General features: G+C 42.4%; 3 protein-coding genes across 4 annotated transcripts; 1 reads left to right on the top strand and 2 right to left on the bottom strand.

The window, feature by feature from the left end:
- Positions 1 to 68,068: 68,068 nt before the first annotated feature.
- LOC104296747 (cytochrome c oxidase subunit 7A-related protein, mitochondrial) lies at positions 68,069 to 76,295 on the bottom strand. The gene is made up of 3 exons (XM_054169114.1): positions 76,149 to 76,295; positions 69,210 to 69,344; positions 68,069 to 68,377 (listed from the first exon to the last, which is right to left on the bottom strand). Exons 1-3 carry the CDS (start codon positions 76,218 to 76,220, stop codon positions 68,234 to 68,236), a joined length of 351 nt encoding a protein of 116 aa, XP_054025089.1. The 5' UTR covers positions 76,221 to 76,295; the 3' UTR covers positions 68,069 to 68,233.
- A 22,310-nt stretch (positions 76,296 to 98,605) lies between these two features.
- Positions 98,606 to 111,983, bottom strand: KCNG3 (potassium voltage-gated channel modifier subfamily G member 3). Of its 2 annotated transcripts, none has more exons than XM_009896592.2 (2): positions 111,179 to 111,983; positions 98,606 to 100,113 (listed from the first exon to the last, which is right to left on the bottom strand). In XM_009896592.2, the coding sequence occupies exons 1-2, from the start codon at positions 111,832 to 111,834 to the stop codon at positions 99,468 to 99,470; spliced, it is 1,302 nt and encodes a 433-aa protein (XP_009894894.2). In that variant the 5' UTR covers positions 111,835 to 111,983; the 3' UTR covers positions 98,606 to 99,467. The 2 variants fall into 2 exon arrangements, with proteins under 2 accessions (XP_009894894.2, XP_054025079.1); XM_054169104.1 differs by having other exon boundaries at positions 111,212 to 111,983.
- A 26,113-nt stretch (positions 111,984 to 138,096) lies between these two features.
- MTA3 (metastasis associated 1 family member 3) lies at positions 138,097 to 260,274 on the top strand. The gene is made up of 14 exons (XM_054169086.1): positions 138,097 to 138,204; positions 140,340 to 140,407; positions 142,183 to 142,276; positions 174,935 to 175,061; positions 200,399 to 200,462; positions 201,278 to 201,395; positions 217,788 to 217,890; positions 237,633 to 237,732; positions 243,483 to 243,671; positions 248,632 to 248,706; positions 252,764 to 252,822; positions 255,308 to 255,432; positions 256,636 to 256,787; positions 259,966 to 260,274. The coding sequence occupies exons 1-14, from the start codon at positions 138,177 to 138,179 to the stop codon at positions 260,203 to 260,205; spliced, it is 1,542 nt and encodes a 513-aa protein (XP_054025061.1). The 5' UTR covers positions 138,097 to 138,176; the 3' UTR covers positions 260,206 to 260,274.
- The last annotated feature ends 28,084 nt before the right edge of the window (positions 260,275 to 288,358 follow it).

The following is a 288,358-nucleotide window of genomic DNA, read 5'->3' as shown; positions in this document are numbered from 1 at the left end:
GGAAGTGTCTACCACCTTATCCAGTCTATAATGATCCTCATAGTGAAAATGTCCTGATGTTCAGCCAGAATTTCCCATTTCAGTTTATGGCTACTATTTCTCATTAATTTTGACCACTGCCTCCAGCTGTGTACCTCAGTGATAAGCTTGGCTCCATCTTCTCCATAACTTTCCCATAGGTATTGGGAGGCAGCCATTAAGTCCCTTTTGAGCCTCCACTAGCTATTCTCTGCATCTAAGAAACACAAGACCCAAAAATATTAAAAAAACAAAACAAAAAACAACCACCAACACCAACATCCAAAAACCCACCACCACAACCAAAACCAACCAGTCCCAAACTACCAAAATGGATTGCCAGTGGAATACCTAAGTTCAACAGAGGAACTCCCAGTAGTGAACACAGAGAGGCCTGAGAATTGGGATTTCTACAATCTACCCTGGCACTGAAGTTGGTAAGAATAGTTAGAAAAGTGTGTGGTTATCTGTCCATGGGATGTAAATGCCAGAGGATGGTCAACAATCCCTTAAAGTGCCTTCCATCCCTGTTTTCTGCTGCTCTGATTCTGGGCTAGAAGAGCATGTCAATACAAACTCTAGTGCCAGCTTAGGGCCACAAGGCTTTGTATATTGCAAGATTGAGCCTTAAGTGCATAATATATTTTAGCACTTATTAGTATTTCAGAAAGTTATGGATGCCTGAAAATCTCCAAGGAATGACAATTATAACAGAGATAATGTTGTAACCTACATTATTGCAGTAATAGCAGATGTCCATTTTGCTTATGTGTAATCACTTGAGAAAAACTGTGCATGTGGCCTTTTCTGTTTTTAAAGGAAGAGATCTGCCAATAATGGACCTTTAAAAATTATCACCTCTGCTGCCAGTTGACCTTAATTCTTTGTATTTAATAATTTCAATTTAATATTATTTGTCCATATGTCTAGGTATGTAGAAGTGATTGCTGATGATATTACTATAGATACACCATCCCTGGAGGTGTTCAAGAGGGGATTGGATGTGGCACTTGGTGCCATGGTTTAGGCGTCATGAGGTCTTGGGTGACAGGTTGGACTTGATGATCTTTGAGGTCTTTTCCAGCCTTATTGATTCTATGATTCTACTGTAGATACTATAGGTGTTTGATATCAGGACTTATGTTGTCATTAAAATAAGAAAGATAAATTAGTTTTATTTGATATCGTGCTCTTCCAAAGCATACAAGAATGCAAAGTGTCCCCTGGAAAACAATGACTCAACTGTCTCGGAATTCTCTCTTTACCAGTTAGATTTTCTGAGCACATGCACATAAGCACTTGAAGGACTCCAAATTAGTGGCCATTCCTGGAAATTTTACCCTTCAGTTACTCTGTAGGGAGGACACTTGACAGACAAGGATTAAGTGGTAAAGCAGCCCTGACCAATCTAACACATCACCTATCCCACTCTGCACTACATAGCCTATGCATATGCCTGAAGCAGCGTGAAAAGTGGCGTGCAGCAAAAAATAAGCCAGGCATAGCTTTGTCTCTTCAGAGAGCATAGATCCTGTTCTGACCTATGTGTGAAACTTTGTTCTTGAACTCTATTTTTTAAATCCCTTATTGTTCTTTTCACCATCTCCATTGTATTCTTACAAAGTGTTATGCTTTGAGCCTTAACTGGAATTTAAGAGCTCAGATGGTGGCAAGACTGATAACTCCTCCCTCGCTCCCCCTTCCTTTTTTTCCTGATAAAGGGAAAAAGAACTAGAAAGGGAAAGAATAGGGGGGAAAAAGGGAAGAGAAGGAGGGAAAAAGGGGGGGTAAGGAAAAAGGGGAGAAGTAAATTTTTTAAGACAGTATATATATATGTAACAATAACAGGAATGGTTCACAAGGGTAAGGAACAAGGATGAATAGGAAGATATACAAAACCAACAGTCCTTCGGAGAAACATGGATGCAGCAGGGAGAAGACCAGGACTGACCACGTGGCAGAGCCAGGAAGCCAGCAGCGGCAAGGCAGGAGCAGAAAAGGAGAAAATGATCACCATGGCCTCCCTTTTATAGTCTTCCCGGACAGGAAGGGGGACTGGAACAGACTAACTTAGACTCGGGGGGAACCCCTCCACTGGGGGCAGGGGGGGAGGAAGGAACCAAGTCCACCTGGATCAGGTTTCCTTAATCCCCTGGGATAGCAGCAGTCTCACAACTCTCCCCCTCCCAGGATGGGTGCAACCCTTCAATGAGGTTTTCAAACCTAGTGAAAGAACGTTCACCTATACCCCGTGTTCATTACTGCTCTCCTGCCACAACCTGCTGATTGCAGAGGGAGCATTTCACTTCCATTATAGCTTGAATAAAATGATAGGATGTCTACACTGGGAATCCATTAGCCTTAAGCAGTCTAGCCACCATTACTTACAGTTTTTAGACTTCAGAAAGCTTGGTCAAAATTCTTCATTTTTTTAATGGAAAGCTATGTCATTTAAAGGTTATTTTCTGTGCACCTTTCATTCACAGTTTTCCTGTTCAAAACTCAGCAGTGATTCTTCCATACTGAGTGAGTATCTTCTTTTCCAGTCTATGCCCAGACTGAAAAAACCTCATTAAGCAGAGTTCGCTCTGCAGGCAAGTCATTTGTTTAACACTTTGCTAACATGAAAAGGGAAACACCTTGTAAAGCTGAAGCATGTAATGTTATCCAAGAAAGAGAACTGCAAAGAAGAAAGGAAGGTAGCAGAGGCAGCTTGGAAATAATGTTTATTGCAGTGTTTGAAGGTTTCTCCAGAGCAAACTTTAAGGGTGGGGTGGGAACCTTGAAGGGATGTTTATTGAAAGCATGAACTTTTCAAATAGAAATGGAAATTTTATAAGAAACTGTTTAGTCAACCACTATTTTGTGTTAAGAGAAAAAAAAAATCACAAACAATATTTTGCTTTATAAAAACAATTTCTATCATGTCATTAAAGGAAATAATCTGTAAAACCCTAGATACAACAGATTTTCCTTGCTATGGTCTGTTCTGAATGCACCAGTTAAGGCCTCGGTTTGTGCTCCTGACCTCTCAGAGGAGGAAGGCAGTCACAGAGTGCATGGGCTCTGCCACCCACCCCTCCTCTAAAACTGCTTTAAAAGGGGGCTGTGCTTGTAGAAAGAATGTATCCCCTTGGCTAAATGAGTTCAACCAGGGAAAGTCCTGTCAACTGCCACTGTGGTTACAGCTGCTCCCAGGGCAGCCTCTGCAGGCAGCTTGGGAGACATCTCAGCTTTCCCTGGGACCATACACAGCACAGACTGCGCTCTCATCCCCATTCCTCCTAAGGTCTGAGGTGGCCACAAGGGGAGGATAAGATACAAAAAGCACAGGGCAAATACAACCCTGTCTTCCCCTTAAGAAACTTAACGGAAGGATTGTTAAGACAGTCAGGAAACCTTTGTTGTTTTATTTTCTCCCCATTTTGCTGGTAATTCTCATGAAGCAATATCCTAACCCACAAATGATTCAATGTTATGAGATAGAAGAATCCCTTTCCTGACAGTATATTGAAGTGCTTTACCTGATAGGATAGGAGCAAGTAGCGGAAATGTTTGCTGAAGGGCGTGAAGGATTCAAATGAAATCCAAATGAAATGAAGCCATGACAATTTCAGTGGGCTAATTCATAGACCACAGAGCTCTGGCAGAGGAGAATTAGAGTCGTTGTCACAGCATCTTGTCACCTGTTTCTGACTTTCTGAATTTTATCTTTTTATAATTAAACAATTAATTCCTTTACTCAGAAGTTAAGAGACAATGTTAAGGTCAGATACTTGCAATATTGTCTAAACACAGGTTGGTGAAAGACCTCCATGTTATACTTGGTTTCTGATAAAATTCTTCTTTGATTATTATTTGATCATAAAAGTTAAAAACAGTGCTAGAGGAAGGTAAGAGCTTAGTGAAGCAGGAGCTCAAACCTCATTCAGCTTCAGTAGAGAGCCATTGCACAAGTGTTTAATATCCAAAATCTTTTAAACTGCCAAGTCTGTTGGAGGATTTTAATGATCAGCCTTTGAAGACACTGCAGCACTATTGCTGATGCATTTCTAAAATGTGCTGAAAATGGTAGGGTCTGTATCAGAGTTTAGTAAGAGAAAAATAGAAAGAGACTGTAATGTGGTCGTACTGTGTCTGTATACGACCTAGTCCTCTCATACTGAAGTTCCTAACGTTATGGGAAATGACGCATTCTGGTTCTCGCCCAGGGAGTACGTAGCTGCAGGCATACTCTGTTCAAATTTAAGAAATAACTGGTATGGTTGAATGTTTCAGTAGATTGGTACCTCTACCTTTACCAGTCTTACTTCTGATAGTACCTTATAAATAGCACAAAAGGGATGGATTTACATGAGTCAGTGCAGAGGAAAATATAACGTTCAGGTGACTTCTTTTTATGACTCATCTTTAGAGTGACAATTATCTGAAAGTAATTTAACATCGTTTCATGTAAGGTTAATGGTATTTCTAATTTAAGGAAGTTAACTATGATACAGATTTTGCTAGAAATACAAATATAATCTCCATTTTCTTTAATTGTTCCTCTAGGGCAATTTCCTGTAAATCTGTTAAGCCATAAGCAAGATTTTATTGAGCAAAGAGGTTCACATTAAGGCATGCCTAATATAATTAAATATAAAAGGTTGTTTATTATCTAATGTGGCAAGATCCTTGCAAAAAATAGTTAATTTGTTAATTTAATTGTTGCTGTTAATGTTCAAAATGAGAGTTCCCTCACAGCTTTGAAACATGCAAGATTATTTTCCGTGATGTGTATGGTCATGCATCAGAATCCTGATCATGGAGTTACTTCCCTCTAGTGGATGAGAATGTATTTCAAGTCCAGTATTTTTCAGTCCCCTTGATCAGGATTTAAGAAAGAACATATCTTTAAAAAGCTAGGCAGCAGGAGAGGGTGTGAGGAGCCACTTCTCTCTGGGAGCAGAGTGAGGAAGGAGATGTCTGAAAGATGGCTCAGTACTGGTTCTGCTGAGCACATGGGTTGCCAAAGTGAGCAACTGAAGGGTGCAACTGCTTGAGGCTGCCGGAGTGGTCACAATAGTCAAAACAAAGCAGCCTAAAGAAACTGCAGTAGTCTTTCCTGATGCTTTGGCTGAGTGATAAAACTCTAGGTAGGATTCAATATCAATAAATGTAAAATAGCATACCCAGGGCAAAATAAGCAGTTCCAGTAATAGGCTCTGGTTTAGAGCTCACCTGTGGGAGAAAGATGCTGGAGTCACTATGATATTTGTGCTTGTTCCCTATAAAAAAATCATCAGTGGTAGAAGGTAAACTGAATGCTAGAAACAATTACAAGAGGAATGGATTTTAAAACAAACATCTGCCCATGTATGCAACACTTTTGAAAGTGTAGTCCCTATGCTTGAAAGATTGAAACACGGTACCACTTCTGTGTACAAAGAGACTATATCAGAGAGTTAGAATCAGAAATGGAAATACAAAAGGCCACTCCAGCCTGAAAGAAGAGGCAGTGCACTGGAAGTATATCATATCATATTGTTAAAAATTAATTTTAAAAATAAAGGCCAAATATATAAAAAAAAAAGCCTAGCTGCAATTTGTACAGCCAAGTTTCCTGATCTGCATCCGTGCCTTTCAAAGAGAGGGAGTAAACATTAAGGAATGAACAGCATCAGCTGATTCAAGTTTTTTAAAAGTCAATAATTTCACGAGCCTTTCCTGTTAATGCATGAACTTACCATCCCACCTTCTAATAACATAAATTATTTTTAAATGTTTTAACCATATATGCGATGTAAATGAGCATTAGAATCTCAGTTCCTTCAATGTATTGCAAGATTATGGTCTAAATTGTGTCTAGAAAGATAAGGTGCTTTGTTTCTAGGCAGATTCTTGTAAGTATAATGTTCATGGTTAAAACTCAATGGCATAAAATAGTTCTGTATATACCATGAGAATTTATAATAGTGGTAAAAAGATTAAACATCAGCATTTACCTTTCTCCCTTGCTAGCTTAGTTACCAAAACCCAGGAGCTGCTTAATGCCTCCTTGATGAATCCTTAAAAGAACTGAAGAGTCAGTAAACACAACAGCAGTGTAGAATAGAATAGAATAGAATAGAATAGAATAGAATAGAATAGAATAGTATAGAATAGAATAGAATAAACCAGGTTGGAAGAGACCTTCAAGATCATCGTGTCCAACCTATCACCCAACACCACCCAATCAACTAAACCATGCAACCAAGCACCCTGTAAAGCCTCATCCTGAACACCCCCCAGCAATGGCGACCCCACCACCTCCTCAGGCAGCGCATTCCAATGGGCAATCACTCTCTCTGTGTAAAACTTCCTCCTGACCTCCAGCCTAAACCTCCCCTGGCACTGCCTAAGACTGTGTCCTCTTGTTCTGGTACTAGTTGCCTCTGCCTCACTACAACCCCTCTTCAGGTAGTTGCAGACAGCAATAAGGTCACCCCTGAGTCTCCTCTTCTCCAGGCTAAGCAACCCCAGCTCCCTCAGCCTCTCCTCACAGGGCTTGTGTTCCAAGCCCCTCACCAACTTTGTTACCCTTCTCTGGACACGCTCCAGCAAGTCAACCTCCTTCCTAAACTGAGGAGCCCAGAGCTGGACACAGTACTCGAGGTGCAGCCTAACCAGTGCAGTGTACAGGGGCAAAATGACCTCCCTGCTCCTGCTGGCCACACTGTTCCTGATGCAGGCCAGGATGCCATTGGCCCTCCTGGCTGCCTGGGCACACTGCAGGCTCATGTTCAGCCTACACCCTATTTTTTCCCTTAGTTCTTTTAGAAGTTCATCACCCATCCAGGCTGGCCGTCTGCCCCGGTGGCTCATCTTCCAGCACATTGGCACAGCCTGTTCCTGTGCCTTCAAGAGTTCCTCCTTGAAGTAGGCCCAGCTTTCCTGGACCCCTTTGTTTTTAAGGGCTGTTTCCCAAGGAACCTTCTGAGTTAGTTCCTTGAGTATCCTGAAGTCTGCCCTCCGGCAGTCCAGAGTGGAGGTCTTCTTGCTGCCCCTTGTAGTTTGACCGAATACCAAAAATTCAATCATCTTGTGGTCGCTGGCCCCTAAACAGCCTCCGACCACCACATCCCCACCAACCCTTCCCTGTTGGTGAAGAGGAGGTCAAGCATAGCCTTACCCCTGGTAGGCTCACACAGCACCTGGGATAAGAAGCTGTCCTCCATGCACTATAAGAACCTCCCAGACTGCCTCCTCTCTGCTGTGTTGAGATCCCAGCAGATGTCAGGCAGGTTGAAGTCGCCCATGAGAACAAGGTCAGGAGATCTTGAGACAGCCTTAAGCTGCCTATAGAATGAGTCATCAACATCTTCCTCCTGGTTGGGTGGTCTATAACAGACTCCAACCAGGATGTCTGCTCTGTTGGCCTTCCCTCTAATTCTCACCCACAAGCACTCAACCTGATGGTCCCTGATCTCCAGCTCAATGGCATCTAGTGCCTCCCTGATGTGTAGGGCCACCCCTCCACCCCTTCTTCCTTGCCTGTCTCTCCTGAAGAGCCTGAAGCCATCAATTGCAGTGCTCCAGCCATGTGAGCTATCCCACCACGTCTCTGTGATGGCAACTGCATCATAACTTTCCTGCTGCAGCAAGGCTTCCAGCTCCTCTTGTTTGTTACCCAAGCTTCGTGCATTAGTGTACATGCACTTCAGCCAGGCTGCCAGTTTCACCTCTGGCTCAAGCTTATCACCCCCAGACTCCTGCCTGGGGGGACTGGTTTCAGCCCCTTCCCACTTCGAATCTAGTTTAAAGCCCCGTCTATGAGACCTGCCAATTCCCTTCCTAGAATCTTTTTACCTTTGGGGCACAGGCCATTCTCATACACTCTGATCTTTCCCCTCCTCTGGGACAGATGTGCTCCATCTCCTGCCAGCTGACCTGGTGCAGTAGAAAGTGTTTCAAGATCAAAAATCCCAAAATTCTTTTGGCTGCACCAGCCTCTAAGCCACTTGTTGACTATGGCTGCTGTCCTGTTCCTTATGGTATTCCCTCCTGCAACTAAGGGTATAGATGAGAAAATTATTTGTGCACCTGACCCCTCAATGAGATTCCCCCAGGGCCTTAAAGTCATTCTTGATAGCCCTGGTTGCAACATCATCATTCCCTAACACATACATATGTACATACATATGTTGCACATCACTCAGACACTTCATACACTTGAAAATCCTACAACTCATTAGACAGAAAAAGGAAGCATGTCTGGAGAGTAGAGATATTTGTGATGGCAAAAGCACAACAGTTTAGCTGGGTGAAAGAAAGGGTCCATGGGGAAAAGAAGAAATAAAACAAAAATAGAAAGGACAAACTGCAGAACCAGTCACAGGTCATTTATTTCTGTCTTACTGGGGTTTAACAAATTTTCTATTTCAATTCTTTATACTGAAATTTTCAGGTTCCACTGTAAATAATAATTAGCCAAACACATTCTTTTCAATAGTTTTTTCTGCTCAAAGTGCCAAGGAGGACATTTAAATAACAGCTGTACTTATTTTGGAAGCTCACCCTCTCCTGTAACAGAAGGAAATTCATTATAAGATTTTCCTCTCTAACTTGTCTTTCCTCTGACACTGCTCCCCAGGTTCACAGGATGTTAGGGGTTAGAAGGTACCTCTGGAGATCATCAAGTCCAACCCCCTTGCCAGAGCAGGACCATGGAATCTAGCACAGGTCACACGGGAATGCATCTAGACAGATCTCAAAAGTCTCCAGAGACAGAGACTCCACAACCTCTCGGGGAAACCTGTTTTGGTGCTCTGTGACCCTCACAGTGAAGTTCCTCCTCATGTTGAGGTGGAACCTCCCGTGCTGTACCCTTGTCCTGTCACAGGGTGCAATGGAGAAGAGCCTGTGCCCTTCCTCTTGACCTCAGATATTTATAAACATTTATTAAATCCCCTCTCAGACTTCTCTTTTCCAGACCAAAGATCCCCAGGGCTCTCAGCTTCTCCTCATAGGGCACATGTTCCAGTACCTTAATCATCCTCATAGGCCTCTGTTGGACTCTCTCCAGCAGATCCCTGTTCCTCCTGAACTGAGGAGCCTAGAAGTGGATGCAATATTCCAGATGAGGTCTCCCCAGGGCAGAGTAGAGGGGGAGAACCTCCCTCAATGTGCTGGACATACTCCTCTTAAAGCACCCCAGGATACCATTGGCCTTCTTGGTCACAAGGGCACATTGTTGTCCCATGGATAACTACTTGTCCACCAGGACTCCCAGGTCCTTCTCCACTGGGCTGTTCTCCAGCAGATCACATACATACATAGAATAAACCAGGTTGGAAGAGACCTTCAAGATCATCGTGTCCAACCCATCAACCAATCCAACACCACCCAAACAACTAACCCATGGCACCAAGCACCCCATCAAGTCTTCTCCTGAAAACCTCCAGTGATGGTGACTCCACCACCTCCCCAGGCAACCCATTCCAATGGGCAATCACTCTTTCTGTATAGAACTTTTTCGTAACATGCAGCCTGAACCTCCCCTGGCACAGCCTGAGACTGTGTCCTCTTGTTCTGGTGCTGGCAGCCTGGGAGAAGAGACCAACATCCGCCTGTCTACAACCTCCCTTCAGGTAGTTGTAGAGAGTAATAAGGTCACCCCTCAGTCTCCTCTTCCCCAGGCTAAGCAACCCCAGCTCCCTCAGCCTCTCCTCGTAGGGCTTGTGTTCCAAACCCCTCACCAACTTTGTTGCCCTTCTCTGGACTCGTTCCAGCAAGTCAACCTCCTTCCTAAACTGAGGGGCCCAGAACTGGACACAGGACTCGAGGTGCGGCCTAACCAGTGCAGTGTACAGGGGCAGAATGACCTCCCTGCTCCTGCTGGCCACACTGTTCCTGATGCAGGCCAGGATGCAATTGGCCCTCTTGGCTGCCTGGGCACACTGCAGGCTCATGTTCAGTCTACTGTCGACCAGCACCCCCAGGTCCCTCTCAGCCTGACTGCTCTCCAGCCACTCTGACCCCAGCCTGTAGCTCTGCATGGGGTTGTTGTGGCCAATGTGCAGAACCCGGCACTTGGATGTGTTAAATCTCATGCCACTGGACTCTGCCCATCTGTCCAGCCTGCTGAGGTCCCTCTGCAGAGCCTCTCTACCCTCCAGCAGATCAACTCCTGCCCCCAGCTTGGTGACGTCAGCAAATTTACTAATGATGGACTCAATGTCCTCATCCAGATCATCAATAAAGATGTTAAAGAGCATGGGGCCCAGCACTGATCCCTGGGGCACACCACTGGTGACTGGCTGCCAGCTGGATGTGGCACCATTCACCACCACTCTCTGGGCTCAGCCCTCCAGCCAGTTCCTAACCCATCGCAGTGTGCTCCCATCCAAGCCATGGGCTGACAGTTTGGCCAGGAGTTTGCTGTGGGGAATGGTGTCAAAGGCCTTGCTGAGGTCCAGGTAGACTACATCCACAGCCTGCCCCACATCCACCAGGCAGTCACCTGATCATAGAAGGAGATCAGGTTGGTGAGGCAGGACCTGCCCTTCCTAAATCCATGCTGGCTGGGCCTGATCCCTTGGCCATCCTCTAAGTGTTGTGTGATTGCACTCAAGATGACCTGTTCCATAATCTTGCCTGGCACTGAGGTCAGGCTGACAGTCCTGTAATTCCCTGGCTCATCCAACCGGCCCTTCTTGTGGATGGGCACCACGTTGGCAGCTTCCAGTCATCTGGGATCTCTCCAGTGAGCCAGGACTGATGAAAAATCATGGAGAGTGGCTTGGCCAGCTCATCTGCCAGCTCTCTCAGCACCCTAGGATGGATCCCATCTGGTCCCATGGACTTGTGGGGGTCTAAGCTGCTGAGGAGAGCTCCTATCACTTGCTCATGGAACACAGGGAAACTATGCAGCTCCCTGGCTCCTTCTGCCAGCTCTGCAGGCCAGCTGTCTGGTAGACATTCTTTCCCGCTAGTAAAAATTGAGGTAAAGAAGGTGTTAAGTACCTCTGCCTTTTCCTCATCCTGTGATACAACATTTCCCTCCATGTCACCCAAGGAGTGGAGGATGTCCCTGCCCTTCCTCTTGCTATTAATGTATTTATAGAAGGACTTTTTGTTGTCCTTCACATCAGAGGCCAGTTTAAGTTCCAAATATGCTTTTGCCTCCCTAATTTTCCTCCTACATGCCCTAGTAACCTCTTTAAACATTCCATGGGTTGCCTCACCTTTCTTCCAAAGATGATACACCCTCTTTTTTTCCCTTAGTTCTGTTAAAAGTTCATTACACAGCCAGGCTGGCCGTCTGCCCCGGCGGCTCCTCTTCCGGCACACTGGCACAGCCTGCTCCTGAGCCTTCATCAGCTCTTTCTTGAAGCAGGTCCAGCCCTCCTGGACCCCTTTATTTTTAAGGGCTTTCTCCCAAGGAACCCTCTGAATTATTTCCTTGAGCAACCTGAAGCCCGCCCTCCGGCAGTCCAGAGTGGAGGTCTTCTTGCTGCCCCTCTTAGTTTGACCAAATACCGAAAATTCAGTTCTCTCGTGGTCGCTGGCCCCTGAACAGCCTCCGACCACCACATCCCCACCAGCCCTTCCCTGCTGGTGAAGAGGAGGTCAAGCATAGCCTTGCCCCTGGTAGGCTCACACAGCACCTGGGATAAGAAGCTGTCCTCTATGCAGTCTAAGAACCTCCTGGACTGTCTCCTCTCTGCTGTGTTGAGATCCCAGCAGATGTCAGGCAGGTTGAAGTCGCCCATGAGAACAAGGTCAGGCGATGTTGAGACAGCCTTAAGCTGTCTATAGAATGCTTCGTCGACATCATCCTCCTGGTTGGGTGGTCCATAACAGACTCCAACCAGGATGTCTGCCCTACCGGTCTTCCCTCTAATTCTTGCCCACAAGCATTCAACCCGATCGTCCCTGATCTCCATCTCAATGGCATCTAGTGCCTCCCTGATGTACAGGGCCACCCCTCCACCCCTTCTTCCTTGCCTGTCTCTCCTGAAGAGCCTGTAGCCATCAATTGCAGCACTCCAGTCATGTGAGCTATCCCACCACGTCTCCGTGATGGCAACTACGTCATAACTTTCCTGCTGCAACAAGGCTTCCAGCTCCTCTTGTTTGTTTCCCATGCTTCGTGCATTAGTGTACATGCTCCTCAGATGGGCTGCTGGTTTGGCCTCTGACCCTAGCTTGCTGCCCCCAGACTCTTGCCTGAGGGGACTTGTTTCAGCCCCTTCCCCCTTCGAATCTAGTTTAAAGCCCTGTCAATGAGAGCTGCCAGTTCCCTCCCCAGAATCTTTTTCCCTTTGGGGGACAGGCCATTCTCATATACTGTGATCTTTCCCCTTCTTTGGGACAGATGTACTCCATCTGTTGCCAGGTGGCCTGGTGCAGTAGAAAGTTTACCAAGATCAAAAAACCCAAAATTCTTTTGTCTGCACCAGCCTCTAAGCCACTTGTTGACTATGGCTGCTGTCCTGTTCCTTGTGGTATTCCCTCCTGCAACTAAGGGTATTGAGGAAAAAATTATTTGAGCACCTGACCCCTCAACCAGATCTCCCAGGGCCCTGAAATCATTTTTGATAGCCCTGGGAGTTCTGACTACAACATCATCATTCCCTATCTGCATAAGTAGCAAAGGATAATAGTCAGAAGGCTGTACCAGCCTCCTGACCTGTACTGCTGCAGTTTATTATTCCTTCCCAGGTGTAGGACGCTGCACTTATCCTTGTTGAACCTCACTGGGTTCCTCTCTGCCCTGCTCTCAGTCTGTCCAGGTCTTGCTGAATGGCCTCACAGCCTTCAGGTGTCTCAGCCAAGCCTCCCAGCTAGATGTCATCAGGAAACTTGCTGAGCAGACTCTGTGTCCCCTCATCAATGTCACTGATGAAGATGTTGAACAGGACTGGATCCAGCAGTGGTCACTGAAGGACTCCTCTAGTTACAGCTCTCTAGGCAGGCTCATTGTCACCTATCTCCCTGAGATAGCAGCGGAGCTGGCACACCACCTCACAAGCACCCCAGGCTTGTTCCCAGCTGTCACAGTTTGAAGGGGGAACTTCAGCCTAGATCCTGACTGCACAGACTGAAAGTGAAATAAGCTACGATTAGATGCAAAATGGAAAGTAATGATAAGGTCTATATAAATCATTGGATTGTTAATGGGATATTGAGCAGAGGCATAAACAGCTCTCTCTCTCTTCCTCTTCTGTCACTTCTGCTTGCAACATTTCTCTCTGTCTCTTCAGTGGTCTTGCCAGGGTATCTTTGTTTTGACTACTACATGAGGTAACATGAAGGAGGAAGGGAGGAGTGGAGGAGGTGAATGGGTCCCCTGGATCCATCCAGAGGGGTCTGAGGAGTTTCTGTGTTGTTTATAAATTGTGTATATATATATCTATATATATGTATATATATGTATATAAAACACATAAATATTCTGTCCATATTCATTGCATTTTATATTTCTAGATTGTAGTTTGCTTTAAATATAGCTTCATTTGCTTCCAAAAACAACTGAGCTAGTCTGGCAATTTTATTTTGGGGGTAATTTTCTCCATATTAGCTGGGGAGACATTTAAGCCCATCACATTTTTTAATTGGTGGCCAGCATGGGGCAAGGAAGCAAAAATGCAGCTATTCTGGGTTTTGTGGCATTTGGTATGCTCTGTCTCAAGTGTGTTGCTTTTTAAGAGGCTTGTTTCTGCAATGATTGACCAAATCAGCAGGTACATTGTATATAAGCTACTGCTTTATTTAGAAACAAGTTGAGAGGGTTTGGTGATTATTGCCTTGGATTTGTAGGTTACAGGGGATATAGTGATATTTCTGTGAGTATTCCTCCCGAGTTTCATGAATTTAGAGTTCCTATAACTGAGAGGTTCCTATAACTGTAGGTGATTTCAATCTTTCAGTGGTCTGTTCATTATGCCTAAATTTATTTCTGGTAGTAATATTAGTTCTGTTAATAGCATTGTGGCAAGAGTGATGTGCAGGTAATTACTCTGTCTCTAAACTGAGAAAAATACATAAGTGATCTGGGTCTAATGTAGGCAATGCTAACAGTGAGGAAGAGACAGAGGCAAGAGAAGCTGAAGCAGTGACAGGTTGTAGCAGGCAGGCAGAAATTAATGGGAAAACTGCTTTGAACCACAGCAAAAGCGGAGGCAGCACTGGTGAAAAGCCAGTGGGGGGTGGCCAGGGGCAGCAGCAACTCCAGCGCCAGCAACACCTGCACAAGCAGCAGCTTTGCCAGCAGCCCCTGTGTAAGCAGCAGCGGCAGCTGTGCTGGTAGCAGCAGTGAGCCTGGCAGTGCCTGTACGGGCAGCAGCCCCTGTGCAAGCAGCAGCGGCAGCTGTGCTGGTAGCAGCAGTGAGCCTGGCAGTGCCTGTACGGGCAGCAGCCCCTGTGCAAGCAGCAGCGGCAGCTGTGCTGGTAGCAGCAGTGAGCCTGGCAGTGCCTGTACGGGCAGCAGCCCCTGTGCAAGCAGCAGCGGCAGCTGTGCTGGTAGCAGCAGTGAGCCTGGCAGTGCCTGTACAGGCAGCAGCCCCTGTGCAAGCAGCAGTGGCAGCGGCACTGGCAACTCCGCCAGAAGTGGCTGTTGCCAAGCCTAAAGAGAATTTGAAACCTCCATATCCAAACTGATGAAGGGGGGTGAGATCACTCCTTCTTCTTTTAAATGGATATAAATCTCAGCTGTCAGGAACAGTCATCCTCCTGGAAGGCCAGTTCAAACTAGGCCAATCCAAAATAGGCAGCAGCAATCACGTGGGAGTCTTTGGATAACCCTGCATGACCAATGTGGTGAAAACATGAATAGGTGGGATAGTCAGCCCACTTCTGTTCTTTTCAGGAAACTGCAGGTGCTGCAGACTGGCAAAGCCAGAATAACAATACCAGAAGAGTAGCTGCCACTACCTTAGTTTCTCAGAACAACTCTAATTGCTCCAACAGTGGTTCTGACACTAAGTACTGTGTCAACTCTACATGCCCTGCCTCCTGCCCGGGGGAGGAGAGGCATAATGGAGATAATAGAGTCTATTGGGATGTATTCATTCATTCTTGGCACTTCAAAATTTCAGAACTACAGGGCCTTGGTTGACACAAGAGCTCAGTGCATATAATGTCATCAAATTATTAAGGGACAGAGTCTATATTTCAGGAATCACTGGTGGGTCTCAAGCATTGACTAAGTTGCAGGTTGACATAAGTTTAACTGGGAAAGAGTGGACAAAGCGCACTATTGTAACAGGACCCGATGCACCTTGCATTTTGGGAACTGACTTTCTGAGACAAGGGCATCTCAAAGGCCCAAAGGGAGAGTTGATGGAGAAAAACTAAGGTTATCTGTTAGACCTGAACTCTCAGATGAATCTGCAATTGTGAGACAACATGAGATGGAGGATGTGAAACTGCCAGTGGCTTCTTAGACTGTGCATCACAGGCAATACAGAACCAACCCTGACTCTTTGGTGCCCATTCATAACTTGATTCATCAATTGGAAGGTCAAAATGACCCATTCACCTTTCAACAGTCCAACTTGGCCTGTGCAAAAGCCAAATGGAGAATGCTTTCTGACACTTTACTTCCATGCCCTGAATGAGGTGAGTACACCTGAGTGTGCAGATGTACCAGACATGTTGGAGCTCCAGTATGAGCTGGAATCCAAGGAGGCCAAATGGTTACGCTACCATAGACAGTGCTAATGTTTTCTTCTCTATTTCCATAGCAGAGGAATGCAGGCCTCAGTTTGCTTTCACCTGGAGAGGAATCCAGAACACATTCAATTGTTTACCCCAGGGATGGAAACACAGCTCAACAATTTGTCATGCAGTGATTCATGATGCATTGGAGAAGGGTGGATCTCCAGAACATCTTCATCAATGACATCATCATGCCCAGCTGAGGTGCATGTACACTAATGCACGAAGCATGGGAAACAAACAAGAGGAGCTGGAAGCCTTGTTGCAGCAGGAAAGTTATGACGTAGTTGCCATCACGGAGACGTGGTGGGATAGCTCACATGACTGGAGTGCTGCAATTGATGGCTACAGGCTTTTCAGGAGAGATAGACAAGGAAGAAGGGGTGGAGGGGTGGCCATGTACATCAGGGAGGCACTAGATGCCATTGAGCTAGAGATTAGGGACAATCAGGTTGAATGCTTGTGGGCAAGAATTAGAGGGAAGACCGGTAGGGCAGACATCCTGGTTGGAGTCTGTTATAGACCACCCAACCAGGAGGATGATGTCGATGAAGCATTCTATAGACAGCTTAAGGCTGTCTCAAGATCTCCTGACCTTGTCCTTATGGGCGACTTCAACCTGCCTGACATCTGCTGGGATCTCCACACAGCAGAGAGGAGGCAGTCTAGGAGGTTCTTAGACTGCATGGAGGACAGCTTCTTATCCCAGGTGCTGCGTGAGCCTACCAGGGGCAAGGCTTTGCTTGACCTCCTCTTCACCAACAGGGAAGGGCTGGTGGGGATGTGGTGGTCGGAGGCTGTTTAGGGGCCAGTGACCATGAAATAATAGAATTTTCAGTATTCAGTCAAGCTAAGAGGGCCAGCAAGAAGACCTCCACTCTGGACTTCCGGAGGGCGGACTTCAGGTTGCTCAAGGAAACAATTCAGAGGGTTCCTTGGGAGAAAGCCCTTAAAAATAAAGGGGTCCAGGAGGGCTGGACCTGCTTCAAGAAAGAGCTGATGAAGGCTCAGGAGCAGGCTGTGCCAGTGTGCCGGAAGAGGAGCCGCCGGGGCAGACGGCCAGCCTGGCTGTGTAATGAACTTTTAATAGAACTAAGGGAAAAAAAGAGGGTGTATCATCTTTGGAAGAAAGGTGAGGCAACCCATGGAATGTTTAAAGAGGTTACTAGGGCATGTAGGAGGAAAATTAGGGAGGCAAAAGCATATTTGGAACTTAAACTGGCCTCTGATGTGAAGGACAACAAAAAGTCCTTCTATAAATATATTAATAGCAAGAGGAAGGGCAGGGACAACCTCCACTCCTTGGTTGACATAGAAGGAAATGTTGTAACACAGGATGAGGAAAAGGCAGAGGTACTTAACACCTTCTTTACCTCAGTTTTTACTACCTGGAAAGAACGTCTACCAGACAGCTGGCCTGCAGAACTGGCAGAGGGAGCCAGGGAGCTGCATGGTTTCCCTTTGTTCCATGAGCAAGTGATAGGAGCTCTCCTCAGCAGCTTGGACCCCCACAAGTCCATGGGACCAGATGGGATCCATCCTAGGGTGCTGAGAGAGCTGGCAGATGAGCTGGCCAAGCCACTCTCCATTATTTTTCATCAGTCCTGGCTCACTGGAGAGATCCCAGCTGACTGGAAGCTGGCCAACGTGGTACCCATCCACAAGAAGGGCCGGTTGGATGAGCCAGGGAATTACAGGCCTGTCAGCCTGACCTCAGTACCAGGCAAGATTATGGAGCAGGTCATCCTGAGTGCAATCACACAACACTTAGAGGATGGCCAAGGGATCAGGCCCAGCCAGCATGGGTTTAGGAAGGGCAGGTCCTGCCTGACCAACCTGATCTCCTTCTATGATCAGGTGACCCGCCTGGTGGATGTGGGGAGGCCTGTGGATGTAGTCTACCTGGACCTCAGCAAGGCCTTTGACACCGTTCCCCATAGCAAGCTCCTGGCCAAGCTGTCAGCCCATGGCTTGGATGGGACCACACTGCGATGGGTTAGGAACTGGCTGGAGGGCCGAGCCCAGAGAGTGGTAGTGAATGGTGCCACATCCAGCTGGCAGCCAGTCACCAGTGGTGTGCCCCAGGGATCAGTGCTGGGCCCCATGCTCTTTAACATCTTTATTGATGATCTGGACGAGGGCATCGAGTCCATCATCAGTAAATTTGCTGACGACACCAAGCTGGGCGCAGGAGTTGATCTGCTGGAGGGTAGAGAGGCTCTGCAGAGGGACCTCGACAGGCTGGGCAGTTGGGCAGAGTCCAACGGCATGAGATTTAACACATCCAAGTGCCGGGTTCTGCACATTGGCCACAGCAACCCCATGCAGAGCTACAGGCTGGGGTCAGAGTGGCTGGAGAGCAGTCAGGCTGAGAGGGACCTGGGGGTGCTGGTCGACGGTAGACTGAACATGAGCCTGCAGTGTGCCCAGGCAGCTAAGAGGGCCAATGGCATCCTGGCCTGCATCAGGAACAGTGTGGCCAGCAGGAGCAGGGAGGTCATTCTGCCCCTGTACACTGCACTGGTTAGGCCACACCTCGAGTACTGTGTCCAGTTCTGGGCCCCTCAGTTTAGGAAGGATGTTGACTTGCTGGAACGAGTCCAGAGAAGAGCAACAAAGTTGGTGAGGGGTTTGGAACATAAGCCCTACGAGGAGAGGCTGAGGGAGCTGGGGTTGCTTAGCCTGGAGAAGAGGAGACTCAGGGGTGACCTTATTACTCTCTACAACTATCTGAAGGGAGGTTGTAGACAGACAGATGTTGGTCTCTTCTCCCAGGCAAGCAGTACCAGAACAAGAGGACACAGTCTCAGGCTGCGCCAGGGGAGGTTCAGGCTGGATGTTAGAAAAAAGTTCTATACAGAAAGAGTGATTGCACATTGGAATGGGCTGCCTGGGGAGGTGGTGGAGTCGCCATCACTGGAGGTTTTTAGGAGAAGACTTGACAGGGTGCTTGGTGCTGTGGGTTAGTTGCTTGGGCGGTGTTGGATTGGTGATGGGTTGGACGCGATGATCTTGAAGGTCTCTTCCAACCTGGTTTATTCTATGTATGTATTCTATGTATGTACAGTGAAACTGCTGAACAAGTCTTCAAGAAAGGTAACACAATAATTGACATTCTTTTGAAAGCAGGTTTCACCATTAAGCGAGACAAGGTGAAAGGACCTGCCAGAGAGATCCAGTTTCTGGGAGTGCGGTGGCAGGATGGACACCGACACATTCCAGTGGATGTGGTAAATAGAGTCTCTACCATGGCAAATCCCATTAATAAGAAGGACACTCTATCTTTCTTGGGTGCAGTGGGATTTTGGAGACTGCACATGCCTGGATACAGTCAGATTGTGAAACCTCTGTATGATGTGACTCGAAAGAGAAACAGTTTCCAGTGGGGACCTGAACAACAAGCAGCCTTTGACCAGATAAAGCAAGAGGTAGTTCAAGCAATGGGTCTGGGACCTGTCCTAGATGGTCCAGACATTAAGAACATTTTGTACACGGCTGCAGGTGACAATGGTCCAACCTGGTGCTTGTGGCAAAGAGCTCCAGGTGAGACACATGGATCTCCTCTTGGTTTCTGGAGTTGAGGTTACAGAGGTTCAGAGGCAAATTATACTCCAACAGAGAAAGTGATCCTAGCTGCCTATGAAGGAGTAAAAGCAGCTTCTGAAGTAATTGGAACTGAGTCACAACTCCTCATAGCTCCCAGATTACCAGTTTTGGACTGGATGTTCAAAGGCAAAGGTTCCACACCACATCATGCCACAGATTCCACCTGGTCTAAGTGGAAGGCTCTGATAACACAGAGAGCTTGAATGGGAAATCTTGAAAGGCCTGGTCTGGTGGAGGTGATCACAAGCTGGCCTGAAGGCACCAACTGTACTAAACCTCCAGCTTCTCACTATGCAGAGGCTTTCAGTATGCGTGCATGTATAACAGAAGCTAACAGCAATAAGCTCAATGGCAGAGGCTGCGGCTCAAGAGTTACTCTCTCAAGCAAGCACAGAGACAAAATGAAAGAGGGGGCAACTTGTTTACCACCTGGGGTGATACTTATAGATTCCTCGAGGCTGGGTTTGACCAATGGGCACTCTCATAAACAACTGGCTTCAGCCTATAGAAAGCGTGAAGCTAGAATTCTGCCCATATTTGGTATTTGCATGAGCACTGCGTGCGCTGGGTGCGTGTTAGCCTGGCTAATGCCTTGGCTCCTGTCTTCCTCCTGAAGGAGGGGGAACTTGTCCACATGCTGGGACAAGATGCAGTATCTGGGCATAATGTGCCTTCACCACAGGCCTATATAATTCATTGGATTGCTAATGGGATATAGAGCAGAGACATAAATAGTTCTCTCTCTCTTCATCTCCTGTCACTTCTGCTTGCAACTTTCCTCTTTCTCTTCTGTGGCCTTGCTGGGGTATCTTTGTTTTGACTACTGTGTGAGGTAACAGGGAGGAAGGGGGGAGGAGGGGAGGATGTGAATGGGTCCACTGGTTTGTTTATAAATTATAAAAATATATATAATACATATATTGGATATTTTGTCCATATTCATTGCATTTCATATTTCTATATTGTAGTTTGCTTGTAAATATAGCTTCATTTGCTTCCAAAACCTTCTGACCTAGTTTGGCAATTTTATTTTTGGGGTAATTTTCTCCAAATTAGTTGGGGAGAAATTTCAACCCACCACACCAGCTAGCCTGGTTTTTCCCCTTCTCCACTTTGAATCTAGTTTAAAGCTCAATTAATGAGCCCATTAATTTTCCCATCATGAAGGAAACAGTGGAAATACTTGTGCTAGTTAATCTGTAGATATAGTGGTTAATAAAATATTGTTTAACTTTCATATCTAAGGTACTCCCATTTTATTCAGATTAGCACTGGGTAAGCTTTGATATTCATGCTTTTATCCCTGGCTGCACAAAAGATTTTAACTTGTAGAAAAAGCCCCCTTACACTTGATGGAAAAAGTAGCTAAGGACACTGATTATCACACAGCCAAGTTATGGATGTTTTTGAAGCCTTCTGTGGGATTTCCAGATAAATATTGACTCCTTTTACAGCTGCCATGACAGCAAGACCCACTTGTGAAAAAAGTGGGGAAAGGTGGCTAAAGTTACTGTGTCTGACAAATCTGAATTATCCACGAACTTGAACTTCCCTCTGTGTCATACCTTCTTATTACTTGTACATGTTTCAAAATAAGGATGTGAATACATGTTACCTTTTCCATGGAAAAATCTAAAAGTTTTTGTATTGTATTAAAATAATCATCTGCTGTCATCAGGTGATGACCTGTAAAAGAGTCAGCTTCCTAGTAAAAACTGTGTTACAGGATACTTATGGCTTTTATGTAATCCCCACTTTTTTGCTGGGCTAATGCTTTCCTGGATAATGCTGTTCACTGGAAGACAGTTTAGTTTGCCTCTTAGACTCAATTCTCAGATCAGCTGCATCTGTCTCTTTCTGGAGAAATGTACAGGATGACCTAGAACCTGGCTGGAGTTCTCAGTGCCCAGGCATATTGAAGCAGCTCCTTCAGAATCACTCTTCATTCAAGCCAAGGTATAGGTAAAGAAAAATACTTACTTCCAAAGCAGCCAAAGCAGATGCAGAAGTTTGTCAAGACACAGAAGGCAGAAATTAAAGATGTGTTCCATCTATTTGTGCAATGAAATCTGAGATGTCTCATAGTGCCACTGGCAGTCTGTCTTTAACCCAGGTCACTGGGGACTCAGCAGTCTTGCACAGTTTGCACACTCAGCATATGTGGGGTCCAAACACAGATTCTTTTACTTTAAACTTCTTACCTGGAGTCCCATTCAGCTTCAGCTCTTCTTTATCTTAAAGATTCTTGATCTTCAACTTCTCTGGAAGCAATTTTGCTCCTTTGCCTTCTATCTTCTGAAAATGCTCATATGTCTGCAGCAGAACAGTCATGATCTCTTGTAGATGACTAAATCATTTTAACTTATAAATGAGAAATTTTTAAATCTGACTTTTTTTTTCTGTATGAAGCTTTTTTTTTTCCTTTTTTTTTTATGTAAGCCACCAACTACTTTGATATAAAAATGTAAATATAATTGCTGGATGGAGCTCATTACTGGCTCTGACTCTTATTCAAAAGTAGAAATCTGGTTGAGTCACTATTTGGGGTGGGAGTGAGCTGGGGGGCAACTGAATTCAGACAATTAATTATTTGCTTTATTCCTTGACAAAAATTGTTGCCTCTGTTTCTGATAAGTAGATCCTACACCATCCTGGAACTGGAAAACACACCAGAAAGTAGAGAAGTGCTGCATAATATACCATCAGCATAAACTCTTGTCAAATGTAAAAATCACAATTAAAAATATTTCAAGAAATAACACAATTATGTTTTAGAAATGTCAGCACAACCATTAGAGCTAGGAGCAATCAAAGCACAGTAGGATGATATTTGCTCTGTCTGGAGCAGTTTGCTAATGAAGTAAGAACTAAGAATTTGCTCTTTAGCATCAGTAAAGGGGAAGAGGGCTTTAATATGTCAGTTCTACAGTCCTCACAAGGAAGACAGGCCAGCCTGCTTTTTTCCATCATTATTCTCAAATCCAAGCAATGAAATCTGCTAAGGCACAAAATGTCCTGTGCTTGGAACATCATCATGTTCTATGACAAGTCTAAGACAAGTTAGAACAGAGAAGTTGAAGATGAGGTGTCAGTACATTGCTAATACTGTTCATATCTATGAATCATTACCAACAGATGTAAAGTAAGTGAAAAGTTTTCTGTACATTACAACATTGAAATTCTAGAACCAGCTTAGTGGTTTTTACACTGTATTTCTATCCATGTGGCTCATTAAGAAGTATGGTGTGAAGATGTTAAGCTTCTTAAGAAGCAATGCTTTCAATGTGAAGATAAATAAATAACAATACTTAAGTACATGTAACTAAAATTAGCTCAGTCATGTGCTTAAAGAACACCCAAGGATAGCTTTGATTGGGATTTACTGGTACAGACAAGTACTCTCAAGTGACCAGTGAGTTTAAGGAAACCTTGCTATTTTAAGAGCTGTAAAAAAATATAGCACACATATATCTAAGCTAGATGAACAATTCCTAGATGGGTGTAGGTGAATACTTCCCAGCTGGGGCATAGGTGGCAGTCTAGTTCCAGCAGTTCAGCCAGATCTCTTGCAGTGGTCTCAGGTAGCTTCACAGTACTGTAAGCTATATCCTGAGCTTTTATAAATATGATATCCTCTGTGTGACTACTTATATGCCACTTCTGCACTTCTTTTACTTCTAGATAAAAAGCAATTGCCAAATTCAGCAAAGGACTCAAATCCTGTATGGTCACCAGAGCCAGCAGTATCCCCAGCTCTGGAGCTAACAGGTTGAATTACATTGCTGTCAGAGTTGCCTAACCTAAACTTCATTGGATTTGTTAGTGTGTGTAGTGAGGGGCAAAGTGTCAGGGTATTAGAACAGATGATAATACCTCCTGCCAGGCTTTGAGAGTTCCCTTCTCCACAACCAGAGCTAACCACCATGGGGTCTGGCCTACCAGTGCCTCTTTTGCTTCCGGATATAACAAAGTACCAAAGAACAGCTGAAAATACAGAGAACTTTAAACCTGAGAATTACAAAGCAGAAAAGGCCAAGTATGGTTGCTGCTGTAAGGTTTAGCCTCTTGCATGGATTTTAAATAGAGATGGCAATGTTGGTGCACTACTTCTAGAAGTATTCTCTTCTGGAGTTCTTGGATAGTTCACACACTTCCTTAGAAGAAAGTGTTTACTCTATATTTCATCTATATGATGTGTACCATTTTGGATTTGTATGTGACTGGAGATTTAGATTTCTTATTATGAGTATTTAAATTTGACATATTGTTATCTGCTTTTTAATTTTTTATGGTTAATTAAACTCAGATGTTAAGCTCTACCACTGTATTTAAAAACAATTGGTTTAGTTGATTAGATGGTGTTGGGTGATGAGTTGGATTTGATGATCTCAAAGGTCTTTTCCAACCTGGTTAGTTCCATTCTATTCTATTCTATTCTAATAATGCTGCTTACCATCTCTTTTAAATATTCGTTGGGATAAATTTAGGAAAAGAGAGGGAAATTCTTTAACATACTTCTTTAAAGGATCCATTAGTAGCAAAGGGATTTAAAACTAAAAGTGGTAGGAATGGGTTAATTTTTGTTTGATCAGCAGTACCCAGCTGGCTGATAAGAGAGGCTGAAGCTATGAAAAACAGAGCAGGAGTGTGAGTTATGTAACACACTGCACAATAGAGAAGAGCTTTGCTCTCCTCAGCTAAGTCCAGCCTCCTAGGACGTAGCTGGCCCCTACCTACAGGACGCTGAACCCTATGTAAACCAGAGCCTCTCGTGGTGGGGGGAGCAGCTGCACCAATCCTCTGTGGAGCCACAGGGATACCCACTGGGATGGGGGCACTGGTCACCCCTGACATTTTGAAATCTCCTGGACCGTGGTAACATGTGCCTAGCTTTCTGCTTGTGCGGTTGTGTTCTGGTTTGTGCCTTGCGTTCTGCTGCTGCAGGCCTTGCTTTCTGTTCCATGTTTTGCTACAGCATTACACAACTCATCGGCCTTTCAATAAAGGACCGCTGTGCCTGGATGGCACCTGTGAGATGTGTCCTGACTCCCAAATCTCTGAACCCACTAGAACATTCTTTGAGTAAGTTTTCTGCATCTTTGTCCCTTTAGTGTGTGCTTAGTGGTTTGTTTGGGGTTTTGTTAAGTCTTCTGCTATGCGTTTACTCAGTATCTGTTTTTAAAATGCTTGGAAAACAGCATTAGCCAATTTAATGACAACTTCAAAGATTTAGAAGTTTGTGATATTGAAAAGACAATAAATTTATATCTGGATACCTTTGTTAGAATGCTGAAACTCATTTTGAATCTTACTTGGCCGATTGGAGGTTTTCTTGTTTTGATACCCCTACTTATTTCAAGTTTTAATAGGTTTTTCCAATTTAGTTTAAATAAAAACAAAGCCAAGGACTAAATGAGAGACAGGTTCTGAATAGATTTTTCAAAGCCCTTAACCACAGCTCTGCATGCAGTCACTCAACTGCAGTGTATAATGCAGGTATCTAGGCTACCTATATAAATTTACACTTTGGCAATATGGAAATAATTTTTTTTTAATAAATGAAAAGGCTTACAGTGGATAGGGACCTGTCTTGTAGTGGATAAGATCTGCTGAAATTTGTTCCAGTTTGTCCTCAGACAGTAGTACACTAAGAGCAAACTTGGCCTAGGTGTCAAATGTTTTAATCCACCAAAAAGGTGGTTGCAGCCAGCCAGAAGTTAACATACTGGGAAAACAGCACTGATTTCCTTGGGATTTGAGTTGGATACAAACTATAATTATTTCTCAAGGAAGGAAGGTGTTAATATTTGATGTTAACACTTGTAGTAACTCTAGCTCTGCTAGAGTTTTTCCTCTATTGTGCAGGATTTATAATTCTCTTGTACATATGCAGGTGTACTCTTCAGGTACTTCACCAATTGTATATGAATAAATTCCAAAATTACTGCCAGCCCCCAAACTGCCCAGTTAGCTACAAATGTGCTCAAATGCCACAGAGTAAGGAACCTTGTTAGGTTTTCACTCCTATTTCTACATACTGTCTTCAAACTATCAGAACACTGTTTTGCTCAAAACTATTTGTCTTTGTGCAAGTGTTTTAGAATAAACCAGGTTGGAAGAGACCTTCAAGATCATCATGTCCAACCTACCATCCAACACCACCCAACCAACTAAACCATGCAACCAAGCATCCTGTAAAGCCTCATTCGGAACACCTCCAATGATGGTGACTCCACCACCTCCTCAGGCAGCCCATTCCAATGGGCAATCACTCTGTGTAAAACTTCCTCCTAACCGCCAGCCTAAACCTCCCCTGGCACAGCCTGAGACTGTGTGTTCTTGTTCTGGTACTGGTTGCCTGAGAGAAGAGACCAACCTCTGCCTAACTACAACCCCCCTTCAGGTAGTTGTCAATAAGGTCACCCCTGAGTCTCCTCTTCTCCAGGCTAAACAACCCCAGCTCCCTCAGCCTCTCCTCACAGGGCTATGTTCCAAGCCCCTCAGAACTTTGTTGCCCTTCTCTGGAAACGCTCCAGCAAGTCAACCTCCTTCCTAAACTGAGGAGCCCAGAACTGGACACAGGACTCAAGGTGCGGCCTAACCAGTGTAGTGTACAGGGGCAGAATGACCTCCCTGCTCCTGCTGGCCACACTGTTCCTGATGCAGGCCAGGATGCCATTGGCCCTCTTGGCTGCCTGGGCACACTGCAGGCTCATGTTCAGTCTACCGTCGACCAGCACCCCCAGGTCCCTCTCCACCTGGCTGCTCTCCAGCCACTCTGACCCCAGCCTGTAGCACTGCATGGGGTTGTTGTGGCCAATGTGCAGAACCCGGCACTTGGATATGTTAAATCAAGTGCCGTTGGATTCTGCGGGTCCCGCAGGTTGAGAAGGAAGCAGTTAGTGCTTTTCTGAGGCTCCTGGTCACAGTGTGTTCCTGAGCAAGCTTACCACTGAAACAGAAGTGCCTGCAAGCTGCCACTGGCTTTAAAAGCGCCGCGGCGATTCAGGGAGCCCAAGCGATCCCAAGCGCGTGCAGAAACAGCAAGAGCCGATCCTAGCCGAGTGCCGAGATTCCACACGGTCCCGCAGGTTGAGAAGGAAGCAGTTAGTGCTTTTCCGAGGCTCCTGGTCATGGTCTGTTCCCGAGCGAGCTTACCGCTGAAACGGTAATCATCAATGGTTTTAGCATCTTACAGCAAGGGAAAGTCTGTCCTACATATTGCTTTTATACAATAAGTTTATTGAATATTTTATACTTCCCTTGTCCCTTTGAAAGCAAGAAGCAAACATAAAGATCTAGTCCATGAGAAAGAGAGATGCTTAAGATCAGAGAAATTAATTTTGTATGTGTGATATATTGCCCTCAGTCCTATGTACAACTAGCAATTACTATCAATGTATATTGATATCTGAATTAATTTTCCACATATTACATTCTGCTTCATGTTCCCCCTCCACTGCAAACTGTTACTTTTCCCTTTGGATTCTATACTCCCCAGCATTCTTTTAGCTAGAATAAACCCCTCTGTGATGACTACTAAATTGTTGACTTTAGGAGACACTGGAGACAAGTAAGATTGTTTCTCTGGCTAACTCAGAGCTGTATCTTGGGAAATTATTGTGTGCTCCATGGTCCACAGAAAGAAAGGACAGTGCAGTATACATGCATTAACATGAAGATATGTCCTTCTAGCCTCAACGTTATCCTGATACTATCTCATGACAGTGGGCACTGAAACTGAGCTCCTGCTGAAAGCAGTGAGTAAATAAACCTGGTGTTAAACCTACTACTAGAGAAACCTTTGTACACATTTCCAGAGTTCTCAGTGATGAAACAACTCCAGGTCGAACAGTCATGAGACAAAAAGAACATCTGTTTCCTCACATATGAAACAACCCTCAAAGCATACAGCATTAAGGATGCCTGTAAGCAAGTTTGAACTGAAAGACACACATTGTAATTTTGAACATTTTATCAACAGTATTGATTATTCTTCTACCTAACAATTGTCCTTTGTGCTCTTGTGCAATGACTGACTCTCAGTCTGATAAACAGCTTAGTAAAGAGGATTAAAACAGGAATACAATTAGTAAAGAGCTGAATAATGTCTCACTTCCCCACCATCAAACAAAAGAGATGAAGCAAACACTGATTTTGATCCTTTAAGGAATCCAACCTGATGAAAGCAGAGATTTCTTTGATAAAGTCATCTTTTTTTGAAACAAATGTACAGGGAATTGTTTCCCTGTATGCAGTTAAATAAACCTGCAGCAGATCTGTTTGCAGCCTACCTGTGCACTCAGTCCACACGCTCTCTGTATGCTCCTTTTGAATATTTCAGAGTGTTTGTCAGGTTTTCTTCTGTGGTTTTCTATCTTCAGCCTGAAATCATCAAAAGTAGAGAATGCCAACATCTATTCACACATCTATGTACCTCTAGAAGTAATACACGATAACATACAAATCCCTGGTTGGCCTGGCACATGCATTTATATATAATAGTTACATGTGACTGAGTTTTGTTGTAAAAGATTGAGTTGTTTCATTAAAGAGTTTATCTCTTTATGCTATTTTAAACAGAAACCAGTACAATTGTATTCATTTCCTCTGACATGTTTTTCCTAGTTCACAGTAAACAACATGAGACTCAAAATATGAAGGAGTCTCTTTGGGTTTCTGAACCTTGTTTTGAAGGAGATTTGTATTATGAAACAAATTTAAACAAGTGCTGTAAAAATATCAAAACAGAGTAGTTTTGGCAGAAAGTGAAACTGAACAGCTTTCATGTAGCACAAGAAGTCCCTAATCAATACTTTTTAGTGGTTTGATAGATAGCATGTCTGGTTCACTCAGCAGGGAAGACAAATTTTACTTGAATAACACAATCACTTGAGTTTTTTATTTATTTTTCTGACTTTCTTAGGCACTCTTTATGTTTTATTTCAACGAAAACAGGGTGACCAAGGATTTTACTTTTATTTAATCTGCAGCCTGGAAAAATTACATAGCAGCTCAGACTACAAGGGAAACATGACATGGTGCTCACATTCTGTAAACTTCCACCTATAAAAAGCCCAGCCTATTCTATTATGATACACACAACTTGCAAGCAGTCATCTAGTTTTCTGTGCCAGAGGAACATTTTATTTCATATATTAAAATGATATACATATACATAGAATAAACCAGGTTGGAAGAGACCTTCAAGATCATCGCGTCCAACCCATCAACCAATCCAACTCCGCCCAATCAACTAACCCACAGCACCAAGCATCCTGTCAAGTCTTCTCCTAAAAACCTCCAGTGATGGCGACTCCACCACCTCCCCAGGCAGCCCATTCCAATGTGCAATCACTCTTTCTGTATAGAACTTTTTTCTAACATCCAGCCTGTATCTCCCCTGGCGCAGCCTGAGACTGTGTCCTCTTGTTCTGGTACTGCTTGCCTGGGAGAAGAGACCAACATCCGTCTGTCTACAACCTCCCTTCAGGTAGTTGTAGAGAGTAATAAGGTCACCCCTCAGTCTCCTCTTCTCCAGGCTAAGCAACCCCAGCTCCCTCAGCCTCTCCTCGTAGGGCTTATGTTCCAAACCCCTCACCAACTTTGTTGCCCTTCTCTGGACTCGTTCCAGCAAGTCAACCTCCTTCCTAAACTGAGGGGCCCAGAACTGGACACAGTACTCGAGGTGCGGCCTAACCAGTGCAGTGTACAGGGGCAGAATGACCTCCCTGCTCCTGCTGGCCACACTGTTCCTGATGCAGGCCAGGTTGCCATTGGCCCTCTTAGCTGCCTGGGCACACTGCAGGCTCATGTTCAGTCTACCGTCGACCAGCACCCCCAGGTCCCTCTCAGCCTGACTGCTCTCCAGCCACTCTGACCCCAGCCTGTAGCTCTGCATGGGATTGCTGTGGCCAATGTGCAGAACCCGGCACTTGGATGTGTTAAATCTCATGCCGTTGGACTCTGCCCATCTGCCCAGCCTGTCGAGGTCCCTCTGCAGAGCCTCTCTACCCTCCAGCAGATCAACTCCTGCGCCCAGCTTGGTGTCGTCAGCAAATTTACTGATGATGGACTCGATGCCCTCGTCCAGATCATCAATAAAGATGTTAAAGAGCAAGGGGCCCAGTACTGATCCCTGGGGCACACCACTGGTGACTGGCTGCCAGCTGGATGTGGCACCATTCACTACCACTCTCTGGGCTCGGCCCTCCAGCCAGTTCCTAACCCATCTCAGTGTGCTCCCATCCAAGCCATGGGCTGACAGCTTGGCCAGGAGTTTGCTATGGGGAACGGTGTCAAAGGCCTTGCTGAGGTCCAGGTAGACTACATCCACAGGCCTCCCCACATCCACCAGGCGGGTCACCTGATCATAGAAGGAGATCAGGTTGGTCAGGCAGGACCTGCCCTTCCTAAACCCATGCTGGCTGGGCCTGATCCCTTGGCCATCCTCTAAGTGTTGCTTAGCAAATTAACATCCTCCTCTAGACTAGGGCTACAACATTTTACATATATGTCAGTATCATTCTTTCGGTAAATTTGTATTTCTCAAATATAAATTTCTTTCTGAGAATTAGCCTAAATGGAGATTGTTAAGGCCCAGTCCTCCCCTTACCAACCCTGGTTCAGCAGGGGTGGGGGGTAGCCATGCCAAGGTGTGGTGAAGGCACCATATGTCCAGAATTATGCCCCAAATACTGTAAAACTTGTCCCGACATGTTTTACCACATTCCCTCTTCCACCCTCATTTCCAGAGTGGGTACTCAGCCCAGAGCTGAGTGGGACAAAGACCCAAGGTGCCAGTCAGATGGGGTAAACAACCAAACCTGCCCTCTAAGGGGTAAACATAGAATCATAGAATCAATTCTCCAACCTATTACCTAACACCTCCTGACAACTAATGCATGGCTCCAAGTGCCACATCCGATCCCCTCTTGAACACCCCCAGGGATGGTGACAAGGAAGAAGGGGTGGAGGGGTGGCCCTGTACATCAGGGAGGCACTAGATGCCATTGAGCTAGAGATTAGGGACGATCAGGTTGAATGCCTGTGGGCAAGAATTAGAGGGAAGACCGGTAGGGCAGACATCCTGGTTGGAGTCTGTTATGGACCACCCAACCAGGAGGATGATGTCGACGAAGCATTCTACAGACAGCTTAAGGCTGTCTCAAGATCTCCTGACCTTGTCCTTATGGGCGACTTCAACCTGCCTGACATCTGCTGGGATCTCAACACAGCAGAGAGGAGGCAGTCTAGGAGGTTCTTAGACTGCATGGAGGACAGCTTCTTATCCCAGGTGCTGCGTGAGCCTACCAGGGGCAAGGCTATGCTTGACCTCCTCTTCACCAGCAGGGAAGGGCTGGTGGGGATGTGGTGGTCGGAGGCTGTTCAGGGGCCAGCGACCACGAGAGAATTGAATTTTCAGTATTTGGTCAAACTAAGAGGGGCAGCAAGAAGACCTCCACTCTGGACTGCCAGAGGGCGAACTTCAGGTTGCTCAAGGAAATAATTCAGAGGGTTCCTTGGGAGAAAGCCCTTAAAAATAAAGGGGTCCAGGAGGGCTGGACCTGCTTCAAGAAAGAACTGATGAAGGCTCAGGAGCAGGCTGTGCCAGTGTGCCGGAAGAGGAGCCGCCGGGGCAGACGGCCAGCCTGGTTGTGTAATGAACTTTTAACAGAACTAAGGGAAAAAAAGAGGGTGTATCATCTTTGGAAGAAAGGTGAGGCAACCCATGGGATGTTTAAAGATGTTGCTAGGGCATGTAGGAGGAAAATTAGGGAGGCAAAAGCACATTTGGAACTTAAACTGGCCTCTGCTGTGAAGGACAACAAAAAGTCCTTCTATAAATATATTAATAGCAAGAGGAAGGGCAGGGACAACCTCTACTCCTTGGGTGACATGGAGGGAAATGTTGTATCACAGGATGAGGAAAAGGCAGAGGTACTTAACACCTTCTTTACCTCAATTTTTACTAGCGGGAAAGAACGTCTACCAGACAGCTGGCCTGCAGAGCTGGCAGAAGGAGCCAGGGAGCTGCATAATTTCCCTGTGTTCCATGAGCAAGTGATGGGAGCTCTCCTCAGCAGCTTAGACCCCCACAAGTCCATGGGACCAGATGGGATCCATCCTAGGGTGCTGAGAGAGCTGGCAGATGAGCTGGCCAAGCCACTGTCCATGATTTTTCATCAGTCCTGGCTCACTGGAGAAATCCCAGATGACTGGAAGCTGCCAACGTGGTACCCATCCACAAGAAGGGCCGGTTGGATGAGCCAGGGAATTACAGGCCTGTCAGCCTGACCTCAGTGCCAGGAAAGATTATGGAGCAGGTCATCCTGAGTGCTTGTTTTCAGGAGAAGACTTGATGGGGTGCTTGGAGCCGTGGGTTAGTTGTTTGGGCGGTGTTGGATTGGTTGATGGGTTGGACGCGATGATCTTGAAGGTCTCTTCCAACCTGGTTTATTCTATGTATTCTATGTATTCTATGTATTCTAAGAAAGGTGAGGCAACCCATGGAATGTTTAAAGATGTTGCTAGGGCATGTAGGAGGAAAATTAGGGAGGCAAAAGCACATTTGGAACTTAAACTGGCCTCTGATGTGAAGGACAACAAAAAGTCCTTCTATAAATACATTAATAGCAAGAGGAAGGGCAGGGACATCCTCCACTCCTTGGGTGACATGGAGGGAAATGTTGTATCACAGGATGAGGAAAAGGCAGAGGTACTTAACACCTTCTTTACTTCAATTTTTACTAGCGGGAAAGAACGTCTACCAGACAGCTGGCCTGCAGAGCTGGCAGAAGGAGCCAGGGAGCTGCATAGTTTCCCTGTGTTCCATGAGCAAGTGATAGGAGCTCTCCTCAGCAGCTTAGACCCCCACAAGTCCATGGGACCAGATGGGATCCATCCTAGGGTGCTGAGAGAGCTGGCAGATGAGCTGGCCAAGCCACTCTCCATGATTTTTCATCAGTCCTGGCTCACTGGAGAGGTCCCAGATGACTGGAAGCTGCCAACGTGGTGCCCATCCACAAGAAGGGCCTGTTGGATGAGCCAGGGAATTCCAGGCCTGTCAGCCTGACCTCAGTGCCAGGCAAGATTATGGAACAGGTCATCCTGAGTGCAATCACACAACACTTAGAGGATGGCCAAGGGATCAGGCCCAGCCAGCATGGGTTTAGGAAGGGCAGGTCCTGCCTCACCAACCTGATCTCCTTCTATGATCAGGTGACTGCCTGGTGGATGTGGGGCAGGCTGTGGATGTAGTCTACCTGGACCTCAGCAAGGCCTTTGACACCGTCCCCCACAGCAAACTCCTGGCCAAGCTGTCAGCCCATGGCTTGGATGGGAGCACACTGCGATGGGTTAGGAACTGGCTGGAGGGCCGAGCCCAGAGAGTGGTGGTGAATGGTGCCACATCCAGCTGGCAGCCAGGCACTAGTGGTGTGCCCCAGGGATCAGTGCTGGGCCCCATGCTCTTTAACATCTTTATTGATGATCTGGACGAGGACATTGAGTCCATTATCAGTAAATTTGCTGACAACACCAAGCTGGGGGCAGGAGTTGATCTGCTGGAGGGTAGAGAGGCTCTGCAGAGGGACCTCGACAGGCTGGGCAGATGGGCAGAGGCCAAGGGCATGAGATTGAACACATCCAAGTGCCGGGTTCTGCACATTGGCCACAACAACCCCATGCAGAGCTACAGGCTGGGGTCAGAGTGGCTGGAGAGCAGTCAGGCTGAGAGGGACCTGGGGGTGCTGGTTGATGGTAGACTGAACATGAGCCTGCAGTGTGCCCAGGCAGCCAAGAGGGCCAATGGCAACCTGGCCTGGATCAGGAACAGTGTGGCCAGCAGGAGCAGGGAGGTCATTCTGCCCCTGTACACTGCACTGGTTAGGCCGCACCTTGAGTACTGTGTCCAGTTCTGGGCCCCTCAGTTTAGGAAGGAAGTTGACTTGCTGGAACGAGTCCAGAGAAGAGCAACAAAGTTGGTGAGAGGTTTGGAACATAAGCCCTGTGAGGAGAGGCTGAGGGAGCTGGGGTTGCTTAGCCTGGAGAAGAGGAGACTCAGGGGTGACCTTATTACTCTCTATAACTACCTGAAGGGAGGTTGTAGACAGATGGATGTTGGTCTCTTCTCCCAGGCAGCCAGTACCAGAACAAGAGGACACAGTCTCAGGCTGCGCCAGGGGAGGTTCAGGCTAGATGTTAGGAAAAAGTTCTACACAGAGAGAGTGATTGCCCATTGGAATGGGCTGCCTGGGGAGGTGGTGGAGTCGCCATCACTGGAGGTTTTCAGGAGAAGACTTGGTGGGGTGCTTGGTGCCATGGGTTAGTTGTTTGGGTGGTGTGGGATTGGTTGATGGGTTGGACACGATGATCTTGAAGGTCTCTTCCAACCTGGTTTATTCTATGTATTCTATGTATTCTGTGTATTCCACCACCTCCCCAGCCAGCACATTCCTACATCTAACAACTCTCTCTCTGAAGAACTTTCTCCTCACCTCCTCTGGCAACACAGCAATATGCACTCACCGCATGGGATGCTTGTGCTCCTGACAAGGGCATAATTCTAGCCTCAGGCTTTCTATAGATAACCCCTTGGCCAAATTCAGCCTCAAGAAACTTACAAGTATTACCCCAAGTTGTAAACAAGTCACTCTCTCTTTGCTCTCTCTTTTCCAGAGCTTTGTAAGCGTTTGCTGCTAAGTTCCACAGATATTGCTAGTAAGCCTTCTTACTCCGCTCACAAGCATACTAGCAGCCTCTGCAATACAGAGAGAAGCTAGCAACCCCAAGAGCCCACAAAGTAGAGTCCATCACTGGAAGCTCCAGATGGCCAGCTGCAGGGAAGATTGAATGCTACAACGGTTTGCTGAAGACCACTCTCAAAGCTGTGGCGGGTAGACCTTTGAAAAACTAAGAGAAGCATCTAGCACCAGCAACCTGGCTGGTAAATAGTAGAGGTTCAGTGAATAGAGCTGGACCTGCATACTCTGTTACAAAAGTTAGAAGATGATAGTGTTCTTGTTGTTAGAGAAAAGAATCAGTTAGGCAAAACTCTTTGGTTATTTTCTCCTTCAGGAGAGGCCAAACCTGTCTGAGCGGTGGTTTCTGCTGAAGGTCCTTCAGTAAGTGGTCGCACTTACTGGGTAATGCAAGAGAATGGTGAAATTCAGTGTGTTCCACAAAGAAATCTAACTTTAGGTGAGAGAGTTTAACTTCAGAGTGTTGTACACATACAACATTGCGCCCAAAGGAAGAATCCATGAGTAATCTATGGTGCACAAACCCTGAGAGCCCTGAGTCACCTGAGAGTCCCTGTTCCTTTTCTTTGCTTTGGCTGCAGAGACACAAACTGTTTTCTGTTTTCCTGTTTCCTGGTTCATGGACTTCTGAATCATCTACATCTGAGGACAGCCAGAATGGAACTGTGAACTTTACTTACGAATTGTAGATACTGTTTTAGATTAGATGAATAGTATCAACAGCCAATGAAATTGTTTAGAAGGGGTGGATTGTGGCAGTTTTAGGCTGTGCCTTTAAAATCAAGCTGCAGATTTCAAGCAGAGAAGTAGAAAAATATAAATAATTCACTATTGGGTGTGAAAAGGAAAACAAAAGATTATTCTAAACAAATTTCATTGGACAGAATGTCTGGTATAGGAGCAGTTGTTCTATAAACATCTTACACATTTTACTTCCATCCCATTCCTTCTTTTCTTCTCTAGTCTGGCTGTTCCACTGGGAAGATAACTGTTCTAGCTGACCTTGAGTCTAACACTACTTCTCTCCCTGCTTCTCTCTCTCTTGGTACAGGGGGGTCTGGGAGGTTTGGGGGTGGGAGCAGGGGGGAAGCAGTGGAGCAACTTTCCTGGTCATTTTGACCAGGGGGCTTCTGTGATATTTTCTGACTGTAAATATCTGTATAATATTGTAAATACTGTATATTTTGTACATATTCATTGCATTCCATTGTAGAGTGTAGTTTTTGCTTGCAAATACAGCTTCCATTTGCTTCTAACTGAGCTGGTCATGCTTAGTTAATGTGAATGGGAAATTTTAACCCACCACATTACACAAAATAATTGGCACCTGTTCAACATGGGGCAATTGCTTGATTAATTCCTGCTCAGATTAAGGAAGCAAAGTCAGACAGCTGTTCTTACAGGGTCTGCCACTCAAAAAACATTGCCAAGAGGACCATAGGATTTAACTTCCTTAATTATTTGAGCATTTTTGAAAATGCAACCCTAAAGGCTTTTTGTGTATCATGGAGTTCAATCGAAATGTTGAAGTATGCTTTCTTTCCATTTGTTTCAAGGGACTACGAATCACACAGATTATTTTATTATTTTTTTTACTGTTAGATCAGTAAATCAAGATCCTTAACATAGAATCATGGAATCATTCAGCTTGGAAAAGACCCCTGGGATCAAGTCCAACCATTGACACTATTCTTCAGAGTTCACTCCTAAACCATATCCCCAACCACCATATCTAAATGACCTCTAGACACATCCAGTGATGATGAGTCAACCACCTCCCGTTCTAGAGGTGATTTCCCCACTTTTTCAGATATTTTTTGGTGGTTGCATAAGGTTTGCAATGACTTAGGAAATCACTAATTATCAAAATCAATAGAAAGTGAAATTTTATTCTGTGTAATAATTATTTTAAAACTTTTGAAGATAAAAAGTTACTGATCTGAGTATTCTTTTCATTAAATATTTCATGGATGAACAGTGACTAAAGAGTCTTTTTTAAAGAGAGTTGTTAGACAAATCCTGCTAAAATTAAAAGGAATTCTTTCCTTTTCTTCATCCTGGGTGTCTTGCTCAAGGCAATCCCCTGAGCACTTTATTCTGCAGAAAGTAATGTTCAAGACTGTAATGGGTTGGGGCAGACCCCCTCCCCACCACAGGCAGAAATAACGACTCAGGCAAATGGATTGCAAAAGTGATGGAAAGTTTAAATAGGAAAACAACAATAAACAACAATGAAAGTTTTACCCACAAGCACCATGACAAAGAGAGAGATCCCAGAACATACCCAAGAACATCCCATCCCCACCTGGGGGTACACCCAAACTCTTCCAGGGCTCTTTCCTCCCCCCCCAAGGGAGGAGGAAAGGCCCAAGGGAGGCGGCTCACGCCATTTTACCTAGGCAGCAGCAGGGGACGAAAGAGGAAGTGCAGACCCCACATGGACTTTTTATAGGGGAGCAGGGCATTATGGGAATGGAATACCTGGTCCCTGTGACCACCCCCTGGGCTGGGCCCACCCCTTGGGACCTCCCAGGTGTGGCCTGCGCAGTGGCATCTGGGCCAGCACCCAGCCTAAACCACCACAAAGACACAGTTATTTTTTAATTATATTTGCCTGGAACAGCAGCACAACAATCTAACTATTGAGCTAAAAAAGTGACGTAGTATGATATTGGTTTTGCTTTAACTAGAGAAGATGCCAGAAGCCTATTGGGAAGATGAAGAAAACTAAACCTGGTAGTTGATGAGAGACACCCTGAGGCAAATTTAAATTTAATTAATGTTATAGGCTATACAGATTCTGAGGAGACATCATTTAGGTTTCTTTGATTCTTAAGCTACACAGTAGCCCTAGTACTTGTAGAGATTAAAGTAAGTACTAATCCAGTGTACAAAATGGGAAGTGCAGAGATTCATAAACTATTTCCAGACGGCTGCATCTGTGGAATACAGTGCACCACTGAATAGAGAGTTCAGGATTTAAAGTGGCTTTGCCATGACTACCTGTGTCTGAGTTCACAGACTTTCCCCTAGAGTCTGTTAGCTCAGGTGCATTTTCCTCATACTCCAGTGCACAGGCACTCGTTGACTTGTTACAACACAGCCTCTTGTCAGGCGCCTATGCTTACTGTGTCACTCTGATACTTTCTGGGATTTTTTGGCATGGCTATGGCTGAGGCCTTTACTTGCTTTGGAGCCTCTACCAAACTGGTCTGGTTAAAGGTTTGAGTGCATCCACCACACTGTACCCTGTAACTGCAGTCAATCCACTGTATCAAACCATAGAGAGGTAGTATGGTTGCCTTTTGCCTCTACGTGATAAATATGTGGTGTGTTGCAGATAAGTGATAAGAGTCTAACTATTTGATAAGCTATTTAGTTTATGTGACCAAATTAGTGTTAATTAGACTATGCTAGCATACTTGCAGATTTGTGGTAAGCAAACAACTTTTGGTGTAAAATATAACTATTAATTTCATTGTTGAGCGATTTATCCTGACGTTAATGTTATGTATCAAAACTTTACATGTAAAATTATTATAATTAACAAGTGTAATATTGTTATAGCAAACAAAATCACAAACAGATGAAGCATTAGATTCGAAGCTCCTGATGCTGCTGGTAACCATCCAAAAAAAGTACCCTACCAATGATGTTGTTCATCTTTGTGGTCATTTAAAAGGAAAGGCTCTGCTTTCCCTCCCCCACTGAGAAAGAAACCATGGCTAAACCCAGTCGGAGAAATGAGATTATATTTTACAAGGAGACAGATTATATGTAACACAACAAATACAGGGATTTTACAATATATACAGGGATATACAGCAAATGAACTCAACCAGAAACCAGACCCCCCACAGAGGGGGCTTCCCCCTGTGCCCCCCTTCACTCCCTACATCCCTTCTCCCCCAAAGAGGTAGAAGAAGAGACGAGGATGGTTAGCAGGACAGGGGAAGAAGCGGACAGGCCTGTTACAGGGTGTGAGTTAGTTCTTATCTCTTGGCAAGAAGCCCAGAAGCAGATCCAGCCGAAAGGGACAGCGAAGGAAGGAAGACTGAGAGAAAGTTCCCAGCTCCCCTGGGTCCAATCTCACCTCCCCCCTATACTTGGCCAATGAAATTCGTTCAGAATACCAAAATATTTTACAAACATTTAGCCAGTGTGCCCCTTTCTTAAAGGCACAGCCTCAAACAGCCACAATCTTTCTTCACTCTTTGTAGGACATAGCATATCTTCTTTTCAGTATGATGGGTGACAGTTAGGGTTCTTTGCCCATTATTTTTATTATTTTTCAGATTTGTTTTAGCAATTTACTCAGGTTATCATGTTGCAACCTTTTTCTTACCAATATAAGTTTAATTCAAATGAGAGTAGATAAATCATGGTATGATGTAGTTAGCTTGTAGCAATTTGTGGGTTATGACAGGAGCTGAAGTGTTAAAGTCATATCCCATGATTTCAGGAACATTACAAATATTTGAGTGATTGTATGTGTTGTAATCAATAAATGTAGAACCACAAAGGGTTCTCATACAAATGCAACCATTTCCAACACATACAAGTTCTGCCTCAGAGGTATTATCAGGATGTATTTCAAAATGACAAATATTCTGTGCAGTACCAAGACAAATGTCTTGGGCCTTAATGGTATTACTTTCACAAATAAATCCTTGTTGCTACCTTACAATACGTGCATCAACATCAATAGTTTGCTGTTTGCTCCCATTTTGTTGGGCCCATACTCTCTGTTCTAATGGGCAGAGGATAGTTCCATGGTGATTTAATCTCAATTTTGGTATATAGTATATAACAAAGCTTTGCCTATTGTTAGAACAAGAGCTGTGGCTTTACTATTCACGATGTCATAAGTAAAATTAACTAACCAAGACCGGAAATCTTCTTTTAATTGAGTCACATTATCATAAATAACCTTTCCCATCTCAGTGGACAAGGTACCCACATCACTCTCCCTTATAAATGTTATTAAAGTAGGTTGCACCCACAACTGAGAAACATGTACGGTGCAGAACGTACTAGAGTTACTACATTGAAAGTGAGGGTCTCTACTTTGTGGGTCAAGCTTACTGACATGTGACTTGAAATTGGTTCATGCTGGCAATAATTACTTCTGCAAGCAATCCTTTGGTGGTTAACACACTCTCCAGGGAAGGTGTGTTGTTATTATTCCTGTTACGATTATGAAAAAAATGAATAAGTCAAACATGATATTAATTAAAATATTGCTAATTTATCAATATGAAAAATTGTCCAAAATTTACTAATAGGAATAGCTATCTTTACAATGGGAATGTAAATTATTTAGGCAATATAACAATTTCAAGCAAATCAGAAAAATAACTGAGAAAGAGAATCCCCAGTGCAATATGGTGCTCGACCACTGGGGGAGACTCGACAAGAACCTTTTACAGAGGCAAGATAAAATTAGTTATTCACAATGAGTCCCACCCAAGCAGAGGGGGTGCTGCAGATATGTGTTAGCTGGTAAGGCTTTTGAGGCATTCTCATACACCTTGCACAGCAAGAGACTGGTGCTGGTTGCTGGCAGGGATGCCATGCTGTCTCAATGGCCAGTCTGGCTTCAGCACAATGGCGGGTGGCTCTTGAAACTTCTTCCCAGGATCTGCACAGTGTCCTGGGGTTTTGTAAAGCAAGCAACTATGTTGGTAGCAACATATCTCTGCAAAGGGGAGGGTTCCTGGGGTCTTGGCTCACCCAGGATTTGTCCCTCCACCTGGCAAGACATGTCTGCCTTCTCCTGGGCTTTTACGACATGTTATTGTGAAGGGCACTTGTGTCTTTCTGGGTAAACTGAGTCACAGCACAGATTCCAAATTGTGAGGCTTGGCTTCTCTCCCAGATCTTAGACAAAGCAAGGCAATGTGAATACAATTTGGCCTGTATTTATCACTTGCCTGAGATTCAGTTTGGGCCAATAGAGCAACTGAAGCAAGCAAACAGTTAACCATTGAAATGGGATTCTGCCAGGCTGTGACCACAAAAGGCAAAGACATAGGCCTGGTCTAGGAGAAGCATGGCCAGTGCACAAGCTCTTTTACTATAAAGGAAGGACATATCCATTTGTTTACCAGACTTACTGGTGCCTGGGTTCTTTTGCCCTTTTCCTGCTTTTTCCCAGACTCCTGCAGGAGAGAGGGGGACAGGGGGACCATGTCTGGACATGCCAGGACTTGATCTGGGTTTGTATTTGGCCTGTTCTGCCCCAACTGCACAATTCCCAGGATTATTCCTGGAAAGGAAAAACAATACAAGTTATGGTGTTTCATTGTTTGTTTATTTGTTTTTCTGTATGGGTTTCTGCCTAGTGGTTCATCTTGTTTAACTGTTTAGGCTAAAGACAAAGTCCCACTCAGAATATCTGTCCTGTCTCTTTAAATGCAGTCAAGCTAAGCATTAATGGACAGCTTAGCTCTGCCCAGTCTGGAATAGATTGCAATAAGTAGCATGCTCTGAAAACACCCATTGTGCTATAATAGGGTGACAGGGGTCTGCTGGCTCTACTGACTGGTACATCTTTCATGCCTATACTAGAGTTTTGATTGCCTCTTCATATTCTGGCTACCATTTCCATGGTTTTCCTTTTTGTTAAAGTGAGTAGATCGCGCAAGTAATGATAGAAAATACAGGTACATTTTTCTTCCAGTACCCTAAAGAACCCATATGATCTTGTAATTCTTTCTTAAACTGGAATATCTGCAATTGTTCTCTTTTTCCTAGAGTGTCCAACAGAATTGCTGCACTATGTGCAGTCCACCAAGCACCTAAAAAATTTACTTTTCTACTTGGTCCCAAGCATTTTTCAGGTGGAACTTCAACCTCTGCTTTATATAGTGGTTGCCACACTGATGCTGCCACTTCTCCCATGTTTTCAGGGGAGGTCCCTCCAACTAGAATATCATCATTGGTGCAGTTTTAAATTGCGAGGGAGTGTTTTTGAAAGTTCAGTGAGAACAGCATGAGAAATTGTGGGTGAATGTTAAAGGTATATTGCGTTCCTTCCCAAGGAAAATCAAATTTCTTACTATATTGCTCCTGCAAAAAGACCATAAACACCGTATCTCTCACATCTGACACTGCCATCTGTGGATATGTTTTGCTTGTAATATGTGGCTTTTAAAGTTGCAGTATTTGGTATTGCAGCCATTAATGGAGCTGGGTTGGCGTTTATCTGCTAATAACTAATTGTTAGGTGCCATCTCCCATCTGACTTTCAGATTGGCCATATGGGTGAATTGTATGGAGAGTGGATTCTGCAAATAATGTGCTGTTTTTCCAAGTCTGCCATTACGTTACAAATTCCATTTTGTTCTGCAGCAGGCATTGGATATTGCAGTATATTGGTAACTTTTTAATCAGGGAACGCAGGGGCTATGTGGAAAACGTACTGTGCTGTAGCCTCCCATTTTCTACTAGGGTTAGGGTCAGTACTCGTATCAAAGAATTACACCCTGCCATCTGGCAAGTACCAGTTTTGTCCAGTCAAGATGTCAAAACCCAAAATATTTTCATTGTGTTTTTTTTAATCACAAAGCAATTAGACAACATACACTTTTCACTTGGGAGGCATAAATTAACTTTTGCAGTTTGGCAAATAACACTTGCTCTGTTTACTCTGGTGACAGACTTGCCATCCGCGTTGCCCAGCCAGCTTCTTGGCATCCTTTGGCATTAGTTTTGAAATTTGTGGGTCTCTATTAAAATGTGAGGACCAGATGGAATCAGAATGTATTCTGCTTTAATGATGGGTCTAGTCTTATGTTCAGGAGTCTGAAAGAGGCAGTGGGTTAATATTTCTCTCTTAACAGTCATCAGAATCACCCCAAATATCACCATCTAAATCCTCTGGGGACACTATTTTCCTAAGTAACATGGAGTTTGAGGGATATAAGGAGCATCAACTTGATCTTTTCTTCCATGGCCCCCCTCCTTTTCTTCTTGTAACTCCTTCTGTAGCTTTTCAGTGTGCAGAGATACTAATAATTCATCTGCCTTCCTGCCTTTTATTTATTTATTTCAGATCTTGTCTTTCTCTGTTACAGTTATTCCTGTCTTGACAGGCAGCTTCTAGGCAGGTGTCTAATATCTTAGAAATAATTATTTTACCTTTACCATCCTTAATATTTCCTCTTGCTTATTTTAATTGTTCTTCAATAACACCCCAGACATGTCATGGATTGTGAGCCCATTCTTCCAAGAATTTGAGGCTCAGACTGACCCCACGCTTCCCTAAGTCATCAGCGAAACTACTTGCTATTTTGCCAACTACACTAGTTTGGCACATATGCCTATGTGTCATTCTGTGTCTTTGTGGAGCTTCTAGAAGAGTCTTTCACCCAGCTGCAGCTCAGGCCTTTACTTCCTTTGATGTTTCAACCAAACTAGTGCTAGTTTGGTTAAGGGGTCAAGTGCATCTGTTACAATTGTTAACATGGTTTTAAAAATTTAATGTAAACACAGTTAAACATGTTTTCACCTTGACAGGAATGTCTCTTTCCTTCTGAAAACCTCAGAGACAGGTCCTGTGCATGACTTTCACTGAGACAAAAAGGCAGCAGGTAGTTAGACTTTGATAGACACTTTGCTAAAAAGGTGGAGAAACAAAAAAGTAAGAGATCAAAGCAGCACACCAAATCTTATACGTTTGAATTAAGCATAAGCAGCTGCATCCTGTCTTCTCAGAGAAGTCCCATCATTTATGCTTATGTAACATTAATGCTCACTGAATTGCAAAGCTCAAGGGAACTCCAGAGACAATTTGGAAAAGACAAACATTTGTTTTTCAGAAACAGATTCATTATCATTTGAAGTATGGGTTTAACCTAACCAGAGAGCTTATGGGAATACCTTAGAAGAGTTCTGTCTCTGCAAATTAATTTAATTTGTAAGAAAAGGAAATAGAATCACCAAAAAGGACCAGATTAGTATTGCACAGAGAACATTCAGATGATATTTCTTCAAGGACACAAGGACATTTTACCCTCCAGAAACTAATCAGGAAAAAAATATAATTTGCAAAGACATTTTAAAAATTGATTATTTTCTACCTCATGGATTGCTGAGAAAACATGACAATGGAGATTATTTTGACCGCAGTCTCCCAAAGAGGGATTTGAATTTTTGTCTTTTCAACAAAACAATCTAAAAGTGTCTTGGAGCACTGGCATTTCTCTAGAGATTCAGGTGACAGAAGAAGCACAGCCTTAGTATAGCTCAAGTAATTAAAGTATGGCTTTGGACAACATGCTCACAGCCAGGCTATGCTTGTACTTGCAAAAGCTTTTTGATGCGCTTTGTGACACCAGATGAGTTGTAAAGAAGTTTTCTTTACACAAAACTAATCATAAAGAACTGAATGAACCAAACTTTCAACAGCCTACTTGGATTGGATTGATTTCTGAATTGCAATTGATACCAGAAATAAGACTGATTAAGGAGATGGCTTAATATAAAAAACTCATGAGGGCTGAAACTTGGTAGAAATAGAAAGCAGAACCAGTTCACTGGCTTCAGTTAGTCGTATAATCAAGGGCTGATTTATTGCAAAATATGGCTGTTCCTGTAGTACTTCTATTTCATTTTATTGCTTTCATTTTATCATTTTCAGCTTATTCAAAGAAAACTGTAAGCGAATCATGTTTGTTAGCATCTGCCTACACGGCACCAACACTTCAGGAGAGCAATGTGCCCAGGCAGCAGCACAGGATAACAAACAGATCTTGTTAGTGGAGTCAATTAGTCATAGACCTGTGGATGTGGTCTACCTGGACCTCAGCAAGGCTTTTGACACTGTTCCCCATAGCAAACTCCTGGCCAAGCTGTCAACCCATGGCTTGAACGGGAGCACACTGCAATGGGTTAGGAACTGGCTGGAGGCCCAAGCCCAGAGAGTGGTGGTGAATGGTGCCACATCCAGCTGGCAGCCAGTCACCAGTGGTGTGCCCCAAGGATCAGTGCTGGGCCCTGTGCTCTCTAACATCTTTATTGATGATCTGGATAAGGGCATTGAGTTCATCATCAGTAAATTTGCAGATGACACCAAGCTGGGGGCAGGAGTTGATCTGCTGAAGGGTAGAGAGGCTCTGCAGAGGGACCTCGACAGGCTGGGCAGATGGGCAGAGGCCAAGGGCATGAGATTAAACACATCCAAGTGCCGGGTTCTGCACATTGGCCACAACAACCCCATGCAGAGCTACAGGCTGGGGTCAGAGTGGCTGGAGAGCAGCCAGGTAGAGAGGGACCTGGGGGTGCTGGTCCATGATAAGCTGAACATGAGCCTGCAGTGTGCCCAGGCAGCCAAAAGGGCCAATGGCATCCTGGCCTGGATCAGGAACAGTGTGGCCAGCAGGAGCAGGGAGGTCATTCTGCCCCTGTACACTGCACTGGTTAGGCCGCACCTTGAGTCCTGTGTCCAGTTCTGGGCCCCTCAGTTTAGGAAGGAGGTTGACTTGCTGGAACGAGTCCAGAGAAGGGCAACAAAGTTGGTGAGGGGTTTGGAACACAAGCCCTGTGAGGAGAGGCTGAGGGAGCTGGGCTTGCTTAGCCTGGAGAAAAGGAGACTCAGGGGTGACCTTGTCACTCTCTACAACTACCTGAAGGGAGGTTGTAGACAGACAGATGTTGGTCTCTTCTCCCAGGCAGCCAGTACCAGAACAAGAGGACACAGTCTCAGGCTGCGCCAGGGGAGGTTCAGGCTGGATGTTAGGAAAAAGTTCTACAGAGAGAGAGTGATTGCCCATTGGAATGGGCTGCCTGGGGAGGTGACGGAGTTGCCATCATTGGAGGTTTTCAGGAGGAGACTTGACAGGATGCTTGGTGCCATGGGTTAGTTGTTTGGGTGGTGTTGGATTGGTTGATGGGTTGGATGCGATGATCTTGAAGGTCTCTTCCAATCTGGTTTATTCTATTCTATTCTATTCCTTGTATTCAAAATATCACATGATGTTACTATTGATTGTTAATTCCTGTTAGTGTTTTTGGAAGTTACAGAATATAACACCTCAAAGAGAATACAGCCCCAGCTACCCAGAACTGTTCAGTGTGTTAATCAGAGGTTTGTGTTAAATTAACACAGACTGGTTAGCACTCAGGAAAATCCCTATTAGACTTCACCAAAAGAGTTATTTGAGTTCAGCTGAAAGAGTTATTTGAGACAGCCAAACTAATTCAGATTCTGTGACCAGCAATTAATCAGTCTATACTGTTACCTAAAGTCATTAGCATGTGCCTGTGGTGGTTTGAAAGGAAAGGCTCTGCTTTCCCTCCCCCACTGAGAAAGAGACCACAGCTAAACCCAGTCGGAGAAATGAGAGTATATTTTACAAGGAAACAGATTCTGTGTAACACAACAAATACAGGTATTTTACAATATATACAGGAATATACAGCAAATAAACTCAACCAGAAACCAGACCCCCCACAGAGGGGGCTTCCCCCTGTGCCCCCCTTCACCCCCTACCTCCCTTCTCCCCCAAAGAGGTAGAAGAAGAGACGAGGATGGTTAGCAGGACAGGGGAAGAAGCGGACAGGCCTGTTACAGGGTGTGAGTTAGTGCTTATCTCTTGGCAAGAAGCCCAGAAGCAGATCCAGCCGAAAGGGACAGCGAAGGAAGGAAGACTGAGAGAAAGTTCCCAGCTCCCCTGGGTCCAATCTCACCTCCCACAATCCTACCAATGAAATTCGTTTAGAATACCAAAATATTTTATAAACATTTAGCCAGTGTGCCCCTTTCTTAAAGGCACAGCGTCAAACAGCCACAGTGCCTCAAAATACTTCTCACACCACAGTACAATAGTGCTGAAGATCTTCCACTTCTTTCTAAAAATGCCTAATAACCTCCATAAACAAGAAAAGCAGATTCATCTTTTAGTCTCATGCAAATATCAGTGTGACTGATGAATAAACCTTTGCCCTGATATAACCTCTTTTTCAATGTCAGTTTAACCAACAAACCTGTAAGCATGCTGTTGTAGGTATATACATTTATTGGCCGGAAATATGATAAAATATGAATATTATTTTTTAAATATAAAAAATTTATTTCCTGAGCCAAATTTATTCAGGTTCGTTTGCCCAGTCGATGACAGGTTGATTACACAAGGTAGAAGGCTAATAAACAGTAGAGTAACAGTCTAGAACAATCAGAACTTGGAATACAGAGGAACAAACTGGAATCTCTATATGCGCGCAAAACTAAACAGCAATACTGCCTTGGGTGGCGTAGACGAACCACTGTCAAGTTCACAATGGAGCTGACTAAGAGGTAACAAGCTATAAACCCGAGAAATAACCAGGTGAAGTAGCGTATTTTACTCACGAACTGCCGAGCTGCTAACTACCAAAACCTTTGCTGAATGAAGAGGTGCTCGAGTTCGTAGTTATAGTCGGAAGGGCAGTATCCACAAATTTAAAGTAAATGAGAGGGTAGGCTGCTGTAGTGAAGGCCCAACTCGAGCACTACGCTGCTAAAACAAAGAAGCTAATTGCTCTGAAGGTAGGAGCAAGTAGGGTGCTTGTCGCCACCTTGAATCCCATTAACAAACGGGGGAGAGAGGTGAGAGAGTAACGAGCATGCAAGCTATGAGTGTGATGAGCCCAAAAGTATAGGAGGTCTTCTATAAATTCCCTCTTTGAAAATGGAAGGGCCCAATGGCACGTTAGCCATTCAAATCCTGCCAATCAATTCAAAATTGCACAGGCCTTCTCTCATGGCATCTGACACGTGTAGTCGCCTCTCTGAAACGTGAGGCTTGGGGATCAGCTTCCACTCCCCTCCAGGCAGCCTGGAGCCTATTAGGCTCCTCAACCTCAATCCGGACCCTGTAACAGAGAGGGAGGAGAAAGGGGCAGTGGCTCAAAAGAGATTTATCTGTGTTGTTAATGCCTCATCCAGGACACATGCCCATTTGTTGTCAGTGGGCAGAACTGGTTGAAAGCAAAAATCCTTCTACTTGCATAAGCACAGAAAGGCAGAAAAAGAAACTGAAACTGGATGTCAAACCACGAGAATAACTATGTGAATTGCTTTTGAATTAAGACTTCAAAAAGTGATGCACTTCCATAAATATAATTTTGAAATGGCAAACAAATACAAAAGAGATGGAATTAGAAAAGACACAGATGGACAACAAATATAGGGACTACTTTTAATGTTATAAAAAATGAGAGCTGCATAGAGTTGTTGTTTGGGTATTTTTTAAACCATTAACAATTTATCTCTCTAGCATATATCTAAGGAGGTCAAACATTTTCGGTAACAATATTTAATTTAGACTAACAGATGATCATTTATCCTGCCTTGCAAAAGAAAAATTTCACTAGGTTTTCAGAGGTTTTTTTCTTCATTCTTATGGTAAGATGGAGGATTTTCAATCAGAGAGGAAGAAATGGGGAAGGATAGATACTGGTATGAGAGGATTACATGTAGGGGAGCTAGATATGAAGGCAATAAATGACCAATCAGTAGATAGTAAAGAGTGTTAAAAAGGGTTAGAGGAAATGTTTGTTATAGCCTCATTGTATGTAGGAATTTGTTGTATCACCAAAACCCGTTATAGCCTCATGGTATGTAGGAATTTGCTGTATCACCAAAACCCGTTATAGCCCCATTGTATACAGGAACCTGCTGTGCTGCTAAGTGTCAAACAACGACATTGTGTGTTTGCTAGCCGAACTAAGAAGCTTGTGCAACAAGGATGCTGATACTATGTAACCCTTGACTTTAGCTTTAAACAAAAGACTTGCCTATATATGGTAATGTATAACTAAAGTTGAAGGAAAGGACATAGAGGAAGACTGCTTGCTTCAGCCTCACCGACCCCCTGAAGACAGAAAACGACCCCCTAGCAACAGTTAGAGCATGCGTATCCCGAACCGTGGAAAACACAGATACGGAAGAACCACCACATAAAAGACTGATGAACTCAGGGTGAGGTGCGGCAGTTGGTGGAGCGGAGACTCCTCTGTCGCCCAGCGCTGCATTTGCTTTATTGCTCGCCTATTAAATTCTTTATAAATTTAAATGGGACTCAGTAAATTCTTTATAACAAAGAGCATCAGCTGGGAGTTGCACTCACTAGTTCCTTGAGCGTTATGTTGCTGTTGCTCCTGTCCTTGCTCCTAGAGAAAATTTTCTCTGGTTTGGTTCCCTATAGCAAATCCATTCTCAGCCTAGGAACATCAGTGCTGGAGAAACTCAATTGTCTTCAGAGGTAAATGAAGACCTTCTGAGTTGAGCTTGGTAGTTTCCATGGAGTAATGGAGGTGACCAGCTATACTTCAGAGCCTGAAAGCGCATGACTGCAGCATGGAATCCCAGGATGTGGACCTAGCAATGCTCACACATAAAGGAGAGTTTAAAACTATATGGAATACTATTAAGGTAGGGCATGGTATGTCTGTAACTTTGGATCAAAACAATTCTGAAAGCATCACAGAAGTTCATGTGCTGTATGTTAGTCACCTGCTGAAACTGGACTTGGAGAGCTGAAAGGCTGAATTTTATCTGGAGACTGAACATAGAAGAACAGATTTTTTGATAAGACAATGCAAATATTATATCTCTATGAGTCAAGGTGTTAAATTTTACATTAGATTTAACATATCCTGTGTGATATTGTGATGCTGGGAAAACATTAATGGGTGACAGTTGTTCTCAGTGCTTGAATTAATGAAGATGAAAGTAAACTGGGGTGCTTCTTGGTTTTAATATTTTCATTAGAGGCAAAGGGCTGTTGAGCTTGTTCTGAAAGAAAGTATTGTGGGCTATTTTTATATTGCTTGTATAAGACTAAGAAAACATCATAAAAATTCTGAATGTTTAATTTTGATAGGGCAGGAGTCTGCTGTCTCTTGAAGCATATGGTATTTTCTTTCATAAAATACATGGTGATGCAGGGCTGCTCTCACTGCAATTGTCAGGCACTGCAATTCTGGTTAGTGCGATTGTCTCCAAGCAATCTCTGTATCTCTCCCCAGAGGAACTGTTATAGTGCAGTGGGTCTTCCCAGCAGGAGAGAATTCAGTTTCTGTAACATCCCTTCATGGCAAGGGAAGAGGAGGGAGGAATGAAAATGCCCTTCTAAAATCTCAAGGGAGTTGTATCCTTCATGTCTCCTTGACATCATACAAGATTTTGCCCTTCATAGTTTCTAGATTTAATTTTCCTGTAGCAGATTCTGTATAGTTGAAGATTTATATTGTTGCACAATTTTAGGGGCAAGAATAAAACTCAATATTCTACTAACAAAATATTTTGGGGTACCTCAAGAGTACTCAAAAATATATGAGCTGGATTTCCTGCCTTAGAGGAGAAAGTGGAAACTGCTAAGTAGTTCTTCACTGCTGTGAGTGAAGTGGTGTTTCCTGCAGACTGAGGTTTCAGGGGAGGTTGGTTTTTAACTTGCTCATTCTTTATTGCTTTGTTATTGTGGTGGTGATGAGTTTTCCTCTTGATGATGTTGGTTACCTGGAAGATGAAAGCTTTTCCTTCAGTGCCACAAACTTGCAGAAATACCACTATCAAGACTTTTCTTTCCAAGCTGTAATTAATCTGGTCTAGGTGCCTCACTGATTAGTTACTCATCTCTTCTGTCGTTTCATGAAGCCTTTTAAGCTCTTGCTCCTTCAAACAACAGAAGTTCCATAGTTGGCAGGTATCATTTTTAGTTTCTTTCATGGTGCAGAGACAACTTTAACTTTGGGGCACAGTAATAGTACCCTGCTCACTCATTAGCTTCCCACTTACATTCTCACACACTCCTTCAAAGTCTTCATCTGGTTGTTTGTACCAAAGAAATTAATCCACCAAAAAAAGAAGAGAAGTGTTTAGTTTTTTTTCCTGTTTGTTTTTTTGGTTGGTTGGTTGTTTCAGGGGAGTTGGTTTTTTCATGTATTTCTATAAAGCTTCCAGGCCATAGTGTCCTAAGGCTGTGACAGAGACTGGTTTGGCACTCTTACACCTGTACATTGGGTGAGACAGCCCTTCCTATGAAGAACATGGAGTAAGCATTGAGTCAGAGGTGCAGGGACTGCCTCTTGCTTCATTAGGAGCTCTTCTTGATTAGATGAAAGCTCTGAATTATGTGGGGCAGCAGAAGCCACAAGCTTGCAGGATCTCCTTCATTGTCACACATGTACTATTGCTCATACTTGGCCTAATAAGCAAGACAGAAATGTATGTCAGTGACCTTCTGTCTCTCCTTAGAAGTGTCCCTGTCCTGTTGTGTAGTCTGTGCAAAGTGAAAGTACTTAAGAAATTGAAAGCAAGCCACCAAGAAGCCCACACACATATTTAATGTATTTCTCTGGAACATGAGAGAACAGGGTGAGAAGGCAAGGAAAACTTGAACCGAAATTGCTGTATTCTGGGTGCAGCCCTTCATCAACACATGAGCATTTACTGAGGAGGACTTCGTAACACCCGTGGTGAAAGAAAGATCCGCTGGTAAGACAGAAGTATCCGAAGAAAAGCTGTTGGGCAGAACAAAGCATCAAGAAGATTGGAATTAGAGTTACAGAAAATTCTAGGTTGGAAGGGACCTCTGGAGATCATAGGGTCTAATAATGCTCTCCAAGCAGAGCTCACTTCAGTGTTAGATATGGTTATGATAGTCTGATCTGGTATATTTGGACTCCTTCTAATCTGCTCTCATTTACAACACAAAAACACCTTAGGAAGTTGGAAAACTTATCTTCTGCATTCACATTACATTGGTCCAGTTGAATAAAGCATCATATGCCAGTTGGAAATGTGGCACTGAGGAAAGGTGTTCCAAGCTGTGACAGAGTGATAAAGAACTATGGAACTTGTCTAGGAACTGAAGAAACAAATAATGTATAATGAAGCAACAGAGAAATATTAACAGAAGGAACAGAGCTAAAAGAAAACATTGAATAAAGTAGAAAGGAAATGTTCAGATGCTTAATAATTTTGCAAAGTGACTTAGAAACTGCTAACATGGAACAGGAGGCAAACAGGAACAGCTTTGCAAATCTTTCTTTTGTAAAAGTGAAGGATTAGGATATCCAAAGATTGCTCCTGAATTGGTTAGTGTGAAGATAAAAGCTATAATAGATTATATAGTTTAAGGTATAAGAGCTGGAAAATTTTAGTACAAAACCTGGAAGCATTTTAAAGCAGTTAATATTTCACTGAAAGCATAAAAAAGTGTTCTATCTGATGTATGTAAAGATTGAAGGGAAGAGCATTTAGAATTGTCAGCCTGAAAAAACTTCAGAGTATCACTCTCAGTGTTATTTAGCTTTCAAAAAGAAAAAATTTACCTTCATAATGGGTGTTTGGTGCTTCAGAGAATGGTACATGCACAGAGTGCCTTCCTACTTACTCCTGGCATCCTCTGGGAAGGAGGGATTCAATTATTACAGCCTGAAAGGGCTCAGTTTGACTTCCTTTTGCAGGTGGACAGAGACTGTAAGAACACAGCAGGGACCCCATTCCCTGTGTCATGGTGTGGCTTCGAGAAAAGTGCAGATAGGACTTTCAACACTAGGTCTGAATACAAAATTCAGATCTTAAACTGGATAAGATGGTGAGAAAATGCTTGGCAACACAAGGTGAAGCTGATAATTGGAAGTATCCTGGAATATCTGTGCGGTTTGAGCTACATGTCATCACTGCATTTCTATTTATTGTACATCCTTGCTGTTTACATGGGAAGGATAATAAGAAGATGTCACAAGGGGAAGATGTGTCTGAAAACAATGTAGTTGCTGGCCTGAATGATCTGGCTTTGCCCAGGTCTCTCTGCTTGCATAGGCCTCTAGTACAGAAAGACAAGAAGTTGAAGGGCCAGGAATGGAGTCACAAACTGTTCATGAAAGAGGTATGCAAGGCGTGTCAAAGTGGAAAGAAAAAGAGAAAGCCAAGTTGACTGCAGGCCTGGGTTCTATTGATCTCAGTTATAAATTTTCCTTATGTTCTGGAGTAGAGTTTATTTAACTTCCTTTAACTCTGGGTGCCTCTCTCTGTGGTTTTTTTTCTCAGATTTCAAGCCATATCTTTCATATCTTTTGGGGTTTGTTTTTTTTGGCATTTCAATATTCTCCTGTTAGAAGAAGTTGCATTTTCTCCCTTTGTATTTAGTTCTTGTCTTAGTCATCTAGTGCTCGTGTTTCTTAAATGCAGCCTCAGATAGACATTAGTCATGCTCCAGACAGAAAAGTAAGGATCAAAATTAATTAAAACCTGAAATTAGAGTGAAAATGTTTGTACAAATGTTTGGGGTCAGAGTGGCTGGAGAGCAGTCAGGTGGAAAGGGACCTGGGGGTGCTGGTTGATGGTAGGCTGAACATGAGGCTGCAGTGTGCCCAGGCAGCCAGGAGGGCCAATGGCATCCTGGCCTGCATCAGGAACAGTGTGGCCAGCAGGAGCAGGGAGGTCATTCTGCCCCTGTACACTGCACTGGTTAGGCCACACCTCGAGTCCTGTGTCCACTTTTGGGCCCCTCAGTTTAGGAGGGATGTTGAGTTGCTGGAGCGTGTCCAGAGAAGGGCGACAAGGTTGGTGAGGGGCTTGGAGCACAGCCCTGTGAGGAGAGACTGAGGGAGCTGGGGTTGCTTAGCCTGGAGAGGAGGAGACTCAGGGGTGACCTTATTGCTCTCTACAGCTACCTGAAGGGAGGTTGTAGTGAGGCGGAGGTTGGTCTCTTCTCCCAGGCAACCAGTACCAGAACAAGAGGACACAGTCTCAGGCTGTGCCAGGGGAGGTTTAGGCTGGAGGTTAGGAGGAAGTTTTACACAGAGAGAGTGATTGCCCATTGGAATGGGCTGCCTGAGGAGGTGGTGAGGTCACCGTCACTGGGGGTGTTCAGGGCGAGGCTTGACAGGATGCTTGGTTGCATGGTTTAGTTGATTAGGTGGTGTTGGATGATAGGTTGAACACGATGATCTTGAAGGTCTCTTCCAACCTGGTTTATTCTATTCTATTCTATTCTATTCTATTCTATTCTACAGTCCTTTCTGCAGATGTTCTCACAGAGTGGTACACAATGCTTTATGAACAAAACTCAGCTTTACAAATAGCTATTAACATAAATATGCCTACTTCACTGATATTAAGGAGCGTACATACAGGCACTTGTGGCAGCTGCTGTTCTGCAAACAAGAGCTTCTAAGATGCACGCAGAATGCATGGGATTGTGAAACATTCCCTGGCTGACCAATTATAATGAACCCCCTGGCAGTTTTCACAGCTTACAGAAAATTCTTCAGGTGTTAAAGTGACCATGCTGAATTTTTTTCCTAGTTACAAGAGATATTGCAGATATGAACCCTGATGCCAAATTCCCTCATGATGCTTCAGTTAGTTTTTCATTGTAATAGATCTTAAAAATTTGCCTTTTCAATGCCTGCAATGATTAAGTTTTCAGAAACAACATCAAGAAAAATATAGAAGCTAATTAAAACCAGTATTTTGCTATAGATAATGTGGTTGGATGTTTTCAGAGGAATGCAAAACAAATTTAAAGTTGCTAGACAGGAGTATTTTGATATGAATAATACAACCTGATGTAAAATTACATACATATGGTTGAGGTGGAAAATATGTGATATGCAAGAGGAAAACATTAATAATAGCAATAATATTAATAGGAATAGGTACAGGAACAGTAGGAATAATTTCTTTTAATATTTATTTTGTGGGTTTTTTTAATTTATTTTTAAAAAATATTTTTACTTTTTCAAATTTAATCTAATTTTTTAATTATTATTTTATGCTCTTTTCTTTTATTTAATTTTTAACCTAATTTCTTTTTTTCTCATTATTTTAATTCTTTGTTTATTTTTTATATTTTTAATTTTATTTTAATTTTATTTTATTATTTTCAATCTATTTTGTTATTATTTTTAATTGCTATTTATATCTTTTTAAAATTTATTTTATTTACTTTTTTGTTTTGATTTCATTTTTAATCTCATTTTTATAATTTAAACATTTCTATTTTTAAAATTATTTTTTATACTTTGTAATGTATTTTTATTTCTTTTTTCATTATATATATTTCATCTATATTTTTAATTTAATTTTTTAAATTATTTTCTTCTATTTTTTAATTTTAATGTAATTTTTCAAGTATATTTTTTTTTTAATCTAATTTTTTAAAATTTATTTTAGTTGTTATACTTTTTGGTTTATGTAATTTTTTTTCTTCTCATAAACCCTGTCTTAATAATCCTTTTTACTAATAATCCTTATTTTTTTTGTTAATAGGGTTTTTTTGTTAGTAATCCTTATGTTTCTTGTTAATAATCCTTTTTGTTTGTTTGTTTGTTAGTAATCCTTATCTTAAAACTATTATGAGCACAAAGAGGACACTTAAAAAGATTTTCACTCTATAATATCCTTATATCAACCTCTTAACTTATGCTACTACCAAAAATCCTTAAAACTTAAAGAACTATGTTGAGATTAAATTATCAAATCAAAAGAGGAAATAAAAAGATGTTACATTAGCTAAGGAATACTTGTTAAAAATTAATAACTATTTACTACAATCCTTAACTATATTACATGGAGCTCCTTTGAAATGCCTAGGCACACACAACTAAGAAGGTTCAAACCAAAAGAAAATTTTGCAATTTGAACTCATTACTAAGTACTTATACCTTATTATAATTATTATATACTAAGTACCTATGAATACCAAATACTTGCTATTCATTACGCGTAGCAGTAAAACTCAACAAAACTCTAAATAACAAATCTCTGAAACACATTACAATCAGAAATGATGAAATTAGCATTGTTGCTTTAAATCAGAGCAGAGCTTTCGTGGACTAGTCTTACCAGAAAAGGAAGGGGGAGGGGGATGGCTATCAAGGTGTGCCCTAATTGCAATTGTTCCTGCACTAGGGTCTTAACAATTTGCAGCCTATCTTGTCTCAGCGGCCACTGCTCCACCCATACTGGATTATTTGTTTTCCATTTTAATTTGAGGGTTGGTTGCTGACCAGCAGCCGCTACAAAAAGGATCAGTAACAAGTTTTGCTCCCAGCTGACTTAAGGCATCTCTGCCCAACAGAGCAACTGGAAGGGTTAACATGTACGATCTACAGTGATTGATTTGCCATCTTTAAAAGCTAATTGCACTGGCTCTTTGCTGACCCAGGTTGTTTGCATAACTCCTATGCCCATGACTCCAGAATTTGCTATCAGCAATGGCCACTGACCATTCCACCTATGGTGAGGTATAATAGCAACATCGGCCCCAGTATCCACAATCATTGGAAGCTGTACAGTTTGTCCACAAGGGTGTCTGATAGTTACAGTCTCTTCTGGGCTTCCTTTTTGGATTTCTAAGGCAAATAAAATATTAGGCATACCGGTGGACCCAAATCCTTCTTCTCCTCAAATCCTGTTAGAAGCCTTAGGCACTTGGGACTCAAATGGTATCAGCTGAGCAATTTTGGTCCCAACAGGAATGCTAACAGGAGGGGTAATGGTATAGAGCAAATTTTCATAACCCCCTCATAATCAGAATCTATTAAACTGGAAACTATAAAGATGCCCTGTATACAGGTAGACAATCTTCCAATTAACAGAGCAGAGAGTCAGTGACCCAGAGGCCGTGATAATCAGACTCAACAACAACAACATTTGTGGACTCAAGAGTGACATCCACTGCTGTTGCCAGGTCCACTCTGCCGCTGCCAGAGGTGGCTGCGGGGTGGCGGTTCAAGCACCCTGATTTGGTGTCGCACGGAGTGTATTCGTGCTGCAGGAGCAGTTTCCCTGCCTACGACAATCTTGAGTAAAATTATTAGGTCTTTGACAGTGAGCACAGCACTTTCAAGTGTGTACAGCAGTCGGGCAATTTGATTTAAGGTGCCCAGGTTCCCCAGGATTACGATGTTTTCCACCCAGGTTCTTTCCCTTTTGCGGTGGTCGTACTGGTGGTTTCACGACTGCTTCTACGGCCGTGGCTAGATACATTGCCATTTGTTGGTGCATCATTCGTTCTGCCGCATCCAGCAGTTGTGTGGTAGTGGCACCTCTTGGTAAAATGCTCAGAACCTGTTTAGTTTTTTTGTTAGCATTGTCATATGCCAGAACATCCAGCATTTTTACCTTCATATCGTGAGTCAAATCTGGATTAGTATTCATGTCGTATGTAAGCTATCGACAAAGGAACCAAATGGCCCTGTTGGACCCTGACGAGTAGTAATAAACACAGGATCAGATTTATTGTCCTGGATTCTCGACCATGCTTTGATCGCAAAATCCTGACTTAATTATAAAACCTCATCAGGAAGATTAATTTGCTGATCTAATCTAGCAAAAGGTCCTGCCCCAATGAGTTGGTTAGCAGTGACACCATGTAAAGGGTTGCCTGGCTGCCAGGGCATGGCTTCCATGGCATTGCAAGCCATTTGCCATTTATTGAGAAACTGCAAGCTCTGATGTGGTGTTAACAGAGTATTTGCCACCATATGCGTGTCATATGGGGTTAACGAATGTGCTGAAAACAAATGATCAATTACAGTAATTGTGTATCCTGACTTTAACCCGTAGGTAGTTATGGCTTGTTTAGCTTCTTTTAACATTTTCTAATCCAGAGATTGCCACGTTCTTTGTTGACCTGGTAATACCACAAGAAATGCATGTGCAGGAAAATCTACAAATTCTCCACCTATTACTGCCTCTTTCACAATACCTCTCCATTGACACAGCAGATCACTTCCCCATCCCTCCCTGTCCTGATCCCTTACACCATCATCCCTTCAGAATTCAATTGTATTCTCCATCACAGTGATATTGTCTGCTGATAATGTCTGGGATCTAAGGGGCAAGGAGGGTAGCGCAGCCAGAGCGGCCACCACTGGGGCTGCTGGGGCCACTGCCATGGCTGCTGCCAGGGCTGCCACCAGGGCCGCCTGCATGGGGACCACCGTCTGGGCTGCCAGGGCCACCGGCATGGGGGAGCCACCGCTGGGGGGGGCCACAACCGTGGGGACCACTGCTGTGGTCTACGCTGCCAGTGTCAGTGGTGCGTTGGTCGGAGCCGCCTTGGTCTGGGCTGTTGGGGCCACCGGGGCTCGCAGGAGGGGTCTGGTCATGAAGATGCTATAATCACGAGCCTCCAAGTGCTCCATTTTTTCTAAGAGGAGCTGCAAAACAGAGTCAGTGTTGTTTGATTTCTTAGCATTGGTCTTTTTGTCTTCCGAATCCAAGCCATCACTGTGGGTATTAGAGGAAGATGTTGATGATGGGGATCGAATATGCTGAACCACAGGTTTCCCTGCCTTTTTATCGCTTTTCCTCTGCTTGGGATGAACGGCAGCAGTGGTGTCTGGTGAACGCGGTGTGCTTGCCAAGATTGTGGACATGGCGGCTTCTTGCGTTGAATCTTCATACATTTTGACCTCCATTTTGTCTGTGGGCATCTCCTCAGTGAGGTCAGAATTTGCCTCTGTCACTACTGACGCAGCAGATAACATGCATTATTGGAGTGCTGCACTGGGGGATTACAGGCTCTTTAGGAGAGACAGGTAAGGGAGAAGAGGAGGGGTGGCCCTGTGTATTAGGGAGTCACTCTCTGCCTCAGAACTTGAGGTGGAAGATGAAGGGATTAAGAGCCTGTGGGTGAAAATCAGAGGGTGGCCTAACAAATCTGACATCCTGGTTGGAGTCTGTTCCAGACCACCCAACCAGGATGAGGAGGCAGACAAAATATGCTATAAGCAATTGGAGGCTGCCTCAAGATCATCAGATCTTGTCCTTGTAGGTGACTTCAACCTGCCAGATATCTGCTGGAAACTTAATTCAGCAGAGAGAAGGCAGTCCAAAAGATTCCTGGAGCGCATGGGGGACAGCTTCCTGATGCAGCTGTTAAGTGAGCCTAGCAGGGGACAGGCTCTGCTTGACCTGCTGTTCTCCTATAGAGACGGGCTGGTGGGAGACGTGAAGGTGGGAGGCTGTCTAGGATGCAGTGATCATGAGATAGTGAAGTTTCCAATATGCAGGGAGATAGGGAGGAGTACCAACAGAACCTTCACCTTGGACTGCAGGAGGGCAAACTTCAGCTTCTTTAAGAAACTTATTTGCACAGTTCCCTGGATAGCAGCCCTCAAGAACCGAGGGGTCCAGGAGGGTTGGAGCTGCTTCAAACAGGAGCTCTTGAAGGCACAGGAAATGGCGGTTCCCATGTGCCACAAGATGAGCCAGCGGGGAAGGCTCTGGGCCTGGATGAGCAAGCAGCTCCTGGAGGATTGAAGGGGAAAAAAGAGGCTGTGTCACCTTTGGAAGGAGGGGAAGATTCTCCAGGTATGTTTAAGGAAGTTGTTAGATTATGTAGGAGAAAAATTAGAGAGGCAAAGGCCCAGTTGGAACTTAAACTGGCCACCTCTGTGAAAGATAATAAAAAGCATTTTTACAAATATATTAATGCTAAAAAGAAGGGCAAGAATAACCTTGATTTGTTTCATTATTGTCCTCTCCTTCTCCCTCTCCTCTCCCTCTCCTCTCCCTCTCCTCTCCTCTCCCTCTCCCTCTCCCTCTCCCTCTCCTCTCCTTCTCCCTCTCCTCTCCCTCTCCCTCTCCCTCTCCCTCTCCCTCTCCCTCTCCCTCTCCCTCTCCCTCTCCCTCTCCCTCTCCCTCTCCCTCTCCCTCTCCCTCTCCCTCTCCCTCTCCCTCTCCCTCTCCCTCTCCCTCTCCCTCTTTTCTTCTTTTCCAAAAAGAAGTGATTCAGTTCTCCTTGTTGAGATGTGAGCTGTAGTAGCCCTGTAGTGAGGGAAAGTGTATCTAATCAGCACTATGAATGAGCAATGCTGCACAAGTAGAGCTGCAGCACTCAACAGCTTGAAATGAGAAAATCCAGATATCCTGTGTGTCTGAATCTGCAACTTGAACAAATCAGGGCCCCTTGATGCATCCTGTCCATCAAGAGCAGTGTTCTGAGAGCAGTACATGAAAGTCAGGAAAGGTGATTTTTCAGCAAAGCTAGTTCTTTCCAAACCTGAGCCTCTGTGATTTGATTCAGAAGTATTTCACATAAGACCAGAAGCAGGCTAATAAGGAGAGTGAAGAACAAAAGATGAAGCAGAAGTTTTACCTAGGAGCAGAGACCTGGCTTAGAGCTGATGCAGCAACAGAGAGCACAGCAATGTTGTGCAGATACATGCAATCCTCAAATATGTTTCCAGGGACTGGGGGGGTTTATGGTATGGCAATTCCTGTACTGTTCCTTTTAACACAATTAATTAATTTCTAAAAACCTCCTATTAGATGTGTGGGTCCTGTGTAGCAAATAGTAGCCCAGCAAAAAGTATTTCTGAGAATGAGGCTGAGGCACCACAGTGCTGGGGAAAATGTGGGGGAAATCCTTCCTGTTCTGTGAGCTGAACCTGGTGGTTAAAGGTGAAATTTGAGCAGTCTGCCTGCCTTTCACCCCCAACTGCACAAAGCCAGTTTCAGCATACAGCCCACTTCAATTGCTTAGACCTTTTTATCAGAGGCTTTGTTCCTACCTTAGGACAAAAGCCTCTTGTGTGTGGCTGTTCCTTTAACATTTTCCTCGGGGAAGGCTTTAACATACACCTGAAAGCACTGTCAGAGACTATAGGAAGCTGACTTTTTTTTTTTTTAATGGCCATGTGCAACAGGCTTTGCAGAGTCTAATCACATACAGAATTAATGTAATGATTTTTAATGAGACAACATATTATGACTAAAACACCAGCTGGTGAATGAGAGCAATAAAAGTATTAGAGGTTTTTATCTTCTGAGTATCATGAGTTCATAGCTCCCTAATAACCTTGGGACTTGAATTGCTAATAACCATGCTTCACGTTGCTAGGGAATAGCGCTGCGTGCACGGTGAGCGCTCTGTGCCCACGGCATGATGGCAACTCGCTAAAGCTTTTCATTATTTTATTGAACACTAATACAGTTTGATGACCCACAAAGTTGGATGCATTTTACAGTGTTTGTTAATGTCAGTTGTCCAGATTAAGTGATTAGTTAAACAGCATTTTACTGCAGCATGGTATTTTCAATATTGGCTGCTGCCCTTGGTACATTAGATGTAGTATGCAGTCAGTCGGGTTCTCCAGCGCTCTGTTGCCTGCCATGAAACTGTTACATGCCTCAGTGTTCTTCTTGTACCTTTATCTACAAAGGTGAGGCTCGCCACCAAGTATTTTTGAGCCCTTTTCCTAACCCCCTTTTAGCCTGCATGGTATTTGGGATTCCCATATTTACCTGGGGTGAATGTGAATTTTCAGAAATGCACATTTATACTGCAGCACAGAACTGCAAATTTCCTACAATGTTTCTCTTCAAACAAACAAAAACCTCTTTGTAGCACTACTGTGCCTGGCAGAAGATACAGATGATTTATAGAGCTCTGACATGAGCATAGTGATGCAGTACCTCTTACATAATGCAGTCAGTTACACTGGAGGTGTAACTTGTGTGGCAGCCCAGGAAGCACCCAGCCCAAACTGCCACAAGCAGGCACGAAAATTATCAGAGGGATGGAACACCTTTCCTATGAAGAAAGGTTGTCCAGCCTGAAGAAGAGAGAAACTTTAACTGCAGCCTTTCAATACTTTCTGTAAGAAAGGTTGGACAGTCTTTTTAGTAGGGCCTGTTGTGACAGGACAAGAAATAATGATTTTAAACTAAAGGAGGGTAGATTTTGACAAAGAATTTTTTTTACAGTGATGGTGGTTGGAACAAGTTACCCAGAGAGGTGGAAGATGCCCCCTCCCCAGAAACATTCAGGGTCAGTGTGGACAGAGCTCTGAGCAACCTGATCTAGGTAAAGATGTTTGTGCCCACGGCAGTGGGGTTGGATTAAATGATCTTCAAAGGCCCCTTCCAAACTTTCTATGATTATATGATAAGACAAAAGGGCTTTGATCACAACAAATGGTAAGTGGTGTTATATACAAATATAATGAAAAGCTTCAAGAAGGTTTTTATTTATAGAAATGCATTAGGAAAACTGTGAGGAGCTTTCACTCTTAGTTGTACAAGACTAGTTCTTGCTCCTTCTGCAATATTTAAGCAATGATTAATATTTTTTAATACCATTTTTTACATACTTCATTCTCACAGGGAAAATCAAGTCTGAAAAATAAATTAGAACAATGTGCTAGCACTAGGGTCAGACAGAACGTTTACCCCTGAAAGGGAAGTCAAATAGGCATCCAGGATTTATAAAGCATTTGTCACTCTATTTATATATAATTTAAAAAAAAAATAAAATTGAAACAAACAAAAAAAACCCAACCACAACCAAAAAACATAGAAACAAAAAAACACTAAAACCACACCAAAACCCAAACAAAGAAAACCCCCACAACTTTTGGTGATTGCTGTAAGAGTTTGATAAGTGGTGGACTGTGAGCCTCGCATATGCAAACAGTGTTTGTGCTAAGTGTTCCAATGGTCTGATCACAGAAAACAAGGGGGAGATCAGCAGAACTCAGATGTGTCACCTATCTTGCAGCCTCTAGTTTGTATTTTCTGTGCAGATGGGACAATCAAAACTGATTTTGTTTCACCAGGCAGATATAACAATACAGGTTAATGTGGGATACCTCAGACAGCAAAAGGACCGTTTTAGTATAATTACTCTGTCATTTGATTTAGACTCCTTGTCCTGTTAACTTTTCAGTCCCAAGCGCATCAAACTGGGTCACCTATACTGCTACAAATCTGCAGTTAGCTTTTCCATTGACATCAGTGTGAGTTCTTTGTCTGGAGCTGCAAAGAGGTGTGGCCTATTGAGAAAGAAATTGCTCTTTGCAACTTGCTGCTTATGATTAGGAGACGTTAAATGTGAAAGGAATCACGAGGGGGCATTTCCTGTCGTAATCTGTAAAAATGGGCAGAAACTCTACCAGACCTTTTGGGGGTTTGGTGCATTATTTTTGGTTTGGTTTAGTTGTTTGGGGCTTTTTCCCTTAATGCTCTTCACCCTAACCTTGAATGTTTGTGTAACAGGTCATTGTAACAGGAAAAAAGTTCATAAAGAACTTTCTTCTTTCACATATACCATTTCCAATTTGGCCTGGATTTTGCCAGTAGGAATTAAACTCTGGAAGGCTCCTATGCAAACCTGAAATAACAATGGTGAAGAGTATGGGAATACAACTGAAAGTAAGTTTCTAACTTGCAAGAAACAAGGCTTGTTTTGATACAACCCCATGAGAAAGGTTCTGATATACATAGCAACATACCAGGGCTCGTGTAGCTCTAGCCAAACTCTCTGTGTACTAGCAAAGCTGACTCCAAAAATGATAGCATATAGGAGGATCCTTGCAATTTTTCACATAATACATGAATAGAAAAACACTTACCTGAAACCTTTTGCAAGATGTGGAGTTGGAGACCATTGTGTCTCCAGCATTTGCAGTCATGCACCTCCTCAGCATAAAACTGAAACAATTAATGAGAAAAAGGGGTAGCAGCACTTTTTTGCCTAATGTATGTTCAAATCTGAAGGCAGACAGTGCAGTAATAGTTAAACTCTAAGCTGTCCAGAGTAAATGAACACATTTTTTTAATGTCTCCTTTGTCTTGTAAAGACAGGTTTATCTGAGTCTTCTGGAATGTTTTCAAGCCAATGGTGCAAAACAGACAAAATGTCTGTTACAGGTTCTGTTTGTTCATTTATTGCTGCTCCTAGAAATCATTTTTTTCCTGCAGTGCAATTGAAAACCAGAATTACACCTTCAAGCTTCATGAATGCATAGCTACATGTTAGTTCTGAGAAATAAAGCCCATCATTACTCATTCATTCACTGGACTGTGCAACTTCCAGGCTCTGTTATTAGGAGCAGAACTGTCAATACAAGATGTGATGCTATATACTTCTGTCCAGCAAATGCTTATTAGGAATACCTAATACACAATACAGAATTAACCAGGTTGGAAAAAATGTCAGAGATCAAGTCCAACCTAAAACCCAGCACCATCTGATCAACTAAACCACGGCACCAAGCACCTCATCCAGTCTTATTTTAAACACTTCCAGTGGTGGTGACTCCACCACCTCCCTGGGCAGCACATTCCAATGGCCAGTCTCACTTTCTGGGAAGAATTTCTTCCTAACATCCAGCCTGAGCCTTCCCTGGCACAGCTTGAGACTGTGTCCTCTTGTTCTGGTGCTGGGTGCCTGGGAGGAGAGACCAACCCCCACCTGGCTACAACCTCCCTTCAGGTCTTCCCTCAGCCTCCTCCTATTCTCCAGGCTAAACAACCCCAGCTCCCTCAGCCTCTCCTCAGGGCTGTGCTCCAAACCCCTCCCCAGCTTTCTTGCCCTTCTCTGGACACCTTCCAGCATCTCAACATCTTTCCTAAACTGAGGAGCCCAGAACTGGACACAGGACTCAAGGTGTGGCCTAACCAGTGCAGAGTACAGGGGCACAATGACTTCCCTGCTCCTGCTGGCCACACTGTTCCTGATGCAGGCCAGGATGCCATTGGCTTTCTTGGCCACCTGGGCACATTGCTGGCTCATGTTCAGCCTACTATCAACCAGTACCCTGCAGTAGTTTTAGGCTATGCCTTTAAATTTTTTTCACAGATCTTGCACAGAAAAGTAGTAAAATGTAAATAAACCACTATTGGGTGTAAAAAGGAAAATCATGATAATTAAACAATTCCATTGGAGAGACTGGTTGAGCCAAAACAATTCCTTCTTCTCTTCTCGCTTTTTCACTCACGATACTAACTTGCTTCTGCTTGACCTTGGCTGCATTGTCTTGGTTAAGACTAACAGCAACTTTCTCTGGTCCTTTCTCTTCTCCCTTTTGGATGAGGGGGTGGGGGGCACAGAAAAGGAGAAGCTAGTAGCTTCCCCTGGTCTTTGACCAGGGGGTGTTCTTGTGCTGTTTGTTAATTGTAAATATCTGTAAATATTGTAACTCCTGTATATTTCCTGTACATAAATCCCACTGTAGATTGTAGTCTTGCCTGTAAATACAGCTTCCATTAGCTTCCAACTGAGCTGATCTGGCAAAGTTAGCGTTGGGGGTGGAATTTCAACCCACCACATAGCCCCAGGTGCCTTTCCACCTGGCCACTCTCCAGCCACTCTGTCCCTGTAGCACTGCGTTGGGTTATTGCAGCCAATAACAAAAGCAATGCAAGTTAAAAGATTAGTTTGGACTTGATCTAGCATTTGAAGACTCATATGCAGACAGTTAAAATTTATAGAGAGAAGATAAAACACAGATTGCTGATCCTGATGAAATGTGTATATTGGATGGTCATTTGAGTTTACAGCATGTGAAAACTAAAGGGCATATATGAGTGTTTGCACAAGAGATAGTCATCTGGTTGGTGAAAGCTGATGAACTTTGAAAACATGGAACTCAGGACTTAGACCTGAAATACAGTACATGTTGATATATATATTTGTGTGGAATAACCATCTGACACATGGTCACATGTGGCATTCCTAGTATGACCTGCTGACATTTGATGATACTCTTTGCAGGTGATTGCTTTGCGTAGGTACTGATGGCTTTCTTCACAGAGACTGTGAATATCACTTCCCCATTTCTCTCTCTACTTGTACCTGAGAGCCAGTGGTGACAGCTGGGTCTGCTGTTGAGCAACTGGAGTATTCATGATGGCCTTCCATTCCTTAGGTCAGGCAGGCAAGGCACTACAGTTTTGGAGAAAACTGCAGTGTAGCTACTTGGTTGTACACACACAGAAAGGAATGGGTCCCATGGAAACACATTGGTTACTCTACAGCCATTCAATCTCCCTTGTTATAGAAGCAAGACAACTCATATTGTGAACCGGTACCTGATTCCCTGTTGCTTCCTGCTCCCAGAAAAAGAGGCAAGAAAAGCAAAGACAAATACATCCACACCTAGGAAGAAGAGGCAGCAAAGCAGGAAGAAGCAATGACTCCAGTTAATACTGACAGTCTTCTAATTTTGCTCAGTTTGGTTTATCTCATACAATTTAAACAAAGAACATGGGATTTGAGTCTGTCATCTATAAAAGCTGTATTACAAAGGTTTTTCTTGCAACTCATTGATCAGTGCAAGTAAAGAATGTGCCAGACAGACGAGAAATTTCTTCAAGGGCACGTTGTCTCCCTGAATGAGTCCAACATTTGAATAGCGTCACAGTTGGATATTGTATTTTCTACATGTTGCAGTACAGATAGATCAAAGACACAGCTTCTTGGCTGGCAGATTTGATGGGCATTATCCATCAGATTCTGCATAGCTGAGTATATGTCTAAACAAAAGTTCAGACCTTTGTCTAGCAAGCCATTCTTCACTGGATGTGGGAAGTTATTGGCCAGACACAGACTGTCTGCAAGAGCCTGGAGGGGGAGGCAGACTCTGGCATTTAAGCTTAGTGTATTTTGAAATAATTCGTGTGCAAATAAAACCCATTCTTCTGCCAAGCACCATGCTCAAAAGCAGCCTGGGATCAAGCAAGCCCTGCTAGGAGGGAAGATCTTGTACCACTGAGATGTCATACAGACACTTGATAGCGTATTTCCTGATCGACAGGCATGCTTGCCATCTTTCACAGCAAACACGCTTGTATTTCTCAGCAATCTGTGCAGCACTTGCACTGCAGCTAACTGGAATGGATTCAAATGAATGATCTTTATTAAAGATTCAATTAGAACTGAATATGCAAAATACTTCAAGGTTGTTTTTCATGACTATTGCTAAAATTAACGTTTGGATCACTTTCCCTTTTAACGCAGAAATCCAAGTGTGGCTACCTGTGAGACCTAGCTGAGTCCAAGCCTGCTATGGCATAAAATGCAGGTAGCCTCTGACTATTTTCCCCTTTTTTGCATTTTACATGTAACTTACCCAATATATTCCTTTTTCTCTTCATGCAAAACATTTGTATTTTTAAAATTTTAAGATGTGCAGGGGTAATGCTTTGTGACAGGAATGGGGAAAAATGACCTGAAGCCTCTTGGAAAGCTTGACTTTGGAGAAAGGAGGGTAAAGGGGGGGCAAATACTATGTATATGTGTTTGAGGAAACAGCTCCTAAACACTCTTTGGCTTTTTGATGTCAGTAACAATAGATTCCCATTTTCCTATTTTCTCTTGCATTTATTTCTTAGTGCCTTTTCATTTGTCAACCTTAAAGTTCAGATCAATAAATTAGGGTCTTAACATTGCAATTGTAGTGTTGTATCGCTCTACTGAGAATGTGAAATGGCAAGGCCTCCAGAGATGGCACGGTCATACTGAAATACTGTGGAGGAATGCTCTCCTCAACATACTTTTATATTTAAGGCGGCTGAAAGACACGCATACTATCAGTGTCTAAGTGCATTTATTCAACTACTCCCACGTAAAAAGCAGAGAAAGGGATCTTATTTAAAAACCATTACAAGACATCATCTAAGCAGGAAAGCCCCTGTCTCTCAACAAAAAGATAATGCCATGGGGGACAGACGATTATCCATGAGATAAATTCGTTACTGAGCATTTTACGTCTCAGGTGGCGTTCCCTTCCAAATCCAGCAACCTGGGGTATGAAAGCTTATTATAATTTATTCTCCACCATGCATTCGTGCCAAAACCCTACAGTAAAAGCTGTTACTTAAAAATGCATCTTGTTTTCTCAGTTCTCAGTGCTGACAGGTTGCATAATTTATAAGACAAAACAAAGAAAAACAAAGGCAGCACATAATACAAGTAAAACGAAGTCATAGTACCCAACGCCCATTCTTACTTCTGGGGGTGACAAGCCAAAATATTGAAGTCGCTTTCTTAATGTTGCAATTCAGTGCTAGTTCTCCTTCCTTGAGACTTTATGTTAACAGCAGGCCAGGGATAGAGGATTTCTTTTAAAGGTAAGGGTGTACTTGAAGGCTTAGGAATAGGTTAGGGTCTATCACCAAAAATAACTCAAAACACAAACTCTCTTGAATCTTCATAAAATATGGTATCCAAAATATTTTTGAGTAGGTATTTAACTAGGTTGGGTGTTTGTTCCTTTGTTTGGAGGGGGAAGGGTTGGTGGAGGTGGTGTTTTTAGTAAGAAAAACAATTCACAATGGTGTACTTTCTTTATGATGATCTCAAAACTAAATGAGAGGTGGCCAAGGTTTTGCAGCTGCAGCCTAACCCTCTGGCTACAGCTTGCAAGCTTTCTTGTTCTGCAGGGCACTTTGCTGTGTGAACATAGCAATGCAGTCCTTTCTCTGATGTCCTGCCCTCCTTAGGAGGGAAAGAGATTGAATACAGTGTCTCATTGGCTTCTCGCTCTTCCAAAGGAAATGTGTGTATGTGCATATATAACTAGGGGTGTGTGTGTGTGTATGAACTGAAAACAATGCACAGAGTTGTTATAGTGACCTGTTTCACAAAAAAGTAGTTGAAACATGCAGTGAGACCTGAAAGGAGTTTAAGGATTAACATCTCAAAAAAACCCCAACAGCTGAATCAATTATCTGGTTTGAGCTGTACCAGTTGACGCCAAACAAAAGTGTACCAGTATGTTTATTTCACCACTGGGACAGCTGAAGCAGTTTGAAACCTTAAAGATTTGTCTGTTTCATTACTCATGTAGTTATCTTTATTGTGCAGTAAGATTGTTTGACAAATGAAATTCCAAAACCTTGTACAACTGATGCTACAATACTGGTACACTGCAATGCATACAGTGATGTTACAATTATGGAATAAACCCACTTTAAATGCTCTTTGTCCTACAGCCAAAGGTATAAATATTTAATAATATGCCAGCATTTGGAAAAGTTCTGCTGCCACCTGCTTATGTAAAATGAGCTCTGTGTGCTCATTGTGGAAACCAGCAGCATTCTCGCACTAAGGCACATGGAGCGCAGCCCACAAAGTATTTGTCCTGTTTAAGTTGGGGGGATGGCAAGAAGAACAGCTTAACTTTCTCAAACTGTTCACACACTCCTGCAAGACAAGAAATGCAAAGCTACAACCATATGCTAAAATGATGGCTTCAGTCTGTTCGTGTCAATTTCTAGAACACATAAGGCAACCAATTTAAAACAGTTTCTCCAAGAAATTGGATCTGGATAATGAACCCAATGCGATCACAGAATTAACTACAGCCAGTGCCAACAGGTGCATGCAGGAGGTCATTCAGAGATGTGTCAAGTCCCATGAGCTGTGGTTCATTCATTTTTGGTTTCTTGGTTGTGAGGCCATGTACAGTGCTACTAGACAGTAGATAGTCCCTCCTATTGTTAGAGCCATAGTGGTCCGATAAAGCAGCTTATCTGGAAGGCCTCTCTTCAGGTGTACCGGCAGCCCGTCTGTTCTCTGTGGGAAGAGTTTTAAAAGGAAACAAAGAAACTAATACCCATACCAAGGCCATAAGGAACAAGCTACTAGGTAAATTCAGAGACTTCCAAGAGGAAAATATCCTGACAAAAAAAGCTATCTACAATCAAGTGAATTCTGTGTTTTCCATTTAGCAAGACAATGCAAGCTAACTTAAATAACCAAAGCTGTTAAGTGCAGGCAGTAATACTTCCAGAAATACTTCCAAAGTGGACCTGGATGGGGAAAGTGTCACTAACAAGAGAATGTGATAAGAGAGGTATAAAAAATTATTCACCAAGTTATACATAGCACATTATAGGTGTTTTGGAAAAAAAATGCTTAGCTGACCTGTTTTATGACAAGTCCCAAACTGCACAGCTACCAAACTGGCTTTGAAAACTTCACTGTGCTCCTCTTGTACTGCATCATAAATAGCTTCAGTAATATTCCAGTTATTAGACAGAAAACAATAATGATCTGCTTTGGTCCTCCGTATCTGCTTTAAGGCAAACACTAGAAATCCCAGACAGAAAGTACTTCCCATGGTCAAATAACATAATCGGCACCTTCTGAAGCCAGCAAGAAAAGAGACAATGTTACTAAGCTTTTCACTTTTTGTATTTATCTCCTATACAAGATACATATATATATATATATGTATACCTTGCAATATAGTACAAGTATGCAGCTTGTACTGTACTTGACACTGTCTAACTAGACCATACAAAATTTTAGTATTGTAGAAGACAGCAGTAGTTAGCGACATTAAAATAAGGAAAAGTATGTCCCACTCTCCAGTTTCCTTTAAATTACTCTAAGTTATTGTTACCTGAAAGAGTTTCTGTAGGTCTGGCACCTTGTTTTTACCCAAGAAAGAATCAGTTGCTGGTAAATCTGAAGCAAGTTTAGTTGTTGTCCCAAAAATCAGAGCTGAGGATTCAGTGGAAACTACTGGTTTGAGTCCCTGCACAAATAAAGGTTACAACATCAGGGTATGTAACACTCCCAAATGTACCAGTTGTCACATTAAGTAGGCACACTGCCAGTCATTACAAGGAAACGTTACAAAGAACACTTATCTGGTATGACACAACTTTGGGTTTGGGACTTGGCAAGGAGAGCTTTCCGATTTCTTCACAACATATATTTATAGCCATAATAAGTTGTTCTGTGCTGGCACTCTGTCCAAACTGCTGCTTCACATTTTGCATGTAGTCAGACTATCTAGGGGCCTATCCCAGGAGTAGGGTTAGAGGCAGGGAATCCCTGATGTTTGAGTGCAGAGAACTCAATGAATTCTTACTTCTGAATGCTACAAGCAGTAGCTGTAAGTAACAGGGCATTAAATAATTTGGATGTATAGGGGGGGTTTTGATGGTTGGTTTTTGGGTTTTTATATACATAAGAAGTATTATCTACTATCTGACTGCTGCAACTTTCCTTACCTCAATGCCTTCCCATGAGCAATGTAACTTAGTTTCCTTTCAGTCCAGATGGTTGTACTTTACATTTGCCATAATTTAAAACTATGGTTCTATGGTAGCTCTATGAAATACCTCAGACAGTTCTAAGATAAAGGTACTTCTTTCATCATCCCTAAACTCACAGATGGAGGGATTAATGTGATTAATAACTCCTACCATTTGTGCTAGAACTCCTGTTTCTACAGGATACCACCTTGGATGCAAGACACTGTGCACAGTGAAATCAATCATGCTAATAGCTGTACAGAGAGGCTGAGGAGTGTTACACTGAAGAATTTTAGTACAAATAATTTTTTAAGCAAGACCTTAAAACACCTTAAATGACCCAGAATTGTCACTTGTATTTAACGTGACTAAAACCACTGGTTTATTTAGCAACATCTCTGTCTCATTACAGTCAAGACAGTACTTATTGCCCCTACACACTGACCTATGCCTCCTAAGAAAATGTTTTACACCGAGTCCTTTCCTGGTGTTAAGGCATTCATCTTTTATTTCCAACCACATTCACAGAAATTTGTCAAATTCTTGGACAAAGCACAGTGGATGCACTGGTGCAGAAGAGTCAACATCAGCTGGTTTTGTCGGCATGCTACAGATATGACTGTCACACGCTGACGTGCTCAATGGAAGGTCAGGATTAGTAGCTAATCCAAAGCAACAAACACAGTTCTCTGCCTGCCCCTACTCTGGTAGTTTAAGGCTCTGCCTAGGAAAATTTTCCACAGATCTTAAGTGGTAGAATGTATAAGAAAAAGTAACGATAAGGTGTAAATAATCCCATTGGTCTGATAACTAACATTAAGTTAGCTGTATAAACTAACTTTTCTCTTTTCAACTTCTTTGCCCTAGCAGATATCAGCTGGTGCTTTTGCTTGGCTGTTGCTGACCTTGGCTGCATTCTTCTTGTGGGCAAGTACTAACAAGCTAACTACTAAATATGAGCAAGAGGAAGAAGCTGTTGGTAACCCCCGGGTTTGTCCAGGGCAGTTCTTGTTTATAAATTGTAAATATTGTGTATTTTGTACCTATTCATTGCATTTCATATTTCTATATTTTAGTTTTGCTTGTAAATATAGCTTCATTTGCTTTCCAACTGAACTGGTCTGGCTATTTTATTTAGGGGGTAATTTCAACCCACCACATCTACATAAAAGATGTTTGTTCTGCTGTCAGAGGTCTGAAGGTCTTAGGATGCAATGTATCCACTGTTTCACAAACATGCTCAAAGTTAAAACAATTTAAGCCTTATTAGCATGAATTCCCATGCCAGACTTCTATTTCCCTGACAGCACAAAAATAGTTAGCGGATTTGGAGCAAAGTTGAATTGAGATAGCACCCCACTTAAGTTTTTTATTGTTAGTGGAATTGCTAAAATGATCAGAGAGTAAGAAAGTAGCTGAGGTAAGGACCAAAATGAAAAGGGGAAACAAGAAAGAAAGTTAAGCTGCGATTGTTTCAAACCATGCATTGAGGTTAACTTTACAAATTTCCTGAGCCTAGCCAGTTCCAGCATAAATAGCAAATCCTTCACAGTAGAACATTCCTCACCATATGAGATCATGACTCTAGCACATGGATGCTTTTAGGTAGGATCACTTGAGGCTTTGTATCGAGATAACATGCTCACTTAAAATGTACACAAAATCACCTTTATTATCTACAGCATAAAAGATTAACCATTCTAGTTTTCCAATAAGCTCCAAGCATTTCACAACAGCTAAAATCAAAAGACCTGTGGTTGGGGAGGGTAGGGGGAGGGTTTAAATAACTACATAGCAAAGTAAGTTGTATGAAGTGAAGATACGTAGTACAACTAAATTTCTAACAGGACTATGGTCAGCCTTGAAGAACTAGGGAAATGTTCATATTGTTATTCTTACCTGAGGGCATCTGAAAGGGGTCCCACTATCACTACTTTAAACATAAGTCAACTTTTTGAATTAATAGTTTTTATTGCACTTGTAACAGTTATGCAGTCACCATCCTCCTAAATCTGAGTAGTAGTTTTTAACCTATTTCACTTCCCTCCTGAATTAGTTGAGAAAGTTCCCACCTATCCGAACAGGCAAAACTGTTCGTGCTACTTCACATAACTTTGCTAAAACTAAGGCTTCTGAGAATGCCAAGACAGAGATGAAAAAACCAATACAGGCTTCAAGTTAAGAGATTTTTTTTTCTTGCTGTTAGTATAAGCTGTTAGCAAAATAATTTCTGAAATACATTTTGACTGATAGTTTACAAGCCCAGAATAAGCTGAAACCTGCAAATAGTCCATTGGGAAGCATGAGAATAGTGTGAATTATCACGCTGCATATTTCAACTCAGCCGACAGTAAATCGCAGGATGCCTTCATTTTTCCAGAAACAAGAAGATAAATGGGAGCATAAAAAGCAAAGCATTTCACAAGCCAAGTCATGGTTTTATTAAACAGCAATGAAATCAATAGGGAAAAAAATTACTTCCTTTTGCACTTAACATCTACATATTCCCATGATTCCTTTCCTATTTTGATTGAAAATAATTTTATCAGACTGATGCATCTGAATATGTCACCTGAGAGCAGAGCGAGGTGAAAAAATAATTAAAACTACAAAAAGCTGGCACTAGAACACTGTAAAAGAGGTACTGAAGGTAACTTTTTAAAAGGTAGCTACTCTATTGCACAGTATCTTTTCTGTGCCTCAGTTAAGAGCTGTATGTATGGCGAGACAGACATGGAAGACACAGCTTTCTTCATCAGTGTAAAACTCCCACATTTATTAAATAAGACAATACTCATATGTCTCATGTGAAATGCTCATGGCTTGGACATAATCTCAACTGCTCTCCAAAATTAGGTTTTAGCATTTCAGTGATGATATACAGTGCCATGAAATACAATGCCACTACAACATTCTAGAACTACTTTTGTTCCTTGAATACTCTCTCTTGCCTTGCACAGCACAGATCTATGTAGATTTTTTTCTTCTCTGCAATAATACTTACATGGGAAGCGAGTTTTGCATCAACCCTTTATAAACCAGCTTTGAAACATAACACTACAGCATTTTAATCTAGATGTCAAGAATCCAAAATTTGCATCTTTCTGTATCTAGGGCAACTATACTCCTTCATACCCAATACTCATTAACAGAGCAGAATGTGAGATAACAGAATTCTGTATCACACTCTTATCTTGCTTCTGTCTCTTTAATCCCTGAAAATTATAATCATGATTGTTATAATGTGATTAAACCTACTGAATAGAAAGGCAAGCAATACTCCACAACCTGGGCTCTAGAAGATAAGGGCGTTGTCCTTAGGATGACTTTACTGTAGGCACTTATCAGAGCTTTCTGTATTTGTGGTAGGGTATTTATCTTAAGATCCTTCAAAAGATGCATTACTTGCAGGAAAAAAGTCACAGTGGCCAAGAGACTGATACACAGTGCCCAAGCTACAGTCTTTCAGAAGGGAGGTACATTACTGCTAGGACTTAGTATCATAGTATCAGTCAGGGTTGGAAGGGACCACAAGGATCATCTAGTTCCAACCCCCCTGCCATGGGCAGGGACACCTCACACTAGATCAGGCTGCCCAGAGCCTCATCCAGCCTGGGCTTAAACACTTCCAGGGACGGGGCCTCAACCACCTCCCTGGACAACCCATTCCAGGACTTGAAGCCCTTCCCCCTCCCCATCCCCCATAGCAATCCCAACCTTTGGTTTCCTTAACATAAATTAAGTGTTACTTAATACAGCTTTGTGTAAAAGTAAGAAATGCCCCAAACACTGCAATAGGGGCAGGAGTGTTTTCTAGCACAGGTGCCTATTGGACATACAATTAATGACACACTTTTAGACTAGGACACATTATTTATTCCACTATCAACCCCCACACACCCCCAAGAGCTGCCCAGCAAGCCTTCTGAAGAGTGCTAGGGAAGGAGAAGGATAAAAATCTTGTTGGAACAAAAAATGCCATATGAGGAAGTCGCTTAAGGTTTACTTAAGACTGTAAGATACTTCAGGACAGAAAGGCCGCCTAGCACTCTTTAGTCAAAACTGAAGTGACACCAGGTTGTTGTGGGGTTTATCTGACCTGACCTCAAAAACCTCCCAGGATGGAGACTGCACAGTCTCCCTGGGCACCTGTTCCACTGCCTGACTGTTCTCACCATGAAAATGTCTTTCCTTATCCAGTTTGAGCCACTCTTGTTGCAGTTTATGCCTGTTGTCATTCTGCACTGTGCAGAGTGGCTCTTTTGTCTTGATGACTACCCTGTAAGTGGTGGCTGTCTGGCTGCTCTTTGGTCTCCACCTACCCTCTCCCCACTGTACTTTCTCTTCTCCAGGTAGAACAAGCCCCATTTCCTCATCATCTCCTCACAGGCAAGTGCTCCAGTCCCCCTCATGACCTTGTTAACAAATCCGCTGAACTTGCTCCAGCTGATCAAGAACAATCCCACAAATGGACTCAGTATCTATATGTGATCCTGTGAGCACCATGTGAGAAGAAAATTTTCTCTTCTCTTAATCTACTGGATATGCACATGGTAATCCAGCCCAGGATGCTGCTGGCTCTCATCCAGCTTGCTACCTCTCAGTGCCTCTGAGGTTTCTAGCACAGAGCTGATCCCACCAGCCTCAGTTCTCAACTTGCATCCCTGACACAGACTTCCTTTCCACACGCACAACTTTGCCTTCTCTCCTGATGGAAATGCATAGCGTTCCTGCTTATAGCTCAGTTCTGCATTGGTCCCTCTGAATTGCAGCTCCACTTCAGGCATTTTGGAGCCGCTGCCTTGATGTTTTCTGCACACTTTACAAGAGTGCACTCTACTGCCTGCTCCAGATCTCCTGCAGTAACCTGCAGTATTGCACTTGTTATGAGCATCCTGGTAGAGTATGACCTGTTAACAACTATGCTAAACCTGATCATCCAGTTATTTTACCCTTTCTAAGGCCTAACCAGATAAACTAGAACATCTTAAGTTCAAAGGAATTCAAAACTAAAGGGTTTGCAATCTGTCTAGGCCCCCTGAAACATTTTGAGATTTTACAGAAGCTTAATACAATATTTTTACTTGCAGGAGGTGACTGCATTTGCCCAGCAAAATTTGCATAGTAAGGAATATCTGGGGAAACAGAACAGCAAAGGATGATGCTCACAGAATTATGATTAAGAATGAAACAGTTACTTGGGTAACAATACACATTAGTTTACACAAATGAAGCCTCTTTCAGTTACCTTATGAGGAAAAAGACAAACTATAACTTTTATTTCACTTCTGTGTGTCTATAAATGTATCAGATGGGTTTGCAATCTGGAGGTAGTTCTTTGGAAGGCTGACTTTTTAACAATCATTCTTGCAATCCATAACCTCAGGGCTGGGTTTCCTTACTACTAAGCTGCACAAGCTTAAGTTTCTCAAAGCTTACTCAGAAAGTTGAAAGTAGTACAGCAATCATGCAGTGTTTGTCCAGTGACATAATTACATCACAACGCTTCCTCGTATTCCTTGGGAATCTCTGTTTATGTAGACAAAAGCAAACATGTTCTGTGATTTCTCTCCAGAAACATGCAACTCTATTGTCTTGAAATGTCTGAGCTAACAAGAATCCAAGTAACTCCCCTGCACACCCACAGAGTTAACCACATACTTTTCACTAGAGAGGATAAGCCTATTTAATGCAGCTTTTAACCTATACATGTTTAGTAAATATATCAGCATCATATAGGCAAAAAGCTGTTTTTCATTTTTCTCTAAAGGGACTCCTGTAGATATTTGCCCTTTCTAATAGGGGCTTTCAGTAATTAAGTTTTTCTGCATGCACAGATGAGAAAGAGAGTAGGGACTCCCTGCAGTACTGTTTGAATTTGCCAGTTGCGACTGCAGACGACCAGCAGCCTCACGCCATGAAAGCGTGCTGTATCAAGCACACCTCATACATTCCAAAACTCAAACTGTGCACTCCTCGCACAGCACCCGCCTCATGCCGCCAAGGTCACACCGCGGCGCGCCTCGGACCGCGCACGGGAGGCGCGGGAGATCCCTCCCCAGCAAGAGTAACGCCACCAGGTGCCGAAGCCCCTGCGGGGGAAGCCTGGGCCGGCGGGCGAGGCAAGCACCAGAGCGGCAGCCAAGAACCCTCTGCTCAGCCTATCGACCCCAATGCCCCGCGAACTGCTGCCTGCGGCTCCCGGGGCACAACCCTCTTCTAACGGCCCTGGGGAGCGAGAGGCACAGAGGACGGCGAAGGTCACGGCTGCGAGGGAAGCAGGAAGGTGGCTCCGTTACCTGGGGATTGTAAGCGGCAGAGGCTGCCGCCCCGACCAGCCTCTGCGTGAAGCCGTTAAACTTGTAGTACATGGTGGGGGCCGCCGGCACGCGCGCTGCCAACGGCCCACCGGCTGCGACGCGCGGCGCGGAAGGACCCTGCGCGCCTCGCTGCGACGCCGTAACGCGCAAGGGCCCGCCTGCTCGCGGATTCCCGCCACGAACGCCTGCGAGCGGCCAGCCCCAGAAGACGCCACGGAAGCGGGGTCAAAACCCAACCAACCAAAACCCCACGCAAACAAAAACCCCACCCAAACCAAACCACACCAAACGGCGAAATACTTGAGTCTTTCCTAAAGCAGTGGGATTACGTCTCTCCTTTGAATGTTTGCCTCTCTCGAAGTCAAGTTGGTGGCAATTTTCAGTCAGGCAACGGTCTGGGCCTCTAAGAAGCCGAAGGGTAATGGCCATGGGATACTGGCTCGCGGCAGGTGGCGTGGAGAGGCGGGGTTGCTGCCAGCCAATCCGCGCAAGCAGCAGGAGAAGTCACGCCCCTCACCGAGCCCAGATTTGGGGGGGGGGGGGGGGGGGGGGGGGAGGGGGAGAGGGCGGGGCGTAGGCGTGACTGCGGGGTGCTGTCGGTGCCAGGGTTGTTGCGGGACCGTGGCGCTGTGCGAGGAGGGCGCGAGTGGTTGCGTCGTGGGGAGGATCGTGTGTGTGGTAGTTCCCCCTAGAGCGGCCCACCTCGCCCTGTCTCCCCCGAGGCTTGGCGGTTTGGGCCCGCTCTCAGGTCGCGTCTGAGCGACCGGCATGTGCGCTTCAGCCGCATGCCCGAGGTGTTCAGCATTTGAGACGGCGCTGGCGCTTCCTTTTGAGGTGTTTGTTTTCTGGTCTGAAAGAAGAAAGGGCAGCAGCGGTTTTGTTGTCTGGAAATTAATTTTTGTGTCTCCATCAACGGGTTCTCTCCCCTGCTGTCTTTTGAAAACATCTGAAACCTGTAATTTCTTTAATAAAATAGTAATTTTATTAAATAACATTATCATCATGACCTGGGGAAATGTGCTATGATGCTGTTCTGTTACGAATTTAATCTTCCTGAGAAGGCCAGCAGCCCTAAGACTGAAGGTACAACGTGGAAAAGTTTTGCCATGTTTCGCAGTTGCTGGGCATGTGAGCAGAGTGGTTATTTGGTTTCTGGGCATGCCTTGGGTCATAGGCCGTCACCAGCTGAGATCTTTTTGTTGGTAATCCAAAGTGTCTTGCTATTAACAGGGTCTGACAGTGGAAACCGATAGTTTGAGTTGTCCGTGAATTGTCTGCTGTTGGCTTAGAGTGAACATCCTGAGGCTTTATTAAAACAGGATCATCCGTTGGTAATGTTTAATCATTAGTGACCCACACCAGTTAGAGTATTGCCTATCAGGAGTCACACATGCAGGTTTGCAGGTATGCTTGACTTAAAAATAGCTGTGGTCCTACAGTGAGTGAAAACGACTAACATGTACTTTGCTTATAAACTGGGGGAAGATCTATCCATAGGAGATGTTTCTGAAAGTAGAAGACCCATAATAATGTATGTATACTATGATTTCTTAACCCACCTTGTGCTTAGTGTTTAGAATTTGACTTTGGTGGCAGCAAAATGGAATCCTGAATCCTCTTGTCTCTTCCCATTCTGAAAAGACCATAACCACTGCTCAACGGTGAGGAAAGCGCCTGTGAGCCCTGTGCATCCAGGTACTTGTGAGAGCAGGCTTATGGTCTTGCTGTGCCACTTCTTATCTGTTCCTGTTGCCCTGTAGGCAGATTTTTCTCTTGGTGAGACTTCAGTTTTACAAACTCTGTGTCTGCTGCCCTCTCATCAAGAAAGCCAGCTGGATGCTCCATACCCCGAGTTGCTGTTCTGGCTGTGCTAGGAACATTAACTGGAGAGGATGTGTTATTTGCTCAGGTAAGTAGGAAATCTATGCAAATATTTTTTAAATGTTAGAGGAAGAATTGTGAAATCCCTGTAGCTTTCAAGACTAGGCAGCATTAATGAACTGGAACAAATGCTGCATAACTTAAGGTTGAGAAGAATTTGCTGATCAAGATTCCACTTATTTCTGAGAAGACTAAACTGGAAGTTATGTCTGATTATGAATCTGCCTGTAATGGACCAGAAGACCCTGAACATGGGGTATTCATATTCTTTTAAGAATGGAATGCTGCGAGTCATAGCTAGGTTTGTGTGCCAAAAGTCCATGGAATTCCATGGAATTTGTGCCATTACAACAATTCTGAAACCATCCCTGGACATGCCTGTCTGCAGATGCACTGTATTTTTTTGCTTGTCAGGCTATTTCAGCATTTGCCAGAAGAAGTAGGTGTGTCTGGCAAACTAACTAAGGTTGTTTTGTATCTTGCTTGTCTACCTTTTTTCCCCAATGTTAATATAGGCTATAATCCCAGAGGAGCATGGCAGGTCATGCATGGAAGTTTGGCCCGTGTACAAATAGCTCTTGCTGCATTGATGCTCTTGAACCAAATTCTTGGAAAGTGATTCAGTATTGACTGAAAGCCACAGAAAGAAGAGGTTTGTGCCCTGGAGCTCCATGGAGACTGTGAAAGTCGTGATGCTTAAAAGTAAGCTGTGAAACTTTGCTGCTGCAAGTTGTTGAAACAAAGCCTAGGTGCCATCTCTTGTTTTATTTCACAACATCAAAGATGGGGAATTGTTTGCTTTGCAAGAGAGATGCATGGGAGGATGACATGAAGAACATTACAGATTAAGCTTCTGCTATTGTTCTTATAACACAGGAGCATTCCATGAAAAGGAAAGTGAAACCAGAATAGCTTGAAGTCTCTCCTTTAAAGGAAGGAACTTGGTTTTGCTTAAGGCTTTTGGTTCATCTTTTGCTTCAGTCTTTACATTTTTACCAGGATTGCTCTGCTTACCAGACTTTGTGATATAATGAGTAATTAGACTGTGAAGCGTACTGCTGTAGAAGTAATCTGAGCAAAATGAGGCCACTCACCCTAGCAGGGCTCAAAGAAAGCCTGAGCATCTTTGTGGACCATAAAACTATGTACAGTTAATGTAAACAACGTGTCCTGGAAGCAGAAGACTGACTGCATTGGACTTCAAGCTGATCTCTGACTTTCAGACACAGGCAGAAAATTCATGGGGACTGGCAGTTCTACATCTGGTCAGGGATTTTGGATCTTCATCTGTGGTATTGGTAGCAGCTAAAACCAGTACTGCAATGCACTTTATTCTGCTTTTGTCCAGATTTTAAAGGTGACTGATTGCAAACATGTTAGCTTATCATGGCTCTTCCCTGGAATAGCACTAAGATAATGCTTCAAGACGAGTAGATGTCAGTGAGTGACTCAAAGAAGCAGACTACTTTGAGCTTCTTTCTTGTTGTTGTAACATTTGTGTATTTATTTTCATTTTGGAGATAAATAAAACAACAAGACCTTATTCTGTTGCTTAATGAACAAAACCTTCACATGCTGATTATTATTTCAGCACAGATGTCTGGAACTCAAAATCTGTGAATCTGCCCATGCAACTCCGTTCTTGAATTGCTGAGAACAACTGTGTGGGTAGACTTAGAACATGAAATTGCTGTGCGCGCTCATGTTTTGTTTATGCAGTACTAGATTGGACTTGCTTAATATTGGCTGTGTGCCTCTATGTGCATAGGTATGATAGATACAAACCTCCAAACTAGATGATCACCAACCATAAGCTCTATTAACACAAGTCTGTGACATAAACATGTTCCATTTGTATCATGTTATCAACTGAAAGAAATGAAGTCTATGCACAGAATAAAGGAGTAGTTATTTCTGAAACCTGCACCCAAACTTTTTGGTGCTTTACTGCCCATATGCACAGCACAGGTGACTCCAGGAAATAGATTGCTATTCCCAAGCAATAAGAGATGTCTTTTAATAATAAAAATAATAGCTTTTAATTTTAAAACTGTTCATGCAGTTACAATACGAATATAAACTGAAGATACATTTACTATTTATCTTTCTCATAACATAGAATACATAGAATAAACCAGGTTGGAAGAGACCTTCAAGATCATCGCATCCAACCCATCAACCAATCCAACACCACCTAAACAACTAACCCACGGCACCAAGCACCCCATCAAGTCTCCTCCTGAACACCTCCAATGATGGCGACTCCACCACCTCCCCAGGCAGCCCATTCCAATGGTCAATCACTCTCTCTGTGTAGAACTTCTTCCTAACATCCAACCTAAACCTCCCCTGGTGCAGCCTGAGACTGTGTCCTCTTGTTCTGGTGCTGGCTGCCTGGGAGAAGAGACCAACATCTGTCTGTCTACAACCTCCCTTCAGGTAGTTGTAGAGAGCAATAAGGTCACCCCTGAGTCTCCTCTCCAGGCTAAGCAACCCCAGCTCCCTCAGTCTCTCCTCACAGGGCTGTGTTCCAAACCCCTCACCAACATAATTCTTGCCTTTGTTGTGTTCTTCTGCTGAGGGAGATGGGATTAAACAGACAGCCATTCATATCTTCTTTATGAATTTCAGAAGAATTATGTATTTCACTTCTGTTTCATGGGCACTTCTTTGCCTTGATATAAGGCTTCTGCATGTGAAATACCTGATAGCAATAGTTAGTTAATAGCAACAGCAACTTTGGCAATGAGGGCATTATGTTGAGTGTGAAGGGGATCAGGAATCTTTCAATTTTGAGGGGGTGCATGTACATCTCGTTACACAGGTGTAGTGTTCTTTCCAGGTTCTCAAGCAAAACTTGTCAGAAAAATAAAGAAACACAAAACATGGCAATATAATTATTGTAAAGTGTAATGATTGGATTATGCTTATATGGCAATACATTATGCTTTTTACAGACTATTTCTCTTCATTTATGCATTTCCTGCATAAAAGCAGAATGGAAATTGTGAAAGCAGTGGTTTATTCTAGTTTAGCAATTAAATGGTTTTTTTATCCTGTAGTCTTCATTTGTGAAAAGCATTATAGAGACCTACTGTAAATACTGCTTTTGGTACTTTTCAGCTGTGTTGTCTTCGCTTTTCCCCCACTATTTCCAGAACTGCAGGAGTGAAGGTGTATGTTTGACACATCAGTGTTGGTTGTCAAGAAAATATTAATTATCTGAAAGCCTTTTTTGTTATGAGGAAGGAATCTTGCAATCCCCAGGCCCTGTCTCAATGGCTTATAACACTTCCCAGTTTTGGAATGCTGTACCAGAAGACTGGATACTGTGTCTCCTGTGGACTTTGATAGGGACAGCTCCAGCTCCAAATTTCTGTGTGACTTTGTTACTGTGACTTTTTTTTTTCCCCCTTTACAACCAGAAGGGAAATCTCAGTATGGCAGCACCTTAGTCTTCCTGAAATTTTCCCTTAACTGTTGTATAGGTGGTGAAATAAATTCCTAAGTAACTGAGTGGTACCTCTGGCCATTGAAGGATAAAATGTATCTGTATGGTTTTTTGTTTTCACACTGCTGCCAAAGTCCTTCCTCTCTCCTTCTCGCTCCCTAGGTTATAAATGTTTTTCTCTCAAAGAATCAACAGTCTACAGCAAAAGTGTCTTTTTCTCAGATACATTGTAGACAATGGGAGGATGGTGCATTGGCCTTGTATTTATCTTTTTGCTTGCCATCCTTTGTATATGCAAATCCACAGACAGGAGGCCAGAGGCAACCACATCCTTAGTGCAGTATGTAACAAACTCCCTGAATAAAGCAAAAAGATACTTTCTCTTCCCATGCGTCCCTGTACATTTTTACAGCATGAAGCAGACAGTAGGGTGTTGTGATGGGCTGAGGAAAGGTCCATGCACTGTTCCTCAGCATTAACAACTAAAATACAATTGTCTTCAAGGAAATTCACAAAGTAAATAATACTTCGTGGCTTGACTTGAATACTTAGCTCTTTTGTTTTCTTGATCCCGTGCTTGCTTGTTAGTCATTCATACTTAGTTACCGGTCACATTTTGGAACATGCCATACAGCTGTGTGTATGAATTTGGGTTGAAATTGCATTTTCCCAGCAGCAATGCTGTCTTCTGTCTACTCCTAACAGCTCCTTGGAGAAGGCAAAAATCAATGAACTTGCAGGGTTGCTAACAGCAGCTTCGAGAATCAAAAAACCAGCTGGGGTTGAAAAGTTTGTCAGTTTATTCATGTTTTAGCATGTGATGATGTTTTACCACATCTCTCTCGCACCTTGGGATGTAAGGAAGGGGAAGAGATGAAAGCCTCCTTTCACAGGAGTGTTTTGTGTTGTGGCTGTCCTAGGTAATAAATCTCGATCGTTGGCAGCTTCTGAGTTGTCATTTCCTGAAGAAAGTTGTCCTGTTTGAGCTGGAAGCAGCTCCGAGCTGAGGACAGAATAAATGTACCTCAAAGGAGTAAACAAACACACACAGAGAACTGGAGGTTAAGCAGAAATGCTCTTTACAAAAGTAAATCAAATACAAGAGGCACAAAGGCACAAGGATGGAAACACGTGCTCAGAATCTGCCCTGGCTTAGTTTTCTCCCACCTGGGCCCCACGCTAGCCCTCCACCAGGCAAATCTCTTCCCTCCCACGCTGGGCCTCAGGAGTCACAGCATAGGCAAACTGCCCTTCCACACACATCCCCCTCCTCCCCCCCACTGTCTGCCCCCCCCCCCCCACTGTCTGCCCCCACCCCAGGCCTCACTGCCTGCCCCACCCCCTCACTGCCTGCCCCCCTTCTCACTGGCTGCCCCCCGCCTGCCTGCACACCCCTCCCCCTCACTGCCTGCCCCCCTCCTCACTGCCTGCCCCCCTCACTGCCTGCACCCCCCTCACTGCCTGCACCCCCCCACTGCCTGCACCCCCCTCCTCACTGCCTGCCCCACCCCCTCACTGCCTGCCCCCCTTCTCACTGGCTGCCCCCCGCCTGCCTGCACACCCCTCCCCCTCACTGCCTGCCCCCCCTCCTCACTGCCTGCACACCCCTCCCCCTCACTGCCTGCCCCCCCTCCTCACTGCCTGCACACCCCTCCCCCTCACTGCCTGCCCCCCCTCCTCACTGCCTGCACACACACCCCCTCATTGCCTGCCCCCCCCAGGCCTCACTGCCTGCACACACCCTGTCCTCACTGCCTGCCCCCTCCCCCCAGGCCTCACTGCCCCCTGGCACCAGCTGGACACACCAGGCCCAGCTGCACAGCCAGGCCCTGCCACAGGGCCACACTCCCCCACCAGCCAGAGAGCAGCAGCTGGACTTGCTGGGAGCAGAGAGCAGGAAGGGAGGGAGAGAAGGGGCTGTGAGCTCTGCTGATGCAGGGACTGCAGGGTTATGGGATGGAATAGCAAAAGCAGAGTCTCCTGTGCCCATCACCTGGCACTGTCTGGCCCCTGGAGCACTTTCTCTCCATGTCCGGACAGCCAGCCCCTGCCTGGAGCTCCACCCAGGGAACAGCCCAGGTGGAAACAGGTTGAGATTCTCTCCCCAGCTCCCTTTCCTGGCAAGGTAAAGCAAATGAGGCAAGAGGAAGGAGAGGTAAAAATCACAAAAGAAGCAGCTCTGGAATTGGCTTGGAAGTAATTTTTTACCTCTCTCTATCTATGGCAGTAACAGGGGAGGTTACAAGGGTAGAGGGTAAAGGGTAAATAGAACACTACACCAAACCAGAGCAGCTGGCAGTGGGCTCCCTGGATGCAAGTGGACGCAGTTCTGTAGAAAGTGTGGATGCAGCACGGAGCAGGGCAGCCACAGGGAGCAGGAGCGGCAGGGGCTTGCCAAGCCGGTGAGGCAGGAGCAAAGTGCAAACCAGACGCTGTCTGCCCTCTATGCTGGCTGGGCAGGAGAGGGAGTGGGAGAGGCTTTGACCCAGCGGGCCCCTCCTCCTGGGAGGGGGACAATGAAATCTCTCTCTGCCCACCCAGATCAGCCTCCTTTTGTGCGCCTGGGTGCTGGATTCCTTTCATCGAGGATGGTGTAACCCAGCACACTAACTTGAAACGAAAGTATAAACTATTGGTTAGAGCTCCATGCTCAACACAGTGTAAAGTGATTTATATATACATGGTGAGGCAGTCCTGTTTGATAGAGTGCACTGAATCTACACTGTTCAGGGCCAAAAAGCAAGTATAACAGCAATTCTTCCCCAAGAAGATCACTACTAATAATTCTTAAGGTAGTACCATCAGCAATAGTACTTTGCATCTAAGCATCCTTGTGAGAGTACTAGGCATGTCTTTTCAAATCTTTTGGGTGTGTTTTAGCTAAAGATATGTCCAGGATGCAGAGCCAAGGAGTCATCTCCCAGGTTACTGGATAGTTTTCCATAAGAAGGAAACCAATGAGATGCATCCCAGTGTCCTGAATTAGCTGACAGAGTCACCAAGCCACTCACCATAATATCTGAAGAGTCCTGTCAGTCAGGTGAAGTCCCTAGTGACTGGAAGGAGGAATGCAGTACACCCACTTTTAAAAAGGAGCACCCTGGGAACAACTGACCTGTCAGCCTCACCTGTGTACCTGGGAAGATCATGGAGCAGATTCTCCTAGAAGCTCTAATGAGGTGCATGGAGGCCAGGGAGGTAGTCAAAGACAGCCAACATGGCTTCACTAAGAGTAAATTCTACCCCCCAGCTAGGTTGATCTCAGGCTGGCCAGGTCTGAGACTGCCCCTACCCCGCTTCTCCTCCTGGCATTAGGCATAGCCAAGCCTAAGAGGCCTGAACTAGTCCCCCACCATTACCCAATAGGGAACATCTCCCATGGGAGCAGAGAGGGAAAAAAGAGGAAGAGAAGGACTTTGCCGATGGATTTATGGGGTGCAGGATTTATGGGTAAAAATAGTCTGTTTCCTGTGTCCACCTCTTGGGTGGACACTGTACACTGGAGGCGTAACTTATGTGGCAGTCAAGGAAGCACTCAGCCTAAACTGCCACAGCTGTTCAGTGGATAAGGAGCTGGCTGGGTGGTTGCATCCAGAGGATAGTGGTCAATGGCTCAAAGTCCAGATGGAGATGGGTTACAAGTGGTGTCCCACAAGGGGCCATACTGGGACCAGTACTGCTTTATCCATGGTATAGACAATGGAATTGAATGAATCATCAGCAAGTTTACAGATAATACCAAGCTGAGTGGTGCTGTTGATATGCTAGAAGAATGGGACATCATCCAGAAGGACCTACACAAGCTGAAAAGGTTGGCCCAGTTGAACCTCATGCACTTCAGAAAGACCAAGTGCAGGGTCTTGCACCTGGGTCTGAAAAATCCTCATTATCAATACAGACTGGGGGATTGAGGTGATAGAAAGCAGCCCTGAGGAAAACAAGAGTTCTGGTGGATGAGAAGCTGTCTTGAGCCAGCAGTGCATTTGCAGCCCAGAAGGCCAGTTGCATCCCAGGCTGCATCAAAAGAAACGTGGCCAGCATATAGAGAGAGGCGATTCTACCATTCTGTTCTGGTGAGACCTGTAAGGGACCAGAAATCATTCTATCTGTGGCTCAACATTGTTGGGAGAATTGTTTGGCATAGTCATTTGGAATATGGGGAGCCCGGCCTTGGCCCCTGGGATTGACCAAGGGACTTTGGGACCCAGGAGGCTTCCTGGCTGGACTTTAGGACCCTGGGGACTCCCTGGTAGCAGAGGTGACAGAGTTTAGAGCCCTGGAGATTGCATCAGGCAGGGTGCTCCCCTGTCCAACGAGTGGCTATTTTTAGCAACAGTGTGAAACTACAAAAGGCATCATCAAATGGCAGGCTAGGAGAACTGCTTGGGGATGATCTGCTGGGGGGGCTGTCACCGACTGCTGAGAAGAGCCGCTGCTAGGGAAGAGCATTTGTGAGGGAGCCACATGCAAAGAATCAGTTGCTAAGAAGTCAGTGGCTAGAGGCTGGGACTGTCAAGGACTGCCATGCTGCCCTGCCATGCTGCCCTGCCATGCTGCCCGGTGCCCAGCTCACTGCTCCCATTTGCTTCCTCCCTGCTTGCATGATCACGACACACACTCCCGATAGCTCGGACCACCGCCGTGTCTATACACGTTACCTGTTCAATAAACAGCTCTGACACTTGCCTCTGTTAGAGTCTTAGTTCTGTTCCCAAGAATGTTAGTCACATTAAAGGTCCAGCTGGGCATCACTCAGGAGTTAAGCTCAGCTGCCCCCAGGCCTTCTGATATCTGAGGACAAACTGGAACGCAACGGGGTTTAACTTCTGTCACATTACCCGGTATTGCACCGTGACAAGACCTCACCTAGAGTACTGCATCCAGCTCTGGAGCCCTCAGCACAAAAAAGACATGAACCTGATGGAGCAGGTCCAGAGGAGGGCCACAAAGATGATCAGGGGGGTGGAACACCACTCCGGTGAGGACAGGCTGAGGGAGCTGGCATTGTTCAGCCTGGAGAAGAGAAGACTCCGGGGAGACCTAACAGCAGGCTTCCAGTACCTGAAGGGGGCCTACAAGGCTGGAGAAGGAATTTGTAAACAGAAAGGCCTTTAGTAATAGGAAGAAAGGCAATGGGTTTAAATTAAAGAAGAGCAGATTTAGATTGGATGTTAGGAACAAGTTCTTTACCATGAGGGTGGTGGAATGCTGGAACAGGTTGCCCAGTGAGGTGTTTGAGGCTTCATTCCTGGAGATATTAAAGGTCAGGCTTGACAAGGCCCTGAACAACCTGATCTAGTGGAGGATGTCCCTGCTAATTGCAGGGCAGTTGGATTAGATAACTTTTGGAGGTCTTTTCCAACCCAAACCATTCTGTGATAACGTAGCCTTTGGCTGAGTCTCTAGATTGAGTCAATAGGAAACTAGGACCATGCAGCATGCCATGGCTACTCAGCCAAGGTGTAGTCTAAGAAAAACTTGGAATTGACACTCCAGTGAAATGTCTGCAGTTCTGTGCATCCACAAAGGTTAAAAGCAACAGATCTGCATGACCGTTACAGAGAAGATTCTGGGAAGGGATCTGGCAGCTCTCATCGATAGGGCTTCAAATTAGTTTCGAAGGGGGAAGGGGCTGAAACTAGTCCCCTCAGGCAAGAGGGGCGATAAGCTAGTGTCAGACGTGAAACCAGCAGCCCAGCTGCAGTGCATGTACACTAATGCACGAAGCATGGGTAACAAACAAGAGCAGCTGGAAGCCTTGTTGCAGCAGGAAAGTTATAATGTAGTTGCCATCACAGAGACGTGGTGGGATAGCTCACATGACTGAAGCGCTGCAATTGATGGCTACAGGCTCTTCAGGAGAGACAGGCAAGGAAGAAGGGGTGGAGGGGTGGCCCTGTACATCAGGGAGGCACTAGATGCCATTGAGATGGAGATCAGGGACGATCGGGTTGAATGCTTGTGGGCAAGAATTAGAGGGAAGACCGGCAGGGCAGACATCCTGGTTGGAGTCTGTTATAGACCACCCAACCAGGAGGGAGATGTTGATGAAGCATTCTATAGGCAGCTTAAGGCTGTCTCAACATCGCCTGACCTTGTTCTCCTGGGCGACTTCAACCTGCCTGACATCTGCTGGGATCTCAACACAGCAGAGAGGAGACAGTCTAGGAGGTTCTTAGACTGCATGGAGGACAGCTTCTTATCCCAGGTGCTGTGTGAGCCTACCAGGGGCAAGGCTATGCTTGACCTCTTCTTCACCGACAGGGAAGGGTTGGTGGGGATGTGGTGGTCGGAGGCTGTTCAGGGGCCAGCGACCACGAGAGAATAGAATTTTCGGTATTTGGTCAAGCTAAGAGGGGCAGCAAGAAGACCTCCACTCTGGCCGCTTGGATCCCCACAAGTCCATGGGACCAGATGGGATCCATCCTAGGGTGCTGAGAGAGCTGGCAGGTGAGCTGGCCAAGCCATTACCCACCATTTTTCATCAGTCCTGGCTCACTGGAGAGATCCCAGATGACTGGAAGCTGGCCAAAGTGGTGCCCATCCACAAGAAGGGCCGGTTGGATGAGCCAGGGAATTACAGGCCTGTCAGCCTGACCTCAGTGCCAGGCAAGATGATGGAAGAGGGCATCCTGAGTGCAATCACACAACACTTACAGGATGGCCAAGGGATCAGGCCCAGCCAGCATGGGTTTAGGAAGGGCAGGTCCTGCCTGACCAACCTGATCTCCTTCTATGATCAGGAGATCCGCCTGGTGGATGTGGGGCAGGCTGTGGATGTGGTCTACCTGGACCTCAGCAAGGCCTTTGACACTGTCCCCCATAGCAAACTCCTGGCCAAGCTGTCAGCCCCTGGCTTGGATGGGAGCACACTGCGATGGGTTAGGAACTGGCTGGAGGGCTGAGCCCAGAGAGTGGTGGTGAATGGTGCCACATCCAGCTGGCAGCCAGTCACTAGTGGTGTGCCCCAGGGATCAGTGCTGGGCCCCATGCTCTTTGACATCTTTATTGATGATCTGGATGAGGGCATTGAGTCCATTATCAGTAAATTTGCAGATGACACCAAGCTGGGGGCAGGAGTTGATCTGCTGAAGGGTAGAGAGGCTCTGCAGAGGGACCTCGACAGGCTGGGCAGATGGGCAGAGTCCAAGGGCATGAGATTGAACACATCCAAGTTCCAGGTTCTGCACATTGGCCACAACAACCCCATGCAGAGCTACAGGCTGGGGTCAGAGTGGCTGGAGAGCAGCCAGGCAGAGAGGGACCTGGGGGTGCTGGTCGATGGTAGACTGAACATGAGCCTGCAGTGTGCCCAGGCAGCCAGAAGGGGCAATGGCATCCTGGCCTGGATCAGGAACAGTGTGGCCAGCAGGAGCAGGGAGGTCATTCTGCCCCCGTACACTGCACTGGTTAGGCCGCACCTCGAGTCCTGTGTCCAGTTCTGGGTCCCTCAGTTTAGGAAGGAGGTTGACTTGCTGAAACGAGTCCAGAGAAGGGCAACAAAGTTGGTGAGGGGTTTGGAACACAAGCCCTATGAGGAGAGGCTGAGGGAGCTGGGGTTGCTTAGCCTGGAGAAGAGGAGACTGAGGGGTGACCTTATTGCTCTCTACAACTACCTGAAGGGAGGTTGTAGACAGATGGATGTTGGTCTCTTCTCCCAGGAAGCCAGTACCAGAACAAGAGGACACAGTCTCAGGCTGCTCCAGGGGAGGTGTAGGTTGGATGTTAGGAAGAAGTTCTACACAGAGAGAGTGATTGCCCATTGGAATGGGCTGCCGGGGGAGGTGGTGGAGTCGCCATCATTGAAGGTCAGGAGGAGACTTGATGGGGTGCTTGGTGCCATGGGTTAGTTGTTTAGGTGGTTTTGGATTGGTTGAGGGGTTGGACGCGATGATCTTGAAGGTCTCTTCCAACCTGGTTTATTCTATGTATTCTATGTATTCTAAGATACTGAAATACAAGGAGGAAAAAGAGAACCTTCCTCCAGATTACCAGGAAGCTTTTAATCAGAAATACTTTTTTGAAGTGAACCTATAAGTTATACCTGTGGTTTGGTTCGTTTTGTTTCTATCTCTGAGCAGAGTTGGAGCTCACAGACAGATATATTTTTTGAATTAAATTGCACTTCCTGATCAACTGTAAGAGCACACCTAATGTGCTCCAACTGCTAATGAACATTAGACAAAATAGGACCAGACTAGGACTAGTCTGAAGAATGCCTTAGTGTGGCTGTCCAGTCCTCAGCACCAGCTGTTTAATTCTGCACATTGCTCCTTGTCTCCAGTGCTTCCTGTAAACCTAGTGAATTGTGGAAGATGGGTGAGAAGACATTTTCTGTATTCTAATGCCTGCCTAGAATACCACTCACAACTGCTACTTCAAAGCCCTTTTTCCAAGTGCTGCTATGGGATAAAGCCATACTCATTCAGAAGGCCCAGTTTTGCCCAGATCATTTGTCAGCAGGCTCTACTCTAAGGGGTTTCTAGTTGACTTATTAAAAAACAAACACAACCCTGCATACCCAAATTTAGTTATACTAATGTCAACTGTCTGACTACCAGATAAATCTTTTTTTATAAAAATATTCTTGTTTTATGAATCATTTAGCACATCAGAGGTAACATCACAAAAATAGATTGCTGTCATGAGATCAGTGTCTTCTGCATTGAAAATAATGCAGTTTTGACTACATTTATTTTTTGACTACATTTATTTTTTTTTATTCTTCCAGCAGCAGGAACTACTACCCTGTGATACTTCTACAACTGACAGTCTCCTAATGATCTTTCCTGCAGCATCCCATAGTCTCACTGACATTCATGTAACTATTATGGTTTTGTCTCATCATATGACAGTGCAACTCTGATCTGTTTCAAGAAGTCTTGCAGGGTTTTTATGCATTTCCTCTTTGTCTTGCTGCATTATAATGATTTTTTTCCTTTTAAAATATCCTGTTGGCATTGTATACCTGTCTGTGCTTTCTTGCAGCCATCAGAACAGGGACAATGTAAATTTGTGAGTATAAGCAGATAAAAGAACTATCTACCTCCTTACCCCAGCCTTCCCTGCATAGGAGAAAAGTTCAGAAGGTTAGGTAAGTGGGGGAGAACACTGGTCCAGAGTGAGGTGAAAAGAGAAGCTCGGTAGCAGCATTGCAGGAAAGAGGATTTAAGTGTGCTGGAGTGAGTGGAGTAACAGCAGGGAAAGCTGAGATGAACTGTTTCTGAGCCAAGTCCTTGCACACATTAAAGGGCTGGATAGTTGCAGAAATAGGGAGCCCTCCAAGTAAATGCTGCCTGCAACATCTGCCTCTGCACTGTGCAGGAACTTATCTTTGGCAGAGTATACACAGCCTTACAAAGCCATTGTTAGATGGGGTTCTGAGCTTTGCATCTCTATTTATAGTTTCCTCCCAAGCAGGAGATGACCTGAGTGCAGGTATGTGGATAGAAGCAGTGGGATTCAGTTGCTTACCACACTTAAGATCTTGAGTAAAAATTTTTGTTGAAGACACGTCTTTAGATAACACCCTCCTTCCTGAAGATTTTTCACAGTAACTTTTGCTGAACCATATCTGGCTCCCTTGTCTTGTAGGTTCTGTGATCTGTGATTCCAATTGCTAACAGTGAGTTTCATTTGGCTCAATATATAGGAGCCTGCTGTTTTGTAATGGGGAAATCTGAGCTGTGTTTTCCCAGGGAGTATCAGAGCTTGCGGTACAAGCAAGCTTGTGGTGGTGCAAGTGTGTTCATTTAACACCATTAGATCCTATTTTGCAGCCTGAGGGGACTGAGGAGGACTGATGAGAAGGTATGGAAATGGAGATTTGGCACCATGATTTTAATTGCTTTTTACTTTGCATACTCAGTGTTTCCCCTCCCCGGTATAGTTCTCTTTTTAGATTTTGCAGTGTGGAGATAATGGTTTCCTGAAGGATTCCTCATATCCTGTAGACCACAGTATTGGTTGTTCCCTGTTCAAAGGCAGAATGGATACTTGCTTCTGTGCATCCTCAGAACTGCTGGAAGCACCACTTTGACCCTAATAAATGGTTTGTCCCAAATGTAGTTGACACCAAACAAACAGCATCAGACTTAAATAATTTGAACTCACAAGCTGAAGCTTCTTAGAACTGGCTAAAGACTTGCCTTGTGCACTGAAGTACTTACTGTAGGTGGTAGCATAGGAACTGAATTACTCTAAGTTCATTTTTCCTTTCAGTAGGTTATGGAATTTCAGCACTGCTGGTTTTCTGAGCAAATTGGGCAATATGTTGATTCTGGGCCTGCCAGTCTCAACACGAGAGCCAAATTACAAACTGATGGACCAGCTGCAAGGAGGGGCCACGGCCACAGCTGAGCCGAACGGCCCCGTCTGCGGAGCTGGTGGCTATTGATTGAGGCACGTGTGAACGTTACAGTTCCACTTTCCCACAGCCTATCCCCACCAAGCCCACTGTTTTATCTTTAACAGGTGCTCTTCTCCCCAGCTGCCTTTCCCATCCACTTCAAGGATTTTTAATACTAGAGTGAAAGCCTACCGACTTCCAGTGCTGCTTCTAACATGACTTTTTATTGCATGCTGGTGGAAGTGGACCAACCCGTGGAGAGCTATTGTCCAAACTTGGCCATTTTTTCTTTACAAATCTTGGTAGAAACCAGCAACTTAAGAGTAACCAACAGAAGAGTAAAGAACAAATCTGCAGCTCTGACATCCCAAATCACCTGTCAGGTCTACTCATGTTAGCAGGAGTAGGTGGCCAAAGGCAGATAGGTAATCTTTGGTGCAGAGTTGTGAGTGGATTTGAATGGGCTGCAGGATTCAAGGTACCAGAAAAAGACTAGAGGAAGGGTGGGATGTGTACAATTTAAGCTATTTTGTATTGCTTTGTAAAAGCTTTGCTTTGCAGGACTGTTTCTTCCCATAATGTATGACATTTACTGTGGGGGAGGAGAGAACTTGTTATCCGACACTAAGACAGAGAAATATATGGATGTTTATTCTCAGCAATCTAATTTGGAGTTGAACTGCATTTGAAATGGGAATGGGACAGTCTACATGAAGAGGATGCAAAGGTAACAACAGCTTCAGTCCTTGGGTGTTAATACTTTAGTGCTCCTTGAGTGAAGATCAGGTGAAAAGAGAGAGGTCTAAGAAAACAAGAGACATGCTGAAGGTGGATTCTGCTATGAAGAGGGAAGCAGATGAGCTTCTGAGGCCCTGATCTTGTGTTGAGGGTAAGCTGGCACTTACATCCCAAACTTTTGCCTTCCATAACCCAGATAGCAAATAGATTTTCTAAAACAAAGCAAACTTCATCTTAGCCAACTTTTATTCACCTCTGGTTGCCTGACTCCCTTGAAGAGGGCTTTTCTTTTCAGACATATCTGGGTTTTAAGCCTCTTGAGTCAATGGAGGCCTAAAAGCTTCAGTGGCGTGGAGGCTCCATTTGTGTCAAAAGACCCAATACGTACAGCCTAAAGATACTGTGCACAAAAACAGGGATACTCAAGGAATCTGTGTAATTTTGAGGGCTATAAGAAGGACTCTCTAGAAGGAATCCACACACTTAGATTTACATTTAGTTATTTTTTATTTAAGTAATTTTGTTACTCATGCTTCTTGGTGGGCCTCTGCATGACTGTACTTGGTAAATACACTCTGAGGATTGGATGACAATGTGGCATCGAGGGTTTATCCTAATGTTACTCATTCATAGCATCCCATCAAATGATATCGAGGTCAGATATTAAACCCTAACAGCAGAAGTCACGGTTAGAGGCTGTACTGTCCTGGCACAGCTGGTACAGCTATCAAAGAGACTGTCTTCTAAGTGCTGCATCTTCTGGGAGCCTCTCTAAATTGAAAAGGGAAAAAAAAAAAAGTCTTTGAACACTTAGTACTTAAAAAGTGCATCAGACTTAATACACAGCTAAGGTACACTCAAGCTACAGAGAAATGCCATGTTGTTAGCCAGCACTGTTGTCTGCATACAGTTTTGTTTTGTTTCAGACTTAGACTATATGGTTTTTGGGGAACAGCACTGTAATTTTGCTTCATGGTTGTAGAGCACTTAGTACAACAGAAGCCTAGTCCTCCCTGGAGAGCCAAGTTGCTACTTCAATGTTGGTAAAACAGCACTGACAAGAAACATAAAAACCAACGTGGAGGACTTTTCCTAGATTTTAATGAAACTCTCCACTGGTTTGTTTTTTACCTTTTTTTTATTTATTAAGTTCTTATGGCAAACAAATGTATAAAATATTTCTTTAGCCAGCAAGAATCAACAGCACTTTGGGAAGGCCTATGCAATGACAGCTGCACATCAGATTGCTAGGAGGTGTAAATGCTGAGCACATCTGCAAAATAATAACAATGTTAAAACATTTTAAAAAGTTCTGTTTCCAAAATATTTTAGAAGTTCTTTTATAAAACCTCTTCTAAAATATGACTGTGTAGACACCTGCTTTGTTTCTTCACTGACTGATTTTATGAAACATTGAAAAAATTGATACATAAAATATGAGAAGTGAAAATGCTCATGATTTCTAAACAAAAAATGTGCTCATTCTCATAACAATACAGTGGGCTGGTGCCAGAGGAGTTCACAATTTAGTGATCTCTTAAAATACTCAAACTTTTTTGAAAGAACATTAGTTATGATTACTTTTGGAATTACTTTTGAAATGGCTACATTTAAAGAAAAATCTGGTGCTGGACTGTCTCACATCTGTGCACAGCGACATGAGCATTGCCCTGGTGAAGCTTCTGGTTGTTTTGAAATTCCAGAATGAACACTATGTTGATGTTTTGTTTTGTTTTAATATAGTTCAGTGAACCTGAAGACAAATTCAATCAGTTTTTCCAGATTTGTTCTTATGATTCCTGAGGAATAATGCATGCATTACATGGCTGCTTCTTTATTTCCATTGACAGTTCTGTTGTTCATGATTTTAACAGATAGTTGGCTGCTGGAGAATAAGCCTTCGTAGGTTTAATTTTATTTTCTGGCTCAGACTAAATTCTAGATCAAATATTTGTATTTTCTATTGCATAAAACTCCCTGGTTATAAATGGCAAACTTCTCAGTGGCCAAAACTTGGTGTAGGGAAGTTTTTACTGAGATACAATGTAATATGAATAGCCACAGAATTCATTTATTAAAAAGAACACATTTTATAAACATTTGTGTTTTGACCAGCAGTCCATGAGATACAGCAACAAGACCAGCAAATTTTACTATGTCACTTTATGCATCTAATTCCATATTCACATCAAGAAAACACATTTATTACCTTTTCAAATTATACTATACATTTTTGTTTACAGATAAGCAAACAATATATAAAATAATGTTCTATAAAATTATAAACCTTTGCATTTGTAAAGAATAAAGGAGTCTAAAATGTGCAGTTGCAAACATTCACATTTATTCTCCTGTGGCTCTGAGAATTTCCTGTCAAGCAGATTATCAGTCACGGTGCAGCCATCTTGATGCTCAAATCTATGCTGTCATTCTGCAAAAGATATTCCCTAATTTGTGTTGCACTCCACAGACCATACATCAAATGTTTGTCACTGTAAAACCAGCATCGAGGTGTTCTTTCCATATGGGCTGGGACAGCTTTTCAGCTAATGTAAACTGTTACAGCTCTCGCAAAGCTGGAAGACCTAAGTCTACTTATTTTAAACAGGGATCTATTTTATGTGGCAAGTTTAAGTAGCAGCACATATACTGACCTGCATGTTTGCTTTTGCAAACAAATAATGGGAAATGAGAGTCGACTTCCTTTCTAAAGACCGTAGTGAAAAAAAATACAAAGCTCTATTGTATCTTTAGCTATACACAGCTTGCTTAATTTTCCACAAAATGTTTCCTTGGAAGCTCATTTGAAAAGATAATTCTAAAATTTTCAGGGTACTTCAAATTCTAAAGTTAAATTGGTAGTTTTATCCTGAACCTCTTAGGTGGAAGAAAATCAGATCACAGCAGACCTTGTTCGTTGTGCTGGTTCCCAGGAAACTGGCTGGTTTGGGTGCTGAATTTAGCTGGCTGGTATGTGCATATGACCACTTCTTGGCAGACATTCATATCTGGTAAGATTTTTGTAGTTGTCACCCAGAGGGGAAGAGATAAGTGTTTTGAACCTATAAAGACTTCAGTTTTATTTAGAAAACATGAAGGTTGAATGCTACAAAAGCTGAAGACTGATTCCTTTACAGGCACAAATTGTGCATGTGGTATGAAAGCCTGGTGCCTTTTCTTGCAAATACATGGGGTTTCAAAGATGAATCTTCTATTAACAGGATTTTTTATTTTCCTCACAATTGCTGCTCTGTGTACTTGGGTAAGCCATTGTACAGTAAGAGTTAATATCACAAATTTCAATGTCCAATCCCTACGCTTATAAAACCATTTTAAATCAGCCCATATTGATCCGAGTGGTCAGTCCTAAAGATTGAACCTATTACGTACATAATGTATGATCAACCTATGCTGTCATCACGATGTACAACGGCAGTTCAAAACTCATTTGCAGTTTTGGTTTCAGATAAACCAGGAAGGCTGGATCACAATTACATAAGCTGTCTTAATTTATCCCATCTTATTATATTTATATTTCATCCAATTTGTTCCCACTGTGAATGTTTGAGATGCTGAAAGAGGTACTGCCCATGAAGAATTTCTTGTATAGGGTTCAAACTGCTAATGGTCGGAAATGAGCCAGCTTGCCTTCATTTGGCTTTGAAATGCTGTATTGTGAAACAGAGCCTTGCACCCTGTGTCTGCACAAAATGTAGTCTCAAGTAAACTTTTAATAAAACAGTTTCATCAGTTTTACTAAACATGCTCATTTTTTACTACACATTTAATTGAGGGAGTTTTAAGTTTCACTAAAAAACACTGGTCCATCGAAAACAGCCAGAAGTCATGAACCCCCTTTGCTTACTGTAAAACTGTGTTTTAAGGCTACCACTGAGATCATGTTACTTCAGCCTGGTTTCTACGGAAACCAAAGGCTACACACTGATAATCATACAACAATAAAAAAAGCAAAAAGCCCTCCACCCCAGCCTCTCTCCTTGGTGGGCTTCTATAGAGCAGTTTCAAAATATTTTATTATAACTCAAATTAAAAAATACATTAGGTCATTCTGTTCACATTTCAACATATAGAAAGTGAACATATGCTGTTTAAAAAAACCCAACAAACAGTATGAGACAATCTCCACAGACTTACTCTTTTACGGGGTTATTTTCATCAGATGATATTTTAACACTGGGAAATGTTTCTTTATCTGGAAAAGTCTTTATAAATGATCAAACAATTAGTTTGTTTACCACATATAACCTGGATCTTTGAAAACTGCCTGTCCTTAATCGCTTATACAACATGATTCGTGGTGCAAATTGGTGTTTACACTATTATGTGCATTAATTTTTATTTCCTTTGTATGGGCATCTAAATATTACAATTACAGGTAGTGCTGAAATGCATTTTATCTTGTCTTTGAAATCAAGATGGCAACGTACTTTAAAGTATATTCTCATTCTGTATCAATTGCAAACTATTGTCACTGCGATGATGGTTTGGGCGTTTTGTGGGAGGAGGGCTGTATTTTCAGAGTATTGGTTTGGTTAAATACAATACATGGACTAAAACCAAAGGAAGTTTTATGAAAAATGGTGGCTTTCCCAATAGTTAAAAACAGTATAGAAAAATCTGTAGAGCTATGTTCTTGGTGTGGACTTTTTAAGCCTATTTTTAATGGGGAAAAACATTGGAGCAGAATACAGAAAGGATAGGGGTTTCTCCTCCTTGAAAATGGTTTTATTATTGTCAAACTTTTCATTAGCAGATGAAAATGTCAATTTCTTCAACAGCTGCGTTTGGATTAATGTCTGAAACTTAGTTTTGTCAAGTAGAAAATTTTTTGTGGGAGAAAAAAAAAAACCCAAACATTTCAACTGACTATAATGTATGCAGGAAATATATAGGTACACATGCAGGAACACAGAGCCAGCATCTTCACTGGTATAAAACATCTAAGTGCCTCTGAAGTCACCACTTGCCTAACTAACATCAGCTGTGAATCTCACCTATGAAAGACATTTTTGCTTATCTCATATTCACCTCTCTGTGGAATGCTGGAGCCAATTTCTGAACATGACTCAGACATAAAAGGCATAAATACAGTGGTACGAGGAACTACAGAGTTCATCTGAACAGCAGAATGTGTCAGTGGCAAGAATCAGAGTATGGCTGCAATGTTACTTAATGATGTAGTATTGAAAAACTATTTAAGGGAAAGTCAAGCTTGTCTGGAAGCAAGCTACTAAAATGCTTTTCAGGTCTTCAGAAAAACTGCATTTGAATGTAATTCTTTAAGACTACTTCAGACCAAGACCACTTCAAATTACAATGATTTTTTTCCAGCTCTCAGAGTAGAGCCTTCAACGTCCTGGTTACTGACCAACATTGACTTCTGAGTGCGCAGTTCCAGAGGTGTGTTTGCTAGGTGGTATTAATTTTACTTCTAAAGGTTTTAACAAGTATGTACATAAAAGATGCCTCTACAGCATAGTAACAGTAAATGCAGTATGTTCAGACAAGCTGGTGACTCTGAACTTCCATTAATAAGAAAGCGCCTTGTTGATGTTTGTTGGTACCCACCTGTGTAAAGCTGTACCTTACTGTTTTTATCTAACTGCACATTATAACACATCAGCCTTTCAGAATTATACTAAATGATGCAACTAACCAGTGCTACACAAGAAATGTAGTGAACAGTATTTCAGAACCTAACTCGTTTCACTTTAATTTCCTAGTAACATTGGAGAACACACCGTTTTTGCCAAAGGAAACTTGTACTTCTGTATTTTGCTTTCTTTGGTATGCTCTGGGCTTTTTACAGTTGTTTTAAAACTTTCCATTAAAGTGTATCCTTCAGTAAGGATTGCAGAATTTTAACATTATGATCTGACAGGGAGCAGCTACTCTTGCTTTCCTGTGCTTTCTCCAGACTGTGTCACATGATGAAGTCATACACCTTGTCTTAGAGAACTTTCAGTATGATATATATGTTTCATTAAATGGGGGGGGGGGAGGGAAAATCTATGCTCATGAGTATGTAACTTTGGGTGGATGGAATTGAACTAAATATATGTAAAATTTGGAGAGCTCCTCTAATAAACTACCAGAAAATATATTTATCAATGTCTGATTTTTTTTTCTGCTGATCTGTAAAGTGTAACACTTGCTTCTACTAATAATTTGGCTCCAGAGAAGAATTTAATTTGGTCTAAGGAAGTCCTTGGTACAATATTCAGAGGTGCACTTCTTGCACTTCTTTGAATTATCCAATTCAGAGCAATGGCACAGGCTTCACCAGTTTTGTGTGCAGCATCCAAGATCAGGATGGGGCTGCAAGACTTTTTGCCCTACAGGTCTTCCTCATCTTTCCTGAGTTACAGAACCAGCTCTAATCTGTTGCAAAACTTAAAAGTAGCAATGATTCTCCTTCAGCATCTAATTTAGTTATCTAAGTGCAAGAAGTTACCAATGCCTCTACAGAGCATTTAGATACTGAAATCTTTGAAAAACTTCTGCTACATGTTGCTTAGAATAGTATCCGATGTAGTTATGGGAATGGCATTCAAGCCCATTTTTTCATTCTGCTTTTGTGTGGAAAGGCAAACTGAAGACCAGACTGGTCTAGTGGAGGACCTCTGGATCTTCTTTTGTTAATTTTGTTCTCTCGAATTTGAACCTTTGCTCCCTCTCTCTGCAAGGTGCCCAAGGCCGATGGCCATCCTTCCTGTCTGAATGGTGACGGGCTTTCTCCAGGCTGGTGAGAATGTGGTTCCATAGGACCATCCAGTCAAGGAGGACACGCAAAGGGACCTTCCACCGTTGTCTTCTAAGACAAAGCTTAGCAAGTAACTACAACAAAATGTAAGTTTGGTCAATTTAAGAATTCAGCAGAGAGGCTTCTACCATATCTAGCAGATCGGAACTTGAGCTCGTGGTAACACTGCACAAAGCTGTGATAAATAAAAGTGATTGGCAAGGCTAATAAAACAATACCACTAACCACACAAATTCCTCCAAGAATCCTTCCCGGTACAGTGATGGGACACATGTCACCATAACCAACGGTGGTCATTGAGATGATCACCCACCAACAAGCAGCAGGAATGCTGGCATAATCCTTATTCTTTGTTCCCAAGTCCAGCCCATTTTCAAGAAGCTGGGAAAGTGCACTGAAAATTGCCATAGCAACACAGATAAAGACAAGTAGCATCACCATCTCTCTGTAACAACGCTTCAGAGTCAGACCAAGTGTTTGAAGGCCAATGAAATGACGAGCCAGTTTAATCACCCAAAAAATCCTCATCATTCTTAAGACCCTCAAGGTGACTCCAGCCCTCTGAAGCTGTGAATTTTCCCCTGTGAAAACTGTCATTAGAACAGAGATGTAGTAAGGAGTAATTGCCAGTAAATCAATGATGTTGAGAGGTCTTCTGACAAACTCACACTTGTTTTTAGAGACGATGAACCTCACAATGCACTCTGCAGTGAACCAGCCTATGCAGATAGCTTCGATTATCCTGTCAAAAGAAACAAAGTGCAGTGTTTATGTTTTGTGCAAAAGCTTTAGTGGATGTTTGGCTTGCTCACAGATATTACCAAACCGATGCTCAAAAAGGACAAACAGAAAGCCATGCTGTTCTTATCCTACACGTGGCACTAGATTTCAGCAATTAACTGGAGGATGCAATGAGAAGTTTACATTGATTGCCTAATACTGAGCAAATATGACTGCGAAACCTGGACCCTACAGGAAAGGGTATGCCACTGATACCAATGCATAGCATTACCAAACAAGAACACAAGTTTGGTTGGCTTTTGGTTGTTTGTTTTTTCTTTTAAACCTCTGAGGCCTGATCCACTGGGGAATGACAAGGACTGTGGATCAATGAACAGCAAGGTATAGAACTAGACTGCTAAACGAAAATGGAAGTGGAGAAGGCAGAAATCAGCTTTTGCATTAGGTAATTCATGCAAACTGGCTCTTCTGGAACCAGCCAAAACCAATGTGTCTGGCTTGCATCCCAGGCATTGCCATTAAATATAGACAGTATTTTATTTTTCTTCATTGGGTGAACAAAGTAATAACCCTGTGTCCTCTTTTTTATGACTATGCTCTGCATTACTGGGTTTTTTTAAATTACTATTTTAAATGTAACTCCACCTAATCTGTGTTGCAACAGGCAACACAGCAACAGGCAAGATCATCTTCTTGCCAAATCAAATAATCACCGTAAGAAGCTGTGGAAGGTGGTGATTTCAGTATGTTCTTAAATATTTTCAAGTCCCAGTGCAGTGAATAAGAAAAGACTATCTCAACTCAAAACCAGCAGAAGGTGGAAACAGAAGATGAAATGCTGCTCTGCAGCAACAGGTCTGAAACCAAACTGACAGGAGAGTGGGGATTTGAGAATAGTACACAGAACCACAGCTCTTTTGCTCTTTTGCAGGGAACCCAACAAGGCAGTGTCAGTAGAAATGCAATGATTAGCAAGTAATAATGGAACTGTCATTTCAAACCTAAAATTTGCTTCCCTGGCACATCTGCATAATATTTTACCAGTTCTGAAATCTATTAAGACGACAAACGGCCTGCTAGAAAGACAACGTTCTTCTGTAACTACTGCAATTACACTAACAGACTTCATAAACTAACTTCCATAAATGTTTCACACACCCAAGTGCTGGATTTAAGTTTTTATTAATTTCATTTTATTCATTCATTCATTCACTTCAGTCTTATGCTAAAAATGGCCAGTTGGCATAAAGTCGTAAGGTACAAAGCCACAGCAAATTTAAAGGAATATAAATATATTACTTAAAGAAATAGTTATTCACATAAAATCAGACCTGGCTTTTCTTGTTTAGTGAATAATGACAGAAATTCTGTGAGCTGGGGGCCTTGATTCATAAATGGCTTATGAAACACTTGTTCCAGTTAGTGTCTTTTGACAGAAGGACCTCTGAGTCTCAAAAATAGCTTGCTCAAGAATTATGTCTTGTCTTAAAAAACAGGCTTTTGAAAATACTAGGGCTTCTTCTAATAATGACAGTGAGTAGTAACCACCTCAGATGCAGATTTCTTTTTAAAAACGCTCAGCTCATAATGTCATCTAAGCAGAAGTTATACACAGGATACATCAAAGCTACTGTGCGAATGGGGATTGTCATTCCTTTACACTGAAGTAAAAAAGATGTTTTCAATCCTTTCCACACATGACGAGGAAATACTGAGGACTTTCCCTAGTAAAATCAGTCCTTGGCCTTCTCCACATCACTTGCCACTAGTTCTCCCGTTTCCCCTCTGAGGGGCCCACACCTTCCTAGTCTTCCTTTTGCCATTAATGTACCTATAGAAACTTTTGCTGTTCCCTTTGCTCTCCCTGGCCAGATTGAATTCTAACTGAGCTTTGGCTTTTCTAACCAGGGCTCTTGCTGCTTGGGCAGCTTCCTTACATGTCCCCATTCCAGCCATCCTTTTCTCACTCCTTGTAGAGTTTCTTTTTGTCTGACAATGTGTCTAGGAGCTCCTTGCTCATCCAGGCAGGTCTCCTGGCATTCTTTCCTGACTTAAATTTTGTGGGTATACTTTGCTCCTGGACACAGAGAAGGTGATCCTTGAATATGGATCAGCTGTCCTTGGCCCTCCCTTCTCTCTAGGGCATTGTCCCATGATACTTTGGCCAGCAGATCCCTGAAGCAATCAAAGTCTGCATGCATAAAGTCTGGGGTCATAAGCTTGGGATACATCCTCCTAGATGCCCTGAAGATCTTAAATTCAGGCACATCGTGGTCACTGCAGCCAAGACTGTCCCTAAGCCTCATACTGGTCACCAGCCCTTCCCTGTTAGTGAGAACAAGGTCCAGCATAGCAACTTTTCTTGTTGGTTTATCCAGCATTTGGAGGAACATCCTGGATAGCTGGTGCCTTGCCGTATTGTCCCTCCAACAGAGGTCAGGGTGACTGAAATCCCCAAGAGAACCAAGGCCTCTGAACATGAAGCCACTTCTGAGTATCTCCATGGATGGGCCCCAACCACCTCCCCTGGCAACCTGTTCCAGTGTTCCACTACCCTCTTAGTAAAGAATTTGTTCCTAACATCCAGTCTAAATCTACTCTTCTCTAGTTTGAAGCCATTGCTGCTTGCCATATCACCACAGGCCTTTCTAAACAGTATCTCTCCATCCTTCTTGCAGCCCCCTTCAGGTGCTGGAAGGTCACTATTAGATCTCCCTAGAAACTTCCAGGCTGAACAACCCCTGCTTCCCCAGCCTGTCTTTGCAGCACAGGTTCCTGATAATTTTCATGGCCCTCCTCTGGATCCACTCCATCAGGTCCATGTCCTTCCTGTATTGAGGGCTCCAGACCTGGATGCAGTACTGCAGGGGAGGTCTCACCAGAGCAAAGTGGTAGAATCACCTCTGTGGATCTGCTGCCAACACATCTTTTGATGCAGCCCAGGATGTGATTTGCTTTCTGGCCTGCAAGTGCACACTGCCTGCTCATGTCCAGCTTCTCATCCATCAGCACCCCCAAGTTGTTTTTCACAGGGCTGCTTTCTATCACCTCATCCCCCAGTCTGTATTGATAGTGGGATTGCTCCTGCCCAGGTGCAGAACCCTGCACTTGGTCTTTCTGAACCTCATGAGGTACACCTGGGCACACCTCTCCAGCTTGTCCAGGTCCACTCAGCTTGGTGTCATCTACAAACTTGCAGATGGTGCACTCGATCCCACTGTCTGATAAAAATATTAAAGGTCCCAGTACGGCCCTCTGAGTCACACCACTTGTCACTGCTCTCCATCTAGACTTTGACCCATTGAGCACTACCCTCTAGATGTGTCCATCCAGCCAATTCCTTATCCACTGATCAGTCCACCCTTCAAATCCATATCTCTCCAACTTTGTAAGTAGGATGTTGTTGGGGACTGCGTCAAAAGCCTTGCAGAAGTCCAGACAGACCACATCCATAGGTTGTCCCTTATCCACTGACGTAGTCATTTTATCATAGAAAGCCACTAGCTTAGGCAGGCAGGATTTGCCCCTAGTAAAGCCATGATGGCTGTCTTGAATCACTTATGCTTATGCAAGGCCTTATAGGCTTGGTTCTGCTGGTCAGTCACCTGTAACAGACCCCTACTGTAACATCACCTTCCCCTGTCTTCCCTTTAATCTTAACCCAAGTGCATTCAACCAGCTCATCATCCTTGCCCAGGTGGAGCTTCACTGATTCTAGCTGGTCACTGGCAACACCTCCTCCCCTCCTACCCTGCCTGTCCTTCCTGAAGAGCTTGTACACATCTATCCCAGTGTGTCACAGGCAGGCATGAGATTATTAACCCCTTTCCCCTTCAAATCTAGTTTAAAGCCCTATCAATGAGCCCTGCCAACTCCTGCCCCAGACTCCTTATGCCCCTCTGGGACAAGTGCAACCCATTTGTGGCTCACAGCTCTGGAGCTCTGTATACCAATATGTGATTGTAAAACCCAAAGCCCTGTCAAAAGCACCAGTCCTGGAGCCATGGACTGACCTGTTGGCTCTTCCAATATATTCCCTCATCCATTGCTGACATCAGAGGGATGGAGGAGAACACAACTTGAGCTCTTGATCCTTTTACCAGTTGCCCCAAGGGCCTGAAATTTCTTTTAATTGATTGTGAGCCTTTTGTTGCTACATCATCACTACCCACCTGAAAAAATAGAAGTGGGTAATAATCTGAAGGCTTCACAAGAGAGGGAAGTTTTCCTATGATGTCCTTTACTTGGGCACCAGGGAGACAGCAGAGCACACTGGGCCTTCTGCTCCCCTCAGCAGGGAGTCTCCTACAATGACTCATGTATTTTTCTTTCCAGGGTCAGTTTTGATGTCCAGCCTGAGGCAAGTCAGCCTTGGTGGCACTTCAGGCCTTCCCTCCTCCTTGCTCACAACCAGTTCCTCCTGGAGAGCTTCATACTTGTTCTGCAAGGCCACTGCAAGTGCTGCTCTTCTTAAAGGAACATGCTTGCTCCATTTGTTGCTTCAGGCAGAAACCTGTTCCAGTGACTCTGCTCCTGTGGGTTACTACAGGAAGGCAGTGGGGCTTGCTGATGAGAGGATATGGAATCCTCTGCTCCATGAAAAGTTACCAGCCACTCCATTTTGTACAGATCAGTTTGTGGAAATAATCAATCGCCCTCTCACCCTCTCTGGCGTTTTTTTTAACCTACTCACCTCTTCCCTGAGCTCCATCACTTCATCTTGGAGCAGTGCCACCCAGCTGAGCCGGTCATCAACCTGCTCACACCATATGTAGCCATAGTCAGTGTTGCCCCTTGTTGCCAGTGAAAGGCTGTGGCATTCCTCATGGCCTGTGGCCTGGATACCAATATCCATTTTGGTGGATGGTGGGAAATGAGTTTTCCTCCTTTGAGGAAACACCATCTGGAGAAAAGTTCAGTGACTCAGCACCTTCCCCTGCCGACTTCATAGGGTGCGCAGGGATCAAAGTCTCCCTCTCTCTCTTGTTGTAGTGACTTATCTTTACAGCTGACCTTATTAATGGATAGATATCATCTAATAACGAAAGCAGATTTAACAGTTAGTCCTCAAGAGGACTACCCAAGTATGAAGTTAGAGCCAAATAAAATGTGTGCACACAGGAAACTAAAATTATTGCATTTTTCCCATGAATTCTTAAACTATTTGCTGCCTATTCACAGGACAGACTGCCTTTTATCGCCAGTTCATTGAATAATGAGGTATTAAAAATCTACAACTAAATTATTTACTTGGTAAAATGTATTTCCACCACAGTTTTTTTGGTTGCTTTTCCTCTGCATCAGTTCAATTTTAAAATAGTTGGTATTGAAAAAGGAGAGGGGAAACGAAAACCAAACTCATTAAGTATTTCCTTGAAGAGTCTCCAAAAATGTCCAATAACCAGAGAAAAAGTCCTAATTTTTATTGAGTTACAGGTTATTTCTGCTCAAACTTACTGTTCATTGTCCCAGACCTAAGCACATGAAAGAGAGTTTTTTCCCCAAAATTTTAAGCCTCTTGCTATTTCAGTCTTTCAAAATTGCTTTAATGAGTCTTGTCCACAAATGGAAAACAAAGCCCTTGTAAGCCTTGTTTTCACTGTAATCCCATCACTGTGCAGTTTTCTCTTCCATCTGACAACTTCCTTTCAGAGTAAGTGATTTTAGACGGGAGTGAAACCACTTCAGAAATGTCTTCTACCTTTAACAAGACTTGCTTGTTACTAACAAAATCATATTGTGAATGTCTTCAAGTTTTTCAACCTAGCATTATCCTTTAGCCCAGTGTGCCAATTTGTGTACTTCCGATATCCCCTGGTGAGTTGGTTGAAATCTAGCCAAAATATTTGCAAGTGGCTCTGTTATCTATCAAGCTTGTAAATAAAACATGCACAACAGGACACATGAGGAGAACAGTATTACTAAAGACAAGTATATGACAGGATTAAAGTCTGTCAGCACTGATTTGTTACATTGCTGCTGAAGCCTATTTGCATGTAAAGCACATTAAACCTGAAAAACACCCAAGCTTGTAGCCAGAATGATCAAACTCCTGCTGAGAAAGGCTCTAAGTCATTTCGGCAAATGTCTTATTTTTAATCAGCAAGGTTTCCAACTCACTGCTGAGTAAAGGCCATAGAACCAGTGGCCACAGCCAGTTTCCCTGCATTTAAAACCCTTGCTGGCTTTTCTTCCTTGCTGTCCCTGTTTTGGTATGTCTTCATGAATTCAACTCCAGTAACTTATGTGGGAGGCTGTAATCACCCAGCACTCCCCAGAGAAAAGGCAAACACCTTTCATGGCTCTCAGGGGACACATGGATATGAACATCTTGAGCCCCAGGGTCCTCAGCAGCTTCTCTGTGTACTTTGAACATGAGTGGTGCCTAGCTGTGCTAAGCTCATGAATGTTCTCCTGTGGTCAGGCAGTGATACTTATTTGACCTTTGTGTTATTTCTGTTTTTCAAAAAGCTTGTAAATTTGTTAGAATTCACAACCATGGGGTTTCTTTTGCGGTGGTTTTTTTTTCACCTCTGTGCCAAGCAAGATCACGGAGCAGATCCTCCTGATAACTGCGCCAAGGTGCATAACAAGGCAGCCAACATGGCTTCACAAAGGACAAATCGTGCCTGACAAACCCGGTGACCCATGACAGCGTTACAGCTCTGGTAGATAGGGGAAGAGCAACTGACATCATCTACCTAGACTTGTGTAAGGCATATGACACCATCCTACACAACATCCTTGTCTCTAACATGAGAGATATGGACTTGATAGATGGACAAGGAATGGGCTAGATGAACTCCAAGGGTTGTGATTGATGGTTCAATGTCCAGGTGGAGACCAGTGACAAGTGGAGTTCCTCAGGGATCTGTACTGGGTCCAGTGCTGTTCAACATCTTTGTCAGCAACATGGAACTGTGGAATAGGCTGCTGAGGGAGGTGTGGATGCCTCTTCCCTGGAGGTGTTCAAGGCCAGGTTGGATGAGGCTTTGAGCAGTCAAGTGCTAGTTGAGAGACATCCTTGCCCATGGCAGGGAGGTTGGAGTAGATGATCTCTAAGGTCCCTTCCAACGTAAGCCATTCTATGATTTTTAACTTAGCTTTGTAGTTCCATGCCTTTACCTTCAGTCTACTGTTTTAACTTAGCAAAAAATTGGGGGGGGGGGGGGGGGGGGCGCTACAGCTTACCCAGGAAAGAAGTTATCTATTTGTTTTTCAACAAATATTGGATGTGAGCATTCAAGCATCCTGAAACTCCATCACCAGAAAGGAATAATGATTTTTTTGTGTCTGAAATACAAATGCAACTTTTTAAGCTTATGTTTTGCAAAGATGAAAAGAAACCCACTGGCATCTGTTGAGAGATGCTGTTTGGAGCAGTTACTGTGTTTACATGCTTTTGCTCAAAGCCACAGCCATCACATAGGCTTGACAACTGAGTGACTCTTTCATTACAAATTAAAGCATGATTAGCAAGTGGAAAATGGGCAACAGTCTCTCCCTGGTGTTAACAGGCTACTCCTGTTTTGCATTAGAAAAACAACAGCAGGTAGATAGAACTGTGCTGACAGTTAAGTCCAGCAAGCTTCAAATTACTTCCTATTACAGGTTTAAGAAGCTCTCCCCAAAAGATTTTGCTTATTATCAGCGGCACAGTTCAGAGGAGAGCAAAGATGACTTGAAACTAGCAGAAGCAGCAGAAGGGAAGACAGGTGTCCCTGCTGTCTGCTCCTAAACTGTGCAAATCTGATGCAAATCTTTAGCTCTGATAAGTGAAACGTGCCAAAGCAGGGAAGGGAGCAGAAACCTTGAAATGCAAGAAATTTAATAATACATGCTTCAACCTGAGAATGGACCTGGGAAAAGCAATCTCTCTGTAAGAAGCATGAAATTCAGAGGTTAGATTCCTCATGCCTCTATGCTTAAAATGCCTTATTTATGGAGTTCTCTGTTGCCCTCTAAAGGGTGTTACTCCAAAGGATGAGAAATAGCTGTAGGCTGCTCACCCTTCCAGAGTGTGGTCACCATGAATTGTTAACATCATAATGGCTTCTGAGAAAAGTTTGCTGGATTCAGTTCCTCTTCTGGTGAAGAGGTGTGCATACAAGACAAATAAGTACAGCTGGTATTAGCTGGCAGCTGCAGTAACCATCACTGCAAGCCTCATTAAAGAGTCTGATTTTGTAAACTGTACAGCTAGAGATCCCCTCCCTTCTAAACATGATGTCCAGGTCAGCTGGAGACACAGCTGCCCAAAGTGGTTCTGGGGATGATTACCACAGTTCAGCCACAGAAATTATCCAGGTGCCACCTTTCTGAACTGTAACCCAGGGAAGGACAGGGCATTTTATTAGTAAGCATGTGAAAGACTAAAAATATCAAAGTTGCTGAATTTCATGAGGTAGTTCTCACCTCTTCTAAGCAATGGCTTATTCTGATCTCAATAGTCAGGTTACATCCGAAATCTACAATGTAAGGACTTCTAGGTAAGACCATTCCATTTCTAAAATCTGTCAAAATAAAGGTTTAGAATAATGTCAAGTCTCTGTAGTAATAATTAGAGTGCCATGGGAATCAAAGCTTGCACAGAGCATTAGTGTCACAATTTCTCTTGACAAAAAAGAAAACAATTATTTACTGTGTGATCATGTTAGATAGAATTTCTTTGTTTCAATGAGGAGCCTCGGCCAATAAACAAAAGACAGAATTTGGCTTCAAACTTTCAATCGTATCAGAAACTAGTAGCCAGGCTTTTAAAAGCTTTCTCATCTAAGGTGGACAATATTGCCAGAGTTCACAATCCCAGACACTCCTGTGTGGTTTCTGTGGTCAGGCTTTCAAATAAGCCACTTCAATTTTGAAAATCTCACTTACTTTACATCAAGTAACTATAAAGGAAAGAAATATAAGCAAAGGGAAATAAAGTCAGATGACTACTAGGCACGTTATGTCAAATCCTATGGCATGTATAAGTAGTTTGTCATGGTTCAGCATATGCAATAAATAAAGAAGTTCCCGTAAGAGAAGGCAGCCACCTCAGCAGCTGACCAGCTGTAGACAGGAAAGGAACACATCTGTCTGCTTTCATGTATTTGCCATTAAACTGCTACCAGTTCCTGAGAATGAGCACATGGGTTATGTCACATGTGAAATGAATCAGCCTGACTTTTGCAGAAGATGGTAAGATGACTTCTACAGTTATCTTTTTGTTGTTACAATTCCACGGAGTACCAGTATTGAAGAAACTCACCATTGGTAGTGGTTCTTCTGGTATTAAAAGCAGCCTTCACTGCACTCTGAAGTGCGTGGCTACACTGTACCTTGGAAGTGTTTTGGATTGTATCCTTCAAACACTTGGTACACAATATGCAATTGTTCAGAAAAGTGAAATTCAGCGTGTACATAATACACACATTCTTTAAGACAAAGACACTATGAAAGACAAATCACACATCATATGCCCTATTCTTTTGCAAGCTGAAATTATTCAGCAAGAGGAAAATTGTCATTGACTCCTACACCATGAATAAAGATAGGAGCAATGTCGTTAAGGCTATGGTAGTACCTACCATCTGCATGCACCTGTTTTCCTCTGTTTGTTGGGGGTACCTAAGCAATTTGCTTAAAAAAAGAAAACAAAAAAACAAAAGAGCATCCTCCCTTTGAAATAGCCTTGCAAAGCTTAAGTAAGGCTTTTCTAATTGGAAGAACCTGTAAGAGCAGCTTCTGACATACCCGAATCTAAGCAGGAATCAACAGCTTCTCAATCTGTATCAACTTTCTTTTTGTTCATATGATTAGTTCCTTGGCTTAGCTACAATGAGAAATACAGGTGCAGTTTTCCATTAAGCTAATGGAAACTATGAAAATGCTTTCCAGGGAATTAATTTGGCTAGTAGGATATAATTTATCACATTCCAATTAACTGTATAGCAAAATCTGATGATTTCATAATGACTAGGCTGCTATTCCACTGTAAAGCAGAAGCTGAGAACTTTGTGTTGACTGTTCTATTTTACAAGAACGTCAAAACTAACAAACATGGGAAAATGTTTACTTCCTTCTCTGTATGTCTGTCTTATTTATGGGGAAAATCCAGAGTGGTCTTGATTCTGTTCTCTACTGAACAGAGAGGGCAAGGACACTAAGTCAGCAGAGCTACATCAATGGAACCCTAGGCTCAAGTAACACGACATGAAAAAGGGTCTGTCTTACTAGCAAATCTCGAGATCGAGCCTTACACCCCGTTCTGCAACTGTTTGTCATGTTTAGTGTGCTTACACGTATTTTTCTAAATGAAACGTAAACGTCTGTTACATTCAAACACTGAGGCGCTAATGTGTTTGCAAGAGCTTAATACAGACCCTGACCATCTCCCGTGTTCCCCACATAAAGCATCTGAGTCGGAAAGAGGAACTGGGGCAAAGCTGTTCCCACACACAAGGTTTTACAAGAGCAGAACCATAGCTGGAACCGTATCTACTCCAGGAGACCTGTCCGAATTTAGGCAGAGCCCATACAGGATTGTGCTTTTCCCAAAGGAGAAAGAGAAGGGAATTTAATTGTCTTCAGGTTTTCATTTCCCTTTTTTCTCCACAATCGTAAGGCTAATATGATTTCCGGAAGGTTGGAACTTCTCTACGTGGGTAGAGTTCCGTGGCTTCTCAAAAGCGAGGAAACAAGAGCTCCAGAGACCCTGCACAGGCGGAGGCACGCTTACAAAGCCGGGAAGCCTTATTCCGATGGCTTCTGCTCGGCGCTCTGCCTACCCGAGATCCGAGCCTGCCCGCTGGTCCTCGCTACCCGTTCTCTACCGCGACACCCAGCCCCTGCCTTCGGAGGCAGCGGGCAGAGCCCGGTGCAAGCCAGAGTGGCAGAGCAGCGCCGCTCCCCTGGAGCTCCCCTACGTTCCCCTCGGCTCCCCAACTCCGGGCCAGGGTCTGAAGGCGCACAGGCGATCTTCGCCGGCGGCGACTATAGCCATGGACCATCAGGACGAGGGCAAGACACACTGGACGGGACACACGGGGACCGGACAAAGGGAAAATAAAGGATCCTCCTACCCTGAGGGCTCCCTCACTGATTCTGCTGTGTACCTGCTCTGCTCCTCCACGCTGCGGTTCTCCGGCGCCCGCCACTCGGGCAGGGTGCTGGCGCACAGCACCACCATGGACACGATTACGAAGAGGATGGAGACGGTGGCCAGGATCTGGGCGGCCAAGGAAGACGTGGGCTCTTCAAATGTCCTCCTCATCCTCTCCAGCCACTTCCCGCCCTCGGCTCCTTGCGGCGGCCGGCCCTTGCCTTCAGAGCCACCGACCGGCTCTCCCGGTGGCTCTTCCGCCGCGTAGTAGGTGCACGTCTCGGACATGCGGTCGTCGAGGCGGCGCTGGCAGCAGTAGTCGAGGTGGGAGCCCTCCAACCCCCAGTAGATCATCTCGTTGTAGAAGGAGAGCTCGCACATGTGCGGCACGAAGCGCAGGTGGCCGTGCCGCACGTACAGCATGATGAAGCCGAAGGCCTCTGAGTGCCGGTCGAAGAAGTACTCGTTCCGCTCCCTGTCGTAGTCGTCGCACACCTCCAGCACGTCCTGTTCCGAGAGGCAGCCGTGGAGGCGGCTCACCCGCCGCAGCGGGAAATCCTTCAGCACCTCCCGGGAGAAAGAGTACCGGGTGCCCCCGACGTTCAACACCACCGAGGGGCCGCGGCCAAAGTTCATGGCTTGGGCGGGACGGAGGAGGGGAAGGGCGGGTGGGGGAGGGCAGGGTGGCGAGGCGTGGGGCAGCTTGGACGGTAAAGGCTATCACGACCCCGGCTTCGGCGCCGCTTGTACCGCTGGCGGCTCCCGCTTGGCGACGGGGTGGGGAGGAAGGGCGGGGACGAAGGGCGGGAAGGCGAGAGAGGTGCCACTGCGGGCGCCCCAGCGGCCGCGCAAGAGATGGGGAGCGGTGAAGGCTGCGCGGCCCTCCTCTGCCAACGCCCCTCGCAGGTCCGGCCGCAGCCTCAGTGCCAGCAGGTACCCGCCGGGGCGGGGGCACGGCCGGGGGTATGGCGGGGCCGTGCCTCTCCGCGCCCGGCGCCGCTCCGCTCCGCTCCGGCAGTGCCGGGTGGCACTCGAGCGGGAGGCGGTGCAGCGGTGGAGGGGTGGGGACACGCCTCTTCCCCCGCCCGCGCACATGGCGGAGCGCACCGCAGGGCGGGGTGCTGTTGTCGGCCGTTCGTCGCCCCCGCCCTGGACCCGGCTTGGCGGTGACACCTCAGAATAGCAGTCTTGGGCTGCGGCGGGGGAGAGTCCACACTCGCCAGCCCTGGTGCCCGCCCCACGAAAGCGGCACTTGGGTGAAGTTGTTCGCCAAACCCAAGCAACACTCTGCAGGGTTCCTTCAGAAAAAAGCTCGAAGTGAAGCGTTTGTGCACGGCACCGCTCCCTCCTGATTGAAGGCAACCTGTTTTCAACGCCTGTCGCTCCTGTCTCGTTTGTTTGCCACCGCACTTTCCACCAGGGCGGCCACCGGGCCCCCGCAGAACCGAATTGTTCGCCGCAGCCTCCAGGCTGTCCCGCAGAATACGAGTTTCTCTCCCGAGCCCGGTCCCCGCGTCCCCCACTCTTCCGTGCACGTTTGGATAAAGGAGGCATTTATCTTCCCTCTGCACACAGTGTATGGACATCAGGAAGAGTAGGGTGCCTCAGCCTTTTTCCCTGCTTCCACACACCCCTGCCTCCCATCTGTACTTCTGAGGCTCTCTGTGGACTTATGCCCTATACCTATCTACAACATTAAAACACCCATCAGCTGGCACGACCCTGTCTGCTTTTCAAAGCTTTGATTTTGATTTCATTAATGTGCATGGAGTTTTGATTTGCATTACTGATTGTTTTTATTATATATTTTTTAACTCACATATGACAGTTCTCCAGGCTGATGTGTTTTCTAGGCTTATTAACATCTGGAGCATCATATTGTAAAATCAGCGAAGACACAGTTCTCCCTTTCACTGAGGTGCTTTCAGTTGTGAATGAGTATCCAGCTGTAAGGGCAGGTGAGTATATCCTTTTAACACCACTGCCAGAGATTTGTTGCTCAAGCGCTGTGTCTGTAAAAGGACATCCAGGTTAAACGAGCATTTCCCCCATCCCCATCTTTGTGGCTCTAGATAGATGTATTTGTCGTTTTGGATTGGGGGGGGGGGGGGGGGGGGGGTGTTCAGTTGTTGTTGCTGCCATATTAGTTTCTCAGATGAGATTTGTAAGGCACATATAGGTGTATCAAAACAAATTGTCATCGAATTCTGGTTTTTGTTTTGCTTTAAGGAGAATGAGATTAAGTACTGCTATTTTTAACCCTATTTGCATCCTGTTAAAAACTACTTCGAGAGAGATTCGAGTAAATGTCCACGTTCCCCCCAGGAGAATTCTGCCGGCTCTGCTGTGGCTGTTAGTCAGTGCATCCACTAGAGGTCATGATTAGTCATTTTTCGCTCTTCATTTACCGCGATGACAAGAAACCCACCCAAACTCCAATTACAGAATGTAGTGAAGTATACACGGCAGCGCGTTGTTCCACATTAAGGTCATTTTTGATCTCCTTTTAGTCATGCTGGTGTCTGTTTTCAGATAGCTGTAACGGCTTCTCCTTCCAGCAGCTGCATTCAGTTAATATATCTTGTCTGGCTGTTACTTTTATAAGCAATAAAGACATGTAAACCTCTTCACCTTTCTTTGATGTGTATGCTTCCGTATTCCATTCTTTCAGCAACAATTACTAGGATATCTGTTTAAAAAAATTAATAGTAAAACTTGATTAGAACTCTGACAGTAACAATGAGTTATCTGGGTGCTTCTGTCTTTGGAATTTGTCATGCTTCCTGTTCCGTAGTTTTTAACTCCATTTCTCATAGGGAGCTTGCAGTGGGAGAGAGTAGAGATATCATGGTCTGAAGACATCCATTCACCAACTGTATAGAAATACCAGTTAGAGTTTATGTACTAGAAATCATTTCAAGGTGAATGAAGCTTCATGTGCTGTGCTGTGAAGCTGTACAGCAGAACAGGTAAAGTGCTGGGCTCACAAAACTTCAGTGCTGCCGTTGGTGAGGTGACCTCTGGTTTTGGTTTTTAATTTCTTTGGAATATATAACACAACATTTTCCTTCTTCAGAATAACACTGTGAAACATTCCGTGTAAGCAAAGGCTAGCCAGACAGCAGCAATCTTTTCTTTTCCTCTGTTGTCTGGCAGGTTCAAGTTTAGTTATTTTAGTTCTAATTAGTGACTTTCAATTGAGATTTGCTCTAGTGAGCTCATGTCAGTAGCTGTAAACAGCACCTTTTTGCAGGAGGAGCAGCAATTTACTGGGAACAAACCCTCAGATTTTAGGCAGGGCTTTTAATTTTCCAGTAAATGTTCCGATTTGGGCATTTTGAGATTGGTCACCCTGCTGCAGTTGTGAAATAGGTAAATTTGTAAATTACCTATTTGATGGTAAATTTGTGGTCATTTACATTGTCTGGTGGGAACTGCTCAGCGTTTACAAGTGTCAGTTCAGTGACTGTTGTGGTATGTTTGTTTTATTTTCCAGGAAACTTCTGTGAGAGGAATTTTTGTTTGGTTTGGTTTGGTTTGAATTTTGTGACTAAAAATCTTAAGAAATTTGGGGGAAAAAAAAAAGGGATGGAGAGCTTGAAAGAGACAAAATGCTTCTGCTTTGTGTTGACCTTAAAGAAAATGCTTAGTAATATATTAAGAAAAAGAAACCTTTTTAAAGGCCGTTGTGGAGAAAAAGAAGTATTTGAAAGTTCCAGCTGCCCTGATGTGAAAGGTGGTTTGTAATTAGTAAAAACCAAATGAGTCAATAAAGCCATTTAAATAGGTCAACCAAAAGTGTCTTCAACCTAGATATTAAATGGTACAGTATGAGGCATAACGTAAAGCTGTGGAAGGACTGAGCTGCCTAATAATCTCAAATATGACAAAGACCTCTTTGAAGTAGTTACATTCAGATGGTGGGGAGCTGGTTTGATTCAGGGTTTAATGATCTGGAGATACATACTGGGATGTTGAATCAAAGCAATTTCTCTTCTCCTGGGCTACAGTTGTTATCATTTGCTGCCCAGGAGAACTTTGCAATTAGTAGTCATTATGTAAAAATAGCTTTCTTTGTATCAGCATTTATTTTCATGGCTGAAACTGTGCTAGTGCATCCTAGGGGTAGTTAATGAATTTGAAATATTTTCTACAGCTTCAAAATCTCTTTGGCCTTGCACTGAGACCCTTGCTTTGTGTTCTGAGTGCTACTCTGTGTTTACTTTTTAAAAACAGATTGTTTACTTGCATTTTGCATGTGAGCAAAGTGGTATAGCATGGTGGCAGGTATTTTTTCTAACTCCAGATGAGGTTCTTTACTGGATGCTGTTGACTTCAGTGCAAGCAAAAGTGGCTTATGTTGGGGTGTCTACTCTCAGGATTCTCACTCATTTTTATGACCACAACACACAGGAGCTTAGGAACTCTAGCTGTGGAGCAAATTGCCATGATGATAGGCTTGTACACACAGAACAAAAAGGTATTTCTGACCAGGGAGTATTCAGTATGTAATGTATAAACTTGCAGGGAGGGAAATCCGATGCCTTTTGGTATTAAACACATTCTATGTGGCCATATCTATCTTAATTACTCGAAGAAGCAATACGTAAAGATTAGAACAAATGCTTCAGGTTTGGCATGCACAGGTGGATTATAGTTTGCTTTTATCTTTAGTGTAAGACTTGGGGAGGAAATGGCTTCAAATAGACCTTTTTTTCTTTAATCAAACTTCTTTGCACCAAAGCCTTTCTACTTAAATGCTATTTGAGAGCTTTGTAGAAAAAGCCTTTCAGGAGATGAGCCTGCTGCCACATGTGATTGCCAAACAGTCTAGTGACATGCAGTTTGGATTGTTGGTGGCACCTGACATAAGAGTACAAGTTCCCTTGTCACTGAGGTACTTACAAAATTCTGAATTATTTTGAATATGAATGTTTCTAAAAGTGGATGAATGACATTTAGCAGGGAGCTGGGTATTCACATGTATCTACATGTGCACAGAATACAATCTGTAGTTGGCATTTATAATTAGACTAACTTATTTCATGAAACATGCCAGCAATTTGGATGGTTTGGCTGTGAACAATTAAAATTTGATACTGAAGATTGTATTTGTAGGTCAGAATGTAAGCCTTTATTTAATATGAAAGACAACTCCCATTTCTGTTGCCCTTCACATATTAAGAAAATCTCAACATTTATTTTACCTGATGCTGGGTTAATTATTGAAGGCTGCTCAATTTCAGTTATCCCCTATTCTCCATGTGCTGCTCCAGCAGCCATTTGTGTCCTGTCCACTGTCACAGTATCACAGTATCACAGTATAACTAAGGTTGGAAGAGACCCCAAGGATCATCGAGTCCAACCTGTCCCAACAGACCTCACAACTAGACCATGGCACCAAGTGCCACGTCCAATCTCCCCTTGAACCCCTCCAGGGACAGTGACTCCACCACCTCCCTGGGCAGCACATCCCAATGACGAGCGACTCGCTCAGTGAAGAACCTTTTTCTCACTTCGAGTCTAAACCTCCCCTGGCACAGCTTGAGACTGTGTCCCCTTGTTCTGGTGCTGGTTGCCTGGGAGAAGAGACCAACCCCCTCCTGTCTACAACCACCTTTCAGGGAGTTGTAGAGGGCAATGAGGTCACCTCTGATCCTTCTCTTCTCCAGGCTAAACAATCCCAGCTCCCTCAGCCTCTCCTCACAGGGCTGTGCTCAAGGCCTCTCCCCAGCCTTGTTGCCCTTCTCTGGACACGTTCAAGTGTCTCGATGTCCTTCCTAAACTGAGGGGCCCAGAACTGGACACAGTACTCAAGGTGTGGCCTATCCAGTGCAGAGTCCAGGGGCACAATGACCTCCCTGCTCCTGCTGGCCACACTATTCCTAATGCAGGCCAGGATGCCATTGGCCCTCTTGGCCACCTGGGCACACTGCTGGCTCATGTTTAGACAGCTGTCAATCAGCACCCCCAGGTCCTTCTCTGTTCCCACAGATGTCCTGAATGCCATATGAGGGCACTTCACACCTGTGTTTAGATAACTGAATTGAGCCCTAGGCACCTGTTATGCCTTGTTGAAGCACAAGAACGGAAACTTGGAAGTTGTGTTGTTTGCACCTTGGGTCATATGCCCTGGTGAGTCACCCATGGTCTTTGGAAATGAAATTCAGACAGCTGCAACTCTGAAATCCTGTTGCTAGGGACTTCTGCAGAACCATTGGAGGCAGCACATGTAGCCCTGCCTGCTCATGTAGAGGAAATAATCAACCTGGATGTCTAATTAGGTGTGACTTAACCACAGTAAGCTAGTGTCCCATAAGTAGGTTTTACTGGATTTGTGGAAAAAATATTCAAAATAGAAAGACTGGTTAATTATTTTTATTCCCTAGTGAGAAAGACCATGCTTTTCCATTTTAGGTATCTAAGATATCATGGGAAAAGAAGAGAGCTAGAAACTCTGTCTTGCTATTACACTGTTCTAATCTTCACATTTCAGATTAAATAGTTTTAAAAGGCATTTTAAAGAAAGCCTTTCACTTTTTTCCTGATGAACTGGGAAATATTTACTTCTTTTATGCTGCTCTTCTCAAATGCTGCTTTGGTAACTACTGACCCCTTGATTGTATTAAACTAAAATTACGCAGAATCAGGCCTTGTGTAACACTCCAGCATACAAAATTCAGTCCCTGTGGCCCCTCCCCTGGAAGTGTTCAAGGCCAGGCTGGATGAGGCCTTGAGTAAGTAAGTAAGTAGCAGAAGGTGTCCCTGCCCCATGGCAGGGTGTGATGGAAGGCGCATATGCCCAGAATTATGCCCCAAATAAGCCCAAGACATGTCCCTACATGTTTTGCTCAAATCCCCTCTCCCTCTCCCTTCTGGAGTGAGTAGTCAGCCCAGAGCTGAGAAAAGAAAGAGCCAGGTGTCAATGAGCCTGGGTAAACAAACCAACCTGCCTTGTTGGGATGAAGATCATGTACCCACTTTATGAGATGCTTGTGTGGTGCTTGTGCTGCTTCTCTGTATGGGAGAATTCTGGCCATATGCTTTGCTATAGGTTAATGGGGATGTTTACCAAGATTTACTATTGGGCAAGTCCAAGCCTCGAGCAAATTAGAAATATTATCCAAGCTGTAAACAACTTTGCTCTCTTGCACAGGCTCTCGTGCACATGTTCTGCTTTGTCTGCAGTTCAGAGAGAAGCCTTGCTACCCTGAAACCCGGAAAGAAGCTGTGCCACAGTTTACCCAGGAACCAGCAAAGAGTCCTTCACATAAGCTGCACTGAAACTACAGCCAGCTTAGAGTCATACTAGTCACAGTGATAGGAAGAAACTCCACTGGGCAGAGACCTGGGAGGTCAACCCCTGGGGAGAACCAGTACCTCACCTGAGTTGTGAGAGAATCTATGCCCCTGCCAGCTGGGGAGAACTTGCCCAAATCCCATCTGGCAGTTCTAAATGTGTCTGCTGCAAGCACAAAGCTGCGGTCCTGCAAGCCAAAGCCACCCTCCATGTTCCCACTTGCACACAAGAACCTCACTGCAGCCTTTCCTGCACCTAGAGGAAATTTCCCATGCTGAACCGAGCCAGCAAAGCCAGAACTGTGCCCCAGCCACTCCTGTGCCAGACGCTAAGTTGCGGGAGAAGGAGCTGCCACCATTTCACTTGCCCAAGAGCCCAAGTGCTGGGGTGACCCACCTGCCACAGCCCTGGGAAGAAGCCCTGGGAAAAGCAGCCACCCACTCATTTCAAGCTGAGCCACCTCCCCCCAGTCTGCAAGCTGCTCCAGGAGGGATTCCACCCCCTCCCATCCCCCTTAACTGCGCCCTACAAACTGCAGTGCTGCCAGCACTGTGGGACTGCCCGTGTGCCTGTTCCAGGTGAACCAGCCTTCATAGCCTGAACAGTTGCCTAGGAGCGGAGCCCAAGCTGCACCCCGCAGTACCGGGAGAAAAATGACTCCACAGCACTGCCAGCACCGAGGGATTGCCCCCCGGGAGCCAGCCAGGGCCCAGTCCAGCGCCTGAGGCTCGGTGTCAACCAGCTTAGCAAGAAGCTTCAAGTGAAACTGTGTCTTTTCCAGTGTTCATGTGTTTAACCCCAGATTTGGTTCTCTTTAAATTCCCCGTGCTTTAGCACATGTGGTATTGTAACCTGTGGATTATAAAGCAGCAGTCCCAGTAATGTTGAGAGTGAAAATTCATGCGTAAAAATTGGTCTCTTTGCAATAGCTCCTTAATTGTGTCCCCTGACTTCTAGCCTGCTGCTGTATTCAGCAGCAAGGTGCCCGTCGAGTCTTCCCCTAGTGGACAAGAGGATTGCACCCTAGTTCTCGTCCTTGTTTAACAGCTGTTTTGTATTTTCCTAGTTTGGTTCAAAATTGCTAATTGTTCCCTTTTATGGCAATTACACTACACTAAAATCTGTATATATACTGTAAATAAGTTGTTCATTTTGTATTAATAAATAATAATGTTGTTACTATTTCATAATTTATATTTAATAACTATGACATAGGAGGGTTGGAACTAGATGATCTTTAAGGTCCATTCCAACCCAAACCATTCTATGATTCTAGAGGTCCCAGAAACTGTTCCTGTTGACTGTAATGGTTTATAGAAATAGTTATGCAAATGTTTATTTAAAACTTAAAGACAACTGTGAGGTTCTTAAAATACTACATCTGAAGTCAATTAATAAAACAGTAGTTTCTTGTGTTCTGTTCATTAAGAAATCTTTTTGATTCTTAGTGGAAATGAGGTCAGAATCCTCTGTCAAAATGCTCTTTTCCTGAGCCTCTTGCAGTGTTGGAGAGTGCAGCGTGCTTGTATCCTTCCTCGTGACATAAGCAGACTTGGTTCTGCAGTACAATGAGGTGTTAAAATCTCAGCATTATTGGAGCTTCAGGAACAACTGGAGCATAACTCTGTTACAGTTGGAGGAAAGCCAATAAAGCCACTCCAGTCTGAGTTTACCAGGTAGGATTTAAATGGCAGCTTGCTTTTAGTGGCTGTGCAGAAATAAGCTGAAGATCTCTCAGTACTTTGTGTAACTTACTGGCAATATATTGTGGAGGACTCTGGCTTCTAGCAAAAAGGTTCTGTTAAACTGGGTTGCATGTCAACAGGTACCTCCATAATTGTTGTCAGCACTTCAGCAAATTACACAGAAGTTCCTTAGTTCACTGCTGTACCAGTGGTGCAAGTTAGTGCTTCCAGGACTGGTAATTTCTTACCCTTTACATCAAATGATTCTTTCTTAAATCACTTAAGAGCCTGGATTATGTTCTGGAAGTTAGTGATCACACCATTCTCTATTACACACCTAGAGATAGTTCACAGCCACAATGAGTTCGTCTGGCATCTTTTTGTGATGACATAATATTTCTTATGATAGTATTTTTCATCTGTGACTTCAAGATATAACCACTGAGGGTATGGATCAGACTCAAATACTTGTAACAAAATCCACCAGAATGATCTGGTGCTTGATCATGTCTCAGAAGAAAGTTAGCAAAATATCTGAGAAGCGGTTTCTTCAGATTAAATATCTCCATGAAAATATAGTTTTATTTCTTTCACACTGCAAAAAATACACATTTGTGCAATATTTTTTTTCTGTATAAAAGTTTTTTTGGCTGGTGTAAGTTACCTCATTTTGTCTGAGTACCAATGTCATGATTTTTCTTTTTGACACACATTTTTGCCTAGTTCAACATGGGATTATTTCTGCAGAGGGAACTGCACATCCTACCTACATGCAGACTTGCCCTCATATCTAAAGTCTAGTGCCACTGAAGTCAGTACCTGAGTCACTTTATAGAAAGCTGTTCACTAATTGTGCTTTTCCTGCTAATTACAGGAGGGGAAGGTGACCTCTCCTTACCCAACTTGAGGAGGGAGGGGTGGGATTCAGTAGGAGGAGTGGTTCACCAGTGGTATCCCTATTCAATGTGTGTCAAAACTATAATGAAACTGCACTTGAAAAAGATGCATTCCTTTGCCATCATGGGGTGTGTTAGAAAGCACTGCTAGTAGACCTTGCAGTGCTCAAAAACAGTTGTGTCATGCTGAAATCAAACCAGCAAGTGAGCCACCTGCATTGCTGTAATGGCTGCTACCTCTCTGACTCAGCTCCTGATGTACCTGCAGGATGGAAAGCTAATCAACTAAAATCAGCAATTTCAATTCCCCCCTAATTCTCCTGCTTCCCATTGTGATAAACTGTGGAACCCAACTGCTCAGGCTGGAGTGACTTTGGCACAACTTTACCATGAAATTAGGACTGACTCTAGCCGGGATATAGTAGAAAACAAAAATGTCACAATATTGATGAAAAAGCTCTGGAAGCAATGGGTAAGAAACAAATTGTTAATGCTACCTGCAAAACTATGCAAATGTATTCTGATAAAATTTATGGTAAATTTTCAGTATGAATGGTTTGTGCACATTAAGCTGCTCAGGCAGCTTTATTAATGTGCATTCAAATTGCAAGAGCCAGAATAAAATGGATTAGCATTTAAGATGCTAAGTAATATTTTCCTTCGATTCATAGCAGTTGTGTGATTTGTCTTTTTTTCCCCCCAGTATTACATAAACAAGCCAGGAGACATAAGTAGCCTTGACATCGTTTCAGGAAGATTGTGCGTGTCTTTTTAGGAAAGCTTAACATCATTTAATATGACACATTTGCTGTGTTGCACTTCAATAAATAAGATACTGTCCTGCTTCTCAAAGGTGGGAAATTACAGTAGCTTCTTTCAGAAGGCTCCTACCCTTAGCAGAAAGTCTCTGCTCATAGACAACAGCATTCAGCTTGAGGAACTTCTTTGTCTGGAGATTTGGATTTCTACTTATTTATATTGTGTTGTGGTATTTCGCTGAAGACCATAAAGCATGGCCTGAAGATCACGTTGCTTCCTTAATTGTATGAAGAGTATTGTTAATGAATCATCAACACTTTCTTTTCATTCCCTCAGTAGGTTTAAATGTGACTCCCTTTCTTCCCTTTTTTAGAATTTTCACTTGTTTAAACATTTGTGCTGCCAACAGATTTCAAACTGGGAACAGACATCTCGTGTTTGCAGTGCCTTGTTTGTTTGATTTCTTTCCTCCTACAGTTGTATCTTTAATTCTGACATGTGTCTCTAATTCACCAATTTATATCAATGGTTTTCTGTCTTCTACTGAATCATTTTTGTAAGTTATATATTTTTTTCCTTCAGAAGAGAATAAGAATGGGGGAAATAAGCTTTAAAAACAACCCACAAAACAAACCCAAAAGAGCCAAAACCAACCAAACAAAACGAACCAAATAAACTGCTCAAACCCCAAATACTGATTAAAACATAGGATTGAAATACTGTGCTTCTGTCTTCCAGGAGCCACACTGAGAGCCCTACTTCTGAGTGTCCCACTCAATAAATCATACATTCATCCTCGCTGCTTCTCTCTTCTTAGCACCAAACATCTTGTGCCTCTAAGAAGAGGATGATGAGTTCCCTACTCAGCCTGTGCTGTGGTCATTCCTTCAAAGATGTTCTGATGGTTCCCATCAGAAATTAGGGGTGTGGCAGAGCCTTTGCTCTAGCTTATTATTTACAGAGATTATTTGGAAAATATTCATTACAGTCTGCTCATCTTTGAAGTTCAACATTCCAGTGACTTAAAAGAATGTGAAACATACTCAGCCACTGCCAAGTATTTAATCAAATTGCCTGATCATGCAGCTGATTTTTACAGTCTCTGACACTCTTGTTATGCCCCAAAAAACAGTCCCTGGAAGTTGGAGAAAAGCTATGATTCTGAACCCCACACTTCTTGGGCAGCTTTGTGGGAATGAGTGTGTTGAGGCATGTGAGTATTCCTCCTCAGGGTAGACCAGGCAGGTCTGCCAGACCAGCTACCAACCTGAAGCATGTGGTTTCCCATCCAGTACTGGGAGGGGAGAAGATAAGCATGCAGTCTTTTTATCATGGGGTTAAGCCTTTAAAGATTCAACCCATTGCTAAATTTTGTAATTGTGTGACCAAGTTCTCTTGCCTTCCCTAAGATTGAGATTCCTGTAGACTGACTCAATAGTATCAACAGAATTATTCTGAATTTGTGGTGCTGTGACTGAGTCAATTATAGCACAGTATTTCTGAGTCTCTGTAGGCATATAAGATAATTAATTTCCATCACTAATGTGATGGTCTGTCTGGTATTCCAGTAGTCCTGTATTTAAGCAATTTTAGATAACAAATTCCACTGAAAGAAATCTGCATTGCAGAAATTGTGACCTTTTAGGTCAGCTGGCTCAAGAGATGGATGCTCTGAGTAACATAAAAATTATTTCTTATTTACAAATTGCTTGGTATAACTGTTTGCAGGCATTAGATTCTTGGCCTATTTTGTTGACATAAAAACAATCCTCTAGGTCTCTGTCAAAGGTTAGGGCTGGGTCAGCCACTGAACAAGTGATAGATTTGCTCTATTAACCCTTCTCCCCTCACAGAGGGAAGAGAAAGGGAGAGAGACTTATAGTTTGGAAAAGAAAACTAATGAAAATAATAACAATAAAATGAAAAATGTTCAAAACCAATATCAAACCCAACCCTCCTGGTGGCAGTTAGTCACTGTCACCACTGACGCTGTGGCAGAAGTTGCACATGGATAAAGGGATTCAGCAGCTGGATTCTGGAACTAGATTCAGGAACTTGTGGGTCAGGATCAAAGGCAGAATGGGCAGAATCCTTATGGGATGCTGGCCACTGATGTAGAGGGAGATAAAAGAGCTTGGCCCTTGTGATCCCTCAGCTTTATATTGAATATGGTCAGTTTATGGTCACCTGTCCTGTCTGCTCCTCCCTGCAGGTGCAGCCTTTTACTTCTGAATCCTCAATGTGGCACACAAGATTTAGTAGTGACCTTGGTCTGCATATCAGTCCCTGGTGCTAACTAGAAACACTGAGAGCTATCACAACTAGAAGCAGACACTCCCTGTGAAAACACACTGTTAACTGCAGAAAATGCAGCTAATAGAAGAGACTAAGCTGAAAAGTAAAATCACTGAGCAAAATTTGTTCTGTTGCAACGCAGACTAGGACAGTCTCTTGCAACCACAGAATTCATCCTGTAGTGAAAAAGAAAATAGTTTGTGGGTTCCTTAAATCTCTCACAGGTCAAATTTCAGCCTAGCGTGAACTTTTGCAGCCAAACTAGAAACCCTGGAACAGAGGCTGGTAGTGGACATAGTAATGGAAAAAAAATTTGGAGTTGTGAATGGTGACATGATAGATTCTCTGTGCCTCGAAGGTTTGCACTCAGAAGGATTGCAAGACTGGCATGTCTAGAATAGCAGCATTACCTTTTGCTGGTTGAGCAGATTCCAATGGAAAGTAAATACTTTTATTTAACACACCATTCCAGAAAGATCATGAAGAACTGTAGTTGCTTTTGCCCTGTTTGATGGGGAAATAATTTTGATCAAATTTTACTGTGTTTTCCCAGTTTTTGTAGAGAACAGCTCATCCCTTAACAATGATGTTCTGGAACTGTGCAATGCATCCAGTAATGTATTGAAATTTGTTAAGGACTAATATAGCAGCAAATACTGCTTTCAGTCCTTGTGATACTTCCAGCATAGAAATCTGTAGGTGAATAAGCAAGCTGCTCAGCAACATAGTTTGTCCCATTAAAAAAAAAGAGAGGCTCGAACTGTAAGTTGGTACTTCGATTTTTACATTTTGATGTACAAGGAAAACTGTAAAAGGCCACCTCTAAGTCAGGACTGCTATTAAGCAATGTACCTCTTCAATTTTTAAAGATAGGAGTAATATGAACTTGCCATATTCTGTGCTTCATAGATTGTATTAAGCTCACTAAAGAGCTGAAGCAAAATGTCAGACAATAGTGTAAGCTCTGTGGAGTCCAGATTCCATGCTACAGAGCGTAATGCTATGCCCCTGCCCAGAAATCTCCTGCTTCTCACATCACCAGACATCACTATTCAATCATTTGTTATATTATTTCTAAATAGAAAAGATGACACAATGACTCATGTGCAGAGGAAAATATTCATCAAACAACCTTCCTTATCCCAAAATGCTGGGCACCTACCAAAGAGGAAACAAATCAAAACATGACATTTTCTTAAAATATTCATTAAAAATGTCACATTGGGAGAGGCCTGACACCATGGGTAGGATATATTTATTGCCATTTCCCCCTCCCCGTCATGGTGCACTATTTTTGTCTGTTCTCATGGAGAGGCCTGCAGGGAACTGATGTTATGAATAATTATTACAAGAACTATACTGTACTCTCTGGCACTGCAAAGTTCAAGAGCCTTCTACCTGTACAGTACATTATGTATCTTTGGGTTGGTGTTCATGAAAGCAGATGGCATGCAGCACTTGTTAGAACTGAGTGATGGGTTTGGATGTTGATCAGTGTTTATTCATGGACCCAGCCAGTCCTCAAAGGGATATGAGTCTTCATTTGGGAAGAAGTATAGAACTTCTGGAAGCACATCTAAGAAACATGGATGAGCAGGCTTCTTCAGTCTCAGAGTATATTCAGAGTATATGTGATTTAGCAGCATGAGTAGTTTTTATTTTCTCTCTGGTGTCTTCTGGGCATTTCACATACACAGAGGTATGTACTTTGACCAGGCTGCTGGTTGTGATTCTGGTGAAACTCAGGTACTAGGTTCAGTGAAACTAGTCCCAGATAACTTCCTGCTCAATTTTCCAGGGGATTTTTGTTTGTGGTTTGCTTGGTGGTTTTTTGTTTGGTTGGGGTTTTTTGTGTGGGGTTTTTTTTTCCTGCTTGCTTTTTTCCCCTTTGTTTTGTTGTTGGTTAGTTGGGTTTTTTATTGCTGTTGACGTGGAGTAGTTTAAAAACTTCTACAGATTCCCAAAGGGAAAGTAACTGTTAAGAGTATAAAAGGTTATTCCAGTATGGGTTCTCCATGTGTTTAGAAGAACAGGAAAACAAGCACACTGTATGCATTTGAGCCCAAGACTCCTTACTTCTGTCACATCTTTCTTCAGGATTTTGAGTTCTGTCCCAGAGTGGAATTTGCAGGATGGACCCCAACATATTTTCAAAGTTGTATGGCAGAACTATTGGATCAAGTAATCTAGGTTATTTTGAAATTAATTTGTGTTTCCCCCTAGAAATTCTCCTTGTTGCTGATTCTCTAGTTCAGACTAGTTGGTCTAATAGCTTTGAGGAAGACAGGGGAATGGAAACACTGAATTTTGGCTCTGTGTGTTTGGTAGTCTCGGCTTGCCTCCCAATGGAAGCTCGTCAGGGAGAGAGGGCTGATGCACTCTGCATTTTAGTTTACATTGAAACATAAATGATAAAAACAACTTGTTTGCAAGCAGACAATCTTTTCTGTATTCTAGACAATATAATACAACATCAAAGCTCAGATACTTGCAGACTATTAATCTGATGTATCCAGTTTTTACAAGTTTCCATCCCTAGCTGTAACCAAGACCCAAACTGAAAAAGGTTAGAGAATATGAGAGGCTCAGCTCTCAATGAGCATGAAGACTGTGGAGCCAAAAATCTTCAGTCTGCCAGGGAGAAGAGTAAAACTTGACAGACTGAGCATGGACATGACAGACCTATTAGACAGTAGAACTGGCATTTACTTTCCCTATGCAAAAGAGAGGTCTAAGTGCACTAGTGGGGGAATTTTCCAGAGGCAGGTAATATGTTCATTTTTGTTTGTTTGTTTCTTTGTTTCCTATTTGGAACAAAGGGCCAGATTTAGCACACAAAGGCAACATCCAAAATCAGGCTTCTTGCTGTAGTCCTATCTAGGAAATGCATAGTCTCATGTTCCCTTGCATACAGTGGGAACACTCAGGTATTTCAAGTGCAGAAGTGTTCTCTGTCAGTCCATTGTGTGCTGTATGGAAGAGGGTTTTCAAACTGGTTATTTCTTTTTGCCAGATATAACATTTAACACAGACAAAACTTCAGAATGACATAACATGCCAGCTTTGCAGCTAGGGAAATCTCTCATTCTTACACAATTTCTTGTGTCATCACCTATTGCTTGGTGTGTGTGGTAGGTTGAGAGAGGGCTTAGCTCTCCCTCCTCCACAGAGTAAGAAACCACAGCTAACTCAGTCGAAGAGCAAAAGCTATATATTTACAAGCATATATGGAAAGCAGGTTATATATAACACAATATATACAGGTATTTACAATATATACACAGAAATACACAGCAAAGACAAATAACACAACAAAAATCCCTCCCTCAGGGAGGGATCCCCTCTTTGGAACCCCCTCTCTCCCCCCCTTACCTCCCTTTTTCCCCAAAAAGGGGTTAGAGAGAGAGAAAGGCAAGTTACTAAGGAAAAGAGTTGTTAGCAAGCTTCAAAAGCCCATGCAGGATTAGTGTTTGCTTATCTGAAGGCCAAGTCCAGCAGTTCGCAGAAGAAGCAGGCAGGGAGAACAGGCTGAAACACCAAACTCCCCCAACTCCCAAACCGAACTGAACTGAGGAAAAAATTTTCCATCCGCTTCACAATCTAAAGCTGAATTTTTGTTTATCAACCAATGAAATTCGTTTAGAATATCAGAATGTTTTGGTTCTAGTACCAAAAACATTAGCCAGTGTGTTCCAGCAGTGTTTGTTCTTAAAGGCACAGCCTCAAACGACCACAGTCCACCCCTTTCTAAACAATTTCATTGGCTGTTCGTACTGTCCATCCAATCCAGAACAATATTTACAGTTCGTAAGTTAAGTTCATCGTCCATTCCGGCTATACTCAGATGTAGATGATTCAGAAGTCCAAGAAAATCCAAAATCAAGAAAATGGAAAACAGTTTGTCTCTCCGCAGACGAAGCGAAGAAAAAGGGAAACAGGGACTCAGGGACTCTCAGTTGACTCAGGGCTCTCAGGGTTCTCAGGGTTCGTGCACCGTAGATTCCTCAGGGACTCTTTCCTTTGGACGCGCTGTAGCTGTACAACATTCTGAAATTAAACTCTCTCAGCTAAAGTTAAATCTCTTTGTGGAATACACTGAATTTCACCATTCTCTTGCATTACCCAATAAGTGTGACCCGGACCTTCTGCTGAAACCACCCCTCGGACAGGTTTAGCCTCTCCTGAGGGCGAAAATACCCAAACAGTTTTACCTAACAGATTCTTTTCCCTAACAACAGGAACTCTATCACCTTCTACTTTCTGTAGCAGATCAGAATGTGCAGGTCCAGCTCGGTTCACTGAACCTCTACTGTTCACCAGCCAGGTTGCTTGTGCTAAATGTTTCTCCCAGTTTTTCAAAGATCCACCTCCCATGGCTTTGAGAGTGGTCTTCAACAAACCGTTGTAGCGTTCAATCTTCCCTGCAGCTGGTGCATAGTAAGGAATATGGAAAATCCACTCAATACCGTGCTCTTTTGCCCAGCTCTTTACAAGGTTGTTCTTGAAGTGAGTTCCGTTGTCTGACTCAATCCTCTCTGGAGTTCCGTGTCTCCACAGGATCTGTCTCTCCAGACCGAGAATGGTGTTGCGTGCAGTTGCATGTGGGACTGCGTAAGTTTCCAGCCATCCAGTGTTTGCCTCTACCATAGTAAGCACGTACTGCTTACCAGAACGAGAACGTGGTAGAGTGATGTAGTCAATCTGCCAAGCTTCACCATACCTGTATTTGGACCATCTGTCACCATACCACAAGGGCTTAATTCTCTTTGCCTGCTTAATAGCAGCACAAATGTCACAGTCATGGATGACTTGTGTGATGGCATCCATGGAAATGTCTATGGATCTGTCACGAGCCCATTGGTATGTTGCATCTCTGCCTTGATGTCCTGACGAATCGTGAGCCCACCGAGCTAAGAATATCTCACCTCGGTGTTTCCAGTCGAGATCAAGTTCAGAGTCCTTGTCTACTTGAGAAACTCTTGCAGCTAGATCTGCCTGATGGTTGTGCTGCTGTTCCTCAGTAGCTTTGCTCTTGGGAATGTGAGCATCAATGTGTCTCACTTTCACTGGAATTCTCTCGATTCGATCAGCAATGTCTTGCCACAGTTCAGCTGCCCAGATGGGTTTTCCTTTCCTCTGCCAGCCATTCTTTTTCCAGTTCTTTAGCCAACCCCATAGAGCATTGGCTACCATCCATGAGTCGGTGTAGAGATAAAGCTTTGGCCATCTCTCACGTTCAGCCACGTCGAGAGCTAGCTGGACAGCTTTTACCTCTGCAAACTGACTGGATTCTCCTTCTCCATCCTTCGCCTCTGCAACTCGGCGTGTTGGACTCCACACGGCAGACTTCCACCTTCGCTTGTTCCCGACGAGACGACAGGAACCGTCTGTGAACAAAGCATATTTCTTTTCATCATCAGAAAGGTCATTGTAAGGAGGAGCTTCCTCAGTACGAGTTACTCTCTCCTCTGGAGGTTTAGCACAGTTGGTATCTTCAGGCCAACTTGAGATCACCTCCACCAGACCAGGTCTTTCAAGATTTCCCATTCGAGCTCTCTGTGTTATCAGGGCCATCCACTTAGACCAGGTGGAATCTGTGGCATGATGTGGTGTGGAACCTTTGCCTTTGAACATCCAATTCAAAACTGGCAATCTGGGAGCTAAGAGAAGTTGTGACTCAGTTCCAATTACTTCAGAAGCTGCTTTCACTCCTTCATAGGCAGCTAGAATCTCTTTCTCTGTTGGAGTGTAATTAGCCTCTGAACATCTGTAACCTCGACTCCAGAAACCAAGAGGTCGTCCACGTGTCTCACCTGGAGCTTTTTGCCACAAGCACCAGGTTGGACCATTGTCACCTGCAGCCGTGTACAAAATGTTCTTAATGTCTGGACCATCTCGCACAGGTCCCAGACCCACTGCTTGGACTACTTCTTGCTTTATCTGGTCAAAGGCTGCTTGTTGTTCAGGTCCCCAGTGGAAACTGTTCCTCTTTCGAGTCACATCATACAGAGGTTTCACAATCTGACTGTATCCAGGAATGTGCAGTAGCTCAGTTGGCAGTGCTTTGAACTATGAGTGCTGAGGTCATGGGTTCGAATCCTGCAGTGTGCTAGATGTAACATTCCTGTACTTTTTAACATAAAAGAATTCCAGGCACTGATCATACAGAAGCCGAATCTTGTACTTAAACCACAAATATAATTTTTGCATTATATATTTACCTATCTTATCGATAATCATACCCAGGCAATACTTGTAGATCAATACACCAAAGACCGAGAAGAACAGACGCTCAAAAAGCCAAAACACCTTCATGTTTGCTCGTTCGACTTAAGCAAGCAATAAATCAAACTAATTTGTCAGCAAGCCCCACGTTGGGCGCCAATAAATGTGGTAGGTTGAGAGAGGGCTTAGCTCTCCCTCCTCCACAGAGTAAGAAACCACAGCTAACTCAGTCGAAGAGCAAAAGCTATATATTTACAAGCATATATGGAAAGCAGGTTATATATAACACAATATATACAGGTATTTACAATATATACACAGAAATACACAGCAAAGACAAATAACACAACAAAAATCCCTCCCTCAGGGAGGGATCCCCTCTTTGGAACCCCCTCTCTCCCCCCCTTACCTCCCTTTTTCCCCAAAAAGGGGTTAGAGAGAGAGAAAGGCAAGTTACTAAGGAAAAGAGTTGTTAGCAAGCTTCAAAAGCCCATGCAGGATTAGTGTTTGCTTATCTGAAGGCCAAGTCCAGCAGTTCGCAGAAGAAGCAGGCAGGGAGAACAGGCTGAAACACCAAACTCCCCCAACTCCCAAACCGAACTGAACTGAGGAAAAAATTTTCCATCCGCTTCACAATCTAAAGCTGAATTTTTGTTTATCAACCAATGAAATTCGTTTAGAATATCAGAATGTTTTGGTTCTAGTACCAAAAACATTAGCCAGTGTGTTCCAGCAGTGTTTGTTCTTAAAGGCACAGCCTCAAACGACCACAGTGTGGCAACTCTACCTGCCTGCAGTAATCTGGCTACCTAGAGGTACATTGCTTGCACTTTCCACTCTTTCTAAGAAAATAATTAATTTCACTGATTTCAGTCAAGTATGTCACTGTCCCTCAGTAAACTCACTTAAAAGCAACTGCCGCTACTTTCCAAAATAACAATATTGCTACTGTTCTGCAGAGTGCTGCTGTTTATACTCCCTAGTGCCCAGGCTGATTTTTGGAAGCAAGACATCTAGTCAGAAGCCTGTTAATCAGGGAGGCAAAGTGACCTCCTCTGTGATACAGCCTGTCGTTAGAAATAAAGGTCACTTGAACACAAAGTCACTGTGTGTAAGCAGGCATGATTTCCCTGATTTAAGAGGAAGGCATGTATATTACACCACTGAGAAATGCGTCCCTGAAATTCACCCATCCATTTAGAAGTTTTCCCTACCAACAGAATGAGTGATCAGCTCACTACACTGACCTGGAGACGTGCCACATGCATATAGAAAATGCTTAGATTTTTGGAACTAAAGGTAAAAGCAGTACCTGGTAATTTCAGTTTAAATGTGTCTTTAATGGAAACACAAAGCAGTGTTCAGAGGCACGTTAAGGCACTGTGGGCCCATTTGTCAGTTAATTGTGCTTTCGTGTTGCTTGCCCATAATGACTCAATTCCCCAGAAAACCCAAACACGTGTTGAGTTCTTGACTTAATTCTGCTCAGATGAATGTCCTGTACTCTACTTAAATGTGTCATTAAGCACTTTTGACAGGTTTTTAGCTGGTGTTTAGCATGAAAAATAGATCATTTGAGAGAAAGAGAGAGATTGACTAAATCCAGTATGGTGTGTTTAGTGTCTATCCAGCATTAGTGTTTTCAAGCCCATGATGGCTTTACTGAGGAACCCACAAGTACATGCAATGCTCCAAGCGGGCTCCAAGCATGCTCCAAGCGTGCTTCCAGCTGCTCTGATTTGCAACTTTGCTTATGTCAAAGACAACAAAGGTATAATGGTCTTAGCCTAGCCCTGCTGGAGTCGAGCACAAAAGCTCACATTGACTGTAACAGAAAAAAGATGTGAACCTAAGTCTTATGTAAAAATGGCAAACAAAATGGGGTACAAACCTGAAGCCTAGAGCTGTAAGCTTTTTCTCCATTAGGATGAGAATTGCAAGATAAATTGGTAGCTACAACTAAAGGTGTAGATAGGCAAAATTGAATTTATTTTTTAAAAACCTGACTAGAAAATAAAATCTTCAGTGTTACTGAGATTATAATAAAAAATCTGTGAGTTATGCCTGTGAAGTGGAAGAAATGCATTTCTTGCATATCTAGTGTTTAGCAGTAGGTTAATACTAAACCCTATTTTACCATCATTCTCTCTCTCAATCAAACCTATAGTATTATTTCTGTTGCAATAAAATGGTTTTCATTAAAGCAAATTTAGCCAGAAGAAGAGAGGCACATACTGCTCCAGAACCACACAGACAAATGTAAGATTCATGGGGAATGAAATCACGTGTGGTAACAAAGCAGTGTCATGTGGAAGGCTACATCATTTGTCTACAAAATAGTATACTTATTGAATAACTGTTACCAAATATCTCTTTTTTACTAGCCACTCTACTTAACCTGTTGCCAGCCATAAGCAGCATTTTTCTCTGCACATTTAGTTGTACTCTTACAACTGTAGGATTTTCATTCAACATCTAAATCTGCAGGCTACTGAGAATTCAGCAATTATCTTAAAGCTATTTAAATATTTTTTAATGAAAATAGTGACATACTTAGCTCAGTCTTAAGAGAGCTGACTCACAGAGTCAGTAAAAAAGCCAGTGTTGTTTCTTATGCCAAGAGAAGATGATTTTCTCTTGTGAGACGGTGGGATTCCCCCCCGATTTATAAAGAAGTTGATATGGAAGCATCTATTACAGATTACACCTCCCAACAGCAGCTAACATTTTCCATTGCTTACAATAATAAACACGGAGATGTATATTCCTGCAAAGAAAAAAAAAAAGTCTTATATAATACCTGTTACAAAATGAAAGTTATCTAATGATTTTCTGAGTATTGACATGGAAAAATATTTCTCTTTGGTGACTAATTAAATAAAAGCAACACAAATTCTGCTTTGGCTACGAATTCATTAATGAGGTTTTGCAGGCTATGGTGTGTCTGCATCATGTGAAAAAAACCCATGCCTGTGCTTTTAGCTGCCTGTAAGCCAGTCTGGTCTATATGCAGTCCTTCTAGCTAGCGTGCCTGTTCACACTAGAGGAAACACTGCTCACACTGTACAGACTATGTATTATTTCTGAGTCGGAGAACTACAAAAGTCCCTTGTACTGAAGAATTACTCTTAGTGTAGGTAGGTGTTTAGGATAATAAGAAACAATCATTTGTAAAGTCCTTTGCATTTTTTATAAACTCTGTGAGTTATGTGTGTGCAGCCTGTTTATTTCTTGTAGCAAAGTTGTACTAGCAAGGGAGTCTTATTTCCATGCATATACTCACGAATGCTTCCTCGGCTTGAACTGATGTTTCCTGTTCTTCCAGATTACCAATGCCTAAAAGAAACTCCAGTCTCAGCCACTTTGACTTAGGCAGGTCCTTTAAGTATAGCCCAAGGACAGGAATGTCTAAATGCCTTTTCCTTTCTGTTGCATCAGCATGGGGGTGAGCTCTGCAAGGAGTTGAGTACCTTTGTTTGAGTTCAAGCAACTCTCTTCTCCAATGCTTTTGTCGATTTCAATGTTTGTCCCAAAGTACTCCATACTTAAACATACTTCTGTCAACATTTTGGCTTAGACCCCTGTCAGTTTAATCATAAACAAGTAATTTAGGAAGATTTGTCTTCAGGACTACCGTCTTTTGTTAGCAAGTGTGTGGATTTTTTTGTTTGTAGATGTTTTCAATTTTATTTTGTTGGGTTTTGTTGTTTGGCTTTTGTTTTGTGGTGGGTTTTTTGACTTTGTTTTGTTAGATTCAGGTTTTTGTTATTTAGAGAAGATGCTGAGGTGGAACCTTTGAAAGTAAGTTCTCTGGACACAAAACAGGACATTGCATAGCAGCTGCAAGGGAAGTACTCTTACTCTGCTATTTTCTGGGATAATAACTATTGACAGAGCTTTATGAAACTTTCATGTTGGCTCTGCAATGATGGAAAAAGAGGAGCAGTGGTAAGAGTTTTTTTATGTCTGATGCAAAAATCCGTGATTTGTCCTAAAACCTCTGCTCTAATGTGAACAGCTGGAGTTCTGCCACTGGCTGAACACAACTTTTGGTCTCAGAAAAGGTACAGGGAATTAAAAATAGAAATTCAGCAATAAAATTCTCTGATAATGGGTTCCCATTCCCTTTGTCCAAACAGTTCCACACTTAAGAAAAAAGCTCTAAACTGCCTGTGAAGAAAAAGGTGAAACTTCTTGTATGATCATTAATGAAAAAATGTATTTCATCACTGCATAATTTTGTTTGTTAATACGGTAAGAAAATTGTATAGCTCTAGTCAGCTTAAAGGGTATTTAATATACATGATTTAGATGCATCTAATGATGTTAAAGTGAAGAAGCCAATAAAGAGGGTGTATCCTGGACAAGTCAATAGACACTGTATTGGTAATACCATGAAAGGTCCTCAGGAATCTCTCCTCGCAGCATCTCATCTCTGTCTCCTTCAGATGTAGCTGTGTTCTGTAGGGGCACTTGGTGAGCCTGGACTGGGGAACTGGTCTATGTTTCAAAACATTCTTTGCACACTATTCTATTCTTCTTGCCTTTTTTGTTGGTTGTTGTTTATTTTTTTTTAAGTGAGGAATATGAGGAGAAATTATGTGCCGCTCATGATGGCACAATAAAAAAGTTGTGAAATTAAGTTCTCCAGTAATCTGCATCTCTATCAGGACTGACCTGTTTTGCAACTTCAGTTGCCACAGAAATGTGGCTTCTTTTGAACAACACATGTAATACTAGTCTTTAGCTGAATACAGTTAATTTACCAGGTTAAGACAAATCTTTTATGTGATTTTTTTTTCCCCCAAAATGCTGTGGCTGTAAAAATTTCTCCATTATATTTAATCTAGAAAACTGAAGGTGTTTACATAACTTTAATTTTTCCCATTCTGTGCACCGAGATAGCACAGAAAACAAACTGCATCCAGGTTTTTATATACATTACACCGAAGTAAAATGTACTGCCAGTCCTGCAACTCGGTACCAAACCCCAGCCAGGTGTGCCTGCTACCTCCCTCAGCTTGCAGCAGTGACTTTAAAATACAGGAGCATGACATCTGATCGTAAGAGGCTGTGCTGTCTGTGAACTGTGTTAGTGTGAACAACAAGGCTTGGTGATTCAGTAGTACAGTATATAAACATCATTAATCATCTGATCAGTGATGTGTGCCTTAGGCAACTGTAAATAAAGAGGTTTTTCTTACTGTTTTCAGGCTGTCAATCTGAAAGGTCAGTCTGGGATCAGGGGCTTGCCTGGACTGTACTCATGATTTTGAGAGGCAAATTTTGTATCTTCAGGAGTTACCTTCCTTTTCCATAGGCCATGCCTTCTGATGTAAGCTGGAAGCTATTTCTATGAAAATCCATTCCTTGATGGATGAAGTAAGCTTACATTGTAAGCCTCAAAGTGTGGGAAGCTCCTCTAATGTCCAAATGCAGATTTAAGCTGACCAAAAGAGCTTGCAGGCACTGTTTAATTGATAATGACTACAACATGCCAGCTACTTAAATTAACTGTTCTTTTGACTGGAAACTTCAATCTGTTTCATTTACTAAACAGTAAACCACAGGAATAAAAATAACACTTAATTTGACTTCTAGCTGTTCGTATTAGGCTGGGGTCAGAGTGGCTGGAGAGCAGCCAGGCAGAAAGGGACCTGGGGGTACTGGTTGACAGCTGGCTGAACATGAGCCAGCAGTGTGCCCAGGTGGTCAAGGCCAATGGCATCCTGGCCTGCATCAGGAGTAGTGTGGCCAGCAGGAGCAGGGAAGTCATTGTGCCCCTGTACTCAGCACTGGTTAGGCCACACCTTGAGTCCTGTGTCCAGTTCTGGGCCCCTCAGTTTAGGAAAGATGTTGAGATACTGGAAGGTGTCCAGAAAAGGGCAAGAAAGCTGGGGAAGGGTCTGGAGCACAGCCCTGTGAGCAGAGGCTCAGGGAGCTGGGGCTGCTGAGCCTGGAGAAGAGGAGGCTCAGGGGAGACCTTATTGCTGTCTACAGCTACCTGAAGGGTGGTTGTAGCCAGGTGGGGGTTGGTCTTTTCTCCCAGGCAACCAGCACCAGAACAAGGGGACACAGTCTCAAGCTGTGCCAGGGGAGGTTTAGACTCGAGGTGAGGAGAAAGTTCTTCACTGAGCGAGTCGTTCGTCATTGGAATGTGCTGCCCAGGGAGGTGGTGGAGTCACCATCCCTGGAGGTGTTCAAGAGGGGATTGGATGTGGCACTTGGTGCCGTGGTTTAGTTGGTCATGAGGTTTGGGTAATAGGTTGGACTTGATGATCTTTGAGGTCTCTTCCAACCTTATTGATTCTATGATTCTATTTTAGTCTCTGCTTTGGTAGTATTATTGTGCCTCTAGAGATAACCGGCTGGACAGAACTGCTACTTCCCAAAGAGTTTCTGCAGACTTCCTTTTCAGCTGACACAGTTGTTCTTGTTTGGAGCCAAAAGAGAGGAAGCTTTCTAATTTTTCCTTTCCATGCATGAAGGTGGTGGTGGAGAGGAATAGTAAATCACTATTGAGTATCATGTGCCTACCACACATATTTCAGGAATTTGGTACTGTTGCCTGTTTGACACAAAATGGTCACTTGGGAAATTAAAAGTGCCCTTAAAGTAGAAAAAATCTCAGTCTAATAGTCCCAGACACACTTAAAGAGGCAAAGGGAAGAGAGCACACTATCATTTAAAACACCAGGGAAGCTCATCCTCTTTCAGGGAAGCTCAGGATGAAGTGAAGTTAGTTTAGTAATGCTCGAGCTACACACCTAAGAAAACCCAGAGCATGGAATGAATAAGAAATCATCCCCTCCCTTGCAAGAAAATGATAAAGAGTATTTTTCTCCCAAGGAAGGGAGCAGGATCAATTTGTTCGTGAAGTATATGGGCTGTTCCCCATGGTGTGAAGTTTGGAAATGGCTTCGTATTACATCAATATTGATGTGTTTGAGGCATCCCTCCCATCAGATGATTTGTAAGCATCTCCTTCAACGCTTCATGATTCCAAGACGAGCTGCTAAATTTATCTTTATTCTGCCGTAGACGCTTTCTAAGTCAACCGGCTTCTCCAAAGAGCGGCCCTCCGCAGAGCCCCGGCGCCCAGCGTGCCCGGCGCCAGGGCGGGCTGGTGTCGCCCGCTGTTCCCGGCCGCACGCTGCTCCCACGGCGAACAAAGGACCCGCCAAATCTATCACCAACAGGTACTGTGCACACCCAAGCGTGAGAAACTTTCTCGACTAGAATTCTCCTAGAAGAGCGAGAACCCTCGGCTGAAGGAGACAAAGCAGTGCTGGGGGAGAGGCAACAGCCACACACCCGAGGGGGCCGGAAAGGAAACGCTGCTTGCCGGCAGCGCGGGGCTCCCCAGCTTTGGGACGCGGGGGCGAAAGTCCGCAGAACGTGGCGAGCGGCGGAGTGGGGAGCACGGTGCTGGCTCTGCGGTAAAGCACCTCGCCCAGCGCCCCTGGGCGCCGGCAGTCCTGGCCCCGTACCTCCTCCGGGAGCGCACGTCCGCCGACCCTGTCCCGCCTCGGACCACTCTACCTGCCGACTAGCTGCTAGGGCCGGTAGACAGTGGGGGGGGGAGGGAAGCAGTTGGGGGGCGGGGGGGGAGGGTGGGGGCGGTTGTTTAACCCTTTTCCCGCCGGACGGCTCGGGAAGCGGCCGAGGCGGCGGCCCTGCAAGGCGCGGCGCTGTGCCCTGTGCCCGGGCGGGGAGGGGTGGCGCAGGGTGGGGGCGAGCGCGGGGCGGGGGGGCTGCGGGAGCCGCTCCTTCCTTGCCTAGCCCGGTAGGGGCTGGAGGAAGACGCAGAGCGCAGACATGGCGGCCAACATGTACCGAGTGGGAGGTATGTGGGGACGCAGCAACGCCCGCTCGGCACCGGGGGATCCTGCGCACGGCAGCGGCGATGGGGCCTGTCCGGGAGGCCTTGCCGCGCCGCGGGCTGTGCGAGGAGAATGTAGTCCTCTTTGCCTGCCGGCGCCACCGCCGCGGCCCCCTGCGGCATGGCCGGTCCCGGTAAAGGCGCTGGCCGGACCCTCCGCGGGGTGGAGGGAGCGGGCGCAGGTTCCTCCCATGCCAGCCCTGTGCGCCGAGTGGGAGGCCGGTCCTCACCGCTGAGGAGAAGGGCAGCGCCGCCCTCCGCGAGGAAGGTGGGGAGCGGCGCCGCCGCCGCTTTCGTGATCCCTCACTGTGGCGCGGACCAGCCACAGCCTCCTTTCGCGCCTCGTCTCCTTTCCCGGGCTCCCGGCCCCTTTGCACCCTCGCAGGCTCGCCCCCTTGCGAGGGGCGGCCTGCTGGAGCCGTGCGCCCCCCAGCTCTGGGGCCAGCCTGGGCCCAGGGCTGCGGCCTGGCGGCAGCGGGCAGTGGGACGCGGCAGCCGGTGGCCGCCCTCGGGGCGCTTCCCTCGTTGCCGTGCCTGAGTCCGCCTTTCCGCCCTTTAACGACAGAGTTTCTCCGCGCCTTCCTTAACCTCTCCAGGAAAAGTCATCAGTCCCGCTGTGTGAGCAGGGCATTTCTGTTACCCTCCTTGCTTACCGACGTGCCTCTTAACGAGTGTTATCATGGGTGACTGCTTAGTACTACGTGGAGGGGGTCACTTTGGCGGTAAAAACAAAACAAAACGTGGCAAACGTTCCTTTTCCCACCCCTCTCCTGGTGAAATAGACACTGGCAACTTTTCCGCTGCCCTTCCTTAAGGAGTGAACATAGTTCTGTTCCGAGCACTATGGCTCAGGTGCACCACTCAGGTTTTCAGAAGTTGGTGCTCAAAAACGTCTGTTTCCTCCTGCTCTTGCCTCGACAGCCTGAGGTGAGAAGGAAGATGCAGGGAAATGAGGAGTTATAGTAGTTAGCTTGACTCTCTTTCTGCTTCGGTTGTGAAATATGCAGATACATCCATAAATTGTCCATCTGCCCGTTCCTTCGTGAGAGTGTTTAGACTGTGATTTCATCAGCCCTTACTCGTGATAATCGTTGTAAGAGCAGTGCTGTTGAAATCTGCGTAGGGTTTGGTTTTTAGATCAGGTCTAATTTTTTGTTGTTGTAATCTTAATAAGCAATGTGAACAGTCTGCAGAGATCATGTTCTTTCTTTGCAACTAAGTGAGCAACTACCTGAGACTCTTTCACTGTAATGTAGTGTCAAACCATTGTGGAAGAGTTTGATAAAACATCATTATGGTCCCTCCACCTGTTTGTCGTTTTGTGGGTTTTTTTTGTTTGCTTTTATTTTTAAGAACAGTCAGGTATCAAGTGCAAGGTGAGGTTAGTATGTGATGGGTGCTTTTTTGTTTGATGGAAATGAATTTGAGAAAACTATTGAAAAATGTGTGTCGATTATTTGTATGTTACAGTTACTTGTTTGTTACATGGGAGCAGCTTTGAGGGTATGAGTGAACTGCCATGTACTCTATGAAAATTTTATGTTAATGATGCTTTAAGAGATTTTGTCCTGAAGAAACCTTGCTAACCTCATGACTATTGCTGCTTAATACAGTTTGGGTGTTCCTGAGCCAAACAACTTAACCAAATGTCATAAAATGTGGACTACTCATTTGGAGAACTGTACTACCCTGGCCCCTGATAATGTGACGTAGCATATCTTACAGAAATGTTTCTCTCTGTAATGCAGAGATTCACTTCTGTGCTGAGTTCTTAAGTCTTCCCTGATTGTGAGAAACTGCTTCTTTTAAATCAAGATTTATGAAGTGTGTGCATTACTGAATTGGTGTAACCTCCAGCACAAGATATTTAACTTCATTTTAGCATGATTGTTAAAGCAAATGTAGTGCAGTCATACCAATAATTTAGAAACAAATCATGTTAAATCTCAGTGCAGAAATATTCTACTGTCTTAACTCATTAAGAAACCTCATCTTTTCAGCAGATTCTATGTTTAGAAGAAAATTTTTGCACCAATAATATGCCTCTTACATATTGTTACATTTTGGTGTTTCAATATCTTTACTACTTTTTATTGCAGATTATGTTTATTTTGAAAATTCTTCCAGCAATCCATATCTCATTAGGAGAATTGAAGAGCTTAACAAGGTACACCAGTATTTTTTCCTTAATCTTTGACAACAGTCAGTACACTTTTCAAACACTGAGAATGATTTCCATTCCATAAGATCTCTACTGTACTCAAATTTGGTGGTTGGTTGTTTTGTTGGTTTTGTTTTTTAAACTTTCTTGAGATTTGCTATGTATTTGTTGTATGCTTCAGTTACTGAAATCTTGCTACGTGGTATCTTGGCCTGTTACCGAAGTAAACACCCAGCTGCTTATTCCTAGTGAGCAGGAGTACTCTGCTCTAAAAACTTCAAACCCAAATCTTCTGAATGGTTGAAGAAATGAATGAATTTAATTGTGTATAGTGATGACACTGTGAATCCATCTGGAATGCTAACGGTCATGTAATGTGTCTGCTTTTGGATGTGTGTAGAAAGAGCTAGTAGGTATCAATGAGACTTTGCAGTGATCAAATAACAGTGTGTGACTTCAGCGGCTGTTTATTGCTCTGCTTATTGGCAGCTTAAGTGAGGGAGAGAGGCTTCTGGGAGAAGAGGCTCTTGCATAGAAATAGAGTGTATTCTCTTTAAGTGTATTTTAATGAAGAATGGAGGCATTTTTCTGTCATTTTTCTTCATTATTGTACTGCAAAGAGCCATGTATGGTTTTAATTTGTTTTTAGCGTGGCATGTTTTCAGTAGTCCATCAAACAATATTAAAACTTACTGATAATACATTGTGTCAAAATGCCATGTGATGCAGTGATATTTTTTTTTCCCTGTAGTTAAAAAGTAAATTAAAAAAATTGCTTATCTGAAATGGTTTTCTTCTTGCTAATAAAACAATACACTACTCCATAGCAGCCATCAACCGCATTGCCGTTAGTGCTCTCCAACACACCATTCACTGAACTTGTGCATGGCAAATAGTTTTTGGCTTTTAGTGCAGAAGAGTATTTTTTTATTTACCATGATTGAAGTGATTCCAATCATGTCCTGAATGTAATGTTTATTACATTTACATCCTATTGCTATAATTTTGTCTTGCTTATGTATGGTACAGCAGGTGGTCATGTGTTGATTTTTTTTGTTGTTGTTAAAGAGAATTTTGAGCATATAGCCCAGCTATCTTAATTATGAATGATGTGCTTTCACATGTTAAAGGCATTAAGCAAGCACAGAGATGTTGTGCATCTATTAAATGGAATGCACTGGCAATCATTTTACCAGAGAGATGCTTTTTTTTTTTTTCATTTGTTTTTTTGTAAGAAACTTAACTGAAACATCATACTTTTCAGTACCATATCTCCAGCAACTCCTAGCAGTAAACCAGTTATGTACTTTTCATACCAAGAAAGAGGATACAGTTCTTCAGATATTACCAGATTCTTTGCATTATCAGACTAAAGAGCATGATCCCTGTAATGAGGCATGAAAGCAAGCATGAACTAAACAGCTCTTCCATCTTGGGAGCTGCAGAGAAAGTTCAAGTAATTTTTGGGAAGGATATTTAATATGACACAGTTATATAATACAGTGTCTAAAGCTGGGTTGCAAAGAAATGTTTACAAGCCTGTAGCATTTGTGAAGTAGTCTTGTGTTATTGTCATGCTGACATTACATCTTTAAACAGCTGATAAATTCTTAGGACAATTACAATCTGTACAGTTACCTGATCCGAAATTGATATTGGCCTGTGTCTGGAAGTTACTGCTTTATTTGACTAACTTGATTGCAGCCTGACTGAGGGCATTTACTTTAAATTACTCAGCTGAGGAAGGATATATTCTGATTTGATTTACCTTTCTTTTGTAGACTGCCAATGGAAACGTGGAAGCAAAAGTGGTGTGTTTTTACAGGCGAAGAGATATTTCCAACAGCCTTATAATGCTGGCAGATAAGCATGCTAGTAAGTAGATTGTACAGGGCATTTTTCTCTCTTGTCACAGCCCGTTCAGTTTCTGCTCCTACTTAGAATTGCATTTATTTGGCATGTGGAATATATATTTATATTAGGCCTTAATTAATATCCAGTTAAAGGCTTAGCATTATCTGATACTGGCCCTGGTCCTGGTAGTTGCTTCTAGGACTTCAGCTGTATTAAAGTGATTGAAAGTCTTCATAGGAGAAAAAAAATAAATCTGAAAGCTACAGTCATCCTTTTTTTATGTTGAAGATAAATCTTGGACACAAGTTGATTTAAGCTTAAGAGCATTCATAAGGATTACATTTTTTGAGGTAGACATAAAAGTATATTACTTACTGTAAAGATCAAAACTTATCATTGGGACTGGAAAATCCCTGGAGTTTGTGCACTAGTGTTATTTGCATTTATGCTAAATGTAGATACTAATCAGTAGAATAGCAGCAGCTATCATCTCACTTGTTTGGTTTTTTTTTAACAGAGCAACAGGTAGTAGTAGGGCAAAAAGTTCCATTTCCATAATGAGCTTTTTTTGGTAGCTGCTATTTGGTCTACACCCAAAGCAGGATGGTTTTCCATAACTTTATAATTAAAAATAGAATTATGAAGACAAACCCAGAACCTAAAAACCCAGGTATTTGAGAAGATAGTTATTCGCAAAATATTGCACTCGTGCTTGTGAATAATTGGAGTGTTCTGTGTGTCAACATCTGGTAAGTTTGTTTGCTAGAAAGAACATTTGATTATAAATAATACTCCCAATTTTCAAAATTATATGAATAAGTGACACAGGGATTATAAATCTCTGTTTTCTAATTTAACAGTATGAATCTCTTTAAAAACATAACCAAATGCTGCATTTTGTGTGCAGATATATTGTGGCATAATTAGGTGCTTGCTAGTTATTTTAGCACTAAATTCTGATTATTTTACTCCACTCAAGTACCAAATGTGAAAAGAAAGAGACAGCTTTTGGCTTTTATTTTATTCTTTAAGTGGTCCTAGAGAAGTGGAGGTGATGTGAGTATGTCATGTGAAATAACTTGCCCTTTTTTTTTTTTTTGACATCTCCCTTATGTTCTAAGCTGATTGATTGAAATGTTTTTCTAATGCAGTTGAATACCTTTTATAATAATTGTAACCTGTTTTGTGGTAGCCTGCCCCCACAATCGTTAGTCTTTTTAGTTCTTCCCTGCGACGTGAAGAAACAGAACTCTCAGTGAGCTTCACAGCACTTTGCTTGGGTGGTATTGGTTTTTTCCAAATAGAAGGGGCAGGAAAGGCTGAGAAGGAGAAATCTTTTACTGGAAATACAGGCTTTGATTGTTTTTTCATTTGACTGTTTAAAGCATCAATTTTACAGGTTTTTTGTTGGCTTATTTTTTAGATCAAGGTATGATAATTCTGTGGGCATCGTTCAACTTGGACAAGCGAATAAGGTTTTTCTCTATCTTCTGTAAGCGTCAGCTTGCCGTTTTGTCAGCACTTCCATTGTGTGACTCATTGCTGGTCTGTCGCTCTTCTACTGTGGCGTACGAGGGCTTTGGTGGCGTCGGGAGGAATAGGATGGAATCTTCCATCGTGTTCTGCTTATTGAGATTCTCTTGCTATTTTCTAGCGAGGAAGCAGACATGTCATTTCTAGCTGATTGAACAAGCATCTTTAGGATGCCTCTGCCTCACAGGTTGTAAGTCTTCTAACCCTGTGTTCGTGGAGATCGGGTTTCTCTGCGGCTCTTTTCTCTGTACATAATGTTGCCTTTCTGAGCAGCCTGGAATCTGTACATCAAAATAATTTTGAGATACTTGTTACAGTAGCGGAGGATAGAACCTAGTGTGGGATTTGTGCTTGGCTCTTTGTACAGCTCATGCAGCAGACGTAGTTAAATGTCAAATGTTCTGATTCTGGAAGGCTACACTGTTTAAAAATATGATGTATGTAAGCAAAATACTGGTGTATGAACAGAACATTTTATACAGCTAAGCACGCTGATGCTCCAGTGCTTCTGCCTGGTTTGTTATAAAAAATTGCTAAAAGATGCAAAGTTTCTAGAGTGGAAATTCTAGTTCAGGCACAGGTTACTCCAGTGTATGTGTGTGGAGAAGTCTTTTAAGTATAAGATCTGCTTGATCTTTTCTAACAACATTTTATATTAGGAATGTTTCTGCTTTCCTTTATGATAGGCAAAACTTTGAGCAATGCACTTGGAATATTTTGGCAGGTGGTGCTTGGGTTTTGTGGGGAGTGAAGGCTGCATTTTGTGTCACAGGTGTGGTCCCATTTATTAAGAAAGCAGTTTCATAAGGAAATAGTTTGAAACTTTAATTCAGTTTCTGGGATACATAAAGAAATTGGAGGAGAAAAACCAGAGCTTTTCTCTGGCCATTCTAAAATACTCAGGTACAGAGGAGTTCCCTTGATTTCAAAGCATCTGATGCTAATCTCTGAGGAAACTGCATTTCCACATTTTTTTTTTCCTCTGGTGCTTCTGGTTGAAGCTATTGAGTATTTTTATTTGTCTACCATCACTGTATGACATCAGTCTGGATCTGGGAATAGTTCTATAAGCTGACTATAGCCACCGAAGTCTGGGGTTTGAGGTGTTTTGTGGGCCCTTGAAGATGTTACATACCCCATTACATTTCCACCCTCCTTTGATTTCAGTACCAGAGTTTATGATAAGGCCAAATTGAAAGCCAAAACAAAGTACTGGCCAAGATCACCTTCTTCATCCCATGCATCCTCCTGAATGGAGTAAGGGAGTTCTGTTAAGTGTGAACACTCACCAGCTTTTAGGTTGTAGCCAGTACCCTGGGGTCTCTGTGAGGGACACTTTCCCTTCTTCATGCAGCAGAGGAAGGTTTACTTTATGGGGATAGAAAGAAAAGAGATAAACAGGAGACAGCAGGCAGTACAAGAGCTATTGCAACAGGTGACTGAAGCACTTAAGATTGTAGAATCATAGAATTACTTCATTTGGAAAAGACCTCTGAGATCATTGAGTCCAGCTATTGCCCTAACACCACCATGGCCATTAAACCATGTCCCAAATTGTCATGTCTGCACGTTTTTTGAACTGCTCCAGATGCAACTCTCCCATGTCCCTGGGCATCCTGTTCCAATGCCTGACCACTCTTTCAGTAAAGAAATTTTTCCTAATGTCTAATCTAAACCTTCCTGGTGCAACTTGAGGCCATTCCCTCTTGTTCTATCACCTGATGCTAGGGAGAAGAGACCATCCCCCGTCTTGCTTCAACCTCCTTTCAGGCAGTTGTAGACAGTAATAATGTCTCCCCTCATAGTCCTCTTTTCCAGACTAAGCAACCCCAATTCTCTCCACTGCTTCTCATGAGACTTATTCTCCAGACCCTTAACCAGCTTTGTTGCCCTTCTCTGGACATGCTCCAGCACCTCAGTGCCCTGACAGTGAGGGGCTTAAAACTGAACACAGTATTTGAGGTGGGGCCTCACAGGTGCTGAGTTTTATTTTGCACTTTGTCAGTCTATGTTAGTATCATAATGATTGTCAAACACTCCAGATGTATCCAAGAGAATGGAACATGCTCTCTGATTTTTTGGGAAGCATTTTATTTCAGTTGTGCAGCAGGCTAGTGGGTAGCAGAGAAGATGGCAAGAAAATGAGCTTGACTTGAGAAATACCATTTAATCGTTATGCAAATTACCACGTAATATTCCCAAAGATACACAAAAATGAAATGTGATTTCCTTTTATATGTCATCAGGGTTTTTCCCCCTATATGGTTGCTGTTGATTAGTGATATTCTTAGTGCTCAGTTCCAGGAAGAACATGAGGATTTTTCCTCCCTCTTCAATGACTGAAGAATTGCCCTCTCACTACTGGTAATCCAAGCTGGAAGCGATGAGATTGATAAGGGCACCAGGACAATCAAAAAAGAATTCAGGGCCCTCAGACAATTGATTGTTGGGGCAGGAGCTCAAGTGGTGTTCTGTTCAGTTCCCTCAGTGGCAGGGGTGTACACTGAAAGGAACAGGGGAACCCAGGCCATCAACAGAAGGCTCAGGGGATGGTGGCAGCAGCGGAATTTTGGGTTTGTTGATCAAGGGGCAACTTTTACTGCACCTGACCTGCTGGACCTAGATGGGGTGAGTCTATCTAGAAAGGGCAAGAGGGCTCTAGCACCAGAGTTGGCAGGGCTCCTTGGGATGGGCATCAAAATAGGTTTGAAGGGGGTGGGTGATGAAACCAGTCTCTCTGGAGAGGAGACAGAGACACATAAACTAGAGTTAGATGAAAAAACAGCAGCCCAGCTGAAGTGCAGGTACACCAATGCAGGCAGTATGGGTAACAAACAAGAGGAACTGGAAGTCTCGGTTCACCAGGGAAACTATGCTGTAGCTGCCATTACAGAAACGTGGTGGAATGATTCACATGACTGGAGTACTGCACTGGGTGGTTAAAAGCTCTTTAGGAGAGACAGGTGAGGGAGAAGAGGAGGAGGGGTGGCCCTGTGTATTAGGGAATCTCTTGATGCCACAGAACTTGAGGTAGAGGACGAAAGGATTGGGTGCCTGTGGGTGAAAATCAGAGGGAGGGCTAACAAATCTGACATCCTGGTTGGAGTCTGTTATAGACCACCCAACCAGGATGAAGAGGTTGATGAAGTATTCTACAAGCAACTGGAGGCTGTCTCAAGATCATCAGACCTTGTCCTTGTGGGTGACTTGAACCTGCCAGATATCTGCTGGGAACTTAGAACAGCAGAGAGGAGGCAGTCCAGAAGGTTCCTACAGTGCATGGAGGACAGCTTCCTGATGCAGCTGTTAAGTGAGCCTACCAGGGGTCAGGCTCTGCTTGACCTGCTGCTCTCCAATAGAGAAGGGCTGGTGGGAGATGTGATGGTAGGAGGCTGTCTGGGGTGCAGGACCTACTTCAAACAGGAACTCTTGAAGACACAGGAGCAGGCTGTGCCCACATGCTGAAAGATGAGCTGGAGGGGAAGGCTCTGGGCCTGGATGGGCAAGAAACTCTTGAAGGAAATAAGGAAAAAAAAAAAAAAAAAAGGGAATATTGCCTTTGGAAAGGGGGGAGGCAACTTGAGATATGCTTAAGGATGTTGTTAGATCATGTAGGAGAAAAATTGGAGAGGCAAAAGCCCAGATAGAACTTAAGCTGAACTCTGCTGTGAAAGACAATAAAAAGCATTTTATTAAATACATTAATGCTAAAAGGAGGACAAGAAGAACCTGCACTCCTTATTGGACCTGGAGGGGAACACTGTAACTAAAGATGAGGAAAAGGCTGAGGTACTAAATACCTTCCTTGCCTCCATTTTCAACAGCAAGGCAGGAGGACTTCAGGACAAGCGGCCTCCTGAGCTGGTTGATGGGGTCAGGGAGCAGTGTAGTACCCCTGAAATCCATGAGGAAGTAGTTAGGGACTTGCTGAGCCACTTGGACACTCACAAGTCCATGGGACCAGATGGGATCCATCCTGGGGTGCTGAGAGAGCTGGCAGATGAGCTGCCAAGCCGCTCTCCATCATTTTCCTCCAGTCCTGGCTCACTGGAGAGGTCCCAGATGACTGGAAGCTGCCAATGTGATGCCCATCCACAAGAAGGGCTGGATGGAGGACTTGCAAACTCCAGGCCTGTCAGCCTGACCTCAGTGCCAGGCAAGGTTATGAGCAGATCATCTTGGGGGCAATCACAGTGCACCTGCAGGGTGGCCAAGGGATCAGGCCCAGCCAGCATGGATTTAGGAAGGGCAGGTCCTGCCTCTCCAACCTGATCTCCTTCTATGCCCAGGTGACTGCCTGGTGGATGTGGGGCAGGCTGTGGATGTAGGCTGCCTGGACTTCAGCAAGGCCTTTGACACCGTCCCCCACAGCAAACTGCTGGCCAAGCTGCCAGCCCCTGGCTTGGACAGCAGCACTCTGAGCTGGGTTAGGAACTGGCTGGAGGCTGAGCCCAGGGAGTGCTGGTGAATGGTGCCACAGCCAGGTGGCAGCCAGGCACTAGTGGCATCCTCCAGGGATCAGTGCTGGGCCCCATCCTGTTCAATATCTTCATTGATGATCTGGATGAGGGCATTGAGTCCATCATCAGTAAATTTGTCGATGACACCAAGCTGGGGGCAGGAGTTGATCTGTTAGAGGGTTGGAGAGGTCTGCAGAGGGACCTTGCCAGGCTGGACAGATGGACAGAGTCCAAGGGCATGAGATTGAACACATCTAAGTGCTGGCTGCTGCATTTTGGCCACAACAACCCCATGCAGTGCTACAGGCTGGGGTCAGAGTGGCTGGAGAGCGGCCAGGCAGAAAGTGACTTGGGGTACTGGTTGACAGCTGGCTGAACATGAGCCTGCAGTGTGCCCAGGTGGCCAAGAAGGCCAGTGGCATCCTGACCTGTATCAGGAATAGTGTGGTCAGCAGGAGCAGGGAAGTCATTGTGCCCTGTGCTCAGCACTGGTTAGGCCACACCTTGAGTCCTGTGTCCAGTTCTGGGCCCCTCAGTTTAGGAAAGATGTTGAGATGCTTGAATGTGTCCAGAGAAGGGCAAGAAAGCTGGGGAGGGGTTTGGAGCACAGCCCTGAGGAGATGCTGAGGGAGCTGGGGTTGCTTAGCCTGGAGAAGAGGAGGCTCAGGGGAGACCTTCTTGCTCTCTACTACTACCTGAAGGGAGGTTGCAGCCATGTGGGGGTTGGTCTCTTCTCCCAGGCAACCAGAACAAGAGGACACAGTCTCAAGCTGTGCCAGGGAAGGTTCAACCTGGATGTGAGGAAGAAATTCTTCACAGAGAGATTGGCCATAGGAATGGGCTGCCCAGGGAGGTGGTGGAGTCACCATCCCTGGAGGTGTTCAAGATGGGATCAGATGTGGCACTTGGTGCCATGGTTTAGTTAGTCATGAGGTATTGGGTGACAGGTTGGACTTGATGATCTCTGAGGTCTTTTCCAACCTTATTGATTATATGTTTGTATGAAATATGATTCAAAATGTCATGGTTTAGTGTTTTTCTTGAGTGTCTGTAGAACTAACACAGGAGTGATCCCATCAGATACTCAGTATATAAGAAAAATAGTACGTGTGTGTGTAGACCTGGCGGTTCAGTAAAGAGCTCTAATATAAAAAGCCTACGGAGAATAACTTTGTGTTCTTCAGTGTTCTTTTCTTAGTCACATATTTGATGTGGTGTCATTCAAAACATTTATAATCTCCCATTACTGAGTTATTTTTGTCTGATCAGATGATAATGGAACCAAAACCTCTGTGTGTTTTTGTTGTTGTGGTTCTTTCTCATGGTCGTAGTTCTTGTCCATCTAAGTAGGAAGCTGTTAACTCAGAAAGGGTACAGTGTGTCTGTAATCACAGTCCTTTTTCTGAAAATCACTTGAAGCTGAGAGACTTTTTCCTGTTACTTTTTATGCTAAGACATTATATGATTTAAATTATCTTTCAAATGGATATTTTGTTTGAAATGGTAAATGGCTTTTTATTTGGGGGGGGAGGGTGTCCCATTAGTTCTTTCCAATACTTGCTGTCTCCATAGCCTATGTTTAGGTCAGATGAACGCGAGATAAAAATTCCATTCCACATTCCATTGCATATGAAACGCTTATATTGTTCTATTCTACATATAACTTCCAGGGAATAAATTAAGACAGTTTTACTTGCTTTACTGGTGGTGCTAGTAGAGATTCACCTCTATCCTAAAGGAAAGAATGCTCAGAAGCATAGTGAGTTCTTAGTTGTTCTTTCAAGGGAATTGAAGGAGCGGCCTGTTTAACAGGTGGTCTTTTGAATGGAAAGTATACTTGTATCAAGAGCAGTGCAATACAATGAAACAGAAAACCTTTTGGATATGATTTATGGTCATTGGGGTGCAGTAAAAAGAAGTCTTTAGAGCTCAAGAGTTCCAAGGACTTGCATCTTACAGTAATGTGTAAGTGGCTGTTCCATGAAAGGTAGTGGTTTTCAGAAGGATTTGTGAGGTTACAGTTCATTCTGTAATTGCATTTGCTGAGAAGGTCTCTTTCCTGCTTCCAGTTAAGCAAGCAACCTGTGGGTATTAGTCTGTGATGAAGGATACCATTTCTCTGGATATTAGTAGGAAAAGGAGCCAAGGAGTAGAAAGGCAGAGTTGGGAATCAAAGATAGGAGAATGAATCTCTTAGAGCACTTAAGAGGAAGAAGAAGGCTTGGCTGGTAGATAGACCTGAGGGCTGGGTGAGCAGACTTGTGTAACTAGTTCAGTGAGATGCTACCTTCTTAATCTCAAGGCTTCTGTAAATATAAAGTATTGCTTGTTTGCAGCTTAATGTCCCTGGCTCTGTCGTCTGTATCAACCCACCCTGCTCACCCTGTGAGTACCTAAAAATTAGGAGAAAATAATTTTTGACCTCTTATTTGCTTTCTTTGAGGAAGATAAAAGTCTTTCAAAAGTCAGTGTCAGTGAGCAAGACATCAGAAGACCCGGAGTGGTGAGACAAAACCAAAGTACAGTTAGCCAGGAAGGTTTAGGAGAATGAGTTCCAGTGTCTGTTTTGCTTGAGACTGGAATTTTATGTATTATATTTAGTTACAGTCAGCTAACAGAGGCATGTAAACTAAGCCCTAGTGAATTTGAGTATGTTAGGTTGCTTCTGGGGAACCTGAAGTGAGATGGGTGAGATACACCCTGGCATATACACTTAAGAATGGGTACAGGTAACAGATTCTTCAATCAGTCACAGAGTAGCTTTTATTCTAAGGTATTTTTATATTGGTGCAACTATCACTTTGGCTGAAAACAAGCTTGAAGAATAGGCCATTGTTGGTTTTTTTTGTGAGGAAGAACATGGCTCCTGATACAAGGGAGCATGAAGTTTTCCTTCTTTTACCAAAAGGAATGCCTTCAGTTCTAATTTATTTAGGGGGGGGAAGTCAGAACTTGAAGAAATAGAGCAGGTCCTGTCCAAAACTACATCCTTGTCACCAAGGATATCACCAGGTATCCTTTTCAAGGACACTTTGAGTAGGCTCATAAAATAGATACTTTGTTCATTTGATTTTTGTCCCAGAACTGCATGCTTGTGAATTTTATTTATTTTTTTCCCCTCAACAGTCAAAGCAATAAAAGAGCAGTAATGAGGAGCTTTTTGCTTTTGACAGTATCTGAGTCTTCTTTTTGTGAATGGCATTTTACAATGAGCAGCTAATGAGGCAGTATGCACTGCAGTTAACAAGTTTACTGTCAGCTCTAAGTATCTTTTGGAATTATTAACTGCTGTGGCCGTCCAGACTCCTCTTTTGATGTGGAATGACCTGTTAGAGTGTGAATGGTAATGATCTCCTAACAGAATGGATGGATTTCCAGCTTCGTAATTTTAGGAGTTCTTAGTGCTGATGGAGAGCTGCATTAATGTTTTGTTTTCACCTGAGTATATGTCATCTGTATTTCCATACATAGGATTTTGCAGGTACAGTTTGAATAACTGCATCTGATTTTTTGCAAGAACTTGAGAACTAACACAACTAGCTAGCTTTAGCTTTTGACCTTTTAAGAGTGGATTTATAATTCTGGCCAGCAATACCTAGATAATTATTTTACTTTTTTGATACTCAAAATATTATTATTGGAACATGTGATTTAAAAGGCTTTAACACATTGCTGCCAATCTCTGTGAATGTAAAAACAAGCTAAACCCTGTTGGGAAGAGATCCAATGGCGGGAAGGGTGAGGGAAAGACTCGCAGCAATCAATATGATTGATAAGCAAGCTTCAACTTTATTGTTCAAAAGCACGGCTTATAAAGCATCTCGGCTAAATATGCACAGATGTCATTATTCTATTGGCTATTAGTCCAGGGTTACATTATAATATCCAGCCTCCTTGCAGTTAGGTCTACCTGCAACTTCACAAGCTCCTTTCTCAGTAATTCTTTGTTTCACATATACTTTGTTTCACATGCTGTTATCTTGTAAGCAGCTGCAAGCACAGCCACAAGGCTATGGTGGCCTTGCTGCATCAGCACACCAGCTTACTGTGAGCAGTAAACAAGAAGATGGAGTCTGGCCTACACACTTTGTTCAAGCAGCTGTTCCATAGAACCATGTCCCTGCAATACAAACCATTCCACAACAAAACCCAAAACCCAGGTTAATTCCCCGAGTTTGTTGGAGAGTGTGGAAAGCTGCAGAAGACCAGTTCATATTGATGCTTAAAATTGTTTGATAAATACCTGAAATTCAGCTGTTGTTTGGTTTTGTCTTAATTGCTGTAATTATGTAGTCTGTTTCCTCAATAGACAGGGGCTCTTTGTGCTGGCACCTCCTTGAGCTCTACTCAAAAGTAAGGTTTTTACATTTGAGATTTTGGTAGGAGATAGAATTCACAGAAAGCTTCCAAGGAATTGTGTGCTCTCTGCTTACCTGTGTTCCTTAGGATGCAGTTCCTCATGGTCAAGTTCATAAACACAGTAGTTTCTTTTGATTTGTGGAAAACACTTAACTGTCACCTGTCAGCTGCTAATGTTCTTCTCTCTTTGATGTTTGTTGATTGTCAGACCAGCAATCCTACACTGTTTTCATGCCAACTTCCAAAGCACTGGTAACCTTTAAATGGATTATTGATGACAGCTTTTTCTCATAAATAGGACGTTTCACACCACCTAGATTTCTGTACTCTTAAATGGTTCTACTTTCTTTTCTTATTTTCTTTTTTTCCCCCTTGACTTGTAATTTTTAGTGACTCTTCCCACTTTCTCCCCTGTACACCCAAATTGTAGTAAAGCTCCTGGGTTTTTTAGGCTAAAACCACATTACTATGTTATCTCTGTGAAGCTCCAATTAAAGATGTCTTTTACATCTTCAAACAGTTCTCTGATAGTCTAATTGAATTAGTAGTTTATAAAATGTACAGATCTGATGTAAAATTCTTAATATATAAATATATTTTAATATTTATTTTTAATAACCTTAATATAAAAATAAATAGTTCCCATCATGTAGTGGCAGTTAAACTTAGGAACTGGAGATAAGGCTTGATGGTTTAAAGGCTCAGCAGCAGTAATTCTTAAATGTCTGTATTATGCAATGGAATGAAGTCTGTAGTACTTGTCCTCAGTAATACTTGGGTGTGCCTGTACCTTTACACATGATAGTAGAGATGGAGCTTATTAGCTTGGGCAAAGTGCTGAGATTGCATGTAGTGCTTCCCACACAAGCGGATGGAAGCAGCCTATATCTGGTGTGAGATACTACAGAAAAGCTAGAAGTAGCAGGTAAGATGAGTCTGTGAAGTGTGTTAAGTGTGAAGGCTGTTAAGTGTGGCTTGCATGATAAAACAATATAGGCTCAAAGTTACCATTTATGTCGAGTTTGGCATGCCCAAACCACATGGAGTATTGGAGTGGGTGGCTGTAATGGCTGTGCTATTTGTTGATGTGACTTGTCTGAGCAATACTTTTTCACCTAAGCTACTGTTTGTAATCTTGTCTGAGCAAGAGAACCGTAGTGTGAACTTGCTTCAATTCTGATTTAAATGTGCTACACAAACGCTTCTGCAGGGACTGGAGGTGTTTTGTACTAACATAGAAAAGATAATAACCATGTGCAAAATGAGTTTTAGTGGTAAGAAGTGCATGGTTTGTGGGGTTTTTGTAAAAATCTGTTCTACATTATTACATTCATAAAAGACCTTGGGGAGCGAAGTAGTTTATTTTGACTGTCACCCATTGTCAACAACCAAAATTTGTTTGCAGCTTTATCACAGTATGCAAGATGTCTTTTCCATGCAGATGGCCTAGTTGCTGGGCTGTGCATAGAGTGCTGTGTATACATACATCCAGAGCCTGTGTAAGTACATGTACATTTTCTACTGGTACAACAGGTTAAGCATCTATGAAAAACCAGCACAAGTGATATGCTGAGTTTTCATTTGTCTGTTCTTGTTTCTGTGAAGGATTTTGACAGCTATATGCAGCACTGAAACCAGTTTCAGTTTCCTATATTAAAGGCGCAGCCTTATTTTGGCTTAAACCAATGCAGAAAATGTTAGTGTTGGCAGGGTCAATGACCTGTAACCCAGTCCTATAGGGTACTGTGACCCTTTGCTTCATGCCAGTTCCTTTAGGCCAGATCCTTTGACTGATGCTGCTGTCAGCAGTGAAATCCTGATGCCATTATTCTCAGTAGGGCCTCAAGGGGCCAAGGACTCAGTTACTTAGGATCATACAAGAAAAAGGGCTTGCTACATGGACAGCTTTCGTATTTATACTTGTCTTCAAAGGATTACTAACTTCATATACTTTAATAATGCTCTTCCCCTGTTTTATATTTTTAATTTTTTTTTCTTGAGAGGGAAAAAAGCCAGGGTTGGAATGCTGAACCTTAACTTAAGTAAATCAATGACAATTTTTATTTACTACGATACCAAACATGGTATTCAAATGTGCTGAGAGTAGAACAACAACTTCACTGATATCCTTTACTTCATTTCCATTAAAAAAACCCAACAACAAACCCCAAACCAAAACAACAACAAACCCCCCCAAAAAACAAGCCCTCCCAACCCCCCCCAAAAACCAACAAAACAAGCCCACCAAACCACACCCCCCACCAACCAAAAAACCCACCCCTAAATGCATATGTTTCAAGTTTTGACTAGCTAATACAATGTTATGTTTATTCTTATGCTTTTTTGCTCATTTTTTTTCCATTGGCATGAAAATGACTAGATTAAAAGGTTCTTATAATTTAAAGTGATATATTCATATCTCTTTGTAGTATTCTCAGTTCATGTGTCTAGTTCCCGTTAAATAGACTCTTAAGCTCTCTGTACATGCATCAGTGAAATAGTACACCCTGAAAGATAACTCTGTAGCATAGTTGAAGATGGAAGAAAATTAAGTTTTAAGTCTTACACAGACCATCAGGGTAAATGAACACATTTTCCTGCTTATTTTATCAGGTGTACAAACAGAAAAACTCGTTATACCATGCTGGTGTTCAGCAGATGTTATCTGGGATAACAATTTTCCCATTTTAAAAACGTTGCTGTTCTGTCTTGGGGTTAAGTTTACTCAGGAATAGGATATATTCTAAACAGTTTTTTCGTTCTTCTCCCCCTACTTTTTCTTGCAAAAAAAAAAATCAAACCTAATTTAGCTCTCTGGAAGAAGGTTCTATAGAAGGTAAATAAGTAGTGTTTTCTAAGCAGAATGGCACACCATTCTGAGAAGGGGCAGGAAAGCGCTTGTGCGGTCTGTGCCTCTTCAAGCTATGTTGGCAGTGATGAAAAGCTGTTTGCTCACTCTTGAAGATGTGAATTGTATGTTAGAAAAGCTTCTCTGAAGCTCTGTGGTTTTCATTAAAATGAATGAAAATGCCAGTGTAGGTCTTCAAGGTGGACTCCTGGTTCTTAGGAAGAACTTCAAGACATTTTTGGTGTGCTTAGTTCCCTACATGACATATTTAATATTTTAAAAAATATTGATGTTTGCAGCAGCTCTTCAGAGGGCAGCTGCTGGATGTGTGCAGAGTCCATGATTCCTTAGATGACCAATTCCTTAGCACACTGCATAGAGCAAAACAATTACATTCCATGTGAGCCAAGAACAGCATCTTCACATTGGTACCCTTTGGTTGGAACATGCTGCAGAAGCCACCTCCGAGACATGCTGGTGCCTCTTATTAGGAAAAGGTTTTAGCTTATATATGTGGTTGGATTTTACTGGTTAAGGGATGATAACAGTATAGAAAACAGCTGCTCTGACCTATAAGGTAGATTGGGGGGTTAGGGCTGCTAGGCACTTCTTTCTGCTTCTGTTAGCTATTACTTCTGGCTAGGACTTAGGTGTAGGGATGCTGTGAGGGATATGCTTGGGACTTCTATTACCTGCTTTGTCTGTTAAGGGCTTCTGGGACTTCTGTAAGTGGGACTCTGAGACTCTCTAATGCTGGGGATTCTACGACACAAAAATAAAGGACTTCTGGGAGGACTTAGGAGATTCTCTGCATATGTGGAATCTTGTTGCTATATAGCAACAGCATTCATTTGTTACCCCATGGTGGCCTGAATCAGGAAGAGAAACAATATATTTACACTGCATTTTTTTAAGGAGAGACAACTATGCAACTTGTTAACTCGCTAGATCAGGCACACTTGTTGCCTATTCTGAAGGAAAAACCATCTTGTTATAATGTGGTGTTAGGAGCAGAAGGTTTGTATGGAAATGATGATGATGCAAGTGATGGGAAAAGTTAACATCAGCAATCTCCTTTACTCCAGATCAGGTTAGTAATTATTCATGATTGCATTGCATTGTTGCAGACAAGCATTGTTATTTCTTAGAGCCAGGTGATAGATGGAAAAAAAAACCCCAAACTTCTTGGTTAGTGTCAGATTCCCTGTGTACACTTTTGCTGTATGGGTGGTCTGCCAGTCTGGATTTGAGGGTAGAACTAAAACTTTTCACCTAATTTCCTACCACAAATCTAAATGTCTTTACACTGGAAAAATTACTAATTGGCTTCTGATTCAGCTGATGAGCTGGGTAGCAATAATTGGACATCAAAACTATTTGTCAGATTGCAAACAGCTGTGTCTGTGGCACAATTTTGAATGCTGCTTGGTACTACAACCTGCTTAAAGAAGCACTGCAGGGCTGTTGCTTCGCACATCCTTCAACAGGTTGCTGCAGTTGATAAAGGTGCACACATGACCAAACAGATTTTGAGCCCTATAGCAGGATACTTTCTCATTTGGAAGAGTTTATATTTGAATATTGCCAGGGCCTCTCAAGTCCATGCGGGAACAGGAACGACATGACACCAATGTGATGCATAAATTGTTCAACTTTATTAACTGTCAGCTCTGCTTTTGTATTGTATACTCGCACTGTTCTGCAGTAGGATCGGCTGTTCTGCATCCTCACCAGCTGTCCGTGTGCCCTTTTGATCAGTCTGGTTGGTTGTTGACACTTGTGCAGATTGAATCACAATCCCAGATTCACCTCCCCTGTCATGTTACAATGTCTTCTTATTGCTAACTTTCCCAAAGGTTGTTTATGGGGACAGCAGTGCATGTTCTTTTACAAGGCTCTCGTAGTACATATTCTGAACAAAACCATCATAGTACACATTCTAAATTAGCTGCTTATGCTAACGCTTCAAGACAGACCAGGCCCCAACATCTCCCCCCTTTTTCTTAAGCAAAGCATCAAGAGAACGCTCAAGCATGTTTTGTATACAGCTTGCAATACAAGGCAATAACAGAAGCAACAGTAACACAAATCTGACTAAGATCAGCATCGGTCGAATCCAGACGATCGGCCAAGACCCAACACCCCACAGCTGTAACCAGCTTAAAAAGGGATTGTCATTCTTTTGAATATGTTTCATGTTCTCCTGAAGCTGCTGAAGAATGCGATCAGAGAGATTAAAACAACACATGCCCTCGGAGTCTTGGCACCCATGACCAGGTGCTAGCAATAAAAAAAATCAATAGCTGCTCTATTTTGCAAAGAAGCATGCCTTCCACTATCCATATCTGTTAGCATACTAGGCAAAATCTGAGAAGTCAAATTAGACTGCTTTTTCACCCCAACATGCAGGTTTTTCTATATTCCTAGCATTGGTGGCAATATAGCAAAAACCAATCAATAAAATCAAGAATCCAATATTGATAAGGGATTGCATCCATCCTGGTAACAACACATCTCATCAAAGCCTTTACATCCTCCATAAATTTTGTTAAACCACAGTTAAGACCACATATAACACGAAAATTTGAGAACACAACATGCTTTAACATGCTCTCTTGTGACATAATACCTGAATTCCCCCTTTTTAATTTTTTTTATAACCTAAAATTAAAATCTCTTATACTGTAATTCAATTTGACCTTCCCTTTAACTATTTGACATTATTACTTAACTATGACAGATTGTTGATTAACTCATATAAATCCATGTGAACATATTATCAAACCACACAACAATTAAGCAATTATGATATACAGTCCTAATTTAGATTTTTCCATTGACATCTTGGATTATCATGACAGTCATTGAGGTGGATGTTAGGTAGATCTGTTGCCTTTCATCCTCATTATATCATGCTGTATTCGTGCTGTCTTGTGCTGAGATGATTACATCACTGAGTTGCAAAATTGATGTTTCCAGGTGGGGATGGCAAAAATCCCTAGAAAACTTAAACTGTGTTAAAGTCAAACTATCAAATCAATGCCTAAATAAGAAACAAAAAAAGAGATACCATGGCACACAGAAAAAGAAAACAAAGGGAAAGAGAAGGTTTAAACCAAAAGAAAAATTTAAACTGTGAATTCATAGAATAACATATTCTACTTAAACTAACCCATCAGCACTACTTTATTATTCTTACTGTTATCATGTCTATTATAATCAAATACAAATAATAATAATAAATGATAATTAAGGTAAGCTTATTCTATTTATTATTACTTGACATACCTTATTATAATTACTAATTACTTATCATGAGTACTCACTATTCATTATGTGCACTACCAAAAACATCAAAATAACAAGTCTCCAAGAAAAAAAATAAAGAGCACTGTGACTTTAAATCTTGTATACAGCTTCTGCAAAGCTACAAAAAACTGCAAGCAAAGGATAGCCACAAGGCAGGGGAGGGGAAAAAGCTGCTTTCTGCTCCAAAGGTACTTTCTCACTAGTTTCTTGGCAATGAAAGTTACAGGAACTGTTGCTTGCTGCTGCTTGAGCTATGGGAGGGGTCACTGGGCTGGCACCAGTGCTGTTTGAAACACCAAAGGCTGAGAAAGAAGCTGCAAAAGCTTCTGCTGCCCATCCAAATTCTCTGTCACCATAGATAGTTCGTTCTGTTTTGGAAACAGAGCTCACAAAAAGTACAAGTTGAGCAAGTTGAGTCTCTTTAGCAATTGTTATTACAGTGGATATTAAAGCACATATCTGACCAGCATAATCAGCATCAATTACCCCTACATGTACATCTATTCCTTGAAGAGTGCCACTAGATCCTCCTATTAATAAAGCACTGATCCCATTACCAATTGGCCCCCATGCATCCAAAGGTACTTTGTGTATCTTTGTGTCTGAAATAGTTATTACATCTTCTGTGGATTGCAAATCCTGTACAACTTTCCAGCCTAAAACCTGCTGATTATCTTGCTGCCCCAATCCCCGAGCTGCTTTTTCCACAGGGAAAGCCATAGGATCATTTGAAACACCCATAGAAGAAGATTTCTCCTCTGTTTTAACAGACATATGTGGTGCATCCAAGATTTCCACTAAGGCCCAGTCACCCATATCAGCAGCTTTCTGGTGAACTTGCCAAAATCTCACTGCTGAACATGGAGTAACAGTCACACTACAGGGAGGCGAAGTCCAACATGCAGACTGATGCCCACCCCCCTCTTGGTTCTCAACAGTCTTTCACACGGCCACAGTCACACTATGATTTACAATTTCCCCCTCACTTACATCCTCACTATCAGATGGCAGAGAGGGTAATAGCTGTTGTGGGTAAACAGGATTATCTGACCCCTCATCCACATCCATCGATAGAGGCACAGAGGGAGGGTCAGGAGTGTCGGACTGCTTTTGTGGATTATTATAGGGAGGCGGTGGCACGCTGGGTACCACTCCAACCAAGCTAGGAGGCACCGAACTCACTCCACCAACAGCCGCTGGACTCAGCCAGGAGCCAGGCGCGCCCCATCAACAACTGCTGGACCCGCTCCAGGGGCCAGAGGAACCCAGTCTTCAATTTCCAATCGATCTATGATCTATGATCAGGTGACCCGTCTGGTGGACGTGGGGAGGCCTGTGGATGTGGTCTACCTGGACCTCAGCAAGGCCTTTGACACCGTCCCCCACAGTAAACTTCTGTCTAAGCTGTCAGCTCGTGGCTTGGACCACAACACTCTGTGCTGGGTTAGGAACTGGCTGGAGGCTGAGCCCAGAGAGTGGTGGTGAATGGTTCCACATCCAGCTGGCGGCCAGGCACCAGTGGTGTCCCCCAGGGATCAGTACTGGGCCCCATCCTCTTTAACATCTTCATTGATGATCTGGATGAGGGGATTGAGTCAGTCGTCAGCAAGTTTGCAGATGACACCAAGTTAGGAACAGATGTTGGTCAGTTAGAGGGTGGAAAGGCTCTGCAGAGGGACCTCGACCGACTGCACAGATGGGCAGAGTCCAACAGGATGGCATTTAACAAGTCCAAGTGCCGGGTGCTGCACTTCGGCCATGGCAACCCCATGCAGAGCTACAGGCTGGGGTCAGAGTGGCTGGAGAGCTGCCAAACAGAGAGGGACCTGGGGGTGCTGATTGACAGCTGCCTAAACATGAGCCAGCAGTGTGCCCAGGTGGCCAAGAAGGCCAATGGCATCCTGGCCTGCATTAGGAATAGTGTGGCCAGCAGGAGCAGGGAGGTCATTGTGCCCCTGGACTCTGCATTGGTTAGGCCACACCTTGAGTCCTGTGTCCAGTTCTGGGCCCCTCAGTTTAGGAAGGACATCGAGACACTTGAACATGTCCAGAGAAGGGCAACAAGGCTGGGGAGAGGCCTTGAGCACAGCCCTGTGAGGAGAGGCTGAGGGAGCTGGGATTGTTTAGCCTGGAGAAGAGGAGGCTCAGGGGTGACCTCATTGCCCTCTACAACTACCTGAAGGGTGGTTGTGGCCAGGAGGGGGTTGGTCTCTTCTCCCAGGCAACCAGCACCAGAACAAGGGGACACAGTCTCAAGCTGTGCCAGGGGAGGTTTAGACTCGAGGTGAGGAGAAAGTTCTTCACTGAGCGAGTTGTTCGTCATTGGAATGTGCTGCCCAGGGAGGTGGTGGAGTCACTGTCCCTGGAGGTGTTGAAGAGGGGATTGGACGTGGCACTTGGTGCCATGGTCTAGTCATGAGGTCTGTGGAGACAGGTTGGAATCAATGATCCTCGAGGTCTCTTCCAACCTTAGTTATACTGTGGTACTGTGATCTCCTCCCCAAAAGTCTTTCTCTGATTTTGATATGTTTGGCCTGGAGAGGAGGAGGATCAGGGGTGACCTCATTGCTCTCTACAACTACCTGAAAGGTGGTTGTCAGGAAGGGGTTGGTCTCTTCTCTCTAGCAGCCAGGACCAGAACAGGGGGACACAGTCTCAGGCTGCGCCAGGGGAAGTTTGGGCTCGAGGTGAGGAGAAAGTTCTTCACTGAGAGAGTCATTCATCATTGGAATGTGCTGCCCAGGGAGGAGGTGGAGTCACCATCCCTGGAGGTGTTCAAGAGGGGATTGGACGTGGCACTTGGTGCCATGGTCTAGTCATGAGGTCTGTGGTGACAGGTTGGACTTGATGATCTTTGAGGTCTCTTCCAACCTTAGTGATACTGTGATACTGTATGCAGCTTTTGGCAGTGAAAGAGTTTCTGCCCAGGTGGTTGTGATAAATCCTCCTTCAAAGATTTAAGCTTATCATCGTTTTCTGCTGCTGTGATTGCTCGCCCTGCAGCTGCATTCACTGAAGCCATTCCCTGCATTTCTTCCAACATGAGCTTTACCGTATGCCAGATTAGCACAAGTGTCTTTACTTCTTTATTACCAGGTGTTGTTGATTCCCAAAGTTCCTCCCCTAATTTCTTCCAAACGCCTTCATCAAGAAGTTGATCAGTACTAATTATGTCCCCACACCTCTGGCACCAGAGGAGCAATTTTGATAACCCCCCTTCTTTAACATCAAACTCTTCTGCGAGCTGCAACAGACTTCACCGCAGCCTTTTCTACCTCTGATGCAGCAACTCCCATACTGCCGATGCGACTCCTACTTGGAGCCTACTCATGGATCCGCTCTCGCCTCTCTTGAATGACCCAGCTTACCTTGTCGCCAGCCGGCAGTGTCCCCTGCCTTCTCCCAGCTGTGGCTAAGTCACCTAATGATCACGTCGCCTGATCACATAGGAGGTGACCAAAATGCCAGGGCCTCTCAAGTCCATGCGGGAACAGGAACGACATGACACCAATGTGATGCATAAATTGTTCAACTTTATTAACTGTCAGCTCTGCTTTTGTATTGTATACTCGCACTGTTCTGCAGTAGGATCAGCTGTTCTGCATCCTCACCAGCTGTCCGTCTGGTTGCTTGTTGACACTTGTGCAGATTGAATCACAATCCCAGATTCACCTCCCCTGTCGTGTTACAATGTCTTCTTATTGCTAACTTTCCCAAAGGTTGTTCATCGGGACAGCAGTTCATGTTCTTTTACAAGGCTCTCGTAGTACATATTCTGAACAAAGCCATCATAGTGCACATTCTAAATTAGCTGCTTATGCTAACGCTTCAAGACAGACCAGGCCCCAACAGACTATGTAATACACTAACTAGGTAGGTAGGAGAGAAGGGAAAAAATGTGGTTTAGATTTGTGATACAGCTTTTTTCCCTTTTCCTACATGTCATACAGGATCACAACATGTTAGGAGTTGAAAGGGACCTCTGGAGATCATTGAGTCAAACCCTGCTGCTAGAGCAGGACCATAGAATCTAGTGCAGGTTGCTCAGGAATGCGTCCAGACAGGTCTTGAAAGTCTCCAGAGAAGAAGACTCCACACCCTCCCTGGGGAGTCTGTTCCAGTGCTCCGTGACCTTTACAGTAAAGAAGTTCCTCCTCATATTTACATCCATTGTTCCTTGTCCCATCACAGGGCACGAGTGAAAAGAGGCTGTCCCTTCCTTCTTGACAGTCATCCCTCTTATTCTTCTCTTCTCCAGACTAAATAGCCCCAGGGCTCGCAGCTTTGCCTCATAAGGCAGTACTCCAGTCCCTTAATCATCCTTGTAGCCCTCAGTTGGACTCTCAAAGAGATCCATGTCCCTCTTGAACTGGAGAGCCCAGAACTGAATGCAGATATTCCAGGTGAGGTCTCACTAGGGCAGAGCAGAGGGGAAGCAGAACCTTCCTCAGTCTGCTGGACACACTCCTCTTAATGTACCCTGGGATAGCATTTGCCTTCTTGGTCTCAAGGGCACATTGCTGACCCATGGGTAACTTGTCCACCAAGACTCCTAGGGCCTTCCCCATGGGATCTCCTCATAGCAGATCACATCCTAACCTGTACTGGTGCAGTTTATTATTCCTTCCCAGATGCAGGACTCTGCACTTATCCTTGTTGAACCTCATTGGATTCCTCTCTGCTCTCAGTCTGTCCAGGTCTTGCTGAACAGCTGCACATCAGGTGTCTCAGCCAAGCCTCCCAGTTTGGTGTCAGCAGCAAACTTGCTGAGAAGACTCTGTGTCCCCTCATCAATGTCGTTGATAAATATGTTGAACAGGACTGGACCCAGCACTGATCCCTGCAGGACTCCACTAGTTACAGCTCTCCATCTGGACTTGGCACCATTCATCACCACTCTGCACTCTGATGTGTGACTAGTTCTTAATCCATGTCCGTTCTTCTATTCCATGCTTCCTGAGCTTGCTCACGAGGATCTTATGGGAGATAGTGTCAAAAGCCTTGCTAAGGTCAAGGTAGATTAGTCAAGCATGATTTCCCCTTGGTAAATCAATGCTGACTGCTCCTGCAAACCTTCTCTTCCATGTCATCATTTTCATGCTTCTATGGGATGCTTTTCTTCTGCAGTGTTCTCATGAACTAGTTTGCATCGCTGGATAACAATGTTAAACTATTGTGCTTACTCTTGTATTTATTTATGTCACATTTAATTTATTAAGATATATTTATTGATATAGAACATCTTGACTCATACTACTTAAAAAGGTAATCCTTCTCTGCCTTCCATCCACAGGCTCCTTGCTCTCAAAAATCTCCAAAACAAGTTATTTGAAAATCCCTTCCGTTGGGTTTTGGAAGGTGGAGTTTTCTGGTAATGAAAACCTGCTAGTTTTCATATTATTTTTTGCTACAGGCCTATGATAAACATGAGAGAGTTTCTCAGTTAACTTACTGTTGTCCTGAGAATTCTTAATGTAAGATACTACTTGGAATTACTCAAAATAAAGACATTTGCTTGATTTTTAGAATTGCCTTTTTTTAATTATTAGAGAATTGGTGTGGCATATTAGTACTTAATGGTTGTACAGTGTAGCTATTTCTTTGTTCTGTGACCTTCTTTAGAAGAAGAAATGATGAGGTAGCATAGGAGGATCACCTGGATGATTGTGTAAGAAAACTGAGCCACCTCCTAGAGGCCGCATGTCTATCTATGTTATCCAATAGGAATTAAAAATGCACTTCTCCCTGTAAACACAACTGATCAGTTTGTTTTTTTCCTACCTGCAGAATTGCTGGCATGTGACACTTTTAAATGACTCATAATCCATGCAAGTTGTGCTTTAGATTTCTAATCCTATCAGACAGTAACAGCACATACCAGATTGATGTCTTATGTTCTAGGAGCCATCTGAGCATTGTGCTAACAGATGTGGTGGAAGGAAAGCTAATTAATGCAGTTCTGGTAACCACTTTCTTAGTGAAGTTGACAGTATAACCATGTATAGATGCCTAAATTAATAAACTTGATTAAACTGCGTTACTACAGCACTAGGGGGTTAAATATCACAACTAAGTTGGTACAACACAATGTGTGTCAAGAAGCCTCGCTCAGATGAGCAAAACTGCTCACCTAAGAGTTCTTCATTCACATTCTGAATAGAGTTGTTCAGAATGTTAGATTTAACTTTTTGTACTCAGTTTGGCAGGAAATTTACTCCCTCCCCCCAAAATCTATATTTATAATTCTTATGCTGTAGCATCTGACTGCCAAATACTCGCTTGATGTTTTTGCCACAGCCAGCTAGGTGAAGATAGACTTACGCACAGCTGTCTTTTCTTTTGATGTGTGTGGTAAACTTGCTGCTGTTCATCATTCTCAGTTTTTTTATCTATAGGTTTCAAAATATGTTGATGATAGATGTGATTTATCTAGTTTTGGGCTGAGTGTTGAAGCAAAAGGCATACTGGAAAGGAAAATTTATACTGATCTAATACAATTTTAAAGGGGTTTTAACAAACTTAGTGAAAGTGCTTCAACTCCACAAACTGGTAGTGATTTACATCTCTCCATCTAAAATTGGATAAACTGGATGCAGCTAAGCTATGATTTCAAAATTGGAAGCAATTACATTTAAGAGGGAGAAAGTTCAATGCACGTCAGTTTTTGATTGCACTGCTGGATTTAATTCAGTGTTGTCCTTGCTGCTGTTTGTGACAGTTTGAGGCTATGCCTTTAAAAGTTAGCTGCAGATTTTCAAGCATAAGAGTGAAAAAGTATAAACGATTCACAGTTGGATGTAAGATGGAAAACAAAAGATTATTCTAAATGAATTTTCATTGGTCAGATGTGGGAAGGGGACCCTTAGCAGTCTCATTTCCCACATTCATTCTTTTCCCTTCTCTCTGGTGGCTGCTTTCTGCTCTGCTCAGCTGGGAGGATCTTATTGCCACTGACCTTGAGATAAGAACACTAAAGACACTTTGAGCTAACAGCACTCCCTAACTTCTTTCTCTTTCCTTCTAATTAAACATAGAAGGGGAGGGTGGGGTGTGTGTGAAGGTTAGGGGAGAGCTGGAGCAGTTGTTCCCCTGCTCTTTTGGGATCCCATTAGGGGCTCAGGGGGGTTTCTGTGCTATTTTCTGATTGTAAATCCCTGTATAATACTGTAAATCCTGTGTATTTGTACATATTCATTGCATTCCATTGTAGAGTGCAGTTGTTGCTTGTAAATACAGCTTCCATTTGCTTTCCCAACTTAGTGAGCTGAGTTTTTGTTAATGTGGTGGTAAATTCCAAAACCATTGCACTGTTGAAAGGAGTGGTCTTGTTTCTTTCCCATCTTGTCTTCCTTATTGATCTGCATTAAAATACAACTAGGTGACTAAAAGCTAATCATAGAGTCTAAGCCAGGGGGTGGTGGTGAAGGGTTCATACTGTGCGTGGAGTCCCACAGGGGCCTGTCTTTCTCAGTGACTGGAGCATGCAATATGCACTCTCATCACATTCACAAGTGACACCACACTGCTAGGGGATGACCACGTGATATGCTTCAGGGAAGGGCTGGCAGTCAGGGATTCCTTGAAAGCAAAAGGAATGGTTGGTTTGGGACCTGAAGGAACAAATGCCAGATCTTGTACCTGGGAAGGCAGAATCACTGGCAGGGATACAAACTGAGATTACAGAGGAGCTTGGGAAGGCAGCTCTACAAGAAAGGCCCTGGGGGTGCTGACAGAGAGCAACTCCACTTCAGCAGGATTGACCAATATCATCCTACACCATATCACTAGGCACATTTTTCTTTTACATAATTAAATGTTTCTTGTAAACCAGGAAATGTACTACAAAACAGCATTATCTTAAACTTCACCCAAGGCGTGAAGGGGATTGTGTAATTTTCAAAAGCTAATTGTTTTCATCTTTGTAGTAATATATAAGACTTCAAAAATTATTTTAAGATGATCAATTCTAAATTGAATTTAGTTTTCTCTCTCATCTCAGAACAATGGGTACTGTGTGTCATCACCATATTACTCCATGAAAATACTTGCTTGCTCTGAGGCATTACTTTATTTCCCTTCCTGAATGCTGAAAATGTGCTTAGCTTAGTGCTACTTCATGAGTTCCTGAAGGTGCCTTCCATTTCACTCCTTTGGACAGGAAAAGTCTCTCCTTGGATGGCAAATTGAATTGAAATGTGCTGCAAATCTGAGTAGAATGAAGTAAAGAGAGCTCTAAAAGTATTCAGGCTCATCACCACTTTTATTCTAATAAGGCCTCATCTGTGCAAAAACCTGGTTTGAAAGCAACTATGTAAAGGTTTGTTCAGATGTTGAATTCTTTGTATTGCCATCAGGTACATTTATTTTTTTCACTTTGTTGTGCTGTGCAGTGTTTACTTTCCTGGTGCAAGTTTGTGTTACTGCCAGGGCAAGCTGCTACTTGCTTTAGTAAATGTAAATCCTACTGCTAACATTTTTTTGGTATTACAACACTGAAAAATAAAAGTGTGGTAAATTATATTGTATTAAGATGGAATTGTTCTAGATCTGCCTGTGTTTTGTTCGACTTGCTACTGAGCCTGTCTCCTAATAAGTAAAAATTTCAAGTTTTATTTCTGAAAATCCCAACAGAAGTTGCCTTGATTGATACTGAGGTTTGGAGTGTTTGAAGAGATGTGTGTAAGAGAGTTTTAATTTCAGCTTTGGGGGCTTGGATCAGCACTTACTTAGCATGTGTAAGATTAGTACAGTGAATTTTGGAGTTTTTGAAATTACTTTTTCATTTAAATTTGTACTCTGAGGGAACTATTAAGATACTTGAGCATAGCTGTATAAAGCAATTTTAAACTCTGGAATATCATCTATGACTCCCTGCAGCCACTTCAAAATGACACACCCCCTTCTGTTGCCTGCCATATGTGCAGTTCTATGTTTTTGGCATGTCAATCTGAAAGTGTCCCAGACACCTGAGATATGTTCAGATGTCTAAATAGCTTTCTACCTGACTACTTACTGTCAGCTGTTTTCAGATGGTTATAACACAAGATTACCTTGCTTTGATATTTTTCAGGAAGGAGAGAGGAAATTAATAGCCAGCTGAGAACTTTGGACCTGTAGAATACTGCAAGCAGTACATTTATTTAAAAAAAGCAAAGAAAGAAACCCCAAACCACTAAAGCAACCACTGGCATGTCTTGGTACTTTCAGAAGAAATGTTGGTCCTTGATCTTTGAAATGCAAACACAGCTTGTAATGGCTACTTACTGTGATAAATGGTTGTAGCTAATTGCTTGAAACAAAAACCTTTTAATATTAATTTTTATTTTAATTACTTGCTTAATGAAGAAATGCTTTGTGTTTGCTTATTTTTTTAATCTTTATTTATTATTTGAATTCTAGATGCCAGAATGATTCTGAACTGAGTTGTGTTTTGACCAGAACCTGTACAATGTATTAGGTGAGGCTGTGGGCTGTCAGGTGTGAGACTGGGAGGACTCTTGTTTTCATTATTTGTTTTTTAATCTCTCCACAAACCATACTAAACAAGGAAGGTGACTGAGAGAGAGTCTACAACAAGATAGACTGTAAGTGGTTTGAAGAAGTTGGTTACATCAGAGTGCCTGTTTATTGCTTTTGTGGAAACAACTATTAGAAGTGGAATGAACTACACACAAGCACAATTAAATACAGAATTCAGTGCTGCATTCAGAGAGAACTGATTGCCATGAGAATGCAGACAGGCTTCAATTTGAGGTAGTGTCTATAGGTTGGTTGTGAAAATGGTTATTGTTAAATATTGTTAAATACTACCTAGTTCTGAGGTTTCCTTTTTAAATTTCTGAAACATATTATATAAAGTACACTTGGTTTTGCAGATGATGGATAGTTTAGCAGACAGAAAACTGCCAAATCTTGGAGAAATTATAAAAGTGCTTGTATTTTTGCATACAGTATTCATGGAGACTTCTTGTCCTTTCCGGGGAGCTAGAGCAGATTTGCAGGTTTGAGTTCCACATGTCCTAGGCATCCACTTGAAAGACAGATATTGTTCATGAAGATCTCAGGGTAGCCATTTAGGAAAGCTTTTCATCATAGGACATGTCAGCAACCACTATGAACATTGCTATGAACTCTGTAGTGAAGCTTTCTAGTATCTGCTTTTGTTTCTTCCTTTATGGTTCTAGTTTACTCTTTAAATCTTTAAGAAGAACTATTCCCTGAGTTTTATAAACAAGACAATACTACAGAATTTCATATTAGACTGACTATGACAACTGAAAATATCCTTCAAAAAAAGGTATATAAGTTTAACATAATGGAAGGCAGTAGGCTTTCTCAGTTTTCTTAGGCTGCAGTTTGGCAGGCTTAGACTGTAATTATGTTCAGTAAGTTGGTGTTCACAGAAAGTGTGCTTTTCCCCAAGACCTCCGTAAAAATTTTAGTAACAGCAATACCAACAACAGAAAACATGAACTAGAAGTGGTCAGCAAGCAAGAAGCACCCTCAGAGGAGGGGAAAAAAAAGAAAGAAAAGAATGCTAGAGGTTGGAAGGGACCTCCAGAGATCATTGAGTGCAACCCCACCTGCCAAAAGCAGGATCACCTAAGGTATTCTGCACAAGAATGTGTCTAGGTAGGTTTTCAAAGTTTCCAGAGAACGAGACTCCGCAGCCCCCTGGACTGCTTGTTCCAGTGCTCCATCATCTTCACTGTGAAGAAGTTTCTCCTCCTGTTGGGGTGAAACCTTTGATGTTCAAGTTTGTATCCACTGCTCCTTGTCTTACTCCTGTGCAGCACCAAAAAGAGATTGGCCCCATCCACTTGACATCCACCCCTCAGATATTTATAAACATTGATGAGATCCCCTCTCAGACTTCTCAAAACTAAACAGCCTCAGGTTTCTCAGTCTGTAGACCTGTTGGACACACTTTTCTTAATGCACCCCAGGATACCATTGGCCACAAGGGCACATTGCTGTCCTATGGAGAACTTGCTGTTGAGCTGTGGAAAGGACCCCATAACCCGCACAGAGTTACTGTGACGTGTATTGCGACTTGCTGGACGTGCGGGGAGTCCTTTTGCCTTTCTCGCATGAAATTCACCTGCACAAGCTGGTTTCTAAGTTACAAAGGTAACTGAGGATAGGCATAGCTAATGCAAACTCTTTTCAGGAAGTCATTAACATAGGTGTTCTCTCCTTCTCATTTTCAGGAACTCATTAAAATAGGTTTCCTCCCCTTCTCTGAATGTAATCACACCTGGCCAGCAACTCACAAAGCAGAACCCCTCCTTCAAAAAATAGAGGTCCTCCCATTCCATCTGTCATATCAGTGGTTCTGTCTACCTAACAGTTGCTGTTGGTCCTTAAAAGTTCTGCCTGCCTGGCTTTGTGACGCCCTGAGGATGAGGGAGAACCTAATCGCTTAAGGACAGGATCTTTGTACGCTTAACAGCCAACATTTACTTCTCCCTTAAAATATACATTTACTTTCTCCCTTAAAACCAGACAATTACTTTTCCCTTCATCACTGTCCACTAGGAATCCCAAGGTCTTTCTCTGTGGAGCTGCTCTCCAGCAGGGTAACCCCTAACCTCTACTGGTGCCTGTTGTTACTCCTCCCTAGATGCAGGACCCTGTGGGTTTTCCTGCATGCAACGAGCAATATGCTGATGTTGGACCTGCCGGTCTCAACATGGAGAGCAGAAGTAAAACTGATAGATGAGTGTGAGGAGGTGGCCACTGCCGCAAGGTGGGTGAAGTGGCCCAGACCTGTGGAGCCAGTGTCTATTGAACTGTACGTGAACGTTACAGTTCCGCTTTCTCAAAGCCTGCCTCATTAAGCCTGCTGATTTCTCTTTATTTTAACAGGTGCCCTTCTGCCCAGTTGCCTTCCCATGCATTTCAAAGATGCAACACTGTTATTTTTCACTCCCATCCTTTTCTCACCTGGTTTGGAGGTACAACATTTCTTACCACCTCCAGGGCCCCACAGATCTGAAGGCCATCTAAATATTCCATTTTTATTCCCTTTTTGCATTCCCATATTGTGGTGGTTTAGGCCTTAACTGGGAGTTAAGAGCTCAGATGGGGGCAAGGCTGAGAATCTCTGCCCCGCTCCCCCCTCCTCCTTCCCAGCAGAGGGGGAAAAATAGGAAAGGAGCAAATCCACCAAACAATAATTTGGAGTCAGCTTGGAAGTAGAGAGGTAAAGAGTTTTCTTTGAACAATATCTATATATCTATATATAACAATAACAGGTAAGGTTCACAAGGGCAAGGAACAAGGATGGATGGGAGGGGGACAAAGAAGAAGAACACAAAACCAGTCTCTCTCTGAAGAGGCGCAGAGGCAGCAGGGAGAAGGATCAGGCCCGACCACGTGGCAGAGGAACAGGAGGGCAGCCGCAGTAGCTCTCATCCAGGAGAGGCAGGAGCCAAAAGGGGCTAATGACTCCAATGCCTTTCCTTTTATACCCTAGCTGGGCAGGAAGGGGGGAGTGCAACAGACTCAGTTTCCCAGGGGCAAAACACCCTGCAGGGAGGGCTGAGCACTCTCAAGCCCCCCACCCTGTTTTTCAGAATGGGTGTTAACCCACCACACATATCTCCTCCTTTTTTGTTTTTTAATTTTGAGTCCATGGCAATCATGGTCTTCAGTCCCAATTCAGATGTCTTCTGGTTTCTTTTATACATGACCAGTCTCACAGTACATGATCAGTCTTAGTTTGGTTGACTTCTAGCTTTGTAGGCCTGGCCTGCAGTCACTGCAGTTAGCCTTCATGTGACTGTCTTCATTGAAGGCAGGGGACTTCACGTGCATGGACTTGTGCCAACCACAGGCTGCTTGACCTGTTGTCCCCTCCTAAATGGCTCTTTACGACAGAGAAATCCATCCCTCATGTCAAGGTCTGGTATGGCATGTGTCTTCACCACTCAACACTTGTTGTATTGTAGCCAACAGTGGAGCTAGAGGTGGCTCTTGGTGGCAAACACAGAGACCAGTCCAGTCTTGCCCTTGACCATGGTAGGAGGTGCATTTTTGGCCCCAGCCCTTTCACCTGGTTGTTAACACAGAGCCTCATCTGCCTGATCTGGTGGCAAATAGCTTTCAGGGCAAGGCAGAGGCAGATCTATGTGAGCAGAATAATGATATCAGGGTGTAGCAGGGTTTTCTGGTGACTGGAGTTCCTAGGGGTGTTTCACCTATGCGTCCAGTTAGTGTTGTCAGCTGAGATGTCTGAAGTACCAGGTTGAGGATCTGGTCTCCAGGTCAAGATATGGCTTGACCTTTCTTGCTGGAGGACCTGTGGGTGACAAATCACAAGCATATCCCTTCCCTACACTGACAAATCTTCTGGCCTTTCCTAGGCTGAATCTCCCTGTGTGATATCTCTGGAGAATTCCCCCTTTGTTTTTAAAAGGCAGGGGTGTAAGTGCAGTATAAGCATATGTGACTATTGTCTGTGCTGTGATGTTACAGGGAATGCCTGCTCTGTAAAATGATTGTATGTTATGTGCTGTGCAGACAGATCTGTTACCCGGTTTTAATTCCTTCTTGCACTGTCATGATTGCAAAGGACTCCATAGGTATGATCTTACGTCCTAGTAGCTGCAGTGGCACCTACCAGACTATCTTTTGATATATCTACTATAGAGAGCTAATACCTAATCTAGAATGTTTCTAATGAAATCTCAGTGCTTGTGTGAAAACTGTAACTTGTCAATTGAGCTTTTGCCAATGCAGTGTAATAACAACTTTCAATTGAGCTTTTGCCAATGCAGTGTAATAACAACTTTTGTATACTTCTAAATCTCAACATAATCCTTGTCTTAAAGACCCATTATTAATATAAAGAAAAGACCAAAACGTACTGTAGCATCTTCTAAACTCTTGACCTTACTTATGCTAACACTAGAAATCTATGAGAAACTAAAAGATTGTGTTAGTTAAACCATCAAATTAATGTCTGAAGAAAAGCAAAAAATATTACATAGAGCTCTTTTGAAATGCTGGCACCCAGAAGAAGTCCTAAATCATTCAAACTAGAACTATTAACCTATGAACTGACAAACAACTTACTCTATTTAAAATTACTCCAGACTTACTCTAATTATAATATTCCAATCACAAAACTTTTCATTCATTTACAACTATCATTACTGTTTTATTATTATCAGTTGCTGAAATCCTTATTTATATTAATCATACTTCAATCATTATTACTATTGTCTGTTCTTATCATCTATTCTTATTACTTACAATCACTTGTCCTATATTACACCATTCTATCCTGTAGTGTTCTAGTACTTACGTACTATTACTTATCCTATATTATTCTATTACTCATTATTACTTATCCTATAGTATTCTATTACCTACTATAACTTCTCATTATTATAAATACATCATACTTAGTGTAATTTATTGTAATTACATGCTGCTTAACATTTTATTATAATTACTAAGCCTATTCTATTATAATTACCTATTTCTTAAAATACTTTATTATAATTACTTACCGTAATTACTCATTATGTATTATTCCTACTGTTAAAACTCAATTATTACAGGCATTAAAAACACAAATTTTCCCGATCCATTACCATCAAGAATCAACTCTGAAGTATCATGAGAGAATTTGGCATAAACTTAAACTAAGCATGAAGTATGTTGTAAACTGTCCCTTTAAGAATCCAGCAAGGTGCAGTGAAAACACAAGCAGGGGCGAGGCTGGGCCAGGCCTGCCTGCAAAAGTGAACTGCGAAGGAAGCAAGGGAGGAGGGACGGGGAAAGAAGGAGGGGGGTGAGAGAAGAACCCGCCAGAACAGAAATGGCTGCAAAGGAAAGCAGGTCCTAAGAAAGTGAACAATGGAAAAAAATTATCTGGCTGCAGGTAGCTGATTTGCAAAACTGCTATCGTGAGGTATGCGTTAAAGCTTTCCTTGAAAACGCTTTTCAGTCTTTAACAGTGAATATCGTAACGCGTCCCATGGCAGGAGCTATTGCCATCTTACAGCTGCAACTTTGCCTACCACCCAGTCATAAAACCATAAAGCTGTCTGTTACATAAAGCACAAGCTCAGGCTCTGCAGTTGTGTTAATTACTGTTCTTTTTTGTCCTGAGAAAGTATCCTGAACCCATCTTGTGTTTGTCAGAAAAAAGAACCTCTCTAAGAAAACTGCTGCACATGCTGACTAACTTTCCCTGGAAAGTTAGGGAAGCTGCAGTCTAATTTATACTCACCAGCTGGCCACTGATGTTTCACTTAGTCATGCGCAGGCTCCCCGCTGATCCTGAAGCCTCCTCAGGGCTTTGTCTGTGCGCTTTCCCTTTCAAGAAGGTCTCAACACGGAGAGGAGAAATGCAACCAACAGCTAGTTGCGAGGAGGTGACCACTGCTGTGGGCCCAGACCTGTGGAGCCAGTGTCTGTTTATTGAGACGTTCGTGAATGTTATAGTGACACTTTCTGACAGCCTGCCTTGTTAAGCCCACTGATTTAGCTTTAAACAGGTGCCTCCTCATTGGTTACCTTCCCATGCATTTCAAAGATGCAACACTTGTGATTTTTTACTCCCATCGTTTTCTCACCTGATTTGGAGGTGCAACATCTCTTACCACCTCCAGGGCCTCACAGACATGACATTCCATTCTTACTCCCTGCACATGTCCTTATTGAACTTCATGAGGTTTGCCTGCACCCAGCTCTCCAGGCTGTCCAGATCTTGTTGGGTGGCTGAACAGCCTAATGGGGTGTTGGCCATCCCCCGCCAGTTTTGTATCATTGGTGAACTTGCTGAGGGGCACTCAATCCACTCATCCAGATTGTGGATAAACATACTGAACAAAACTGGACCCAGTATTGATCCCTGGGGAACACCAATAACCACAGGCTCTGCCCTCAAGAGACAAGAATGAGTAATGTCAGGATAGTTCTTAACAGCTGTGTGAAAGACATCAATGCATATTACGGTAGGAGAGCAGCACAATTATTTGAAGAGGTATAGAATTCAAAATAATATTCTCTGCAGTTATAGAAACTATAGTCTTCTTAAACTCCTCTTTGAAATTCTGAGGGAGGTTGCTCAGGGTGGGGGGGATGTCAAGTGACATGGCTACAGTGGTGTTATGCAACAAAGTTAATTTTGACCAATGCTCTGCTTCTCTGCAGAAGAAGTTGAAGAAGAGTCTGAAATTACAGTTGAGGTTGATTTGACTGATAAACAGAAACATCAGTTGAAGCACAGAGAGCTCTTCCTTTCTCGACAGTATGAGTCCCTTCCTGCAACGCATATCAGGTAAGAAAAAGTAGATCTCCTGTATCTCTGTATCTGTCGCGCTGGATTGCCTGCCAGTAGGAGCCACCTTTATCTCCCAAAAAGATGTGGTTCATCATAGGTGAGTTGTGCCAGGTTGTCTCATGAACTGCTTTAGAACTGCTTTTGCTGTTTCCTTCTGTTGCTTCATCTTTGACTCTTGGAAGGGACAAGAGTCTCGGAGCTCTGACTGGACAGAGCATCAGTTCTGTTCCTGCTTTGGAAGAGTTGTTTTTTTTAATCGTCATTCTGCTGGCCAGAGGAGCTTTGACCATTTAGTCTGCCCAGGGAAACCACAGATGGGTTTGGAAAGGACACAGTGGCTCAGTGGTCAGATCTGCAATTTAGAGCTGCACACATTTAAAATTAACATTACCCCAACTTATTTCAGTAAATGTGAAAAAGTAATGATTGGGTTTGGCTAAATGTTGCAAAAGCATTTCAGATATTATTTTCAGTTGCCCTAATGGAGAAAGAGGTTTGCTAAAGTTCAAAAGGAGTGTGTTGATTTCTTTATGTAAGGTGATGTAAGTGCTCGTGTCATCTCATTTTTATCAGTCAAGCAAATTGTTTTGGGGAGGAGGGAGGAACTGATGTACATAGAAATGGACAAGAAAGAGCACAGTAACAGGGAGAGGAAATAGGAAGTGTAAAGCAAGAGTTCTTAAATTGCATTCTGAAGGAATTCCTGTTTTCTCATTAGTTCCAGCTGCTCTCGGCCATTTCAGACCATAAATTACTAGAAGCTACCAAAAATTGGAGAAACACTTTGTATGTGCATATGTATTTCTCTTTCACTGGCAAATACATGGCTTATCTTTCTGACTGCCAACACTAAAACTGGAAGTTGGCAATTTTTGTATTAATTTCCTGTGCTTGATTCAGTTACTTCTCTGACTTTGAGAAAGTAATTTAACTGTCAGATCTCTGCTTCTCCAACTATAGCATAGAGATAATAATCCTGTGCAGTATGTTTTGCTCACTTTGACATTTAGATACTGAAATAAGGTATTCTCTTTGTAGAGAGAAGATTACACAGAAGAAGTATTGTAAATGTCTTCTTGCCTCACATCTGAGAGAGCAAATACAATAGAGTTTCTCCAGTACATATTTCACAAAGAAGCCTGAAAAACATGAAACTTCGTAGTACATGAAACATTGCACAGCAGGCAAAGGCAGTGATGACTCTCATCTGCTTTTCAGAACAGATGAATGCTGTAGGGCTGTGCTGCTATGTGTTAGCAAGACCTTTACCAGGCACGTTCTAGAACAAGCTTTATGTAGTCTAATGACATTTGAACAGTCTTAACTATTTTAAAAAGAAACAAGAAGGAAAATACACTGCAGTGTATTTGTTAGTTTTTTAGCGTGCTAACATTCACAATCTGTAGTTCTCAGTAGTTTTTACACTTTTAGTTTCTCTTGTAGAAGAGGATAGAAATATTGTGAAGGTGGTACTCCTCAAACTTTATCCTGTCACTACTCCTGAATATCCTTGCTGGAGATTTTACAGCCTCTCAGGGTGTCCTTTGTACCACTCATCTTCGTATATAAAGCTAGCAGTACTCTTGCAATACATCTGTGTAGCTCCATTCTGTGGGCCTTTGCTCTTACCACCTGCAAATCTAGTACAGTGGAATGTAGTGGAGAATGGTGATCAGTTTTCTCAAGAGTAAGAATACAAAAGCTCAGTCACTTTGGAAGTGACACACACACAAAACAAGTTAGTACCAGATGTAGAAAAGAATTAGAAGTGAGTAGTGTAATCGCAATTAAACATAGCAACACTGCCCTGTGGGCATGGTGTTCCTAAAGTGGAATATATTCGTTGCCTAGCTCAGTGCAACACCATTCTGGAGTGACAGTATGTGGTACAGTACAAGCTGATGTACTAGTTTGTGTCTCAATGGCAGGACTTGCTTTTCAAATTACAAATGAAGCCATTCCCTCCCAAATCTTCTTGAACCTGTGAGGTTAGCAGCACCCTGCCAATGAATGATCTCCATTTTTCCCAATCCCTGCATGTCACTGTCCTAGAGGGGCAAACAAGCCCAAACATGTCCAAGCCTCAAACCCCCTCTTTTCCCCCTCCCTTTGAGCTGGTATGTCTTTGCAAACATGGGCTTGCCCTAACTTGTCCTTGTTTTGATAAACAAGTACCCACATGCCTCGTTGTTACGAATTTGAATTATGATTTATTAACAAGGCAAAGATGATACTAATAAAAATAATTGTTATTATTTGTTAATGTGAAAAATTGCCAAAAACTCATTAATAGGTTCAGTGTACAGCTGTAGTACATTTACAATGGATATGCAAAGTATAGGGGCAACATTAACAATTTAAACAGTAGTAAGCAAACCCAGGAAATTAACACTGGGAAAGAGAATCTGCTGTGGCATTATGCCATTTGTCCACTAGGGGAAGGCTTGACAGGAACCTCTTACAAAGAGGCTTTATAGAAGTAAACAATTACTCACAATATTATTTCTCCACAATTCTCTCCAGAACTGCAATGTAGTCCAAGTTACACAGAGCAAGGGGAATTCCATCATGTGGAGGAGTGCTTTTGCTGTACATTAGCCAGTATGGCTTTTGGGGTGCTCTCTGGTGCTGGTTGCCAGCAGAGTTGTCTCATTGCCCCAGTGACCAGGCTGGCCTGACAAAATAGCAGGCGGCTCTCACAGCTTCCCAGGGTTCTCAGGCTGTCCCAAGGTTTCAGGCTCTCTACAGCAGACTGTTTCTTTGCTTGTACTTTGCTGCAAGGTCTGGGTTTGAGAAGCAGGCACTTAAGCTGGAAATGACTTACCGCTACAAGGGAACTGTTCCCGGGGCCTTGGCTCACCTGGGACTTGTCCCTTCTGCATGGCAAGACAGGTTTGTCTGCCCCTGTGCTTTTACAACACAAAGAGGCTAACACTGGTTTCAGTGCAGCTTACGTGAAGGGGCTTGTGTCTTTCTGGGTAAACAGAGGCACAGCAAGGATTCTGAGTTCCTGGATCTTAGGCAAGCCATGACACTTGTTTACAATTTGGCTTTGCTTTTTTCATTTCCCCTAGGATCAATTCAGACAGTTGGCAATCAATAGAATGGGATTTTGCCAGGCCATGACCACATAAGGTAAAGACATAAGCCTAGTCTAGGTGAAGCATGGGCAGTGCACATGCCTGTCCACCACAAAGGGAGGACATATCCCTTGTTTACCAGACTTTCTGATGCCTGGGTTCTTAGTCCTTTTCCTGCATTCCCTGGACCCCTACAGGAGGGAGGGGGAGAGAGAGAGAGAGATCACGCCTGGACATGCCGGGACTTGTTCTGGGTTTGTGTTGGGCCTGTTTGGCCCTACCATCACACTCACCTGTGCTTGCCGTATGCTGGGCTTATGAATTTACCTTGTTTGGCCAGATTCCATACCGTAAGGCTAAACATTCTTCTTGACAAATATTAGCTGCAAGCTAAAATGGTGAACGATTCACCCTTGTTTATCAAGAAGCCCTGGGTTTGCCAAAGCCTGTTTGTACACATGAACCCAGAACTTGCGCCATAGCCGTAAGTTGGTGAGAGCTGATTGTATTTACGACAGCCTTAGCATGAACTGCTGTGAAGCTGCAGCGAAAAGCCCTGCTGGCAAGCTGAGCAAAGCCTTGCTGAGCAGAAAGGGAAGAGTCCCGGGAGAGCCGTGCCAGCTGCAGCATGAAGCTGCAGCCCATGAGTGAAAAGCTGCTTCGTGAATCAAGACCTCACTGCAGTCTCTGCACTGAGAAGCAGGCTGCCATCCAAGTGCTGAGATGCTGCCACAGCCTGTGAGCTGGGAAACTCCAAGAGCCAAGCGCCAGAGCCCGAGACATGTCCACCTGAGAGCAGAGATTGGCCATTGCCAAACCATGGCAAGGCTGATCCGAGAAACCACCAGACACAAGTAGAAAAGCTGTGACTGCTTGCCCGGCCAGCAAGCAGAACTTGCTGCAGCACCCAGTCAAACCACAAGAGAGCCCAGCCAGCAAACACCACCTTGCTGAGTCGAGAAACACTGCTCACCCCCTGAGCTCCCAAAAGCCTTTACCAGCTGCTGACATGCAAGCAGAAGCCACTCGCTCTGCACCCCAGCCAGTGAACCATGCTGGCTGCTGAGCCGTGAAAGGAGCTACTGCCAAGCCACAGCAAAGCACCGCTCCATGAGCCTGTTGCAGGAGTGCCAAGTGAATCTGTGCCAGCTGTAGACCTAGTGCTGAGAAAAGCAGCAGCCCGGAGAAGTCACTGCAGCTTGCTCTGAGCCAGCTACAGCCTGTGAGCCAGGGAAGAGCCACTTTGTCCCGTCTCTACAGAGCCCTCGGTGGTAAAGTTTCCTCCAAAAGCACTCTCTCCAGTGGCAAGATTGCACCAGAAAGCAAGCTGCAAAACTTTGGAAAGTTTACTCTGGTAAGGCAAGGCACCACGTGGCACAGTGCTTTAACTGGTGCTGTGTATTTTGGATGACAAATTGCAGTCCTGGAGGTTTGTCCTGAAACGAGGGACAGGTAGCTTTACTAGTTACACCAGGGCTGTGAATAATTGTCTTTTGCCTATGAAGTCTCCTTGTAAAGGTTTGTGCCAACTGCCTCTGTAGTGGCCATAGAGTCTCCTAGCAGGCAAGCCAGCTTTTGCCATGCATCTGTTTCCTGATTTAAATGACTGCTTGCAAATGTGAATGTAAACCCTAAATAAGTTTTCAGTAAGGTTTTGTATTAACAAATAATTTCTACATTTTCATTGATATCTTTTCCAGATAAATATTAATAATTTCCTAACAGTCACAGATGCAGTTTTTCCAAGGTGCTATAATCTCCAGATCTCCTTGTAGCAGAGTGTGTTGCCAGCCAGCCTTGCTGAACACTCCATTCATTCACACAGTGGATGCACCCAGAATTCATGCAGATGGCTCCTGTAAGCAATGCCAGTCTTGGAGAGGGGCTGAGTTGAGCCAAAGTGCTGTGTATTTAACTTGGGTTTTCAGAGCTTTGGGCATTACCAAATACATTGCTGTAGAAGTGAGATCATTTGCCAGTGTTTTAAGATTCACTGTAGAACTGGGCACATGGTGAAAGGGTCCTGCATATAAAAATGTGAGTAATCACCCTGTTGGAGAGATGCGCTGGGTTATCCCACTTGGGCTTTAATTGTGGGGGGTTTTTTGGTTCTTGAAGTCTCACACTGAGCTTGCTGTGAAAGATTTCATTAACTTCAAAGATCATTTGTAATTGCTTTTAAATGTGATACTTGATAGGAGTTGTGTATAAGTTATCCATCAGTGTTCATCTCGCCATTTCGTTACCTTTGCTTAATTCTCATTTGCTAATAATGGTTGCATTCTTGGGGTTGTGGCTTTTGGTGTGTGTTTATTACTATTATTATTTTTCTAAGTGTTTGGAAGGCATACTTAAGCATTCTGAGATGTTGTAATAAAATCAAGTGTGAATCTTTCGGTTGGCTCTATGCTGCAATAACATTCCTCCCCCTTAAAACCAAACCTAATTTATGCAGTTGAAAATCAGAATATCTTGGAAAAGGAGAAGAGATTCAGGGTGGTGGCCATCTCCTGAGCAGGAAAGAGGACTAAAAATGTATAATGATATTTGTGTGCTATCTTGTTGGTGATTTAGTTGGTTGATGTGGTTGTGTGGGTTTTTGTTACAGTTAAATAAACTACTACTTTGTCAAAATTCTTTCTTAGTTACAGCATACCCTTCTCGAGTAATTAAAATTTGCTAAATGACTTCTAGTCAGCATTCTTATTAACACAACTTGGCATCCTGCTGGCTTTCTGTGGTGGCAGCGAAAGCCAACGGGATGCTGAGGTGCATTCATGAGGGTACCGCAAGCAGGGATACAGATGTTATGCTCCCACACAGCACTGGTCAGGCTGAACCTTGAGTGCTGTGCGGTTTTGGTCCCTGCTATATGAAAAGGATGTGGATAGACTTCAAAGGGTTCAGAGAAGGGCCACAAGAATGATCAGAGGACTGGAATACCTGTCATGTGGGAGAAGGCAGGGAGAGCTGGGTTTGTTAAGCCTTGAGAGGAGAAGGCTTCGAGGAGAGCTCATAACCATCTGCAGGTATATAAAGGGTGGCTATTGTGTGGAGGGGGACTCCCTTTTTACAGAGTCACATGGTGAAGACCAGGGGTAATGGGGACAAGTTGCTACTGGGGAGATTCAGACTAGATGCCAGAATTTTTTTTTTCCACAATTCAAACTATTAGACATGGGAATAAACTCCCAAGGGAGCTGGTGGATTCCACTACATTAGACAGTTTTAAGGCCCAGCTTAACCGGGTGCTGGGCCATTTTATTTAAACTATACTCTCACCCTGAAGGGTGGGACTTGATGATCCTTGAGTTCCCTCCATTCCAATTTGGTATTCTGTGAATCTAAGAATCTTTCTGATAAGTTGGAGTTTGAATAGTTTTTCAAGAGTCCTTTTCTGGGACCAAAGAAGAATATCGTGAGATTGTCATCTCTTTAGAATAGAATAGTATAGAATAGAATAGGATAGAATAGAATACATAGAATAAACCAGGTTGGAAGAGACCTTCAAGATCATCGCATCCAACCCATCAACCAATCCAACACCACCTAAACAACTAACCCATGGCACCAAGCACCCCATCAAGTCTCCTCCTGAAAACCTCCAGTGATGGCGACTCCACCACCTCCCCAGGCAGCCCATTCCAATGGGCAATCACTCTCTCTGTATAGAACTTCTTCCTAACATCCAACCTAAACCTCCCCTGGTGCAGCCTGAGACTGTGTCCTCTTGTTCTGGTGCTGGCTGCCTGGGAGAAGAGACCAACATCCGTCTGTCTACAACCTCCCCTCAGGTAGTTGTAGAGAGTGATAAGGTCACCCCTGAGTCTCCCTTCTCTCCAGGCTAAGCAACCCCAGCTCCCTCAGCCTCTCCTCACAGGGCTGTGTTCCAAACCCCTCACCAACTTTGTTGCCCTTCTCTGGACTCGTTCCAGCAAGTCAACATCCTTCCTAGTTTAGTTGCTCTTTTACCTGAGTCAGGCCACAGAGTTTTGTACAGTGACTGCTGATGTGATCCTAACTGTGCTTGAATTAAGTTGTATATTTCAGTGAGGGAGCTGTGTTGAAAATGTTGCAAGTGATGGATGAATTACAATCTTTATTATCAGCTGCTAGTTACCTGTGTTTGTACCACTCTGTCTTCTGTGACTGCAAGGATTCTGGTATCATATTATTTTGTTGTTGTTATTTTTCATTCTTTCTGCTTTTGGAAACTCTACTCCCTGAGTGCATTTTGCTTTGTTTGGACACAATTTCAAGAAGTTGAAATTCTATTGAGCTTGATTTATGGACTCGCCATGGCTGTGTATGGTACCTGTGCATTACATGCACATTTGTCATTGTGGAGATTATTCAAATAACTGTAATAAATCTACACCATGCTGCTCAATGGGCATTATTTATTTACTCTTTCATTGTATGAACTGATTATGTCTTTTACTTCTTGGAGGATTATTTTTATTGCTTTGTATAAGTAGTAAGTATAAGTAGTAAGTTCAAGCTTCCTATATTCCTGTAGTTTTAATTAAAAAATCTTTCTGAACTCTGATTCTGAAATATTTTCTTCTTATGCATACACATATGTATTAAAAAACAAAACAAAAAACCCAAACAAGCAACACCAAAAACCCCTCATAAACCCCAACCAATTCTTAGGATGCTTTTCATTGGTTCATTTCTTCTGTCCCCACACCAAAAGAACTTTGCGAGCCTTTGGAAGATTGTGATTGCATAAATTCCTTTTGTTAAAGGCTGATTAATATGATTGAGAAGGTGAATATTTTTATAGAATCTGTGGGTGACATTAAAGAGCTTCCAAATAGTTAGATCAGGAGAAAAGTTATTAAATTTTTATCAGGAAATTGGGAACTTCTGCATGTTTTTGCATGTAAGCACACAATAAACAGGAAAAAGTGTACTTAAAATTCTAAGTATCTACTGTGAGGTTTCCCTCAGTTCTGAAATTGATCCCTGTCATAGTTAATACATTTCTACTGTCAGTGCAGTTTATAAAAACATGCTGTGCTTACAAACAAAAGAGCTACCTGAAGGGTGGTTGTAGCCAGGAGGAAGTTGGTATCTTCTCTCAAGCAACCAGCACCAGAACAAGAGGACACAGTCTCAAGCTGCACCAGGGAAAGTTTAGGCTGGAGGTGAGGAGAAAGTTCTTCACTGAGAGGGCTGTTAGCCATTGGAATGTGCTGCCCAGGGAAGTGGTGGAGTCACCATCCCTGGAGGTGTTCAAGAGGGGATTGGATGTGGCACTTGGTGCCATGGTCTAGTCATGAGGTTTGTGGTGACAGGTTGGACTTGATGATCTTTGAGATCTCTTCCAGCCTTGGTGATACTGTGATACTGTGACACTGTGTAGAATAGGACAGTACAGAATTAACCAGATTGGAAAAGACCTTCAAGATCATCCAGTCCAACCTACCACCCAGCACTATCTAATCAACTAAACCATGGCACCAAGTGCCTCATCCAGGCTCTTCTTAAACACCTCCAGGGATGGTGACTCCACCACCTCCCTGGGCAGCCTATTCCAATGGCCAATCTCTCTTTCTGTGAAGAATTTCTTCCTCACATCCAGGTTGAACCTTCCCTGGCACAGCTTGAGACTGTGTCCTCTTGTTCTGGTTGCCTGGGAGAAGAGACCAACCCCCACATGGCTGCAACCTCCCTTCAGGTAGTTGTAGAGAGCAAGAAGGTCTCCCCTGAGTCTCTTCTTCTCCAGGCTAAGCAACCCCAGCTCCCTCAGCATCTCCTCACAGGGCTGTGCTCCAAACCCCTCCCTAGCTTTGTTGCCCTTCTCTGGACACATTCCAGCAGGTCAACATCTTTCCTAAACTGAGTGGCCCAGAACTGGACACCAGACTCAAGGTGTGGCCTAACCAGTGCTGAGTACAGGGCACAATGACTTCCCTGCTCCTGCTGGCCACACTATTCCTGATGCAGGCCAGGATGCCTGGGCACACTGCAGGCTCATATTCAGCCTACTATCAACCAGTACCCCCAGGTCCCTCTCTGCCTGGCTGCTCTCAGCCACTCTGACCCCAGCCTGTAGCACTGCATGGGGTTGTTGTGGCCACTGTGTAGAACCCTGCACTTAGATGCATTCAATCTCATTCCCTTGGCCTCTGTCCATCTGTCCAGCCTGGCAAGGTCCCTCTGCAGACCTCTCCAACCCTCTAACAGATCAACTCCTGCCCCCAGCTTGGTGTCATCGACAAATTTACTGATGATGGACTCAATGCCCTCATCCAGATCATCAATGAAGATATTGAACAGGATGGGGCCCAGCAGTGATCCCTGGGGGATGCCACTGTTGCCTGGCTGCCACCTGGCTGTGGCACCATTCACCACCACTCTCTGGGCTCAGCCTCCAGCCAGTTCCTAACCCAGCTCAGAGTGCTGCTGCCCAAGCCAGGGGCTGACAGCTTGGCCAGGAGTTTGCTGTGGGGGACGGTGTCAAAGGCCTTGCTGAAGTCCAGGCAGCCTACATCCACAGCCTGCCCCACATCCACCAGGCAGTCACCTGGGCATGGAAGGAGATCAGGCTGGTCAGGCAGGACCTGCCCTTCCTAAATCCATTCTGGCTGGACCTCATGCCTTGGCCATCCTGTAAGTGCTGTGTGATTGCACTCAAGATGACCTGTTCCATAATCTTGCCATGTAGCCATGCATCTTTATGCTGTGCTTTCATGGTCTCATCAGAACTCAATGCTACTTCAAACAAGTAGCGTGTATGCTCATACTTTTTCCTGATTGTGGAATTCAACCCACCACACCTTTAAAACACAGCAAATACTCTGAACCTGAAGAGTGACATGACAGGTCATTTTGTAGAAGAAATGGTGTGACTTTTTAAGGCAGACAGGATTTAGTGGATATTACTTCAGGATTTCTTGTTTTGGCATTCTTGGCAAAGTGGAGTTTGTGGATGTCTGGACTCTGTGTGTGTTTATGCATTCACCCCTTGTGTGTGTGTATGTATATGTATATATACACATGTATGACCAAAATTTTAACTTTTTGAAAAGCTTACTTGGAGCCTTACAAGCCTGATTTATTTCCTAACTGCTGAGCAAACTCAAGTGGAAGAAGAGAGTCTGCAGATCATGGAAGGAGGGGCTGGCCCCTCGAGAGGAGTATAAGACTTGCCAGGGGATGTAGGGAGGCAACTTGGAAAGCTAAGGCCTCCTTGGAATTCAACCTTGCAAGGGAGGTCAAGGACAACAGAAAGGGCTTCTTCAAATACATTGCAGGAAACATTAAATCTAGAGGCAGTGTAGGCCCCTGCTGAATGAGATGGGTGCCTTGGTGACCGAGGATACAAAGAAGGCGGAGTTACTAAATGCCGCCTTCCTCTTCATCTGTGTTGCTGGAAGCTGTCCTCAGGACCCCCAAGAACTATGAGGTGTCAGAGACACCTTTGTCATGTCCCAGGAGTTTTTCTTGGTTGATGAGAACTGTGTTAGGGAACAGCTGAGTAATCTGGACATCCATAAATCCATGGGTCCTGATGGCATGCACCCATGGGTGCTGAGGGAGCTGGCAGACGTCATTGCCAGAACACTCTTCACCATATTTGGTGAGTCGTGGCAGACAGGAGAGGTGCCTGGGGACTGGAGGAAGGCAAACATCATTCCAGTCTTCCGAAAAGGTAAGAAGGAGGACCCAGGTGACTATAGACTGGTCAGCCTCACCTCCATCTCCAGAAAGGTAATGGAGCAACTTCTCCTCAGCACTATCCTTAGAAATGTCAGGGACAAGAGGGTCGTTAGGGCAGTCAACATGGGATGTCATGTTTGATCAACCTGATGGCCTTTTATGAGGACATAACCAGGTGGATGGATGATGGTAGAGCAGTGGATGTGGTTTATCTTGATTTCAGTAAAGCATTTGATGCTGTCTCCCACAGCATCCTTGCAGCTAAACTGAGGAAGCGTGGTCTGGATGATTGTGTAGTGAGGTGGATTGTGAACTGGTTGAAGGAAAGAAGTCAGAGTTGTGGTGAATGGGACAGAGTCTACTTGGGGGGCCTGTAAATAGGGGAGTCCCTCAGGGATCATTACTGGGACCAGCATTATTCAGTATAGTCATCAACAACCTGGATGAGGGCACCGAGTGCACTGTCAGCAAGTTTGCTGATGACACAAAACTGTGTGGAGTGGCTGACACAGCAGAGGGTTGTGCTACCATTCAGCAAGACTTAGGCTGGAGAGCTGGGCAGGGAGAAATGTAAGGAAATTTAAGAAGAGCAAGTGTCGAGTCCTGCACCTGGGAAAGAACAACCTCATGTATCAGTATAGGTTGGGGACTGACCTGTGGAGAGCATTGATGGGGCAAAGGATCTGGGATCCTAGTGGATAGAGGGTTGACCATGAGCCAGCAATGTACTCTTGTGGCTGAGAAGGCCAATGCCATTCTGGGATGGATAAGAAGAAGTGTGGTTAGTAGGTTGAGAGAGGTTCTCCTTCCCCTCTACTCTGCCCTGCTGAGGCTGCATCACAAATGATGTGTCCAGTTCTGGGCCCATCAGTTCAAGATGGACAGGGAACTGCTTGAAAGAGTCCAACTCAGATTAAGGTTGTGGAACATTGTCCTTATGAGGAGAAACTGAGGGAGCTGGGTGTCTAGCTTGGAGAGGAGGTGACTAAGGGATGACCCTTATTAATGTTTATAAATAATGTAAAGGGTCAGTGCCGAGAAGATGCAGTCAGGCTCTGCTCGGTGATGCCCAGAGACAGGACAAGGGGCGATGGGTGGAAGTTGAAGGATAGGCAGTTCCACGTAAACATGAGGAGAAGTTTTTTCACTGTGAGGGTGAGAGAACACTGGAACAGTCTGCCCAGGGAGGTTGTGGAGTGTCCCTCTCTGGAGATAATCAAGAGCTGCCTGGATGTGTTCCTGTGTGATCTGGTATAGGTGACCCTGCTCTGGCAGGGAGGTTGGACTGGGTGATCCTTCAAGGTCCCTTCCAGCCCCTAACGTTCTGTGAGTTTGTAAGCACTTTACATAGGCATTTGCTTACCTAATGATTTGGATTGTTATGAAAGGAATTCTTCCTTTCTGGATTGAGTTTATTTAGAGCAAAGGGACTTTTGAAACATGTCTAGTGTTGTTTTGGGGGTTTTGGTGGTTTGGGTTTGGTTTTGTTTTTAAATATTTTTTTTTTCTTTTCCAAAAAAATTTGGAGAATTCTGACATGGAAATTCAGTGTAGGCTGGAATTTTGTTTTCAGATGTGGTCAATAGCCAGTGCTTGTAACAGTCTATTGGTGAAAAAGTCTGTTGGTGGAAGGTTGTCACTTCATTACCTGGAAATCAGTACGTACTTTCCTATAGTGTCATAATTGCAAATTAGGAGGCTTTGATATGGCGCAAAACTTCAGCTGCTTGAAGTGATGTGCATGGCTTCTGAGCTGGGCAACCTTGTAATGGACTTGATCTTGATCTTTTCCAACCTAAATAATTCTGTGATTCTGTGAAAACTTCCTGACCAGCATGCTGTGGTTCTGTTCAATGATGTGTCGGTGCTGTCATGCTCAAGGTAGCTTTCTCTTTCTCTTTTCTTTTTTTTTTTTTTTTAATGTTTTAGTATGAATTAATATCTAGAGTAAAAATATCAATTACTTGAGTTTCCTACAACAGTTCATAGAAAGTATACATATCGTTATGCTTATTTTAGGTAGTTTTACTGTGCCTACACCAAGAAAACTTTACCTCTCTCTGTGGCACTCAGTACATGGTTCTTTCTACTTAGTGTTTCTTGCAGACCTTTCTGAGCTGCAGAACACAAGATTCAGTCACTAATGTAGACTGGAAAAATACTAATGTAAATCCAGTTTTAAGTGATAGTATATTAAAGCTTGTTTCAAATGTGTGCATATTCATAACCCCATACATTTTACCTTAATAGTTGTCGAAAGTGCTAACATGTTCTGGTGAAGGTGTTGAGTGCTTTAGCCTTTCAGCTGGCATCATAGTAATTGAAAAACAAACTGTAAATTGTTACTGACTGCAAAGTCTTCTTTAATTTGTCTCTTGTAAATTTGTTTCACATTGGGATTGCTTTGTTCTGTTTGGGTTGTGACTAGACAACAGTAGTGAGAACTTCAGAAAAGTTGGAACTTTAAGAATATGCAATAAAATCGGAATATTATCTGCAAATTGCTGTTAAATCCACGTCAGTTGTGCGTGACTGCTTCAAGAGACTGCATTTAAATCTTGCCAATTTGGAGTGCTCAAAATCAACACTCCAGCTCTCATTAAGATTAAAACTTTGAATTTTTTGACTGAAAGACACACTCAGGATAAACAGCCTGGGCTGTCCATATGATCTAGGTATATGCTTAGATGTGAAGTAATTGTTGCTTCATTTAGATGTTAGTAAATCAATTTTCTGTGCACTCTGGCTTTAGTTTTATTTGATCAAGAAGGTGTTAATCAGATAATACCAAACTTACAGGCCTATTTTGGGTAAGAGATACACAGCCCTGTACTGTTTGGGAGATTGGTATAATTTTGTTGGGGAGACAGATCCCAGTCTTTTGGTTTTCCTTATGTTTCAGATGAGTCTGTAAAAGAGTACTTGAGCCAAACCTGAACCAGTCATGTATGAATCAGTACAGTGCAGATCTTTATTCTGTCAATCCTAGATATTGACTGAATAGTTTTGAAGTCAAACTCTAGTTTCAGATTTAAATCATGATGATGATTATTTTATTTTCTAGGGTTGAGTGTTGTGCAATAGCTTGCTCTCTAGTTGTAATTACCTTTGTGTGATGGTTTGAGCTTTACCTGGAGTTTCAAAGCTCAAATAGTAACAGACTGAGATTCCTCCCCACCCCCTTCTTCCTGGTAAGGTTAAACAAAAGAAAGTGGTAGGGGAAAGGAGAGGTAAATTCATGAAAGAAATAGTCTGGAATCGGTTTGGAAGTAAAAGAGGTAAAATTTTAACTATATACATATACATACATGTATATCCCAATAACAGGGAGGGTTCGCAATGCTAAAGGATAAGGGTAAATAGGAAAATATACAAAACCAAGCCCAGATGGCCCTGTATTCCTGGGATGCAAGTGGGTTCAGTTCCTTAGGAAAGCATGGATGCAGCTTGGAAAGTAGGTCCTGACCATGTGGTCAGTGCAGGCAGCAGCAGATGATCTCTCTCTCAAGCAGACAAAGAGCAGTAAATGATGTCTGCCCTTTTTATATTCTTGCTGGACATTAAGGGAGAGTGGAATAGACCACCTTTGACCCAGGGGACCCCTCCTCTTGGGAGAGGGAAGACCAAGTCTCTGCCCACCCAGAGCAAGTTTCTTTTGTCCTCCTGGGGCTGGGTTCTTTCAGCCTCCCCATCAAAGATGGGTGTAACCCAGCACACTTAGCAATATGGAGAACTTGAAATTTGGCATAAAGACTTTAGTATGTGTCTGTCAGCATCATTCTGTGCCCCTTAAACTGCACTTAAAAGTGAAACAGAAATACTCTTAGTATTGGCTTCCCATGGCCAGGGAATCAATTTCATATAATTAGCAGGAGCTCTTCAGGCTCCACATTTCCTAGTCTGTGGTTTGGTGATCATCATTGCAATTTAGACTGCTTGTGAGGATCAATACTTGGCTCAAAGTGGTCTTTTGGTTGGAGCTCTTCAAAACACTTTCCCATTTATGATAGTTCAGGAAAAACCTTTTTTGATTTCAGGTAGATCTCTCCTCCTCTACTCAATATCTGTACCTCCCCTCACCTCCCCCCACTTCCCCTTTATACTGAATATAAGAAAGGTTACTCCTGAGTTCTACTCCTGCACAAAACTTTTCCACCCCTCTTCATTATGCACCTTCATTTTACTTTTATTTCTGCTGAAATAACAGCATATGTTAAATCAGATTTTCCTCACAAGTATAATATTGCTTAGTAGTCTTTCCTGTTATTTTAGTCTCAGACTGTTTAGTGACTAATACTTACACGTTCCAGATCTCTGCTGAGGAACCAGCATTTCTTCATGAAGATCAGTAAGAGTCAATTGATCTGTGCAGAATTACCCAACATCATTCTGTCGTGTTCACCAGTGCAATGAATTTCAAATGCCTGCATAACCTTGCTTTCTCACTTCAACTTGTATCTGAATGATCAATGCATGGAACAGTGAGTTCTGAGAGTTCTTGCAGTGCATCAGTCTCACTCAGACTGCATCTGTTTTCCAGTAGGAAACTTGCGTGGTCCGATGCCACACCCGTGATGTTCTCTCTCCGCTCCTGTGCTTTGGCCTGGGTAACAGACACTGTGTATCTTGTTTCTCTTGTCATTTATTTCTGTCATTTTTGTTTGTGTATCTCCTAGCCCAAGAAATCCTTACTAAAACAAGATTTGAGTCTCATGGGCTTACTCATCTGGTGAAAAGATGAGGTAGTATCCGACAGGAATAGCAGAACAGGAATTGTAGATCTTGGTTTAAAAGCAGGGACTATGATGAAACAAACAAGGACTTCAAAAGAGCAAAGCGGCTGCAGTTTTAAAAGCTGTGTTTGCATCAGCTTCCTCAATTTTTTTGGTAAAAATTTGAAACTATATTCTTGATTCCTTCAAGAAAAGCAGTTATTAAAGGACAATGACCCAGATAGTGCAAACAAGAAGTCTTGAGTTTCCCCCCCTCTACTCTCCAGAAGTGCACTGGAGAGTTTTGTTTCGCTCTAGGTTGTTTAATCAGGCTATATTAAAATATTTTTATAACGTTGTCTTGTATAATAGCCTTGGTACAACTTTTACTGTGCAACTTAAATTCTTGAGATGGTTCTCATCATCTTGTGTCTTAATTAGAACAGTTAGTAAAAGGCATTCCTTCTCTGCTTCTCTGTTTTAAATGTTGATCGTTGTCATGTTCCCATGTATTTCATTCGTTTACTGGGGCTCACTGAAATGTTACACTTTTTAGCTTTCAAGACCTATTAGATCTTGTCTCTGCTTACTTTCTTTGAAAGCTGTCCTTCAGGACTGTCATAGTAATTAATATAGTTTATATAGAGTGTTAATTTCCATTAGCTCCTTAATGAATCCTTCAAGAAACTCACATTTAGGAGTGTCTCACAAAGCTGTCATTGGTTATCTTCTTTTTTTTTTTTATTCTCCTTTTCATTGCTCCACAGCACAAACAAACCAAAACAACCCCCATGTAAATTAATAGCTCCACAGAATGGTGTGGGGAGGGGGGGGATTAAAATAATTCTGTTTACTACACTGAGACGTGTAGTCTTGCCATTTGTTCATGTCCTCATTAATGTCTCAGTGCTCTGCAGTTTCAGTCAAGGATTGGTAGCATTTTGGTTTGGGGACTACATGGTCCTGGCTTTCTGGTAGTCATTTTCTACAAAACCATTGCAGTGCGTTTTTTTCCAAGGCAGTACTTCCAAGTGTTTTTGTGGACAGTACGTGAGTCTCATTTCTGTATTGTAATAGAAGGGCTTCACTGAAGCACGGAAGCAGATTGTGTGGAGAAATAGGTTGTTAGGCATCCTTGTAAATGTCAAGGATTGACAACCTACTAGTGAAGTCACCTGAAACATACAAAACAAATTTACAAGCAAGCAGGAGCTTCTTACAAATGATAGGGAAGGAAGATTAACATGTGAATACAGCTTTCCTATGGTTAAGGCTTTAAAGAAGGAGAAGTTATGAGTTGTAGTTCTGGTTTCTGGGACAGGGGAAGCAATTGTAGTTTGTATGATAAAGGATGGCAATACCATGAGCATATATACTGCCAAGGTTTGTTGTCTTCTTTTACTACAAGATTTCTAAATTACTTTTTATTGCTGACTGATTTAATAATATAACAAGCTTTGCTGATGACATCAGCTCAATGAAGAACTTTTTATTTGTGACCAGTTTAAATACAAAGACCAGAAAGGACTCTGAAAGGACAGTTTTCCACAGTACTTTATCTAAAAGTATGTTAGAGTTTGGAAGGGATCTCCAGAGATCAAGTCCAACCCCCTTCCAGAGCAGGATCAGAGGGCAGTCTGCACAGGAATGCATCCAGGCAGGTTTTGAATGTGTCCAGAGAAGGAGACTCCAAGAGCTCACGGGCAGCCTGTTCCAGTGCTCTGTCACCCTCACTGTAAGGAAGTTTCTCCTCATGTTGAGGCAAAATCTTAACATAGGTTCAAGCTTTTACCTGTTGTTCCTTGTCTTATTATTGCACACCACTGAAAAGAATTTCATGAAGGGAGCCAATGCTCAAAATTATGCCCCAAATATTGCCAAAACTTGTCCCAACATGTTTTGCTCACATGCCTCCTTTCCCCTCCTTTCTAAAGTGGGTGCTCAGCCCAGAGCTGAGTAAAGAAAGGGCCAGCCGTCTCCATGACAGGGTAAACCATAGAATCATAGAATCAGTAAGGTTGGAAAAGACCTCAGAGATCATCAAGTCCAACCTGTCACCCAACACCCCTAAACAGCCCAACCTGCCTTTTTTGGGGTAAACAACAACCTCTATGAAGTACAGAGTAGTACAGTACAGAATTAACCAGGTTGGAAAAGATCTTCAAGATCATCCAGTCCAACCTATCACCCAACACCAGCTGATCAACTAAACCATGGCACCAAGTGCCTCATCCAGGCTCTTCTTAAACACCTCCAGGGATGGTGACTCCACCACCTCCCTGGGCAGCCTATTCCAATGGCCAATCTCTCTTTCTGTGAAGAATTTCTTCCTCACATCCAGGTTGAACCTTCCCTGGCACAGCTTGAGACTGTGTCCTCTTGTTCTGGTTGCCTGGGAGAAGAGACCAACCCCCACATGGCTGCAACCTCCCTTCAGGTAGTTGTAGAGAGCAAGAAGGTCTCCCCTGAGTCTCTTCTTCTCCAGGCTAAGCAACCCCAGCTCCCTCAGCATCTCCTCAGGGCTGTGCTCCAAACCCCTCCCCAACTTTGTTGCCCTTCTCTGGACACATTCCAGCAAGTCAACATTTTTCCTAAACTGAGGGGCCCAGAACTGGACACCAGACTCAAGGTGTGGCCTAACCAGTGCTGAGTACAGGGCACAATGACTTCCCTGCTCCTGCTGGCCACACTATTCCTGATGCAGGCCAGGATGCCATTGGCACACTGCTGGCTCATGTTCAGCCTACTATCAACCAGTACCCCCAGGTCACTTTCTGCCTGGCTGCTCTCAGCCACTCTGACCCCAGCCTGTAGCACTGCATGGGGTTGTTGTGGCCACTGTGTAGAACCCTGCACTTAGATGCATTCAATCTCATTCCCTTGGCCTCTGTCCATCTGTCCAGCCTGGCAAGGTCCTTCTGCAGAGCTCTCCAACCCTCTAACAGATCAACTCCTGCCCCCAGCTTGGTGTCATCGACAAATTTACTGATGATGGACTCAATGCCCTCATCCAGATCATCAATGAAGATATTGAACAGGATGGGGCCCAGCAGTGATCCCTGGGGGATGCCACTGTTGCCTGGCTGCCACCTGGCTGTGGCACCATTCACCACCACTCTCTGGGCTCAGCCTCCAGCCAGTTCCTAACCCAGCTCAGAGTGCTGCTGCCCAAGCCAGGGGCTGACAGCTTGGCCAGGAGTTTGCTGTGGGGGACGGTGTCAAAGGCCTTGCTGAAGTCCAGGCAGCCTACATCCACAGCCTGCCCCACATCCACCAGGCAGTCACCTGGGCATAGAAGGAGATCAGGTTGGTCAGGCAGGACCTGCCCTTCCTAAACCCATGCTGGCTGGACCTGATGCCTTGGCCATCCTGTAAGTGCTGTGTGATTGCACTCAAGATGACCTGTTCCATAATCTTGCCTGGCACTGAGGTCAGGCTGACAGGTCTGGAATTCCCTAGTTCCTCCATCCAGCCCTTCTTGTGGATGGGCATCACATTGGCAGCTTCCAGTCATCTGGGACCTCTCCAGTGAGCCAGGACTGTTGAAAAATAATGGAGAGAGTTTTGGTAGCTCATCTGCCAGCTCTCTCAGCACCCCAGGATGGATCATCTCCAGTCCCATGGACTTGTGAGGATCCATGTGGCTCAGCAGGTGTCTGAGTGCTTCCTCCTGGATTACAGGGGAACTATACTGCTCCCTGCCTCTATCTGCCAGCTCAGGAGGCCAGTTGTCCTGCAGACACCCTGTCCTGCTTTTGAAAATTGAGGCAAAGAAGGTGTTAAGTACCTCTGCCTTTTCCTCATCTTTTGTACCACGTTCCCCTCCATGTCCACCAAGGGGTGGAGGTTGTCCTTGCCCTCTTCTTGCCATTAATATATTTGTAGAAGGAGTTTTTGTTGTTCTTCTCAGCAGAGGCCAGTCTAAGCTCTAAATGGGCTTTTGCCTCTTTAATTTCTTTCCTACATGACCAGGCAACATCCTTAAACATTCCATGGGTCACCTCTCCTTCCTTCCCAAGATGATACACCCTCTTTTTTCCCCCTAATTCACTCAGAAGCTCATTGCCCATGCAGGTTGTCTGCCCCGGGGCTCATCTTCTGGCACATTGGCACAGCCTGTTCTGAGCCTTCAGGAGTTCTTTCTGGAAGCAGCTGCAGCCCTCCTGGACACCTTTGTTTTTAAGGGCTGTTTCCCAAGGTACCTTCTGAGTTAGTTCCTTGAGTAGCCTAAAGTCTGCCCTCTGGAAGTGCAGAATGGAGGTTTTGTTGCTGCCCCTCTTAGCTTGACTGCATATTGAACACTCAGTTATCTCATGGTCACTGGACCCCAGAGAGCATCATGCATCCACCTTGTGGGGTGCTTGTCCTTATTCCTAGTTTGGACATAATTCTAACCACATGCTTTGTCATTGGTAAAGGTGCCTAATCAAGATTGGCTATTGGCTAAATCCAAGCCTCGAGTCTGGTATAAATATTGTCCCAACTTGTAAACAAGTTGCTCTTCGCTACTAAGCTGTTTTGCGCTGTTCTGCTCCATTGCATATGCTCTGCCTTCGTTGTACGTGCTGTGCCTTTCTTTGCAGTCTGGAGAGAAGCTGGCAACCTGGGAAGTGCCACTGTGTGTGGCAATCATAGCAATAAGTAGTGTGAGCGATCTGACAATATAAGCTTAGAGTTTGATATAGTGTCAGCAGAACAGTGCTGTGCTAGCAGCATGTAACTAAACCAAAGTACTGGTAGCTGCAAACACAAAGAGTAACAGGATGCACACATCAATCAACAACTTCACATGATATTAATAGTTTAACCAATAACGTATAACAGTAGGATGCATGGACAATTGTGAGGACCCGATGAAGTTATGCTAACCATGCTCTGCGAGTCTGTATGTCTATAGATGCTGTAGAGGTTCCTTAATACTTAGATCATACTGGTTGTCCGTATTGATTCTAAGCTCCGTTGTCAAAACCATGCCTCGGTTTACCCAGAAGTCTGCAAACAGTCCTTTGCAAGCTGCTTTGCAGCTACAGCCAGTCGTGCATCATATCCTTGTCCTGCCGGTAGGAAGAAGCAGGTACTGTGTCTTAAAGGGACTGAACCCCTCTGATAATCTTACCCAGTCAAGGAGAGAACTAGCCTGAACCATTTTGGCAGTTCTAAGGGTCTGCTACAGCCACGAGGCAGCACACCTTTGTGAGAATAAGCCACAGACTTGTGAGCCAAAGCAGCCCTTCATGTGGCCGCTCACAAGGCAGTACCATGCCCAGGCATGGGGGACAAGGAGCTGCCACCTGTTGCTCCACAACCCTGGAAATCAAAGCTGACCTAGGGCAATTCAGAGCACCATGCTCTGCCACGAGTGTCCTAGTCGCTTGCTCATTTTGACCTGAGGGGAAAAGCCACATCACTCTGTGCCACCCCCTGCCATGCTCTCAAGCCACTCCAGGAGGGAAACTGCCCCCCCCCCCCCCCAGCACTCTGCCAACTCCACAGGACCATAGCGCTGAGGGAGCCACTCAAGAGAGCCTGTCCAGGTGAACCTGCCTGATCAGCAGAAGTTTACGCTGCACCCCTACAGTGGCAGGAGAAAGATTACTTCAAGCATCTGGAAAGGACCGCCCAGGGAGCCCCTGAGCTTTCGTGGGATCCCCGGAGCCAGCTGCAGCAGCCAAGCATAGCAGTAATTTAGCAACCAGTTCAGCAAGTGAAACTGTGCCCGGAGTCATAATTTGTGATCATAATAGATTAAAAGATTTCTTTAAGTTATATGCCCTGACATGGTGTCTCTTCTAGCTGTTTAGCAGCTGCCAAATGTCATGTTGAGTCACCATCTGGTGGACAAGTGGTGGGATTGCAACCTTGGTTCTAATTGAATAACTGTTTTATAGTTTTCTAATTTGGTTTGAAATTGTTATACTGTGCCAGTTTATGGAATACATTCCATGACCGTGCACTAGAATCTGCATATAAATATGGATAAAAGGTTATTAATAATTTTATATTAATAAATAACAAAATAGTAATGTTCATAATTCATAAAACAATAACCTTATTCATTACAAAGAGATTTGCCCTATCCACTTGACATCTACCCTTCAGATATTTATAAACACTGATGAGATCCCCTCTCAGTCTTCTCAAGACTAAATAGTCCCAGGTTTTTCAGTCTTTCTTCATAGGGGAGATGCTCAACTCCCCTAATCATCCTTGTGACTCTCTGTTGGACTCTGTCCAGCAGGTCCCTGTTTCTCTTGAACTGGGTAGCCCAAAACCAGACACAGTATTGCAGGTGTGGTCTCACCAGGACAGAGCAGAAGGGAAGAAAAACCTCCCTAGACCTGCTGGACACACTTTCCTGATGCACCCCAGGATACCATTTCCTCTCTTGGCCACAAGGGCATATTGTTCTCCCACAGAGAACTTGCTGCTCACTAGGACTCCAAGATCTTTCTCCCTGGAGCTGCTTTCCAGCAGGGCAGCCCCTAACCTGTACTGGTGCCTGCTTTTATTCCTTCCCAGATGCAGGACCCTGCACTAATCCTTATTGAGCTTCATGAGGTTTGCCTGCCCCCAGCTGTTCAGCCTGTCCAGATCTTGTTGGATGACTCTAGAGCCTGATAGGTGTCAGCCCCCCCTCCAGTTTTGTGTCATCAGTGAACATGCTGAGGGTACACTCAATGCCCTCATCTAGGTTGTTGATAAAGATATTGAACAAACCTGGACCCAGTACTGATCCCTGGGGAGCACCACTGTCCACAGGGCTCCAAGTTGTCTCTGTGCCACTGATGACAGCCCTCTGAACTCTGTTGTTGAGCCAGTTTTCAATCCATCTCACAGGCCAACTGTCTGTGCCACATTTCCTAAGCTTTTCTATGAGGGTGTTACAAGAGAGAGTATCAAAAGCCTTACTGAAGTCAAGGTATATGACATCCACTGCTCCTCCCTCATCTACCCATTTGGTCATGGTTTCCTAGAAGGCTAGCAGATGAATCAGGTAGGGTCTCCCTTTGATAAATCCATGTTGGCTACTCTTGATAACCTTGTCTTCCATGTGGTTAGAGAATCAGAATTAAATTGAAAGAGAAGACATAAAATTTAACTTGGAGTTGACTGTTCTAGTGGGTGCAGAGCACCCATGTAATTGGGTGGTATTTGTTATGTGTATTCTCTTTGTAGTAGTTTTATTTCTCTCCTCCTCCATTCTATCATATTAAACTGCCTTTATCTCAGCCTCAGTGACTTTTATTTTTCCCTCCTCTGATTCTCTCCCTCTTTCCACTGGGGGAGGGGAATGAGTGAGTGGCTGTGTCATGCTGGGGTTATTTGTATGTTGCTGAGGTATCTGAAACTTTTCCTCAACATTCACACAAGAGAAATCTGCCCTAAATCTGTATGAAGTTGTTTGTTGTTTTTTTTTTTTCTGGATACTATTTAATTAGAGAAAAAGATCAAAACCTCAACATCAATGAGACCTTTGGATGTGATTTGCTAGTCATTAACTGTTGATACCAGTTAAGAATGCTGTTTGGTGGAGAAGTTAGTGTAAATCAGGCAGCCAGGGCCATTTAAGAGGGATAAAATTTCATATTTGAATAATTCTTAGCTTTCCAGTTCTATGGTGGTGGTTTGGTTTTGGTTTTGTTTGTTTGGGTGGGTTTTGATGTGTTTTTTGGGGTTTTTTTGGTTTTCATTTCATGGAAGCTGCGTAGTTCTTTGTAATTTTTACCTTAGTTAGTTTTTGTGACATTTCAGGTAGGAGACTCCACCTATAGGACAGCGACATTGTACTCTACTAGCTTAAATAATACTAAAACATTCAGAAATTCAGAGTGGTTTTGCAAAGTGAGTGCCATTTGAATTTAGTGTGTAACAGATTTTGCAGTTTGGTAAATACAGTGTATATTCTCTTGTTTTACTTGTCTGTGTTGGTATCTAGCTCCATTACCCCGCTCTGTCTAGGTGTGGTGGGTTGAGAGAGAAGGCCCAGCTTTCCCTGCCCCACCATTTTATTCTGTTTCGGTGATCCTTTATTTGATACTGCTCCATCTACCCCAATTATCTAAAATTGTTTAAATACTTTAATAGAGGAAGTTTTAGAATGCTGTGAGAGTGAGAGTATTATATTGAAATCTGGAGAAGCTCTGGGTTTTTAGCTACATGCCTTATGGAAAGAACTCAAAGTTTAAACCATATTAACTTTCTCTCCAGGGAACTTTGAGTATTAGCATTGGAAGAAAGGCTGGAAGGTGCAGTTGTTGTTGAAGAATATTTAGGAACATATCACTTCAAATCTGAATTCATTTATTTCCTAGGCAACTATGGTGGAAAGGTGCTAGAAACAATATAATGAGCTAGATGCATGTTTCATCCCAGTAGACCATTTACAATGGGCAGAGAGGATTTTCCTCTGATGGGGGGAAAAGGAAACCAGGAGACAGAGAATCGATAGCCTTTTATGAGTTTGGTAATTGTATGTTTTTTTGAAGTGTAGTATGCTTGTCTAGTACTGTCTTTTCAGAGACTAGTCCATGAGTGTGAAATTTCATCTCTTCGTATAAAATGTTACCTGTATGTGTGACTCCAGCCATTAGATGGTTAAGATGCTGTACAAAGAAATGCAACACCGGGTAGAAATTCACTCCCTCAGAAGGCACACCAGGGAGGTTAATCTTGTCTCTCCATGAAATAAAGTGACATTTTTAAAATTACCAGAAACAGGCTGTAAGGTCAGTCAATAAATGCTCTTACATTTGAATGACAGTGAAGGAATGCCCTTGCAATAATTAGAGTTAATAGGAGTAGGCTGTAGTGGAGAGAGAGCATACTAGAGGTGCATGGAAGAAGAGCAGACTGGAAAACTCCTGTTTAGCATTTAAGACTACTGAAAAAAGTCTGTTAAAATAAAGCTGACAAACTGACTTCACACTATAACACAATTAATTTTCAGAAGCAAATATTCTGGATTTATCAAAGTCAAAAGCTTCAAAAAACTTCCAAAGACATGGTCAGGTGGAGAGAAGGTTTCATACTTCTCTACTTCAGGATTCTTTTTCTCTGCTGTTGTGTATTGTGCTCAAATATTTCTTGGTTCATCTTCCCACCATTTCTCATTGGTGGTCTGGTTCTTCTGACAGATGTGGAGATCAAAAGAACTTCAGGAGGTTACGTGCTGCAGGTTTAATGACCAGTTTAATCCCATTTCCTGTGATGTGCAATGGTAATGAATAAGGGGTTAGCTGGACATGTTCTCTTAATGATCAACTGGTAACAGTTGGCATCTAATGCTTATGGTTGGTCTTAAGATTCATCAAAATGAACAATATTTTTTGCAATAATTCTTTATTTTGAAAACAAGGAAGCCTCTTCAAGCAATTACTTTATTTCTATATGACTGTGCTGGTCTGTTCCATGGGAAAGGGGTATTCTAGGCAGAGGTCCTCATCCATTTGTGTTTCTTTATTTATCAAAAGAAATACTTCTGCATTTCATTTGTAGAAAAACTGGAAGCAGAGAAATTTTGAGGTGGAAAAAGTGTTGGGGAGGAAAGGGATGAAAAAGAGGGGAAAGAAAAAGGGTGGGGGTGTTGAGGTCAAACTCCCATTGTGTTATCTATGTGTTTATGTACCACTACTGAGCAATGGGAAGCTTTCTACTAGCAGCCTGCACAAAAATGTGGTAGTTAGCATTATAATGTGGCTGCATTGCTTGGGTGTTGATTTTGGTATCTCAAGAGTATAGCAGTGTGTATTCTACTGTAGTTTTTCATTTAGACATTTCATGTCTAGATTGTTTTCTTGAAAAAACCAAACCCTTATAACGTAAAAATTGTAATTAAAAAAAAGAGTAACTTCTCTTCCTTGTATTTGTGCAGGGGGAAGTGTGGAGTCTCGCTTCTCAACGAGACAGAATCGGTATTGTCCTATCTGGAGAAAGAGGTAATACGTGACTTCTGCTTGGTTTTTTACATCTGTATTTCTAATAAATGGGAATCAGTACTTTTTGAAAGTCTTTTTTAGTGATGTTAGAATAATTCTGTTGTTGAAAACGCTGAGTTTAAAAAGTTAGTGAATAAAAAATCCATTAACACTGTAAAATGGCTTCATTATGAATATGCTTATGGAAGAATATAGTTGTGAAAGAATTTATCTTAATCTTTGTCCATTTATACAGAGAACAAGAGAGGCTTCTGTAGAGGGCAGCTTAGCATAGAAGTTTAATATTAAGGGCAGTGTGGTTAGAACTCTTGCCGGAGAAGTCTGAAGCAAAAAGTCGTTGAGTACCTCAGTGTTATCCTTATCCCAGGTGACCAGGTCCCCTGTTTCCTTCTGTAGAGGGCCCACATTTTCCCTGGTCTTTCTTTTATTGTCAGCATACCTATAGTTGTTTTCCTTGTTGCCTTTGTTGTTCCTGTCCAGATGTAACTTTACCTGGGCTATTGGTCAAGATAGTTATGACAACAGGAAGCTGATAACGTTAATTCTGTTCAACTTAATATATTTTTGTGTGTGATTCTTTTCATTATTGCTCAGTTCTGAAATAACTCTTGTCCATGAGAGATGCTCCCATTAGTCATTTAAAAAAGCTTACAACCATCTACGCTACTTAAAATATGGGTTAGTGTACCAAACCTGTGTTCTGTAAAAGTGGCCAAAGGAGGTTAGCTTAACAACTTTCCAATGGAAGGGAATACATATTTACAACCCTAATTTTAATCAGATGTTTAATCATTATGCTGTGCTTCTTTGTTTAGGATACTTTTTTTTATTCACTGGTGTATGATCCATCACTGAAAACGCTTTTAGCAGACAAGGGAGAAATCAGAGTGGGGCCTAGATATCAAGCAGATGTGCCTGACATGCTTGCAGAAGGTAAATATATTATCTGTGATTAAAAAAAAAAAAAAAGTTAAAAAAAATAAATCTTCATTTTGCATTATTGCTTGTGCTGACTTAGAACTAAGCTAATCAGTATAGGTGCAGATGAACTAAAACAGTAGGTCTGAGAAAATTGGCAGATGTCAGTGTATCCTACGGGAAAGAAAGGAAGGATGCTTGAATAGCTGTGGAAAAGATAGTGTCAGTTTCCGGTTTGTACATAACAAAATTGTGGCATTTAGTGTTTTTTTCATTTAATTGTAGGGTCCATTTAATTCTGTCATATTGGCCTCAAGGAAAAAAGATGTTGAGGACCAACCCATTTTGCAGAATAATATGCTAACAAAACAAATGAAAAATATATTCGTTCACTCCCTTTGAAAACAGTCTACATAGATGATGTGTGTCTTTGTGTCTGGTTTTTAGTTACTGACGTCCATCAGAGCACAGGGTTTGTTTTGTAGCAGGGCTGAAATAAATACTTAAAACTGTATAATATCTTTTAAATAATTGGTATTTTAAAATTCTTATTTTATTTTTAATATAGCACAACTGTCTTTGTCTCAGTCTTTTGCTGCATAGGAACTTTATTCTTTCAAACAAATTCTAGAGTTGGGATGTTATTTATGAAGCACGTCTTGTTGTTTGAAATGTTATATACTTAGTAAATTTTAAGTTAAGCTGGTTTTGTCAGTGAAATATGAACTCTACATATAGCACTAAAGAAAGATAAGGTTTCTGAGAAGTATCTAGGTATAGATACTCGTCTCAAGAATTTTGGTATTTATTCATTAATAAGAAAAAATACATTACAGGAATATCAGAACTCCTTAGTTTTACCACAAATGAGTGACCCAGCATTTATTTACAAGTTTAAATGGTACATTTGCCATTCATTGTGATCTGCCTTGTTTTTTTTTCACTCTGCTATTCTTTTTCCTTCATACAAAAAGCACTCCTTCTACAAAGCTTATTTAATAAACTGTATAAAACAAGAATTATTTGCTTTCTGGCAAGCCACAGATGCAATGGATGCTGTTCAGTATCTCACCTGTGTTTCTCTTCTAACTTTTGAGAACCATAAATTAAGTACAGGAAGTCTTTTCCAGATGGGTTTGTGAGGTGTGCAGATTTGGTTCAGAACAAGTTTATGATTGTAATGTGGTACACTGCTGTGAAATGCGCTGCCATGGCGAAACAACTAATTATGTAGACATTTATATGCTCGAGAGGAAAAGTTTCCTGGAGGACTACTGTGTGTTTCAAGTGGCCAGGAAGTATTAATGTGCTTCTGAAGCAGCTTGCTGAATTGTGTGTTGTCATGATAAGCTGTGACTGTCTGTTGGGCTGGAAGTCTTTTCCTACTGAATTCTGCTGCTTAAATTAACAAAGAGCCTAATTATGGAATACTGAATACTGCCTGTGAAGTAAATGTTTTTCCTATTAAACTGTCACCTGTTCAATTTTTTTTTTATATTAAACTCTGTATTTTTTGAAGGTTATGTTACTAGGTTTGTCTGCAGTTTAACATTCTGAATTAAATACTTGACTCAGCTAAGTGTGTGGCAAATCTTTCTCTAATGTCATGAGAAAAGGACTGTGGTGTGTTTCTCACACCCCATTAGTCCCCAAGTGAAGTAAATAATGCAGTCTTATTCATGTATTTAGTAGGCATTCATAGTCCATAAGTTATTAAAATTCAGAAACACCAAGATGCCCACAAACCAAGAATCCGGTAGCATACAGAGCACTTTGGCACTGTAGTTGAATTAATCTGCACTTTTTTCCCAGTGTGGCTGGTGGAAAAAACAGTTTGGTTTTAGGAGGATAAAAATAGTAGCTTTGAGTGATTGTTATCTTAAGTGTTTCTATAGTCTTCTGACCTCTAAGGAAAAGAAAAAGATGATGCAGCTGTTACTGTACTTTTCTGTTAATCCATCCATTGTCAAACCCTTTCATTGATGAAAGGAAATCTCGAAAATATTTAAAATCAATATAATAAAATAGTTAGATTTGGAAAAACAGGATTCTGTGAAGATTTCTGATTCTTGATATCAATTTTTCAGCCTGTATTTTAAAAAAGTGGCTAATGACATGTATGCCCGAATTATTCTGCTATAATGTATGATTTCCTAAACTAAAAGCCATGGGGAATTAAATTATAAGAAAGGATTTATACAACTTCAAAACAGTTGGGGATCACTTGACAAAAAATGGGGTTAATGTAATCTAATAATGGTTTTATAAAACAGAAAGCATTGCTAGTTTTGTGCACACATAAAATATGTCTTCAAATGTAAAAGAATGTAAGGGAAATAGACCTTTTTGAAGGTTGTTGGTAGGCATGTTCTATGTTTATAGAAAACCCCTGAAGCCATTCCCCCCAAAAATAAAGAACATATTTAGAAAAATCAAAGCTTGACAGACGGTCAGTTACTTTATTTTAAAAGCTACTGACATATAAATGCAATTCAAACAACTGAAGGCATGCCAGTTCAGATTACCTTTCAGAAGACCAGTCACAACTCGGCTAAAAAATGATAAAAATTCTTTGAGCTGTGAAAGTCACCATCACTGGAGGTGTTTAGGAGGAGACTTGATGGAGTGCTTTGTGCCATGGTTTAGTTGATTAGATGGTGTTGGATGATGGGTTGGATGCGATGATCTGTAAGGTCTCTTCCAACCTGGTCTATTTTAGTCTAGTCTAGTCTAGTCTATTCCTTCCATGTATTCTATAAACACCAAATTATTTGGCTGTAAACACACTGATGTACTCTACTAGATAAAAAAATCAAGTTGCTTGCATTTTGTCTGTACTGTGATAAATGATATTCTGTCTGAATGGATTGCTGGTGGTTTTGTTTTGGTGGGTTTGTTTGGTTTTCAGTGTCTGTTGAAGATCTATATACTTCTTGCGTGTGCGACCATTAGTAGTTATTTTATTGTTAAAGAAGTGCAATCTTAAACCTAGATTTCCTGAAGCAGTCTCAAGCATAGAATCTCATAAAAGTAAAGAATTTAATAGAATGGTACAGTAGCAGGGGCAGCTTGAGCTGGGTTCCTCCAGAGAAGGACCCCAAACAAAGGAATGCACAGATTTCTCTGGTAGACTATAGACTATGCATCCAACCTTCATGCGACCACACACCTTTTGAGTGCCCTTTCATTCACCGGTGATTTGGCTGGGATCCTAAAACACCTTTTGACTCCTTGTGCACTGTCTTCAGGCAGCAGGCTGTTACCTGGACTGGTTACAGCTGCTGGTGATGGTATAGCCTTGAAGCCTCCTTATCCTTTGATTTCTGCTCGTTATGGGGCCCTGTTTTGAATGCATTAGTACAGCTGATAAATCCAAATGTACAGCCTCTTGCCTGAGGCTTCAGCAAGTCTAGCTGCTCATGCTGAGTAAGTAAAGCTAAACAAACAGCACAATAAAGCACACAACATTGTAACTCTAAGTGATTAGTTCTGTTTAAAACTTACTTGAGTCAAACAGCTAGTATCTCTGTGGTATCATGAAGTCCTTGTATAAAACTTGAAGATTCTCATCCAAACTCAAGTAACATCTTCATATTCTACAGTTGTTCTGAAACCTCTCCTATAGATGCTTCACTTTGAGGTCAGACTTCTGTTAGATCTCTTATGAAGCCCACAAACCTGTCCAGTTTTTTCTAGTTACCAAAAATGCAGAGAATTGATTTGCTCTAACAGGTAACTTGAATTTCCCATCCTCGTTCTCTTTTTAAACAGATCATGTTGCCAAAGACTTACACCCTTAGGTCTTACAGACCTTTTGACTTGATTAATTATCTAAGAAGACTAATTATTTGAATGCTCTCTGAAATTTGGACAATGTTGAAGCAGTAAGGATCAAAGAAAAGTAACAAGACTAAAAAGAAAAAATAATTAATCCTATGTCTGGTAGTGGCTTAATCACAAGGACAGTTTTCTTCCTCTGTGTCTTGAGATTGCTTTGATTTTGTTCTAGCTGAAAGCAAAATTGTAGCATATGAAGGTAATTCCTATTCATGTATTCCATATATATGTATGACATTTAGTAGAGGTTGAAGGAAGCAGCTCTGTGGGAAGGCCCCTGGGATGTTAGTGGATAGTAAGAGGGTGTAAAACACTATTGTACCCTGGCAATGAATTCAGCCAACAGCATTCTGGGTTGTCACCTGGCGCGTAGCCACTAGGTCAAGCAAAGTGATCAGCTTTCTTGACAGAGCACTCATTAGATCACATCTAGATACTGGACCTAGGCTTGAGTCTCCCAGTATGGGAAAGTTGTTGATGAGCTAAGTTGAGTGGAGGCCATTACCCTTGTTGGGAGGTTGTGTTGTCTCTTGAAGGTTTTCAAACACCAGGTGGATAAAGCTGTGGTCTGAGCTCACATCTGAGTAAGGTTTGAGGAGGAGCTTGGGTAGAGACTTTGTGAGATCCCTTCCAACCTGAACTGATCCTACTGTGGTGCTCCAGCTTAAGAACCTGCTAATATGATTCAACTCAGTCCTTCTGCCTCTTACCCTGGGCAAGTGCTTTTTTATATGCAGAGGTTTACATCTTAATAAACAGGAATGCGAGTGAACAGTTTAATCAAAACATCTGTGCTTCAAAGATGATCTTAGACCACTTCTTTTTCTGTGCTTATGTAGTCACATACCATTAAGAAAAGCTTCAAGAGAAACCCTAAACTGCCACTTAGTTGCATTTCCTCCAGATAATGCCAGGTAACTTGCATGTTTTCAGTCACTGCCACTAGCCAGCTCAGTTTCATGACTTTCCCACAAAAGCTTGAGACAATATATTGAGCTTTTAGTAAATCTCAGTCTAAAAATAAAAGGAACACCTGAAGATTAGGAAGTGCCAACATTAATGTTAAGCTAACTGCAGTAATACCTACCAAGAAATCTTTGGTATAATTAGATGATGATACTGCAATGTAAGAAAAAGTATAACGTGTATAGTATGACTCAGTTAACAGAGCAGCTACTAACCTTTAAAAATTTTATTTCTGTCTTGTAAAAACATGTTCTTGAGATACAGTGCAAAACCACCAGCTTGAAAGTTACCCTCTGAACTTTCTCTACCTGTCTTAAGTTGTTCACATGGTTGAAGAGATTTTTTTGGGTACTGTGACCGTTTGATACTGTGCCTTTAAGGACAAACAGTGCTGAGACACTGGCTAAATGTTATCGGTACTAGAACCAAAACATTCTGATACTCTAAACGAATTTCATTGGTGGATAGACAAAAAATGCAGCTTTAGATTGTGAAGCAGTTGGAAATTTTTTTTTCCTCAGTTCAGTTCGGTTTGGGAGTTGGGGGAGTTGGAGGTTTCAGCCTGTTCTCCCTGCCTGCTTCTTCTGCGAACTGCTGGAGTTGGCCTTCAGATAAGCAAACACTAATCCTGCATGGGCTTTTGAAGCTTGCTAACAACTCTTTTCCTTAGTAACTTGCCTTTCTCTCTCTCTAACCCCTTTTTGGGGAGAAAGGGAGGTAGGGGGGGAGAGAGGGGGTTCCAAGGAGGGGATCCCTCCCTCGGGGAGGGATTTTTGTTGTGTTATTTCTCTTTGCTGTATACTTCTGTGTATGTATTGTAAATACCTATATATATTGTGTTATATATAACCTGCTTTCCATATATGCTTGTAAATATATAGCTTGCTCTTTCGACTGGGCTAGTTGTGGTTTCTTACTCTGTGGAGGAGGGAGAGCTAAGCCCTCTCTCAACCTACCACAGGTACACATCATAGTGGCAGCTGTTCACAGATACCCATGTGCACACATTTACCTGCACAGGGGGAAGTGCCTGTTAAGAACATTTTACTGCTAATTAATTTCCTGTGTATAGCAGCAGCTTCTGTTGGCTCAGCCAGCCATGTTCATAGTTCCTGCTGTAAGGATGCTGAGTGCTGAGCGAGTCACATGGAGCTGGAAATCACTGGGCCAAGCAGAGGCACACCAGAGTGGGAAATGTCATGATGGATACATGAAGGGTTAGGATTGATTGGCAGTTGGTGGGAAAAGATACTTGAATCTCTCTGCAGAGATATATTGAAGGAGACAAGCATCAAGAGGTTGACAGTGGAGGGGAATGATTGTGTGCAAAAGTATATCTAGAGAATGGGCTACTAGTCCAAACTGAGCACTGCAACCAGCAATGGCAGATCCCTGTTTTAATTAGCCTGGGCAGCTGTCATTAAAGCCACTGTTATGTGTATCGCTGCATGGAATTTTTCTCATGCTGATGGTCCCCTCCCAGCTGCAGTCCTGTTCCTGTCCCAGTGCTGCTTATCTCTTGTATCTGTGCTCTGATGAATTCTCTATGGAGCAGGAATCTGATACAGTTAGGTACTCTGGTGATTCAAAGCAGTACAAAGAGTTTGGAGCTGGCAAAGAAGAGGACTATGCTCTTACATAGAGAGGAAGAGGAATTAGGAGTCTCAAAAATGGAGGAAGCAGCAGCTTGTAGAAAGATGTTCTGTTCAAAGCATTTGTTTGTTTTAAATTATCTGTATAAAACCCCAGAATACCTCTTGCACATCTGAAAATATCCAGAGGATGCCTTGAGTCAGTTCCATTTCTTGAAGGTGAGGCATTTCAGAATGAGTAAAGTAGCTGAGTGCTTAACAGGAAGAAGGGGAGCCATTGGGCTAATTTAAGCTGTAAACTTTGAGTGATGTATCGAGAAATTGTATCCAAAACTTTTCTCTGTTTTAAAAAAGAACAAAATAATTCCTTTGGAGATGTTTTCTAATGTCTCCTCTGGTTTTGTGCTCCTTACTACAACTCAGTTGTAAGAGCATGTTGTTTTTAATAGACCAGGCATATCAGATGGAAACTATTCAATGCAGGGTGCAAGCCTACTAATGTTTGGGAATATTGGAATTCCAGGATTTTAAGCTTGAACATGGCTACAAGTAAAGAGACAGTTAAGAAATTCATCTACATACTGTTTGAATTTTTCAACATGAAAGTTCAGGACGCTTAGTGTATTTTCAGTTCTTTCAATGCTTCTCATATACAGAAAATTTTTGTTTTCCTTTAATAAATGAAAGATACATTTTAAAATAGCAGAACCCAAATGTTATCTGATAAGGAGGGATCTGTTCTGTTACTCATGGTACATAACAGTCCTGTTTACTGGAAGAACCACTGCTGAGTTTGAAAATCACTCATACTAGCCAGAGACTTGGGGGAGTTTTTTGCACTGTGCATCTGGTTGCCTTGTCAAAAGCCTGTGTACCGGTTTATCTCTGTTGGTGTTGATTCAGTGATTTCATTCTATTGTGAGAAAATAAAAAGCAGGCCTTTTAAAAATCAGCCAGTATGAAATATTTTTAGATTCTTTAGTTTCTTTGTCTAAATATTTGAGTTAAAAATTGGAGAGCCCTACAATTGTTAAACAAGTAATGTATAGCTCTGAGAAATGTCAGAGGAGACAAACAAATACTGTCTGGATGCCCTTCCATTTTCAGAAAATACGATGTGCCATTTGTGCTAAGTGATCAGTTTTAAGATAATGACTGGATATGAGGAATGGGCACAGTACAATAGACAGCTCTTAGAAAATAAAATGCAGGAAGATTTGCCTCTTTGTTCCTGATTTCAGTATTTCACAAATAGTAGATGTCTAAGGCTTTCATCTTTAACTGGTTTTCAAAAATCCTGAGGGCTGATGATTTTGAGGCCATGTTAGTGTTTTCTCTGAGTGAATCAAGTTGGAATGACAAGAATAAATTTATGGATTTAGTGTAATCCTATTTGCAACCCATTTGCTTAGGTACTACAGGTACTGTAATCAAAGAGATTTGTTTTTCCTGTGCACACACAAAAGGAGACAACAGTAGCAACTTTAGGCTCTTGGGTAATCTCTATGTTGGCATGTGAGGAAAGGTTTTTGTGGAGAAAGCTGTCAGCCATGTTTGTTAGGGTGGAACAGCTCATTTGTGTAGCAGAATGCACGCCTCTTGTTCTATCTACAGCAACTTTGGAGTCTATATTTTGTTATTTAAAAGCAGATTTCTTGTCACTTTTAAGATGACCTTACCAGGACCTATGCAGGAGAAAGCAAAGCTCAAATTGTGAAAGCAAAGGATCAAGTATGACAGGAGATGTTCATGCTTCATTTGCTTCAAGAAGATGCCAAGAAACCTTGTAGAAATGTATTCCACCAACTTCAGTCTGAAATGCATTGAAGCTTCCAAGTTGAAGTAAGTTAGCAGCAAAATAAATTATAACTTCAGAATGTTAGTCAGATTATGCCAGAGAGATCTTTGGTCCGACTAAAAGATGGCAGTTTTGTTTTAATGAATTTTTCATCAGGAATGTGTGCAACAATAGATGTAACAAACATATTCAGGAGTTCCTGCTTCCAGAAGCTGCAATAGAATACCAGACTGTGGTGGTTTAGGCTGGGTGCTGGCCCAGATGCCACTGCGCAGGCCACACCTGGGAGGTCCCAAGGGGTGGGCCCAGCCCAGGGGGTGGTCACAGGGACCAGGTATTCCATTCCCATAATGCCCTGCTCCCCTATAAAAAGGCCATGTGGGGTCTTCACTTCCTCTTTCGTCCCCTGCTGCTGCCTGGGTAACATGGCGTGAGCTGCCTCCCTTGGGCCTGCTCAGGCAAAAGGCTGGGTTGGGGGGGAAGAAAGAGCCCTGGGGGGGTTTGGGTGTACCCCCAGGTGGGGATGGGATGTTCTTGGGTATGTTCTGGGATCTCTCTCTTTGTCATGGTGCTTGTGGGTCTCTGTAAAACTTTCATTGTTGTTTGTTATTGTTTTCCTATTTAAACTTTCCATCACTTTTTGCAATCCGTTTGCCTGAGTCGTTATTTCTGCCTGTGGTGGGGAGGGGATCTGCCCCAACCCATTACACAGACATAAAAGGGGTGATTGCTAGTCTGGTAACTTACATTTATGGCCAGAGTAGGAAAAGGTTGCCTAAGTTTGATTCATCTCAACTAAGAGGGATATCTCAATCAGGTCGGAAGATGTTTAAGGTTAGATGAGATTGTTCTCAAATGGAGTTTCTGTGGTTGCATTTTTGACTTGGTGTTAATATGAATTTTTTCCATAGTACCTTCTAAAAGAAGGAACTGTTTCTGGAGGGTTAGCAAGTTTACATATGGTCAGTTACCTGATTGGCAGATTTGTTTTTCAGATCACACCAAATAGTAAATAGTAAATACTCTTTACAGTGTTCACGTCGAATTTTAATAGGATTATAATAGTATCCTTTACATCAGTCCTGCCAATCTATTCTGGGGAGCTGAGTTAGTGATTTATGTGCTGTGCAATTACATGCATGCTTATGGACTTTTCAGTTTTACTCTAAATTTTAAATTATATCTTTGTGTTTTTCTTTTTTTTTAGCAAAGACTTTACTTACTTCTGCCTGGCCTTGCAGATGCAAGGGAAATAGGTAGTTTAGGATTGCAGCCACATGTATTGCAGAACCTCAATTAGGTATTTGGAAGCTTTGTATTATAAAACAGTGTTTTGTGATGTCTTTTCAATAGTGTTACTTTAAAATATTTTTTTGCCTTCACATGCATTTTGTTGAGGTATTAAGTGCATGTATAATTTTGACCAAACGAGCAGTTACACAGATTATTCACAACTTCCACATAACAGTCGAGGGTTGAAAGAGTTGCAAATTGTGCTGTTTAGCATTTAGCTAATAGAAAAAACATTCCACAACTGGGGAGAGCTACATGGGTTGTTCTGACTGGGGATTGTTGGAGTGGTCTTTTCTTTCCCCTGTCCCTGACTCAAATTGAAACAGTCTTTCTCCAATTTGCCTTATGCTTGAGGAGAAGGCAGGTGGAATTTCAGTCTTTGTAACAGGTGACCCATGATTTCCTGCCATCTTTAGCTTCTTGAGAAGACTCGTGCTTGTTCTCATTCTTGAGCTTCTAATGAGACCCCTGCTTTTCAACAACTTGAAGGAAATGGTTGAAGTAACTGTCTTTTCTTTTGCCCTTCTGGTTTCACTGCAGCATGAATGGTCTGTGCTGTGTTGTTGGTGTGGAAGGTTGTGCATGATTGCTTTCTGCACGAGTTCTTTATTAGTGGTAGCTGTAGAGTCTTAGCTGACATTGTTCAAATACCGAGTTCTGTTGGGCAGTCAGCCTTATGAAGGGTACAGCTATTTATTGTGTGCTGTATGTGCTTATTATCCCAAATAATAAATTGCAATAAGCACTCAAATCACATTTCAAACAGCAACGTTTTGTGGTTTAATTGACTTTGGTTTTCAGTAACTTTACCTAAATGGACTTAGTGTGAGTTCATCTTTTTATTTCTTCTGCCGTTCTACTACAGTCAGATGGATTTAAAAAAAAATTAGTCTGCAGAAGATGAAAAAATGTGCAGATGAAATGTGGTTTTATTCTTGAAAACGTCAAAATAGATTTAATGCTTAAGAGTTACTCTCCAAATTATATGTTTTGCTGGAATTCATGCAAATTAATAGTCTTATCTTTGGAATACTGTACTTATGAGGAATGTGCATATTTAATAACATAACTTTTGGTTTGTTTCCTTTTGATTGCAGGACCAGAGATTTCATATTGATTTAGTGGGAGGGTTTTTTTGTGTTTTTTTTTTTTTAAGAATACAATGTCTATATATTGTAGTATCCCTCTTTCCTCATGGGGGTCGAGAAGACAAAGTGTCAGTACAGGCCAGGAATGATGAGATTGAGAGCAGCCATGCAGTAAAGGACTTGTGGGTACTGGTGGATGAGAAGCTGGGCATGAGCCAACAGTGTGCACTTGCAGCCCACATCCTGTGCTGCTTCAAAATAAGTGTGGCCAGCAGATGGAAAGAGGTAATTCTGCCCCTCTGCTCTGGTGAGACCTCACCTGGGCTACTATGTCCAGCTCTGGAGCCCCCAGCACAAGAAGGATATGGACCTATTGGAGCTGGGTCAATGGAGCACCACAAAGATGATCAGAGGGTAGGAGCACCTCTCCTGTGAAGACAAGCTGATACAGTTGTGGTTGTGCAGCCTGGAGAAAAGAAGGATCTGGGGAGACCTTATAGCTATATTTCAATATCTGAAAGGGACCTACAGGAAGGCTGGGGAAGGACTTGTAGCAATAAGATGAGGGGCAGTGGGTTTAGACTGGAGCAGGGTAGATTTAGGTTGGAGAGGAGATTCTTTACAATGAGAGTGGTGAAATACTGAAACAGGTCATCCAGAGTTGCGGTTGAGGCCCCGTCTCTATAGACATTCAAGATAGAACTTGATGTGGCCCTGAGGAACCTGACCTAGTTGGAGGTGACATTGCCAGGGGGGTTTGACAAGATGATCTTCAAAGGTCCCTTCCATCCTGATGCTTCTGTATGATTCTATGAAATATTGTTAATATTCATGAGTAGTATAGTACTGTTATTATTTATACATTGAATTTTTGCCACTGTGGTTTTCTGAAAACTATTACCTTGTGTTGTTATTTCAGGAATTAAGAAAAATGGTTGCAGTCTTCTGTATTCAGAGAGGAGTAGGTGCTAGACCACTGCACAGTGTCATCTGAAATGGGGAAGAAGGGCGATGAAACTGTGCAAGTTGTATTTATTCACATATATCCAAAGAGTACAATCAGTGAATTCCAAAATAAAGAAGAATTTCAAGTATCGTTTCATTAGCTGAATACTTACCCTTTGCCTTTGAACTGAAGGTGACCATTGTAGTTTTATGCTGTATATTAATTTAGGTTATTGCCTTTAGATTGCCCATAAAAAGCTAAAATGAAAGGACTGTTTTTTACTATTTCATTTCTGTGGCAGTGGGGGTTCTAACTAAATGAAACTTCATGTAACCACTGTAAAGTGAGGAACAGTGTGATTTGAGGACATTGTGTCTCTGTGTTCTCTGATCTGTAGAAGGTTCTTTTTTTGCATACTCCTCTGCAGTACAGATTTTGGGAAGAAGGCCACCTTACTTGTTACTGTTCCAGCACTGGACATTCCCATGAGCCAGCCATTCTTGATGCAGCATTATGCAGAATTTTGTCACTACTATGTAATTACAGATCAATTGATTCTGAGGTTGATTTTACTTATTTCTGTTTATTTCTAGGAAAGTAGAACATAATGAATTAGAGGGGGAACTGAAGAACTTTCTGTTGAAGTGGAAAACTCAGTTTTACTTGAGATAACCTGAATGTCTGGAACTTTGTTCATAGCTGGACAGTATGAGAAAATCCTATGTGATTTTTTTTTCCTCATCTGTAAGTTAAAGAGAGTTTTCAGACAAGCAGTCTAAATAGTAGCATGAGAAGGTTGTTCAAAAATTGAAACCTCTTTTGTTCAGTGATTAGTTGCCTACTTTTACAGTGTTCTCTAGTGTATGAAGCTGTGTGCAAAAAGATATTTACTGACACATGCAGTCAGTACACTGCCCAACAGCACCCAACAAAAATCTCCTAAATGGTATATCTACAAATTTGATCTTATGGTTCAGAAACAAGAATTTCATTGTGCTGCATAGTGAACTGGACTATGGCAGGATAAGAACTCACAAGTACCTCTCTTCTGCATCCTTGCAGTATAGCTAAGAGAGATTCTTATTGCCCAGGTATAAAACTGAAGCACAAAGATTAAGACATTATATTTGCATCTTGAAAATGTGCCAAGAGACTGTAAGAACACAAATATCCACCCAGGCCTTCGTGTTTATGTACTTGCTTAGGTATCCAGTGAATCTGGGTAATTAATGCTTGAGTCAAGACTTCTGGTTAATTTTCAGGAGATTGTATCAAGTCCTGAATGAATTTCCATAATGGAAGGAACTCTGGAGTACAAGCTAGTGGTCTAGTGTCCAAGTGCTGTCCAGGGATATATCTGATCAAAATACTGGAGCTGATTGAGAATCCAAGCAGCTGGTGCCTATGTTTTGCATATCACGGAAGGTAAATTCACTCAGAAAGCTGAACTCTGCAGGGGGTTAGTTCATATGTTTGGACTGAAGTGACCATTAAATTACTTTTTGGAAAAGCAAATTAAAAAGTATTTTGAAATATAGTGCAGATTGTGCAAAATGAAAAAGTGAGATCTCATACCTGACAGGGGCATTTCTAAAAACCGTCCTTGTAGCTATTTTTCAGTCAGATATCTTGTCAACTGTTTGTCATGAAAAGTGGAACTGACACGGTTTCATTGAAAACCATGTTTAAAAGATGCAACTTGAATAGATTTCATATTGCAGTTTCTTAAAAGGGTACAATATTGTATCCTTTTATGTGTCTGTGCAAGTAAATGTTTATAGTTCATACAGCAAGTTATTTTTGGTTTAGTAGGATATGTAATAGGAACGACGTAGAATCGTGCTGAAACTAATGTATTAATTACCTTGGGGATATTTATCTGCAGGAAGTGAAGTCCTAAAAGACTGTTTAAAACAATTTCCCATTGTTTTGTATTTCATCCTAATTGCATTCAGTTAAAAGTTGCTTTTGGCTTACGAATGTTTTGTAACATTTTTCTTGCAGTTGTCTGGGGGGAGGGCTTATCATGCGTTGTTTCAAATGACTGCACTGGAATGGAGAACTTAACGGTTTAGAAAAAATTACTTAAAGAAAATAATGTTGTGCTTTTTACTAGAACAGAACCATGACAAGGAAGACATTCTGTAATTGATGAAGAGGGAACGGGGCGCATTTCTGGCTATATACTAATGTTTTTCAGTAAAATTAATCTAAGCAGCACTCAAATCCAATCCACTGGTATGTTATACCAGCCACCCAAAACCAATAGCCAAACATGCTTCAGAAGCTGTAATTGTTATGTTGATGATGGTGAGGGAAGGTAACATTTATAAAGCAAGCCCTGAAAACCTTCTAACATTTTCAGTGTCGTATCTGAGAACTTCCTCATTCTGTTTGTCTCCTGGAATTTGTAATATAAGGAATTATTGCTATAGCAATTTTGATACCTGTTCATTTTGAACATCTCTTACAGTTCTGTGTCAAATTCAGAAATATCAAAGATAAACACAGAGGTGTTAATAGAGAAATGGAGTTTTAGTTTTAAAGTGGTCTGCCATGTTCAAAATCCTATAGTGTAAGGTACAGGCAGGATTAACTAGGGACAAGCAGCTCAAGGAAAACAAAGGAGTTTCATAATTGCTATCTTGAAAGAAGACCTGTGGAAATAAGACCTGCTTATCTTTTGTGATCCTTCTATACTAATTCTTGTGGCACGTTCAAAGGGAGTAAACAAAAATTTTATTCCTGAAATGAGCTTTTCAGGGATTTCTACAGCACTGCTTGACTGCCTCCTTGATTTGATCTGCTTAAGTGATAATAGCCTGCCATTTAAGTGGAAATTCACAAATGAAGTCTTTTTCAGAAGTGCAGTTTGGCAGAGACCTCCTATCTTCTGGAAAACTCTCTGTCTGCCATTGCTGAAAATAATTGACTTTATGTGTTTGGATTATTTGATATAGACAGTTTACTTCTATCAAGATTTAAAACAAATGTTGATAGCAGCAGTTTTAAGATTATTTCTAATTGAAGTAAGATGTGTAGTATTGCAGTTTTTTTCAGCTTTTTGCAAACGTGATTCAGGAGAGTGGCACATTTTAGTTGAATGCTCACTCGTGGTGCTTGTGTGATGTTTTCTCTCGGTGACAAGTATACTCTGTCCTGAGTATTTTCATGGTCTCCAGGATATGATGTCCTGAAACAGTTAACTAACGTTGCAGATATTAACACCCCTATATTAACAGATGGAAATGAAGTGCTGGGATGTGGTTTATAAAATGTAGAGCATCAACCACAATGTGTCTGTCTTAGATGGGAAACAAAAAATAATGTGTTGGCAGTTGTGTAGTTCATTCAATAAGTTTATAGACCTAAAATCCTACCCAAGATTGACAGAGGTTAACAGTTTGTCTCCCATACTAGATGTGAATTAGTGCAAAAAGAAACAGAAGTCCATTTAGGCAGGTAATTATTTATTGTCTCTATATCTGAAGAAAGTAATTTACTATGTTTTTCTGAGAGTGCCACTGTGACATTTGTTCCTGAAACATGATCCAGATCCACAGATCCACATTTTCATTTCCCTCTGTAATGAATGTGCTAGAGAAGCTCACCGTACATGATTGCATTTCAGAAGAGCCAGTACTTAGTTCGCAGTCTGCATCTAGACTCTTAAGTGTACAGGTTAATTCATGTCTTGATGATACTGTGGATATTTAGACTGTCTGCTTTCACTAAATCATAAGAAATAGCACAGACTAAAGTGATTTTCTGTGTGCTCAGAGGGGTATCTACACAGCCTAGATTTTCAAAGGAAATGGAATAGCTGCATTTCAGAACAGGTTTTTATTCTTGTAGTAGCTCATGAAAGTCAAAGACAAGTACTGGCAGCCAGCTAAACATTGGAGTTTTTCATGTGTTCACTGAAGAACATGCTCACATTCTAAAATACTGAGGAAAGTCAATGATTTTAACTTTAGTGTTGTCATCTCTTGTGGCCACAAATGTGTCAGCCACATTGTAGAGGTAAATAATTTTGCACTGGTAGAATATGTATTAATCAGCCTCTATATAAAGTTTCTCATTTTGCAATAGAAGTTACTGGTGCAGTAAGCCAAGACTTAGGCTTCCATATAAACAAGAATCATTGTACTGTCTTCACACTTCACTGTTCTTCCGAGCAATGCAAATGCCATACTCTTTTAACAATGCGTAAAGGGCAAATTGCATTTCAGAGACTACCCCTGTTCATTTGGCCGCTTGCTGATCTGTTCAGACACACTGAGTTGGGAAATGATGATGTTGTACATAGTAACTTTATTGTGCTGTAGCATTATACCTTGTTTTATAAGATAAGTAGTCAACATACACATGAATTTTAATAGTATGATTTGTGTTAACAATGCAGATAAAGTAGTGGCTGGGAGCAAGAAGTGAAAATATAAATGTATACAGCCATTTTTTTGTAATGGTTTTTGGTTTTGTGATCATAGAATACAAATTGGATAGAATTTAATGGGTAAAGCTGCCTAAGTGGAAAATTAATTTTAATATGGCTTAAGAGAAACAGTAACTATTATATAGTTGAAAAGCAATTTAGAGAAACCACTCATTACTCAGGTTATAGTTTCAAGTTTATAGTTACATTTTATTACATTTCTTTGATACTAAATCTCCTAAGAATGCCTCCTTAAATTGAAGTGCTAGAGTGAAGGGAAGGTAATTATTTTACTGATGCTGCATTATGGAATTGCAATGGATAACTGCTGATTTTTAAGTACTGTATGTGTTTGAAAATGTACAAGTGTCTCTTTTAAACATAGTACAAGAAATACACAGAAAAAAAGCATTGTGATTAATAAGTGTTTTGTTCCATCTACCTTTTGACAGGAGAATTAGATGACAGAGAACAGGCAAAGCTGGAAGTAAAAGTATGGGATCCAGATAGCCCACTTACTGACCATCAGATTGACCAGTTTTTAGTTGTAGCACGGTAAGATTAAAATCATCTAATTAAACAAAAATCATCTTCGTTTTCTAATAACTGTTTATTCCCCTAGATCATGTCGCTCCACTTGTTTGCCATTTTGTGAGCCCTTCTTTTTCCCCCAGTTAGCTAAAAGAGAAAGTCAAACCATAGCCTTCTGCATATTTATTGAAGCTACCGATACAGAAGAGAGAAAAGACAAAAACCAGTGAGTTTTGGAATAATGCCGCACTGGCGGTACCGCGAGTTTAGTAGCATTCGGTGCTTCAGGTAGCAGCCGGTTTTCCCCTCAGCGTAATGAAACAGGATGTCAATGCTAATATTTCAGTCTTATAGTACTTGAAATTTCATAATGTAAGGTAAAAGTTAAGAGTACAAATAAAGAAAATGTTAGCAAATGAAATAATGCAGAACTTGCCCAATTTACAGATGAGCAAAATAATGTGCAGTGCAATTATTTTGGATTAATACATGAATGAAAGTTTTCAAGTGATACATTTCATTAGTGAAAACTATTTGGTCAGGTCGATTTTATAAATTAATGACATGATTATACAGATTTGAGAGCAACATCAAAGCCCTTGGAATACATAAATATCTTTAAAAATTATTTCTCTGCTTCAAAAAGCAATCAACAAACAACTTCCAAGACTACAGACTTCTTACTGAAGGACAACTCTATGCTCATACAACACAGCATGTTTCACCTGTCCCGTAACTTGTACTTAAAATATAGTACAAAGGTACTGTTCTAGTGATGGCAGAGAACTGTTTATTGCAGCTAATGCAGGGATTTTATCCTGAATCACTCCATCTCTTCTATTTTCTGTAACCTGGTTGCAAGCATAGCCCCAAATCTTAGGCACATAATCTGTTTGCATTGTTACCAGTTTTCATTCTTTATTCTTTCTTCCCTTTGAACAAAGCATTTCAAGAAAGGAACAAAGAAGCTGCTTTATATTTTCCAGCTTATAAGTATGTGCTTCCTTCTCTCCCACTTTGTAGTGCAGTATGATTTCCTATGCAGTAGTAAAACTCGGCCTGCCCCTGTTGAATTTCCAAGCAAGCCAGAGCAATATAGGGGTCAATACAAATCTCTTCAAGAGGATCACAAGTGCCTTCAAGGTGCTTCATAAAATAGAACCTAGACACGGAACTAGTTCTGTCATTAGCAATATGCCCAGACACATGTGGGCAGACTATTATGGGGTGCCCAAAAATACCAGCTGCATGAAGATTGTGTGCATTTTTGAAGTGTTCATCCATTGCTTGCACATCCCTCCACTCCCCTTTTTTCAGCCACTCTGGGAAACTGGAGTCATGTGCTGTGAAGTTGAAAATGTCCCTAGAGCAGTGTAGCAATGCAGTCTACTGGGAAGTGACAGAGAATAAAGGAAATTTTTAGAGACATCCTGTCCTGTACAGTATTGTGCACCAACCAAGACTGCATTTAGAAGTTTGAAAAGTCAATAAATTTCAATATAAAAGGTTTCTGTTGTGATGGAACTAAGTCTTGGTCATAGGTGACTGATTTTAGTTATGAAAGATCCTGTGGAAGGCAATCACTAATGACCATCTGTAATCAGATCTAAGCCAGGAAACCCTTTGTTGATGTTCTTCCATGACACTCCATTAATCTCTGTGAGCTGCTTTTGAACAGAAACTATTTCCAGGTTTCCATATACTTCTGTATTCATGGACTACAAGATTACATTTCTGCTGTGTTTACTGCTTCTGAAACAGGTTTTCACCAGTTTCTGGAGAAGCAGTTCAGCTATGATGGTTGTAACAGCTTTAAATTGGGTATGTTGTATTCTTGCAGCTAAAAGTTTTCATTATCATAGACCATTAAAATCTTTTGAGTAACAGTGAGTTGATATTATGGTCTGCTAAACTGCATACACTCAGAAGATGGCTCTTCTGTGGCCTAACTGTTCACTAAGCACTGGCAGTGCCCGCTGAGGTTCCAGTGAGAATGCTATTTCTCTAGTTGTGTTCAGTTTTACAAGTTTGAAATTTTGGCTATAACTTTGGCCTAAATGCTCTCCTTTGTGTGATTTTGGTTAAGTGTGTCTGTGCTGTCTGTATTTGAAACTTTAAAAGCATTTTCACCTGGTCCTTCGTCCATGCTGCCTCAGAGGCTTTGGGCATTTCTCAATTTTTTCAGTCTGCTCTGGTTGAGGTAAGAGTTGCTTTTGTCCTTACAGGCTCCAGTTTTTTTGATCACACAGGCACACGTGGTTGATTCTTTAGAAGGTCTTTAAATACACTTTCTCTATTTGTGTTGCCTGTTTGCAAGAACATTGATATTTGGCCTTCGGCATGTGACTTGCCCGGGCTGACAAGATTTGTTTGCTGTCTCAGGAAGGAGAGGCCTTTTTTCTGCATTTATGTTCTTGGTGGCTCTGGGCTTATGACTAAGCCCTAGTGTGCAATAATTTGCATGACATAAAGAGAGAAGAATGTACCTGTCCTGAAAAGAAATTGGAGATAGAAGTGACAGAGAAATCTATGGAGATTTTGCAAAAATCAGGAGTACTTGAGCGGAAAAATCCTTAACTTGGAGCTCCCCAAGTAGTCTTGCTTGACTCTGGATTTACAAAGCTTTAAGTACCATAGTGGTGGTAGAGAGTCTTGCATGAACTAGCAAAAGCATCTGTTAGGAGAAGCTTGAGGCATCAGACGAATGTATTCTGGTTGTGATTTTTCGGGGGATAATACACTGCTATTTATACTTTAGCAATGAGAATTCCAGCACTGTTTTCTACTCCATTCAAATATGATAAAGCTTCATTATCCATTTTTTGTTCTATCATGTATTTTGTCTGCTAGCTTCGAAGAGCAGGATTCTGAGAAGTTGCAACAGCAGTTTAGATCTGCTCATGTTAGCAAGTAGTACAATGCAGTAGAAGTGGATTTGTAGAATGGAAAGTTGTGGTGCTGAGGACCTAGCATCCACACTGCACATTTTGAGCAGCTTTATTTTTAGGCTAACCCATATCTAATCCTGTGGACTAAATATCTATGAGTATGTGAAACTATCCGATTGTATGCTGCATGATACTTTTTGATGTTGATTCAGAGGCAGTAGATAAAGACAATGGGAGCAGTTGCCTTGAAATGACATCTCTAATTTTATCTAAAACAGTGACAGAGATGTATCCTGTTTTCTCCACTCATTAGTCTCTATTATTCCTCATATACAAGGAGTGCTTTATTTCCTTGTGAGATCTCATGTTCTATTTCTAACTCTGTTCCAAGTATTAGGAAATATTTCCTGTTGTGTGCATAACATAATAATCCTGTTGGTATTTCTTAAAGTTTGTCAAGGACTTGAAAATGGGCCTGAACAGACTCTCATGTGGTAGGAAAGCTGAAAACTGTAGACCTGACTGTAAAAGAGCTCGATGCTAGTGCTGCACTCACAAAACGAGATAATTTGCTACCAAGGTGGATTACAGTGTATAATAGTAAGCATATGGTTTGGTAATGAAAAGGAAAATGTTCACATCAGGTTTACTAGGAGTATAGATAATAGCATGTTGCTGCCTGTTTGTCATGCTTGGCCAATACATGCTTCTTTCTTTGTGCATTTTACATTACTATACTTGATCAAATTAATTTGCAAGCGACTGAATCAGACCTGGAGCTGAATTTATTTTTCTAATAAATTCTGATATATTATATTATAAAGAAAAAAATCCCTTCAGGAGCATTTTCATGGACCTGACTTTTTGGGGCTGTAAATCTTCTGTGACCGAAATTACAGGATAGCATACAGAGATGATCACTTAAATCATATCCTGTGAATTGAACTGCTTGTATGCAGCAGACTTCATTTCTGTGGAGAAAAAGATTTTCACAGAAGATAATGGCAGGGGCTGGAAAACCCATCTGAAGAACCTGAGAGTGTTCAAGTCCATGGCACCTGATGCTGAGGATACTGGCAGAGGAGGTTGCTAAACCACTCTCTGTTATATTCCAAAAGTCCTGGCAGTCTGAGGAGGTCTCCACTGACTGGAAAAGCGGAAACATAACTCCCATTTTCAAGAAGGGAAAGAGGAATGACCCAGGGAGCTACAGGCCAGGCAGTCTCACCTCTGTGCCTGGTAAGATCATGGAGCAGACCCTCCTGGAGGCACTGCTGAGGCAGAAGAATAACAAAGAGGTGATTGAGCACAATCAGCACAGCTTCACCAAGGGCAAATCCTGCCTGACAAACCTGGTGGCCTTCTATGACAAGGTCACAACATCAATAGATGAAGGCTGAGCAACTGAGGTCATTGACCTGGACCTGAGCAAAGTTTTCGACACTGTCCCACACCACATCCTGGTCTCCAGGCTGGTGCAGGATGGGTTCCATGGAAGGACCATTCAGTGGATACAGAAATGGCTTGATGGCCACACCCAAAGGGTGGCTGTCAATGGTCCATGTCCAAGTGGAGGCCAGGGACAAGTGGAGTCCCTCAGGGATCAGTACTGGGAACAGGCTTGTTCAACATCTTTGTTGGCAAAATGGACAGTGGCCTTGAGTGCACCCTCAGCAGGTTTGCTGATGACACCAAGCTGTGTGGTGCAGCAGACAGGCTGGAGGGAAGGGATCCATCCAGAGGGACCTTGACAGGCTGGAGAGCTGGGCCCATGACACCCTCATGAGGTTCAACAAGACCAAATGCATCTGTATCCTGCATCTGGGTTGGGGCAATCCCAGGCACTGATATAGGCTGGGCAGGGACTGACTGGAGAGCAGCCCTGAAGAAAAGGACCTGGGAGTGCTGGTGGATGAGAAGCTCAACAGGAGCCAGCAGTGTGCACTTGTAGCCCAGAAAGCCGGTCACATCCTGGGCTACATCAAGAGAAGTGTGGCCAGCAGGTCAAGGGAGGTGATTCTCCCCCTCTACTCCACTATGGTGGGACCCCACCTGGAGCACTGTATCCAGTTCTGGAGCCCCTATTACAAGAAGGATATGAATGTGCTGGAGAATGTTCAGGGAAGGGCCACAAGGGTGGTCAGAGGGCTGGAGCACCTGTCCTATGGAGACAGAATGAGAGAATTGGGGCTATTCAGTTCGGAGAAGAGAAGGCTCCAAAGAGACCTTATTGTATCGTATCTGAAGGGGGCTACAAGAAATCTGGTGAGGGATGTTTGTAGGGTGTCAGGGAGTGATAGGACTGGGGGGAATGGAGCAAAAACTAGAAATGGGTAGATTCAGATTGGATGTTAGGAAGAAATTCTTCCCCATGAGGGTGGTGAGACACTGGCACAGGTTGCCCAGGGAGGTGGTGGAAACCTCATGCCTGGAGGTTTTTAAGGCCAGGCTGGATGTAGCTCTGAGCAACTTGATCTAGTGTGAGGTGTCCATGCCCATGGTGGGTGACTGGTCCCATCCAGCCCTTACAATTCTATGATTCTATGTTCCATTTTTATTTATTTGCTCATGGGATGAAAGGTTAATTGTGGTGTAAGGGGACTTTGTATGTAATGCCACACTCTATCCTAACTTTGAGAGTCTTTTGGAGTGAGAATAGAGACAGGTGGCTTTCGTGTTTATCATGTCATCTCTTTTTGTGCTGTAACTATCAGAAGTGATAGTACTGAAGCATAGGATTGTACAAACAGTTGCTTAGAATTGCAAAGAAACTGTATTCTGGAACAGCAACTTTTAACTTTGAATGTGTTCTTCAGGTCCAATTGTGCATTATCCAGTAGTAAAAATCTGAGGAGTATTTTTCAGCTTTAATTAATAACGTGCTGGTGACTTGTATCTCCAATGAAGAAGTTGTTGGTTTTTTTCTTTCTAAGATTTTGAGCATCACAAGACTCTCTTAAGAAGCAATCAGATATTAATCAGTAGTTTGTAACGTGCTGTTACTGATAGCAGTCAAAGAGATACAATCGTGGTGTTTCCAGATTTTCTTTAGTAAATAACATCCTATTTCAGAACTAGTTACTGATGAGCAATCTGATTATCACCTTAACTTGAATTTGCTCCTTCATAATTTCATTGACTGCCACTAATATTAATCTTAGGCAAAAACATAACAATAATTTCTTTAAAAGTCTTAGTCTTGAGTTGTTTGGAGCAGTGTTTTGTTCTATGTTCAATACTTAATCTGAAGTCTTGCCTGGATGTAGGGCACAGGGGCATGAAGAAAAGGATAATGAGCTACTTCATCCTATGAAAGTTCACTGTCAGGTTTTTTTTGGACATAGATACTGTTGATTTTTTCTGAATTTGTGGATTTATTCCATAGTCTTAGACCTAGCATTGGATTATCTTCTTTTGTTTTATAATTTTGTGGCTGTCAGTTGTAACCTCTGTTATAAAGCCATAAGAGAACATTCTTGGTTCTGGTATTTAAAATAATTACAATAAGTAAAGCCTAATTGTGACAGTTTCAGGCTATGCCTTTAAAAATTAGCTGCAGCTGAGGCTGCTTTCTGCTCTACTCAGCTGGGAGAATCTTATCAGCCTAACCTTGAGATAAGCACACTAACTCTCTAACATCTCTTTCTCTTTTTCTTCTACTTAAACAGAGGAAAGTGGCGGGGAGGTTAGGGGGGAAGCAGGGCAGTTTTGCCCATGCAGGGGGGGTTCCTTACTGTTTTCTGATTGTAAATACCTGTGTAATACTGTCAACCCTGTATATTTGTACATATTCATTGCATTCCATTGTAGAGTGTAGTTTTGCTTGTAAATATAGCTTCCATTTGCTTTCCCTGACTGAGTGAGCCGAGTTTGCTGGTGGGCTAAACTACCACATTACAAAATAATTGGTGCCCAATGTGAGGCAAGATTGCTCAATTTATTTCTGCTCAGATACGGGAAGCAAGATGAAGCTATACTGGATTCTGTGGCATTTGGTATATTCTGTTTTGAGTGTGATCATTTACAAGTACATTATTGGTTTAATGTTTGATAAGCTGGGAAGATATCTGATATATAGATTGTACCTTTGGCTTAAGTATAAAATACAGCTGTTATATGATCAATTTTTGGGGTTCTTCAGGCTTAAGAGATGCGGAAATATGACCTCAACTACGCTTCCTATTGAAATCCACGAGTTCAGCATTCCAGTAGGCAAAAAGGTCATCCTCAGTAATAGCTGGCATCCTAAAGTGATTTATCTGCTGTGTGTAATCCTGCTGTGGGTAATAATTAATGTGTTCTAGTTAATGGCTCTGTTTTGGGAAAGGCGAGTGGCTGAGACATGCTTCATTTTTAAACGCAGACCTAGATATAGGAGAAGCAGTTCTAACTCAAATCTAGAGATTTCCAGTGTTGAAGAGATAGGAGAGGTAGTTAGAGACAGACAGGGAGAAGATATGGGTAAGGCAGCTCTGGACAGGACCACCACTAATTCTGACAATCAGCCAGCAGCAGCAGTGCCTAAGGTGGCAGCTGCAATGTCACTGGCAGCCATTAGAGAGGCAAAATCATTTCCTTCTGCATCGGCAGGACCAGAAGTGGCCTCTGCAACAGCTGCTGTGTCTCAAAACCTGTCTGCTTCTGTTAAGCCTGCTGTAAATACAAATGTAGCTCCAATTAAGCAATTGCAGCTTTAGATAAGAGAGGCAGGTGAAACGCAGATGCTGGATCCGACCCAGGGGAGCAGCAAGATTCCTCTGCTGGTGAGGGAACTTCTGTTAAAAAAGATCCTGCTGTGTATGGAGAGAAGGTTTGTTTTAAAAACATAGCTGAATTATTGAGACCATCACTGGATAATGGAGATAGAGGACAGGATACAGGTTCTGGTAGGACAGCAGCTAATGGAGGTGTTTCTGAACTTAAAGAGGTACTTAAGAGAGTGGAAACAGGAAAATGGGGACAACAACTACAGGAAGATGAGACAGATGACGAGCAAGATCAAGATGATATCCAAACAGCAAATGCCCCCAGACAGGAAATTAGGCATGTAAGAAAGGATTACATCAGAGGAGAGAATGAGCCAATTGTAGCCTGGCTTGGCAAGTGTTTTGTTACAGGTGCACCAGCTGTAATAGTGGGAGACAAGTCAGCATCTCAGCTGGGAACTCTCTCAAAAGATAGCGGGATAGATAGACATCTAGGCAGGTGTCTTGGTAAGGTTTCTCTGTGGACATGCCTTTCACTGGCAGCTCTTATGAGATACCCATCCAGAGATGACCTTCTATGGGATCCTGAACTCTGGAATTGAGCATTTGAGAGAATTTGCTGTTGGAGAGGTGATGTATGGAGACCATGGTACTCTGAATCCTGATGAAATTCCTGTGGGAACTGGTCTTGCTAAAAAGCTTATCAAACTTGCTCCTCCTAATTGTGCTACTATTCTGGCAAGCAGAATTGTGGCAAGAAATTATGGTGGAGCTCCTCCTACGGTTGGCCATTTAACTGACCAAATGAGACAACTGGAAGATAGTCTCACACGTGTTTCTGTGGTTTCAGCCATTGAAACTCTGTCTGGAAAAATTGAGAATTGCATGAAAGAGCTGAAGGAGGAATTAAAAAACTCCATATCCAAACTGGCACAAGGAGATAATTCCAATTCTTCCTCCAGATGGATACAAGTTTCATCTGTGAGGAATAGACGTCCTCGAAGGAGGATATTCCAAAACAGGTCAAACCAAAACAGACCACAGAGGCAATCACATGGGAGTATTTGGATAACTCTGCGTGATCAGTTTGGTGAGAACATGAACAGATGGGATGGGCAACCAACTGCTGATCTTTCCAGGAGGCTGAGGGAACTGCAGAGTGGCAGAGTCAGAGGTAGCAATACCAGAAGGGTAGCTGTTACTTCCACAGTTTCCCAGGACAACTAATAGCTCCAACAGTGATTCGAATTCTAACACTGGATGCTGTGCTAACTGCACATGTGGACCTATTCCCCATAATTAGGGGTGCCCTGCCTCCTGCTGGGGGAAGGAGAGGGATCATGGACATAACAGAATCTATTGGGATGTGTACATCCTGTGGCCTGGCACTTCACAATTTTGGAAGTACAGGGCCTTGGTTGACAAAGGAGCTCAATGCACCATAATGCCATCAAATTATCAGGGATCAGAGCCTATAACTGTTCTGGAAGTCACTGGTGGATCTCAAAAGTTGACTAAGATAGAAATTGATATAAGTTTAACTTCTAAGGAGTGGAAGAAGCATACTGTTGTGACCAGACCTGATGCACCTTGTATTTTGGGAATTGATTTTCTGAGAGAAGGGTGTTTCAAAGACCCTAAGGGTTACAAATGGGGTTCTGGAGTAGCTTCTGTAGAAGTTGATGGAGAAAAATTGAAGCTGTCTGTTAGACCTGAGCTTTCTGATGAATCTTCAGTTATGGGACAACATGAGATAAAGTATCACAGTATCACAGTATCACTAAGGTTGGAAGAGACCTCAAAGATCATTGAGTCCAACCTGTCACCACAGACCTCATGACTAGACCATGGCACCAAGTGCCACATCCAATCCCCTCTTGAACACCTCCAGGGACGGTGACTCCACCACCTCCCTGGGCAGTACATTCCAATGACGAATGACTCGCTCAGTGAATAACTTTCTCCTCACCTCGAGCCTAAACTTCCCCTGGCGCAGCTTGAGACTGTGTCCCCTAGAGGATATAAAGTTCCTGGTAGCTTCTCGGACTGTGCATCATAGGCAGTACAGAACCAACCCTGACTCTTTGTTGCCCACTCAGAATCTGATTTGTCAGTTGGAGAGTCAGAAAGTCATCAGCAAAACCCATTCACCTTTCAACAGTCCAGTGTGGCCTGTGCGAAAGCCGAATGGAGACTGGCGTCTGACAGTGGACTACCGAGCCCTGAATGAAGTAACACCACCTATGAGTGCAGCAGTACCAGACATGATGGAACTCCAGTATGAGCTGGAATCCAAAGAGGCCAAATGGTATGCTACCATAGACATTGCTAATGCCTTCTTCTCTATTCCCATAGCAGAGGAGTGCAGGCCTCAGTTTGCTTTCACCTGGAGAGGAATCCAGTACACTTTCAACAGACTGCCAATGGGCTGGATCCACAGCTCCAGCATCTGTCATGCAGTTATCCATGATGCTCTGGAGGAAGGTGGTGCTCCAGAACACATCCAGTTCATTGATCATATCGTTGTCTGGGGTAAAACTGCGAAGAAGTCTTAGAGAAAGGTAACAAAATCATTGACATTCTCCTGAAAGCTGTTTGGCCATTAAATGAGGCAAGGTGAAAGGACCTGCCAGAGAGATCCAGTTTCTGGGAGTGCGGTGGCAGGACGGATGCCGACACATTCCAGTGGATGTGGTAAACAGAGTCTCTACCATGGCAAATCCCACGAACAAGCAAGAAACTCTATGTTTCTTGGGAATAGTGGGATTTTGGAGACTGCACATGCCTGGATACAGTCAGATTGTGAAACCTCTGTATGATGTGACTCGAAAGAGGAACAGTTTCCACTGGGGACCTGAACAACAAGCAGCCTTTGACCAGGTAAAGCAAGAGGTAGTTCAAGCAATGGGTCTGGGACCTGTCTGAGCTGTTACAGACATTAAGAACATTTTGTACACAGCTGCAGGTGACAATGGTCCAACCTGGTGCTTGTGGTAAAGAGCTCCAGGTGAGACACGTGGATGACCTCTTGGTTTCTGGAGTCGAGGTTACAGAGGTTTAGAGGCTAATTATACTCCAACAGAGGAAGTGATCCTAGCTGCCTATGAAGGAGTAAAAGCAGCTTCTGAAGTGATTGGAACTGAATCACAACTTCTCTTAGCTCCCAGATTACCAGTTTTGGATTGGATGTTCAAAGGTAAAGGTCATACCACAGATTCCACCTGGTCCAAGTGGATGGCTCTGATAACACAGAGAGCTCGAATGGGAAATCTTGAAAGACCTGCTCTGGTGGAGGTGATCACAAGCTGGCCTGAAAATACCAACTGTACTAACCCTCCAGAGGAGAGAGTAACTCGTGCTGAGGAAGCTTCTCCTTACAGTGACCTTTCTGATGATGAAAAGAAATATGCTTTGTTCACATCTGGTTCCTGTCATCTCGCCAGGAACAAGCGAAGGTGGAAGTCTGCAGTGTGGAGTCCTACACACAGAGTGCAGAAGCAAAGGATGGAGAAGGAGAATCCAGGCAATGTGCAGAGGTAGATCATGTCCAGCTAGCTCTTGACATAGCTGAACGTGAGAGGTGGCCAAAGCTTTATCTCTACACCAACCCATGGATGGTAGCCAATGCTCTGTGGGGTTGGCTAAAGAACTGGAAAAAGAATGGCTGGCAGAGGAAAGGAAAACCCATCTGGGCAGCTGACCTGTGGCAGGACATTGCTGATCAAATCAAGAGAATTCCAGTGAAGGTGAGACACATTGATGCTCACATTCCTAAGAGCAAAGCTACTGAGGAACAGCAACATAACCATCAGGCAGATTTAGCTGCAAGAGTTTCTCAAGCAGACAAGGACTCTGATCTTGATCTGGACTGGAAACACCGAGGTGAGATGTTCTGACCTTGGTGGGCTCACGATTCGTCAGGACATCAAGGCAGAGATGCAACCTACCAGTGGGCTCGTGACAGATCCATAGACATTTCCATGGATGCTATCACACAAGTCATTCATGACTCTGACATTTGTGCTGCTTTTAAGTAGGTAAAGCCAATCAAGCCCTGGTGGTATGGTGACAGATGGTCCAAGTTCAAGTGTGGTGAGGCCTGGCAGATTGACTATATCACTCTACTTTGTTCTGGTTCTGGTAAGCAATATGTGCTGACTATGGTAGAGGCAAACACTGGATGGTTGGAAACTTATCCAGTTCATTATGCTGCTGCACTTAACACCATTCTTGGTCTGGAGAGACAAATCCTATGGAGACACAGACCTCCAGTCAGGATTGAGTCAGACAACAGAACTCACTTCAAAAACAATCATGTGAAGAACTGGGCCACAGAGCAGGCATGGAGTGGATATTCCACATCGCCTACTATTCACCAGCTGCAGGGAGTATGACTGCTACAATGGTTTGCTGAAGGTCACTCTCAAAGCCATGGGGGGGGGTGGATCTTTGAAAAACTGGGAGAAGCATCTAGCATAATCAACCTGGCTGGTAAATAGTAGAGGTTCAGTGAATAGAGCTGGACCTGCACACTCAGATCTGCTACAAAAAGTAGAAGGTGATAGAGTTCCTGATGTTAGAGAAAAGAATTTGTTAGGCAGAACTGTTTGGGTATTTTCTCCCTCAGGAGAGGCCAAACCTGTCCGAGGGGTCACATTTACTGGGTAATGCAAGAGAATGGTGAAATTCAGTGTGTTTCACAAAGAAATCTAACTTTAGCTGAGAGAGTTTAAATTCAGAGTGTTGTACAGATACAACATTGTGCCCAAAGGAAGAATCCATGAGGAATCTATGGTACATGAACCCTGAGAATACTGAGAGCCCTGAGTCACCTGAAAGTCCCTGTTTCTTTTCTTCATTTCAGCTGTAAAGAGACAAACTGCTTTCTGCTTTTTCCTGTTTTCTGGTTTATGGACTTCTGAATCATCTACATCTGAGGATAGCCAGAATGGACTGTGAACTTTATTTACTCATTGTAGATATTGTTATAGATTAGATGGATAGTATTAACAGCCAATGAAATTGTTTAGAAGGGGTGGATTGTGACAGTTTCAGGCTATGTCTTTAAAAGTTATCTGCAGATTTTCGAGCAGAAGAGTGAAGAAATATAAACAAATCCACATCTGGGTGTAAAAAGGAAAACAAAAGATTGTTCTAAGCGAATTTAATTGGTCAGATTTGTGGGACGTAGTCTAACAAGCTCACATTCTTCTTCCTTCCTTTCCCCTTCTTCTGGCTGCTGAGGCTGCTTTCTGCTCTACTCAGCTGGGAGAATCTTATCAGCCTAACCTTGAGATAAGCACACTAACTCTCTAACATCTCTTTTTCTTCTAATTAAACAGAGGAAAGTGGCGGGGGAAGTTAGGGGGGAAGCAGGGCAGTTTTGCCCATGCGGGGGTGTTCCTTACTGTTTTCTGATTGTAAATACCTGTGTAATGCTGTCAACCCTGTATATTTGTACATATTCATTGCATTCCATTGTAGAGTGTAGTTTTGCTTGTAAATATAGCTTCCATTTGCTTTCCCTGAGTGAGCCGAGTTTTTGTTAATGCTAGTGGGCTAAACTACTACAATAATTAAGGTAATGCTGGATCATTTGGTCTATCTGAGATGGAGATAAGAGTTCTTCATAACATATGATATGATAAACACAATGCAAAATTGCCTTAGCTAATAATCTAATTAATCTAATAATACAATACATAATTACCTTAGCTTAGCCTATTTGCAGAAATGGTGCAGTGAAATACAGAGGGGAAAAAACATCCAGCCCCAAACAGGAAACCAAACCTCTTTCCACTGTCCTTTCTGCAGAGAAGAGGCAACATCCAAGAAACTGGAACCCAGAAGCAGCAGCCAGAACAGGAAGCCTCCTATGTTGCAATCTGAACTTCAAGCCCCATAATACTTTGCTCCAGTTAGCACTTTAGTTTTTGAAGTTGAGATGAATGCAGCCTGGTACAAATAACAGCATCAGGTTCAATTCAATCTGTTACTTCTCCACCCCTTACTCTATACCATCTGCATCACGCCCAGCAGCAATTAACATTGAACAATGTACATCATAAATCATTCACTGTCCATTCTCACTCAAAGTGAGATCACGTTGCAGTACACAGAAGACTGCTCAGTGCAGATGCTCTGGAGTTCCACTCTGTTCCATTACAGTCTGGAACAGTCCATGACTAGTCCAAATGGTGGGGCTGTGTTTCCATCCCTGGGGCAGTCGAGTGGAGCAGCTGAGTCCAGTGATTCCTTCTACTCCTTCAAGTGAAAGAACACTGTGACTTCATTCTGGTGCTCAGCTTCCAGCACATGCAGGAGTGGAGATCCCTCTGTCACACCAGAAATACAGACAGGTTCCACCTCTTCAACCTGCCAAGGCATTGGTTCCATATAGTGCAACAAAACCAGTTGTCCCTCTCCTCAATCTGTTTGCAGGCAGGGTCCTTCTAATTCTGATTAGAATCACCTGCATCCTGTGAGGATGCTTTGGGGATTCCCTTCGGAAGAATCAGAAACAGTATCAGCTTGTCTGCTCTTCTTGGGTGATTTTCCACTGGAAACTGAGGCAGCATTCTTCAGGGGAGATTTCCCCTCTAATTTATTTACTCATGAAGCTAAGACTGAAATGGGTTTTCCATCCCACTTCCTCATGTCCTCCCCATGGTCATGCAACAAAACCCACAGGGTATGCCGGTGTATGTACCTCTCAGATTTTCTCCCTCAGACAGCAGAGCATCTGTTCCTCATGGCTGAAATTCAGGCCTGTACAGAGGAGGAGAGATTTTCCTCACCTCCCTCAGGCTTTTGCTAGTTCTATCCACTGACCTTCGCCATCTTCCAAAGCTTGAGAACTTTAAGAGCTGATTGAGCAAACAGCTTGCTCTTTCTTTTAGTTCCCCGGTTCATCCTTATCTTTTGCAAACTGCATTATGCTCCTTTTCCTTGCACCACCACAAGCACATACAGGACCCCAGCACATTGGCCCCCAGAAAGGAAATACAGCACACAACAGAAAAGGAAAAAAAAATAACAAAAGAAAACTTACAGAAAACTTTCTTAACAAGCTTCAAGATGTAACTGACTCTCCTCCTTGTTTATCTCAACCCTTTTGTCTCTTGCCAAAATTGACAGTCTTAAGACAGCTGCTTTTGCTGCCACACATTGGGTTCATAAAAGAATGTAATGATTGAGTGCAAGGGCTAAACTGCTTGCTCCCCCAGCATGAAAGTGAGGGGAAAAGTAAGACACACAGCTCAGGGCTGAGATAAAGAGATAATGGTTTAATGTAATGTAATATATCATAAGCACAATGTGTAACAACTAATTAATAATGCACAATTACCTTAGCTTAACCTATTTGTAGAAGCAGCACAGTGAAATACAGGGGGAAAAAAAAACACCGTAAGACAGGAAACCAAAACCAGTAGCTACCCGACTCCCACTCTTCCTCTGCCATGTCTGCAGAAAACAGCCACCACGCAAGAAACCAGAATCCAGAACCAGCAACCAGAACAGGAAGCCTCCCATGCTGCAATCTGAACTTCAAGCCCTATAATACTTTGCTCCAGTTAGCACTTTCATTTTTGAAGCTGTCATGACTGCAGCTTGGTATGAATAACAGCAGCAAGTTCAATTCAACCCATGACACAACCCCTAACATTCTGTGATTCTGCATTGCCAACTTTTTGCCAAAAAACAAAAGAGTAAAATAGAATGTGTATGTGTGTTCTTGTCATGTTACCATCTCTACAAAGAAGGAGCAAAGGTTGTGGACCAGCATTTGAATGTAACTTATTTATTCCATAGCCTTTAGAAATTTAAGCAGTTAGTATCCAGAGTGTGAGTCACTGCTGTTGAATCTTAACTGTTAACTTAAAATACTGTGTTATATAAGCTTCTGGCAGCAAGTACTGAAACATCCATTCAGTATTAAACATTCAGAAATCCAAGATAAAATTTCAATAGCAGATGTTACTATCACATTCTCCATGATCAGTAATACACTTTAGTGAGTTAAACTCTTGATGCATGTTATGTAGTTTTTTGGCTGAATGTCGAGTTTATAGTATGCACTAATGTGCCACTTAGAGTGTTTTGATCTGTCAATAACACTCCTTATTGGTATAATTTTGCACTGAAAACCTGTGTGGGGTGTCATTGCTGAATAAGGCTCTATGCTGCAGTCCAGAGACTTAGACTGTATTAAAAATGTTAGGTGTGTGATTGGGTCATAACAATGTTTTTTCTGATTATCATAATGACACAATGCAGCTCAAGCATGAGTTGTTTTGCAACTCAGGCTGCTAGAGCAACTTCTGTTAATTAATAACCTTTCTTATGTGTCACTGCATCTTTGCTCATGTCCTTCATGATATGGTGAACCCAAATTCACATGCACATCTTTCCCTTTACTGTGCATGACATACAGATCTGCCTCCATGAAAATCTTGCTGTTTAGAACAGTCACTATTACGCTGATTCTCTATCTCCATTCCTTACCTTTTAATGTTATGCCAAGTATAATAAATGCCATGTGCAGTTTATCAACAGAAGAGAAAAAGCAAGGTAAAGGCATAGAGAAAAACTAGTCCATTTCAATCGTGTTGGAATACTTTTATTGAGTAGCTTGGGAGATCCATTTATTTTATTAGTATGGAAAACCTGTGACAAAAATGTGATTTTGGAAGTACCTTAGACTAAGCTAGTATTCTTTCTTTAATTCCCTAATGGGAGTAGTAGGCATGCATTACTGTGAATAAAGTGTTGGTAATTTCCTCATGGGAACATGGTGAATGCTCTTTTTAAATTGTATTATAATTTGTTAAACAGCTTTTTAATTTAAAAAATAACAGTGATAGTTATAAAACCCAAACTGAGTAGAATATTTGACTTCATAATTACTAAAGGAATTGTACATTTAAAAGTTGGTACTTCAGAGTTCTCCGAGTATCTTTTGTTTCCATACTGTTGCTCTTATATGTGGATTGTTACTTTTAGTGGAGAGTCACAAGTTCATACTGCAAGGTTTAGAGATTTGCCTCTATCAAATTGTCCTTCCCAGAATCACAGAATGTTAGAGGTTGGAAGGGACCTCCAGAGATCATCAGGTCCAACCCCATGCCAAAGCAGGATCACCCAGGGTAGTTCGCACAGGAATGCATCCAGGCAGATTTTGAATGTGTCCAGAGGAGGAAACTCCACAACCTCACTGGGCAGCCTGTTCCAGTGCTGTCACCCTCTCTGTAAAGAAGTTTCTCCTCGTGTTGTGGTGAAATCTTCTATGTTCATGCTTTTACCTGTTGTTCCTTGTCTTATTATTGTGCACCACTGAAAAGAGATTGGCCCCATCCACTTGATACCCACCCCTCAGATATTTATAGACATTGATGAGCCCCAGGTTTCACAGTCTCCCTTCACAGGGGAGATGCACAAGTCCCCTGATAATCCTCACAGCTTTCTGCTGGATTCTTTCCAGCAGATCCCTTTCTTGAACAGGAGAGCCCAAAACTGGACACAGTATTCCAGGTGTGGTCTCACTAGGGCAGAGCAGAAGGGGAGAAGAACCTCCCTAAACCTGATGGACACACTTTTCTTGATGCACCCCAGAATACCATTGGCTTTCTTTGACACAAGGACACATAGTTGTCCCATGGAGAACTTGCTGTCTGCCAGGACTCTAAGATCTTCCTTTGTGGAGCTGCTTTCCAGACAGGCAGGCCCTAACCTGTTGTTACTCCTTCCCAGATGCAGGACCCTGCACTAGTCTTTATTGAACTTCATGAGATTTGCCTGCAGCCAGTTCTCCAGCCTGTCCAGATCTTGTTGGATGGCTGCACAGCCTGACAGGGCATCAGCCACCACCACCACCCAGCTCCCTGCCCCACAGTTTTTTTGTATCATCAGGAATGTGCTGAGGGTACTCTCAATCCCCTCATCCAGGTCATTGATAAAGCTACGGAACAAAACTGGACCCAGTACTGATCCCTGGGGAGCACCACTGTCCACAGGGCTCCAAGTTGTCTCTGTGCCACTGATGACAGCCCTCTGAACTCTGTTGTTGAGCCAGTTTTCAATCCACCTCACAGACCAACTGTCTGCCACATTTCCTAAGCTTTTCTATGAGGATGTTACAAGAGAGAGTATCAAAAGCCTTACTGAAGTCAAGGTATATGACATCCACTGCTCCTCCCTCATCTACTCATTTGGTCATGGTTTCATAGAAGGCTAGGAGATTAGTCATGCAGGATCTCCCCTACTCTTGATAACCTTCCTGTCTTCCATGTGGTTAGAGATGATTCCCAGAATGAGCTGTGCCATCATCTTTCCAGGGATGGAAGTGAGGTCTGTAGTTTCCCGGGTCCTCCTTCTTGCCTTTTTTGAAGACTGGAATGACTTCTGCATTGTTCCAGGCATCAGGCACCTCTCCTGTTCTCCGTGACTCTTCAAAAGTGATGGAGAGAGGCTCAGCAACAGTATCAGCCAGCTCTCTCAGCACTTGTGGATGCACCCCATGGGGGGCCATGGATTTGTGTGTCATCAGTTGGTACAAGAGATCTCTAACCTGGTCCTGACTGACCAGTGGAGTGCCTTCTTCCTTCCAGTTCTGTTCCCTTGATTCCAGGGCTGCCCTTAGGAGTAAAGACTGAGGCAAAGGCAGCATTCAGCAACTCTGCCATCTCTGCATTATCAGTAACTGTATCTCCCATATCATTCAGTAGTGGGCCCACCTTTTTCCTACTCTTGTTTTTATCATTGATATATTTGAAAAAGCTCTTCTTGTTCTCTTTCACCCCCCCTGGCAAGACTCAGTTTCAGGAGGGCCTTGGCCTTTCTTGTTTCATCTCTGCATTCTCTGGGTGCAGCTCTATAATCCTCCCAATTAACCTGACCTTTTTTCCACGTTTTGTCAACCTCCTTTTTGAGTTTTTCTAAGAGTTCCTTACTTGTCCATGAAGGTTTCTGCCTCCCTGACTTGATTCTGCCTCCCTGACTTACATTTTTCTTGAGCTTGGAGGAGGTAATGTTTGAATACTAACCAGCTCTCTTGGGCCCCTCTTCCTTCTCAAGCCCTGGCCCACTGGATATTTCTGAGTTTTGAAGAGGGCAAAGTTATCCATCTTAAAGTCCAGCGTTGACATTTGTCATGGTAACTACAGCCATGATTACCCCCAACCTTAACATCTACTACCAGTCCTTCTTTGTTTGTTAATACGAGGTCAGGCATCATGCTCCTCCTTGTTGGTTACATAGAATACATAGAATAAACCAGGTTGGAAGAGACCTTCAAGATCATCGCGTCCAAATTATCAACCAATCCAACACTGCCCAAACAACTAACCCACGGCACCAAGCACCCCATCAAGTCTCCTCCTGAAAACCTCCAGTGATGGCGACTCCACCACCTCCCCAGGCAGCCCATTCCAATGGGCAATCACTCTTTCTTTATAGAACTTTTTTCTAACATCCAGCCTGAACCTCCCCTGGCGCAGCCTGAGACTGTGTTCATCATCCCTGCACTGCAGGAACCTTTTGGACTGTTTATGCTTGGCTGTGTGATCTTTCCAACTAGTATCAGGGTGGTTGAAGTCACCCATGAGCACCAGGGCACTTGATCGTGAGGCTACTTCCGCATTCCAATCATGTGAGCTGTCCCACCAAGTCTCTGTAATAGTGACAAGACCATAGCCCTGTGGCTCCAGGTTTCTAGTTCATCTGGCTTATTTCCCATGCTTCTTGTATTGTTATACAGACACTTCAGACATTTAGCAGAGGAGTATCTGTTACCATTGTGGGTGTCACATAATCCACCATCCCCTACAGCCCCTGGGATAGCAGTGGAGCTGGTTCCCTGCCTCACAATTGTCCCAGGTTTGTCTTCAGTGAGCCTGTTTTTTCCTTCTTTCCCCTTAAAAATTAAAGACCTATTAACCAGCCCTGCTAGTTCATGTCCCAAGATTCTTTTTCCTCTTAGAGACAAGCATTTCTATCTGTAGACAGCCGACCTGGGGTTTTGTAGAGTAGCCCATCAGAACTGGTGAAATCTTAAAAGTAACAGTATGTGACTTCTATTTTTTAGAGGATGATTTTATAGATATGACATGGTCTGACCATTAAAAAGTGATTATGTCTTTCTATGTATTCACTGTCTGCTGTTTCTCTGTTGTAGTGCGGTTGGCACGTTTGCTCGAGCATTGGACTGCAGTAGCTCTGTTAGGCAACCAAGTTTACACATGAGTGCAGCTGCTGCTTCCCGAGACATCACACTGGTAGGTAGTTTCTTAAAAACACTACAGCTTTTTTAATATGTGTGACCTGAACAGATTATTTAGATACATGCATTTTACTTAGATACATGCGAGGTTTGTGTGTGTGGCAGGTAATCCTGTGTGTTTTCTGTTAGATTATTGTTACTGCCCTTGTAATCAGACTGTAAATCAGTTGACTTTAGTTGAAATCTGTTTAAATATAGTATCTTCATATGTGATGATTTGCACAGCAGAGTGGATAATGCACATTATGCAGAGATTCATTTAGTAGAATTGATCAATAGTGTGATTTAAAGTTTGGGGTAATAAAGGTGGTTGAAAATTGTTTAGATAATATTTTGTACTTACTAGATAATGTGTCAGTGGATTTTCTAAAGGAGATGCAATCTAACTTTGTAAGCAACATTTCTAAGAACGTTTTCCTAAGATATCCTTAGTTAAGTTTCCTTAGTTTGAGTATTTACTGTAATGTAAGCATCTGCATCTTTTAAAGAAAGTTAAAAATACTGTGACTACAGACCAAAATGTTATCTCTCTGTATTCATACTGGCTGAGATATGACAGGAAGTGCTACTTTAGAGTTGAACCTGACAATCTTAAAGGTCTTTTTGAACCTTTACTTGATTCTGAGTGATTAATACAAGTGTGCCAGGAAGACCATGAGGACACAAAATCTTAGGGTATCATAGAATGAAATTTGACTTAGATTTCCAAAGACATTAGAAGAAATTGTTATGTTTAGTATTTGTGCACAGAATCATGAAGATGATAGCAAAGGCTAAAGTAGATCTGCCATTCATCAGACACTTGAGTATTTGAGCTAGAGAACAGTTGATGAAACTAAGAGGTCAGTTTAAAATTGTTAAGATACTGCCTTATAAAGTGGCTAGAGAGCCCGTGGAATTTAGTTGCACAAAAGTTTGTGGGAACAGAGAGCATCAGCACGTTTGAAAAACAAACCAGAAAATTCAGCAGCCAAACAAAGCAATCAGAAACATAAATAAATTTGTACTGAGGAGAGCAGTAAGAGGTACCACCTAGCATTCCTCATTCCCAAGGTTTGTAGGCGCTGTTAAATTTGTCTCAGAGTGTGGTTTGACTTACCTGCATATATTTTGTAACATCTCTTGGTACAGAGACAGAATGCTTGGCTAGATGGATTACTGGTCTGATTCAATAGGGCAGTTCTTACATTCCAGATAAAAAATTTTCTCATGATACTAATGAATATAATTTAATTTTTTGCACTTTTCAGTGTGCTCAGAGGCTACTAAACAAGAATCTGATGTAGTCTAGACTGCAGCAGTATGCTGAAGGCAGTGGAAAAATGTAACGTTTTAACTAGTACTCAGAATAAGTTTACTGTTTCACTCTTGCTGATGTTACCTTACCAACACAATTCAGATAACATTAAATACTTAATTTTTTCCCCCATCAAGATGGTTCTTCAGTTTAACGTTTTGCATTTTACTAAGGTTTCATTGGATTAAGAATTTCTCATAAATCCCACACACTGAACATCCATCTTACGGTATTCAGCGACTGATAAGATACATGCATTCTTACAGCAATATCTTCCTGTTTGAAAGTACATATGCATTACTGCTAATAAAGGGAGTGCTTGAGTGCTGTATAAATGTTTTCCCATAAAAATGATCCATTAAGTTCCATTACACTTAATGAAAGGCATATCTTCCAATGAGGCTCTAAAGGAACCACCTCAGGTTTAATTATTGTGTCTCTGTTCTCATTTTCCTATCCTCTCAGATTTTAAAACCCTTCTCTTTGGGTCCTTGGCAAGGTACTTGTTTTCTAAGTTATAAAAAGACACCTTTGTCATTTCAGTAGTCTTTCAGACATTCCCATGTTAATTTGGAGCATATTTTGAGCAGTAGTTGAAGTTAGTACCAATGTTTGCAGAACTTGTTGTGTATCTCCTTAATGCTTGGAAGGGATGTAGGTGCACTAAGAAAATTACTCTGTACTCTTAATGCAAGGTAGACAGCCCTTGCACCTACAGTGCAATTAACAGGATTTCTGTACAGCTGTGCCTTTCCTGTATTCCTAGTTAGTTGCTTTGATTAGAGAGGACTGTAAACAGGCTGATACCCCCAAATGATAAATGCATAGGTTGTAAACATCATTACATTCAGGATGGCTATACACATTAGGGAGGTCTAGAAGCTTAATAGCAAGTGAGAGGCTACTTACAGGTTTCCTTATTTTGATAATGTGGGAAAGGTAATGAAATAAGGCAGGAAACTACCAATGCTTATGAAAGACATGAGACACTGTGTGCTTGCCTTCTTAGATGATAGAAAATATTCTTTTTTTACAGTGATAAAGACTTGTGAGACAACCCACCTCCTGAAACTTGCATTTCTAGCCTCCTCAGAGGCAGTATTTTATTTTGTAATGAAAACTGATCTGAGAGAAGAGAAAGAAACTGGAAAGACTTCTAGTTTCACATTCCTAGATGTTGTGTAGTGCATGCACCGATGATGAGAGCAAGTCAGGTTACTGGAATTGCTTTCTCTTTGTGGTGGGCTTGTTTGGGAGAGCCTGCACTACTTTAAGGACATAAATACGGTTTTGAATGTTTCTTCAAAATGAAGCAGTATGAACAGGATTTTTCCTTGAGTGATGGCTTTTTTGTGATTTTTTAAAAATCACAGTATCACAGTCTCACAGTATAACTAAGGTTGGAAGAGACACCAAGGATCATCGAGTCCAACCTGTCTCGGTAGACCTCACGACTAGACCATGGCACCCAGTGCCACGTCCAATCTCCTCTTGAACAGCTCCAGGGACGGTGACTCCACCACCTCCCTGGGCAGCACATTCCAATGACGAATTACTCGCTCAGTGAAGAACTTTCTCCTCACTTCGAGTCTAAACCTCCCCTGACACAGCTTGAGACTGTGTCCCCTTGTTCTGGTGCTGGTTGCCTGGGAGAAGAGACCAACCCCTTCCTGGCTACAACCACCCTTCAGGTAGTTGTAGAGGGCAATGAGGTCACCCCTGATCCTTCTCCAGGCTAAACAGTGCCAGCTTCCTCAGCCTCTCCTCACAGGGCTGTGCTCAAGGCCTCTCCCCAGCCTTGTTGCCCTTCTCTGGACACGTTCAAGTGTCTCAATGTCCTTCTTAAACTGAGGGGCCCAGAACTGGACACAGTACTCAAGGTGTGGCCTAACCAATGCAGAGTACAGGGGCACAATGACCTCCCTGCTCCTGCTGGCCACACTATTCCTAATACAGGCCAGGATGCCATTGGCCCTCTTGGCCACCTGGGCACACTGCTGGCTCATGTTTAGGCAGCTGTCAACCAGCACCCCCAGGTCCCTCTCTGTTTGGCAGCTCTCCAGCCACTCTGACCCCAGCCTGTAGCTCTGCATGGGGTTGCTGTGGCCAAAGTGCAGCCCCTGGCACTTGGACTTGTTAAATACCATCCTGTTGGACTCTGTCCATCTGTCCAGTCGGTCGAGGTCCCTCTGCAGAGCCCTTCTGCCCTCTAACTGACCAACATCTGTTCCCAACTTGGTGTCATCTGCAAATTTGCTGATGACTGACTCAACCCCCTCATCCATATCATCAATGAAGATGTTAAAGAGCATGGGGCCCAGCACTGATCCCTGGGGCACACCACTGGTGACTGGCCACCAGCTGGATGTCGCACCATTCACCACCACTCTCTGGGCTGAGCCCTCCAGCCAGTTCCTAACCCAGCACAGAGTGTTGCTGTCCAAGCCACGAGCTGACAGCTTAGACAGCAGTCTGCTGTGGGGGATGGTGTCAAAGGCCTTGCTGAAGTCCAGGTAGACTGTGTCCCATTCTGGGCCTCTCAGTTTAGGAAGGAGGTTGACTTGCTAGAGCGTGTCCTGAGAAGGGTAACAAAGTTGCCTCAGGCCTCAGGAGAGGCTGAGGGAGCTGGGGTTGCTTAGCTTGGAGAAGAGGAGACTCAGGGGTGACCTCATTGCTCTCTACAACTACCTGAAGGGAGGTTGTAGACAGGCAGAGGTTGGTCTCTTCTCCCAGGCAGCCAGCACCAGAACAAGAGGACACAGTCTCAGGCTGTGCCAGGGGAGGCCTAGGCTGGGGGTTAGGAGGAAGTTCTACAGAGAGAGAGTGATTGCCCATTGGAATGGGCTGCCTGGGGAGGTGGTGGAGTTGCCATCATTGGAGGTGTTCAGGAGGAGACTTGATTGCGTGCTTGGTTGCATGGTTTAGTTGATTAGGTGGCGCTGGATTGGTTGATGGGTTGGACACAATGATCTTGAAGGTCTCTTCCAACCTGGTCTATTCTATTCTATTCTATTCTATTCTATTCTATTCTATTCTATTCTATTCTATTCTATTCTATTCTATTCTATTCTATTCTATATCTGGATTTAGCAGCTGCTTGGAAAATGCCTGATGTGTGCTGCTTTTCCACAAAGGCTGAAGTTTAAACAAAGTTTTAAACCTTGGTAGTACTTGCACTGTAAGGGTTTAGTCTTTGGGTTTGGTTCACTCGTTGCCTGAATGGTAAGCAGTAAACAAGTGGTTTCATTTTACATTCTGTAATCTGAAAAGACATCATGTTGTGTATTTCCATAATAGAATATTTCATTTTAACAATGCTTTTTTTCTCCAGGCTAGTGAATTTGACATGAACCATAAGTAGAATGATGTTTTGTAGGGTAATAGTGACATTACTTTGTGGTGACAATACAGTTCAAGAGTCTTGTGCTTGATAGATTTCAGAGAGGTATTTTGATAGCTGGAGAAAGACTAGCCACTTGTAGGAGATGTCAAAAGATAAGGGAATTATTTGCAGTACAGTTTTATACAGAAGTTCAACTGTAATGGTTTTGTAAATACTACTAGTGATTGAAAGATTTTGGATGCCCCCTGTGCTAAAATGACTTTAACGTTGCATGAGAGATTGCATGCGATGGTTGCAGCTCTTTGCTGTGGCTGATGTACAGTCACACATGTTACTGCACTTTTATAACTCTAATACCTCCTTCTGCACAATTTAAGATTCTCCTGATGGGGTCTTTTTGGCCACTGAGTCTGAAAGGCCTGTTGTATGTATGTTGCTCTTGTTCTCTGTGGGTGGAGTTACCCATCATTATTTAGCAATGTGAGTGTTCAGTGTCACCTGTAAAGTGAGGAATGCTATAACTTGATAGTTTTATCTTTTCCTCTTCTACAGCAGGAGCTGAATTCACCAAAAAAATCTCATGTACCCATCTCTAACAATAGAGTTTAGCAAGGGACAAAAACCTGCTTGTTTTTCAGTATGATGATGATGAAAACAATAAATGGCTTCCTTCCCCAGCAATGAGAGTATTGAGCAAATAGATGTCTGTACAGCTACTTGGCTACTATTTAGAACTTCTGGTAATGGAAAATGGCCCATAAGTCAATATATGCCACTGTCTCTATTGGGTTACATGAAACCAATTTCTACCAACTAAATACTCTCTAGACATGTTTGCTTGCAATTTGCAGGAACTAATAAACTAATGTAATTTTTAATAAACATTTTATTAAGGCATTTCCTTTCCCAAATTAAGTAATAAATAAATTACTTTCCTTCTGTTCCATAGCAGAAAACCTATGAAATCAAGATAGATTCTAAATGTAGCATTAGTTGAGGCTTCTGTCGTGGCTTGTAGAAAAGAATACATTGAGTTTGCATCAACTGCAATGCACTGCTGTGCATGCCAATGCCTTTTCTTAAATGATCTCTTTCCACTTGCAAGTTTCATGCGATGGATACCCTGCATAAACACAACTATGATTTGAGCAGTGCCATCAGTGTTCTAGTGCCAGTTGGAGGGCCTGTCTTGTGTAGAGATGAAATGGAAGAGTGGTCAGCATCAGAAGCTAGTTTATTTGAAGAGGCACTGGAGAAGTATGGCAAGGACTTCAATGACATTCGACAAGACTTTGTAAGTACAAATGTAGTATGCTTTACTGCATTTTCACATGGGCAAGCACAATTGCTTTCTGGTGGTTTGGGAGATAGCTAAAGGAGACATCTGTGTAGCTGATAGATGCAATTAACATACATATACATTGTGCCTGGCTGAAAGTCAATATGCTTTCCTGTTCACTGTCATTCTTTGCAAAGATGTTGTCAGAAAATAATCTGTTAAATGGTTTAATACCAGGTAGGATGTCTCATGCTGATGTATTTTGGTAGAGATTTTTACAAGGTTTGTAAAGCGTTTAAAAAAGTTCCAACACCTTTTCTTTGAGTTTTTCCACAGTTTCCAGAGAAATTTATTAACAGTCTGACTCCCCTGAGTGCTTTTGGAAAGCTGAGGTTTCTTCCTGTGTTTAACAGAGAGAAATTTATATTCAGATAGCTTTTAAAGTGCACCACAGGGAGTTATTTTGACATATTAGATATTTTGGCACTTCTGAAAAAGGGAATATGTTCTAATTACACTTTTTTGTGGTACCAAGTATCAGACTATAGGGCATTAAAGCTTTAATTTGCTGAGTTTTTATGCAAAGTAATGACATGAAGTTGATTCTAACACCGTTTGCTGGAATTGCTAGCAATTTGTCTCCAAATTTCTTTGTACATTGCTTGTAGAACTTGTTTCTTTCAAGAAAACAGATTTCCCTGTTGTACTACATTCAGGGTGGGCTTCATGAAAAGGTTGGGATTTAAGCCAAAGGAATTCCAATATTTAATACTGAGGTTGATTGAAACATTTCCACAACAATCTCATTCTGCTTGACTCAGAGCTCAGATACTTTTTATCCTTGCAGAAGTTATTAACAAACTTTGTGAGAAGAAAGTGGTACTGTATAGTAAATGTGGAAATCCTTCCAAGATAGTGTGGGACAGTGGGAGAAGGCTTAGCACTGAGCTAAGCTGTCTTTCCTTCACTTTCACAGTTCTGAAATGAAGCACATAATTGAATGAAGGTGGGAAGAGAAGGGTATTGCTTTTCTGACGAACTGGCGTTTTAGCAGGTGTATTATAACTGTGTACTTAAATTTGAGATTCTGAAGGGAGAAAATGTTCACCGTGTTCATCACATAACATTGAAAATTGCATCATGTATAAAATAGTTAAGTTCAAGAAAGCATGACTAGAAAAGAATGTTTGTAGAGCGTTAGCACTGAAATCTTAATGAAATCTGCAACTCCTTATTCTTTCTCATATAGATAAATGGTCCTCAGCTGTAACTGTGCAAGAATTCAGTAGCTATGTTTTCTATCTAAATATTTCCTAATACATAGTATTTGTCTTTCCAAAATGCATAATGCATATAATACAACTTTTACTGTCTGTTAACAAGTCTTAGCACAATTTTTGGCCAAGTACACCTAATCCTTATCTGTGTTATTTATGTAGTATTTTTATTTTCTGTATAATTTCTGTGTTATGTAACATATAATTCTGTTGATATGTGATACAGTGGATTATGTGTTGCAGGAATAATTTAAGTGTTCAGATGCTGGGTATTTGAAAGAGTCTGCTAGAAGCTGTTTATAATGTTCAAAACATTCTCAGATAGACTTCTGACATCTTCCGTCACCCTCCTCTCAAAATGAGATCTGCACACATCTAAAGATTGGTTTGTGTGGCGTACTGAGGGCACGTGCATGATGTAGCCAAGTGCAGCAGAAATGGATGTGGGACACTAATCAATTACATTCTCATTTAGTTAGAACAAAGAGGTCTCTCCTTATTCACTTGGGATTTTTACTTTAAGAAAGTGGCGTGTCATTTTTAAAACATCACTAGAAGAACTATTTTACATGTCAGTTTGTGTGGTATTGGTAACTTGGTGCACACAGTCTTGGTGTAATTCCATATAACTTGAATTCTTTACACTGTGTGAATCACTGTGTAATCTTTGGGTATTTTGTTTTCTCTGGAGTAAAATTTATGTGTTCTTACTTGCTATGTAGCCTTCTGAAAGTACAGAGATATGAAAGCAAACATTTAAATAATCATCTAAAATAGTCCTTTAAGATTTGGGTCACAGATACATGAAAAGTTTCTGCAAGGTGACCTAGGTATAAATATGAGGCACTTAAACGGTGATTTTCCGTCAGAATACATTTATCATCTCTCTTCAATAGCAGGTCACTGAAAAGCACTCTTATCTGTGCAGTAAGATCATGGGCAAAGAGCCAGTGTACCTGTATTGTTCATGCAAACTTGTTCAAGTGTCCACATAGGGTCTAACGATAAGACAAAATCCTATGGTGCCTGAGATTAAACTCCAACCTAAAGCGTCATCCAGTGGGGCCATAGCACAGGCAAGGTTGTCATGTTGCATGGTAGAAAGTGGTTGGTAGCAGTTTTCTGAAGTAGAAGGGTTATGTGGTACCTGCTTGAGTCGTGGCATGCCAGAGGTGTTGCTTTTTCTGAAGTTCGCCCAGATTTGCAAGGCATAGTAGCTACTGTTGCAGCCCTTAAATGATAGTTTGCTAAAGGACAGGTTCATTTCCTTTTCCAGCAATTAGTAAGAACTGTTAAGTGTGCAGTGTGTGTTTAAGAAGAGTCTGGATGAGGCACTTGGTGCCATGGTTTAGTTGGTTACGTGGTGTTGGGTGATAGGTTGGACTTGATCTTGAAGGTCTTTTCTGACCTGGTTAACTCTGTTCTATTCAACCATTAAGCTATAAACATTAAATAGTTGTAAGCAAGACAATTATTATACAATGTGTAAAGGAGTTTAATAGAGAGGAGAAGCTCATTTTGTATCAACTTACCAGTCTAACCTTTGAATAATTTTCATCAGCTGTTGACTCATCAGTTGTTACAGGAGCTCATTTGTGGAGGTTCTGCTGTCTTTAAGAACCTATGTGAATCCTAATCAACCTAAACTTAATTGAATTTGTTTGAACTACTTCACATCCCAGGACAGTAGAGTGGAAGACTGAATATTTTATGTTCTCCAAATATAAATGTTTTCCTAATGTTAAGAGTTAGCTGTCATGCCTGTTAATTCTTAAATTATCAACAGTCTTCACAATTTGTAATTGTTAGATCTCAAATATGATAGGAAAGGCCTTGGGAATCAAACTTGAACTGTTTCTGGAAAATGGCAGCAACTGTTGTCCAGCTTCAGAAAATCGTGGAAAAATGCCTTAATGTTACAGGTACTTCCTCTTGATCTGAGTGGTCCCTCTGCCCTAAAAAACCTGAAAATTCCCTCTTCCTCTTTCCCTACTGCTGACACTTCTTTGCTGATTTTCTCCTACAAAAACATCACACAGATAGTAATATTTACTTCTTTCAATTAGTGTTCAATAGAATTTGGTAATGAGAGTGCCTTATTCTGTGGCTGTTCACAGCTTCTTGGGCGGTTCAGAGCAATCTCTGGAAAATTTGTGTGCCTCTACAGTGTTCTGTCATTTAACTGTGCAGGTAAACAGAACACAGGATAATCATAGTCTGTCAAACAAGCAGAGTTCTGAATTGGTGTGAAAGGATCATGGTAATCTAAGTCTAAGCACCTTAATTATGGCAGATAGAATGGATGACTCTTTCACTTCCTTGCAAGGAAGAATATAGACCTAGAAACTGAGAAGCAACTCATCTGTAACCTTGAACCACATATGTTCTCATCATTTGCCTTTTCTTGAGCAGAGTTCTTTCAAGGCATAATTTACCTGAGAAAGCAAAAGGATTTTAGTAAATTAAATTGTGTTGCTATTTATTGAAATGCCAGCATATGCCTTTGTCACATTGATACTTCTTCATTAACTGCAAGTGGACAGGGATTTACACACTGTGGTAGACTGCCTGAGAGAATTCGCAGCTGAGTCTGGACTTGAATCCAAGCTCCTGAAAGGCAGAAATGTGGGAGCCAGAGTCTGTTCCTCTTGTCTGAAATCTATTAGCATGAACTGTGAGCTCCTGCCTCCAGGGAGAGGCAGCTTGATGTGGTGTTCCTCTGTTCATTTAGGAACTTAATTAAAGGTTCAGGAACATGGCTTAAGACATACAAAAAGCCCCAAAATGGAGTGAGTAAGATTGCAAAGATAGGCTGCGACACCTGTACTTCCTGGGACTTCTAAAAATCATCCTCATTTCAGGGAAGCAGAGACTACTAATGTTAATGCATGCCTCTAGAAAATACCATGCACAAAATAGTAGCCTATTTCTAGGTTATGAAGGAAAAATTGCATTAATTTGTTAAGAGAAGTACTGATTTAAATTATAGAACGAATTTCTGGAGTCAAATAGATTGTTAGGTAGCAATTAAAAATAGCTACTGCATGCTTAATTTTCTCCACCAAGTGTTTGCTGATACATTTTTATTTTACATGTGCATCCAAAGTCATCATCAGCAGCAACTGCCCTGAGTTTGCACAAAGATTTTTGTGAGGTGTTGTCGGTATCACACTGATTGCTCAAGGTAGCAATTCTTCCTAGCATCCTTTTCTTGTTTAATGTTCGTAAGTATGTGGCGGGTTTGCAAAACTAGTGCGGAGTCTAGATGTTATAGGAATTGAAAACCTGTGAACAAAGTACAGTAACCATTGTTTGAACACAGTCGAGAGGATTTTCTTTAGTCCTGATGTTGTTCTCCATCTGATACACTTCATACTAGAGATATTACCCACTGTGTTCCCTGACAGAAATTGGACTCTCTTTTGATCACTTTATTTAACCATATGGCTTAAGCAGAATAAATTACATTTGGATTTGAATATGTTGTTGCTCTGCATCCTTCTTAACTACAAGGAAAGGTTGTGTATTGTTAATGGTAGTATTTATATTATCACTTGCATATTGATTTTAACATAGATATGTAATACATCCACATTTCAGTATCTGTGTATCAACTGTACTTGAATTGACCATGTTTAATGATGTTTGGATATTGCAGTTCCTTGGAAATGCTTTCATTTGTAACAAATATTTTTCAGCTCCCTTGGAAGTCGCTGACTAGCATCATTGAGTATTATTACATGTGGAAAACCACTGACAGATACGTGCAGCAGGTAATTTAGTGACTGTTTCAGCATGAATCAGTGTGCCACATTCTTAAATAATCTGAGCTTGTTTAACCATAAAAATCTGTTAGTGTTCTTAGGGAGAGGTTTGGTGGGAGACCTGTTTTAATATTTTAGACCGGTGGATTTGTGCTGTTCACAGGGTGCACTGTCAAATCCTCTGATAGCTACTGTATATCATGTAGCTCAAAGAGCTTTTAAAGCCATTTGTGTTGTATGCTGGTCTGCAACAATGTGGTTCCTAGTTCTTACTCCAGCATGGGATAAGAAGGAAATGGGAGGTAGAGCAAATGCTTTAGGCTGTGCAGCTGTGCATGGAACTGAAACAAAAGGAGAAATACATTGTGTTAAAGTGGCTGTTAATGTTGTGAAGCTTTTGTTTTACTCTGTGGTAAAAAAATGCTTTGACATCATCAAGATTTAAAACCAAAATCAAGAATATTCTGCACCCAGTGGATGTGTTCAGACATCTGATTGAGTATCTGATTTTTCTGATTGCTCTGAAGCAGAATCATGATAAAATTGTGCTGGGTACTGACACTGGAATATTTTAAGCACATTTAGGTAAAATGTCAGTGTTGGTGCCTTCTCTGTATTGCACACTTCATTTACTCCTTGGTTTAGATATATAAAATACTTTGAAATACTCCATTTTCAATTATGATTTTATATTTTGGGTTGTAGCTCCTTCACTTGCTGTGGAATTGGTAGTGATAGTAGGTACAGCATGTTGAAAATAAATGCTGTCATGCTTAGAGCTGTATTGTTAGATGAATCTTTGGGATTATTATTCTGGATTTCCTTACAGTGTGTCAAAGGAGCTGTGGCTTCAGCTGCTTCTGCTTTATTTGAAAGTATTTCTGCATTACTGTGTTGGAGTATGGAAAGTGCAGCAAGTAAGGGAAGAGTCTTTTACCACATGGTAGATTATGGGACTGTCACTACTTCTATGAATAATAAGAGAAGAAAATAGTATGCTGTGTGTTTAAAGTCATGATTTTCTGGGTTTGTTGCCATACATTTAACTTTTAACCCTTTTTTTGCACTGTTACCCTTTATCCTAGAAAGGTATTGCCAGCAGAGATTTGCTGTGCTGTTTGTCAGCTCTTAAGGATTGGGTTACAAATGATCTTGAAGAAACAGATAAAACTTTCATTGACACTGAAAACCATGGACTAAGAATGAGTGGAAGGGCAGGTTGACTTCTGTCAACACTTTGGTTACTCAGAGAATGATGTTATTTCCTATGAAGTTTTTCAGAAATACTTTCTCTGGAATGCTTGTACAAAGACCAGGACTGCACTTCTCAAGTTAATTAGGGCTTCATGGTGGTTGTTGCTGTAATGATCAAGGTGTGTGATGGTGTGTTGTTTCTGTACTGTTTTGCAGGGTTAGGTTTTTTAGCCTTACACAGAAGAAAAACAAAAAACAAAAACGCATTATGGTTTTCTGGAACCTGAGAGCTCTTGTAAATGCCTGTGATTTACTTGGTAATTAAGTCAACTTACAACATCCTGAACTCAGAACATCAATACACCATAGGATTGAAAGCTTTAGACGTGTCCTTTCAGAGTCACACATATGATATTAGTAACAAAATACCTCATTTTGATCTCAGTTAGCATTTCTGTAATCCTCCCTAACAAGAGATCAGAAATTCATCCTGCTCTTCCTTAGTTTGTTCTGGGATGGTAAAAATAATAGAGTTTGGTAAAATCAGTATTTGTAGAGGGTTTTTTCACCAGCAGAACAAGCTGCAATAATTGAATGAATTTCAGGGAGAAAATATGTTCAGTAAGAAAGTGGCTTGTCAAAATAGGAATGTCTATGTATATCCCTGCGTAAAATACAGCCTCTAGATGCTAGATGAGTGTAATCTAATACGAAAAATTGCTCTTTCTTTGTGTAAATAGTCCATAGTGTGTCAGGTCTAACAAAGATTTCCCTGTCATAATTGCTACTAAATGTCATTCTTGCATGGTAACTAAAGGTAGTGATTTAATGGCAGTAGAGCTACTACTGCCACCTTGCATGGCTTGTTCCCTTCAAGTTAAGGTGAAGGGTAGTAGATGTGTTAAAAGTTCTCAGTTTGTGCTGAACCTGTCTAGCAAAACTAATTCAGACCTTGCTGATATGACACTTCTAATGACTACTACATTATATAGTGTTGAGGAAGGCCAAGGGCTGCTTCCACTGTGTGGTGGATTGAGAGAGGGCCTAGCTCTCCCTCCCCCACAGGGAAAGAAACCACAGCTAAACTCAGTCGGAGAAGCAACGCTATATTTACAAGCATATATGGAATGCAGGTTATATATAACACAATATATACAGTATTTACAATATATATACAGAAATATACAGCAAAGAAAAATAACACAACAAAATTCCCTCCTCGAGAAAAGGAGGGTTTCCCTCCCTGTAACCCCCTCTCTCCCCCTACCTCCCTTTTTTCCCAAAAAGGGGTTAGAGAGAGAAAGAAAGGCAGTTATTAAGGAAAAGAGTTCTTATTAGGCTTCAAAAAGCACATGCAGGGATTAGTTTTGCTTATCTCAAGGTCAGCTCCAGCTAGTTTGCTCAGAAGCAGACAGGCTGGAAAGGCAGAACAGGCTGGAACTCAGAAAAATTCCAACTGCCCTAAAACTTAAAGTTGCATTCTACCAATCTACCAATGAAATTCGTTTAGAATATCAATATTTACAAAATATTCAGCCAGAGTGTCCCAGCGCTGTCCCTTTCTTAAAGGCACAGCCTCAAACGGTCACACACTGAATGAAAAGTGTTCTCATTACTTGTGGTGTTCTCCTTAATCTGTTTCAATGCAAAATACTTTTACTGAGACTTTGTAAAAGAAAAGGGAAGAACATATACATGGATAACTGAATTATGGTATTACCACAGCATATTACATCTCCCTAGCATTTATTTCCACTGTTGAAAACTATTAACATAGTGAAATTGTCATCTCATGGGTTATTTGTCAGCTTGTATTCATAACAAAATTTCTTAAATGGAAGGAACATTCAGTTCTAAGGGTAGTTGATTAAAAATCATAGAGCCCGGGTGAAAACCTGGGTTATTGTAGCTTGACCCTCCCCTGCAACGCAATCTGTAAGACTTGTTTGGAATATTTAACTGTTTAACAGCAGATGTAAATGTTTGGGGTTTGGGTTTTTTTTTTCCTAGCAAAGCATCAGCTGTTTTTGTTACATTGCCACAGTGATTTGTTACTTTTATTGTTACAAACTGGTGGTTTGTTTCTTGTCTAAATGTTTTCAATTTCAACTTCCAGCCTTCACAGTTTACCAATTTTGAGCCTCTACATTGCAACAAATGTTTCGGGTAACAAGTTAGATATCTGAACTCTGCATTTCCTGTGCTATTGCTGAAAAAATTCTTAGCTTAAGTTAGTTGTATAGCATGTGGCAATGACTAAAACTTCCCAGTATTTTGGAACTTAGTAATGCTGTGTGCTTTAAGTACAAAGAATACTAATCTGGAAATTCACAGACTATCATGACAGGAGTGTTGCTGTCCTGCCGCTGCTGTGTTCCTGAGCTACAGTTGTAATGGCGCCTTATAGATGTTTATTTATTTCTAACAGTCCAATTCCTTGTACTTCTTACAAAACCCTGGTCTCAGGCTTGATAAGGCACTCAAGAACAGACTGATACAGATTTCGAACCACCACAAGATGAGAAACCCATCATGTGCTATGTTGCTCCTTTATTTTCTACTTATTCTGCAGTGAGGGTTAGCCACGATCTTGTGAATGTTTGTGAACTGCAATTGCCTTTTTTGAAACTGCATTGCCATAGGTGATTGCTGTGAGTGGCTCTGGGCACGGGACTGTGCTGTCATTTCAAACTAACCACAAAAATAGAGAACTCATCTTTCGTGGTTTTCACCTTGTAGATTTCTGCACTTCTTTTGAAGACTCCTCTGGAATCACAAAACACAAGTAATTTAAAGCTGGATTGTGTGCATCTTTATGAAATCTTGTACTTGTGTATAATAAAATAATTTAATGTGCTAATTTTTCAACTAGAAACGTCTGAAAGCGGCTGAAGCAGAAAGTAAATTGAAACAAGTGTACATCCCCACCTAGTGAGTATAAAGTTGGGTTTTTTTGTTTGTTTTTTTTTAATAAGGTACAGGTACTGTTGAAGCTAACATGCAGTTACATACAGTAACACATGATAATTCAGTTGACTTTTAATAGTTACTTTCCTTAATATTTGTTATATATAAGCAGAATGATACAGAGAGATAATCAGGAAAAGCCACAGACGCTTGTCATAAGGGAAACCTTTGTGCTTAGCCCTAACCCTGAGCCCTTTGACCTGCAAACTGCCTGAGAAGTTTTACAAAAGCCACCAAAGTACTATGTGGAGCACTGGTATGAGAGAAAGATCTCACCATTGAAAAAAACCCCACTTTTCCAGAGTGCTCACTCCCCAGTCTCCATAGCACAGCACTTCATGTTGTGTAAATGCAGTATTTCAGAAGAGAAGCAGTTTTTCATGTGGCTGAATAAAATAAATTCAGATACTTTACATTTTTATCTGTCTTCTTCAGCTAGAGAAGTGACATGTTCTGGCTATAAATTAAAGGTAGCACACAGATGAAAATCCTTTATCTTTGAACAAGTATTATTAATAAAACTGAGTTTTCTCTGGGTTTTTTAGTATGTTTGGGTCTTGTTTGTTTTTATTTAAACTCAATGCTATATCTGCTTTTGTTACCATGCCATTTACAGAAACAAGATCTCATCTGTCTCTTTCATATTCATAATTTCAAGATTATGAGAAGAGACAGGATTACAGATTACATTATTTTAAGATTTCTGTGGGCATATTAAGTTTACATATCTGTGACTTTCCTATCGGTATGAATATTTGTATAACAGAAGACTCGAATATTGGGTGAAGTACATTGAAAATCCACTGATGTCTTTCTGCTCACTTGTATAAATTTCAGACAGTGGAGCTTCATTTCCATATTTCATGCAGACTTTTCTCTCTTAAACAGATTTAATAATACAAACAGCAAACTCTTAAGTTCAGTCAATCTCATCTCTGAAAAGGTGCTGTGCGTTTTGAAGTTCAAGTTTCTCATACATGAGTCCTTTCTGAAAAAGCTGAAAACTCTGATGAGTGTTCCCTGACCTTCTCAGGGAAGCAGTTGCTTTAGGAAAACTGTAAGATACTCAGTCTTTCCGTTTAGTTTCTTTGGTACATATGTACAATTCAGGTCTTTCACTTGTGTTCACAATAGGAACTATTTATATTGGATGGCAAAACCTGTTTTGAAATACAGGATTTTTGCCATTTTTATCTTTTTTCATCTCTGTCTTTTGCCTCTATATCAAGACAAAATCCATAGTGAATGATAAGCTCCCCTTCTTAGGACTTCTCAGACCTTGGATGACAGATCTGGGGCACTCGTGGGCAAATGGGTTTGTTAAGGCTCTGTTTTAGGACTGATTTATTGTTTTTGAAACCTAACTGCTTTCTCAGAGCCGAATACCTTTCTGAGCTTGGTCATAAGAAATTTCTTGTAAAAGCAAGGTTTTGTCCTCAGTAGCCAGAGTCCCTTTCAATTCATGGTTTCTGTTGCAACAGATTGCAACATGGGAGATAATATCTCTTGATACCTTCTCTTGTACCTTGAGCCCAAGGTGCTTTTCTTGAAGGTACTTGATAAACAGTATCTGGAAATCGTGAAAAGTGTCTCTCACTGGATACAGTGAAAAAGTGAAGACAGACTTTTTGGCATTTGGGGTAGGGACTTGATACAGTAAACTTTAATTAGTCATTTTAAATAACCTTGGATATATTTTGTGCTATCTAAAGTAGCAAATAATATTTTAGGAATCAGTGTGTCCACAAAACTGGAGTTAACCTAGTGAAGAAGTAGGAGCATCTGAATTCTCTCAGCACTAAATGACTGTAAAGTTCTACTTCACTGAAGTATTAGTAGGCAAAATGATCACTACGATAATATAATAAAAAAATAAATCCAAAACCAGTTCTTCCACCTTCTCAGAGAACAAAGAAATTTGGAACAGAATCCAGGCAGAGCAGCCTGATTCTGAGCTTTGCCAGGGTTATAGGATGTTTACACTTACTGCAGTTGGTGGGAAGGTATATACCGCTGCTTGAGGTAGGAGCAGCAGACCCTCATTTAGGGTAGGCAGCTTTGTAATGGTATAGGCAGCATTGCTACTTTTAGTTGTTACACTTACCCCGAAGTCCAGCTTCACCTTCTAGAGCCTTATCTTTTGACTGGAACTCCCTTCTTAAGTCTTGTGCTGTGGCAGGCTTTTGTTAATGCTTGATGCGGAGACTTGATCTTCTAGTAACTTGCCAGGTATCTTAGACTATGTGAGAACATTTTACAAGGATCTGTAAATTTGACTATCAAAGCAGCTCTTTGCATAGCAGGTCTCCGATAGTGCTGAAAATACTAGTGCTTTTATTCAGAGCAGTTTTATAGATGTTGCTGTCACATACCAGAATCCAAAATGAAGTGCTTGTTTGGATGTCGACTGACTGGTTAGTAAAATATTTGTTTAATTTTGTGTTTAAAGCAATAAACCAAATCCCAATCAAATATCCAGCAACAACGGGAAACCTGCTGCAGTCAATGGAGCAATGGGAGCCTCTTACCAGGCACAGGCCTCACTGATAGGTCGAGCTTGTGAAAGTTGCTATAGTAAGTAATTCTTTATAAGTAAATAACATTTTTATAGTAATAATTCACAGTTCTAATATGCAGCTTTTAAAAAATGTTACCTACTTTTGGACCTTATGAATGGGAAATCATTTTCATTGAATTGTATGAGAAACAAGTTACAGCTGCCTTCAGCTTATTGATCAAATGTCAATATTCAAATCCACTTTTTGTAACAATTCAGAAAGTACAGAAGCGTGAAATAGTACAATGTGATGGCACTGATAGCCTCTGCCTTTACGTTCAGAATACTGCATTCAAATTTATTTTTGGTTCTCTGTGATGGCATGGCTTTCTGAGTTGTTTGGGATTGTTTGCTGCTTGTGTTGTGGGGTGTTTTTGGTTTGTTGCTGTTGTTGTCGTTTTCTTAGTATTTTATGTGTTTCCAGTGGTTACTGGTGGACCTTTTGAAGTAGCAGCTTTCCACATAGGTTATACATAATAAAATCCAGAATTGAAAATGGCTACCATATGAGAGTTCTTTACTTGTCACTGCTGTGGCTTCCTGTGTCTTCAGCACCGAGTGAAGTCATACCCTGTATCCGGGCAGTTTCAGTTACATACTTGTTTTGCAAATCACATTTTTCAAAAAATAGTTTTCTTGTGAAAGAATATGAAAAAAAAAATATCATTAAATTAGTGTTTCATGCTGATTTTCCACATACACACGATACACGTGTGTCTCCCTATGTCAGTGGCCAGCATGATTGCCCTTTTCTTGTAGGGATCTTGACATACAAGTACTCATTCTGCATGAGTTAAGCAAGACGCCCAGATCTGTAGTAATTCTAATAAGCAGGAAAATTGGTAATCCTGTCTTCCAGGGTAAAAGTAGAAACAGTGCAGAGTTTATAAACTTCGGGGGTGGTGTAGTTTGGGGTTTTTTATTTGTCTGGTAAATCAGTTTTGTTGTTTGCTTGCTTTTGTAGCCCCCTGTAAAAAAAACCTCTTGTCCTTACAGTCTCTCATTCAAAATTAAGTAGGGAAATACTTTGACATTTCCATTTGAAGTTGACTTGTGGGGTGTTTATAAAACAATATCCAAGTTGTTATTTTTTTCCATACAAAATGTATTAAATATGCATCCATGTAATGCTCTTAGGAATGCCATTCATTACACCCTGTGGATTTGTTATAATGAATGTAACATGCACCGCTTTGACTGTGCTGATTTTTCTTTCTTAGCTCCACAATCTCATCAGTGGTATTCTTGGGGTCCTCCTAGTATGCAGTGTAGATTGTGTGCATCTTGCTGGATTTATTGGAAGAAATATGGTGGCCTGAAAATGCCCACACAAACAGATGAAGATAAATTGTCTTCTAGCCAACCTGCAGAGGTAGGATTGCATAGATAACATTTCCTAAAATTTAGTATGATGCTTTCACAAGAATGCTGTGATTTGAATGTTTAATGAAATGGGGTTTTATGTATGTGTTCTATTTTAGTGTTACAAAACTTAAATTTATTCATCCTTTTCCTGTCTTAAGTAAAACTGGACAGTGTGCAGGTCCTGCAGTGTCTTTGTATGACCATGTCTTAGGTAAACAAACTTCCAGTTTATACATTTTTGGTGAACAAACATAATCTTGTCAGTGAATCAGTCATACGAGTGTCTAGCAATGGGACTAGGGTGAATGGTTTTAAATTGAGGGAAGGTAGGTTTAGACTAGATCTCAGGAAGAAGCTCTTCAGTATGAGACTCTGGAAGAGGTTACCCAGAGTGGTTGTGAATGCCCCCACCACTGGAGGTTTTCAAGGCCAGGCTGGATTAGGCCTTGAGCAGCCTGATCTAGTTGACAGATATCCTTGTGTCCTGAAGGGACAAAAGCCTCAAAAATGCTCTGAATCAGACAATGGGGCAGGAGCCAGCAGATCTGGTTTTTCAGGAAATTGCCCAGGTTGCCCAGGCTTGTCTGAACATGTCTTGGGGTCCAAGTGGGTCAGGTGTGTGTGCCTTCGGCCACGTTTGGAGAAAACTCACTCTATAGGTTAAAGTGTCAGGTTTTTAGCTCTTAATCTTTGCTGTCATTGGCCTTCATTGTCTCGGGAAATCTATAAATAGAATAGAATAGAATAGAATAGAATAGAATAGAATAGAATAGAGCTTCAAGATCATCGCGTCCAACCCATCATCCAACACCACCTAAACAACTAACCCATGGCACCCAGCACCCCATCAAGTCTCCTCCTGAACACCTCCAGTGATGGCGACTCCACCACCTCCCCAGGCAGCCCATTCCAATGGGCAATCACTCTCTCTGTGTAGAACTTCCTTCTAACCGCCAGCCTAGGCCTCCCCTGGTGCAGCCTGAGACTGTGTCCTCTTGTTCTGGTGCTGGCTGCCTGGGAGAAGAGACCAACATCCGCCTGTCTACAACCTCCCTTAAGGTAGTTGTAGAGAGCAGTAAGGTCACCCCTCAGTCTCCTTCTCTCCAGGCTAAGCAACCCCAGCTCCCTCAGCCTCTCCTCCCAGGGCTGTGTTCCAAACCCCTCACCAACTTCGTTGCCCTTCTCTGGACTCGTTCCAGCAAGTCAACCTCCTTCCTAAACTGAGGGGCCCAGAACTGGACACAGTACTCGAGGTGTGGCCTAACCAGTGCAGTGTACAGGGGCAGAATGACCTCCCTGCTCCTGCTGGCCACACTGTTCCTGATCCAGGCCAGGATGCCATTGGCCCTCCTGGCTGCCTGGGCACACTGCAGGCTCATGTTCAGCCTATCATCGAGCAGCACCCCCAGGTCCCTCTCTGCCTGGCTGCTCTCCAGCCACTCTGACCCCAGCCTGTAGCTCTGCATGGGGTTGTTGTGGCCAATGTGCAGAACCCAGCACTTGGATGTGTTCAGTCTCATGCCCTTGAACTCTGCCCATCTGTGCAGCCTGTTGAGGTCCCTCTGCAGAGCCTCTCTACCCTCCAGCAGATAACTCCTCCCCCCAGCTTGGTGTCTGCAAATTTACTGATGATGGACTCGATGCCCTCATCCAGATCATCAATAAAGATGTTAAAGAGCATGGGGCCCAGCACTGATCCTTGGGGCACACCACTGGTGCCTGGCTGCCAGCTGGATGTGGCACCATTCACCACCACTCTCTGGGCTTGGCCTCCAGCCAGTTCCTAACCCAACACAGTGTGCTCCTGTCCAAACCATGGGCTGACAGCTTGGCCAGGAGTTTGCTGTGGGGGACAGTGTCAAAGGCCTTGCTGAAGTCCAGATAGACTACATCCATAGGCCTCCCCTCATCCACCAGGCGGGTCACCTGATCATAGAAGATAAGATTGGTCAGGCAGGACCTGCCCAAAGAGCCAGAGCCTTGCCTTGTAATTGTCCGAATTCTGGGAGAAGTCACAAGCCTTGCTTGGAATCCGAGCTGTGCTTCAGTTTACCCAGACAAGACTGCAAGACCCCTCACTGCAAGCATTGTAAAGCCCAGGAGCAGACAGACATGTCTTGCTGGGCTGAGAGATGAACCCCAGGAGGAGCTGAGAGTCCCTGGGACAGTTTTGTTTTATTGGAAGAAGCAAAAAGCACTGCTGTGACGATTGCAGCTGAAGAACCTCTCCAAACAGGCAAAGCTACAAAGCCGACAAGCCCTGCAAGCCTCAGCAGCAACCTCTTTTCTACAAAGCTTTCAGCTACAGAACCTCTGGAGATAAACCCTGTGTGTGCTACAGCAACAAGCTGCAGGAGCCAGCAGAAGGTGAAACTGTGTTCCTGCAGCTTTCAGGTGCTTGATGCCATTTTGGTTTTGTTTAAATCCCCACGCGTGCCGCGGGGTGCCAAGATCAGTGAGCAATTGTGACATCTGATTTTTGTAAGCATCTGTTAAAGCTCTGTTGCCCTAGAGAATTCTGGAGTTCCTTCCCCTCCCCCCTTATGGGCAGCCTCCAGCCTGTTGCCGATGTTCTCTTTTTTCTTTACAGTTTAAATTGCTGTTTGTTGTTTCTGGATTTTTGCTCATATTGTTTCAATTGTTACATGTTCCTGCTGGTGAAGCATCTGTTCCACAACTGAATATTTCAATCCAGTAAACAGGTTTTATAAATATTTTCTGTGATTTTTTTCTTATTAATAAAGTTATTAATAAAGTTATTCTTATTAATAAAGTTATTAATATATTAATAAAGTTATTAATCATTCTGCCTATTAAATATTAACCTCCTTATGATCATAACACCCTGCCCATGGCAGGGAGGTTGGAGTAGATGATCTCTGAGGTCCCTTCCAACCTATGCCATTCTGTGAAGTTATGCATTGCCTGTAAAATGTTGTATCTCAGCTATAACAGCGTTATTTATCCACAGACAACAGAGCAGACAACAGAGTGGACAACACAGTGGACAACAGAGCTGTCCACTCCATTATTCAGCTTCTTGCATAAGCCTCAGGCTTTTTGTTTATTGCTTGCACTTACCCTTGTGAATTTATCCAGATTGTGGTGTTTGGTTCTGGTTGCTTTTAATGGTGTAATTGATGTATGTGTATGTATGTGTGACAGTTTTTGTTTTGTTTCTGTAGGAATCCCGTGTTAGGACTCACTTGTCCCGACAGGCCACACAAGGGACTCCAGTTCGTAACACCGGCAGTCCGAAGTCGGCAGTGAAAACACGCCAGGCTTTCTTTCTTCACACCACCTGCTGGACAAAGCTGGCCCGCCAGGTCTGCAAAAATACCCTCCGCCTGCGGCAGGCAGCCAGACGTCCCTTTGTCCCTATTAACTGTGCTGCCATTAAGGCAGAATGTAAGATGTTTTTTTAATTCTTATCTCTGTGTGCTGTGCTTCCCACCCATTTTTGTCTTTTATTTTCTTCTTCAATAAACATTTCTTGTCTATGTGCTTTTGCTTTTTGTTTTTTTGATTTGTCAAACATATTACCAACACGTTGGATAAAGTCTGGCTTTACCGAACAGATTTAAGGCTGAGGAAGCATTTCAAATGAATTAAAAAGAGGATACCTATTATCACATTCACTTAAAAAAATTGTCATTAAAAAGTAAATTGGGGGCAGGGAGGAGAATCCAATACTGTGACATTAAAACCATGCTTTCTGTTAAGCACTGTTGATCTTTTTTGTTTAGCAGAGAGCACAGATCTGTACATGTTAACATTTTCTTAGAGGGGTTGGTCCAGGAATAAGGAGCTGAGGATGCATAAGAATTCAAATGTGGCCTGTAATACAGTCCTTTTTTACTGTGGTGATCAGGTGGTGGTGATAGCCATGCTTATTATTTCATCATAGTTTCATTATTTTTTTTTATCATCTGTTCCACTTTTAAATTTACTTTTAAATAAAATTCTGTATTATGCTTGTTCATTTTATAGCCGAAATACAAAGAATGACTGATAAATGTACTAGTAGTATGACAAAAGGTTATGAGTTGTAGATAGCACCAGAAAGCCTCTTTATGTGCACGTGTGTGTCATTCCTACTGCAAAATCACTGAATATTTCAGTAGGTTTTGTCCCTGTGCTGAGCACATTGTTTTGAAGTTTGGTTATGTTTCCCATTCTTCCATGGATGAAGTTCTTGGAGCAGTCCCTTGGTGTTTCAGGATTTGGTGTCCTGGATCATTAGCTGGAACCGAAGAGTCTGTTCTACAGTATTACCAGATTAATGCTAAATCTTTTCCCACCGTATTTTAACTGGTTTGAGTAATTATTTTCCTCTTACATACTTTAATACCAGCCATTCTTTGTGTGCAAGCTCTTTACCTGCTTCTGCAGCCATCCAGAACTTGGTGAATATTTCTGTTCATTGTCCTTGTCTTACTTATTCGGTTGTCCTGTTGGCCATTTTCTTTCTTCTTTCAAAGCTATGCCAAGTCAGTAGCAGCTTTCAGATCTAAGGAAATTATGTGTACTGTGTGAACAAAATGAGTTGTACTTCACAAAAGAAGCATATCTACGTTTTGGCTAGGACGCTATTTTTAATCCTTAATACAAAAGAAGAGTGATTTTCTGGGAGGAAAGCACTGTACCTTTTAATTTATGCAATTGGCATAGATTTACTGAATCATGGAGGAAAATTAGTTTTAGGACTTCACTTGAACCTTGAATTTTTCTATCCCTATCTCTTTTTCTTACTCACTGCAGTAGCTCAGTGAGAATGAAGATGAAGGGTTTGTTTAAGGAAGAAAAAATACTGTTAAGCATTGTACTACAACTAATGTTATATACACAGTTCAGCTTTAAAACAAAGCAGGGAAAAGCTGAGCTTTTCAGCCAGAAATAGTCATTCTTGTTCTTGTGAATGAAAAGGTGCTGTATCACATTAACAATAACAGCATAGAAAGATTTTTTTCCCTTTTCTTTCTTTATTCATTTTCCTTAAAGCAAAATTTGGACTATGCAATTTTATCTTTTCAAATGCTCATGCTTCCTGATTAGACCTAACATAGATTGAAAAGCAAAGGCAGAATTGTCAGTGCTCTTTGAAGACAACATTCAAATTATTGTGTAATAGTGGAAACCACATTATACCTCATTTAATTTTTCTCTGTGTTCTGGCAATATCTCTCCGTGGAACTGTACAGTGCTCTTACCTGCATTGTCAGTGTCACATTTTTACTCCACTAAAGCCTAATTAGTAAGTAAATTAAAAAGTTGTTTTCTAGTTTTGTTCCTATGTAGTTATATCTGATGACATGTGTTCAGTGCACTCTTACAACTAAAGAGACACTTTCTTCCTGAGAACTCTTGAATCCTTTTCTAAGGACAGCTCAGTGCAAGTTGTTTTGTTTTGTTTGTTTGAACAAATTTTAAAGTGAGATATAGATTGCTTGTGTTAAATACCACTGAGTAATTACAATATTGAATTAATGCCTGTGTTGGTTTTACAAGAGTTACTGTCAAGCTTGCACAATAACCTGGCCAGAGTATCAGGTCACCTATGATATGACGTGAGATGGTTAGGGTGTTCAAGAACTAATTTGGCGATTGATTTTTATGTTGATGTACTGGAACCTGAGTCTCATGACTGTTCAGCTGTTTTGTCAGAGTTGCCTGACTCTGTGTGAGCCACACCAGTGCTTGAAAATGTAATTGCATTTAACAACTATATTGCAGTGGGCAACATACCAACACTCAGAAACCATGAAATCTAAAGACAGAAGGATGGTAGAGCACTTATCCCAGCAGTGAGCTGGGTTTGATGCCTTCTTAGTCATATGCAATTTGTTGAAGTGCCAGGTTGTAAATGAAAATAATTCCCAGTTCTGAGAAAATTCTGCAAAAGCCAGTCAGAGCTTGCTTCTAAAACAAATTGATTTTTGCAGTATACCTGAACTCATTTGCAGATACTTCTTTTATTCTGAAGGGGCACAGAAGCCTCTGAGGATGTTAATTGCCAGCCTAACCATCTTTTAGGTGAAACTAGATTGCAGATAGCATTTTTTTAAAGTCCAGATGCATCATCTCTCTGGCTGTGATGGGGAGAGTATTTATTATGAATTGTGAAATAGAAAAATAATTTTTTATTAAATTATTAATAACCTATTAATCACTGTTTATATACAGACTCTAGTGCACGATTGTGAGATATATCCCATAACTGGTTTTGTATGTACAATTTGAGCCCAATTAGAATATTTACAGAATTAATTTTGATTAAAGAATGAAAGGTGCAATTCCACCACTTGTCCACCAGATGGCTACTCGACAAGATGCTTGGCGGCTTTAACTGTGTACCAGGAATGTGTCGGTGTGTCAGAGAGGTAAGCTAGGAACTGTCATGCAGCTGGGTGGGGAGGCTTTAAACTGAGTGTTAGTGGGTGCTGCACATGTGAAAGATACACTGTCTCTCTTGTTTGTATCAAAGCAAGTTTCTAGGTCATGGCAAGCTGGCTGCTACCTGCCTGGCGTGTTCTGGGGCTGGCTTCTGGGCTGGTGCATTTGGGGGGCGGGGGTGCTCCTGGGGCTGAGGCTGTGGGTGATGCTGCTGGCAGGCCTGTAGGGGAGGTAGAGACATAGGCTAGCCAGTCAGCAGGTTCTCTTAGCAGGGCTTGGGCGGTCCCACAGTGCAGCTGTGGCTGCCGGGGGCTCAGGGCTAACAGGGCTGGTGCTGGCTCTCTGGGGAGTGGTCCTGGCAGGGTTGGACCCTTCAGGATTGGCCTGCACTGCAAGGCAGGGATGAGGGGGGGAGGAGCGCAGCTGCACCAAGCAGTGGCGGCCCCTGGCTTGGCTCAGGTGAGCTGGCGGGACTCACTCTCGCTGGTCCCGACTTTGAATCAAAGGCACGGACAGTGCTCTGAAGTTCCCTGGCACATACATGGCTGCAGCGCAGCAATGTGGGCACTCCCTTTATCTCCTGTGAATGGCGGGGTCATGCAGGATGCAGCTGGGTCCTGTTCCTGTTTTCCAAGCTAAGCACAGAGACTGGGGCTTGTCGTCTGCTGCTTTAAGGCCGTGGCAGACATTTGGGCTGCTGAAACTCAGGCTAGTCCTGTCTTCCTGTCAACTGGGCAGTCTTACCCTCGGGGGTGCTGTCCTCTTTAAGACATGGTCCAGTGGGACTGTCAACACTGCCTGTAGCTTCAACGACAGACTGTCCTTTGCAGATTTCCGGGTGCTGAGGCTCAGCAACCCTTCCTGGTTGCTGGCTTCCCTCTGTATTGCAGAGGCCACTAGTATGCTTGTGAGTGGAGCTTGATAGAAGCAATAGCTATGGAGCTTAGGCCTGGAGCTCAGTAGCAAAGACAATGGTACCTAGGCAAAGAGCTTACAAAGCTCGGGCAAAGAGAGAGAACAAAGAGAGAGCGACTTGTTTACAACTTGGGGTAATACTTACAAGTTTCTCAAGGCTGGATTTGGCCAATAGGCAATCTTGTCAACACACAGCTTTAGCCTTTAGAAAGTGAGACGCTAGAATTATGCCCTTACATGGCAGGAGCACAAGCATCCCATGCGATGGGTGCATGTAGTTGTTTACCCCTTAGAAGGCAAGTGGAGTTGTTTTTGCCGCCCGGCTGGTGCCCTGGTCTTTGTCTCCCCCTCAGCTCTGGGCTGAGTACTCATTCTGGAAAGGAAGGTAGAATGGGGAATGTGGCCAAACGTGCTGGGACAAGTTTTACAGTATTTGGGGCTTAATTCTGGGCATATGGTGCCTTCACCACACTGGCCTGTTATATCTACTGGCAGATAACAAAGTCCTAGTCTGTGTGCTTCATCTCTTCAGTTAGTGCAGAGAATTAGATAATTTTTTTCTCATTAGTGAGCGGTATCGCATGACCCCTCCTCCGAGGCCAGCAGAAGGTTGTGGAATCAATGCATTTACATCCCAGTTCCATCTAGGGATGGTTACCAGGAGGCAGAGAAGGCATGGCGTCTCCTGCTAGGAGCACGACCCATCATGGAGATCTCAGACTTTGTTCTGCCTGAAGGTAACAGACTTGCTGCAGTTGTTGAACATGAACTTGTTTGATGGATTTTCAAGAATTATTAGAATTGGCGAACTGTTCAGTAAAGAGAACCCCCCATTCTCTAAACGAGTCAAAATAGCTTCTTTGTAGTTTGGCTAGGTTGGGTTTTAGAGAGTTAAGGAAACGATCCTGTCTGTGAAAGGTGACTTAATGAGGGGAAAACACAGTGGGCATTTTCCTCCAGAGTTACTGACAAAATTAGATCTGTTTCCAGCTTTAAAATGTGTTGATACATGCATGGCACTGAGCCATGCATCTGTGAACCTTAACACTTCAGCCCAGCAAGATTGCTGAGGGCTTTTCTCTTTGGTTTCTTTTTTTCCTCTTTTTTTCTTTTTTTTAAGGGGGGTGTGTGTGAGGTGGTGGTTTGTTGGTGATTTGTGGTTTGTTGAGGGTTGTTGTGGTTTGTTGGTGGTTTGTTGGTGATTTGTTGGTGGTTTGTTGTGGTTTGTTGTGGTTTGTTGTGGTTTGTTGGTGGTTTGTTGGTGGTTTGTGGTTTGTTGTGGTTTGTTGGTGGTTTGTTGTGGTTTGTTGGTGGTTTGTTGGTGGTTTGTGGTTTGTTGTGGTTTGTTGGTGGTTTGTTGTGGTTTGTTGGTGGTTTGTTGGTGGTTTGTGGTTTGTTTGCGGTTTGTTGTGGTTTGTTGTGGTTTGTTGGTGGTTTGTTGTGGTTTGTTGTGGTTTGTTGGTGGTTTGTTGGTGGTTTGTTGTGGTTTGTTGGTGGTTTGTTGGTGGTTTGTTGTGGTTTGTTGTGGTTTGGTGGTGGTTTGTTGCTGGTTTGTTGGTGGTTTGTGGTTTGTTGTGGTTTGTTGGTTTGTGGTTTGTTGTGGTTTGTTGGTGGTTTGTTGTGGTTTGTTGGTGGTTTGTTGGTGGTTTGCGGTTTGCGGTTTGTTGGTGGTTTGTTTGTGGTTTGGTGGTGGTTTGTTGCTGGTTTGTTGGTGGTTTGTGGTTTGTTGTGGTTTGATGGTGGTTTGTTGTGGTTTGTTGTTGGTTTGTTGGTGGTTTGCGGTTTGTTTGCGGTTTGTTGGTGGTTTGTTTGTGGTTTGTTGTGGTTTGTTGGTGGTTTGTTGGTGGTTTGTTGTGGTTTGTTGGTGGTTTGTTGGTGGTTTGTTGTGGTTTGTTGTGGCTTGGTGGTGGTTTGTTGCTGGTTTGTTGGTGGTTTGTTGGTGGTTTGTTGTGGTTTGTTGTGGTTTGGTGGTGGTTTGTTGCTGGTTTGTTGGTGGTTTGTGGTTTGTTGTGGTTTGTTGGTGGTTTGTTGTGGTTTGTTGGTGGTTTGTTGGTGGTTTGCGGTTTGTTTGCGGTTTGTTTGCGGTTTGTTGGTGGTTTGTTTGCGGTTTGTTGGTGGTTTGTTGTGGTTTGTTGGTGGTTTGTTGGTGGTTTGTTGTGGTTTGTTGTGGTTTGGTGGTGGTTTGTTGCTGGTTTGTTGGTGGTTTGTTGGTGGTTTGTTGGTGGTTTGTTGTGGTTGGTGGTTTGTTGGTGGTTTGTTGTGGTTGGTGGTTTGTTGTGGTTTGTTGGTGGTTTGTTGGTGGTTTGTTGGTGGTTTGTTGTGGTTGGTGGTTTGTTGGTGGTTTGTTGTGGTTTGTTGGTGGTTGGTTGTGGTTTGTTGGTGGTTTGTGGTGGTTTGTTGGTGGTTCGTTGTGGTTTGTTGGTGGTTTGTTTGTGGTTTGTTGTGGTTTGTTGGTGGTTTGTTGTGGTTTGTTGTGGTTTGTTGGTGGTTTGTTGTGGTTTGGTGTGGTTTGTTGGTGGTTTGTTGGTGGTTTGTTTGTGGGATATGGTGGTGGTTGGGTGTTTTTAATTTTTTTTTCTTTTTCCTTGCTTGGCTATAGTTTTATCAATGTGTGTACTAATTATAATGAATTTGGATTTGGGCAGCTGCACTCTAGGAAGACATGATTGACAACGTTTTCAATGTATGACAATATATTATCTGTATAGAGTGTGTGTGTGTATATATATGTATATAAAATTACCTGAAATGGGCATACTCTTTATGATCAAAATATAACTTTAAATCTGCAGGTTTAGTAGCAAGTTTGATACCGTACTTGCTTGTTATGATCTGATTTGATAAAGGAAAATTAAGTAAATACAGAAAATATTACCAATTTGTCTTTGTAAGCATACAGCCTCTGTTTTAGTGTAGTAAACCCACCTGTTCTTCTGAAGTGAGCAATATTCATGAGGATTGTCTCACAAACAATGCTTTGCATCTTTGATTTTGATAGATGCAGCATAACTATTGGGTACATCGAGGATGAGAAAATTTTCTCTACTGTTACCTTTGAATACAGTTTGTGAGAGATTTTAATAGCAAATCAAATACTTGAAAGGACACGCTATTTTTTCCCAAAGTGTCTGAGAAGAATACAATTCAGGGAATACAGAGAGTGCAGAAGATTCATTATATAATCTGAACATTGACGGAAATATGATGCAATGTCAAAGAGGAATAGCTCTCTAATGAATCTAAGCTTGAGAGACCTACAAATCTAGTTTTAAAAAACCCCAACCTTTTAAAATCTGAAAGAACAAGCCTCATTTGCTCTCATCTTCTCCAAAGCACTCCTGATGTCATTGACTACTTTAGATTAAGAACTTGGTCTATTTAAAGCCTTACAAAGAATCCATTTCACACTTTGGGCTGCAATGTTGTGATTGCATTATCTCCTCTTTAGGGCCATATTGCCCCAAAGTACATGCCCTTCAAGATGCAGATGTCTCATCATTTTTGAGGAGGTACATGTTTTCATATCATCATAATTTCTAGTGTTCTGATTTAGTTTTCTTTTAAAGTGACCACTCTTTATTTTTGTCTAAATATTTTTAGCAAGATGTTGACATTGACTTCCTGAATTTTCCGCTGCATGGTGGATGATAGAACCCATTGTTATAGCTGTATGTTTCAGTCCTTTTGCCCCTTAAGAATCAGTTCACATTTATTGTTTGATGCTGGTGATCTTCTTTGCAATTAGTTTCAGTTTCTATTGTGCTCAGTAATTTATCAGGAAACTTCAACTGTCTAATCACCTCTTGTGCTGCTCTATTGTATGTTGAACAGCATAGATCCTTTGGGGATTACATGGACAATTCATTTTAATCAGGTGCTAATCCCTGAAAAATATGCTCTCTTTTATTCTGTAAGAGCTGGACAGCAGCAGTCTTTAGTGACAGTTTGTTAGAGCTAACTGAAGTGCCAGGTTGGATGTCAGAGCAGTTCTGTGTACATCTCACTTTCTGCTTTTGATATGTTTGGAAAAACACTATCAAATATAATACTGATTTTAATTTTTTTCCTTCTAGTTCACACTGTTTCACTGATCTTACAAAGACTTTTATTGTTTGTGCAAACACCCATATTTGGGTTTAGGACTTGTGTTTAGTTTTGGTTTTGACAACTTCCCACCTAAATTTTATTCTATGGTTTCACACTTAAGAGTCATACACAGTCTAACTCATGTCTTTCTATATGTAGTGAATAAAGAACATCAACTTTATTATCCTTTTTATGGGAATACCATATTGTGGATTAAAGTTTGCTGCTGTTAACCATATTAACTTTTTTAATAGGTAGGTGTGCTTTGGAATACCCATCTGGTACCTTTGTTGAACATGCTTCGCCTCAAGCATGGAAATTGTGCTCTCTTTGCAGTTGGTATTCTCACTCAGCATATGAATATCTCACCATGATTCAAGGTCTTTTTTTACAGTGAAGACATGTAGATGGAAAATTTTCTAGTTGCTTCTTAGATGATGTTTTGCTGTTCCCAAGGTAACTATGAAATGCTTACTGTATAGTCTATGCTTATTTTACTGAAGGAGACAGTGGAGACACATTTTTCTACTCGTGTCACTTAAAATACTTCAAACATTACTGAATATTAAAAATATTTCAGGCACCAGATTGAGTGCCTCTTTTTTTGGTGGTGGTGGTGGTTTTGTTTGTTTGTTTTTCACTGAGAACAGTTTCTTTTGTTATTAAAATAATAAAATACTTTGTTAGGCTTTGGAACTTTAGGACTATCCAGATACCAGCAAGCATTTCTAGAATTTCAAGTACGTTTCTTAATATATTGAAATAAACTGTGCATTGTGTGCTCCACTGAAAACATCTGTGAGCTTGCTGAAATACTTATTTCAGCCATTGCTGTGGTTTTGTGACCTGCATGATTTTTGTACAGAGCTAGATATAAAGCAAAGAGATTGTAAGTTGTTCAACATAGTGTCTTACTCTCTTCATGTGACTGTGCACTCCCTCTTGTCTGCTGGAAAGAAGCAAACAAGAATGTGTTGGCAAAACAGAAGGTGGAGACAAAGTGGAATTACAGTTGTATTAACCTGTTCATAACCCCTCTGCGTGTGCATGTGTGGAATCTCCACGTGTGAGACCTGTATAAAGGGGTGCATGTAGGTATGCATACAGAGGATGGGTTTTCATGTGAGAGAACTCTGCAAAATCAACACATGAATGAATTTTTTCACAAAATAGAATACCTGTGTTCTAGGGATACTGGAAACCCTGTATGGTGATTACTTACGTGCTTCTGGAAGACACACAACCAAATAGTTCAGAACAATTAAAGGAAAGGAAAGGGGAAAGGAAAGGGGAAAGGAAAGGAAAAAGGAAAGGAAAAAGGAAAGGAAAGGAAAGGAAAGGAAAGGAAAGGAAAGGAAAGGAAAGGAAAGGAAAGGAAAGGAAAGGAAAGGAAAGGAAAGGAAAGGAAAGGAAAGGAAAGGAAAGGAAAGGAAAGGAAAGGAAAGGAAAGGAAAGGAAAGGAAAGGAAAGGAAAGGAAAGGAAAGGAAAGGAAAAAGGAAAGGAAAGGAAAGTAAAGTATAGGAAAGGTAATGAAAAAGGAAAGTAAAGGAAAGGAGAAAGGAAAGGAGAAAGGAAAGGAAAGGAAAGGAAAGGAAAGGAAAGGAAAGGAAAGGAAGGAAAGGAAAGGAAAGGAAAGGAAAGGAAAGGAAAGGAAAGGAAAGGAAAGGAAAGGAAAGGAAAGGAAAGGAAAGGAAAGGAAAGGAAAGGAAAAGGAAAGGAAAGGAAAGGAGAAAGGAAAGGAAAAAGGAAAGGAAAGGAAAGGAAAGGAAAGGAAAGGAAAGGAAAGGAAAGGAAAGGAAAGGAAAGGAAAGGAAAGGAAAGGAAAGGAAAGGAAAGGAAAGGAAAGGAAAGGAAAGGAAAGGAAAGGAAAGGAAAGGAAAGGAAAGGAAAAAGGAAAGGAAAGGAAAGGAGAAAGGAAAGGAAAAAGGAAAGGAAAGGAAAGGAGAAAGGAAAGGAGAAAGGAAAGGAAAGGAAAGGAAAGGAAAGGAAAGGAAAGGAAAGGAAAGGAAAGGAAAGGAAAGGAAAGGAAAGGAAAGGAAAGGAAAGGAAAGGAAAGGAAAGGAAAGGAAAGGAAAGGAAAGGAAAGGAAAGGAAAGGAAAGGAAAGGAAAGGAAAGGAAAGGAAAGGAAAGGAAAGGAAAGGAAAGGAAAAAGGAAAGGAAAGGAAAGGAGAAAGGAAAGGAGAAAGGAAAGGAAAAAGGAAAGGAAAGGAAAGGAAAGGAAAGGAAAGGAAAGGAAAGGAAAGGAAAGGAAAGGAAAGGAAAGGAAAGGAAAGGAAAGGAAAGGAAAGGAAAGGAAAGGAAAGGAAAGGAAAGGAAAGGAAAGGAAAGGAAAGGAAAGGAAAGGAAAGGAAAGGAAAGGAAAGGAAAGGAAAGGAAAGGAAAGGAAAGGAAAAAAAAAAGAAAAAGAAAATAAAAGAGAAAAGAAGAAAAGAAAAGGAAAAAAAGAAAAAAGAAAAGAAAAAAGAAAGAAAAGAAAAGAAAAAAGAAAAGAAAAGAGTCATTCCAGTAGTCTTGAGACTTTGCTTAAACCTACGGTCTCGTGGATTTATGCTTTACGTTGGTAGAATCAGCTGTCTAACAGTCATGTATGGGGCATTTAGTCTCTCCTTGTGCATTCACAGTGCCTTTAGGGGTGTGAGGTCATAGTTGCAGCGTCAAATTTAAGGTAGTTACCACACTGATTATTTAATTTACTTTGCAGGAGGCTATGAGACCTTTGAGCTCTGTCATACTTGATTCTCAATGACTGTTGACAAAATGGTATAGTGGAGGATTTATTTTTTTTTGGTTGGTGGGTTTTTTGGCTTCCCCTAGCCGTGCCAGTCCCTATGTTCTGCTGTACTTAGTGAGAATTACATGAATCACCGTCCTGTGTAAGACATGACAAATCTCAACGTGCCTCTGTGTTACCCATTTAGAGCCAGACAAGCCTGCAGAAAATTAGTAAGAATTCAGTGTAAATTAATGGTCAGAGCTGCTTTTATTTCAGTACTTACGTGTTCATCTGTTTCACTTGTCTAGCTGTCTCCAAAAAGATTTTGTAAGCAAAAATCGCCATCAAGTTTGTGTTAGAACTTAAATTGACTTAAAAAAACTTTAGTATTTTAAACAATGCATAACATGGCTTGCATGACTGAGACCGTGGCCTGCCTGTGAATGTCCGTCAGTGTGGATGGCAAGAAGGAATCCGTGCTGAATGGAAAAAACTGGAATTACTGGTAAAAGTGAGAGTCAGAAACCGGTTGATGTGTTGTAATGGCGAAGTGTTCAAACTGATTTTTATTCTTTAAAATTCTCAGATGCAGATCGACACTGTGAGCTTTCTGCAAATCCTCTGAAGATCAAAAGCACCAGAAAACCACTCTCGTGTATCATCGGCTATTTGGGTACGTATCTGCCTCCAGGGAATTACTAACCAAGGGAGCATTCAGTGTGCATGGACACTTTATGTACATAGAATGAGAGATTTATGCTTTGAGGAACAAGAAAACTGTAAAGTTAATAAAATTCTGGTCTGCTATCAGTTGCAAAACTGCATGATTGAACTTGCAGAATGAAGGCAGAAGGCCTTCTGATACTGGTTTAAAATGGCAGAGTGAAACTTGATGTAATTAGAATGTGAACAATAATCTGGTGGTCTAAATAAAAAAATAAGCACCCAGTGAGGAGGTACTCAGTGTGCCCAGTGCTGCTTTAATGTGCCCTTTGTGCTTACATGGAGGAGACCTCAGCCACACTAAGACACTGATCTTTGATGGCATAATTCCAAAAAATGTGGTGAAATCTGTAGTGAGATCACAGCCAAGAGGACAGTGAACTCACACAAGAGAATGGGGAGAGAAGACATTGCAGCAATTGTGACTTACACAGTCATTAAAAAGTTGAATCACACTGGATCACTGGTTGGAAAAGAACCTCAAGATCATCAACCAGGGCCACTAATACACCAGATCCTTGAGCACCATATCTAGGTGGCTTTTAAACACATCCAGATACGGTGATGCAACCACTTCCCTGGGCAGCCTGGCCCAGTCTTTGATAACCTTTTTGTTACAGAAGTTTTTCCTAATGTCTAACCTAACCCCCCTCCCCGGTATAACTTGATGCCATTTCCTCCTCTTCTATCTGTTGGAAGTTGTGAGAAGAGACCAACACCTCTCTGCAACCTCCTTTCAGGTAGCTGAGATGCCCTAGAAGCTTTATATTAATTATCATACCAATAGAGGAATCAATCCATTGATCAGAGAATAATTCTGCAGTGTATTGATCTTATTCTAAGGAAGTGAAGCTGAGGGTATAGCTTGGTCTAGATGTTTTCCTCAACATTTCAATCAATGGGAATTGTTTTTTCAGAACAGCAAAGTAACCAATAGCAGTCTCTTGACTTACTGCAGTAGAAATCAGCTATTAATATAGTTACAACTGTTCTTCCTGAACATCAGTTTTAACAAAACCTGAACTTCAGAGAAGAATTAGTGCCTGCTCTCACTGAATTTTGACTCCTCCTGCCCGGGAGATTAAGAAAAAGGCCCATGGAGCTGTGGTTATAAGGGGAGGCATTCAGGTAGGAAATGGTTCATCCAGCTGACCAATCTGAGCATCCAAAAGGAAAAATGGCAGCATGTGTAATCGTAGAAGATACTGCCTGTTTATAGTGTCATGTTGTTCAGTTGGTGAGGGGCTATCTCAGTATCTCTGAGAGTGTGAGTTTGTAGGTTTGGTGAGAGTTAATGGATGAACAGTGCCAGAATGCATTATGTGTACTTATGTGAAGGTTTTGTGGAAGATTAACAGTGCTAAAATACCCCTGATAGCCGTGGAGTCTGATTAGCATTTGCTTTAAAAGTATCTCACTATAGTTAAGGCAAATGATAAATGCTACAGAGATACGAAGCACACCCGGAGTAATTAAACAGATGCATCTAAATTAGCTGTGCAAGATAGCTGGAAAATGTCATTTTGTTTGTCATTTAGCTTAGTGAACCTTTTTTTAGTTTAGTTTGTGATGCTGGGGATTTTTTTGTTTATTTGGAATTTTTGCATGTTGCAGTGTGTAAATAATGCTTGCATTATGTTTCTCATAAGATGCTGTTTTAAATATCATGGCATAGCTTTTGCAGGAAGCATTTGTTTTCTTTTTAAAATTCCTTCCATGTTGTTCCCACAGACATTTATTGGCATACACTTAAGCGTGTGTCTGTGGGCACTGCTGTTTTCAGTGCTCGGCACATACTGGGTCATCACTTCCCTTTATCCCTGTTCTGTCGTCTTCTTGGCAGCCAGTTCCACAGGTGAGCTTAAGCATTAGCAGCAAGCACTGTCCTTAGGGGAGGTAGGGTTAAATCTATGTAATTTATTCAGTCATCACTCTGCTTACTAAACAAACCCTCTAAAAATTGACCTGGGGCTAATTACATGTCCTATGTTACTGCCTAGTTAAGAGGAAACCAGGATAATATTTCCATCTGGGATACATGTTAAGGAGATGAGACAGAGGTGTGCAGCTGCTCAAGCACCTCTGGAATCCAGAATGCTTAATTAAGTGACTCAGTAGCAGACTTCAACTTTTCTTTGCCTTTTTATTTTTTTCCTGGTGACATTAGTGGAAATGGGAAAACCTGTTGAAATTGTTACTGCTATGATCTTGTTTGGTGCTTCAACCTACCTTACAAGAAGGGTTTCTAATATGTCGTTGAAGTACTGTTTCTTACTCTTGTTTTACTTTAATTTCAGAAATACTGTCTGAATCTAGACAAGAGGTTATTCGTTGTGTGGTTTAATGGACAATGTGAGTGATTTGAATGTTATGGCTAGTGCTGTGTATTAGCAGAAGGTGCAGGTAGCTAGGAGATTTTCAGTGAAGTACAAGGCAATAGAACAAGGACAAGAGCAGCAGGAATTTTAAAATTTCAAATTACTTTTATTCCATAACACAATAATATGATGGGGTAACATAATCCAGGCAAAAATTCTGAAATGCCTCATTAACCCTCTCGGGTGTGATGAAGCAGCCAGGTAGAAAATGCTGTTTTAAAGCATGCACATACTTGAAGCGAGTCTCTGCATAGAGGTTGAGTGAACATGAAGTGTAAAGATGACAAAGGACAGATTCAATTCACTGGGAAGTGGTCCTGGCTGTTTAATTATTGCCAGAACTTAGAAGGGAGAATGTCTTCCTTCTATCTTCCTCTACTGCAGAAAGACAAAGGTCTGTCTTGATGGTACACTAATGGAGGATTAGTGACCTCCACACTGGAGAAAAGTCAAAGGAAGGAAATGTTTCCATCTTCAACTGTTCACTCACTCTGAAAACATAAACTTGCATCTACATGCTGTAGGCAGAAGGATTTTATGAGTTCTCATATGTTGATGCAACTGCTGGGATTGTTGTGGTCACTACTGGATCTCTTTGGCAAATAATATTTCACTGGTGTGAACCCAGAAAAGTAACAGTTTTCTTCACTAAATGAGCATTTTAGAATCCAAGTCCCTATCATTTTCAGCAAATGATGCAAGTCTTTCTACGTTGGTTTAAAGTTTGGCTTTAGCAATCAGTAGTGTTCATAATATTAAGTACATCTGTTCCCATTTGAGTAAAAAAAGCAAAACAGACACTTGTTCTTGGCAGCGTGGGACATGCCATGAAATCTGCTGGGTGCTTGGTGTTCCTAGACTCTTATATATGATAAAATAGATGATTACTGCAGTGAAAGGCAGTAAAAATGCTCTCATCTGAGTCAATGGTGAGAAGATGGATGATGTCAAACCAGCCTTTACACCCAAATCTACAGGACTGCAGCGAAGCTCTGTGCTGTCCTAACACCTGTGTGGTCATTACCCTACTCTTTGTTTTACAGTCCTCCAGAAGCATCTTCAATGAGGGCATTTGTGCTTTAAGGCTATGATTGCAAGCTGTGACCAAGTTGGCAGTTAACCATTGAGCAAAGTGTTTTCAAATGTGGTAATTGTCTTCTCCTGGCATGGTGTTTCCAGTACAGCCTGCCAAAGTCACTGTGGTCATCCTACTCCTTTCCACCAGTTCAGATACTGCTGAAACAGGCTAGCTCTTCCACCTTTGTGTATTGGCCTTTTAAGGGCTATTTCAGCTTCTCAGTGTGCAGCCCCAGCCTCCCCTACAGCCATGGCCAGTTGTTAGTCAGGGTGGGTGGTATGGATATCTGGAGGCAATGTGTAAGGGCTTGTTGGAGCAAGAGCATCAGACCAGGCAGGCTAGCACTTGGGTATTAGCCTTCCTTGGTGTTTCTAAAAGGAACACTCTGCTGTCAGCAGTGAACTTAGGCAACGGTTTGTTTCTCTGGCCTGGCAGTCATGAGGTGTAGAGGCTGGAGTGCCTCTTGGATACCTGGGCCCCACTTTAGATTTTGCGTGCTCCTAGCCTCTATGCTTTGTTTGAAAAGCCAAAATGGAGACAGAAGCACTCCTCAGGAGACACAAACTTGGCCTATCAATGTTTTTAATTTTTGTCTTCTGATCTTAGTTCCCTGAAAGCAGCAGACTCTTCTGATCTGTTTCTCAGCCCCTCTTCCTTCACAATCTCAACCCAGATGACTCCCCAGCTCTCCAGCTCAGTGGGAAAGTCAGGTGGCTAGCTGTAACTGGTCTGCAAGAGCCTCACATCCTGCACGGTGCTGGCAGCTGGTAGCCTGCGGCTCAGAGGACCCTCAGCCAGTCTGACTTCCTTTGCAGATTTGGTCTGTCCAAACATGCACAAAGTGGTGGCATTTTGAAATCAAGTATGTGATGGGAATAAGTGAATGGGTTCAGCAAATTCCTGGTGAAGGACAAGGAGACTCTGCTGAGGCTTCCTTTTGCCTCTGGCAAGATAACTGAGAAATTTCCATTCAGCTGTATCAGCTTTTGGCAAACACAGCAGCTGCCACACTGAGGCATTCTGGTCAGATAGATACATTTTGTAAGGAACTATTTGTGATAAATACAGTTATTAATTATGATTTATGAAAAATCTGAGGCATGGTGGCACTTCATGGATAGCAGGCTTCACTGCAGACAAAGGCAGAGCACGTGCATGAAGGCAAAGCACAGTTTAATCGAAAGAGCAAAGAGCAACTTGTTTACAATTTGGGGTAATACTTATGATTTGCTCAAGACTAGGATTTAGCCAGTAGCCAAACTTGGTAAACACCTTTAACCAACAGCAGAGCATATAACTAGAATTATGCCCAAACTTGGAAGAAGCACAAGCATCCCATAAGGTGAGCCTGCAATCTTGTTTACTCTAAGAAAGGCAGGTTGGGTTGTTTACCCCAGCTTGTTGACACCTAGACTTTTATTTACTCAGATCTGGGCTGAGTACCCACTCCAGAAGAAATTGAAACTGGGTGGGACGGGGGAGGAGTTTGGGTTTGGCGGGGGGTGAGCAATATTTGGGACATAATTCTGGGTGCATGCTCCCTTCACCACACTCTTACCCTCCTCTCTTCCGGTTCTCCAAGATAATCCTACTCTCTGAGCTGTGCTGGATACTCTGGGATGTTTGAAGCTCCCCAGTAACGACTTTGTATGGAAGTCCAGCAGTAACTGGGGGTGTAGTGCCTTCAATGATTTGGTGTTCCTGCTGCAATTTTGTGAAAGCTTTAGCTTCAGAGACTGGCTGCAGCTGACTCTTGCATCTGTTGACTTGTGTTTGTAAAGATTCCTTGAAGCTTGTTCTTATGGCAGAAAATATTTAATAGCTTGAGATACTGAGGTGATTTCACTATTGTAAAATGCTTTTATTTGTTTGATCTGTAGGCATGTAGCTCCAATATAAACCCTCAAAGGGTAGGAAAATACAAATGCAAACCTCTTCCATATTCCATATTCTTTACTGGAAATATAAATGTTTTTATTTTTAATACCAGCTATGTATAATTTCTCTCTCTCTTTTGTCTCAAACAGAGATCCATCCTGCAGTGAAGCCCAATGTAATCAGATCAACACCAAGCCTTCAAAGTCCAAACTCAAAACGACTGCTTGCACCTTCCAATCACTCTTCATTAAGTATTTTGGGAAAAAGAAACTATAGCCATCATAATGGCCTTGATGGTATGTGAAGAAATATAACAGAAATACTCTTCAAGTCTGAATTGCAAAACTTACTGTGGGCCTGACATTAAATAATGAGGGTACAGACAAACAGAAATGTAAGATATATATATCTCAATGATTTTTAATGCAGTGAAAGGCAGTGCTTTTCCACTGAACATGGATCTATTAATGTCACCTCTTACAAAAACTCCTTTTACCATTTTTCTTACTAATCTTAATATAAAAGGACAAGAAAATGATACATTTGGTGAAGGCAGGGATGCAACATGGTTTGTATTTTTATTTGAAGAAATATTTTGCAGAGGTTTGCAAAAATTTTTTACTAACTCTATGTGAATTGACATACTGGACCTGCTAGTTTACAGCCAATCTCTTTGCTAATATCTGAATTATAAACACGACATAGTCTGGGTTCTCAACAGTGTGATATGCAACAGAGGGAAAATTGCTTTTGGCACCTTGCATCCTCCTAGGACCGGTGTCAGAGTCCGTTAAAACAAGTAGTCCTAGAACTAAGGGCTGGTGGAAGGTAGGTAGTCCTTAGGGAGGCACTGACCCTGCACTGATAGTGCTCCCAGAGGAGAAAGCAAAAGGGGTGTTGCAGAGGTACAGGAGTGCTTTTCCTGTACTCTGCTCAGCACCAGAGGAGATGCATAATTAAGCTTGGTGTATTCAGCCACTTCATTGCAGTGCGGTGCAAAAGGAGAGCGTGTATGAAGCTGTTCACCAAAAGGATGGACATTTATGGGTAAGGCTAACTTTTATCAAATATTTTTTATTTTTTATTCTGAAAAGTGTTTGTGTATTAGTGATTTGGTTTTATTTCTTTTTTTTAATCATTATGAAAAAGAAAGATTTTCAGCTGGAACTGTGAACAGTTTTACCTCATGTCCAGATATGAGGAGAATCCAGCAGAGTATAATTTGTTTGCACTGAAAAGAAAGGCCTCTGTTTCAAGAAATGTCTGTGTTTCTGAACTCTTCTTGTGAGGTGTAACTTCTGTAAACCATTATCTTACTTGCTGTGAATTCCATGAGGTTGCTGAGATTAGAAATAGGAAAGAAGCTGGCATCTCAAATAGACTGTTCAAGACACAGTCTGCACAAAAGAGATGACTGTCTGCTGTCATGCTTCACAGAATAGATTGAGGCAGGAATGAGAGCAACTAACCTCTTAGGCAAGCTAATAGAAATAGTGTTCCAAATAGAGGCAGTAAAACTTGATCTTCCCATTATCTTCCCATAATCACAGAATCATAGAATGCACTGGGTTGGAAGGGACCTCTCTGGAAGTCATCTAGCCCAACCTCCCTGCAGTAAGCAGGGACATCTCTAACTAGATGATCATGTTTTTCTGTCATTGCCAATGCTATTTCTCTCTTGCAGTAAAAGTACCTACTGTACATTTCATAATACCTAGATAGAAATCACTACATACTTCAACACAAAGTGGTTATTAGCCATACATAGAAGAGAGGCTCACTTGGGCATATGCACAGTGTGCAACCAGCCATTATGCAGTAGGCAAATAACATGCATGGCAACACGAGCTGTGCAGTGGACTGAGATGACAGCCCTGTGACTTGTACTTGGAAGAAAAGTTATATGTATTAATAGGCACAACAGTCAATGCTGAATTTCCACTGCAGTCTTTGAGCATGAAGTTCTAAAGGAATTGTCTGGTAGTTGTGCCGTAAGAATGTGAACAAAGGCTGCTTCTTCCTCCACCAATGCTGACCTTTAGACTGGATTCTCCATTTGAGCTTTGAGTGATGAATGAGTTGCACCTGGAAGTGGATGTTACATTTCCACTGCAGAGAAGGCTGTAGCAATAAGTTGAAGATAAACATCATTATTATGATCATGTCCCCATAAGGAGGCGTGTTTGGACATCTAAAAACATGTCTTTTCTACTTATGTTCTTTTCAAAGTGAAGAGTGTGTAAAGCCAGCCATTAGCCACACGGATTAGTTTCTATCAAGCAGATAGCTAATTGTGGAAAGGCAGTTTGCACAAAATGACGTCTAATTCTAAAAGTCAGTATTGGGACCTCTAAGTCATTGGGAGATAACAATTTCTGCTTCTCTGTTTCTGAAAAAATATTTATTACTGGAAGGCATGTGTCATTAATAACTGAAAGATGTGCTTAGTTAACAGAAAAATTATTATTTCAGTATTAAAAAATTGTGAGTTTAGTTCTCAACCTCTTTAATTAAAAGCCTGCAAACTGTAAATAAGATGCAAAGAAAAAGCAGCAAAGCCGTAGCAGTGATACTCTACAACACAGGTCCTCTTTTCATTTTGGCTTAAACACAATTACTTCTACCATCTAAATCTGTCTTCAGTTATTACTAAAGTACATTTTTTCCTTTCTTTTTTTTCTTTCTGTAATTTGTCTAAATTCTCTTCAGTAGACAGAAAAAAACTCTGTGACCAGATCAACTTGGGAAATGTTGGTTTCTATGTAATTGCACTGACCATGATGTACTATTCATGCAATGTGTTTTTGTTACTATAAATACACTAATAAGCTTTTTTGCTTTCAAAATACTGTTGATTGTTGCGGGGAGTTTGTCTTTCAATGCATGCTTTGATTGCAAACAAAAGGAGCACAGTGCCTATCTTGCTGTTTTCATAATCTTAATATCATGGACATAGAAATGTTCAGGTTTGCTTTTTTCCAAGAGTATTAAAAATTGGTGGTAAAGAAACCATGTAAATGTGTTTAATTCAGATACAAAATTATTCCATCAGTCAAGCAAATGTCACTTAGACTCTTGCAAGTATATGTTTTTAGATTGGTACATTTAAAGTCAGTCTTACTGCCAAGGTGCATTGGGTGCCATATTTTGACAGAGATCATGATTAACAAAATAATTATTATTGTCTCAGAGCCAATAGATAATATGGCACTTCTTCAGGCCTGTATGGAGGAGTACAAGAAGATTATGAGTAACATTATTAATATTTGGTTTAATGCTTTTAAGTGTAATAAAGAAGAATGTGATTAGCATTTCTTATATGTCTTATGTTGGCTGGAGTCTTGATTTTCTCTGAGGCAGCACAAGTTTCATTTTCTATTTTCCGTGGATGCACCTCCAGCTAGACTCTGGTGCAACTGATAGGGGTGAGAGAGTCTGTCATTTCTGAATACTATTGCTCAATCTTTATTGAGAATGAAGGGGAAGCTCATTTATATCTTCATCAATGGTGGGTTTCTACCTTGATATCTTGCTGTTAACTGATATGAATGTCAGTCACTGGTGGCTGAGACATAGAATCATAGAATGGTCATCTAGTACAGCCCCCCTGCAGTGAGCAGGGACATCCACCATTAGATGAGGTTGCCCAGACCCCTGTCAAGCCTGACCTTGAATATCTCCAAGGATGGGGCCTCAACTACACCCCTGGGCAACATGTTGCAGTGTTCCACTACCCTCATGGTGAACAATTTCCTCCTAATGTTCAACCTAAATCTGCTTTTCTCTAATTTAAAACCATTGCCCCTCCTCCTATCACTACAGGCCTTTGTAAACAGTCCCTCTCTGGCCTTCTTGTGGGCACCCTTCACATGGTGGAAAGCTGCTATTAGGTCTCCCCAGAGTCTTCTATTCTCCATGCTGAACAAATCCTGCTCCCTCAGTCTGTCCTCATAGGAGAGATGTTTGTTCCCCTCGTCATTTTCGTGGCCCTCCTCTGGACCCACCACCGTCAGGTCCATGCCCTTCTTTTGTTGAGGGCACCAGAGCTGGATGCAGTAAGGTGCAGGTGAGGTGTTACCAGAGCAAAGTGGCAGAATTGCCTCAGTCTGATGGCCACACTTCTTTTGCTGCATGAACTCAGATGGAGATGTTGTACTGTGGTGGCAGGCTTGGAGCATGAAATGCATACCAGAAAACATCTGGCATTCCATTACTTTTGGTTTTTGTTTAGGATTTCCCCCTTACATATTAATGAACTATAAACCAGCCTAAATTGTTATGACCTTAATTCTATGTAGTAGTGATTTCCAACTGAAACAGAAGAAATTGCATCTCTCTGTTCACTAAGAGTAACACATGCTTCTCCTAATTCAAATAACATCAAAGCTTAGCAAGAGCAAGCTGTGTGGGATTGCTGAGAGAGGAAAAGGCACTTCGTGGTGAACTGTCCCCTTTCTGCTGCCGGATTGGTATTTCTTTTACATAGAGGCAATGTACAGGCATCAAATTGCATTAGCACTGGCTTTTGTAATTGACAGAATAAATCAGCTTTTAAAACATCAAGCAATAAGAACAACACTTAAGTTAGCATTTGAAACACAATGCAGATAACCAGAGCCCAGTTCCTGGAGTCACTATTTGCCCCTGGTATTACTTTAAAGAATTAAAACTGCAGAAAGAGAATCCTCTCTGTTGGATAGGTAACAGGCTTAGCACTGTATTACCTCATGGTTTACATGTTGTGGATTTGAGATCTGGAGTTCATACTTAAAGGCCTGCTGTCTATGATTGCTGTCATCTAGGTTCATTAATTTTTGTAAGCTATCATTGCAGAGCAGTAGTTCTTAACAATTTTTGTGCATAATGCAACAGGAAATGCACTTTCAGAAAGTGCTTAGGCACTGTAACTGGAAAGATCCTGCACCTGGGGGAAAATGCTTTTGGTAATTTTGTATGGTTTTGTGCCTTTTTCTTCTCTGTGTATTGTCTCTCCATGGTTTCAGATTTCTCTCTTAGGAGACTAAGGGTCTTCGTCAGATTAGGTCAAACTCATTCTTACTATAAGATGTTTAATGTTTAGAATGAGGGCACCTGTCGTTCACTGGTATTGCTGATGAGCCCATCAATATAAAAGAGAAAGATGAATATCAGATAACCAAGTTGCTTATCTGTAGAACTCAAGAATAGCACATATAAACATAACTCACGAGCAGCTGGAAAAGGACCTGAGTGTTATTAAGGATGGGATTTCTATCCTGTCTTGAAGTCTGAAGGGAAAAAAATTTTATGTTGCTGGTTAATAATGTGTAAACTTAAAATAATTCTGCGTCTGGCACCATCCCTTACGAGTGGACTTTTTCTGATTTAGTCTTAAATGATTTTACAGTGGGAAATTTTATAGTCTATTAAGGCCCATAAACAAGGAGAAACAGTTGGTCAGTATGGTTGGAAAAGCACCTTCTAATGTGAGGAGATTCATTTTACAGCTTTCTATTTGAGTTCAGGTAAATACGTTGTAGAACAAGCATATGAGCACTTTAGGCAGTTTCTGCCATTGGTGCATCAATTTGTCTCCAATAATGAAAGTCTAAACATCTTGTCAGTTCTGTGCAATGGTGTGCTCCTACAATTGCATTCACTGTAATTTACTCACTCCGCATCACCAGAACCCCTTGTTAGTAATGTTGTCTGATCATCCTGTTTAAAGTGGAATAATCCACTTTACTAGCACACCATTGGTATTAAGGAAAGAATCATTCTGTGTCCTGGGATTTCCTTTCTAGGGAAAAATGCAAGTACAGGTTATTGCCTGGCACAAAACAATTTGTAGTAAGAACTCATTTATAATCCAAGTGTCCACTGATGCCACTGAAATTCACTGAAGTTCACTGAAATTTGAGCCCAAAGGTGTTCTAAAACTGGATAGATAAAACTGAAAATCCCAAGTTTTGATTTCTGTTCCACTGAACACTGAGATATTTGTGGGTTTTAAATAAGCTCTGTTGCCCTCAAGCTGTGTTGGTGGCTGGACTGATGTGCAGGCCTTCTGCAAAACATGCCTTTCTGAATGCTTCATGCCCTTTTAATTGGAAGCAAGAGCTTTCTTCCTTAGTTGCCTTAATTAAAAGCAAAGTCCTCTACAGATTTGGCTGGTGTGTGTTCAAGCATAACCGATCAGAATCCTGCTAAATCAGAGTGTAATTATTTTCTGGAAGAAATCAGTGTCTCTTCCCTTTTAAAATCTAATGTTTAGGTATCAGAGTATGTAAGAATTTAACTCGTGACAATGGCACCTTAATCAGTAGTCTCTGGTAGATCCTAACATCTTTTGCCTATGTGTAGATGTTAAACAGTTCTTTCCCTAGCTTTTTATTTCTGGATAAACGCAGGTGTCTTGATATTTCAGTACCTAAAGGAATAGAAGTGTATAAAAAGAAGAAAATTTTTATTGTATGTTACCCTGCAAATGTAACAGGTCTTGCTTTACTTCCTTATTACATTTTACTAATAGGTTATCATAGAGCTATGGACATTGCATTAAGAGTGTCTGTCAAGATGCACTGTTTAACAGCCTTCAGGAGCGTTTGCCTGTTCCTCAGTTCCCAGTAGGGAGATTTCTCTCTTTCACTTGGTTGTCCATGTGTGGTGAAGAGGGAGGTTATTGCTTTATTACTTATGACTTATGATTTATGAAAATTGATTATTATAAAATTGTCAATAACCGATGAATCACCAACTTATATACATGTTCTAGTGCACGTTCGTGAAATATATCCCATAACTGGCTTAGTATTATGATTAGAACTTATTTGAGCTAATTACAAGCTATTTCTGTATTTATATGCAAGAAGGGTGCAGTTCCGCCGCTTGGCCACTAGATGGCGACTCGACGGGACGTGCGCGGCTTCGGGTCGAGCTCAGACGGAGCTCTGTCCTGTGTGCCGCCGGTTCGAGACTGGGGTCTTGCAGAGCTGGCTTGCACGAGAGGACGGGCTGGTAGGGCTGGTCCGGAGACGAGCTGGTCCTCAGAGTTGATCCGCACCACACGGCGGGACGGCGATCGCCGGCAGACTTGCCTGGGGGACGCGGCGGCACGCGGATCTGCAGGGGCGGCCCCGGCTCGGCAAGTTCTCTTAGGCAGAAGCTTCTCGTCTGCTGGGCTCAAAGCAACAGCAGGATACCCGGAGCGGTCCGGGGGGGAGTTCAGTGCAGTGTAAGCACGAATGCTGCTGAGTAATCCCTGGAGTTAACAGGGCTCGGAGCGGCACGTGGCGCTCTTCTCTCCACTATAGTGGGGTTAAGCAATTACGCGGGGACCTGGCACGGTCAAGTCCCTTCTCCCCGATAATTAGGCAGATCTTACCCTCGGGGGTTGATCCAGTCCATGCAGTAGCGACGGGGGGGGGGGGGTTCCTCTCCCGGTCGTGTGACTGGCTGTGACGCTAGCTTCTCAGCTTAGCGTGGTATCCTTCCTCTATGGAAATAATTCCTCCAGTCGCTTCTCACATGCAGATGCCTTGATATGCGTGCATGTATGTAACAGAAGCTAAACAATAAACTCAGTTGCAGAGGCAGTGGCTCGGACTTAACTCTCGAGCTAGCACAGAGACAGAAATGGAGGAGGAAGGCAGGAAAAGAGCACTTGTTTACTCACTGGGGTAATACTTATAGAAGATCTCGAGGCTGGGTTTGACCAATGGGCATTCTCATAAGCAACTGGCTTCAGCCTATGGGAAAGCATGAAGCTAGAATTCTTCCATATTTGGAGAATGCACGAGCACAGCATGCACCAGCAGCGTGCTAGCCTGGCTTTTGTCTTCCTCCTGAGGGAGGGGGGGCTTGCCCACGTGCTGGGGCAAGATTCAATGTCTCGGCACAATGTGCCTTCACCACACCATGGAGCTGAGAGACTGACTGAATATTTTGGGACAATTGTGGCAAAGTATGGATTTTTGTTTGTTCATGTGATTCTTTTGGGGGGTGACTAGAAGTGCTATGTAATGTATCCTCTCTATATTTCAAGAGAGAGGAAGCCCCGTGCTTTTCATTTAACCTGATAATTCTGCTTGAGGATTCCTCAGTTGTGCTCTCAGAGATAGGGTTGGTTTGTGTATGTTTTGGTTTTGGTTTTGGTTTAGTTTCTGAGTAGTTGGGCTTGTAAATAGCATGAGTTGTTGTGTTGAGTTATTCAGCTGGTTATCCCTCTCTGAATGCAGTCTCGGTTTTCGCAAGAACATTCAGGTCCTGAAATGTTATTTCACTGGGATGTCAAAAAAGTAGATAAACTTTACTGTGAAGATAAAAATGGAATAGATAATAACATTCTTCAGTCAACTTTGAATTTTCTCTTACTTTAAAGGAGTGTCAAATATATGAAGATATCAGGAAACAGTATTTCTCTTTTAATACTGCCAGTTTAAAACTTGCCTGAAGGACTAGTGACCTAAGAGTATTTTTATCTATGATAGCTTTTGTGCAAAAAGAGGGAGAGGAAAAGAGGGCTAGGAGTGGAGCTCACCACTAAAATACTGGTAGCTTTAGATAGGTTTTCACATTATAGAAACTTTATCAATGGAAAGTTATTGATACCTGTATTATAGATTATTTTTTTAATAAGATTTGATTAAGAATGAAGACTTGTACAAATGTAAATGTAACCTAGATAGAGGAATTACTGGAAAATATTGGATTGAAGGTTCCAAAATGTTTGGTGTTTAGAATGCTTTGTCTTTGCTTCTGTCAGTGATAGAACCTTCAGACTGGTTAACTCCTCAAAATGAAAGAAAAATACCAGTTTGAGAATGTGATTCCTGTTTGTTTTCTTTTCAGAAAGAGATGACCAGATGTTCTTTCTCATGTCCTTTTAATCTCTTTAGTATCAGTAACAATTGCCCCAGAGAATTCTTCGTGTAAGTCATGCCAATTGGGACACCCATAGGAACTGCAATGTGGAACTGGAGCAAGAAGAACTAACCCACTGTGACTACTGTACAATTATCTCGTTTGCAGAATTGAGACTGTTCTGGTTCTCTTCATGCAAAATTGTGTGTATTTTACCCAGAAATTCAGTTTTGTTCCTGGATGTCTCTTCCTTAAGAACTCTGTGCACTATAGCTTATACAATGTGTTACCCAAAATTTTGAGCAAGTCTGTGAGCTATTTGGTAGCATCATTTTGCATCTCATGGGTGACCAGTGAATTGTCATGCAAGTTTTCTTTTTTTTAACCTGGTCAGGAGGATGTTTAGTTACTGAAGTTATGCTGCTTTGAAAGAGAATATGCCTACAGTATTGCAAGTGTAATGTTTTAAAGTCAGAGAGGGTGAAATTTCTGTCCTTGAGGAAGCATAAGCAGTAGGCTGAAATCTGTGTTATCTATTGGCCTAGTAGTGATTCCTCAGCAGCTCTTAGTTCTCTTGACTGACTCCTGATTTATCATACAGGATGGAATCATTAAGATTTCTAAACTTTACATTTCTCAATAAACTTTATCAGTTTCAAACTGAGAATCCACCTAAAAATTCTCAGAAAAAAAGACTGCCTGGGTTTATAAAGCTTTTGCAAATGGGAATTGTAATGGAACCATGCTGATACTTACCGTGTTTGGGTTTTGTTTTTTTCTGCAGAGCCAGTCCTCCATGTTGAATAATGCCGTACGTTAAAAATAAAATGAAACAAAAACACTTCTTGAGACAAATCATGAACTAGTTCCATTTTTATATTTTCTGGCAGAAGAGGCTATTTCAGCAAGGAGCATGAGTGCAATGAACAGCACACTCCAGAGTCACATACGTTTTTGAGACCACTAATGATTCTCATGCTCGTTTCATGAGAAATCTTTCCAGTCTCTGCATTTCTGATATGTTCATGGTGGTAGCTGAACAGCAGCACCTTAGCCTTCAGGGTGAATATCATAGAATAGGACTTTATGGATAAAGACAATACTCTCATATGCTGTGGTTCTTTTATTTTTCTTCTTTTTTCCAGAACCTTCCAGCCATACAACAAGAACAATAATGGTAAGTACAATGGAGATTATAGGTATCAATCTAGCTATAGAAATGATTTTTCATTTGAAAACAAAGTGGATATAGTAGTGTCCTAAGCCATTGATGTTTTTAATGAAGTCCAGTATTGCTGTAGAGATAAAACGAGTGTCTGCCAGTGGATTTAATGGGAAATCTTGGAAAAAAAATGGGAGGTGCAATAGCATAAAAAGTAGCAGTGCTGTAGGTCTGAATAGGTGAAAGATCCAGTTACATTCCTGTGTGTTTTGTGTTTAACTGGTTTTTATTATGTCACATTAATGTTGATGAGATCTCTTGCCTTCTCTGCATAACACGTGTCAGAGCACTTCTGAAGTTTGTGTGTTGAGTAATTGCTTACATCACATTCCCCTCAGGCTGGTTTCTGACTTCACCTTGATTTCGATAGTTTTGGTTCCAGAAACAGAGCAACATTTGAACAGGCAGATCCATCTTGGGAAAGAAACAAAAAAAAAAGATTAAAGTTTTATGCCTTAAAATGCTGTGGATTTAGTGTCTCCATTGGGCTTTTATAGGGTAAGAAATGGAAAGTCTCTTTCCATTTCAGTTTCCTAAAAAAAGCTAGGTAAGGACTGAAGAAAATACACATAAAGAAAACCTTTGTCTAACTGTGAGTGATTATACTAGATACATTGCCTTGGATGCTTTGATGTGAAAAAGCTTTTTGTCTTACCAAGGTGAAAGATTTGAACTCCTAAGTTGCATTTATAGGTGATGAAATAAAATAAGTAAGGAATTAAGTGCGGTTTTCCTGAGAACATTACAAGAATTCTTCTGTATTTAAATATGATGATTTTTGTTGCAAATTCTTGTTTGTAAAAATGATAAAATAGAATTTTTTAAAGGGTCTGTGTGAGGGGAAGAAGAGGGAGGAGGTATTTGTCTACGTTTTAACTGTAAAATAAATATCTTCTTATTCTGTGGATAGATGCCTAGATTAATCTTTTATTATTACTTTACTGGCTTATATAAATGAATACTTCAAAATGCTGCTTTTATGGTCATGGTTTATTCAAGGGTTATATAGCATTTTGGGTAGCTTGCTTGAGATACAGAGGCTGTAAAAATTGTTGTGTTCTAGCCCAGACACTTAGAAAAGTCATCTGCTGTCTGTGCTGTGTGTTGGTTTGGGGGTTTTAACCCTTTGCACAGAAAGTCATTTCGTCCTTTCTAGACACTTTGTGAAAAGTTTGATAGCAAATCAAGATACTACAGCTGTGTTGACTGATTGGGTAATGGCTTGTATAGGGGCTGGTGTTTGAAAGTAATTTTTGAACAGCCTTCAGGTTTCTTAAAATGAGATTCTGTACCCAAAACAAACATGTGCCTGCGTGCTAGTATTGACATTTGCAGATACACACCGTGTG

Source organism: Dryobates pubescens, chromosome 2, assembly GCF_014839835.1.
Source record: "Dryobates pubescens isolate bDryPub1 chromosome 2, bDryPub1.pri, whole genome shotgun sequence".
In the NCBI taxonomy this organism is placed as follows: domain Eukaryota; kingdom Metazoa; phylum Chordata; class Aves; order Piciformes; family Picidae; genus Dryobates; species Dryobates pubescens.
This window is presented reverse-complemented; position numbering and strand designations above follow the sequence as displayed.

Coding starts and splice junctions, on each gene's coding strand:
- KCNG3 (XM_009896592.2), bottom strand. CDS start 111,834: ATGAACTTTGGCCGCGGCCCCTCGGTGGTGTTGAACGTCGGGGGCACC. Junction 100,114..111,178: donor TCAGTGAGGGAGCCCTCAGG/GTAGGAGGATCC, acceptor TTCTTTTGACAG/GATAATCGAAGCTATCTGCA.
- MTA3 (XM_054169086.1), top strand. CDS start 138,177: ATGGCGGCCAACATGTACCGAGTGGGAG. Junction 140,408..142,182: donor GAATTGAAGAGCTTAACAAG/GTACACCAGTAT, acceptor TTTCTTTTGTAG/ACTGCCAATGGAAACGTGGA. Junction 252,823..255,307: donor CAAGTGTACATCCCCACCTA/GTGAGTATAAAG, acceptor TTGTGTTTAAAG/CAATAAACCAAATCCCAATC.
- LOC104296747 (XM_054169114.1), bottom strand. CDS start 76,220: ATGTACTACAAGTTTAACGGCTTCACGCAGAGGCTGGTCGGGGCGGCA. Junction 69,345..76,148: donor CTGCCGCTTACAATCCCCAG/GTAACGGAGCCA, acceptor TTATTTGTGCAG/GGACTCAAACCAGTAGTTTC. Junction 68,378..69,209: donor ACCTACAGAAACTCTTTCAG/GTAACAATAACT, acceptor CTCTTCCCACAG/AGAACAGACGGGCTGCCGGT.